This window comes from Trichomycterus rosablanca, chromosome 17 (genome assembly GCF_030014385.1).
Source record: "Trichomycterus rosablanca isolate fTriRos1 chromosome 17, fTriRos1.hap1, whole genome shotgun sequence".
NCBI lineage: Eukaryota > Metazoa > Chordata > Actinopteri > Siluriformes > Trichomycteridae > Trichomycterus > Trichomycterus rosablanca.
In genome coordinates, this window is record NC_086004.1 from 15129806 (window position 1) to 15379560 (window position 249755).

A 249755-nucleotide genomic window follows, 5' to 3' on the forward strand; every position below is an offset into this window, starting at 1 on the left:
TTTGTAACTAGCTGCTAGTATACTTACTAACAAAAATAATACTTTAATTTTTGTTAATTCTTCTCTTAAAAGTTAGTGCTAGGCTAGTTAAAGAAGATTTGTTGCTAGTCACAAATCTTGTGGCTTGTGGGGTAAGAATCACAATCACACAATTAGTTTTATTTAGTAATTAAATAAAGTTTACCAAACAAAACTTTGCAATAAAAATAAGTCAAAGTAAATGTAAAAAACACTGCATTTTCCATACTCTCTCAATTTTTTTAATTTGGGGTTGCAGTAAATACCTGTAAGACATTTTATACATTACTAATTTCCGTTTTTATTTGAAGGTTACATACTGTATAACAACATACACAAACGTTGTTTATCGTTATAATGACAGAATGTCAATAATACACAACACCCTAAATGCATTTTTATAAATGACATTTCTATGTCTATTTTGAAATGTTGTTCTTAATCTAGGTTATATTACCACCAAATAAATTAAATCCCAATAGCATTCTTGTAATTAAAGTACAAACTTAAAATAGCTTTAGTTCCACAAGGGTTAAAATCAAAACATGAAAAACTTGCATTATACAGGCAAACTATAAACTATTCATATATTTAACAAAAAAAACTACTTAGAGATTAACAAATATATTTACATGTACAGCATTAAGCATGTTAGGCAAAATAATACCTGCAAGGTAAGGTCATCCATTACACCTTTGTAAAATGTACTGTTTGTAAAGCTAATACTGTTAGCGACAGCCACACTCCTTGGCTACCATATTGGTCTTGTAAGAGATAACGGTGGAATCATCATGCAGTTCAATAACACAAAGGTCATCATAGGCCACTGGCACACAGCAAAGCGCACGATTTGAGGGCTGCCCATTCTGTATATGGCTGTTTAACAGAATAGCATGGTTGTTGCCATTTGTCAGTGGGAAACCACATGCCCCCTCACAGTTGTTAATGTTTACTGTGGATGGCTCCAAAAAGAACTTATCCAGGGACACAGTAAAACTCTGAAGGTGACACTGAAAAGGTTTACTGGGATTCTCCTGGTCAGCTCGGGCTGCCCGTTGAGCTCTTTCCACTGCCCAGGCACTCAACACTGCCTGTAAGGCCTTCAGCAGTAAGAGAGCTCTGTACTGGACCTCATGTGAGTTTTCCAAATCTGTATAGATAAAATGTTTTATTTACAATCCAGCATATAACCATACTGCCCTTATGAGTGCAGTACGTAGTAATAATAATAAATAAAACATAACCAGTAAAAAAATAGAAGAATCACCTGTTTCACATCCATCTCCATTTTCAGGAAGTGCACTAAGTACACTGAGAATCTTCAAGTTATCCATCACACCTTGTCCGGCTTCCTCCATCTGCACTTGGGCTAAAGCCTCATCTAGCCGTATTTTTAGGACAGAGAGCATTAATGGATTTAGGTCCAGCATCACTTTGTGGGTCCTCAGTCCCAGGCTTTCCCGAGGGAAAGAGAACACTGTCAGCCCTGAGGAGTTTACTAGTTCTAAAAGAAGGGACTCACTTGATGACTCTCCAAGTGTTAGAGGTGGCAGGGAGTGAAGAACACTGGGACTGACTATGGTGGCTGCTCCGTGTAACAATGGATTTTTCTGGGGCAGGACTTCATTTAAAAACTTCTGTAGTTCACACAAGAATAGGAACGTGCTGAAAGAGAGCATAGAGCAAACTAATAGACTTTGACTTGTCTTTGAATAAAAGAGTTGTTGCAATGTACAGGCTGGATTTAACTGCCCCCAACCGCCCCACCTGGGGATCGAACCCAGGACCTTCTTGCTGTGAGGCGACAGTGCTACCCAGTTAGCCACCAAGCCGCCTAGCTTTTAGTGTAGTTAAATATTCCCAAGCACATGTGCTTATATTAATCACAAAAGAATATCTGTTTTTAATGTTGACTGGGGCATCAAAGATCACAGGCATTCAATAATGGTTTTCTGCCTTTTGGGATCATGTGTGTCTCTCACATTTACTTTTATTTCATTGCAGACAGTATGACCCCATGTTTTGTCTGGTCAGCTTAATTTAATTTGTCAATATACATAATTGTTCATTTGTAAATAACACACACAATCTGTATTTTAGGCCTGCAGCACATTCCAAAACAAGTTGGGACGGTAAAGCATTTACCATTGGTATTCCTTCTCACAACACCTAAACATTTTCACACCAAGGATACCAAGCACACAGTGTCCATTTATTTAAAAAAACAAACAAAAAAACAGGTTCATTTAAATCTGAAAAACAGGTTTCTGCTGTGTAATGGTCCATTCCAGATGAGCCCAGGGAACACATTGCCACTTCTGGACATGGTTAACGTAAGGCTTTTTTTTTTTGCACAGTAAAGTTTTACGTGGAATTTGTGAATGTAACACTGTATTGTAGTGCTTGCCCACAAGATTATATCAGCTATTAATTAATGACTGTTTTTGATGCAGAGCCGTCTGAGAGATTGGAGGTCACGAGTGTTCAACTTAGGCTTGTGCTCTCGGCTTTTATGCACCGAAATTTCTCCAGATTCCTTGACTCATTACATGATATTATGCACTGTAAATGAAAGAAATATGCTATTCCTTTCAATTTTTCTGTAAGGAACATTGTCACCAAATGCATGAAAAAATTATTGAAATGTTTAAAAACAAACGGGTGATCCTCTGTTTAGCTTTGCTCCTTAAAGACTCAGCCTTTTAAGGACACTGCTTTTGTTTCATATCATGATTACAATCACCTGTTTGAAATCACATCATTATTTATTTATTGTTTTTACCTTCTTATTAGCCCTAGATTGCCCTATCCCAAAATTTGTGTAATGTGTTCCATGGCCTGAAATACAGGAATAGACATATTAACAAATAAAATAAAGTTGACCAGCCAAAAATTGAATTTTGCATTGTTCATACTGTCCCAACTTTTTCTGAATTTTGAGTGGTAGATCACATGATGTACAGTATACATTATCTGGCCATTTAGTTATTGGTAATTACTTAATTAATCCAGGTATTACTCCTGCAGCAGTGATTGCCTAGCTGCTAAGTTACTGGACTAATAATTGTAAGGTTGCTGGTTCAAGTCCAATCACTGCCAGGTTGCTGCTGTTGGGATCTTGTTTAGATTATATACTGCCACAACTGTTAGTCATTTTGTATAAAAAGCATTCCAAAGTGCCATAAATGTAATATTATGGTTTGAATTTATGAATGTATGATTTTCATACCTATTAGAATGAGGTGTATTTTCATTGTTAGTTTTCTGGCTTGAGTTAAGTACCACTGGATTGTTGCACTGTGTGTTCTTTGCCTGAAGTTTAGCCAACTCTGTTTTCTTTCCTAAAAATAGTGCAGACATTACCATACATGAACATTTTCTTAATTAATTTAAATGCAGAACATATTTACATTTACATTTTCTGCATTTAGCAGACGCTTTTGTCCAGAGCGACTTACAATTATGACATGAACATGATTTCGAGCAGTTGAGGGTTAAGGGCCTTGCTCAGGGGCCCAACAGTGGCAACTTAGCAGTGGTGGGGCTTGAACCAGCAACCTTCTGAATACTAGTCCAGTACCTTAACCACTGAGCTATCACTGCCCAACATATCCGCTCAAATCACTTTCCATCTGAGCCTCAACAACAATCCTTGGAAATCTATGGCTTAATATTTAGGTAAAACACTGGTACCATACTAAGAATACTGAGCATTAATTGAATGTAAACAAATTTCTGAGCTAACGTTTCATTGCTCAGCATTTTTTCTTTTAACATAAGTCATTGTTAAAAGCAGAATATAGTCAGACAGAGCATGGTGATACCACTGCTCAACACATAAAACATCTTGCAAAAGATGCTTGGAGGGAGAAAACATAGAACCGAATGCTTTAAAGAGCACATTCATTGTATTATTTTCCCATTTCGTCTGTTTAGTTCTGTAAATATGGACACATTAAAAAGCCTAACTAAAGTCTAACTAAAAACACTTACAGTAGTGCTAATTACCACTCTAGTCAAGTCAAAATTGCAATTATAGTACTTGTTCAATGTAATGCTTTCATTTACTTAAAAAAACAAGAAAACTTGGAATTAACAGACCTGTTTGTGGATGGACTTGGATGAGGTCCTCACTCAGGTTAAGCTTTCTCTCTCTAACACAAACAGGTCCTGTGACCACTGTCATTATCAAAAGTAAAAACAGATGAAAACATATTCTTACACCCATTTTCTTTCAGTCACATCAGCAACAAGTCCTTGTTTGAGGAGGTTCAACAATGAAAACCAGTTTTATAACACTACATCTCCATTCCCTAAGAAAGAGGCTGCCAAAATAGTTCCACAGCATTGTCCTTGAATTGATTAAGGGATTGGGGAGTGCGTTTTAGTAACAACAAGTGTGAACGTGTAGAAACATTATAGATTTGGAGAAAAGCTGTCAGACAAACAATACTGCTTTTACCCAATTCCTGTTAAATTATTTTGCTGTTAAATTATTTTGCTGTTAAATTATTTTGCTGTTAAATTAAGTTAAAGTATGTTTAGCTGTGTTGTTAAACCACAGGTTAACATTTTAAATCAACAAAAATAATGATGAAACAATTTTATGCACTTCATATTTTGACATTAATAAAGAAATAATGGAAATTATGGTAAAAAAAATTATTTAAAAGTTTGTGATCCAGTGATCCAGAATAAAAAAATGATGACTTTATACATTAAATGCCACCTAATTGTGCAAAATAAATGTAACTTAATTGCACATAAATACTTGTGATAAATATTACAGATTAATTCACAAAGTGTTGCATGCATTTGTAAAACATTACCCAATTTTCAATCACTAAAAGCTAAGACTTGCTTTTGTGTGGCTCAGGCTCATGGAAGACACACAGCTGCAAATAGTTAAGACTTTCAAGGTCTTTGCAGTTCTGGCCTAACACAAGCTTAAAAACACAAGGCAAAAATCCAAAATATAGCTGAAAATAGATGGAAATGATCAGACGAAGATTTTCAGATTTACAACGCCTGTTTTTTTTTGTTTATGATAGTCAGCTTTCAAAACTACTTCAAATATGTAAATACATTTTTAAAAATCATTTTTATGCAGTGTCCACTGCAAGATAGTTAGAGCAGTTACATGCATGACAATTCCCTGAATGCTTTTTACGTGATTCTTGTGAGATTAATAATGTTATTAAATTTGACAGATTGCATTATAAAGCTAAGAAGAAGTTGATATTACAATCATTGGTTAATTGCAATTTTATTGCAATATTGATGTTTGCAATTAATTAGAACTGTACATATTTATTACATTGTCAAACCACTGGGAACCCACTAACAACCCTTAATATGCTTCAGCTGTGACATGTTATATAAATACCACGCAGATACGTATGTGTTCAAAATATGTTGCAACTATGGTGATATTAAGGAGCTGTCACAAAAGCTGAGAGATGAGTTCCCCATTCTATACCCAAGACCTTCAAGTCAAATTTGCAGAGCGCTTATTACAACAGACATTGTCTCAAAGCAACTTTACAAAATCCGACGTACCAATAACCCCTGTTGACCAAGCAAAGGCTGACAGTGGCAAGGAAAAACTGTCTTAAAAACTATAGGAAGAAACCTTGAGAGGAACCAGACTTAGCAAGGACCCACCCACCTTGGGTCGAAGAAGGAAGAAACCTTAAACATTCTTAGAGACACCATTAAATGTTCCACACTCAAGCCACAGCCTGGCTGTTAGAGAAAGCTCAAAATTTCAAGCAAAAGGCTTAGCAACTTAATCAAGATAACAAAGACTAACAGGATAATTAGACAAAGGCTGGGATAAATGTGTCAGGGTCAACAATAAGATTACATAATAAGGACTTCATGGCCAGAATCCATAACACATACCACTCTTGACCAAAATGCACTCTAGAGTCAACTGGAATATGCTAGAAGGAATTTGGATAGACCTGCAGAGATTTAGAACATGTTTTTCATGGAGTGACAAAACAAGACTAGAACTGTTTGGCCTAGGATATGCGGTTTGTCTGGTGCATTTTGAAAGATGATGCTTATGACCAAAAGGTCAAAGATGATGTGGTGATGGGGATTGAATTTTTTCTGTTGCAAGTGTACCTCTGCAAAACTTCACCTTCCCATTGCTGTTTTTATGTTTTCTAGACCATTTAATTATGAGTAAAAAAGTTTTAAAATTGTGTTAAGCTCTCTCACCATTCAGTCTTGAGAAAGGACAAATAAACTATAACAAAAAAGACATTTCAATTTTATTTGACAGTTAGTTCTTGAAATGGTTGAAGAACATTTTACAGCACATGTATTTTCCCAGTACAGAGGCTTCTGAGCAAAGAGGTGAGAGGTAATTTCTCAAAACAGTCAGGCCCATTTTCAGGTTCAAGGTTGTGATAAAATATGAACAGTCTGTACAACTTCACTGGCAACAAAACATACTTCACACAAAATCTAAGCCTTTTATGGAAAAAAAAAATACTGCTGTGTCATAAAAACATTTGTTGTTACCAGTTGGCATTATGCTATTTTCAACATTATCCTAACAGTGTAATAATGTATAAACTATGCCTGAAAGCCATGAGAGAAAAAGATACATTATAGGGTTTTACTTTGTACTCACATTTTCTGCAAGAAAAATACACAAATAGTATTGTCCCGTGCTATTGAGGACTGTGGACAGGTTGTAGTCTTAACATTACATTTACAATAGACTAGACTACAGACTGTAGCTTCTGAGGACATTAGATATTTAAGTACTATTTACATATACTTTTTAATAAATTTAAATAATCTAACAATCAAATTTAGTAGTAAAATCATTTTAACTACAAACTGTATGCATGTAAAAGCACAGACCCACAACAATTAATCAAGGCAAACAAAGCTTTTTATTAGAACCATCTCATCACACACTTAAAAAAAACACATTTTTATCTGTTAAAAGATTCAGCACCAAAGACAGCAATAGGTAAAGACTTAATAAGACTACAATATAGGTGAAGACTTATTGCACCATCATCCTACACTGTTTTATGTGGAAAATGGAAGTAAATGTTTAGGTCACTGACTATGAAAGCAATGCTAAAAAAAAAAGTTACTTATTCCTCATAGATAATGATCTTTATAAGTTAGTGTGAAGAGAAAACAAGTATAATATGTACACCAATATAAAAGGAGAAAGCTAGCTGACACCACAGAGAAACATGGAAATCTCCACTACCTATAAATAATCATTTAATCACGGGTTGGGAGTGGTGGAGTTGATAAACCCCACTACAAATTGATTATTGTTTATAAGCTTATTCTTAAAATATTAGAAATTGTCTGTGAAGTCACAGTTAGCAATCTTCCTGAGACTACAGCTCTAAACACATGTTGTGGGTCACACAAAGATTACAAAAAGCATACCAATAAAAGGTGCCTAAAATGTACAATTCTACACATGTACCTGAGTAAACGTTACTACCCTAATTAACTGTGAAGTCATCAAATTTAAACAGGCACTATCCATCTCCAAAATCTTAAGAGAAGCTAAAATACATTTTCACTCTCAAAGCTGTAAATCAATAAGTCAAACATCACAGAAAGTACAAGCAAGGCTTGTACAGGAGTTTATTAAACATTTGCCTATCTTTAGCATATTGTGAGAAGTGTATCAGATCATAGCACATAGCTGCACTGTTCTTGTATAAAAGCACCACAATTACTGGTCTAAAGTGTATCTTAAATAAAAATAAACAATAAACAGTTGCAAAGATCAAAACACAAACAGGCAATATTAACAGATAAAGATAACCTTTTCAGTGCTGGCAATGAATCATCTTCACTGGTCAATATAATACATGATGTCCTCATTTTACAAGTGTTTGATATTGTACACGGTAGTCAAAAACAGCTTAAGAATTACATAGGTTTGTTGGAGCTGACTTTTCCTATTTTTCTTTATTACAGAGAAAGAACTCCCAAACATTGCCAATTGTAGAACATTACCGCCATTTAACAAGCAATGTTTTTCCCAGCCACCATAATTTGCACTAAAATACTAGGCCTAATTCTAAACCTTCACTGCAAAAACAGAGATACAATCAGGAATGGTAATAAAATTCCCCTCAAATCAGCAAGTTTTTATTATGATCTAAGCAACATTAAAATTGTATTATGTGAAACACTGGCAGATTCACATAATACAATATTTAACAGCACATGCATGGTCCTCAGACACAACTGTATGCTTTTCAATAGCTAAATTGCAACAACTTTATGGAAGAAATACAACAATGCCATAAAGACATAATAGCACCAGCCATCTTTTTAGAACCACATTGTGTAAGAATGATTAGTCCCATTAAATGGAAAGGTTGCCAGTGCTTGCTGCATTGTAGACAAATGGCTTTGGCTACGAGAGCAAAATGCCAGCACCAGTGAAGACAGAGCTCCACTCTTAAAAATTAAAATTTTTTTAGTTTCAATAACCACTTGTTTACAATAAAGTTTTGCATAAAGGTCTAAATTACATAATAATTGTTGTAAAAAATGCTTTGCCAGCACCAGATCTAGTGCTTCAATGAACAACATGTGCTTTCAGTATGTTTATGGTCATTGACAATAATGAAACATGCAGGGACTGCTTCTTATCTGGTGCTACTTAATGCTATTGTTTACCCCCCCCCCCCCCCAAAGCACCACAAAACAGCAAGAATAAGTCCCTGTTAACTGAAGCACCCAGAATCTATGCCTTGATGTTCTTGACATAAATAGGCACAGTCTTATGTTAAAGATTGCAGCACCATGTTTGTATCAAGTACACACACATTGCACATATTGTGCATAAGATAAATATTCTAATCTATATACAGTTTTACAAGTGTAATTTCCATTCACAGTACAAAAACGGTCAAAACAAAGCAAAAGACAACATGTTTAGTTGCACAGTAGTTTGTAATTTTTTTGTTATGTTACATTTCCCCAGTGTGTGAAGATTAAAACGTTTGTGTGAGAGAGTGGGAGAGAGAAACTACACTAACTGATTAAATTACTAAGAGAGCACCAAATCATTAGCAAAGTCAATTATTCAAAGGCAGAAACTAGCACCTTTCAGAGCAAACAAATTCTTTTAAGCACCACAGATGTTTATTTGTCTTGGTTAAATCATCTGAACACTAAGCTCAAAGTTTACCTTCGTGGGTTTCGGTAAGAGACAATTAGACATAACAGATGCCAAAAAACAAGTGTTTAACAACCCAGTGCTTTTGTTTGGTTCACATTTTAAAACACAAGTGCTATGCTTGCCAGATTGTGCGTGCTTTATCTACTGTGTGTATGATGTATTTGTACACCATATGGGAGGAAAGTTTAAAAATTATTACAAACAAGATTTAAAAAAAAAAAAAAAAAAAAAAAAAAAAGTGTCCTAGACTTCATGGCAAACTTGAGAAAAACACAATGCTGAACTATCCTACTGTATAGAGTGAGTGTTACGAAATACAAATTACACTTCACTCATGTCTTGTTTAAATATGGCTAAAAAACTTCGAAAAATATAAAAATTTAAAGAAACTCATTAATAGTAAAAAATTGTCAAATGATGAACACACTTGTAGCATTCCAAAACTCTCATAAAAAGCTCCACTAATCATGACTGGAGTTAACCATCCACTAAACATTTAAAACTGTTAAAGAGCTTATCTTGTGCCACCCTTTTTAATGGTTATCAGAGTGGAGCACAGGGCTGTCTTTATGTTTTGAATGTATATGTGTATTTTTTTTGTGTATGTGTGTCTGGTGCTTGTCCCATGTCTGGTCAGCTGCATCTTTGCTGAGTTTTGATACCCATTACAGTTTTTACTGTGGTGGCTCTAGAAAACATTGAAGCTCAAGTGAGGGAGAAGAGCACCACTGGTCCCACTTGTCCATTGCATAGGTTAGACTGGATTGAGGTAGATTGCTTCAGTTACCTGTAAAGAAAGATTCATTATAAATGAAAGCAATAACTTTATATGCTATCACACACTCCAACATATCCAGAAAACATTTAAGGAGAAACTCAAGCACACAAAAGCAAAGCACATACCTCACCAAGGCTGAGGCAGTAGACTGATCACAAAATACAGTTGTTCCCCACTGTGAATTCTCCAACAGTTCAGCCCCCAAACCACTTTTTATACTCACCTTCTTTTCTCAGCACCTCCTATTTGGGCCTGGTGGTGTAGGGCACCTGAGTCCTCCAGGAGCTCACTGACCCACTGCTACTTGAAGCAACTGGAGGAGGCAGGTATGGCAGAGTAAAGGTCCGTGATGAAGAGGTAAAAGAAGCAGCAGCAGGTGTAGCTGTGACGCAAGTAACAGATGCAGGAGATGGGGATGAAGAGGCTACACGCATTGTCTGAAGGGAGGACTGCCCCTTCTCAGGTGGGGAGGGCTGGGAAATAGTGGAGGAGGAGGCAGCATTGAGAAGGGGAGGCAGAGGCGGCAGGGAAAGCGTGGGAGGTGAGGGAGCGTGCAGGACAGTATGTGTGCGTCCATGCTGCGCCATAAATAAGGCCCCAGCTTTGGAGTCCAGATTCCTTTGTTGAGGGGAAGAGAGGCTGAGCAGGGAGTTTATGGAGCCAGACTGTTGAGATGAAGGCACCATGTGGTGAAAAATCCCTATGGAGAGAAAGCATCAAGAGAAAAACAGGTAGAGAAAGAGGCAGACACATACAGATTCAGCAGACAGAGACAGGAGGAGGGGGGTCGACAAAGACAGTAACTCAGCCAGGTTGTGCATAGCAGCAAGCAAGTCAATAACACAAATAACACAAAGCAATAAGCATAACACTGCTGGCCAAACCCATTATCAATCTGGGCCAAGTTTCTGATACCCTGCAAAGCCATTTTTTGGCTTTTTTGGCTGCAAAGACAGTAACTTTTAAGGTCCACTTGAAGTCTAACAATTAAGAATTGTGAAAATGTATTTGCCCCTTCCCAGTTACTTCTATTTTTGCAAATTTGTCTCACTTTGTCACATTTTAGATCATCAAACAACTTTTAATGTTAGACGAGTTATCCAAACTCTCGAACTTGAACCAAGTAAACATGTTTAAATGATGATTTCATTTGTTGAAGTAAAAATGCTGTTCTGCCCTACCTGGCCCCAACTAACTGCCACCTTAGCTACTAAATCGACAAGTCAATGAAATTTAATTGACTATTGATTTCAATTGGAACCTGTTCTCACAGGACAGAGAACTCCAATTCCTAAGCAGTTTAAATAACTCCTACAATAAATAACATAAAAATAACATAAAAATTGGGAAGTTGAGTATCAAACAGTCTATCAAGGACCACTAAACATGAGTCATGATTTTTAACTCAACCTTTTTAACTCCTGTGTTGATCTGTCACTCATTCCTGAAATGGCCTTCTTAGCCTTTATATGTCAATCCTATAGAAAATATTTGGTGGTATGTAAAGAAAGCACCGGACCTTATACACACGTAACATTTTATAGGTGAGAAAAAAGGATGTTCCACCAAGCACTGAGGCTAGGGTTTAGACAACAGTTCACATGGTAATTTGTGAAGAGATTTAGATATTTTTAACTTTGTTTGTAAACACACTTTGGCTTAGGCCATGTTATGTCGGTGGTGCCATCGACCAATGTTTTTACAACAGAACTCATTCGACTAAGTCATGGTCATGGAAAATTATGCTGTATGACCAGGGGATGCAGTAACATACCTCCACATTGCCACATTGGGTCATGCCGTGAACGTCAGCTGCTAAACCAGTTGCCTTATTAAGCCCCAAACCATTGATTGAGAGCCAATGTTTAAAGCTTTGAAATTGAAAAAGACATTCAAAAGCAGAAAGACTTGGGAAGGGAACAAATACTTTACAAATATACCCTTAATATTGTGATGGTGACTTTTTTTGCATGATCACGCACAATGTTGTCTTAAACTGCTTTAATAAACACAATAAGTTTAGTGTATTAAACTAACCTCCAAGTTCACCAGATCTGATTCTAATTTAGCAGAGTGAGTTCTATTCAGTAGAACAGAATATTCACCCGCATAAATGTGCAGCAGACAAACCTTACAGCGACTTTTAACACTACAGGTAATGCATGCCACAAAGAACCGAGGTCCTAACAAATAGAATTATGGCGTCCAAAATTAAGTGGCCAATAAGTATACTGTATGTCTATACACAAAATGCACAAATAAAGTACTATATATTACTAATACTGGTATTAATATCTGATAGACTACTTGTTTACTAATAATAAATACACTGCCTGGCCAAAAAAAAGGTCACCACCTAGATTTAACTAAGCAAATAGGTAAGAGCCTCCCATTGGATAATTACTGCATGGGTGATTATGTTTTAGCTGGCAACAAGTAATTTAACCCTAACTGATGCAGTGAGTAGTTTCTCATTTGTTAAACAACCATGTCGAAAGACACATCCTGTGGTCGTGGAAAAGATGTTAATCTGTTTCAGAAGGGTCAAATTATTGGCATGCATCAAGCAGAGAAAACATCTCTGCCCAACGCATTATTAAAAAGTGGAAGAACAGTGGGGAAAGATCATCTTCAAGGAAGGAATGTGGTCGGAAAAAAATCTTGAATGATCTTGATCAGCGATCACTTAAACGTTTGGTGAAATCAAATCATAGAAAAACTACAGTAGAACTCAGGGATATGTTTAATAGTGAAAGTAAGAGCATTTCCAAATGCACATTGCGAAGGGAACTCAAGGGATTGGTACTAAACAGCTGTGTAGCCTTAAGAAAACAACTTGTCAGTGAGGCTAACCAGCAAAAACGGCTTCAATTTGCTAGGGAGCATAAAGATTGGACTCTGGAGCAATGGAAGAAGGTCATGTGGTCTGATGAGTCCAGATTTACCCTGTTCCAGAGTGATGGGCGCATCAGGGTAAGAAGAGAGGCGGCTGAAGTGATGCACCCATCATGCCTAGTGCCTATACCGTACAAGCCTGTGGAAGCAGTGCTATGATCTGGGGTTGCTACAGTTGCTCAGGTCTAGGTTCAGCAACGTTATGTGCTCAAAGAATGAGGTCAGCTGACTACCTAAATATACTGAACGACCAGGTTATTCCATCAATGGATTTTTACTCCCCTGATGGCAATTGTGAAAGAGTGGTTCAGGGAGCATGAGACATCATTTTCACACATGGATTGGCCACCACAGAGTCCAGACCTGAACCCCATTGAGAATCTTTGGGATGTGCTGGAGAAGACTTTGCGCAGTGGTCCAAATCTCCCATCATCAATACAAGATCTTGGGGAAAAATTAATGCAACTCTGGACAGAAATAAATGTTGTGACATTGCAGAAGCTTGAGGAAACGATGCCACAGCGAATGCATGCCGTAATCAAAGCTAAAGGCGGTCCAGCAAAATATTAGAATGTGTGACCTTTTTTTAGCCAGGCAGTGTATTTGCAAGGTAAATCATGATACACAGTGAAAACAGAGTAAACATAGTTTACTAGTCTCAATTTAAAGTATTTAGAAACCTCCGGTGACTGTATTTCTGATTTAGCTGGGTTTGTTAGGTTTTTTTTTTTGGTTTTTTTTTAAATACACAGGCTTTATGCTGCACTGCTTTAGTAAGAAAGTAACAAACCATCAAATGATGATTTAGCAGCACACAAAGCAAGAGCAAGTAAGCCAGGCAAGACAGCAAAGCTGAGCTTTCACTTACCTCACAACCTTTCAGGGCTTTCTAACTGGCAAGTCAAATGAAACTAAAAAATAAATAAAATAAATAAATTTAAAAAAGAGAACTCACCTCCTGCAGCTCCCCCTGCCAATCCAGCACTGGAAAAGCTGCCTAGAGCAGAGTGGCCATTAGCCAACCGTGGAGGCCCACTGGTGGTCGAGCTGGGAGACTGCACTCCAAATAGTGACTGCAAGACAGAGTTTCCACCCAGAGGGAAATAATGTGCCACAGAGGAGGTGGAGGAAACTGTTGTAGGCACACCAACTTTTCCACTCAGGAGACCTCCACCTGCTGCTGCAGAGATAAACAGGTTCTGGCTTGCCAGTACACCAGCGGTTTTACGCTCCCACTCTCGTGGTTTCTGCTTAGAAAAGGCCTCCCGTGGTTTGGCGTTTCCATAATGCTCACTGCGTTCCCGATCTAGTCTTCTCTGCTGCTTTGGCTCTGAATCCGAGTCTGTACTTCCGCCACGGGACATGCCAACACAGAAGGGGGAGCCACTCTGGCGGAAATCTGAAGGGGGCTTTGGGTCAGAGATGGGTGAAAAGGTGGACTTCCACTTGCTAGAAGAGGAAGAGGAGACTTCACTGCTTACACTGCTGGGCCCAGATTTACGTCCCTGTAAAACTGGTAAGCAGAGAGAAAAAAGGCTTATAAAAAAAATTCAAACACACTATACACATCACACCTACAAAAACTTTTATGAAGAAAAAGACTGCCTTTATTTGTCATTTATACATAGACAGGTGTACAGTACAACGAAAATCTTTCTTCACATATCCCAGCTTGGAAGCTAGGGTCAGAGTGCAGGGTCAGCCATTGTATGATGCCACTGGAGCAGAGAGGATTTTCAAGGGCTCAACAGTGGCTTTATGGCAGTGCTGGGATTCTAACTCTCAACCTCTTAGTTAATAGCCCAAAGTCCTACCCTACCCACTAGTCTTGTCCCTAAAGAACACAGCACCTGGCATTCCCAGGCGGTCTTCCATCCAAGTACTAACCCTGCTTAGCTTTCCAAATCGGACCCCTGGTAAGTACCTGGATGGGAGACCACTAGGATGGGAGACCACTTAATATGACATCCAATTGTAAATTCATAGGCATTAATATGGAACAAATTCAACATCAATCATCGGTTTTTGCAATTGCAAGTTGCAAACAATGTTTGTGTGAAAGAATTTAAAAAATTTATCAACATCTGACATTGTTATGGGCAAAGGTACAGAGGTACCTTTTTGACTCGAAGTGTGTGTGTGTGTGTATATAGTCATGGGTGTCTGACAGTCTTAGCATGGTCTTTCCCTCTTACTAGATGTTAGTGCACAAGTTTGGAACGGTCTGTTGAACATCTAGTATAGGTGACTGGATCTGTGTGTTTTCCATAGTGTATTTTTGGTTTACTCCTGATGTTGGGGTGTACATCTTTTCAGGAAGTTGGAAAGAGAATACAAACTTGTCCTACCATTCATGTGGAGGCATAAAAGAATCAGATACGCAAATATTCATACACTGCACCCAAAGCACAATATTTACTTATTAGCAAGAAGCACATAACCACAAGTTCATTGCTATTTATCTGTTAGTATTTTCACTTGTGAATTAGTATACATCAATACAACAGTTTCAAAATGCATTTCAGCATCATTTCCATCAAAGTTTTATAACACAATAGCTTTTCCAGCTTTAATAGTCCTTTTATTTCCCCTGGTGGATCACAGTGTGTGCTAACATTGGTTAATTGAAATCTACTGCAGCTTTCTTGACCCACTACCAATCGTTTTTATTTAAGCTCTTTCTCTCAGCTATGTGCTGTTATTGTTGAGAATGTAAATACCCCAATTTCCTCCGGTTGTACATTATCTCACTTAAAGGTAGCAGCAGTCGATCAAACCTTTCTGTGATGCTGTTTTAATTGTCTTATTAAATTCGTTGTTCCAAATGTTTTCGGAGTTGTTCCTCCACTACTTACTTCCGCTATGCATGTATTGCAAACAGCAAGCTTGTTGTCTTCTTCACTCACTGTGAAGAACTTACACACTGAAATGACATGGTGTGTGTGTGTGTGGGGGGGGGTCCTGTGTCTGTGCACACGTGTAGATGGGACACAGGACTGGTTATATGAGACTGATTGACCAGTCACCGGTTATGGACCATCCAATTTTGGTCAATGGCTGAGCAATCGACATATCTCTAAACACTACTGTAGCTAAAATGCTAATACATAATGCACCTGCCCTTTTTAGTTAGATTATGAATTGCTTTTTTGCTGGGCCTTCCAGTAATCTGACAATACATTAACAGTACACTAATACAGCAGCAAAGGTAGAAACTTGTGTTAAATCCTGGAACAACAGTATTCCTAGCCTCTTTTTTCACTGGCTACCAGTTAAATTATGTATATTATTCAAAATATTTCTTCTTATCTAAAAGCCCTTAAATAGGCTAGCACCTACTTATCTGTCCAATCTGCTACACCCATTCAAACCTGATCATGTATTCAACCTAGTGGACTCCTTACCACCCCTTATTTTAAACTGCTGCTCACAGGTTGTGGAATACAATATGTAAGAAAATCAGAGAGGTTTAACATATTTAAATATGAACTCAACACTCTTTTAATGAAGCTTTTGGTTAATTCCAGTTTTAAGTTTTATCTATTATTTTTATTATTCTTATTGTCTATGAATGTTTTGCTATATTTTGTTTGTTTCTTGGTTTTATTTTTTTTATAAATATCCCCAAGTATTAATAAATGTATTTTGAATAAAATGTATAATAATACGACTCTTATAAAGATGTGTGTCAAGAGTTTCAGGTAGTAATTAAAAATTAAACATCAGAATGGGAAAGAAAATACAATTTGAGTGTCTGACCCTGAAACTGCTGACCACCTGGGATTTCCACAAAAAAAAGAAAAAAAGAAAAACTCTGAAGGTTATACGGAATGGTGTGTAAGAAAACAAAACACATCCAGTGAGCAGCCCTCTGAAGGACAGATGGGATTATGCAGACAGAAAGGCTCTTGTATCTCAAACACTTATACAACTGCATTGAGAAGAAAAGCAGGCAAAAAAGCACAAGTCAATTCTTGAGACAGATGAATTATAACAGCTGAAGGTCAGATTGGGTTCCATTTTGATCACCCAAGAACAGAAAGAGTGGACACAGGCTCACAGAAACTAAACAACTGAAGAAATCATCATTGTGCCAACAGTTCATGCTGTTTGTAGTGTTATGGTGTGGGTAATGTTTTGCGGAACACACTGGGCCCCTGCTGTCACGGATGGGCATCTTTTTGTGGTCAAAATGTATCCATTTTGTAATGGCTAGTCTTCACATGTGCCATGTCACAAAGCACAACATGACATCAAGTTTAGTGTACATTTGTGGCATCACTAAATTTGAATTCAATAAAGCACCATTGGTACAATCAGATATTAAAGCAAACATGCAGTTGACAAATACACAACAAGTTTAATGCAATTATATTAACAGCAAAATCTTAAATTAATGTTTCCAATATGCTGTGGAATCTTTAATAACTTTTCTCTTCAATTTCCATCACCTCATGTAATTTTAAATGGTTGCAATATGCCATGAGACTTTTTGACCATATTGCAGAAGGTTACCATGCTGTGAATATCGTATCCCAAACAGTTAATAAGTACGACATCAAAAGAAAGCAATGATGTATTAAGAGTTAATGTTTGCCATGCTAAAACAGTGAAATCCACTGTGTGTTTCAGTCTTAACAGATGAATATTTTACCTCTGTCACTTTCTCGGCCCTCAAGGGAAATTGTTGCAATTTTTCTTTCAATTCTATAAAAAAGATAAAACGGTTTAGGATATAACTTTAGAAGACCATCAAGATATAGATAGCCGCCATTAAATTTACATTCACCGTGAGGAGCTGCTGTCTGCTGGATATCTGGCATCCTCATCCTCTGAGCTAGGGGTAGACAAGTAGCGACCTGAGCCATTGAGCTCCACAGGGCGCTCTCTCTTTAGCACTGGTGGCTGATCTAGGTCAGGTTCACATGGGCTGCGACCTGACGGCTCTGGAGGCGATATGGCTGAGATCTCCAATGGCTGAGTAATGTTGCTTACCTGACAAACATATTCAAACATATATTAATCAAGACGTCCATACTAAAGCTTAACTGTGCAGATTTTGTGAACCTTACAAATTGTTACATTTTCAATATTTTCATTCTTGCTTCCTGACCACTTACCATGATGTTGATATTAAGTGGAGAACCTGAGGAATGGCTGGAGCAACTAAGCCCAGGGAAGGACCGCCTTTTAGGGGAACCGATAACTGGCAGAAGGTTAGAGGAGCTGCGCTTTCGACGGCCTTTCTTTCGTCCCTCAGAGCCGTAAGAACCCTGTGAGTGATTGTGATGACTGCTGTGGTGCTTTCCCTGCTTGGCTGAACCATTATGAGGGCGTGGGCCTCCAGCAGAGGAAGATGAGGAGGAGGAAGAGGAGGCGGAAGAGAAAAAAATGTGGCGACGAGCCTCACTGTCCAGAGGCTCAGAATCAGACTCAAGAACATGATTCTCATTTTCATCTGTGGGAAGGCGAGGTCTGTCCGCATACTGCAGCACTCCTCCTGTGCTCAGATGAGGACTGGAGCCTAAACTACGTGAATGTAAACCCAGCAGTGGGGTGTTGTGAGGTGAAGGAGACCCTGAGTTGCAGTCCTGATCACATGTTTGAGCAACAGAGTGGCAGCCATTCACCAACCCTGAGCTGGAGGTGAACCCTAAGACATGCAGAAACATCAACAGAAAAATATTTAAACACTCCAAGTAAACAGTAAAGACACAAAAGATCAGGGGACTAAGCAGGAGTGTGTACCTGAGTTAGGGGTTAGAGGCTGCTTGCTGTTGCTTTGAACTGCTGACAGTTCCCGATTGTACACAGGACTTGGAGTGTTCCTCTGTGACCAGAACACGTATATTAGTGCTGGCTACAAAGTGCATTCATAAAAACTTGCATGTTGGTAACACTTTGCTTTTTATCCTAACCAGCAGCTAGTCTCAAGAAAAGATAGATTGTCTATTCAACTGAACAAACGTTTTACTATAGGTTCCACAATGTGCTAGTTTCTCATTTTTCCAGAACGTCTTTTACATATATCCCTTAGCTTATTCATTTTTGTTAAATTTGACAAAGTAACAGTTTTAAGATTCTCTCTTGCTTGCTTTAGTGAAAGGTCAAGGAAAGCAATTCTCTAAAAGATCTTGCAAAATACTGCATTGCCACTTTTAAAATAGTAAAATATAGGGATGCATCAATAAAATTTTTTCCCAACCGAGTACGAGTACATGTATTTTTGTACTTGCCGATACCGATACCAATACATATTGGATCAGATATCTGACATGTTAGAACAGGGGTTTTCAACCTGGGGGAGTACTTGTCTGGGGGGCGTGGCATTACGAGATTTTTTTTTACTTCTAAAACTAAAGCATTTCATTTTTCACCCACGGGAGACATATTTCATTAGTCTAACTGACCACACACTCAAGCACGTTTAATGTTATTCAGTTCAGTCTGAAAAAAAAAACTTCAAAATAGAGCTATCAGTGAAGATAAACAGGTGACGAAAGCGATGACAGCTGTTATAGGACGTGTGTGTGTCTTTAAAAGAGGAGATGCTCTGTTCACAGTATCGATATAAGTGATTCAGGAGTCAATTCCTTTTAAGCGCAGCGTAAGTTTCTTTTCTCAGTCATCTCTCCGTTTTTACTGTTATAATGAATGTTGCAGTTGTAAATAAACACCAACTACTACAGAACATTCTGTGTGACTCGCTTATTTTAAAAAGCTCAGGCTTAATTATACTGCTTATCCTTATTTATTTAAAATTATACTGGTCCTTTATTCCCGCAGCTATCAGAGCTTACAACAATAATAATATATAATAATATCACTCATTCCTAATCTTTCATGTTGGGTGTAATAACAAGTGCAATATGTAACCTATTCACAATAAGTGCAATGACAATATATTTTGCATATTTTTAATGTATATATTATTTTTTAGATATTTTATAGAGTAAATAACTACACACTGTGTGTGCAATATTTTTTACTTAGTTGTATTTCTTGTATTCTTGTCTTCATACTGCTGTAACAAGTTAATTTCCCTAAGGGGATCAATAAAGTCTTATCTTATCTCTCTTATTACCACAGAGCGGGAGCCGACTCAGAGTCGTTCTGTCTGTGGAGCTAAACGTTTTCTCTCAGAGCAGATTATCCTGAACTAACCAACTTAGTAATTGATGAACTTTTGTCTATGCTTGACTCTGTGAAGTAATGTTTTCTGCTCTCATCTACATCAAAAAGCAAGAACCGCTTACGATTTACCAAAGTGAACCACGAATATAATGTGCTGATAGATGGGGTTGGACTGTATTATTTTTATTTAAGTAATATTTTCAATCAGTAAAGTTGCATCGTATGTATGATGTGCACAACGTTATTTTGGCTTGTCAGCAGCTTTCTCAATGATTTCTGTGCGGTGGTTGACGAAGGGGAGGGGGGCATGGCGCAAGTTGGGTGTGTGTGGGCGCAAGTTCGCACACGCGCACTCACACTTAGCAATCGAGAGCCGAGTTTTTGATCGCCAAGTGAACGCCGAGTTGCTCCCGAGATGGCAAATCTAGCACCGACCAGCGAAAATCAGGGCAAAAATCATGTAGTGTGAACTAGGCATAACGCAGCAATAGACACGGTATCGGATGTTTAGTATCGGACCCTCGTTTGCAAGTACGAGTTAATGAGCGCGGTATCGGGTATTTGCCCGTATCAGTACTCATGCATCTCTAGTAAAATAGGATAGGATGTCCGCTAGCACACCAGCCGACTCAGCTACTGGTCGACTGGGCGCCATCTAGCGGGCACAACTGACAGTGCCTGCAGCAGACAAAATTGGCCATTGAGTCTGCTGGGTAGGAAAAGACCCAGATTATAATGAATAAATAAATCTTATATTATTAAGAAATTTGCCCTTAAAAATGCTGACCTTGAAATATAAGCTATTTTAAGAAGTTTAACTTATGGAACATGACTAATGAAAATGTGTATTAAATTTGTGTCTTTTTAAAAAAAATTAAGTCGTGGTGTATTAAATTTAACAATGCAGACTATCAGCATTTTTGCCTGACAAGTGGTCTATAATTTGGGAACTAGTACTTTAGCACTTGCACCTTTAAGGTATCCAACAAGCAGCAGTTCTGGAAGATTATACAAGATTTTATTATAATCATCAATCTCTTCATTCAGCATGTGAAAAGCAGAAATTATGTTCTGTCTTAAAATTATATCACACACACACACACACACATACCAGTCTTTCAGCACGGCTGGGCAGCACCACACTGGCCAGTGGAATGCTAACAGGAAGCTTGTTAGGGTGTACAGTGCTGAGAGGGATGCTGATAGGAAGACTTGTAATACCGTCTCCTGGGCCTGCTGGAATCTTTTCCTTACTTATCTGCAAATTAAGTAAAAGAAGATTTGTGGTGTACTAGTATAGCTGTACACACATGCAGATAAGTACACATATGCACAGTGAACTTACTCTTTCTGCACTCCTAACTGTGGTTGTTTGTTGATCAGCTGAGCCTGGTGATGAGGAACCTTGTTTTAGAGTTGGAGATGACACAGCAACATCACCCCTAAAAAAAAAAAAAAAGAAAATTAAATAGGATAATAAACCTAATAATAAACCACAGAAATAGCCTGTAAGCTGCAGCATTTTAACTAACCTGTGGAAGGTGCTGGGCACTCTGGCCTGACCTACAAAAGAGTCCTGGTTAAGATGTCTGCGCAGGGCAATCTTGGCTGGAGAAAAACGTGTGTAGTCAGGCAGTGGCTGCCCGACAACTTTATTTCGAGACTCTGGGGTAGGTGGCACAATCTCATGTTCAGGGGAAATGGGCAGGTAGTGAGACAGCAGATCATTCCTGCCATTACTGTTATTGCTGCCTCCATGCTCATAGGTAGGAGAGGCTGAACCATTGATAGACAACTCAGGACTGAGGCCATTTATCCCAACCAGTCTAGGGGCATCAGCATCTGGCATAGGATGGGACTCCAGATTCGGAAGGCTTTTGCGATAGGCTGAGTCATCACATGGGCTGTAGGAAGACTTTAGCTGCAGTAGCTCCTGCTGTCTTTGGCTTTTTTCCAGCTCTACTATGCTAATCTAAAAGACAAAAAAAAAAACTAGTTAGTTTAGGTAGTGTTCTCAACATATCCTCCTCATAGACAACACCATAGTCTGGACAGTTCGGATTTTTGTCTGAAGAGACAAATATTTACATCTGAAAATATTGTCCCGATTCTTTATTATTGTTCCGCCAAGTGATAATCAGTGATCAATTATTGCCAGCAAAAGACCCAGCAGACATGAAATACAACAAAGTAGGCAAAAGCTGCCAATTACTTTTACAACTTTCATAAATGGTAAAGTTTTTTGTGTCCATCATGGCTTATCTTCTTCATACTGAGCTGGCATCCCATGTATTTACTCTGATCATTAACTATCATTATACCAGCCCTCAGGTCTACCTGGTTTCACCGTACGATATTAGACTGAGTATCATCATCAGCATATTAAAGGTTATTGAGGTTTCTTCCATTAATCGAGAATAAACAATCATCTTTGTCCAGTCCTGTTTCTCTCGTTATACATTTAACATACATGTTAAACAGAAATGGTGACAGAATACAGCCTTGTATAACTTTGCTAATGTGAAACCAGTCTGTTTTTCCAATTTCGCTCATGACTGTGACTTGTTGATCAACATAGAGAATCAGCCATAACATTAAAATCACCTCCTTGTTTCTACACACATCGTCCATTTTATCGGCTTCACTTACCATATAGAAGCACTTTATAGTTCTACAATTACTGACTGTAGTCCATCTGCTTCTTTGCATGCTTTGTTAGCCCCATATCATGCTGTTCTTTAATGGTCAGGAACCCCACAGGGCCACCACAGAGCAGGTATTATTTGGGTGCTGGGTCATTCTCAGCACTGCAGTGACAATGACATGGTGGTGGTGGTGTGTTAGTGTGTGTTGTGCTGTTGTGAGTGTATCAGACAAAGCAACACTTCTGGAGTTTTTAAACACCCGACTGTAACTGCTGGACTGAGAATAGTCCACCAACCAACAATATTCAGCCAACAGCGCCCTGTGGGCAGCGTCCTGTGGCCATGAAGGTCTAGAAGATGACCAACTCAAACAGCAGCAGTAGATGATCAGTCATTTCTGACTTTACACCTACAAGGTGTGGTGGCTAACTAGAACTAAAAAATTTGACCATATTACTCCTGTTCTATCATCTCTACACTGGCTGCCAGTTAAATTTCGCATCGATTACAAAATACTTTTACTAACTTAAAGCGCTACATGGTCTGGCTCCACAGTATCTGAGTGAGTTTATTAATTACTACAATCCAGCACGTCCACAAGATGCAGGGTTACTTACAGTCCTGCTCACCATTATTGGCACCCCTTCATTTTTTGCATAACCTGTACAATATCTTCAGAAATAAATGGAAATGTACCAATTTTATATTATCAGGATTTTTTAATTGGAGGTCCAAAGTAATATAATGAAGAACATTGTTTTTCAGCTTACATGTTGTCATTTTAAAGAAGAAACAGAAATAAACAGCATGTGCAGTAATAAAGGCACCCCTCCTTAATATTTGGTTGCACACCCTTTGGCAGTGATGACAGCCTCCAAACGTTTCTTGTAGCCATCTATAAGCTTCTTGCACTTCTCAGCTGGTATTTTCTCCCACTCTTCCTTTGCAGTTTGTTCGAGCTCTTAAATGTTTCCAGGGTTCTTTTTCCCCAATGACAGATTTCAGCTCACCCCACAGATTTTCAATGGGATTGAGATCAGGACTCATTGCTGGCCATTTTAAAACAGTCCATTTCGTCCTTTTCAACCATTCCTGCGTGCTTTTGGATGTGTGCTTTGGGTCTTTGTCTTGCTGGAGGACCCATGATCTTCGACTCAAACCAAGTTTTCTTACACTGGGTAGGACATTTCGATCCAAAATCTCTTGGTAATTCTCCAATTTCATGATTCCTGTGATACGGTCGAGGCCCCCAGTACCAGACGCAGCAAAACAGCCCCACAGCATTATGGATCATCCACCATGCTTAACTGTAGGTAGGGTGTTATTTTCCTTATACGCTTCATTGCGCCGTCGGTAAACAAACTGTTGGTGTGCATTGCCAAAAAGCTCTATTTTTGTTTCATCGGTCCACAGAACATTTTCCCAGAAGGATTGTGGTTTGTCCAGGTACTCTTTGGCAAAGTTGAGTCATTCCTTTTTATGTCTTTTCTTTAGCAATGGTTTCTTTCTTGGCCTTCGCCGATAAAGCTCTGCTTGGTTTAGTGTGCGCCGTATGGTACTTATTGAAACCATGACCCCAGACTGTTCCAGGTTGGCCTTCAGGTCTTTGGATGTTTGACATGGTGTTTTTTCCACCATTCGCACCAAACTTCGAAGACATCTCTCATCAATTTTCCTCTTCCCTCCACATCCAGGGAGGTTCTTGACTGTTCCATGCTTGGCAAACTTCTTAATAACATTGCGCACTGTTGAAACAGAGATACCAAGGTCTTTGGAGATGGACTTATACCCTTTGGAGGTCTTGTGTTTGCTAATAATAGCACTTCTGATGTCCTCAGACAGCTCCTTAGTCTTCACCATTGTGACAAAGGAACAGGGAATAACATGTGGCTTTTTAAAACACTGAAGTCATCATTCATTGGGTAATTAATGTCACATGGGCACTGACAACTTATCACAGGTGATTCTCATTTGTGATTTAGCACAGGTGAGTCAAAATGTGTTTCCATACTGATTTACTGTAAAGGGTGCCAATACCAGTGCCACAGCAAGCTTTAGGTTTTTCAATTTTTTCTCTCCCATTGTTTTTAGTTTTAAATGTTGTTTATCATTTGCTCTTTTGTATCAAACACAAGTTCCCTATAGAAAAAAGCTGTTACACTTGATTCATTTTTTTCCAGGAGATATTCCACATTATGTACTTAAACTTCATGGGTGCCAATAATGGTGAGCAGGACTGTATAGTTCCTAGAATTAAAAAGATCACGGCTGGTGGAAGAGCGTTTTCTTACAAAGCTCCACAACTTTGGAATAATCTTCCTGCCTCTGTTCGGGATTCGGACACAGTCTCAATGTTTAAGTCTAGACTGAAAACATATTTATTTTCTCAGGCTTTTGATTAGTATAGACAAAGGCACAGAGCTTGGGGGTTCTTGGTCATAGAAACTTGTGGTGATCAGGGATGTTGGGTTGCTGTCGTCCTGCCTCTCTTGTCCGATCACTCAGGTTTGATGACGGTGGGGAGATGGGCGCTGATGTCCTGTGAAAGCCTTCATGACCTTGTTACCTGCTTGCTCTCCCTTTTAGTTATGCTGTAATAATTAGGGCTGCCGGAGTCTAAAACTCTCTGTAAAACTGTTTGTCAACTAGCATTGTACATTATTAACTACAGGGGTTGGACAATGAAACTGAAACACCTGTCATTTTAGTGTGGGAGGTTTCATGGCTAAATTGGACCAGTCTGGTGGCCAATCTTCATTAATTGCACATTGCACCAGTAAGAGCAGAGTGTGAAGGTTCAATTAGCAGGGTAAGAGCACAGTTTTGCTCAAAATATTGCAATGCACACAACATTATGGGTGACATACCAGAGTTCAAAAGAGTACAAATTGTTGGTGCACGTCTTGCTGGCGCATCTGTGACCAAGACAGCAAGTCTTTGTGATGTATCAAGAGCCACGGTATCCAGGGTAATGTCAGCATACCACCAAGAAGGACAAACCACATCCAACAGGATTAACTGTGGACGCAAGAGGAAGCTGTCTGAAAGGGATGTTCGGGTGCTAACCCGGATTGTATCCAAAAAACATAAAACCACGGCTGCCCAAATCACAGCAGAATTAAATGTGCACCTCAACTCTCCTGTTTCCACCAGAACTGTCCGTCGGGAGCTCCACAGGGTCAATATACACGGCCGGGCTGCTATAGCCAAACCTTTGGTCACTCGTGCCAATGCCAAACGTCGGTTTCAATGGTGCAAGGAGCGCAAATCTTGGGCTGTGGACAATGTGAAACATGTATTGTTCTCTGATGAGTCCACCTTTACTGTTTTCCCCACATCCGGGAGAGTTACGGTGTGGAGAAGCCCCAAAGAAGCGTACCACCCAGACTGTTGCATGCCCAGAGTGAAGCATGGGGGTGGATCAGTGATGGTTTGGGCTGCCATATCATGGCATTCCCTTGGCCCAATACTTGTGCTAGATGGGCGCGTCACTGCCAAGGACTACCGAACCATTCTGGAGGACCATGTGCATCCAATGGTTCAAACATTGTATCCTGAAGGCGGTGCCGTGTATCAGGATGACAATGCACCAATACACACAGCAAGACTGGTGAAAGATTGGTTTGATGAACATGAAAGTGAAGTTGAACATCTCCCATGGCCTGCACAGTCACCAGATCTAAATATTATTGAGCCACTTTGGGGTGTTTTGGAGAAGCGAGTCAGGAAACGTTTTCCTCCACCAGCATCACGTAGTGACCTGGCCACTATCCTGCAAGAAGAATGGCTTAAAATCCCTCTGACCACTGTGCAGGACTTGTATATGTCATTTCCAAGACGAATTGACGCTGTATTGGCCGCAAAAGGAGGCCCTACACCATACTAATAAATTATTGTGGTCTAAAACCAGGTGTTTCAGTTTCATTGTCCAACCCCTGTACATTCTCTGTTGTTTTACCCCGAGGGCATTCTGATGGAAACCTGTTTACCCGCCGAGGTTAAGGATTAAAGTCGAGACTGCCGGGACAACGATGCTGCTCCTGTCAGATGTGACGGGTCTGGAGTAATTGCAACGACAAGAAATCACTACAGACTTTATTGAAGACTAGAGCGGATAACAACTCTATTATTATTTAATTGTTTATTTATCTATTTATTACCAGTTATGACTTTTAGATCATTTAATTCTGTGTTTGTATGATGTGTAAATCGTGTATTTATTTAAAGTATCCTCCAGGCCACCCAAGAAGGATGGGCCCTGCTGAGTCTGGTTCCTCTCAAGGTTTCTTCCTGTAATTTTCAGGGAGTTTTTCCTTGCCACAGTCGCCCTCGGCTTGCTCAACAGGGGTTTTTGTATCTGTTGGTCCTGGATTTTGTAAAGTTGCTTTGAGACAATGTCTATTGTAAAAAGCGCTATATAAATAAAGTTGACTTGACAAGGTGGACCAACTAGGTAGGAGTGTCTAATAGAGTGGACAGTGAGTGGACATGGTATTTAAAAACTTCAGCAGCGCTGCTATGTCTGATCCACTCATACCAGCACAACACACACTAACACACCACCACCATGTCAGCGTCACTGCAGTGCTGAGAATCATCCATCACCTAAATAATACCTGCTCTGTGGTGGTCCTGATCATTGAAGACCAGGGTAAAAGCAGGTTAAAAAGTAATAGATGGACTACAGTCAGTAATTGTAGAACTACAAAGTGTTTCTGTATGGTAAGTGGAGCTGATAAAATAGACAGTGAGTGGTTTTAATGTTATGGCTGATCAGTGTCCTTCCTTGCATTTTTTGCAATTAGCCATCCATTTGATTTCTTACTCTTTTACATTCCTCCCATTTTTTTTAATTCTTCTTTGATGACCTCTTTGAGTACCACCCATCTCTGTCCATCACCTAAAATCGGTTCCTAATATTTTTCTTAAGGACATATTTTGAAAGCCTGATGATTGGATTGTTTGCTCTTTAGTTTTAATTGGAGCGTATAGAATAGAAGTTCATGGTCTGTTTAGCTCCAAGTAATGTCTTGAATGTATTTATAATGACAGTCATTGTTTTCACAAAAGTTTTTCTCCAGCTTCATTCCTGTTTCCAAGACAGTGTTATCCAACTTAATTTCCTGGCTTCCAATTTCTTACTTCGGCATATCAGTCTTCTATAATCATCAGGACAACATCTTCCACAGAGCTGAACTGATTTTATTGCCTGTCACCTTTGTGGTCATCCGCAATTATATCTCATTTCTGCTGTAACTGTAATGTTCTGGTCAATACAAAGAGTATGATGAGTACCTGATTTCTTTTATGTTTTTAATAATACATAATAATGAAATTATGTTTTTAATAATTTTTTTTACTAGCGCTGTGGATACAATTTTTACTGTTTTGTGCTAGTTTTCAATTGTATTTCCCCCACACACACTTCTTGATATACTAACCAACACTTACTTTATACACACTGTTGCAGATCTACTCAAGAGAATTTATTATTTTGATGTGCATATTGGTTCATCTAAAAATATAATTTCATTTAATCTTTAAAAATTTTGATAGGTAATGTTTTGTTTAAAACAATCAAGAAGCAAGCAATGCTCAATTAAACAAAACTGTGCACCTGAAGTTCCAGACAGTGGCGCTGTTTCTCAGAGATCTGTCTACGCAGAGCAGCCTTTTCTTTCAGAAAGGTCTCCAGGCACAGAGAGCCCCAGTCCAGCTTCAGTTCCTCACAGCGAGCCTTTAGCTGAATAGGAAATACACTTAAGGAAATACTGTTTAAGCATATGAAACAATACAGCAATAATTATCTCTGGGACTCACCAGCAATAGGCTCTGGTCTTTCAGCTCAGCCATGTCTCTTTCTAGCTGCTTAGTCTGCTCTTTCAGCTGCATGTTATGGGCCATTATCTCTTTTTGAGCCTGTACCAAGTCTTCCACTGTCACGGCCTTAACTCCTAGCTGTAATTCCAAACTAAGCTTTTAAGATACACAGCGACATAAATATACACACACACATTTTTTTTTATTATTCATTCATACATACCTCCTCCAGTTTGGACTGAAACTGGTACTTGATTTCTTCCTTGTGAGTGTGACACGCATTCATCAGTTGTTGGGCTTGTCCTGATAGTTGTGTGTTTCTGAGCTATTAGGTGCATATGTAATATGCATGATTGGAAAAGGACATTAAAAAAAAGATTAAAGCTGCAGTGATGTTAATGTTATACTATGAAACATAAACAAATGCTTTATTGGAAGTAACAGCATTGTGATAATACCTTAAGAGGCATATAGACACAAAATTAGAGTTTTCAGTTAGTCTCATCAACTAGAAGTTTTGGGGTTGCTTTGCTGCCTTTGTCATTGAGAGCAAGGTGCAATGAAGTCAAAAGACTACCAAGGTTTTACGGGGTGGGAAATAAGCCCAGTGTCCAAAGGCTGTGTCACAGTAACAAATCATGGGTCATGATAATGACCCAAACACACCAGAATGCATCTAAAAATTTGATTTGACTATTCTAAAGTGGCGTGCTTTGAGTCCTGATCTGAATTCTATTGAGCATCTGTAAAAAGAGCTGAAGACTGTAGTTAGATAATGGCATGTGCAGATATTCAGAATTACAGACAATTCTTAACTGCAGTCACTGCCTACAAAGGCTATGCCACAAAATATATAAAAGTAAAAGGTGCCAATATTTTTGATCATATTATTTCAAATATGTTCAGTCAGAAAAATAAATTTACTGTTCTGTTCAAAATTTGACTCTTCTTCCAAAACTGTTTTAAATAATTAGTATTTATTACTATTAATTTAAATAAGTGTTTTTCAAACCAATGGCTGTAGAAAGTCAAAATCTACAAGCGCAAGACTTTACAATTCTTTAAAATTGCCTTTTACCTTCTCCTGCTCCAGCACTTGTTGTAAGTTTGTGTGGTACTGTGGTGTTTTCATGTAAGCCAGTAACTGCAAATATTGAACCTTGAAATTATCTGTAACGGAAAATTTCCAACAGCAGTTAGCCATTTCTGCAGCTGTAATTGAAAAAAGTGTAGTTAAGTAACTCACTACAGTAGCACTTACTATGTGAGCCGTTATCAATAAAATATCAGTCCCATGAAATTCCAACCGTTGTGTAAGCTAACCAACTTTAAATCCCAGAAATAAAAATCCTCTATAATTTCTTAATTGTGGTTTGATAATGGTGGTGGAACCTATGGGCCTATAGCACAATACTTATAGTATTGTTATAGTATATACAACAGTATTATATATAATACTAAGTGATTACTGTGTAAAAGAAAGGAAATATTGTAATTCAACTTTAAGGTACAAATGTGAGTCGAATATCAGATCTATGTAGCATGTAGCTTGTTTTTCACTTGCTTTTAGCATGCACAAAATATCAGCCTCTCAAAGCTTGTACAATCAGCAGTACTAAAAAATAAATTTTTTGACCCGCCTAAAAATCTGTTAGCACCTAGTCATGATGTGTTTTTTTCAAGCATAATTGTGGTATCCTGTAAACACATCAGCTGGGCTCACTACAAGAAGTTCAAAGCGAAAAACATTATCTCTGTTGTTCTATACACGTTTGAATAATGGCTAAAACATTTTATCACAAATAAAAAGTGTGCTTATGTGCTTACCAAGCAGAGTTTGCAGTCCTGGGGGCATGGGGGCAAGGAGCAGTTGGCCTGCTGTGTGATGCTGAACTTTGGGAGGTAGCTGGTAGAACGGACTTTGAGGTGACATGTATGCATCTGTGAAAAAAAAAAAAAAAAAGTAAACCCAATACAAAGCACTGCTGCAGTGCTTAAAGGCAATCCAGTCATAAGTCATACCCTGAGGTGGGACTGCTGAGACAGTCTTGGCATGCAGTAGTTCAAGGGCAGTCTGGCTCTTAATGGTCTTGCGTTCTGTGGCTGTTGCAGTGATGGATTTCTTAGGCCGGCCACGTTTTCTGTTGCCCAGCTTGCGCCCTTTGGCCAGTAGCTTGGCACGACGAGGTTTAGGTGACGGCTTAACGGGTAGCAGGGCTGCTGAGGTCTCCTCCTCACCGCCTGACTCCTATGAGGAAAAAGGAAGTGGTGATGGAAAAACAAGAAAGAGTATAAAGTGAAAGAGCATGTGCATGTGCAACTAAATGTAGATGACCTAAAGTCATGTGCATTGTACACTCTCTTTAAATATTATTATGGTCTTAAATGACAATAATAATAATAATAATAATAAATTAAAGACATATGTATAAATTTAAAATACTAATAAATGTTTTGCTATGTCAATTTGTTGTGATTTGTACACTTTTACAAAAAGTAAAAATGGAAAAAGTAAAAAAAAAAATTAAGGGACTGATTGCTTGCAGTTTGTTAGCTGGCCTGTCAATCAAGACTTAAACTTTGTAGTCTTTTGCCTGGCTTACTTTTTCTAGCCAGAGATTAAATGATTCCTTCTGTCCAGCAACACAGGGTTTTTTTTTTCCTGTTATAACCAGACCTTCCAGACGAAACCAGGTTTCATGAAGTAAAACTGCAAGGATAAACAAGCTTCTGGGATAACCAAAACACATATGTACACCAACCAACTGCTACTTACATGAAACAACTTGCTTTTACAGGCAGTGGTAGCTCAGAGGTTAAAGTACTAAACCAGTCGCAGGTTCAAGCTTCATCACTACCAGTGTTATTACAGTAGTACAATGATCGTTTAATTCTTCTTAAGAAATGTAAAACGCAAAGACTGCAAGAAAACCTTGTGCTCTTTCGGCTTGGTCGGAGTGGTGGTGTTGCTCTTGTCCTTGTTTTCCTTCTGCTGACGCCGCCTTGTTGCTTCCTGCTCCTCCTTTGGCCAAAAAACAAAGAACTCTGATATTTGTGAAGAAAATACAATATTTATTTGCTTTTTAATATTTAAAAAATGTATTACTTGCACTTACCCTGAGTTTAGGATTTTTGAGACTAGAAAAATAGTTTTCAAGCTGCAAAAAAAAAAAAAAAAAAAAAAAAAAAAAAAAAATATATATATAATTATATTATAGCAAGTTTTTTTTTTATGACGGCACATAATCTACTTTATAAATCTGCGTAAATATATTTTAATTTCTGATTTAATATCTTATTTAACATTCACATTTTAAGAAGTTATCAAAACCATGTAAAACCTTTAGGGTGGGTGGAGGTTTAAACCTGAATTACTGAACAGTCAGTTTTCAACAAATTTAGGGACTTTACTATTTACATTTAATAACGTTATTAAAAAAAACCTCTTAGAGCCAAACCAGTATCAAATGGCGCAGATGGCGCTACATTTAAACAGACAAGCTTTGGGTAATTAATTTAACCATGTGGGCTTAGGAAAAAAGTAAACAGTTTGTCCCTAGATCTACAAATGCAACTTCACAATTCTCTTGTCACACGTCCCTTGACTGGAGCTAATCAGATCACAAGCCAAGTTTCCAATTAATGCAGTCCATCTCAAATTAAACCCAGCTTTTAAATTGCATTCATAATTAATGGACATGGTCTCTGGAGTTCAAAATTATTTGCCATTTTATGTTTTGTGCATTTGTGCCAATGGCATAGGTAATTTGTGTATCTGTAAAGAATGTATGGCACATCGTGAAATGCAACATACAGCAATTAAGATCTATTGAGCAGCTAAAGTGTTATACAAACAAAAACAGTCTTTGTGGATTTGAAAACACTGCTGTCTGTTTTTATTTACATTTTTCCTACTGTTCCAACTTTGAATTGGGTTTGTATTTTTAAACATTTTATTCTGTCAAGTGGCAGCAGGCTTGCATTACTAAGATTTTCAGAATACAAAGCAGGTTGTATGTACATTAATATATGCACTCACTATGGTACGATCTATTGTATGCAGATAGTAGGAAACAGGCTTTCCAGTCCATGACACTGAGCCTCTTAGTGGAGACAGTTCAACAACACGCATTATAGTGCCAATATCTGTAAAAGAACACCATTCCACAACAATTGCGGGGTAAGTTTATTTAAAATGAAATCAGAGCAAGATATTGTACAAAACTTTAAACTTACCACTCAAGTTCCGACTGTTAATTCTAAAATTAAGAGGTGCAAAAGGTTTTGAGGATACAATTTTTCCACCTGAAAAAAGAATAGAAAAAACTTAAACTCTTAAGAGGTGTATAGTGTTGCTGCATAAGGTAAAAAAGTAGCAGGACCAAAAGAACAGTATTGTTTGAGTGCTGTGATGCTTAGGGCATGTTAAATCAACATTATACAATAAGCATGCGTACGAACCTTCCTTCATATTAGCAAATCGTTCCTTCAGCTGGTGATCTACCTCTGGGCCAAAGGCAAAGTTATTCACAAAAATAACACTGTAAGAGAACACATGCAATTACTCCAACCAAACAACTAACAACAACAACAATAACAACAAGTGTACCTATAATCATGATTACATAAAGTGTTTTAATTGATTCTCTAAAATTATTTAAAAATGAAAGCAGGTTTTTAAATACATCGTATTGAATCTCATCTCTGCCATCCGGCTGGGCTGGGCGGCCACATGAACAACGATTGGCTGTTGTTCAGGGATGGGAAAGCCAGACCAGGGTTCCTCATAACTGGTGCAATTACGACCTCTACTGGCTGATGAGTTGGGAATAATGCTAATCAAGGTGGGTGTGGTTCTCCATGCACAAGGCTGGTCCACATGAACTTGCCTCGTACTGATCACGTATCGGAGGGGGCGTTTGTCAGTTGCATCTCAAGTAGCATGAGTGAAAACAAAATGCACCTCAGTTCACTTTTGGGTGTCATATCAAAGGGTGTGCATACTTGTGTACATATGCTGTTTTACATTTTGATTTTTAATAAATTAGAATGAATGTCTAAAAACCTGCTTTCACTTTGTCATCGTGGGCTATTTTGTGACAAAAAATGAACTCAATCTATTATAGAATGAGTCTGTAATGTAATAAAACATGGAGAAGGTGAAAAGGGTGTGCAGACTTTCCGGCTTGATGCCAGAATAAATTTCTACTGTTGATAAACTTGCAACCAATTTATATATGCACAATGCTGGTAGGGAATACTGGATGCTGTAAAGAAAACAAGTAACAAAAGAATTACCTTGTATTTGCTATCCTTTCTCTCCAGTCTTCTGAAAGGAAATCTCCTCTCTCCAGCTTTAAAAAAATAAATAAATAAATAAATAAAAACATAAATCACAATAATACACTTAGTGTAGTGTGGCAATTTACTATGAGGGATCCTCAAAAAGTTCACACTTTTATATTTTTGTTGGAAAACTGGTCATGTCTAAGAGAGCTTATAGTACGGATTTAGCGGCATTTGATTTTCACCTTTTTGAACCGCTCAAAGAAGCTTTTTTTGCTGATGGCATTAAAAAGTTCATCAGAAGGTGACTATGTAGAAATGTGATGTAATTTGTTTTGAAATTCTTAATAAATGAAGTAAAAAAAAAAGTGCAGAAACTTTTTAAAGAACGTCATACAATTATGCCAGACCAATAATTTCAATTTAAAACTACAACTTGCACTTTCACCAAATTGCACTTCCACTTTTGCTAAATAAGAAAGTAAAAAAGGCCTTGTTTGAACATGGCATGTCTATCTATCTATCTTTTAACACAGTGTTTACCTCTTGTGAGTTACATTCACGGCAGGAAAGGTTTATGTGGGTGCTTTGTATCTCTGATATTATATGTGTATTCCTAATTTAGTGATTGCAAGTTCAAAAGCTTTTCTGCTTTTTTAAGGTTAAATGTAATTAATTGTTCCAGCTATGAAGAATTTTGTCTTTCCCTTTGGTATTTAGGGCACTCAGTTAGTATGTGTTTAATCAAGATGGGTAACTGGTAGGATTCGCATTGCGGGGCATCATCCCCCTTTGAACATGGCACTTAAACGAGTCAAGGTGTTCAGCAGCATGTTTAAATGCTTTAAATTGGTGTTAAAGAAAAATGAAGAGCACTTCAAATAACTTAATATTATACTGCACCTACAATAAACATGGGAACAAACCAGAGTTCTGGATCTAAATGAGTCTATCAACATTAACTTAGTTCTTACTGCAAACTTACTGTATACTCTCCATGCTTTTTTCCATACCACTTCATCCATCTCTTAAATTCCCTATCCATTGCCTGCAAACCATGAATTATAGTTAGAAAACAATAAGGGTTTAATTGCATATTTATATTGTATATTCAGTTTTGCTTGATACATCACTTTTAGACATCTATTTAAAACACACAGCATATGAGTTTTATCAAAATATACTTATCTACACCTCTGCATAAGTGGATGGAATCTCTGCTTTTTCCACACCATAGAAGTGCTTACAGTTGGTGGCTGCAGCAACCTGCAGGACTACCTGTCCAACACCTGTGATTCAGACAGAAAAAAACAACAATCAGCTGCTAAAGGATTTTAAAAAATGTATGCTTACAAACAGTAAATGTAGATGTGATACTGTGTCCATATCTAAAACATTAGTGTTTAGTCAAATGTATAAATACTTTAGTAAGAATGAAAAGTTTAGTGTGCATTGACTGACCGCTGCCCAGATCCACAAAGGTGTCTTCCTCCATCATCTCAATTTCATCTATGATTTGAGCCACCAGATCAAACGAGGTCTCTCCATACACCTCCGGGGAAAAAGGTTCATAGTTGTTAAGCTTTTCTGGATCAGTCACTGAATGATTGTATACCTGCTGTAGGATATGTCTCAGCAGGCCATTTGAAGGCCTCTTATTTAGCTTCATCGGCTGAGTGGTCCCTTTCCACTGTAATCATAAAAGCAAAAAAAAAAATTTTTTTGAAAAGATATTTTTTTATATAATTAAAGCATTACATACTAATAACCAGCACTGTAAAGACTAGTTTAGGGGGCTGGGTTGGTTGGTTGGTAGGGGTGCAGATCAGACAGATAAGATGAATCAAGACTGAACGTTTCACAAAGAGAAAAATTTTAGCCTAATGCTAATTACATTAAATTCATTAAAAGCTGTTAATATTTAAACAAAATGAAATACAAAACATTTCTTGTACAAGTGATTATCATTGCCAAGTCTACTTACCAGCTGGTGAATGCTGTCAATAGCTCTGTTGTACTTGTCACAAAGTCTCTGCATGCTTTCAAAACTGCAATAAAACAATTTTTTATTACATTAATGCATCTCACTATGCTACACTGTACAGAGATGCTGAAACAGACTTCTACAAGTAACACAGTAAGTCATATTGTGATATTCAAAGCTTACCTCAACAATAACCTTTTAAATATACTAATTAAATTGGACCTAAATGCAGAGGTGTTTTTTTTTTTTCATAACAGTGTTCATAACAGTTCATAACCAAAGTGACTGTGGAGCTTTAGGTCTCTAATTTAGTGACTCCAAGTTACATCCATGACTTTTGTTAGTCTGCTCTGTAAATACTGTACATTTGTAAATCTAGATTTTTTTCACATCTGCCCATAGAAAAGAACAAGCAAACTTATATTAAGCAAAATAAATAATAAAATGTGTTAAACATATTAATATTTTAAAAGACCAAATACTATTTATATAAAGCATTACCTCTTAGTGTCATAGTCGATAAGGACATAGTTTTCCATTGCCAGTTTAAGGTCTGGGATCTCTTCACACACCCACCTGTTCAAAAAAAACAATGCAACGTATTAGCAACCTACAATCAGTTTCAGAAATATATTCATCATTTAAATATGAGCAAAAGTTTATGAAAAATGTATGAAAGTAATTATTCTTATTTATACTAAAAATAAGAAAAGAAACTTGTATTTTCATCCTTAGCCAGTAAAAAATAAAATAAACTGAAGCATGCTCTATTGAGGGCAACATTTTCTTAAGCCATTCATAACATAAGAAAAGAATAAGAAAATGTGACAAGCCACCTGCCTGGATGGCCCTTTTTCTGGGTAAAGAGGAAAATTGCTTGAAGAATAAATAGCAAAGGATATTAGTATTTTGGGGTGACAAAACCCTCAGATCCACATTAAGAACTATTTAGCCAACATGCTAGAGGTTCTACTTTTCTTTATGTTGGGACAGTACAAAAGTCTACCAACAGCAAAGATTTGCACATTTTCTCTGGTGCTCAACAGTCTCTGTTGTTATACAGCCCCAAATCAGAAAAAAAACATGACAGAGAGAAACACTGAAACAAAAGGGATGGCCCTTTTTCTCACTGATGTGGAAAACAACTTCCACCATTTCCAAAAACAAAAGATTGACCTGTTGGACAACAATGCAGGTTTTTACTCTTCTAGATGCTCTAAATATATAGCCATCACTGAAGGGGCCTTGTATTTGTAGCTGCTGTGACAAATTTTGTTAACTGACAAGGATTTTCCAAAGTATTCCCAATCCTATTTGATTATACTCATAACTAGGGCTGGGTATCGCCACTAATTTCCTGGATCGATTCGATTCCGATTCACAAGGTCCCGATTCGATTCGATCTTCGATTTTCGATTCTCGATTCGATTTTCGATTCTCGATTCAACACATTTAGGCATATTTGAGTTACATTAACAGGTTTTGTTTAAATATGTACAGATGTTCAAAGAACGAATGTGATAATTGTACAAAGAACACTCATTATTAAAAATATTTGTGTATTTTGTTTACATTCATTTTTTATTATTATTTTATATGTCTGACACGCTACAACATTGTAAATGTAATGTAAACATACACCTGGCTGTTGAACAGCTTATGCCAAGTTTACACTACACGACACTCTGATTAACACCTGGTCGCTGTAATGTTCACACTACACGACTGATCGGTGATGGGGGGTTTTACACTACACCATCTATCACCAGGGAGAATCATGGGTGAGCTTCTCTGGTCTCCAAAACTACGTTTTGTCACGAAAACACACGTGAGAAGTGATGAAAGGTTTAATGATACCACGTCCAAACATGCACATCAACAAGTAGCGAGAGATGAAAGTTTGTGCGCTGATGAAATAAATGAATCTGAGTGGATTTGGCAACACGAGCAGCATGGCTTGTTCTATAGTGAGTTGGAGGTTAATTAATATTTTGTTTTGTAGAGAACAATCAGGTCAGAAATACTGTAAAACTCGCATGTGCTGATGTATTCTGATAGAAACTATATTGCGCTCCACCACCTGTTTACAACCTCTCCCCTGTGTTTCCCCTCGCTGTTTCTCACATTGATTGAGAGCCGAGTTTTGATAACCGAGTGAACGCCGAGTTCCTCCCGAATCCAGCGCTGACCCGTCGCCGAGCGAAAATCAGTGCAAAAAGTTGTGTAGTGGTCATAACTTGAGCTTCTGCCATGCTAAACTGATGTGCAGGTCAGATCTCGTTGCATGAAAAAACACTGGCTGGTCACGCGAAATTAAAGGGGGTAACAGATTTCCGTGTGCACCGTAAAAAGGGGCGTATTTAAAAGATCGATCTCGCGTTTATATGAATCGATATCGGATCGTTCAAATAAAGATCGATTCGAATCAAAAAATCAATTTTATAAACCCACCCCTACTCATAACAAAAGCATGTCGGCTTTTATTGCAGTGCCATTCAAAAAATCGAAGGATACAGAAATACAAAATACATTTTTTGCTTTGCCTTTTACACAAAAAAAAAAATTACTCAGATTCTCTAAATCTTTTTAGAATGTTATGAACTGTAGGTGGTAAAACTCCTAATATTTTGCAATTGTGTACTGAGAACATAGATCTTGACTTGACTTTTAAGCTGATGTGGTAAAACTGTAAATATCTTTTCTTTGTTCTGTTTTCTATTGAATATCTGTAAAATTCAAAACTATTTAGAAATCATAGTTTTTTGTTTTTCTTTTTAATGTTACTTACTGGCCCAAGCTTTTTGGATCTGGGTTGATAATTGTCTATACTACAGTATATTGGCCAGATGTAGGTTTTTAAGTGAAATAATGGAGAAAAAAATTATGTTAAAAGAATATAATCTCCAGTATGGTTGGAGAACCTGTGATGTTTTAAGGCTTATTATCCTAAAAAGGTTAGTGCACATGACATCATGAACCTCAGGAAGTAGCAGGAGCTTTCAAATAAAAATCAGACAAATAAGAACAATACTTACCGAATGGTTTCAATGATTTCATGTGCAGCATCATGGTGTTTGTCCTACAAAGTAAAAGAGCAAAAGGGAAGTGGTTAAACAGTGACAGAAAAAAATAACTGCTGCCCAACAGTTGGCTGTCATTAAACGACTGTCTTCTATCAACTTTCCTAACAACCATTTTGTACTAGAGTAAAGAAATGTTTACTGAGGGGCTTAAGCCCTTCTGTAAGTTTAGAGTGTATGTTAAATGCTGAAAAATGATTGTAGCTGTATTGCACATATATTTAGACAAAATACCTCTCTCTTATCAAGTACCAAATAATTGAATCATTATTGCAGTGTTTTGTTTAATCTTTAGAATTTTTTTGGCAATGGATGCTTCCGAGTATAAATGACCCACTGACCCACTTCCAGCCAGCGGGAGCCTGAGAACACTCTGTTCTGCCTGAGTGTGCCACTGCTTAAGCCAACTGCTGCTCCACCTCATCCAGCCCGGAGTTATTTTTTCTCCCAAAATACACTTAGCCCTGCCAACATTATCATATAGCTATTTCATACTCTAAATAAAAAAAAAAATCAAAGTTCAATAATTAAACTGTTTAAATTGTAAATGTGGTATATTCAGAGCATGAACATTGAATGCACTTGTAATATTAAACAGTAACTGTGAGAATATTGGGTTTATGTCCTACACAAAATAAGATAAGGCTGGATTTACTAGCACAAATGATGAAATGCAGAGACAAAGAGATGTGTACACACTAAAAGAATTGTAATTTGTGCACGAGGGGGAGTCTTCCTTCAAGCTCACACACAGCAACACCAGCAAAGCAGCTAAAAATAATAGCAGCTAGGGCACAGAAGGACAGCTCAACTATGAGCTCATGAGAAAAAAAAGAAAAGAGAAACCAGGCACTTTACGTCACATCCTCCGTCGTGAGTGGTAGAGCATGCATGTGACTCATTTGCACTCCTATTGTCGTATTACCCGCTTCCACTGTATGACTCATAGGAAGGTGGGGAAACTACACCACCCTTACAATACACCTTAATCCGTGTTTATTACATCATCCAGCAGATTACCTCATGAAATTTAGCTTTTTTTGCTTAAGACAATAGTGTGTTGTACGGTACACAATTAGGAAAGGACAACTAAATAATAAAGGTGGTGATCAAAAACCAAATTGTTTGCTTAAATAACTGTAAAGAGAAACTCAATCAATGTTCAATGTGCTCAATCAATCAAAAGTGACATTTAGTGAACACACTTGGTTTAATCACTCTAGTCTATACCTAAGTCATATTTATGGCTTTTATTGGAAAAGGACCACATCACTGTAGTATATTTACACAAACACTCCATCTAATCCCAGCTCGATTACACAATTCGTTACAGTCATGCCTAATGTTTAAACAGTCTTTGCTTAATGTTAGACCTATATTACTATAAGGTAGACCTATATTACTATTATTGTTAATTTATTCAGTGTAGGGAGATCAATGATTTACCAGCTAATCGATAACTGACAAGAAGTCGTTGTTCAGTTAAGGCTGTCAGGTTAAAAACAATTTTAACATAAATTATAAATAGATCATAAATTTTAATATTTTTTCCAAAAAACTTTAATGTAATGACTGCATCTGTTTTGATTATCATGTTAAATTGGCCCTTGTTATGAACTGTTCACTACCAACTTTTGAATTAGTTATGGTTATGGTGGTTGTGTTCCACTTAATGTTGGACTTAAAATGGACTCGTGGGGAGCAAAGGCTAGCCTGTCTAGTCAGATCCCAGAAAAGCCACTGTAGCACAGATTACTGACAAACTTAATGTTGGCAAAGATAGAAAGGTGTCAGAATGCAAAGTGCATTTCAGCTTGCTGTTTATGGGGCTGCATTCCCACAAGCCAATCAAAGTGCCCATGCCAACCCCTATCCACTATGAAAAGCTTTATAAACATTAATGTAATAAACATTTACATTATACAACAAGTCTGCAAGCTTACATTTTGCCATTTCTTTGCTTAGTAAGTTTGAATGTTTTTTGTAATTTCTAATGTGTGCAGTTGCTTAAATAACAATCAGTGCAGAGAGGAGCATTTGGAACACAGCTTAACTACTGTAGACAAATGTGAACATTTCACAAAGAAAAAAAAAGCTTTTACTATGTATAATTATTCTTAATATTGTAATGTTTTAATGTGCACAGTATATTTTTGATTTTTCAAGTTCCTGACATCCATTGTGCTCCATGTTACACAAATTAGTGTTCTTTTTTAATATTTTATTTATGCATTTTCTTTCCTTTTTCTCCCTTTTAGCGTGTCCAATTGCCCGATTGCGTCATGCTTCCTCTCCACCAATGCCGATCCCTGCTCTGATTGAGGAGAACAAAGCTAACCCACGCCCCCTCCGACACGTGGGCAGCATGCCGTATGCATCTCATCACCTACACTTTGACGAGTGCAGTGCAGCTCAGCACTGTGTACGGAGAGACACCCTGAGAGCACTGTTTTCTCATCTCTGTGCAGGCACCATCAATCAGCCAGCAGAGGTCGTAATTGCATTAGTTATGAGAGAGAGACCCTATCCGTCTTAATCCCACCCATATCTGAACAACAGGCCAATCGTTGTTCATGTGGCCGCTCAGCCTAGCCGGCAGAGCTGAGATTCGATACAATGTATTCAAGATCCCAGCTCTGGTTTCAGCATGTGTTTTTACTGCTGCGCCACCTGGCCAAATTAGTCTTCTTTAATATGACTAGTTTGTATTCTTCCTTTTTTTAATAAAATTATATAATTACTTAGCCAAAATCAGTTTGCAGTTAGAAGATTATTACTCTATTCCTTAAAAAACAAGAAATCACTTGGCTAAACAACTTAGTTTGTGTATACTTTAGCTGTCACAAACGCTCTTCATTGTGTAAACACAGCCGTTCTCCTGCCTCTATTTTTATCTGGCAGTCAGGTGATGGATGTCATTCATTAGGCCAATCTCAGTTGACATAGCAAATCCTTATGACTTAAAAAGCTAACAAATATGGACTAGAATTAATAACTCTTTTTATATGCATTTTCCCCCTTTTTCTCCCAATTTTTAGCGTGTCCAATCTTTACCCAATTGCGTTACGCTTCCGCTCTACTGGTGGAGAGCAAACTGACACACTCTGACATGAGCAGTAGCCGACTGCATCTTTTCACCTGCACGAGGCTCTGGTGTGCTAGTGTATTTTACCGCTGCGCCACCTGAGCAGCAAGAATTATTAACTCTAAACCTTTCCGCAGAGTTAAATTTAGCTTTAAATTAAGTCTTTATCAGTTGAATGAAACTGAGGTTCACAAGCCTTAACAATTTCATCAGGAAAATAAAGAAAAACCCATGTGTTACCCGCAAATAACCAACAAGATGACCCAATGATGTCTGGAACAAATGTGTCACTCGCAACAATAAAAAGGTCACTTATAACCAAGGACTTCATGGCCAGACACCACGAATTCAATGGGCAACCATGCCAGTGGGCCAGTGATGATGTGGGGATGATTTTCTGCTCCTGGAACTGGCAACCTTGACCAAGGCATTTTAAGGAGGAATGTTATACCTTCTGTGGTATTACACCTTGATGATAACTGGAAGTACCAGCAAGACAATAAAAAAGGTTAAGTTTAAAAAAAAAAAAAGCAGTCCTAAAATACAACTGAGTTGCCTTCACAGACAGTTGCCTTGCCCTACATGGTTGAGACTTGTGTTAAAAATGTTCTTTTTAAACTGATTGACAATGTATGGTAAAAGCATTAAAACTATTTTTCCCATTGAAGCAGGAACTTACTGTATGATTTTTTGCAGGACCCCTTAAATTTTTTATTTTGAAATGATAAAATGTAACAATATCCCAATATGATAGCAATTATTGGGGACGAATACAGAAATACATTACCAGTACGTAGTGCATTAGATTAGATATTTTATGGTATTAGACATCGTATGGTATAAATGCATGGCGTTTTTTACTAATGAAACACTAATGAGACAAATGGTCTCGTGAATCATTTAAAACAATATGGCGTTTACAAAATAAATCTAAATTTAATTTGTAAGAATGTCAGCAACAACAGTACGCTGTCCTGTCCTAGCAGAGAGTAGTCCATACTTGCTGACCCTGATTTTTTTTATTTCTTTTTTAGTTAAACCAAAACTGTATGTGTTTAGAACACTTGATTAGCAAAAACCTGACACTATATCTAATATGAAATTACAACAGATAAACAAATATGTTTAATGTAACGATGTACAGACCATTATCATAAATAATAACACAGGCAGTTGACAAAGCACAATAGGCACTAGAACACGGTTAGCTTGCCAGTTAGCTTTCTAGTTGTCGAAGTGACTCTTGTACAGACAGAAAAACGCAAACTATAAAAGCGTTCACTAATTCTTATCCGAAATACTTTTTTTCGTCGATAATGGCCAGACGTATCTGGTTACAATGTAATATACTTGTGACAAACATATTAACGAACACTTTTAAAAATGCCACCATGCGTGTTAATGCTAGCAAGCTATGTTGGTTTAGTTACTGCCACTGTTTTGATGGCCAGCTGGATCAGCCCACTACACTTATATATTTAGTTTTGTTGATTCATGTTAAAAATCAGCAGTTAACTTGGCTACATAACAGTATATGGCTAGATAAAAAAAATGTGTAACAGTGTTCGTGAGATTCTTTAGGACACCCAGGAGTAAACATTGGTGTCCTAAAGAATCTCACGAACACCGTTACTAACACATTTTAGAGGATAGTTAAGAAACAGAAAGAAGCTTTATGTTACAAGTACATATAAACGTATATTTCTATATGAAAAACACTTAAACCAAGATTTACCCCGAGACATATCTAAATGCCCTCACTTGACCAAGCTTGGTTACATATTTAACAGCCGTATTACAAGCTACACCGAATAATTACATTATGCAATAAGATATTTGAAACCAGGCGACACTTACATATACAGGCAATGGCCAAGGATATCCCGCAGCCTCGGCTCCAACCGGCGACTTGAGCTTCAGTTCTAGTTTCTCTCCCATTCTATCTTCTATCAGCTGGTGTACTCGAGTATGATACCTACAATCTAAACATTTTGTAAACACTTTTAATAGTCCAATATTTTATAAACAATTTTAGAACCCATATAGCGGCTTATTTATTTAGAATTAAATAAGATATACCAGCTAATAACTGTTTATTCCGAACAGCTGTTCCAACTCCCCGCTGCCGCCGCCATCTTGACCGGCGTGGATAAAAAAAAAAAGCTGCAAGTCAGGATTGGAACAGAACAGCGTGCACTTACTGTAGAAAACGAAACGCAGAGCAGCAGACCGACAGCTAGAGTAGTAGAGAAAACAGCAGTAACTAACATCATGCATAATTGATTTCGAGTATTATTTTACTTGGATTACTATTCTTAACTTTAACATTAGACAGGAAAATAGACCTTGGGCAGGGTACATTTTGTTTTATGGATGATCAGAGCTCTGCCTTTTTCCTAATCGCACAATGTGTCGTGAACCGCAAACCTAAAAATCGATCTTCATGTTTCATACAGGTTTAAAACAGAATAATTTAAAATCTTTTAAATATATTGAATATAATATCGTTTTTGGCAACATAATGAATTTTACAGTTTCGAAACGCATTCATTTATTTATCCATTCATTATTAACCGCTGTATTCTTGCCAGGGTGGTGCCACTCGAAAATACTGGGGGCAACACACAGGGAAACACACCCTTGAACATTTCTAAAGTTGGCCATCTGGGCAGGAATGCCTTGGAGAGGGAGGCAAGAAAGAACCTGAGTCACTTATAAAGTCTGGTGCAGAAATGGAAGAACCTGTTGTACAGACAATCATCAATGCAGCACTCCACAACTCAGGCTTTTATGGCAAGACACAAGCAACTGTTGAGTAAAAGGCATTTCATGGACAGACACTGCAAATCACCTGACTAATACCATCCCTAGAATGATGTGGTAGCAGCATCATGCTATGGAATGCTTTTCAGCTGCATGGGCAGAAATAGCCTGATAAGTATAGAGGGATAGAATAATGCAGCCAAACACAAACACATCCTTGAAAAACCTCCTTTAGAATAAATGCAAACTTACACTGAGAGAGAATTTTCCTTTTTACATGACGGTGACATTGGTGTGGCTTCCGGGCAAATCTCTGAATGTCTTTGAGTATCCTAGAATTAAACTCTATCGAACATCTGTGGAGAGACCTGAAGATGACTCTTTACAGATGCTTGCCATCCAATCTGATGAAACTTAAGTGAATCTGGGATAAACTACCCAAATACACCGATTAGCCATAACATTAAAACCACCACCTTGTTTCTACACTCACTGTCCATTTTATCAGCTCCACTTACCATTTGGAAGCACTTTGTAGTTCTACAATTACTGCTATGGACTGTAGTCCATCTGTTTCTCTGCATACCTTTTTAGCCTGCTTTCACCCTGTTCTTCAATAGTCAGGACCACTACAGAGTAGGTATTATTTGGGTGGTGGATCATTCTCAGCACTGCAGTGACACTGACATGGTGGTGGAGTGTTAGTGTGTGTTGTACTGGTATGGGTGAATCAGACACAGCAATGCTGATGGAGTCACTGTCACTGCAGGACTAAGAATAGTCCACCAACCAAAAATATGCAGCCAACAGCGCCCCGTGGGCAGCGTCCTGTGACCACTGATGAAGGTCTAGAAGATGACCAACTCAAACAGCAGCAATAGATGAGCAATCGTCTCTTACTTTACATCTACAAGCTGGACCAACTAGGTAGGAGGGTCTAATAGAGTGGACAGTGAGTGGACACAGTATTTAAAAAGCAGTGTCTGATCCACTCATACCAGCACAACACAGACTAACACAGCAGGCTAAAAAAGTATGTAGAGAAACAGATGGACTACAGTCAGTAATTGTAGAACTTTGTAGAAGTGCTTCTATATGGTAAGTGGAGCTGATAAAATGGACAGTGAGTGTAGAAACTAGGAGGTGGTTTTAGTGTTATGGCTTGGTGTACTTCTAGAAAGTATTGAATTAAAGGTCTGAATACCTTAATAAATAAGAGATTTTTAATTGTGAGCTCATATAACAGCAGTGTCTGAGTTCCTAGGGTGTGACTCTCCAGACTTGGCTCACAAATACAGAAGGCACATGGCATTATGTATACCTAGGCATTGGGGAGTACATATACAGTATAAGTGCATCTTTAGTGCCTATTCCAAGCCTGGATAAATAGGGTTGTGTCAGGGAGGGGGTCTGGCATAAAATTTGTGCCATTCATTCAAAATCATGTCCATAACACAAAGTCTGCAAAGTTAAGTGGTCTGAATACCTTCTTGATACACTGTAGAAGCAATTTGTAGTGTAGGCAATAATTAAAAGAGAATGCCTAGAAGAAACATGCAGAGAATATGCAAAACTTCACATGCAGTGCCTAAAAGTAAGGATCTAACCCAAGACCTTGATAATTATGTTGCTGTGCAGCACCAAGTGTACCACCATGACCTCCTAACCATAGTCTGGACAGTTATGCTCTTTGTTTGGAGAGAGAAATTGTAATATCGGAAAATCTTCTCTAGTTTCTTCATTTTTTTCTCTGGCAGGTGCCAGTCTGTCATATTTCTACTGGAACCTTTGCTGTTTTAAAATAATCGATAATGATTGACTAACTGATTATAAATGAAGTTGGTAGAAGCTGTTCACCACTTCAACATCATCAATAGTAAAGTGAGCGAATTTTCCTGTTGTTCCTTGTCATGACTTTTGTCTTCTTCACAGTGAGCATTTGCTACATATTCAAGAGTATACAATATTGTTATTGTACTCTTGAATATTTAACTGATAAAAGTAAACACATTTAAAATTTGATGCCTGCAACACACTCAAAAAAAGATGGGACAGAGGTGTGTGTATTTCTGTGTTCCATCACCTTTTCTGTTAATGAGACTTTTTAATTGTTTGCGAACTGAGGACACTAACTGTTGCAGTTCTGCAAGTGAATTTTTTTCCATTCTTGCTTGATATGAGACTTTAGCTGCTCAGCAGTCTGTGGTTGCCATTATTTGACTCTTATGCTGTACCATACATTTTCAATAGGACACAGATCTGGACCACAGGCAGGTCAGTCAAGCACACATTTTCTGTGTCTACAAAGCCACACTGTTGTGGCACATACTTGCTAAAATTATCATGGACTGAATGATTAGGCAGCATGTGTCTCTTGAACATCCCAATATACCCTTCAGTGCCAATGGTACCTTTACATATGCAAGTCACCCATACCATGACAGATAATTTGTAAACAATTATAAAAAATCTACATGGTCCTTTTCATCTTTGACACAGAGAACTCAATGTCTGTTTTTCTAAAAAGAAGCTAAATAATGGCTTTCCTGTCTTTTGGACCATCTGAGATAAACTTGGGCCCAGAGAAATCAGATGCATTTCTGCATAGAATTCATGTACAGCTTTTTCTTGTGTAATAGTGTTTCAGGCTATATTTCTTGATGTAGTGGTAGACTGCTAAGTGACAATGGTTTTCTAAAGTACACCCAAGTAGCTATATTTATCACAGTAACGTTACTGTTTCTCAAGCAATGCCGTCTGGGAGCTCAAAGGTCATGCACATTCAACAGTGGTTTCTGGCTTTGCCCTGAGATCTCTGCCCAGGTTCCCTGAATTTTATTTAAGCAATAGAACACGAGAGGGAGAGTTCTATTGCTTTTATACTACAGTTTTTACAAAATAAAGAAAATAAATCAAAGAAAATAAATCAAAGAAGCCCTGAAGAAGCCCTCGATCAGCTCTGTCCTCCTACCCTCAAACGAGGAAAACCTTCTCACCCTGCTCCTTGGCTTAGATGCACTGCGCAGCAACAGAAGAGAATTAAGGGCAGCTGAGAGAAAGTGGAGGAAATCTAAGCTCCACTCCTACCACGATCTGCTGTCCAGGTTCTCATCTGACGTGACTGCTGCAAAAACATCTTTTTACAAAGCCAAGGTTGAACAATCTTCTGCTGACCCACGTAAGCTTCATGCTATCTTTTCCTCTCTTCTAAACCCTCCTCCTCCTCCCCCTTCTGCCTCTCTCACTGCTACTGACTTTTCAACATTCTTTCAGGACAAGATCGACAAAATCAATCAATCCTTCTCTCCGACTGACCCACTTTCAACTGACCCTCAACCCACCAACACACTCACCAGCTTCACCCCACTCACCATGGATGAGGTTACACAGCTCCTCTCATCCAGCAATCCCACTACATGCACACTTGACCCTATACCATCCACCATCCTCAAAGACATCTCACAGGACTTAATCCCCTTCATCACACCCATCATCAACAACTCCCTGACATCAGGTGTTGTCCCTACTGCTTTTAAGAAAGCTCAGGTCATTCCCCTTCTTAAGAAACCTACACTAGACACTACAGACATTAACAACTACAGACCTGTCTCACTCCTCTCTTCTCTATCCAAAATTCTTGAACGTGCTGTCTATAACCAACTGTCTGCCTTTCTTACTCAGAATGATCTCCACGATCAGTACCAGTCTGGCTTCAAGGCAGCGCATTCTACGGAAACAGCTCTTGTAGCGGTTACTGAGAAGCTTCATGCAGCCAAAGCAGCCAAACTGTCATCTGTCCTTATTCTTCTTGACCTCTCTGCGGCCTTCGACACAGTGAATCACAGCATTCTCCTGACCACTCTCTCCAACCTTGGAGTAACAGGTTCAGCATGGCAATGGATGGCCTCCTACCTAGAAGGGCGCTCCTACCAAGTGTCATGGAGGGGATCCATATCTTCCCCATGCACTCTCTCAACCGGTGTTCCTCAGGGCTCTGTACTCGGCCCACTTCTTTTCTCTATCTACACCCGCTCTCTGGGCAAGGTCATAGCCTCCCATGGCTTCTCCTACCACTCCTATGCAGATGACACTCAGCTCGTTCTGTCATTTCCTCCTTCAGACACGCAAGTCTCAGCTCGCATCTCAGCATGTCTGCGAGATATCTCACAATGGATGTCGGCTCATCATCTAAAACTTAATCCCAGCAAGACAGAGATGTTGCTCATTCCTGGAGATCAGTCTCCAACCCAGGACCTAGTCATTTCTCTGGATGACTCCCAGATCAGACCATCTGATAAGGTAAGAAGTCTTGGTGTTGTTCTTGATAACCAGCTGACATTCTCTCCTTATATAGCCAACATGACAAGAGCGTGTCGGTTCCTCCTGTACAACATCAGGAAGATTCGTCCATTTCTCTCCAGGGAAGCTACTCAGATTCTGGTGCAATCACTTGTAATCTCACGGTTGGACTACTGCAACTCCCTTCTGGCTGGAGCTCCCATGTCCACAATTAAACCCTTACAGCTCATTCAAAATGCAGCTGCCAGTCTGGTTTTTAACCAACCCAAACACTGCCACATCACCCCACTGCTGCGTTCTCTTCACTGGCTTCCTGTAGCTGCACGCATTCAGTTTAAAACACTGACGCTCGCCTACAAAGCCAAAAAAGGACCAGCCCCAAGCTACCTTCGGGGTCTAATCAAACCCCGCTCTGTACCACGCAACCTCCGAGCCTCTAGTCTCGCTCGACTTGAGCCTCCATCCAGGACTAAAGGAAGACAAGCATCAAGGCTCTTCTCTGTTCTAGCGCCCAAATGGTGGAACGAACTTCCTCTGTCTGTCCGAACATCTGAGTCTCTTGCTGTCTTTAAAAAACGATTAAAAACCCACCTTTTTACTCAACACTTAGGCTGACTTGTACTTATTTACTAACACTTTATTCCAGTCTTTTCCATTTCAAAAAAGAAAAAAAAAAAAAAAAGCCACTTTGGTTCTAACAGGTTTTAGCAGATTTGTGTTCTTCGACAGTTGTTTACCTAAACTTGAGAAATTCACTATAGAAGCACTTCTGTAAGTCGCTCTGGATAAGAGCGTCTGCTAAATGCTGAAAATGTAAATGTAAATTTCATAATAAATATGCTTTAATATTGACAATACCTTCCGCCAAAAAGTAGTTCCACAACGAATATAAAGTTTAACACTACAAAGCAGACATCCCAAGTTGCACAAACTCATTTCAGGAAGGTAAGAAGAACAAGAAGAAGGTGGCAAGAACCTCCGAAGGGAAAAAAAAGAAATAAAAAACCTCTTGCACACACACCAAAGGATATGGGTGATAACAGAACTTTTAGGAGCTGTTAACTGGGCTATTAAGCTAACTGTTCGCGCTACAAACACATTAATGTTCCCTACATAGTGCACTAGATTGTGTATCAGATCACGGATTTATGTTCCCTACATAGTGCACTAGACAGTGAAGTAGACAATTGGTTATGTTCCCTACACAGTGCACTAGATTGTATATCAGATAACGCATTCATGTTCACTACATAGTGCACTAGACAGTATATTAGACAATTGATTTATGTTCTCTACACAGTGCGCTAGATTGTATATCAGATAACAGATTTTAAACGCGATCGTGAAAAAAGTCTGTGTCGCCTGCGTTCACGTGTGCATGAAGCTTGCCGTTACTGGCAACGCGTCAGTGGAGTAATACAGTTGTGGTGTGAAGAGGCCGTGCTGTTATCACGAATATCAGCACGGTTAGAACGCTTCTCAACCAATCAGATTGTAAGGTCATAAGTTATAACACAAAATTATGAACAGTAGATGGTAAAAGACTTAATTCTTTACTGCCTTGCACTGACAAATGTTCATTTTGAACTAATTTACAATTCTCTCCTGAAGTTTGGCAGAAAGTGATTGCTTGGAAAGATTTTTTTGGTGAAGCCTCCTTGTATAACCAATCATGATTCCCTAGCCTGTTACCAACTCACATGCTTATTGTCAAACGCTGAACTTGAGTATTTTATAAACTTTTCACAAAACTTTTTATTTTGCCTCTCTCCCAACCTTTATGAAGTGTGTTGCTGGCATCAAATTCTAAATGTGTTTTTATGTTCAAAATACAATAATCAGTGAAAACATTGAAAATCTTTTCTTTCTACTTTTATCAGTTAAATAAAGATTCAAAAACATTAACAAATCACAGATTCTTCTTTTTATTGCATATTAAAAAACCCAACTTTTTTGGAAAAGGGGTTTGTAATATAAATACAAGTTTATATTATATTCTGTACAGACATAGGAAATTAACAGTGCATAGGCATGTTTTATACATTCAAAGTTGTGGATAAGTAATGTAAATTGTGTATGTGTTACATATTTTAAGGGTTAAAAAGGTTAACAAACTATTTTTTTCCTTAAAGCAGTTCCACTAAGACTGCAGGACAATGCTTCAATGTAGTGGATTAAACATTTTTTTTTTAATTCCTTGTTCTATCAGTTAATACTCTTGTACAAAAAACAAAATCTCCCAAAAAAAGGGATTATTTAAAAAAGTATTTATTGACATTGTAAGACAAACTGTAGCCCCAATCACTTATTTCCAAATGTAAGTTTTGGGTTTTAGCATTAACATTAAATCCTTTATTACAATGACTCATCATTGCTAAAATGGCAGCAAATATTATTCTACAAAACTATACACAACAGGCTATTTTAGCATGTGAACAGGCTATTTTGGCACAAGAATTTATGTTTTTTAAGTATTGACTGAAATCATTTAAACAAAAATAATTATTGAATTTGAACACTGAGCACCAATTCAAATGATAAAAGTGAAAGGGTCTGTAAAATAATAATAAACGGTAAATAATTTTGGGTAGAGGCTAAACATGAAGACCTTTTAGTTACCAGCCCAGCATTATGTACCATCAAAGTTTTAGGAGCCCCAAGTCAATACTGTAATCACCAGAAATATACTAAATTGAATTTTTAGAGGGCCACCTCTCCAACCTTTGTGGATATCTCAGAAGTCTTTGTGTGATGTGGAATACCATTCCGAAGCAATACAATACTTTAATGTAAGTGCTGGTCTTTTCTTTCTTAAAAGCAATTAAAGAAACATGCACAAACATGACAAAAATTTATAAATAAATTTGCATAAACTTGCAACAAACCCCAGGTAAAAGTAACAACAAGAGGCTGTGCAAAAAAGCAAAATTTTAATAGAGATGCAATAAATCAGTAACAGAAATTAAATGGATGCTTTGACAAACTTAACAGCATTCTCAAGGTTTTGATTCCAAAATCATTATTTGGAGGCCTCAAAGTGCATGATATTTGAAATTTGACCTCAAAGTGGATGCATTTTAAAGCTAAATACTTGTGATTACTGATACAGTATAATAAACAGTCTTCCCATAATGCTGGCAGGTAGGACATGATGTAGATCAAGAAGAATACTGCATGTTTTTTATGGTGACAAAAAAGGTTTTAGACATTTTCCCGGTTGCAGTTGTATAAACTTTACAGTTTAAAAAAGGAGCACAGTAATAATAAGCCTAAATCACATACTGACTTTAACTCTGAATCTCTCCATGAGTGCACTACTTTAAAGGTGTTGTTGAATGTTGCTGCCCACATTTAATACTGGTTGACTTACTAAAGTGATTAACTACAGCTCTGAAAATATGCCCAGCCTAAAACACTTAAATTAGGTGTTTTTAAAAAGTAACTTAAAGCAACATAATTTCCCTGTTTCTGTGTGATTGAAACAACCCTAGTTCAACAGCATTCAGTCAAGTCTGTCAAAGACTCAGATAGCACAGATAGAAGTGTTCGTGATGTACACATATGATCAACATCCACTGCACACAAGACACCTGTACAACATTGCACATAATCTGGAAAGGGGTAAACAGTCTTGGCTTGAGATATTTGGCTGAGTCTCTGCATAAAATTAATAAAACACAGACTATGGACTGCATGAGACCCAAAGGCAGCATTTGTATACAAAACTGATTTTAGAGCAGGGGAAAAATGTTTACAGCTTTTAGTCAGGACTAAACAACAGATTTGGTATATCCACAGGGAGGACAAAAGATGAATAAATAAATACAAGTACCTTTTTAATACGCATAAAACATGACTCCCCCCTTATGTTCTTACCAAATAAAAAGTAAAACATGCTAAATCTATTTCTGTTGCCCAGTTTACCAAGCAAAGAAATACCTGTGTCCTACTCCTACCTGTGTGCTCTGAGACAGATACTAAATAGCTGATGCCACAAAAGGTAAAAAGTGTTTAGTGCCCTTACAAGCACCAGGACCTCTTCATGAGTTAGAATGCTCCCTTTATGGCATACAACTTTTCGACAATCCAGAAATGTATCCCTTAATAGCTGGTTTTCAGATGGGAAAAGAAAATATGGTTAGTTCCACTATTGAAGTTGCTGCTGATCGTATCTTGCTATAAGTTTCTTTATATGTGCCAGTTTGTTGTGGAGATATTCACAGCGGTTCCTTTCTTGGCTATAGTTGGGATTAGTCTATAAACAAACAGTGTAGTAAGCAATCTTCTTGTACTTGTTTATATTGTTATAATATGCCTGTAAAATGCTTAAAATGTACCTTTTTTATTTTGCGATACTCCTGAAGTATCTGATTGTGGATTGTCTGTAAAATACATTAATCAGTTATACACACAATAACATAAATATATAACATTAATTTAAAATATAAAACATTTATTAAAAACTCATAAAAAATGAAAAAAGTGATCACTTAAATTAAAAAAAAAAAAAAAAAAAAATTAAAAAAAAAATTCTTTATCATATACTGACTTCAGGTCTATACAATTTTGAAAACACATGTATTTAAAAAGAACAAAAAAAACTTTGATTTTTTTTACCATGAAGTAATGTCCACATATATTGGTATGGAGCACTCTTGCTTTGGGCTACAGAACCTTAAGGAGCAGAACTAAGTCAAATGTCAAATACCATGAAGTAATGTCCACATATATTGGTATGGAGCACTCTTGCTTTGGGCTACAGAACCTTAAGGAGCAGAACTAAGTCAAATTAACAGCTATATGTAAAATTACTTTTAGGCAGCACAGCATTTATTAATGTACCATAATAGAATTTAGTTTATCTGGTTTTTTATTTTGTTGATCTAAAAATGACACTAAATGTTGATAGTCTTTTTTTATTTTTCAGTTGGTAAACCATGCCCATCCTTTGTGTAAATGCCTAGGGCATTTAATTCCCTATGGCAGAGTTTAAACAAGCTCAAGTCATTAACAGCCTATCCAGTGGATTTAGAAAGTATTCAAAAGGTAAAAGTGTGCACTTTTACACAATCTACATTTAATCACCCATAATGAAAAAATGAAAACATTTCATAGTGAATTTTTTCAATTAAATATTAAAAACTCCACAAGCTTTGCACAACTAGATTTGGCCAGTTTATCCCATTCTCCACAGCAGATCCTTAAGCTTTATTTGACTGGATGGCAAGCTCTGTGAGCTGCCAAATTCTGGTTCTTCGACAGGGGTTCATTGGGGTTTAAGTCTTGGCTTTGGTATTAATTCCTTTCAGTCTCTCGGTCACTGAAAAGCATAATGTTGTCACCACCAAGTTTAACTATAGGGATAGAGTTAGCCAGGTGAAGTGCATTGCCTGTTTTCCCCCTGACATAGTGCCTGCTGTTCTGCTTAAATAATAAAATTTTTTGTATCATCAGACCTGAGAATATTTTCACCATGTTGCCAAAATTCCTATACATGCCATTTAAGCTATCTTCAAGCAACTGTCAAGTTCCTTTTATAAATGGTGGCGTCTATTTTGCCACTCTGTTACCTCTTTACATTTTGTAGCTATTTTTTTTTTTTTTAATTTTTTTAAATTTCATTTACATTTTGTAGCTATTTTTTAACATGGGTCATGTTACATATGGTGTAAAGCTAAAACAGCATTCCACAATATGTTTATCATACCATATAGGTTAAACAAAATAGTGGTAGCATGAGTGGATGCTTTGCTGCTTTAGGGCCTGGAAGACTTTTCATAATTGTCAAACACTGTTGTGGAGTATGGGCCTACTTATGCAGTTACTTTAATTTAACTCTTTAGGATTTTCTTGTGAATAACTGATTTCCACTTATCAAAAGTTTTAGAAACATTTAATTGTAGCTGTTAGCGTTTAAAATAAAAAAGTTATTAAGTTTGGGAGGATTTTTTTTTAATAAAAAGTGTGATATAGGTGGTATAAAGCATTTTCCTCCAATGAACAAACTGATTATTTAAAAACTGTGTTTAACTCATGCTCTCATTGGCATACTACAATTTGTAATAAAGACCTGAAAGCATCTAGCGCTCAGGTGCCCAACCCAAGATTTGACATTCAAATGTGGCTCTTTGACTACGCAACTGCATCTCTTCTAGTCGTTAATATTTTTTATTAAATTGCAGATCATATTGACTGGCCTGATTGTTTTGAATACAGATTTTATCAATAAAAGCAAAACACAGTTATACACTACCTGTTTTAGCCACAAAAACTGCCAACTAGTGTAATAAATCCATGACAAAGAAAATTATATGCTTTTAACTTTTATTGTGTAAAAACCAAAGTCTATAACAGGGGTCACCAACCTTTTCGAAACTTCAAGAGTACCGAGTAATACAAAGAGCCATTTGTTTGATACAAACTACCTAAATAACAAAGTTGCACAGTTCACCTTTAATGATATTATTATTAATAATAATAAATATTCATATATGTAAGAAGACATATATATATATATATATATATATATATATAGCAATTAATCTCAGAATTTCATATAGTTAATCACGATTAACCGCATTTTTTTTTTTTTAAAAGGAGGTGGTTTTAATGTTATGGCTGATCGCTGTACATACACTAACATACACAAAAACTCATTCACAATCAACACAGTCTTGTTCCCTGGGTTCTGACAACTCATCTAGTGACTATATTACTTGCATCTTTGCACAATATTGCATTGTTTTTGCACCTTATTCTCACCTTATTCTACCTGCTGCTATATAAACCCTACGCTGCTAACTGGATATCAGAATACGTTTTTATTAGGGCTGTCGAAGTTAACGCAATAATAATAACGCGTTCCAGTGTTGCCAGATTGGGCAGTTATCCGCCTAATTGGGTGGATTTTGTTGGAAAACAATTTAATAGCATTTAAATAACACTTCTGTTTAAAAGAAAATATTCAGTTTTAAGAAGCACCAGCATTGTAGAAGGATATTAAAAGTAAAGTAAATTTTCAATGCTGATTTGGCATAATAGTGTTGGTCAGTCTGTATCATATTCTTGAAATGATAAAGTATTGCAAAGGAATATCTTTGAAATTCTTCCTCGTAATGTTAAGGTTGCTATATTTTGGTTTTTCACTTGTCAGGGAAAATTAAGAGAGAAAAAAGCTTATTATTATCATGCGTGTGATATATATCATTTACGTGATCCGTGTATCAGGTTACCACTGTGTGTTGTACGTCACTGAGCTGATATGTGTATCAGGTGACCAGCTTGGTAACGGCGTGTTATGTTTAAGTGTGATGCTCCAAGTTGTGGATTAAGCAATAAAGACAACTCGTTCTCCACATAACTAGTGCCATTTGTATTTCGTGGTTAAGTACAAAACATAACAATGCGGGTCTTAGTGATGTAATTCTACATGGCACTCACTGACTGTATAGGTAAATTTTTCCTGTATATAATTTGCGTTAACGGCACTTTTTTTTTTTATCGCGTTAAATTGAGATCGCGTTAATATCGCGTAAACTTCGACAGCCCTAATATATATACTGTATATATACATATATACACACACACACACACACACACACACACACACACACACACACACACACACACACACACACACACAGGGGTCAAAAAGTATTTAGTCAGCCCCTGGTTGTGCAGGTTCTCCTACTTAGAAAGATGAGAGAGGTCTGTAATTTTCATCATAGGTACACTTCAACTATGAGAGACAAAATGAGAAAAAAAAAATCCAGGAAATCACATTGTAAGATTTTTAAAGAATACGTTACGTTAAAACCAAGCACACCATTGTTTTTCTTGTGAAATTCTCAATAAGTTTGATGTCACATGACCCTCTTCCCATTGAAAAAACTAAAGTTGGATCTAAAATGGCCGACTTCAAAATGGCCACCATGGTCACCACCCATCTTGAAAAGTTTTCACCCTCCCATATACTAATGTGCCACAAACAGGAAGTTAATATCACCAACCATTCCCATTTTATTTAGGTGTATCCATATAAATGGCCCACCCTGTGTATATATACTGTATATACAGTGTATCACAAAAGTGAATACACCCCTCACATTTCTGCAAATATTTCATTATATCTTTTCATGGGACAACACTATAGACATGAAACTTGGATATAACTTAGAGTAGTCAGTGTACAGCTTGTATAGCAGTGTAGATTTACTGTCTTCTGAAAATAACTCAACACACAGCCATTAATGTCTAAATAGCTGGCAACATAAGTGAGTACACCCCACAGTGAACATGTCCAAATTGTGCCCAAATGTGTCGTTGTCCCTCCCTGGTGTCATGTGTCAAGGTCCCAGGTGTAAATGGGGAGCAGGGCTGTTAAATTTGGTGTTTTGGGTACAATTCTCTCATACTGGCCACTGGATATTCAACATGGCACCTCATGGCAAAGAACTCTCTGAGGATGTGAGGAATAGAATTGTTGCTCTCCACAAAGATGGCCTGGGCTATAAGAAGATTGCTAACACCCTGAAACTGAGCTACAGCATGGTGGCCAAGGTCATACAGCGGTTTTCCAGGACAGGTTCCACTCGGAACAGGCTTCGCCAGGGTCGACCAAAGAAGTCGAGTCCACGTGTTCGGCGTCATATCCAGAGGTTGGCTTTAAAAAATAGACACATGAGTGCTGCCAGCATTGCTGCAGAGGTTGAAGACGTGGGAGGTCAGCCTGTCAGTGCTCAGACCATACGCCGCACACTGCATCAACTCGGTCTGCATGGTCGTCATCCCAGAAGGAAGCTGACGCACAAGAAAGCCCGCAAACAGTTTGCTGAAGACAAGCAGTCCAAGAACATGGATTACTGGAATGCCCTGTGGTCTGACGAGACCAAGATAAACTTGTTTGGCTCAGATGGTGTCCAGCATGTGTGGCGGCGCCCTGGTGAGAAGTACCAAGACAACTGTATCTTGCCTACAGTCAAGCATGGTGGTGGTAGCATCATGGTCTTGGGCTGCATGAGTGTTGCTGGCACTGGGGAGCTGCAGTTCATTGAGGGAAACATAAATTCCAACATGTACTGTGACATTCTGATCCCCTCCCTTCGAAAACTGGGCCTCATGGCAGTTTTCCAACAGGATAACGACCCCAAACACAACCTCCAAGATGACAACTGCCTTGCTGAGGAAGCTGAAGGTAAAGGTGATGGACTAAACCCAATTGAGCACCTGTGGCGCATCCTCAAGTGGAAGGTGGAGGAGTTCAAGGTGTCTAACATCCACCAGCTCCGTGATGTCATCATGGAGGAGTGGAAGAGGATTCCAGTAGCAACCTGTGCAGCTCTGGTGAATTCCATGCCCAGGAGGGTTAAGGCAGTGCTGGATAATAATGGTGGTCACACAAAATATTGACACTTTGGGCACAATTTGGACATGTTCACTGTGGGGTGTACTCACTTATGTTGCAGCTATTTAGACATTAATGGCTGTGTGTTGAGTTATTTTCAGAAGACAGTAAATCTACACTGCTATACAAGTTGTACACTGACTACTCTAAGTTATATCCAAGTTTTATTTCTATAGTGTTGTCCCATGAAAAGATATAATGAAATATTTGCAGAAATGTGAGGCGTGTACTCACTTTTGTGATACACTGTATATATATACAGGGGTTGGACAAAATAACTGAAACACCTGGTTTTAGACCACAATAATTTATTAGTATGGTGTAGGGCCTCCTTTTGCGGCCAATACAGCGTCAATTCGTCTTGGAAATGACATATACAAGTCCTGCACAGTGGTCAGAGGGATTTTAAGCCATTCTTCTTGCAGGATAGTGGCCAGGTCACTACGTGATGCTGGTGGAGGAAAACGTTTCCTGACTCGCTTCTCCAAAACACCCCAAAGTGGCTCAATAATATTTAGATCTGGTGACTGTGCAGGCCATGGGAGATGTTCAACTTCACTTTCATGTTCATCAAACCAATCTTTCACCAGTCTTGCTGTGTGTATTGGTGCATTGTCATCCTGATACACGGCACCGCCATTGGATGCACATGGTCCTCCAGAATGGTTCGGTAGTCCTTGGCAGTGACGCGCCCATCTAGCACAAGTATTGGGCCAAGGGAATGCCATGATATGGCAGCCCAAACCATCACTGATCCACCCCCATGCTTCACTCTGGGCATGCAACAGTCTGGGTGGTACGCTTCTTTGGGGCTTCTCCACACCGTAACTCTCCCTGATGTGGGGAAAACAGTAAAGGTGGACTCATCAGAGAACAATACATGTTTCACATTGTCCACAGCCCAAGATTTGCGCTCCTTGCACCATTGAAACCGACGTTTGGCATTGGCACGAGTGACCAAAGGTTTGGCTATAGCAGCCCGGCCGTGTATATTGACCCTGTGGAGCTCCCGACGGACAGTTCTGGTGGAAACAGGAGAGTTGAGGTGCACATTTAATTCTGCCGTGATTTGGGCAGCCGTGGTTTTATGTTTTTTGGATATAATCCGGGTTAGCACCCGAACATCCCTTTCAGACAGCTTCCTCTTGCGTCCACAGTTAATCCTGTTGGATGTGGTTTGTCCTTCTTGGTGGTATGCTGACATTACCCTGGATACCGTGGCTCTTGATACATCACAAAGACTTGCTGTCTTGGTCACAGATGCGCCAGCAAGACGTGCACCAACAATTTGTCCTCTTTTGAACTCTGGTATGTCACCCATAATGTTGTGTGCATTGCAATATTTTGAGCAAAACTGTGCTCTTACCCTGCTAATTGAACCTTCACACTCTGCTCTTACTGGTACAATGTGCAATTAATGAAGATTGGCCACCAGACTGGTCCAATTTAGCCATGAAACCTCCCACACTAAAATGACAGGTGTTTGTTATTTTGTCCAACCCCTGTATATATATATATACAGTATATATACACAGGGTGGGCCATTTATATGGATACACCTAAATAAAATGGGAATGGTTGGTGATATTAACTTCCTGTTTGTGGCACATTAGTATATGGGAGGGTGAAAACTTTTCAAGATGGGTGGTGACCATGGCGGCCATTTTGAAGTCGGCCATTTTAGATCCAACTTTGTTTTTTCAATGGGAAGAGGGTCATGTGACATCAAACTTATTGAGAATTTCACAAGAAAAACAATGGTGTGCTTGGTTTTAACGTAACTTTATTCTTTCATGAGTTATTTACAAGCTTCTCTTTGTTTACAGCCATTGACATGTCGCAGAGGTTAACACGTGAGGAGCGGATAGAAATTGTGTTGATGTCTGGTGAACGCAGTACCCGGGTCATTGCAGCCGATTTCAATGCAAGACACCCTACGAGACCACCCATCTCCCATGCTACAGTTAGCAAACTGCTTGCCAAGTTTCGTGAAACTGGTTCAGTGTTGGATTTGCCAAAATGTGGACGCATGAAAACTGTCACTAATGAAGAAACATCAGTGGCTGTCCTAGCTTCATTCAGCAAGAGCCCACAGCGTAGCACTCGCCGCATGTCACTGGAGAGTGGCATCAGTCGAACATCCCTTCGGCGGATATTAGCTACTCACAAATGGCACCCTTACAAACTCCAGCTGCTGCAGCATCTCAACGAGGATGACCCAGATCGGCGCACTGAATTTGCAGAATTGGCAAAACAAAAATTGGAACAGGACCCTCAGTTTACACAGAACATTTTGTTCAGTGATGAGGCAAACTTTTATGTGAATGGTGAAGTTAACAAACAAAACCACCGCTATTGGTCTGACACTAACCCACATTGGATAGATCCCTCCAAGACTGTTGGAACACAAAAATTGATGGTATGGTGTGGTATATGGGGTACAAAGATAGTGGGGCCATTCTTCATCAATGGAAACCTCAAGGCCACTGGATATTTGAAATTGCTACATGATGATGCGTTTCCCTCTTCATGCACTGAAGCTGGCACGTTCCCTGAGTTTTTCCAGCAAGATGGTGCACCACGACATTATGGGTGTCAGGTCCGAGCATTCCTAGATGAACAGTTTCCTGGAAAGTGGATTGGTCGTCGTGGGCCAGTTGAATGGCCCCCAAGGTCTCCCGATCTGACCCCCTTAGACTTTTATCTTTGGGGTCATCTGAAGGCAATTGTCTATGCTGTGAAGATACGAGATGTGCAGCACCTGAAACTACGGATACTGGAAGCCTGTGCTAGCATTTCTTCTGCGGTGTTGCTATCAGTGTGTGAAGAGTGGGAGAAGAGGGTTGCATTGACAATCCAACACAATGGGCAGCACTTTGAACACATTTTATAAGTGGTCAGAAACTTGTAAATAACTCATGAAAGAATAAAGTTACGTTAAAACCAAGCACACCATTGTTTTTCTTGTGAAATTCTCAATAAGTTTGATGTGTCACATGACCCTCTTCCCATTGAAAAAACTAAAGTTGGATCCAAAATGGCCGACTTCAAAATGGCCGCCATGGTCACCACCCATCTTGAAAAGTTTTCCCCCTCCCATATACTAATGTGCCACAAACAGGAAGTTAATATCACCAACCATTCCCATTTTATTTAGGTGTATCCATATAAATGGCCCACCCTGTATATATACAGGGGTTGGACAAAATAACTGAAACACCTGTCATTTTAGTGTGGGAGGTTTCATGGCTAAATTGGACCAGTCTGGTGGCCAATCTTCATTATTTGCACATTGCACCAGTAAGAGCAGAGTGTGAAGGTTCAATTAGCAGGGTAAGAGCACAGTTTTGCTCAAAATATTGCAATGCACACAACATTATGGGTGACATACCAGAGTTCAAAAGAGGACAAATTGTTGGTGCACGTCTTGCTGGCGCATCTGTGACCAAGACAGCAAGTCTTTGTGATGTATCAAGAGCCACGGTATCCAGGGTAATGTCAGCATACCACCAAGAAGGACAAACCACATCCAACAGGATTAACTGTGGACGCAAGAGGAAGCTGTCTGAAAGGGATGTTCGGGTGCTAACCCGGATTGTATCCAAAAAACATAAAACCACGGCTGCCCAAATCACGGCAGAATTAAATGTGCACCTCAACTCTCCTGTTTCCACCAGAACTGTCCGTCGGGAGCTCCACAGGGTCAATATACACGGCCGGGCTGCTATAGCCAAACCTTTGGTCACTCGTGCCAATGCCAAACGTCGGTTTCAATGGTGCAAGGAGCGCAAATCTTGGGCTGTGGACAATGTGAAACATGTATTGTTCTCTGATGAGTCCACCTTTACTGTTTTCCCCACATCCGGGAGAGTTACGGTGTGGAGAAGCCCCAAAGAAGCGTACCACCCAGACTGTTGCATGCCCAGAGTGAAGCATGGGGGTGGATCAGTGATGGTTTGGGCTGACATATCATGGCATTCCCTTGGCCCAATACTTGTGCTAGATGGGCGCGTCACTGCCAAGGACTACCGAACCATTCTGGAGGACCATGTGCATCCAATGGCGGTGCCGTGTATCAGGATGACAATGCACCAATACACACAGCAAGACTGGTGAAAGATTGGTTTGATGAACATGAAAGTGAAGTTGAACATCTCCCATGGCCTGCACAGTCACCAGATCTAAATATTATTGAGCCACTTTGGGGTGTTTTGGAGAAGCGAGTCAGGAAACGTTTTCCTCCACCAGCATCACGTAGTGACCTGGCCACTATCCTGCAAGAAGAATGGCTTAAAATCCCTCTGACCACTGTGCAGGACTTGTATATGTCATTTCCAAGACGAATTGACGCTGTATTGGCCGCAAAAGGAGGCCCTACACCATACTAATACATTATTGTGGTCTAAAACCAGGTGTTTCAGTTATTTTGTCCAACCCCTGTATATACATATACAGTGTATCACAAAAGTGAGTACACCCCTCACATTTCTGCAAATATTTCATTATATCTTTTCATGGGACAACACTATAGACATGAAACTTGGATATAACTTACAGTAGTCAGTGTACAGCTTGTCTAGCAGTGTAGATTTACTGTCTTCTGAAAATAACTCAACACACAGCCATTAATGTCTAAATAGCTGGCAACATAATTGAGTACACCCCACAGTGAACATGTCCAAATTGTGCCCAAATGTGTCGTTGTCCCTCCCTGGTGTCATGTGTCAAGGTCCCAGGTGGAAATGGGGAGCAGGGCTGTTAAATTTGGTGTTTTGGGTACAATTCTCTCATACTGGCCACTGGATATTCAACATGGCACCTCATGGCAAAGAACTCTCTGAGGATGTGAGAAATAGAATTGTTGCTCTCCACAAAGATGGCCTAGGCTATAAGAAGATTGCTAACACCCTGAAACTGAGCTACAGCATGGTGGCCAAGGTAATACAGCGGTTTTCCAGGACAGGTTCCACTCGGAACAGGCTTCGCCAGGGTCGACCAAAGAAGTTGAGTCCACGTGTTCGGCGTCATATCCAGAGGTTGGCTTTAAAAAATAGACACATGAGTGCTGCCAGCATTGCTGCAGAGGTTGAAGACGTGGGAGGTCAGCCTGTCAGTGCTCAGACCATACGCCGCACACTGCATCAACTCGGTCTGCATGGTCGTCATCCCAGAAGGAAGCTGACGCACAAGAAAGCCCGCAAACAGTTTGCTGAAGACAAGCAGTCCAAGAACATGGATTACTGGAATGCCCTGTGGTCTGACGAGACCAAGATAAACTTGTTTGGCTCAGATGGTGTCCAGCATGTGTGGCGGCGCCCTGGTGAGAAGTACCAAGACAACTGTATCTTGCCTACAGTCAAGCATGGTGGTGGTAGCATCATGGTCTTGGGCTGCATGAGTGTTGCTGGCACTGGGGAGCTGCAGTTCATTGAGGGAAACATGAATTCCAACATGTACTGTGACATTCTGAAACAGAGCATGATCCCCTCCCTTCAATCCTCTTCCACTCCTCCATGATGACATCACGGAGCTGGTGGATGTTAGACACCTTGAACTCCTCCACCTTCCACTTGAGGATGCGCCACAGGTGCTCAATTGGGTTTAGTCCATCACCTTTACCTTCAGCTTCCTCAGCAAGGCAGTTGTCATCTTGGAGGTTGTGTTTGGGGTCGTTATCCTGTTGGAAAACTGCCATGAGGCCCAGTTTTCGAAGGGAGGGGATCATGCTCTGTTTCAGAATGTCACAGTACATGTTGGAATTCATGTTTCCCTCAATGAACTGCAGCTCCCCAGTGCCAGCAACACTCATGCAGCCCAAGACCATGATGCTACCACCACCATGCTTGACTGTAGGCAAGATACAGTTGTCTTGGTACTTCTCACCAGGGCGCCGCCACACATGCTGGACACCATCTGAGCCAAACGAGTTTATCTTGGTCTCGTCAGACCACAGGGCATTCCAGTAATCCATGTTCTTGGACTGCTTGTCTTCAGCAAACTGTTTGCGGGCTTTCTTGTGCGTCAGCTTCCTTCTGGGATGACGACCATGCAGACCGAGTTGATGCAGTGTGCGGCGTATGGTCTGAGCACTGACAGGCTGACCTCCCACGTCTTCAACCTCTGCAGCAATGCTGGCAGCACTCATGTGTCTATTTTTTAAAGCCAACCTCTGGATATGACGCCGAACACGTGGACTCAACTTCTTTGGTCGACCCTGGCGAAGCCTGTTCCGAGTGGAACCTGTCCTGGAAAACCGCTGTATGACCTTGGCCACCATGCTGTAGCTCAGTTTCAGGGTGTTAACAATCTTCTTATAGCCCAGGCCATCTTTGTGGAGAGCAACAATTCTATTTCTCACATCCTCAGAGAGTTCTTTGCCATGAGGTGCCATGTTGAATATCCAGTGGCCAGTATGAGAGAATTGTACCCAAAACACCAAATTTAACAGCCCTGCTCCCCATTTACACCTGGGACCTTGACAGATGACACCAGGGAGGGACAACGACACATTTGGGCACAATTTGGACATGTTCACTGTGGGGTGTACTCACTTATGTTGCCAGCTATTTAGACATTAATGGCTGTGTGTTGAGTTATTTTCAGAAGACAGTAAATCTACACTGCTATACAGGCTGTACACTGACTACTCTAAGTTATATCCAAGTTTCATGTCTATAGTGTTGTCCCATGAAAAGATATAATGAAATATTTGCAGAAATGTGAGGGGTGTACTCACTTTTGTGATACACTGTGTATATATATATATATTTATAAATACATAAAATCAGTTACGTAAGATTAAAAAAGAAAGCTGCAATGTACTGCTGCTGTCCACGGACTCGTCGCACTGAATGCTAAACCACCTGCACGTAACCAGATCCTGGACATAGCCAACACTCTTCTAATCATCGTACTCATCGAAGAGTACAGATGACATTGGGACCATTTTTCTCATGAAAACAGTGTTTGCTATTATTAACATTGCTATTTTCGGAAACTCTGAAATCAAAAGACTTATTCTTTATTTTTTTAAAAACGCATCTGGCTTCCCATCATAGCATGGCTCACTTGCTTGTCTCAGCAAAGAGTGAGATGGACGTTTGTCCTATGCACTACAGAACTTTGCCCCCAGACAAGATCAGAGTTCATAAATACATAAAACATTTTTGTTTTTAAAATTTTATATTTAGTATTGTCATTTTCAAACCTACATCAATGGAAGTATTAATGATTCAAAAGAACAGCAACACAATTACAATTGTTAGATGGAGCTCTATAGTCACTAGTGCTATTTTTAGAACATGCCCTGCGGGCGACTCACGTGGTCCCTGCAGGTGACCAGGTGCCCGCAGGCACGGTGTTGGTGACCCCTGGTCTATAAAGACATAAGCAAAAGCTTGGTTTCAAAAAAGTGCAGTGGCCTTTGCAGAGCCCTGAGCCCAGACCCACTGAACAGCTTTGGAATGAATTGGAATATCAATTTATGCTTTGTTGACCAACATCAGTGCCCAGCCATACAAATGCTCTTTTGACTTAATAGGCAAATTCCCACATACATATTTCAAAGTTTTGTGAGAAGCCTTATTAGAAGAGTATAGCTGAAAAGATCACAGAGTCCACTCTAGTTTAATACGATTTGTTCAGAAATGGGATGTCCAACAAGTTAATGGTCAGGTTTCCAATATTTTTGGCCATATAGTGTAGTTTAATACTGCGAAATGTCAGCATTGATTGTTTAATTAGCACAAACAAGACAGTGTCAGAGGGAATTTAATGTTCTCATGTCATGTTAGCCACACCTAATTTTGTGTGACAAATATGTAAAGGCAAATCCATTTTCCACAGCACTGTACAGTATTTCTGTTTGTTTGCTTGGGGGCAAGGTTTAATGCAGTTGTCTTACAATTCTGTTACAAAACAATTTTTTTAACAATTACAATAGATAACAATGATTAAAAAATTGGAAACATATAGTGCCCTGTATAGATTTATAACTCAACCTGGCAGAAGCTATGTTTTTGTAACCTGTTAAATGTAATAAAAGAGTATACATGCACAAAATGTTTTAATCCACTCTTATTTAGGATATTGGGGTGTTCCACTGCTTGAGAGATAATTGCTAAAAACTAATAATTTAAAATATACGTGTACATAAAAAAAAACTCTATATATTAATAAAAGGTGTCTGGAATTACCTGTTTTTGGACTACTGTTATTTATCAGCAACTTTTGGAATAACTAAAGCAATTACCTTGTATTTTTCTGTGCCTTGTTGGAGCTGTTTGAGCTCAGCGTCCAGCACTGTAAACTGCCGGGTGATGCCCTCTATCCGTGCATGAAGCCCCCGGTACTCACTGTACTCAGCATTAAAGTCATTCTTGTATCTTTGTCGCTGCTCCTGTGAGCTAATTTCAGTGTATTTTCTGCTTAAAATAGAGAAAACCTTCATTAAAATATATTTCATCTATGATGAGAAATGGTAGTAAAATAAGAAAACCTAAGGTCAAACAGTACTTACAGTAAATAATCTACCATTTCAGATGAAGATGTAAGAATAGTAGAGCTGTTGCCCAATCCATTTAGATCTAAACAAATAAAAAAAAGCAGGTGAATTTAAGAATGTAAGGTCTTATTGAGCAAAAGAAGAAAAGAAAAAAGAAAACAACATTTTTTTTATTAAAGAGGAAGAAACCATTTTAACAATATAACTTTAGGTCATTTTTCGAAAATAAATAGCTTTCCTTACACTTTTTTTTTTAATTTTGTATTTAAAATAGAAAAATAAACTTGATACTTGATTACCAGATAACTGCTTGTCTTACAAAATTAATAAACAGTAACTCAGTAAAATGTTATGACCAATAAGTAGCGTATCTGTTGGTCCTGGATTTTGTAAAGTTGCTTTGAGACAATGTCTATTGTAAAAAGCGCTATATAAATAAAGTTGACTTGACTTTGTGTTTACACATTAGTCTGATCTATGACTACACTTTGGTCTCTTTCCCATGCTGATGAACACCTAAGGAAATGTTTGGCTTTGTGTGATTTTATGAAGGCATAGGTAACCGGATAATTAAAGTAGTTCCAAACCCCTCACAATGAACTGAAAGAAGCATAAATATGACATAGTTTTGGGTCAAGAATACACACACAAAGAGAAGTGTGTATGTTGTACTAACTATGTCAGACAGACTAAAAAGGCTAACTTGGTGGCTAACAAAAAAAAAAAAAAAAAAAAAAAAAAAAAAAAAAAAAAAAAAGGACTGAGAAGACTTGTAAGGCATGCACATGTAGCATCAAGCCAACAGTTTATCCCTTAAACATTTTACAAAAAAGTTCATTTATATATAATTTACAAGAACATAGAACGTTCTTGCAGAAAAAAGGTAAGATAAATCATACATTGTCTTTCAGTTGAAAAATACAGCAAATGAACGAAGTAAATGAAAGGAAAATAAATGCTGTAGTACTTAAGAGTAGCAGGATTTTTTTGCCATGTCGAGGGTAACTGATAAGATGCTTCCCTGTGGGACTCCGATTCCTTGATTATGGCTCTTTGAGTAGGTTTAGTTTATTTTGATATTAAAGCATTTATCAGTCTATGAGTCGTGGGAGATACACCCAAAAGCTGACTTGGTATAGATCTCTCACTACGCCATACATCCATGTCGTGTCATATACCTTTTTGATGTCAAAACAGATTACACACCTCTACACAAGGATATTGGAGTGCCTTTGGATTGGCAAACGGTGGTTGTTCCATTTTCTAAAAAAAAAAAAAAAAAAAAAAAAAAAAAAAAAAAAAAGAGAGTGTGTGCCAATTATCAGGGTATCGCACTGCTCAGCCTCCCTGGAAAAGTCTATGCCAGAGTTCTGGAAAGGAGAGTTTGTCTGATCGCACTGGTCAACAGAGATGTTGCTTCTTAAACACTTTTGGGTGTATTTTATGTATTTTGAGAAGCTGATAACACAAATCACCTTGCTTTTCTTCTATTTCAGCTTTTTTCAAATTTTCAGTCTGTCTGTATATATTGTCAACAATATATATCTAGTTTTGTTTGGTATGTATATATGTGTGTATTTCGATCGAAACGACTTGTTTGCACTAATAGACACGAAATTGCTTTATTTGGCTACAAAGTGTGGAGAAACTGTTGCATCCTGTGAAGTGTACGTTGGTACAAACTAGGTGTGAATTTAAAGTTCAATTTACGTAAGCATGGCCAAGAAAATTTATCAGCAATTTTCATAATTGGCCTTGTTAGTATAATCAGTCCACCTAATCAATGGAACTTTGTCATCTGTTTTAATAAATGTTTGTCAACTAGTCAGTGCAGTCCTAAATAACATTTAACTAATTGAGAATTTGATTTTGAAACAAAAAGAATGAACATTTAAAATTGAAAGACTTCACATTTTCTCCTTAATCAAACAACAATACCTGTGCTCCTTTGTGGAATACTATTCACACTCAGGTCTGGACTGGTCATAACTCCACCACATTCCTTCACTCCTTTTCTCTTTTTCTTCAAGGCTCGCCCCCCTTCCTGATCTTTTTTCTTGGATTTGTCTTTATTCTTGTATTTTTTTGACTTTTTCTTGGACTTAACATGGAGAAAGGGTAAATTACTGCAGCCTTGGAGATCATCTGGGCTGCATGGCCCCAGAGGTGCAGAGTCCAAAACAGCCTCTGACTGTGTAGAGCTCCCTGTGTAGGCAGATGTTTGGGTCAACCTCTCAACCACAGATGCCTCTTGGATTTCACAGTACCGGCCATTGTGGCTTGAGTCATTGCTGACATCTGACAGTGGCTCAAAGGACCGAGGAATATCCAGCAGTGGAAGCCCCACACTTGATAAACCACACGATTCCTTCCCGTTTGAAGTGCTTAATTTTCCATTGATGGGTGTTGTTCCCTTGTTTGCCAGGTGTGATATCCTGGGCTTCTTGCTAGCCAAGGGGTCAGTGAAGTCTGCAGCAGATCTTTTCTACAAGACAAAAATGTGTACTATCAGTAAAGATTTAAATGGCTCTTTCAACATGTAGAGCAGTACTACTTCAGGTCAACTGGTTGATTGTCTTCCTTGTCTCTCCAACATGGAACTGCATAATGAGCTGTTTGATCTGCAGACTGAAGTCCTCATGCAAAGAGATTTACAAATTTAGTGAACTTGCAATTAAAAGGTTTTAATTGATCAGCATTATTCCTCGACTCTGTACAGGCGGCATCAATCAGCCAGCAGAGGTTGTAATTGCCTTAGTTATGGAGAAGTCCCTATCCAGCTCCCACCATGTATGAACAGCAGCCAATCATGTTCATGTATGCACCAAGCCCAACTGGATGGCAGAGCTAAGTTTCGAACCGACGAGTTTGAAATGTCAGCTCTGGTGTGCTAGCATATTTTACCACTGCGCCACCTGAGTGCTGGTCCAATACTGCTGTTGTCAATGCAGTTTAGTTCAAAAACTCTGTAACCATGCAAAAACCATCTAGAAGCAGTTTAATTAGATACGAACTTCTTTGAAACTACATATGTGAAAAGTACTTAGTAAGCCTTGTACTAGGGATGCTAATGATTAACTGGTTAACCAACAAAGAAGCCATTGTTTGATTAATGCTGTTGGTTAAAATGTTCATTTAAATTTATTTTAAACAGCTAAGGTTTTACTAAGAGAGAGCTAATTTGAGACTTAACCACCCTTACTGCACATGCTCCAACTTTGTTTAAAAAATGGCTAGTACTTCATGCAGCATTTTAAGGCTGTTAAACAGGGGATTACTAAAAATAGATAGTTAAAAACTGAAAATTGTGACTGGTCTAATAAATCTTGATTTCTGCTGCAACATGCAGATGGCAGGGTAAAAGTTTGGCATAAAACACATTCATCTTTGCCTGAAATAATAAAACGTGCAAATCATATTAAAACAAATTGCATAAAAATGGCAATTAATTTACTATACTTTAGTGGCCTACACATACATAAGATCTAAATCTTTTAGAGAATAGTAAATTTATAGCATATATATACAGTGCCTTGCAAAAGTATTCAGCCCCCTTGAACTTTTCAACCTTTTGCCACATTTCAGGCTTCAAACATAACGATATGAAATTGTAATTTTTTGTGAAGAATCAACAACAAGTGGGACACAATCGTGAAGTGGAACGAAATTTATTGGATATTTTAAACTTTTTTTAGAAATAAAAAACTAAAAAGTGGGGCGTGCAATATTATTCAGCCCCTTTACTTTCAGTGCAGCAAACTCACTCCAGAAGTTCAGTGAGGATCTCTGAATGATCCAATGTTGACCTAAATGACTGATGGTGATAAATAGAATCCACCTGTGTGTAATCAAGTCTCCGTATAAATGCACCTGCTCTGTGACAGTCTCAGAGTTCTGTTTAAAGCGCAGAGAGCATCATGAAGACCAAGGAACACACCAGGCAGGTCCGAGATACTGTTGTGGAGAAGTTTAAAGCCGGATTTGGATACAAAAAGATTTCCCAAGCTTTAAACATCTCAAGGAGCACTGTGCAAGCGATCATATTGAAATGGAAGGAGTATCAGACCACTGCAAATCTACCAAGACCCGGCCGTCCCTCTAAACTTTCAGCTCAAACAAGGAGAAGACTGATCAGAGATGCAGCCAAGAGGCCCATGATCACTCTGAATGAACTGCAGAGATCTACAGCTGAGGTGGGAGACTCTGTCCATAGGACACAATCAGTCGTACACTGCACAAATCTGGCCTTTATGGAAGAGTGGCAAGAAGAAAGCCATTTCTCAAAGATATCTATAAAAAGTCACCTGGGAGACACACCAAACATGTGGAAGAAGGTGCTCTGGTCAGATGAAACCAAAATCAAACTTTTTGGCCACAATGCAAAACGTTATGTTTGGCGTAAAAGCAACACAGCTCATCACCCTGAACACACCATCCCCACTGTCAAACATGGTGGTGGCAGCATCATGGTTTGGGCCTGCTTTTCTTCAGCAGGGACAGGGAAGATGGTTAAAATTGATGGGAAGATGGATGGAGCCAAATACAGGACCATTCTGGAAGAAAACCTGTTGCAGTCTGCAAAAGACCTGAGACTGGGACGAAGATTTATCTTCCAACAAGACAATGATCCAAAACATAAAGCAAAATCTACAATGGAATGGTTCACAAATAAACGTATCCAGGTGTTAGAATGGCCAAGTCAAAGTCCAGACCTGAATCCCATCGAGAATCTGTGGAAAGAGCTGAAAACTGCTGTTCACAAACGCTCTCCATCCAACCTCACTGAGCTTGAGCTGTTTTGCAAGGAAGAATGGGCAAAAATGTCTGTCTCTCGATGTGCAAAACTGATAGAGACATACCCCAAGCGACTTGCAGCTGTAATCGCAGCAAAAGGTGGCGCTACAAAGTATTAACGCAAGGGGGCTGAATAATATTGCACGCCCCACTTTTCAGTTTTTTATTTCTAAAAAAAAGTTTAAAATATCCAATAAATTTCGTTCCACTTCACGATTGTGTCCCACTTGTTGTTGATTCTTCACAAAAAATTACAATTTCATATCGTTATGTTTGAAGCCTGAAATGTGGCAAAAGGTTGAAAAGTTCAAGGGGGCTGAATACTTTTGCAAGGCACTGTACACACATGCATACATACAGTACACTACATGCATACATACACAAGCCTGCAAACATTTATACAATTAGTTTTTAAAACTACATGAGCCTAGAAGTATGTATGTATGTAGAAGTTGCCTGGAAGTCAATCCTTTATTAACGTCACTCTATATAACCAGCCAACTAGCACAATGCTAACTGGGCTGCACAGTGGTACAGTCACCAATTACAGTTTATGTGATACAAGTTTATGATATATAATCTAGTTTAGCTTATATTATTTGCACAACCTGGCATCATAGTGTTGTGCAAACTAGGCAACAGATCTCCAATGAGGGCTCACAAACTACATTGCGAAGTGTGTGCAAAACAGTCTATTAAATTTAGATGATTTAGCAAATACATTGATAGTGTTATAAGTTAAATAAATAAAATGTATGCTTTCTTTGTTGCAACAGTTCGACAATGACTCCAATAAGTTCAAGGTCTGCTGTCAGCAACATTTTGGCTATTTATTTTATGTGGCATAGAGCCACTTTTGGGAGTCTGGAGTCACACATATGGTAATTGGGACAGAGAAACTTTTATGTGCCAGCGACACATGCTGGAATGATGTTTTGAAATTTTTACACAAATCTTTTATGCCAAAGTAAAATGCAGTCCGTTTAACACTACTAACATGATTTGTCTTGTTTTTGTGTATTTCTCCCCCACAATTACACTCATATGTTGCTAATCACTGAGATTACAACTAGTGAATAAGAAGCTCGCACTAAATGCTGTTGCATGTGACCACTCCTCTAAAATCTACAACAGAGGACAAAGCAAAACTAATGAATGGAGCACTGTGACTACAATAAACAAAGTCTTGTATTGTTTTTTTTTTTTTGAATGGGCATTATATATCACCCTCTTTTACCCAGCCACAAACTGCTTTAATCTTGCCTTTTTCATTTTTAAATCATGTTTTATCCAGACATAACAGACAATATTAAGCTAATGTGTTTTATTTATTTATTAGATTTTTTTACGCCACTTTATACACTTGATTGTGTTATTTATGGCATTATCGGTGTTATGTTGAAGTCTTTTTTTTGTTTCTATTTGTCTATTTATATTTTTGTTTTCATTTTTGTTTCTGCCAGGAAGTTTAGGATTGCTCTTGTGTTTTCTTGGTTAAGGGTTTCTTTAACAGTTCCAGGTATGTGTAGTTGTTGTCTCTCTCTGGTGTATTTGGGGCATTCAATTAAATATGTTTTATTGTGAGCTGTGTGACATATTTCACATGTTGGGGGATTGTCTCCTTTTATTAAGTATTGGCGAGTGATTTTTGTATGACCTATTCTGCATCTTGTGTATATAACTTTTCGTCTTCTCGTCCACTCGTCTTTCTTGGTGTGTTCTTGGCTTATTGCTTATATTTGGATGTATCTCGAGTAGTATGTTTGTTGTCTGTGTCTGTTTGTTGTCCCACTCAGTTTGCCGTTTTTAAGCTAATGTGTTTTAACTGATGTGAAATGACTATTTGCAAGTCTGTCTTTAAAGCATCTTGTCATAAAATCAGACATTGAGCACAACTGTGCACAGTATGTTATATAAAATAGGACAAGATATTTTTAAATATATCAAATAGTTTGACAAGTAATTATCTCACAGGACCACTAAAATAACAGTGCAAACCTGGCTTAAAGAACCTAACCAAAACTAAAACAAATCACGTAAAATATGTGCAATGTGCACTAGTTATCTTGCATATGAGCTAAACTCCGGTAAACTGTGAACAGGCTGACCTGAAATGGGGAGCTGCTGGCTTGCTCTTTGTGTGGGCTGACTGGACTCTCCCCACTGACGGGACCACTGCTCTTAGCTTTGCAGAGTCTCCTGTGGTGAAAAAACTTCATTTTACACAATGTGTGTACAAATCCACTGTTCAAAGCAATGAATTTACTAGTGGCCATCTAAGTATTCGCAAGACATTATGCTCTTATGCTAAGCTTACCGTACAAGAATCCTCTTTAGAATTTGCTGGTCTACTTCAGTGTAACCAGGCCAGTCCTTCTGAACATCCTTAAACAAGCAGTCCTTTAATGTAAGTGTCTTGTCTTTGCTATTTAGGTTAGCTACCTATAACAAAACCAGGGATCTCGTAAGATACACTAAGCAACATTTAATCACCTAAGTACACCAAGGTATAATACCAAAAACATAAGTTTTTGACAAAAAATATTTAAAGAAGAGAATCATTTTTTTTTTTTGGCCAAAGATGTTCTGGAACAAAAACAGTATAATACGTTGTAAGTAACTTCATAAAATCTGTTAACTTTACATAAGCCACCACAATTAAAGAAGCTGCCTGAAATAACCAAATGTAAGAACATTAAACACGATATGGATTTAGCATAAATCTAACAAAAATGCATAAAGGGATGATATTCTTATTATATGTACAAAAATGCATAAGTCATGTGAAAAAGTTAGAACACCCCATGAGAACCTTTGTCTTTTTGAACATATTTAAACAAATGAACATTTGAGCTTCATTTGAACAGTATTGAGAGATGGAGCTTATATAACTAAACAAATGAAACTGAAAAAATTACATTTAAACACAAGTTGTAAAATATAATAAACAAAAAAGAAAATTTATTGTGAGGAAAAAGTAAGGACACCCTATGTCCTAATAGCTGGTATTTCCCCCTTTGGCTGAAATAACCTCAATTAGACATTTCCTATAACCATCTACCGTCTCTGACATCGACTGGAAGAAAGTTTTCCACACTCCTCCATGCAGAATTTCTTCAGCTTTGTGAGGTTTGATGGGTTTCTTGCATGCACAGCCCTTTCAAATCACCCCACAGCATCTCAATAGGATTAAGATCCGGGCTTTGACTTGGCCATTCCAGAATTCTCCATTTCTTTCTTTTGAGCCATTCCTTGGTGGATTTACTGGGGTGTTTTGAGTTGTTGGAATGTTGCATGATCCACCTCCGCTTCAGCTTCAGTTTTTGGACAGATGGTCTTACATTTTTCTCAAGCACCCTCTGATACAGTGAAGAATTCATTGTGGATTCTATAATGGAGAGCTTTGTCAGGCCCTGCTGCTGCAAAGCAGCCCCAAACCATGACATTTCCACTTCCATGCTTCACAGTTGGTATGAGGTTCTTGTGCTCAAATGCTGTGTTGGGTTTGCGCCAAACATGTCTTCTGTTATTGTGCCCAAATAATTCAGCTTTGGATTCATCTGTCCAAAGCAGAAGTCCTGGTCTTTGTCTAGGTGTTCTCTGGTAAACTTTAGTCTTGCCCTGATGTTTTTTTCACAGCAAGGATTTCCTCCTTGCTCACCTCCCATGAAAATCAAACTTGTGCAGTCTCTTTCTGATGGTAAATGCATGTACCTTGACATCAACTGTGGCAAGAGCTAGCTGTAGGTCCCGTGATGACATTGTAGGATTATTGGAGATTTCTTTACGCATCTTGCGGTCTGCTCTTGGGCTGAACTTGCTAGGACGGCCTGTCCTGGCCATGTTGGCAGTTGTTTTAAATGTTCACCACATGTAAATGATTTTCCGGACAGTGGAATGGCTGATTTTTAATTGTTTTTAGATCTTTTAAAATCCTTTCCCAGACTCATATGAATTTACAACCTTCTTTCTGAAGGCCTCAGAAAGCTCTTTAGATCTCACCATGGTGATATCACTTACTTCAACAATCAAGAGCAAACCAAACTAATGTCTGAGGTTGAAATAAAACTCCAATGTCCTCTAACGATGGTCTAATCATTGCAGCTGATGTGGTGCACCGGATTCTAATTTGAGACATTTTAAGTAGTAATAAATGTGGGGGTGTCCTAACTTTTTCCTCACAACAAATTTCCATTTTTGTTCATTACATTTTACAGCTTGTGTTAAAAAGTAATTTTTTAACATTTTATTTGTTTAGTTATATAAGCTCCATCTCTCAGTACTGTTCAAATGAAGCTCAAATGTTCAAATGTTTAAATATGTTCAAAAAGACAAAGGATTTCATGGGGTGTCCTAACTTTTTCACATGACTGTATGTATTTTGCAAGGCATAGTTATTTTAAATATGCATCAAAATTAAATCCATCCATATTATTTTTTAAGTCATATAATCTGTGAATAATCTTTGGTTTATTTGACAACACATTTACAAGTTAAACTGATCAGTTTAAGAGTACCCCAGCAGGAAGAAAGCTGCATTACCATCTGTTTTTGGAATTAAAAAAATTTAGCATTCCACAAATCCTAGGTGAGAAATATAAACCTGCATATTCCTGACCTGTTGTAGAAGGATGTCCAGAGTGTCTTTGTCCTGAGCCGAAATGCCATCCTTGGTAAGTCGTGCTATCAGCTCTGCTTTGCAGTAGGGTTTAAGAGCAAGTAAGTGGACTATGCGCTCCCTGAGTGGGCGTGGTGGTGTTGTACTCTTCCTTGTGCTGCTGGAAATGATCACAGGACGTGGCGCACGTCGCGATGGGGCCACATCTGAGACAGCCATTATTGGTTTCCGTATTTGAACCCGTTTACCTAACCACAGGGAAACATACTAAACAGTCAGTGTGAAAATTGATGTTAAGGCATTGATGTTTATGTTTCTTCTCTGCATATGCTTATAGTTGCTCTGATGTCTGTTGCCTGGATTGGACATTTACTAATTCTGGTTCTGAGAGCCCTTTTGCCACCACATTAGCTCACTCCTTTCCTTTAAGTCCCTAATGCCCTGGAATCCAACAGAACACAGTCAAAATTCTGGTCCTGCAGCATACAGGTCTTCTCTGGTGTTTTTATATCAGGAGGTGGTCTCATTTTAGCAAATCAAGATCTGAATCCCTTGGCACTAACTGGCAATTACCATAGCAGCTGCTACCTGTTTGTTGCACTTTAATCCATACACATGTGGATGGGAATTTACTGTGTTTCAATAACTGCTGTTGGTATGTCATAAGAATGAATAAATATCTGTATAGTGTTTATATAAGATTTCAATACCCTAAGAGTAACAATTTAACAAATATTTTTTTCATGATTTCATTACAATAATAATTTTAAAATAAATAGTACACTAACAAGTTACTGAGGCACACCCATTTAAATTTCACCACTCAGTTAAGAGTTCGAAAGGTCAGCTTGTGTGTGCTAGCGTGCTTTACCACTGTATCACCTGAGCACCCTGTGCATGTTTACTTTTTAAATTTGTCCAAATGTACCCATTGAAACACCAGTTGCTGAACAGTGAACTAATACATAGTATTAAATAGCAGTTGCAAAAAAAAGTAAGTGAACCTTTCGAAATTCACTATTTCGAATAATAATAAAAAAAAAATAATAATAATAATAAAAAATAAAAAAATTCAGGGCTGTTGCGACTCTACCTTAAAGTCAGCAAAAAGACCTACTGAAGATGCTACAAATTAAAAAATCTCAGTTCATGTGTCCACTATTAGGAAAAAAACTGAATAAAGTCCAAAAGGACCACCCGGATGTTTCACAATACCTCTGGGGAAAAAAAGACAAAAGTGAACTACAGTGTATCACAAAAGTGAGTACACCCCTCACATTTCTGCAAATATTTTATTATATCTTTTCATGGGACAACACTATAGAAATAAAACTTGGATATAACTTAGAGTAGTCAGTGTACAACTTGTATAGCAGTGTAGATTTACTGTCTTCTGAAAATAACTCAACACACAGCCATTAATGTCTAAATGGCTGGCAACATAAGTGAGTACACCCCACAGTGAACATGTCCAAATTGTGCCCAAAGTGTCAAAATTTTGTGTGACCACCATTATTATCCAGCACTGCCTTAACCCTCCTGGGCATGGAATTCACCAGAGCTGCACAGGTTGCTACTGGAATCCTCTTCCACTCCTCCATGATGACATCACGGAGCTGGTGGATGTTAGACACCTTGAACTCCTCCACCTTCCACTTGATGCGCCACAGGTGCTCAATTGGGTTTAGTCCATCACCTTTACCTTCAGCTTCCTCAGCAAGGCAGTTGTCATCTTGGAGGTTGTGTTTGGGGTTACACTTGTTTTCAGCAAACTGTTTGCTGGCTTTCTTGTGCGTCAGCTTCCTTCTGGGATGACGACCATGCAGACCGAGTTGATGCAGTGTGCGGCGTATGGTCTGAGCACTGACAGGCTGACCTCCCACGTCTTCAACCTTTGCAGCAATGCTGGCAGCACTCATGTGTCTATTTTTTAAAGCCAACCTCTGGATATGACGCCGAACACGTGGACTCAACTTCTTTGGTCGACCCTGGCGAAGCCTATTCCAAGTGGAACCTGTCCTGGAAAACCGCTGTATGACCTTGGCCACCATGCTGTAGCTCAGTTTCAGGGTGTTAGCAATCTTCTTATAGCCCAGGCCATCTTTGTGGAGAGCAACAATTCTATTTCTCACATCCTCAGAGAGTTCTTTGCCATGAGGTGCCATGTTGAATATCCAGTGGCCAGTATGAGAGAATTGTACCCAAAACACCAAATTTAACAGCCCTGCTCCCCATTTACACCTGGGACCTTGACACATGACACCAGGGAGGGACAACGACACATTTGGGCACAATTTGGACATGTTCACTGTGGGGTGTACTCACTTATGTTGCCAGCTATTTAGACATTAATGGCTGTGTGTTGAGTTATTTTCAGAAGACAGTAAATCTACACTGCTATACAAGCTGTACACTGACTACTCTAAGTTATATCCAAGTTTCATGTCTATAGTGTTGTCCCATGAAAAGATATAATGAAATATTTGCAGAAATGTGAGGGGTGTACTCACTTTTGTGATACTGTATTATTTAACTATTTTTATTGGTATTGTAATTGCAAATTACATAGAACGCATAAACCACAATAGGAAAATGAATATTCCAGTCATCACAGAGAATGTCAAATAATTAAAACAGATCTATATTTTAGTTTCTCTAGCAGGTTAACATAGTCCAGAAATGGCTGCTACACCATATAAAACCTTTGGGTGAATTTCTCAATGGAGCACTTAAAACTTGAGAAGCTAAAATCAATCGCCTGTGTGTAGGAGGGGTAGACAATTTCCAATTAAGTAAAATCTACATCCGGATAAGTCCTGGCCAGCCTGCTCCTAGACAGGTGGAGACTATGAAACACTTGTGTTTAAAGAGTAGGAAATCAATCATTTAAATATTATTAAAAAAAGTCTATTTAATTTCCAGCTAACCACTCATCTATCCAACTACAGAAGTAACGGAAAAGACAAGTAATGCTTTCTAACGTACCTACTAATACCTGAAAAAATTTGAGCGATATAGATAAGTGTCAAGTTTTTCTCTCAGTGGAAATGTATCTTTTAGGCCTGGTCAGTGACAAGAAAAACTCTTAGCAAGGTTAGTTTTATATCTTGAGATCCTGCCAAAGTTTGAAATAATTTCTAATGCTTTAGGAATCAAGATGTTTGGGTTAGACAGATAAGACATAAGGTCATCCACATATAGTTTGAAAGTTTGACTCCCTTCTAACAATACCCATAATGTTCCTCCCCCATAGGGTCAACGCAAGTAGTTTTATGGCAAGGTAAAATAAAAGAGGACATATCAAACATCCTTGTCTAGTCCCGCTACATACAGGGAGGAGGGCCTGAAGTGCAGTGTAAAAGACCTTTATCCAAGAACAGTTTGTTTGTTTATTAGGATTTTAACGTCATGTTTTACACTTTGGTTACATTCATGACAGGAATGGTAGTTACTCATTACACAAGATTCATCAGTACACGAGGTTATATCAAACACAGTCTTGGACAATTTAGTGTCTCCAATTCACCTAACTTGCATGTCCTTGGACTGTGGGAGGAAACCGGAGCACCCGGAGAAAACCCACGTGGACACGGGGAGAACATGCAAACTCCACACAGAAAGGACCCAGACTGCCCCACCTGGGGATCGAACCCAGGACCTTCTTGCTGTGAGGCGACAGTGCTACCCACTTTGCCACCGTGCCAGTTTAATCCAGTGCCGTGATCCAGTTTAATGCTTTGTGTGCATCTAAGGACAGCAGGACCTGTAGGTGAAGTTTCAGAAGAATAGAAAATATAAAACTGCTGGCACAAGTTACTAAAAATTGGTTAAATTTTTTAAATTACAACAGAGCAAGCTTACAGGCAGATATTACATTTTATTTAGCAGGAAATAGTCTATTTTTTATACATAGGGATTTTTTTTATACTTCTATAAGTCAACAACTCTGTATGCCTGGAAAAAGATGGTAATAGTCTCTACTGATTTACTTTGTGTTTCCGTTGTGGCTCTGGAGCGGAGGGGTTTAAAACACAGTCTAAGTCTCCCCCATTAATCATTAGGTGACTATTCAACTTTGGGAGCTGAAAGGACAAAAAAAATGCTAAAAAAAAAAAAAAGTTCACTATCCCAAATGGGGTCGTTAACGCATGCGAGTACCACTGAGAAATTAAATAGATATTATTCAAAAATAATTAAACAACAACCTTTTTCCTACTTCCTACTGTGGTACTTTTAGCAAGTGAGTTTGAGTTAGGAATGCAGTGTCTGTTTGCAGCTTTAATAAATGTGAGAACACCTTGTTATATTTTGCTGGATGGTTAAGTAAGTATTAGGGATCATCAAATTATCGTGCTAACAATGGCATAATGTCAGCCTGACTAGAGATAGCATGGTCATAAAGTATTCTAAAGTGTAAATATTTTCTTAATAATTTAACATTATGGAATATGTCAATTTGGAGAAAAAAAAACAGGAAAAAAAAAAAAAAAAAAAACATACCATTTATAAAACCCTATTGCTGCCCAGCTGCATAAACCCTCAATTGCATATTGTTGCATAACAAATTATAGCTTACCTTGTGAGACTGAGCCTTACTGCAACTATATGAACACCAAAATAAAATTATGCAGCTGAAACATAACCGTAATCTAACATTTCCTTTCAGTCCTTCCAACTCCTTTTTAAATTGCCATCCTGCCAAGAAATTATTAAACCAAACAACTATACATCAACTTTACAGCAGCACTTTACAATAGCTTTACAGTGTGCCCAGTCAAATAAAGGAAGCTTGAAGACATCTCCTTCAGGCACTAAGATTCAAAGTCAGCCGGACACTTCATCCCCTTGCCTTTCCTTTATCCCAATAACGCGCATGTTGCAATGGCATGACCGTGCTTCCCGATCCTTATTTTGTTTCTTTAGAGTGATGAGTTCACCCTGCACATAACTAGCTATGACACTTGATGACTGCTTTCATATGAAAAAAAACCCCCAAAACATTTCAAGTGAGGAGAAAAGCACAAATGCTATGTTTTTGGCACAAATGCTATGTTTTTGGCACAAATGCTATGTTTGAAGCAAACAGAACACTGCACACCAACAACAAACTCTCCCAAATATGAAGCATGGTGGAGAATGCATCATGGTTTGGGGCTGCTTTGCTGTCTTTGGGCCTATACAACACACAATTATTAGGAATCAAATAATTCAAAAAGTGTATGAAACATTTTGCAGAAAAATGTAGGAGCAGCTGAACTGCATACTGTTGCATGCTGTCATTTTATAAATGAATAAGATGTACATTTTAGAACAGTCAGGTCAGCCCTGAATATAAATCTTTCGAGATGCTATGGCATGATCTGAAGAGGGCTGTAAATTCAAGGCATCTCAAAAATACTGAAGAATTGAAACACATTTACAAGGAGGAATGGTACAAATTTCCTCCCTACCATTGTGAAAATGTTATTGGCAGCTAAATGAAATGTTTGGTATAGGTGATTGCTTCTAAAAGGGGCTCTACAAAATCCTAAATTCAAGGGTTCACTTACTTCTTGTTCCTGCACTGTGGATTTTTAATGTGTTCAATAAAAGGCATGAACAATACAACGAGTTGTAAGTTTGTATATAATTGTGATTTTAGACAGACACATTTTAAGTAATCAATAAAGAAATCCATGTAAGGGTTCACATACTTTTTCTTACTGCTCTATCATATCATATTTCTCACAATTAAGTCATACACAAGAGTCTGTGATTAAACTTAATTTTTTGGGGTTTAACACAATTTTTAACATGTTTGTGGCATTTTATGGCAAGATCTGTATTATGTTTCGGTCTGTTTATTGTATCTTGCCCTTAAAATTTGGCTGTATGTGTATGACTTGGTCTATACATCATCCTTGGTTTAATATTGATGTTTGGGTATATCTCTGATTTTACTTCTTGATTAGCTTCAATCACAGCCCTAATAAACACACAGATAGACCACAAGAGAAGAGTTTATCAGAAACATACAGTCTTCTCTTTGGATTAACATTAAAGTGCATATAAGGCTAGATATTGGATTACTGTCAAACTTGCATATTTACTATTTACTGCATTCCACCTCTCATGTAGATCACATGGAGAGGGAGCAGATAAATACACTGTGTAACTACACATCCAAGCATATGCCCATGTTCCACTGCACGATACTGTATGATTGGTATATGTTTAAATTCATGATCTCACATTTAGTGGTCGTTTCCATTGCCAGGTGACCCATGCTGTAAACAAGTACCTGTGCTAAATTTGGTTACCTTCTTGACCAGAGACCAAGCATAAAGTGTGCTGTATGGGTGATATGAGAAACAAGGCATAAGGTTGATTGGTCAAACAGAACAACCATTACAGTGACATTTCCTTTATTCTATTTCTATTTATTTTAATAAGATTTTAATGTAATGTTTTACACTTCACATTCACGACAGGACAGATAGCTAGACTGCATTGATTCATCACTTCAAGTTTAATGTCAAACAAGGTCACAGGCAATTTAACTTACTAGCATGTATTTTGACTATGGGAAGTAACCAGAGCTTACCCTGAGAAATGAACCCAAGACCTTGCTATGAGGTAACAGTGCTACCCACCAATTCACCATTATATCCTTCTTATTATTTCCTTTTTTGCTACTCATGTATTAGGGGTCACACAGCAAATACAGGCACCATATTTAAAACAAAAGTAAAATAAATTTTATTAAAGTAGTGCCACCTTTGTATATTTGTTTTTAGCACTTAATGGAGCATGCTGTCACAGCCTCACCTTGAGCAAATGCTTCCTACTTCTGGGTACTATTGGGCAGTTGTAAACTGACAAAAGCACATTAGGTACTGTAGGGTAGTTCTGGATTTGGATGCATACCAAATTGTACTGTTCAATGGAAACGAGGCAATATACACTGAAACTTTAGGAGAAAGCTAAAATAAAGCTCCATTTTGTTCATTACTTCAGCAGACTTGGTGTATTCCAAAGTCTGTAAGCCTTTCTACAAACAAAAATATCTAAATAAAAACATAAATCTTAAAACTAAAATGGAAAAATTGAGGTTATATAAAAATTAAAAGTACATTTGAAAGTCATGCAAAATTCTGTTAACCCCGTTAATGCAAAAAGTGCAGACTGATCGTCTTACCCAGATATCTGCCACCTGGTTTGATGACAATTGCAGCCCGGCTACGTGTCTCCTCCTCAGCCTGAGCCATGCTTTGTCGGGCCTTCTGGTACGAGTCATCTGTGGCACACACTGTTATTTTATTCTGGATCCCTCCCAGGCAGTCCAGGTGTACGCTACCTCCACTAATGGAATGAGAGGTGTACATAATCTTAAAAATTATTAATTCTGAAATCAAACCAAAACTGTCTACTGTGTATACTGCTACGCTCTGTTAATACTGCAGAATTTAACTGGCACTGCAGTAGGAAGAACAGAACGTCACCACAAAACAAGCCTAAGAAACAAAGCTCAGAGCCAAATATAAGGGTTTACAGCTGTTATTTGGTTCTTTTACTTAGGAGTACCACACAACATTCTGTAATCTACATAAATGTACAGTCATGTAAAAAAGTTAGGACACCCCATGAGAACCTTTATCTTTTTGAACATATTTAAACATATGGACATTTGAGCTTCATTTGAACAGTATTGAGAGATGGCGCTTATATCATTAAACAAATAAAACTGAAAAAATAACTTTTAAACATGTTGTAAAATTACAAGTTGTAAAATGTAATAAACAAAAATGGACATTTATTTTGAGGAAAAAGTTAAGACACCCTATGCCCCGCTCAGGTGGCACAGCGGTAAAGAGACACGCTGCAACTAGAGCTGGATTCTGAGTACGTGGTATCGAATCCAGCTTTGCTTCACCGGTTCGAAGCCGAGTGGCTGTATGAGCAACGATTGGCCGGTTGCTCATATGGGGGGGGGTGGGACAAAAAAACGTGCCCTTAGGGTGTGTCTCTCCGAATGCAACGCTAGGTGGCGCCAAACTCAAAAAATGTGTGGGTGGCAAAGATGCATCTGGCTGCTGCTCATGTTTCGGAGGGGATATGAGTTAGCTTCAATCTATGCCCCCCCTTTGGCTGAAATAACCTCAATTAGACGTTTCCTATAACCATCAACCAATCTCTGACATTGACTGGGAGAAAGTTTTTCCCACTCCTCAATGCAAAATTTCTTCAGCTGTGTGAGGTTTGAGGGGTTTCTTGCATACACAGCCCATTTCAAATCACCCCACAGCATCTCAATAGGATTAAGATCCGGGCTTTGACTTGGCCATTCCAGAACTCTCCATTTCATTCTTTTGAGCCATTCTCTGGTGGATTTACTGGAATGTGTTGGGTCGTTGTCATGTTGCATGGTCCACCTCCACTTCAGCTTTTGGACAGATGGTCTTACATGTTCCTCAAGCACCCTCTGATATTGATAGAGCCTGCCAGGCCCTGCTGCTGCAAAGCAGCCCCAAACCCATGACATTTCCACCTCCATGCTTCACAGTTGGTATGAGGTTCTTCTGTTACTGTGCCAAAATAATCCAACTCTGGATTCATCTGTCCAAAGCACATTGTTCCAGAAGTCCTGGTCTTTGTTTAGGTGTTCTCTAGCAAACTTTATTCTTGCCCTGATGTTTTTTTTGACAGCAAAGATTTCCTCCTTGCACACCTCCCATGAAAAACTTGTGCAGTCTCTTTCTAATGGTAGATGCATGTACCTTGACATCAACTGTGGCAAGAGCTACCTGTAGGTCCCGTGATGACATTGTAGGATTATTGGAGACTTCTATATGCATCTTGCTGTCTGCTCTTGGGCTGAACTTGCTAGGACGGCCTGACCTGGCCATGTTGGCAGTTGTTTTAAATGTTCACCACTTTATTCACCACCAATTATTTTCCGGACAGTGGAATGGCTGATTTCTAATTGTTTTGATATCTTTTTAAATCCCTTCCCAGACTCATATGCATCTACAACATTCTTTCTGAAGGCCCCAGAGAGCTCTTTAGATTTCACCAAGGTGATACCACTCACTTACAACAATTAAGAGCAAACCAAACTAATGTCTGAGGTTTAAATAAAACTCAAATGTCCTCTAACGATGGTCTAATCATTGCAGCTGATGTGGTGCACCTGATTCTAATTTTAGACTGTGGGGATGTCCTAACTTTTTCCTCACAATAAATTTTATTTTTTGTTCATTACATTTTACAACTTGTGTTTAAAAGTAATTTTTAACATTTTTTTGTTTAGTTATATAAGCTCCATCTCTCAATTCAAATAAAGCTCAAATGTTCATATGTTTAAATATGTTTAAAAAGACAAAGGTTTTAATGGGGTGTCCTAACTTTTTCACATGACTGTAGCTATTTATTTACTTACTGGGATTTAGGATTTTGTCATGTTTTACACACTTTGGTTCCATTCATGACAGGACAGGAAATTACTGGTTACACAAGATTTATCAGTTCAAGTCATTTAATGTCAAACACAGTCATGCAAACTCCACACAGAAAGGACCCGGACTAGTCCACCTGGGAATCAAACCCAGGACCTTCTTGCTGTGAAGCGACAGCTCTACGCCCTGAGCCACCCACATACACGTCACAAATTCTATACATATTTAAAAGTCAGTAATGACTTAAGTATACCGAGCAAAACCTAAGCATGTGCAATGAGTTCTGTTTTGCCGTTACCTGTAATTATTTTTATACAGGTACATTTATTATTCATTGCAGAAACATATTTGACCATACTTTATACTCCTGCAACTTTGGAGGAGAAATCTAGTGTTCATTTCTGTACTTTACTGTCAGAAAGAGATAACGATAAGAAATCTATAGTTATATTTTGTCAAAATTGTGTATTTCTATGTGCAACAATAAATAAGGAAGTTACCTTGTAATGTACTGCTGGATGCAGTCAAAGCTTCCTTGAGGGTTATCTCTCCCCACATTAGACATATAGAAGGTAAAGGTTCGCAGGTCATTTTGATTCTCAGACTGGGGTATTGAGATTTTCTGTTGACACCACCATATGAACACCATATAAACACCCATTACTATAATACATATTTCTTAAATAACTGTTCAGCAGGTTAAAAAAAGTGTTTATTTAATAATCCACCTTAAAGTAGGCCTTACAGTGATTTATCACACTAACTGCGATTGTCAAACAATGAGAACTGTGTGTTTATCACTAGCTGAGCAAACACTACTTTGTGTTGTGTGCAAATGCATAGCCAAAAGAGCTGATCATATAAAGGTTGCTACATTATTTATTCATCAAATGGGTTTACTTTATATAACTTACAAAGACAGACTTAAAATTGAGTACCTAATAAGTGAATGCAACAAAGTCACCAAATAAACATAAATAAAGTTTAAATGAATTTTGGCTTCGAAGCAAAAGCTCCTGGCATTGGTCACACTAAGAAATTTCAGACACTGGCAGAACTTTGGTTGTCTTTGGTCGCAGCAGCACCAAATTGGCTGCCAGTGAGTTTATTGTGCATTTCAAGACCACCGACCCTTCTTCATCCTCTGATGAAACAAAATATTTTACAATGAGCAATTCTGGCTGCAACAACTAAAACGGGCAGTTTATCTTACAGTGAAACATTAACCATTCTGGAAGTGGGTTGTAAGACCAGCTACTGTTTGAGTTATCTGTACATTAGAAACCAGCCATGTTAGTGAGGAGATTTTAAATGAAAAGTAACAAGTGGCCAAAAACACCTATCACTTACAAAACAGGGGAGCATAAAAATTCAGCATACTTTATTACAGGCTATTCATAATGTCAAGCAGAGGTGAAACTGCATTGGAAAGCATGTACAAACTAGAGCTGTGCCCAAAAGCTTATAACACATTGTTAAAAACATAACACTACCAGTATTCCTAAACCTTTTCACTTTAATATTTTATTTATTTATATTTATAGTATTGAGAGTCATTTCAGATAAAAGTGTCTGCAAGTACCATACATGTAAACCCTAATTATTCCTGTATCACTGACCGTTATCAACTGCTGAGCAACAAGATGCTAAGGGTTTGGTTTAAAATGTACGTGTCACACACAGACCAAGACACAAGATCATGAACTGTAACAGTTTTTTTCTCCTATTTGAAATATATGAGTTAACTCTGTAATTATTTAAAACAAATTATTCATTTCCATTAACACTTAAAATGTTTATTTTGACATTTGATGTGTAGAATATTATAATTTGTATAAAGGTGTACAAGTGTAATTTATTTGCAAATTCGGGCTCGTCAGTGACTATTTAATCGGTTTCGGTACACAAAGAGAGATGTTAGCTGGCATGCTAGCAGGTTGTGCCACCTCAGTCCTTTGGTTTGAATGGCCTAAGGCCAACTGTGTTAGCTTGGTAAGCGAAAACTGCAATGACGTTACAGGCGAAATTGCTGTCCGAGTTGTGCATTCAAATAACCTGCCTCATGAGTTTGATGTCTTATTAGAATTCTCTCTACTTAAGCAGCTGCCCAGGTAGGCAGTACAGCAAGGCAATTCACTCGGTTTTCGAACAGACCCTAAGTGGGGTGCGCACACCCCTTATTAGGGGGAAGTGTGTCAGTCTTGTATGTCCAATTCCGCATTTGGTATATACCACCTGGTCCCACAGATTTTTGAGGTAGATTTTCATTCTACTTCCTTTGCTGGACTTGGCCTTATGAATGTTGTTAGTCTGCCTGCCCCACTGCTTGCCATCTGCTCATGACATAGGAAGTCAATGCTGGCTTAGCATCAGTTGGTGGAGTCTTGCAGTCGGGGGCTGGCATCAAGGTATTCTTCCTTGCTGCCTGGTCACTGTGGCCTGTGATCCAGCTAAAGACTACTGCTGCATCCGAAATCGCATACTTCCATACTGAAGAGTACACAAAAGCATGCGAGAGCGGGTAGTGTGTCCAAACATGTAGTATTCATTAAAAAGTACGTACTACTGCAATAATCTATTCCATAATTCAGTTGGAGCTTCAAAGGCGTTCGAAGAGGAAGATATTGACTTATTTTAATGCAGACAGTATGAACCCAAGATGCTTTGTCTGGTCAACTTTGACACAAATTTAATTTGTTAATACACAATTATTCCTGACACATTTACAAAACTTAGGACAGGGGCAGTTTAGGGTTTCAAACAAATGATCTCAACAGGTGATTATCATGATTTGGTACAAATGAATTATCCACAAAAATGTAAGTCTTTGAAGAGCAAAGATGGGCAGAGGATCTCCAGTTTGTTTACAAATGCAGAAAATTATTGAAATGTTTTACAACAACGTTCCTTAAGCTGTGGTAAAACACGCCAGCACACCAGAGCTGATCTCTCAAACTCACAAGTTTAAATCTTAGTGCATATCATTATTAAACGATTCAAGGTATCTGGAAGGATCAGTGTAAAGGGCAAGGGTGCAAGACAAAGCTGAAAACCAATGATTCCTCAGACAGCAATGCATCAAGAATTTTTCTTTAGTTGATATAACCATAGGGGCAAGAGACTACCTTAGTAAACTGCACTACAATACATTCACAAATGCCACTTTACTGAGTGACATGTTTACAAAAAGGACGGGAAAAAACACCTAAAAACACCTTATCGCTTGGTATCCTTAGTGCCAAAACGTCTTTTAGGTGACGTAAGAAGGAATAACAACACTACAAAGTGGTAAATGCTTTACTGTCCCAACTTTTTTCAGTATTGTGTTGCAGGTCTGAAATGCGAGAATAGATTTATTTTAACAAATGAAATAAAGATGACCAGACATAAAATACCTCAGGCTCATACGGTCCGCAGTGAAATAAAAGTAAATTTAGGAAACACTGCATTTTGTATTTGCATTTTTCATAGTGTTCTAACTTTTTCTCATTTTGGCTTTAAATACCCTTCAATACCCTTTCTCAAGAACAAACTGAATAAAGAAAGAACTGCTAGCAAAGAAAAGTGTTTAAACACACTAAAAGCAAGCTGTCCTGTAAGACAACAATGTTCGAACGTATACATTTAAACATGTCAATAGCATAAAAATAACTGCTGGGTTCAATTTGAGCAGTCATATTTGGCAAGGCCCGACATTCACAACCAGATGGAGTACTACTCATAATAGCCGTGATGTAGTGCAGAGTGATGTATGTAGCTTGACTATTGGTTTATCTGCAGATCACTACAAAATATGACTAAACTGTAAATGCTGAGATGAAGCAAAATGCATAATGAGTCATGATGAAAAATTAAGAAACATGCCTGGTGTAAAAGAAACCATTACAATGAGATTGTGCTTTTACGCCAAATTATTGTCATATGTGCTAACATACAGCAAGAGTTAAAATTCTTTTTACATACAATTTAAGATAATAAATTGAAAAAAAAAAAAAAATTCAAAGCTCTTATGTAATAAATAAATGTAATAAAACATTATGTGCACACTTACCCCCTGACTTCCTGTAAATCTAATTACTGGTTGAGCAGAAAGTCCCTGTGGAAGGAATGAAATAATATAAATCATGTAATATTTGGTGCACAATTACGTTAAAAAAAATAGCGGAAAAAAGTTGCAGAATGTTTAAAAACATGCACAGAAAAAGTCACTCAATAGCAACCAACATGATAACAATGCAAACCTGGTACAAACAGCAGTGGGGCAAAGATTAAATGAATCAATTATTACTTCATGTACACCGTACCTACTAATTCTTGTGTGTATCAGGTGCAGATGGACTTCCTAGCTGCATTGCTGCCAAAGGTGCCTCCACAAATGATTAAATTAAGGGTCTGAATACTTTAGCAAATAAGAGATTTTAGTTTTAAAGTTTTAATCATTTCCAAAAAGTAGACAATGCATCAAGGGCCAGTCTAAATGCTTTCTGAATAAACTGCATGCTCATCACTAGAGGGCAATACAGTAATACATTTTGCTCTAAAATGTAAAAATCATGTTTGGCAGAGCTGGCTGGCTGTGCTTATACATGAAGTGTGAGTGATGTTACAACAGGAAATTGATTTTTTTATTGAACACTGAAAACTGTATATACAAAATGTGTCAGGACACGGTATTAGCACTAAACTCTCTCAAAATAACAATTATAAATATTTTAAAATAGTGCTTTTTGTTTTTAGCATGTTTTAAGGATAAAAGAGGTTAACTAAATTCAATTAAGTATAGGGATAAAGTAGGCAGGCAACCTAAAAAAATTGCTTATAAATGAATAATTTGGTGTATAAATAAAAAAACAATATATCCTAGGTGTCTACTGTAATCACTATTATAATAACACATCTTTACACCTTCAAGGAGTTCATTTGGTTTAAACAAGTAATCTTTCAAGTCAGACCAGAATTTATCTTGCATTGAAAAAAATAAAGAAGTGAACGTTTGTTTAACATTTTCATGAAAAGTACAGAAGCTCTCAACGTTACAAATTTTGAAATGTGAAATCTACTGGGAATATCTTGTGTACCATTTTTAAACTTATATTATTATTATCTATATTAGGCATAGATTTTCTTTAAACATCAAAGTGGTGGGTCGATTTGCTTTCTTTACTTGTGCTTGTGGTGGTTAGAGTGTTTGTGTAGGTGAAAATTTCCTTGTAGCTGTTTGTATTGTAGAATTTTGTTCTGATGGTGTTTATCTGTTTACATGAATTATAAGATGTGTTTAAGTATTTGATCGAGCCATCAGTGTATACTGTTTTGTGTTTGCTGTGTAGTTTGTTTCTGATATCAAAGGACTGTTTTTGGTAGTCTGTTGGGGAGATTCTTTGGTAGTCCATAAGTTTTAATATGGTTATTGGTTTCTTGAGTTTCTAGGGTATCCTAGTACAATTGGTGTGTATTCTCCAGTGTGTCCATTTGGATATTCATGTTATCCAAGTTGGGTCTTGTCTGTAGTCCATGTGGTTTGATTTGGTTTTCTTTTAGTTCATACAGATGTGTGTATTGGTTGTTAAAGACAGAGGACAATGCTGTGGTTTGTTTACTTTGAGCTTGATATATTGAAGAGCTATTGGTTGTCTTGTGAAGTGGGGGTTCATCAGCTTCAGTGTATAAGCTGTCTACTGATGAAGTTCTGTAGGCTTCTAGAGTTAGTCTAAGTCTTTGGTAGCTTCATCTATGGAGCAGCAAGAAAAATCTTAGACAGTCGCTGAATTCCATTAACCACCAAAGACCAGTCAGGTTCGAACTACTATTTTATATACAGTGTATCACAAAAGTGAGTACACCTCTCACATTTCTGCAAATATTTCATTATATCTTTTCATGGGACAACACTATTCGCTTGTTAAGTGTGACGTCACGCGTCATTTCCGGGGCCAAACGAACCTAATCGCAAACGCAAACAACTATGGCTAAACCTGTGAACCTTTTTATATAAATATTGTAAGATCCATATTGCACTAATTGTAATGATCTATGTTTATTGTCATAAATATTTTCTCTTTGGTTAAAGAATACTTATTTGAGGTGACTTGGTATTTCAGCTATTGATGATTTTTCCTGGTAATCAGTGTATGCTGTTATTCATTAGTCCTCTTCGGTGGAGTCTGCGGGGGGCAGAATTATACTGACTACAGTATATACTGACAATATTTATCAAATATACGGAAAGAAAGAGGACGTGGAGCAACAGATTTATGATCGTAGTTTTGTTTGTTATACGCCAATTGCGAACATAGTGAGTTTTTATAAGAAACTTGGATTAACGGATAAGTCAATGTAAGAAGAAAGTTAAAATAAATTCTGTTTGTGGAAAACTTAAGGAACTCGTGTTGCTGTCGTTGGAAATTGGATTTACAAACATTACCCGAGTCATAAATGTCTAGTCCTTCTCAATAGCTGTCTGGACGAGAAAAGGTCTTATTATATACATATATTATATATACAGTGTATCACAAAAGTGAGTACACCCCTCACATTTCTGCAGATATTTAAGTATATCTTTTCATGGGACAACACTGACAAAATGACACTTTGACACAATGAAAAGTAGTCTGTGTGCAGCTTATATAACAGTGTAAATTTATTCCTCCCTCAAAATAACTCAATATACAGCCATTAATGTCTAAACCACCGGCAACAAAAGTGAGTACACCCCTTAGTGAAAGTTCCTGAAGTGTCAATATTTTGTGTGGCCACCATTATTTCCCAGAACTGCCTTAACTCTCCTGGGCATGGAGTGTACCAGAGCTTCACAGGTTGCCACTGGAATGCTTATCCACTCCTCCATGACGACATCACGGAGCTGGCGGATATTCAAGACTTTGTGCTCCTCCACCTTCCGCTTGAGGATGCCCCAAAGATGTTCTATTGGGTTTAGGTCTGGAGACATGCTTGGCCAGTCCATCACCTTTACCCTCAGCCTCTTCAATAAAGCAGTGGTCGTCTTAGAGGTGTGTTTGGGGTCATTATCATGCTGGAACACTGCCCTGCGACCCAGTTTCCGGAGGGAGGGGATCATGCTCTGCTTCAGTATTTCACAGTACATATTGGAGTTCATGTGTCCCTCAATGAAATGTAACTCCCCAACACCTGCTGCACTCATGCAGCCCCAGACCATGGCATTCCCACCACCATGCTTGACTGTAGGCATGACACACTTATCTTTGTACTCCTCACCTGATTGCTGCCACACATGCTTGAGACCATCTGAACCAAACAAATTAATCTTGGTCTCATCAGACCATAGGACATGGTTCCAGTAATCCATGTCCTTTGTTGACATGTCTTCAGCAAACTGTTTGCGGGCTTTCTTGTGTAGAGACTTCAGAAGAGGCTTCCTTCTGGGGTGACAGCCATGCAGACCGATTTGATGTAGTGTGCGGCGTATGGTCTGAGCACTGACAGGCTGACCCCCCACCTTTTCAATCTCTGCAGCAATGCTGACAGCACTCCTGCGCCTATCTTTCAAAGACAGCAGTTGGCTGTGACGCTGAGCACGTGCACTCAGCTTCTTTGGACGACCAACGCGAGGTCTGTTCTGAGTGGACCCTGCTCTTTTAAAACGCTGGATGATCTTGGCCACTGTGCTGCAGCTCAGTTTCAGGGTGTTGGCAATCTTCTTGTAGCCTTGGCCATCTTCATGTAGCGCAACAATTCGTCTTTTAAGATCCTCAGAGAGTTCTTTGCCATGAGGTGCCATGTTGGAACTTTCAGTGACCAGTATGAGAGAGTGTGAGAGCTGTACTACTAATTTGAACACACCTGCTCCCTATGCACACCTGAGACCTAGTAACACTAACAAATCCCATGACATTTTGGAGGGAAAATGACAAGCAGTGCTCAATTTGGACATTTAGGGGTGTAGTCTCTTAGGGGTGTACTCACTTTTGTTGCCGGTGGTTTAGACATTAATGGCTGTATATTGAGTTATTTTGAGGGAAGAATAAATTTACACTGTTATATAAGCTGCACACAGACTACTTTTCATTGTGTCAAAGTGTCATTTTGTCAGTGTTGTCCCATGAAAAGATATACTTAAATATCTGCAGAAATGTGAGGGGTGTACTCACTTTTGTGATACACTGTATATATTAGAAACATACATTAAGATACAAATAAGACAAGATGTGCAGTACACTAGTGCACTTCAGGTAATCAGATTATCATGAAAAGTTCATGTCATTATTTCATTTCATGTCACCTCATCAAGAGGTAAGCGGTCATATTTTTAATTCATTACATGAAAACTGACATTTCTAACTCTTTGGTTTTACTTTTAATCAGTATAGCTTATATAGTAAAAATCCAGAATCTCACATTATTATATGAAATAAATAAAAAAAGCTTGAAACACGTGTAATGAATATACAATGACAGTTTACCTTTTTACATTGAATTATGAACAAAAATATTACTTCATGATATCTAATCGCAAGGAAAGCGGTAACAAGACAGTTGGGTAGTTTTTTTTCGACTCGGACCTGTTGAAGCAGTACGGGACACAGCACTGTGGCATATTGAAAATACGAGAGACTCAGCCAACTTGGACCCGGATGTGACGTTTCATAAGGTCGACACGTCACCACTTAACAAGCGGATAGACATGAAACTTGGATATAACTTAGAGTAGTCAGTGTACAGCTTGTATAGCAGTGTAGATTTACTGTCTTCTGAAAATAACTCAACACACAGCCATTAATGTCTAAATAGCTGGCAACATAAGTAAGTACACCCCACAGTGAACATGTCCAAATTGTGCCCAAATGTGTCGTTGTCCCTCCCTGGTGTCATGTGTTAAGGTCCCAGGTGTGAATGGGGAGCCGGGCTGTTAAATTTGGTGTTTTGGGTACAATTCTCTCATACTGGCCACTGGATATTCAACATGGCACCTCATGGCAAAGAACTCTCTGAGGATGTGAGAAATAGAATTGTTGCTCTCCACAAAGATGGCCTGGGCTATAAGAAGATTGCTAACACCCTGAAACTGAGCTACAGCATGGTGGCCAAGGTCATACAGCGGTTTTCCAGGACAGGTTCCACTCGGAACAGGCTTCGCCAGGGTCGACCAAAGAAGTTGAGTCCACGTGTTCGGCGTCATATCCAGAGGTTGGCTTTAAAAAATAGACACGAGTGCTGCCAGCATTGCTGCAGAGGTTGAAGACGTGGGAGGTCAGCCTGTCAGTGCTCAGACCATACGCCGCACACTGCATCAACTCGGTCTGCATGGTCGTCATCCCAGAAGGAAGCTGACGCACAAGAAAGCCCGCAAACAGTTTGCTGAAGACAAGCAGTCCAAGAACATGGATTACTGGAATGCCCTGTGGTCTGACGAGACCAAGATAAACTTGTTTGGCTCAGATGGTGTCCAGCATGTGTGGCGGCACCCTGGTGGGAAGTACCAAGACAACTGTATCTTGCCTACAGTCAAGCATGGTGGTGGTAGCATCATGGTCTTGGGCTGCATGAGTGTTGCTGGCACTGGGGAGCTGCAGTTCATTGAGGGAAACATCAATTCCAACATGTACTGTGACATTCTGAAACAGAGCATGATCCCCTCCCTTCGAAAACAACAGGATAACGACCCCAAACACAACCGCCAAGATGACAACTGCCTTGCTGAGGAAGCTGAAGGTAAAGGTGATGGACTAAACCCAATTGAGCACCTGTGGCGCATCCTCAAGTGGAAGGTGGAGGAGTTCAAGGTGTCTAACATCCACCAGCTCCGTGATGTCATCATGGAGGAGTGGAAGAGGATTCCAGTAGCAACCTGTGCAGCTCTGGTGAATTCCATGCCCAGGAGGGTTAAGGCAGTGCTGGATAATAATGGTGGTCACACAAAATATTGACACTTTGGGCACAATTTGGACATGTTCACTGTGGGGTGTACTCACTTATGTTGCCAGCTATTTAGACATTAATGGCTGTGTGTTGAGTTATTTTCAGAAGACAGTAAATCTACACTGCTATACAAGTTGTACACTGACTACTCTAAGTTATATCCAAGTTTTATTTCTATAGTGTTGTCCCATGAAAAGATATAATAAAATATTTGCAGAAATGTGAGGGGTGTACTCACTTTTGTGATACACTGTAGGCGTTTTCGCAGAAAGACGTCTGCCTTCAATTTTGTGGTGGCTAGGACTTTTACTATATTTAGGTTTTTTTTAGTTGCTGGATGTAAGTAATGAATGAGAGTTTGCTGTCCATTACATACTGTAGAAATCTTGTTTCCTTCTCTATTATAATATGTTCCCCATGCAAAAGCAATTTAAATTCTGGGTGATCTTAAGTAGCAGAAGTGGTTGTACCACACCCGAATCCAGCAGCTGTTTGGTTATTGGGAAACATTACCTGAAAAATATGCTTGTGTTTTTAAAACCCTGTTTTATTAGCCACCATTCCATCTTTTCTCCTTAGTTAACATAAGCATTCAGTTTTTTCTTTAATAAAGGAGGTGGACAGAGCATCCAGATTTTTATTTAGAAGAAACAGTAAGAAAACACTCTTAACTGTGCATCTCTAGCCGGCTACATAATCCTAAAAGCGATAAATTTAAATGTTACAACTTAAAAAAAATTGTTTAATACATTGACAGAAAATCTCACGACCTCCCCAATTTCATTTGCAACTCACTGAGGGGTTGTACCTTCCAGTTTAAAAAACCCTGCTTTAGAGCTAAGTGAGGCCACAGTAGTGCTGCACAATATTGGGAAAAAAAAATTTCCTGTGATATATACAGTGTATCACAAAAGTGAGTACACCCCTCACATTTCTGCAGATATTTAAGTATATCTTTTCATGGGACAACACTGACAAAATGACACTTTGACACAATGAAAAGTAGTCTGTGTGCAGCTTATATAACAGTGTAAATTTATTCTTCCCTCAAAATAACTCAATATACAGCCATTAATGTCTAAACCACCGGCAACAAAAGTGAGTACACCCCTTAGTGAAAGTTCCTGAAGTGTCAATATTTTGTGTGGCCACCATTATTTCCCAGAACTGCCTTAACTCTCCTGGGCATGGAGTTTACCAGAGCTTCACAGGTTGCCACTGGAATGCTTTTCCACTCCTCCATGACGACATCACGGAGCTGGCGGATATTCGAGACTTTGCGCTCCTCCACCTTCCGCTTGAGGATGCCCCAAAGATGTTCTATTGGGTTTAGGTCTGGAGACATGCTTGGCCAGTCCATCACCTTTACCCTCAGCCTCTTCAATAAAGCAGTGGTCATCTTAGAGGCGTGTTTGGGGTCATTATCATGCTGGAACACTGCCCTGCGACCCAGTTTCCGGAGGGAGGGGATCATGCTCTGCTTCAGTATTTCACAGTACATATTGGAGTTCATGTGTCCCTCAATGAAATGTAACTCCCCAACACCTGCTGCACTCATGCAGCCCCAGACCATGGCATTCCCACCACCATGCTTGACTGTAGGCATGACACACTTATCTTTGTACTCCTCACCTGATTGCCGCCACACATGCTTGAGACCATCTGAACCAAACAAATTAATCTTGGTCTCATCAGACCATAGGACATGGTTCCAGTAATCCATGTCCTTTGTTGACATGTCTTCAGCAAACTGTTTGCGGGCTTTCTTGTGTAGAGACTTCAGAAGAGGCTTCCTTCTGGGGTGACAGCCATGCAGACCAATTTGATGTAGTGTGCGGCGTATGGTCTGAGCACTGACAGGCTGACCCCCCACCTTTTCAATCTCTGCAGCAATGCTGACAGCACTTCTGCGCCTATCTTTCAAAGACAGCAGTTGGATGTGACGCTGAGCACGTGCACTCAGCTTCTTTGGACGACCGACGCGAGGTCTGTTCTGAGTGGACCCTGCTCTTTTAAAACGCTGGATGATCTTGGCCACTGTGCTGCAGCTCAGTTTCAGGGTGTTGGCAATCTTCTTGTAGCCTTGGCCATCTTCATGTAGCGCAACAATTCGTCTTTTAAGATCCTCAGAGAGTTCTTTGCCATGAGGTGCCATGTTGGAACTTTCAGTGACCAGTATGAGAGAGTGTGAGAGCTGTACTACTAAATTGAACACACCTGCTCCCTATGCACACCTGAGACCTAGTAACACTAACGAGTCACATGACATTTTGGAGGGAAAATGACAAGCAGTGCTCAATTTGGACATTTAGGGGTGTAGTCTCTTAGGGGTGTACTCACTTTTGTTGCCGGTGGTTTAGACATTAATAGCTGTATATTGAGTTATTTTGAGGGAAGAATAAATTTACACTGTTATATAAGCTGCACACAGACTACTTTTCATTGTGTCAAAGTGTCATTTTGTCAGTGTTGTCCCATGAAAAGATATACTTAAATATCTGCAGAAATGTGAGGGGTGTACTCACTTTTGTGATACACTGTATGTTGTGATATTCTAAAAATGCTGGGATTCTGACCAGAAGTCACTGATCCAACATGTCATTATAATAATTATGCATGTTTCTTGCACTTATGTGATGCCTGCAAAAACTTCCAATAATGTTAAAACAGGGAAAATGTACAACTGGAAAATTTGTGGAAAAATCAAGAACACTTTTTGGTACTTTCCACAGGAAAACATGTAAATATTGTTGATGGTGACATGGTGAGATAAATCAAATATAGTGCTATCATAACTGGATATTAAAGAAGCATTTACAAAAGTCTTAGTCATTAATGAGCAAGGATGAGCCAGGGTTCACCACTTCGTAGAAAACAAACTGCTTAAGCAAAACAGTCTATAGTCACCAAAATATTATTTAAAAATTTAGAGAATCCAAAGAAATCAATGTGTGTAAAGGGCAGGGCCAAAAACTATTCAATTATTAATATATGTGACTTTCAATTTTACATGGCACAACATTTGCATGTTTGGTATGCCTTTGTAAGGCAAAACTTCTGCCTAAAATCTACATTGAGAAAGCTGAACTAGTTGCTTACCGCATCAATATTCACTGTTCCTCATAAATGCAATGTTAGCTACATTAAACATTACACAAGCCTTGCTAATATGAAATCAGTGATGTGTTTTACATTTTGACACTATATGCACTATATTCAGACACTATATGCTTGTCAGTAATCAGGTAACCATTGACTAATGACTGGCTGTCGATGACAAGAAATTGGCAGAAATTTCACAGAACACAGAATACAAAAAATGTGGAATGTCACAACTGTGCTCTGAATTTTCTTTTATTAAAACAGTAGTAACTAATCACATACTTGGCACAGTGGGCCATGTTTTGCTTTAGTTAACCATTGTTCCTAAAGCCTGCTTTTAAAGTAAGTAAGTAAGTAAAGTGTATTTATATAGCGCTTTGAAGTAAAATATAATAAAATGAAACACGAAATTAAAACTCATAAACGCAATACAATTGCTACACAATAACATAAATACATTACTACAATATCACAAATAGGAAACTAAATGCACTATAAATACACATACATACACACATATACCCATACACAAACATATACATACACTTTTTACAAAGAAATTCAGCCCCATTGCTTGAGATCACTGCTCTGAAATGCTAAAGAATAAAAGTGTGTCTTAAGACATTTCTTGAAGGTCAGTGTAGACTCAGAGAGTCTGTGTCAACAAATTTTAAATAACTTTCTGTTATACACGGTCAAATCACATTATTATGACCACTTGCTACGGTGGCAGCACATAGCTCATGAATGAAGTCACGTTTCATGAGCTGGCTTGGTGGGTATATAAGGTGACACTCTACAAAAGTGCTGACCAACACACTACATGTGTGTCTACAACACCCCTACTGCATATGGGGCTCTGAAGCAGACGGATGGTCAATTCACCTCTGCTAATGATGTTGCATCGGCAGAAAAGGCTTCAATTTTCACGGCAGTATCAGAATTGGACCTTCCATGATTGGCAAAGGTTTGCCTTCTCCGATGAGTCACGTTTTCTGCTTCAAACGGACAGACGTTGGCGTGTCTGGCGAGAAACATCAGAGAACAAACACCCTCCAATCATTGCTGGAAAAACACAAGCTGGTGGTGGCAGCATTATGGTCTGGAGAATGTTTTGTGGAATTCTTTGGGCCTATACTTTCTCATATTCGTACATCTGGACAGATACTCTGGATATAAGCTGGTGGTCATAATAATATGACTACAGTATATGTTATAGTTTCTTTGACTGGTCACTAGAATTAAAGTTGTTTAACAGTAATGCACACCAAATTTAAAGTACACCAAAGTTGTAAATAAAGTTCAGAATCATTGATGTGAAGTACGCTGAACATCTTGTGGGGGAAATTTTTCAGGTTAAACAAAAGTGATTAAGTGGCTTACAAGCCAGACCTTGATGAGATTTACAACAGTTTAAATTATTAACAAAATTAATAATAAAAACATAATTCTGCATCCAGGTCCCTAATATCAGAATAATTGTTTTCATAAAATAAATGTATGGGGTCCATGGTTTATTTTTATTTATGTACACAAAAAGATTATTGGCTTTAAAATGTTTGAGTCCCTGATCTAAACAATGTCTTTGTTAGCAATGTCTCAAGTTGTTTTAGCAAGACAATGCCAAGGTAAATTTTTCACATTAACAACATGGTTTTGTGTAGAAGAATGCATGTGCTAGACATGTCACCTACTTAAAATGTGGGGTGCATTATAAAATGCAATATTTTACAAAAGAAACCGTGGCCCTTTGTGGAGACAAAGTGTTATTTTAAGCAATTAATAAAATCCCCCTTTTACAACTACAACAATTGCTGTCCTCAGTTTGTAAACAATCACAACTGTTATAAAATAGAAATGTAATGTAACAGTGGTAAATGATCCTGCCCCAACTTTTTTTGGGAAATCTTGCAACCATTAATTTTAGAATTAATGTAATTATTAATATACACATACATAAGAAAACCACACTAAAATGTATTTGGGAAATTAAGTGTTAAATATATTGTCTTTGTTTTTAATTAAATAATTGGATTTGCAAATTATTGCTGTTTCTTATTTAATCATTGCAAAGCTTAGTTCAAACCAGTTCCATGCTGTTCTTTTCCTGACTATAAATATACTCTTGCTGCAAAGTCGTCATCCCATAAACCCATGTGATCAGTCTATGATTTAGTGTCAAATACAGCAGCCAACATAGGTGTTAATATGTTGACTTCATATGTTTATTTGTAGGCTAAGTTAATCAACAAAAACTGAAATGTTTGGTGACATGCACAGCTAGCTGAAAACATAGTTCAACCTTACTCAAACAAGCAATACAATTGTGTATTTATGCAGACTAAATTCTCTCATATATACCTGACAAAAAAATCTAAATAGACTTTTTTAGAAACAGATAAGTGATCAGTCCCTGTTGGCACTGGTATGGGGAAATAGTGGGTACTTCAGACAGACGTGATAATGTATTTTAAATTCTAGGCCTTGTTTCAGCTTGGTTTTTGTTCATATTTGTAGTAAGTGAATACAAGGAAACAAGTGCTGTACCATTTATGTAGATATTTAAATATCACAGGGCACCAACCCTTGAGATTTTTAGTTACCTGACAGCAATAGTAAACGTGCCAAGGAATAAATCAACCAGCGAGCAATTCTGTGAACAAGTGAAAACCCCAAGACGTGTAAGTAGTTGTTTTTCAAAATTGTTTATTCTATTTGCCATTGATTGGTAACCAGGGAGTAAACTACGGCACCCTGTTCAAAATGTTTAATCTAGTTAATAGACAGCACGTCTGATTATTAATGTAGTCAAGACAGCAGTTTTCAGACTAGCTTATTATATTTGTAACCGGTAGTTAGCCAATTAGCTAGCAAGCCAACCAACTGGTACAAGTTAACGAGGCTGTTTTTCTCACTTCTGGTATTTAACCATGTTGCGTTAATAAACTTATAATGCACAACCCAAAACTTAACCAAACATAGACATGACAAAAAAATAAACCTAGCCATTAAACAGCCAGTTTAAAAGCAAATGCCCCTTTGCCAGCAGTGTCATGCTGTAAGCCAAGAGCTGGCTCACGGATAATCTTAGCTATCTATCAGGCTTGCTAACGTTAGCTGTGCCTAGAAGCAAGACACTGCAACAGTAAACATAAACTACACTTACTCGTCTAGCTAACAAAACAAACTGTGGTGGGTATATATATATATATATATATATATATATATATATATATATATATATATATATATAGTGTGAAAGGCATGTTGAATTTTACCTTGCTGCTCTGGTAATCTTCTAAGGCTCTTAAAGCACTGTCAGTAAGTTTGACGTGGTAGACAGATATATTGCTGCCATCGCTCACTCTTCCACAGGACAGTCCATAATACTGCTCCTCCTTCAACGCCGCCATCTTACTACCATTTCCAACTGTTCGTGCACACCGGTGTAAACACTGCTCTCAGGCACTTTTATGAATATTCATTAGCACTCGCTAACGAGGGGCGGAGCTTCGAGTATATTTCACCACAAATCAGACTGATTTCTCGAATAAACATCTACGTCTTAGTATCAAGCTATTATAATTATAGTCTTTATATGTTTATACATATTTCAAAGTAACAATAAAAATAACATTACCTGCCAAACTTTGAGCAATAAAATATTGACTAGAAAGGCAAAGTTCATAAAGGAATTTTATGTTGGCTTGGCAAAGCAGCTAAAGACATATATAAGAAGCAGGCTGTTTGGCTGTTTTAATGTTGATAATCTGATAAATACTGTGAAATTCTGAAATAACGTTAAAATACCGAAGAGGTAAAATGATAGACGATTGTGTGTGCAAGGGTTTATTACGTGGTTTCTTAAGGTACAGCTTGATGGTTGTTATAGTAACATGTTGTCATTAAAGACTTGTTTAGAAAGTTATTAAGATGATGCTAAGTGGTTACTAAAATTGTTCCTGGAATCACTTCTTGTGGCTTAGTTTCTTTAAAATATTATTTAAATTGCCCTTAAATTACCAACATAATAAAATGTTATGAATCCACTTTAGAGTTTTACTGGGTTTTCATCTTCTTACACCTCCAAATGAAAACCGTTGGCAGAGTTTTATTGTTTTCAAATTCTATACATTAAATTAATACATAAATTTTATACAAAACTACATGTGACTAATACAGTATGTCAATACTGTCAGACAATATTTATTGTTTTTAAGCTTGGCAAAGTAGAATGCATTTTTGTATCATGTTTTTAGGGAGGCACGGCATCCATCTCATTCCAAGGACATGATGAACAGGAGTCTAGCCAGCAACTTTAATGAGTGCATAAAGCCCCTAAAATAATTAGATCCATTTTTGCAGAAAATGTATTTTCCCCCCATGTCTCATTTATCTCAAAACAAAATGACAAGTAGCATTTTTCAAGAAACCACAGAAAACATCATCAAACAAATGAAGATCTTCAAGATATACAGTATATGGCAGATCAAGCTAGACGCGTAGCTTGCAGTCTGTGACCGTTTTGTTACACAAAAGGGCAGAGTGAGAGAGTGTTTTTTGGGGCTACGGAAGCTTCAGGGCTTTTGATGTACAGTCCATTGCAGAGGCCATATGGATGATATGATGTGTGTTCCACAAGCCTATGATGGTGCAATGCCCACGAGCTAAATCTCATCTTATGCTACATGAGCAGAGCTATTCCTGATGCTACTACAAGTTTTAAACTACTGGACAATGTGTTCACACAAGTTCATAGAAATACAGAAACAACTTGGACTAAGTCCATTTAAACTTGTACAGCTGTCCACAACAAGATGGGCATGCCAGGGGAGCTCGGTACCATTAACACATCTGTGGCTCTAGGGATCCAGTCAAAGTTCTACAAGCCAAAGACAGTGTACATGCTGGCGATTTGTCCCAAACTCCTTGGCATAAATAAAGGGCTGCACCGGTATATACAGGGGAAATTTTGGGCTTCGGGGCATCTGCAGTGGAACATTTTGGACTTGGGTAAAGCAGTTTAGTACAATATGGCAGTCCTTCAAACTTTAACAGAGCTCAAACACAGACTGTGGTGCTGAAGATGTTTTTAAGACAGCCATGGCCTTATGTATGTCAAATAACATAATTTTGGTCCCAGACAAAAACAAAAAAAAGCTTTTATAATTTTGTGGTGGAGTCTGCCTGTGGGTCAGTGTCAAATTTGACCAGATCTGATTGTTTCAGGCAGCAGCGTTATCCATGCCATGGCAGGATGAGGAGTGGTTTTCAGGAGTGGAAGAAGAGCTTATGTCAGGGATCCAAGCCTGAAACCCAGCCACGGAGATCTTTCTGGTGTAAACGCTTTATCAAAAAAGAAATGGAGAAGGAAGCAATTATGGACATAGCCACTCTGTTCCACATGCTGGATAACGGCTGTCTTTTAAGTGGCACTAACAATTTTAGTCAGCATCTGTAGCTGTGAACGCTCCTGCAGTGTTTTGTACTATCGTCACACATGGTGAAAGAGCACCATGACAATACAGGCTCAGTGACAAGGTCATCATTATAATGGAAAGGAAAAATCTGGATAGAGTAAATCCAGACAATGTTTTTGACAGATTTGCTCAAATAAAACCTGCAACTGTACAGCCATATCCTGCCTCCACAATAAAAGAAAAAGAGAAAAAAAACTCACTGTCCATGTCAACTATTGGAAGGCAAACTGAGAATGAATGGGAAAGAAGAAATGGAGGGACACCAGTTGGAAGGGAATGTAAAAGAAAAGAGTGCACATAGGGCAGGAAAAAAGTGAAGAGTAAGCAAAAAAAAAAAAAGACATGGACTGAACAGTTACTTATACTACTAGTACAATATGTCTGGTGGCAGTTAGCTTTTAAATGTATAGTGATTTGTTCAATTTAAGGTATGTCATTTTCTCAGTGATGATGGATGTGCAGAACAAAGAAATTAAAAAGAAGAGAAGACAAAAGGAAGAGGGAGGAGGAGAAAAGAATGAAAGCAAACCTAAAATGAGTAAGACAGTGTAGAAGACAGAAAATCACTGTGCAGCGAGAGGAAGCAGGACAATGGGTGGAAAGACAAAGAGATAGATGCAGAAGAAAACAAAAATGAATGGTAAGGAGTCAGTAGAATAGAACAGAGCAGTTGGTAACAAGAGGACAGAATTATCATAACACTTGCGTTATAGAAGAGGAAGAAAGGAGAACAAAATAAGTAGATTAAAAGAAGTGGTGTGTGGTGTTTGTTGTGTTTATTTGTTTATTAGGATTTTAACGTCATGTTTTACACTCTTTGGTTACATTCATGACAAAAACAGTAGTTACTCCTTACGCTAGATTCATCAGTTCACAAAGTAATATCGAACACAGTCATGGACAATTTAATATCTCTAATTCACCTCACTTACATGTCTTTGGACTGTGGGAGGAAACCAGAGCACCCGGAGGAAACCCACGCAGACATGGGGAGAACATGCAAACTCCACACAGAAAGGATGCGGACCGCCCGACCTGGGGATCGAACCCAGGACCTTTTTGCTGTGAGGCGTGTTCTGTCAATACTTGTTTATACTCTGCTAATCTGTAAAGAAATTGTATATGATTAAAATGTAAAAAGTAAATGTAAACCTTTGATGACCACAATTTGTTGGTATTATTGGGGATCCTTGATTCCATTCTCTGAACTCCAAAAGTATAACAGAAGTAGATTTCAAGATTAGTAATGCAGTGTTTATGCCAAATACACTGCCTGGCCAAAAAAAAGGTCACCACCTGGATTTAACTAAGCAAATAGGTAAGAGCCTCCCATTGGATAATTACTGCATGGGTGATTATGTTTCAGCTGGCAACAAGTTATTTAACCCTAACTGATGCAGTGAGTAGCTTCTCATTTGTTAAACAACCATGTCAAAAGACACATCCTGTGGTCGTGGAAAAGATGTTAATCTGTTTCAGAAGGGTCAAATTATTGGCATGCATCAAGCAGAGAAAACATCTAAAGAGATTGCTGAAACTTCTAAAATCGGGTTAAGAACTGTCCAACCTACGGTGGCCGAGAAGTGCAAAACAAATTAACATTTTAGAAAACAAAATTACAAACACAAAAAAACAAAAAAAAACAAAAAAATTTACAACAAAAACAAATTTACAAGGGCTGAAACACTTTTACCAATGCCGAAACAAATTTACAAGGGCTGAAACACTTTTACCAATGCCGAAACAAATTTACAAGAGCTGAAACACTTTTACCAATGCCGAAACAAATTTACAAACGGCCGATCTGATGGAAAGGGTAGGTACAATACACAGGAAGTGCTTGTTGCTTACCTGCTGTCAATCGAACTGTTTCGCAGGGGTGAAGTGAACGGAGTTTGTGATGGTAAAGCTAAACAATAGTGATGTGCAGATGAAGCCTCATTAAAGCTTTTGATGCTTTTTCCTGATTGTGCTGAAAATACCTGAGTGGGGGAGGATGGGGGGGTTGCACCTATAAAAAATATAACGGGTCTTACACCGTCATGAGAACATTATCAAAATGTTTTATTTAGGGTGTTTAACATTTATTATTTTCATTCTTTATAATAATAAATCAGAACCATATTTTAGGCAAAACAACGCACTCTGCCCACTGCGCTACTCAAACAGCGGTGTATTAAACAGGTTGTTATGCTGATATAACCTAATACTAAGAATAAGAGCGAATACTACTTAATATAATAACTAAACGCTTTCTAATTCCCACGGTAGCAGCAGTTTCCTTCCATTTCATACATATCACCCTGTCTCCCATTGATAAAAATACGGAACAAAGCGCGTCCTGTATCAGTTCAATACGGAATGCGACGTTTAGTCTCCAAATAAAGAACAATTATGTATTTTACGGGACGGTTGGTAACTCTAGTTTGACTGTTTATTATATAGTCAGTGAGATAAAAGACAGCACCAAAGCTTTGAATCAGTCCCGCACATTCCTGCTGGTTTAATACAAGCTCCGATACACTGAGTCGAGTGTTACAGAAGTGAAACAAGCTTCAAAGCCTCGGTATATTGGTGAAAGTGTTTCAGCTCTTGTAAATTTGTTTTTGTTGTAAATTTGTTTTTGTTGTAATTTTGTTTTTGTTTTGTTTTTTGTAATTTTGTTTTCTAAAATGTTAATTTGTTTTGCACTTCTCGGCCACCGTAGTCCAACGCATTATTAAAAAGTGGAAGGACAGTGGGGAAACAGCATTTTCGAGGAAGGAATGTGGTCTGAAAAAAATCTTGAATGATCGTGATCGGCGATCACTTAAACGTTTGGTGAAATCAAATTGTAGAAAAACTACAGTAGAACTCAGGTATATGTTTAATAGTGAAAGTAAGAGCATTTCCACACGCACAATGCGAAGGGAACTCAAGGGATTGGGACTAAACAGCTGTGTAGCCTTAAGAAAACCACTTGTCAGTAAAAACGGCTTTAATTTGCTAGTGAGCATAAAGATTGGACTCTGGAGCAATGGAAGAAGGTCATGTCCAGAGTGATGGGTGCATCAGGGTAAGAAGAGAGGTGGGTGAAGTGATGCACACATCCATCCCTAGTGCCTACCGTACAAGCCTGTGGGTGCAGTGCTATGATCTGGGGTTGCTGCAGTTGGTCAGTTCTAGGTTCAGCAACGTTATGTGCCCAAAGAATGAGGTCAGCTGACTACCTGAATATACCGAACAACCCGGTTATTCCATCAATTGATTTTTTCTTCCCTGATGGCACAGGCATATTCTAATATGACAATGCCAGGATTAATTGGGCTCAAATTGTGAAAGAGTGGTTCAGGGAGCATGAGACATCATTTTCACACATGGATTGGCCACCACAGAGTCCAGACCTGAACCCCTGAATAACATTTTTTTTTTACCTCTGGAGAAAACTTTACTCAGGGAGCAGAAATTAAAATTAGTCATCCTCAACATTTGTTGTGCAAAGGTTTCAGAATGATAAACAGTTTGATACCAAATAGGATGTAAGCTCCACAGGATGATTTTGTTCTAAAATGAGCAGCTATCATGTTTTGCCCAAAGGGTGTACATATTTGTGTAGGCAGTTTACTGTATCAAATGGCTTGAAAAATAGTTCATAAAGCTGCTGTAAATGAGGAAATAAATCTTCAGAGACAAGCATGATCATGGACCTTGAAAAGGAGGCTTCACCAAAAGCTCAGTTTTTGCCAGCAATAATGATACCCGCACTTAACTTTCCCTTTTACTGTCAAATGTTTTAAAATGGTTTGCCTTGAATATCATGTAAACCTTTCACAATTTAAATAAAAAAAATGACAAGTACAGTTACCTATATTTTACGTATTTATTTATGTATTGTTCATTTCAATTAATTTAACCTTTAATGTATGGAATTATTTTACTGTTGCATTTTATGCATCACATTACCCACTTTTAATACAGGAAACTAAATTTAGCAGATTAGGAAAAATAATTTTGTATTCAGTCATTTTCATCATCAGACAATGCAAGATTACAACTTTTCCTTAGTGCAGGTACTGGACTTACCTGCAGTACTGACCTGTCCCCGAATAGAGCATGTGTGAAGAATTTTGAAACAAAAATGTGACAATGACAACCCTGTACTGTTGCACACCTTGTATTTGTAGGAAGAATGGGACAAAATAACTAAAAACACTTTATCACTTGGTATCCTTGGTGTTGTGAGAAGGAATGGCAACATTACAAAGTGGTAAATGCTTTACCATCCCACCTTTTTTGGAGCATGTTGCAGGCCTGAAATGCAGGAATGGTTGTATACTAGCAAATGAAATAAAGTTGACTAGACAAAACATAAAATATATTGGGTTCATACTGTCTGCAATTAAACAAATGTCAAAAAGTATTTCATTTGCATTTTCCATACGGTCCCAACTTTTTCTGATTTGTAGTAGTACAATAAAGCACCCTCAAGCTGGTATAGAACAGGAGATTTGCAGTATGAATGTACAGCTGACAAAATTGCCACAATTGCGTGATGCAATCAAATCAACATTGACTAAAATCTCAAAGCAGCCTTTAACACCCTACATAATTCATGCCACAACATACTAAGGCTTTTTCAGAGTGGAGTCCAGTCTGACATTTGTGCTTCCAATAAAGTGGCTAGTGACTGTGTATACAAAACCTATGAAGAATGATTTTGCACAGGTTTACTTAAACAAAAACAAAAAATAGACTGGGAATATCCTCAAAGTATTTCAAAACAACTTCAAAAAAGCAAACTAATTTACACAGTTATTTAACAGAAAATCATAAATAGAATATAGAAAGAGCTAAAATAATAAGTATTTACAAATTTAGATCATTTAGTAAAACAGAAAACTAATAAATTTGGTCTTATAGAAACTGTACAGTGATTGGTCAAAGAAAAATCTTAACATGAGTAACCCTTCTGTATAACTGTTAAATAATTGGTTTATTTATCAAACTAATTTACCACATTTTAGAATTTGGACATGCAACCATAAAAGCTAGCAGCATACAGTGGGCTACATTGGAAATAATGCAAAAAAAAACAAATAGGAGAGACTAATTAGATCTACAAAAACATACAACCTTATGCACTGAAATACTACCAAGGTTCACATCGAGTTCATTTTAATCAACCTAAACACAAATGTAATTGGGTTACTTACAGAAAATGTGCAGTGGACAGCAACAAACAAGGTTATTGTGTAATTTAACACAAACTGTGCATAGAAATAAAAAGTATGAACCCAAGATATTTTGGGACTGCAGGAAGGCCATTCCAGTATCCATACCCTCATCGTCCACATGCCTTTGTGATGTGTGCAGCATGTGGTTTTGCACTGTCTTGTTGAAAAAATTGCCAAGGGCAGTTACACAACCCCATACTATGACAGACCCTGGCTGTTGGACTTGTTGCTGATAACAGTCGGATTGGTCTTTTTGCTTTGGTCCGAAGCCATTTCTTCCAAAAATCTGGATATGGTTAACAAGTAAAGTTTTAAGTGGCATTTGTGAAAATGCTCGATAAAGGTTTGCCAAAGTAATCCCTTGGTCATGTGGTTATATCAGCTATTGATGACTGACGATTTTTGATGCAGTGGTGTTCAGCTTAGGCTTGTGCTCTTGTCCTTAATGCACTGAAATTCCTCCAGATTCATGATATTATTGCACTGTAGAGGTAGAAATATGCAAATCCCATCCAATCTTTCTAAGAGGAGCTTTTGAACATTTCAATACATTTCTCATCTATTTGTTGACAAACTGGATATCTGCTTATCTTTGCTCCTCATGAGCCTTTAGTCAATACAGTTTTTGTACCACTACAATCACTTGTTAACATTAACTGTGAAATCATAGAATTATTTAGTTTTATTTAGTCTTTTTTGTAATGTGTTGCAGACCTAAAATGCAGGAATGTATGTATTTAAAAAAATACAATTATTTTTACCAGACAAAACATTAAATATCTTGGGTTAATACGGTCTGCAGTGAAATAAAACTCAAAGTAAATGTAAGAAACCACTGCATTTTTTTTATAATGTCTCAACCCATTTCGGATTTAAGGTTATATATAGTACATACACAATTCAGAAATCTTTCATGCAATGAAAAAATGCATATACAGTTTGACAATTGCATCTAAATGCAAAGGAATGCTATATAAATAAATACTCCCTTTAATTTATCATCAAAACAAGCTACTTTAGGAAAGCTTAAAAAAACAGCAGACTTCTGAATGCACAGATTCTGTCTACTTAATTTCTAGCAGCGATGACAACTGACAAAGCTACACCTCCAATAGCAACAGCAGTGGCGCCAAACAACCATTTCCAACTGACAGTCTGTGAAGAAAATAACAGAAAGGGAGAAAGATAAGATTTGCAACAACTGTTAAAGCATAAACTTGTTACTATACCTTATAATGAACACTGTGGATTTGCGTATTTGCTTAAATATGTAGTGCCTTGTATGAATGGTCAATATAAAGTCAAAGTTTACGTCACAATGTTTTCAATGACATCTTTTATTTAATATGCCCAAGAGGTGGGATTGAAATGAGATGACTAAAAAGCTTATGGTCAGGTGTCTACATTCTTTTGGCAGCATAGACCAGTGGTTAATTTTTATTGTTGGCAGGGCTGATTGGGGTTTAACATTTTTGACCCACTGTATCTGTGAGATGGCAAATCCCATATGGTAGTTTATTTTATACTGATATACCTCCCACCCATACTACATTGTGTTAAAGGGAAAAGTCAAGTATGCTGTAGTACAAGGTGTTTTCAAAAGACACAGCTGGATTTTTTTATGTAATTACCATACACACCCATGATGACTTTGTCCTTGGTTTCTGTAAAGTGTTAATGTCAGGTGGGTTTCCAAGCATCTTCTTGTACATTGCCTGCTCTGCTCCCTTCTGCACTGAGTGTTTCTTTACCAGTTTGGACAGCTCTGCATGGATGGTCTGTACACAAAAAAAGAATCAAAGCATGAGTTGGTGTTTAATTAAATGGGTGGCAAATGCTATTATGGCATACACTCTGACACCTTTCAGTTTCTGGAGGAGTGCTTTTATTATAGTTATTACAGAACCATGCAACAGAACAACTGCAAAAACCATTTGCAGCTAAAAAGCAGTTTATTTTTTCTCCACTAGAATCTAAGGTAGGCATACAAACAATCAGGAATAGTTATGACAATTCAAAAGATTAAAACTGACGCAAAAAAAAAAAAAAGGAAAAAAAAATTTGACTGATTGGACCTGTTTAATTTTATATAATCTTTACAGAGTCTTGATAAGGCCAACGCCCACATTAGTATCTAAAAATAATATAAATTATTTGGTTCAAAACTGTGGTCGATGTTGATTGAGGAAGAAGATCACCATGCATAACAAACATTCAGTGATTTTTTTTGTTAAACGATATTAAACTGATTTTAGGCTGAAATAGAAGACTGAAATGGATCTCTAAACATGCCATTTTCTTTATTTCTATATTATAGCCTGGTAAACAGTGCCTGATGAATTCCATTATTTCTGTTCTGGTGGAGAGTTTTGGACAGGCAAACAAGTTTATCAGTATGTGCAGAGATCCATGTTCACAAAATTCCTGCTTTGATATATGATCACCTAGGTTTTTTGACAATGGGGAAGGTGGGTGCTGATGTCTATTGTGAAAAGTGATATACAAATAAATACATTTAAATTAGAATTTAATTTGAACCCTCTGGGTTTCCTGTTCTCTTGGTTATGCTGTAATAAGTAGAGATTAACTCTGTTTTATTATGCTTTTTATGTAAATATGTTATACTTCATTTTTTACCCATCGAGTTATCTTTTAATAATATTTTAATTAATCCAAATTATCATCTAGGCCACCCAAGGGATATTCTTGCTGATTCTGGTTATTCTCAAGGTTTCTTCCTTGCGATATTTAGGAAGTTTTTCTTTGACACTGTTGTCTTTGCCAGCGTGCTTATAAGGGTTTTTGGTCCTGAAATCTGTAAGGTTGTTTTGAGAATGTCCATTAAAAACTATAATAATAAATTTGAATGAGAGATATGGCCAGATCATATTGGTCATATTGATTGATTGATTCTCTGTTATATAAATTAGGAATAGGGGAAACAATTCACAACTACTATAGTTGATGTCTTTATTTCCGAAACAATAAAGATTGTTATATAATAAACTTAAAATATATTTTATATAATGAACTTCAAATATAATTTAGCAAATGTTATGATTAAATATGTAACATTACTAATAGCAAACATCTAACAACCTGTAAGAAAAGTGAACAAGCATTGGTGTGTAAGTGATATTATGCCTTTCACATGCACAGTCCTGCATGGAACTGCCGCTGCAAAGCACTGCACAGATGGTCTATAGCAGAAACATATTTAAGCACATAAGAGCATTGCTAAATATATGCCATGCACAATAAGGGATCTGGTTATTTTTAGAGAGAAATACAATTTAAAAGGGGGACATAACAGCTCTGGCATTGGGTTAATATGATGAATTACAGCATCATCTTTTTCTAAATTAAACTTAAATTTAATATACCCTGTTTAAAACAACATACAATGTTTGCAAAACCCCTAATCGGAAAAAAGTTGGAACATAATGCAAAATGCAAATCAATTTGGTTTGGGTTGCAGGCCTGAAATGCAGGAATGAAGGTATATTAACTAAATATAATAAATTATATTTGGTTTATACTATCTGCATTAAAATAAAAGTCAAAGTAAATGTAAAAAAAACAAACATCTTTTTTAATTTGCATTTTCCATACTGTCCCAACTTTTCTGATTTGAGTTTGAGTACTGTCTTAATTTGCAAGTTTTCCTCAGTAAACCACACTTAAGTAGGCATTTTATACAAAGAAAACAGAATACTGGATGTTGGCCAGAAGAATAAATAGCATAAATTGGGTTTGCTTACTAAGTGACATTTATCTTCATGTTTATTTTGGGAGTTAATTTAAACATGACTTACCTTGTTACTTGGCTCCATCTGTAAAGCTCTTTTTAAAACTCGAATTGCTTCAGCATACTCTCCTTGTAGAGACAGTACCTGCAAATACAAAATCAAGTATCAGATTTAAACAGATCTTAGCACAATTAAGCCAGTTCCCTCTTGTCTCAAATTTACTGTTTATCTGACTAAACAAAAAAACAACAAATCAGTTGATATATTTCATATTTTGTCTAGTCAACTTCATTTAATTTGTTAATATAAATCCATTCCTGCATTTCTGCAACACATTCCAAACTAGTTAGGACAGGGGCAAAGGAGCAAAGATGGGCAGAGGAACTTCAGTTTGTCAACAAATGTGTAAGAAAATTATTAAAATGTTTTAAAACAGTGCTCCTCAATGAAAAATAGGATGAGGAAATTTGCATATTTCTCTCTCTACAGTGCATTATATCATTAAACAATTTAAGGAATCTGGGGGAATTTCAGTGCATAAAGGGCAAGAGCGCAAGTCAAAGCTTAAAAATCAGCACTGCTTCAAATTTATTAACGTCATTTATTAACAGCTGATATAACCACATGGCAAGCAATTACTGTGCTGGGACCAAAAACAAAAAGTCCTATCCAGACTGTTATCAGCAACAAGTCCTAAAACCAGGGTCGATCACGATATGGGGTTGTGTCAGTTCTCTTTGGAAATGGTAATTTACACTTCAGTGATGGCAGCATTAATGCAAAAAAAAAAAAGACTTTAAGATTTAGAGATTTTAAAGCAACATATGCTGTCTTTGAGTCGACATCTTTTCCAGAGACATGGATTTTTCAACAAGATAAAGCAAAAAAAAAAAACGAAATAAAAAATGTGACAACAACCCTGCACTGTTGCACACCTTAAGACATGTTTGCAGTAAGAATAAGACAAAATAACACCAGAAACACCTCATTGCTTGATAACCTTGATGCCAAAATGTCTTTCAAGTGTTGTGAGAAGGAATAGCAACATTACAAAGTGGTAAATGCTTTATTGTTCCAACTTTTTTGGAAAGTGTTGTAGGCCTGAAATGCAGAAACATGAAACATATTGGGTTCATACAAAACACTATTTGTTTTTGTATTTTCCATACTGTCCCAACTTTATTTTTTTTTTATTTTTTTTTTTTAAGTTGGGCTTATAGTTTGTTGTGAGTAAACAGCTTTTTTTGCATATTGTTATAGTTACTAATTTAAACAACAAATTAGTTGCTTTCTTTAATGAAATGTCTAATGGTCAATAATGAGGCATACGAGTTTCTCTACAACAGCAATTTCTTCTATGTTGTTAAGGTGTCAGCACAAGTAGTGGAAATACACATAGGGTATAGAGTGTCTTTTCATACTTGGTATGGCTTTCTACGGGAATCCACTACTGACAAAAAAAAAAGAGAGGAAGCAATTGCTAGTCTGCGGCTCGCCTCGGACAGGATAGGGGTGATACAAGTCAAACAAAATTACTAGATAGGGGAGAAAGAATATTCTGCAGAATTAAGAAATCAAACAATTTTGACAGAAGAATACTCCATGCAAAACAAACTCATTCCCAAGAAACGTGGACAACTGATTTATTTTACAAACAAAAGGGAACAGAAGGTGCACATGTGGATGCCAAACAGAGAAATTGTAATAAATTAGCATTGTGTCTAATAACCAGGATATTAATGGAATGCGAGGTTGTGTTACCTCAATATGCTGATTTAAATAATTAAACTGATCAGTAGTAGTAGTAGGCACTCGGGTGGTGCAGTGGTAAAACACACAAGCTCACCACTGCTGAGATCTTTAGCTCGAATCTCAGCTTTGCTATTGGCTATTCGGGCACATAAACAGACATGATTGGCTATGTCTGAAGGTGGGCAGGCTAGAGGGATTCCTCATTGCTTCTGCAATTGCAGCCTCTGTTGGCTGGTCAATGGCACCTGAACAAAGATAGGAAAAATGGATATCAGTGTGTGACCCTTACGTACACAATACTGATCCCTGTGTGAATGCGCATTGTGTAAGTAAAAAGTAGGGGTTGATTACAGCACACAATTTGGATGTAAAGGAGACCACTACTTTGGGTGAAAAAGGAAAGAATGCAAAAATATGTAACCACACTAAACTGTAGCCACACTAAAAGCAGCATGCAGACCATATAAATGTCTGAAGGTAGGGTACCTTGCCCTGACGAAACAAAGCTTTGATGTTGTCTGGCTGGTAAGCTAAGACAGAGACACAGGAACGCAGTGCAGCATCATAATGGTCCATCTTGAGCTGAGCAGCAGCCATGTTGTTTAGACATTTTACTTTTACATCCATCAACTCTTCCTCTTCCTGTGGGGTTATGTCAACTGAAACAATCATGACATGAAAATAAAGTATCTGGGAATTATTATCTAAAGGGTATTTTACTGTTATGTTGCATGAATATAAACCATCTTTAAAGCCTTCTTTTAAAGACATGAATCAAAAATCAATATTTTTGAGCATGCGGTCATTTTTGCTTGAACGTAGTTTATTATCCAGTTTTGGCAAAGTGTTTTAAAGCATTAAGCATGGCCCCTTAGAAAGATGAACTATTAGACATTTAAATTAATGGAGCATCACATTATTGAAATTAATTATTTCACTGAGAAATTAGCAATTATACCGTTCAGTCTATTTCTGAAGTTCTGTGTGGAATGATCATATTTGACTTTTTTTTTTTTTTTTTTTTTTTGTTGTTCCAATGCAAAAAAAGAATACCAAAGCATTTGTACTTTCAACAATATTTGGGAAAAGTGGTGCATTTTCTCAAAAAAATTGCATGGACGCGATACTGTTGTCCATGACTATCAGCATCAGTGTCCTTGTATCCCATCATGCCAATGATTTGTATTTAAACAAAGCAAGGAAATTAATGAGTAACATCAGAACCTCAGATTGGTTAATAACTAAGGCCAAAACTGAATTAGATAAAATTTCAGATTTTTGGACCAAGTGTCAACACTATGAATTGTGACAAAACCGGATTTGTCTGCTTAGACTGGAGTCACTTTTACTTGCTTTTCCAGATAATTAGGCCACGGTAACTCCTCCTCTAAAACAGAAACTTAAACTTTACACTTAAACTTACATGAATATTTTTTAACCCCCACAAAGTACAGTATATAGATGGGCCACATACTATTTTGTGTCCAAAGGGATTAGGATGTACTGTGAATAATTAATATTAATATTGATTAGCATATCCATAAATCCAATAGAATTTGAAATTCTATACAGTTGTTGTTGAAATCCAACTGGATGTTGAATTTTTTTGCTGTTTATAGACAGCTAAACATATATATTTGGTTAGTCAGTAAATCATATTTGAGCTTTTTAAACAAAACCCCAATAAAAACGTTAACAATTTTAATTTGACCAGAAGTACAACCACAAACATATACTGTACTGCCCCTATTATTATTAACTCTTGTTCCCAGGCCAGGCCCACAGTAAATCACCTTTTGAACTTGTTTCTGTTATCTGCAGGGCAATGCCATAGGAGTTGACAGCAAAAGCATAATTTCCATGCTGGTAGTAGTAGTTGCCCCGTTCTCTTTTCTTGCTTGCCATGTTCATTCTTTTGGAGGGAGACAGAAGCTCCAGGTCGGGGGCATCAACAGCAGACAGCAAATGCACCTCAAGAATTAAATCAGCATTGGGAGGTACAACAGGATTAGAACTGCTCAAGAGCAAAGAGAAAAAAGTGGGTTGAGGTAAGCTGTACAAACAGGTATGTTTTTTTCTTTGAATTTTTTTTTTTTTTTGGCTTATAAAAACAATAAAGAAATTTTATTAGTACACATTTTATACAGATCCTTTACAAAGAGTTAATTAAAAGTACAGTGGTACCTTGTAACTCAACGTCCCCTAAACTCAGTCTTTGAAACTCAATGCCCTTTGTCGAGAAATGTGTACCCTTAAACTCTACGTTTCCCTTAAATTCAACATGTTCACTTTGTTTTTTAAAAATTCATTTATTTAATTTCAAATTAACAATGAACAGCAGCTTTTTTCAGCCCTCGGCTTAAGTGATGCTGTAATACGTCATCAAAGTGTGCATTTGAGACGAAACTGCATTTGTGTGGAATAACCATCAAATCCAGTCTGAAAGCTCCACATGTATCTGTGTTTAGCTGGATTTTCCCGTTTCACTTTTAAACTTGTGTTACAACTCGGGATTCTGAGAAATTGTAAGAATCAGCTTTTTATTTCAGTGTTTTTATATTATATTCATATTATTTTTAGTGTATAAGTGTCAAAAACAACCCATTATTTTAGATATGCCTAAAATATATGCAGTTTCACAAAACCATGGAACGCATTAACAGGTTTCCTATACATCCTTATGGGAAGAAAAAAACCCAAAACGCCTTTTGAACTTAATGCCAGTCCCAGAACCAGTTGATGTTAAGTTTCAAGGTTCCACTGTATAATCCAATTTTGACAGTTGACTGCATGGAGAATCTACGTATAATCTATGCTTCTATAGTGCCTACAAAAAAATCATACTACCCTATCAAATTCCATGTCTTTTGTGAACATTAAGTAAGTCTAACTTTTTCCAGCTGTATTTATACATTTTAACCCTTATTAAACCCTTATTACTTTGGGACAGTTGTAGCCTAGTGGGTAGAGCTTTGGGCTATCAACCGGAAGATTGGCGGTTCAAATCCAGGCTCTGCTATGCAGCCACTGTTGGGTCCTTGAGCAAGGCCCTTAACACTGTCTGCTCCAGGGGCGCCGTACGATGGCTGACCCTGTGCTCTGACCCCAGCTTCCAAACAAGCTAGGATATGCAAAGAAAGAATTTCATTGTACTGTACATCTGTATATGTACAACCATTATAAACTTGTGCTTGACAACCGCTCCCCTTCCAAATCTAAACCAAAGATAACTGGCCCACACCTGACATCAATTGTAGTGGTGTTTAAAACTGCAAAATAAACAGCTTTTCATTGAGGATTCCACTACTAGTACTGCATGGTAACACAAATATTTACCATGCTTGGGAAGGTTCAAAAGATTTCAGCCACTTTAACTATCTCTTTAAGTACCATTCAAAGCATTATTAAAAAGTGGAAAGTGTATGGCACCATCAACACCCTGTCAAGACCGGGCCACCCCTCCAAACTGGATGACTAAGCCAGGAGGATATTGATCAGGGAAGCTACCAAGAGGCCAATCGCAACTTTGAATGACTTACAAGTATGGTTGAGATTAGTTAGTCTGTCCACATGATAAAACTCTCAGAAGCTTTACACAAAGCTGGCCTGTTTGGCAGGGTGGCAAAAAAGAAGGCACTCTAATGCCATGTAACAAAATGATCACATGAGACCCTTTGATTAAACTTTTAGACTGCATTATGCTTGGGGAATACCGAACACAGTACACCACTGAAAATGCACAATTAATGTTGTAATGTAAAATATATAAAAGCTGGAGAAAGATATTTTTCTAAGTTTGATTTCAGGCTGTAAGACTATTCTATATAAAGTGGGCATTAAGATTTTCTATAAGCACTGTACATGTTATTGCTTAAGATACACTGCCAAGTCTCAAAATCATACTCAGAATATATTATCTAGGAATGTCTGAAAGAGATAGTGATCATTTAGCCTAAGACATTTAGTCATTTAAATAAATAAATCAAGTTTCTGTTAAAAGCATAATTTTAGGATTGCAAGCTGTAATGTAAAATAATTTATTAAAAATAACGTAGTTGCAGTAGATCAGCTACCCAGAAAAGCCTTTTTTGAAACCTGAGAAATCCTGCTTCTTTTTTTTTTCTTTTTTGCTTGGGACCAAACTTGTTTTGGTAATATTTGTGATATTTGCCAACACACACAATAACCCATTTTGTGTTCAGTGAGTTGTTGGTAGCTCTTCATGTTTGGATGGCACAGCCAAAGTACAACCCCAAATCAGAAGAAGCATGGAAAATGCTGTTTCTTACATTTACGTGGACTTGTATTTCATTGCAGACAATATGAACCTGAGATATTTCATGTTTTGTCTGTTCAACTTCATTTCATTTATTAATAAACATCCATTCCTTCATTTCATGCCTGCAACACATTCCAAAAAATGGACAGTAAAGCCTCTACCACTTTGTAATGTTGCCATTCCTTTTCACCACACTTACTCTTGGCGATGGTGATGTTTTTCCACACATGTGACTCCGTATTGTAGTGCTTGACAAAGGTTTGCCAAAGTAATCCCGTGCCCTTGTGGTTATTTCAGCTATTCTTGAGTAGTGGTTCTTGATGCAGTGCCGTCTGAGGGATCGAAGATCATGAGCGTTCAGCTTAAGCTTGCGCCCTTTGCCTTTACGCACTGAAATTCCTCGCAATTCCTTGAATCGTTTAATGATATTATGCACTGTAGAGGGAAAAATATGCAAATCCCTTTCAATCTTTCTTTGAGGTACATTCATTTTCTCACTCATTTGTTGACAAACTGGAGATTCTCTGGCCATCTTTGCTCATCAAAGACTCTGCCTTTCCTGGATGCTGCTTTTGTACCAAACCACGATTACAATCACCTGTTTACATTACCTGTTTGAAATCACATTATTATTTAGTTGTTTCACCTTTACTAGCCCAACTTTTTGGAAAGTGTTGCAGGCCTGAAATGCAGGAATGGAGGTATATTAACAAATGAAATGAAGTTGAGCAGACAAAACATGAAATATCTCAGGTTCATGCTGTCTGCAATGAAATAAAAGTCAAAGTAAATGTAAGACACTGTGTTTTTGTATTGGGTTTGTAAATTTAACTAGCTTGTTAAATAAACATTTGTAATGTAGTAGTAGAGCAGTGTTAATTAACATGACACAATTGAATTTTATTAATGGCACATATTTTTACATTTCCAGTGAAGCACCCTGCATATTATGTTAATACACACATGGACAAAATTGTTGGTACCCTTCCGTTAAAGAAAGAAAAACCCACAATGGTCACTGAAATATCTTGAAACTGACAAAAGTAATAATGAATAAACATTAACTGAAAATCAACTAATGAAAATCCGACGTTGCTTTTGAATTGTGGTTCAACAGAATAATTTTAAAAAAACAAACTAATGAATCTGGCCTGGACAAAAATGATGGTACCCTTAACTTAATATTTTGTTGCACAACCTTTTGAGGCAATCACTGCAATCAAGTGATTTCTGTAACTCTCAATGAGACTTCTGCACCTGTCCACAGGTATTTTGGCCCACTCCTCGTGAACAAAATGCTCCAGCTGTCTCAGGTTTGAAGGGTGCCTTCTCCTGACTGCATGTTTCAGCTCCTTCCATAGATGTTCAATAGGATTTAGATCAGGACTCATAGAAGGCCACTTCAGAATAATCCAATGTTTTGTTCTTAGCCATTTTTGGATGTTTTTAGCTGTGTGTTTTGGGTCATTATCCTGTTGGAGGACCCATGACCTGTGACTGAGACCAAGCTTTCTGACACTGGGCAGCCCATTTTGCTACAGAATGCCTTGATAGTCTTGAGATTTCATTGTACCCTGCACAGATTCAAGACACCCTGTGCCAGATGCAGCAAAACAGCCCCAAAACATAACCAAGCCTCCTCCATGTTTCACAGTAGGTACAATGTTATTTTCTTTGTATGCTTCATTTTTGCATCTGTGAACATAGAGCTGATGTGACTTGCCAAAAAGTTCCAGTTTTGTTTCATCTGTCCAAAGGACATTCTCCCAGAAGCTTTGTGGCTTGTCAATATGCATTTTTGGCAAATTCCAGTCTCGCTTTTTTATGATTTGCTTTCAACAGTGGTTTCTTCCTCAGTCGTCTTCCATTAAGTCCACTTTGGCTAAAACAGCGACGGATGGTGCGATCTGACACTGATGTACCTTAGAGTTCACCTCTAATCTCTTTGGAAGTTGTTCTGGGCTCTTTGGTTACCATTCGCATTATCCGTCTTTCAATTTGTCATCAATTTTCCTCTTGCGGCCACGTCCAGGGAGGTTGGCTACAGTCCCGTAGACCTTAAACTTCTGACTAATATGTGCAACTGTAGTAACAGGAACATCAAGCTGCTTGGAGATGGTCTTATTGCCTTTACCTTTAACATGTTTGTCTATAATTTTCTTTCTAATCTCCTGAGACAACTCTCTCCTTAGCTTTCTGTGGTCCATGTTCAGTGTGGTACACACCATGATACCAAACAGCACAGTCACTACTTTTTACCCTTTAAATAGGCAGACTGACTGATTACAAGTTTGAAGACACGTGATGCTAATTACAGGACACACCTTAGCTTAACCTGTCCCTATGGTCAAATTATTTTCAATCATTTTATAGGGGTACCATCATTTTTGTCCAGGCCAGTTTCATTAGTTTGTTTTTTTAAAGTATTCTGTTGAACCACAATTCAAAAGCAACGTTGGATTTTCATTAGCAGATTTTTAGTAAATGTTTATTCATTATTACTTTTGTCAGTTTCAAGTTATTTCAGTGACCATTGTGGGTTATTCTTTCTTTACCTAGGCAAGGTATTTATGAAAATCATAATCATAATTGTAACAGATGATTGGTACTCATAACCACAGGCACTGTAATTGCATGCTTACCTTCCTAATGCCCCAAATGCATATTTGTGTCCTGCTTCAATCAGGGCCTTTTCACCCATCTCCATCAGCTGTACAGAGAGATCCAGTGCCTGAAAAGAGCAATAAAAGATTAGTAAATCAGGCCAGAGTTCCTGATACACTAACTTTCCTAAAAGTTAGTAAAATCCACACTGATACCTATAACACGAAGTCCAACAACATATACCTGAAAAACATCACCATCGCCAAGAGTAAAAGATAAGTTTGACTCCTCTACTTTGCAGCCATCAGTCAGATTGATTTTGAGATTAATGGTAACATTTTGACCTCTTTGAGGTTTGCTGTCAGGACCAAATCCAGTTTCTAAAATCTTCTTTCTCAGTTGGCCATTCCCTATGATCACATTTCATTAAATCAGCAAAAATAATAGTAATAATACACAGTGTAATATTGTAATTTGATAGAGGAGAGAAAATAATTTGTGTACCTAAAACATCCAGCCATTCTTCTTGGGGCTGAGTGGTGTTTGTAACAGCTGCTTTTGCCTGGGTGCTTTCTATCTTTCGCCCTACTGTATCTTCTAAAGGTGGGAGATCATCCATTCCGTCATCAACATCTTGCAGGATCTCAAAATCTTCTCTACTGTCTAACTCTGACGTTCGTCCAGATTTGATTTCTGTTAAGTTCTGGTTATCTCCAGGAATATTTTGCAGCTGATCATCTTTATCTTCCATCTGTCAAAGATTTACAACAGTCAATACAAATTATAAATGACTCATGCATACATAACGCACGCGCGCACACACACAAAAAAAATGCAGCAATGCATGTCAATGCACACCTTTCTTGAACAAAAAGCACACAAAGGGTTGACTGAAATACACCAGAAGGAATTTGGATAGGCCTGCAGTTTTGGGACACAGTTCTAGGAAGTGACAAATCAAAACTGGAGTTGTATGGATCAGCAGTTTGTCTGGTGCAAGAAAGAGAAGGCTTATGACCAGAATTGTATTGGCATTATTGTACTCTGGGTTGTTAATGTGTATATTTAAATCTATAGCAATGACAAATGATTAAAATCAGCAGAGATTACTAAAATCAACAAAATGTTTATAGTAAAAATGGCACTATACCTAATTGACCTGTAAATTGTTGCTAATACTGTATAAAAGGGAATTACCCGTATTTTCCGCACTATAAGGCGCACCTAAAAGCCTTAAATTTTCTCAAAAATCTGCCGTGCGCCTTATAATCCGGTGCGCCTTATGTGTGCACTGAGTTCCAAAATCTGTAAAAATGTTGTTGTGCGACTTTGGTAAGCGCTCCGCTTGATTGACTATCGCAGTGTTTCTCAACCTTTTTTCAGTCACGGCACTTTTACTAGTGTTCAAAATCTTGAGTCACCCCAGTCTGAAATGTGTTAAGAAGCACTTACCCTCTGCATCCCTCCTCGCGCCACACACCCCTCCCCTTGGTGAAACCAACACGTGGTTGCGTATGGCGGGCGCTTCCGACACCCCCCCCCTCCCCTTTGCGAGCCAGCGCGTACGACTCGGTTCCTGTTATTCAGTTCGGATCTTTCGCAAACGACTCATCGCTGTACGCAGCAGACGCAACCCGCGTTTATTTATTTAAATAACATCTGAATGTTTTTGACGGCACCCCTGATGAAGCCAGACGGCACCCCGGTTGGAAATGGCTGGACTATCGGACCATTTCCCGCTGACACAGGGATGTAATACGTACACTACGTACGCTGGCAGCGATAAACCAATCAGAGAACATTACGTAATACGTACAGTACGTACGCTTACCTCCGCCACGCCTCCGGTAGGTATCCTTTTTTTGTAGACCGTATGTTTTAGCGCCTTATAATGCGGTGCGCCTTATGTATGGGTTAAGTACAGAAATAGATCCCGTTATTGAGACTGCGCCTTATAACCCGGTGCGCCATATAGTGCGGAAAATACGGTACCTTTAAAATTGCACAGCGATACTCAAAAAATTTAATTAACCAAATGTTTAATGATTGCATTAAAAACAATCTCTAAACAGTGCAACTATGCCTCTAACTCTCTTGTTGACACATGAGGAATTTATAGAACTGTATTTTGGGGGTCTGGTTTAAATAACACAAAACAATAATTTATGTTTTTGTAATTTAAATAATCAAGTTTTTGTTAAAGCATAATTTTAAGACTGTAAGCTGTTAAACCCTGAGAAACCCTGTTTTTTTATTGTGTGGGACCAAACTTATTTTGGTAATATTTGTGATCTATGCCAACACACAATAACCCATTTAACCATTTTGTGTTCAGTGAGTTGTTGGAAGCTTTTCATGTTTGGCTGGCACAGCCAAAGTATAAATTGTAGATTTTTTTTCCAGAACTGACACAATGGAGTTCATTATTCCAAAGCAGTTGGGGTAGCACATGTATTAAACCAATGGAACTTTCCAACATTTTTCTTCTGTAACTTACATTTGTAACATCTCCATAACAACATAAACATTTAAAAAATTGTAATGGAATACCAGTTTGGTTGTCAGAGGACAGCATGGAGCACCAATGCCCTGTAGTTTGGAGAAATATGATGCACATTTGTGAAAAAAAAAAGAAATGAATAAAAGCGTGAACAACAGGGTAGCAGCTACCAGAAAAGAACCACTAGGACTTGTCTAGGATACTAAGACATGGACGTTTGTCAAGAGAACTTTGAGGTAGCAAGAAAATTGCTTGTATGTATCAATAAATATTATTTCTCTGTTTACTGAGATTTTGTCTTTTGTATTCATTCAATTTTACATACATCACCATAATACAGAAGTATGGATTGATGGATGGAGAAAATATTTAGACCCTTTTGTGTTGTGAATTTGATTTTGAATAGATATAATTGCCCTTATTCACCTATTAATACTTATTAACAAAGCAAAATTAGTTTTTTTTCTGAACAATTATTACAGATCAAAAACTGAAATCTCTTATTGATGAAAGTATTCAGTATTCAGGTCAAAATTAAGTTGCTGTAAATAAAATGTTGTGGTACTGCAATTTGTGGTCAGGTGCATCCTGTATGTTTTAATAATAAGTCCGGAACTCAGAACCCAGCTGTTGCAATTTGATTAGGCATTGTTTAGAAAGACACACACACCAGTGTCTATAAGATGTGGTCAACAGTGTCCTCAAAAAGATGTGCATACCAAAGTTTTGCATTGTTCTAATAAGGAATCTCTAAACTGATCAAAAGGCCACAGTCATGACAAAGTAGACAAGCAGACTGGTTCCACAAGGGCAAAGGAGTTAGACAAGGCTGTCTTCACCACCATTTCTGATTAGACTATATGATGAACATATAATGGGAGAAGCTGAGGATTGTGTGAAAGAAAGATCAATAACCTTCGATATGCTGATGACAACACTCATATCTGAAAATTATTAAGACCTGAAGGCCCTGATAAGGAAAATTAAAGAACAGAGAAAAAAGATTGGACTGCAGCTCAATCCTCAAAACCTAACAAACCTAGCCTCTCATTTAAAACCAAGATAACCAAACTGAAGCGTTCTTATTTTAGATGCATTACAAGAAGAAGCAATTCATTAAATAAGCCAATTATACTGCAATTAAAGATAATCGAGATAGCCAGTAACAAAACAGGTGAATACAATGTGTGAATAACGAACGAAGTCATTAGGAAGCATAAAGTCCCAAACAAAATACAGGATGTTCTGGAAAAAAACTATCTACAGGTCCTTCTCAAAAAATTAGCATATTGTGATAAAGTTCATTATTTTCCATAATGTAATGATAAAAATTAAACTTTCATATATTTTAGATTCATTGCACACCAACTGAAATATTTCAGGTCTTTTATTGTTTTAATACTGATGATTTTGGCATACAGCTCATGAAAACCCAAAATTCCTATCTCAAAAAATTAGCATATCATGAAAAGGTTCTCTAAACGAGCTATTAACCTAATCATCTGAATCAACGAATTAACTCTAAACACCTGCAAAAGATTCCTGAGGCTTTTAAAAACTCCCAGCCTAGTTCATTACTCAAAACTGCAATCATGGGTAAGACTGCCGACCTGACTGCTGTCCAGAAGGCCATCATTGACACCCTCAAGCAAGAGGGTAAGACACAGAAAGAAATTTCTAAACGAATAGGCTGTTCCCAGAGTGCTGTATCAAGGCACCTCAGTGGGAAGTCTGTGGGAAGGAAAAAGTGTGGCAGAAAACGCTGCACAACGAGAAGAGGTGACCGGACCCTGAGGAAGATTGTGGAGAAGGGCCGATTCCAGACCTTGGGGGACCTGCGGAAGCAGTGGACTGAGTCTGGAGTAGAAACATCCAGAGCCACCGTGCACAGGCGTGTGCAGGAAATGGGCTACAGGTGCCGCATTCCCCAGGTCAAGCCACTTTTGAACCAGAAACAGCAGCACTGGACTGTTGCTCAGTGGTCCAAAGTACTGTTTTCGGATGAAAGCAAATTTTGCATGTCATTCGGAAATCAAGGTGCCAGAGTCTGGAGGAAGACTGGGGAGAAGGAAATGCCAAAATGCCTGAAGTCCAGTGTCAAGTACCCACAGTCAGTGATGGTCTGGGGTGCCATGTCAGCTGCTGGTGTTGGTCCACTGTGTTTTATCAAGGGCAGGGTCAATGCAGCTAGCTATCAGGAGATTTTGGAGCACTTCATGCTTCCATCTGCTGAAAAGCTTTATGGAGATGAAGATTTCATTTTTCAGCACGACCTGGCACCTGCTCACAGTGCCAAAACCACTGGTGAATGGTTTACTGACCATGGTATTACTGTGCTCAATTGGCCTGCCAACTCTCCTGACCTGAACCCCATAGAGAATCTGTGGGATATTGTGAAGAGAAAGTTGAGAGACACAAGACCCAACACTCTGGATGAGCTTAAGGCCGCTATCAAAGCATCCTGGGCCTCCATAACACCTCAGCAGTGCCACAGGCTGATTGCCTCCATGCCACGCCGCATTGAAGCAGTCATTTCTGCAAAAGGATTCCCGACCAAGTATTGAGTGCATAACTGAACATAATTATTTGAAGGTTGACTTTTTTTGTATTAAAAACACTTTTCTTTTATTGGTCGGATGAAATATGCTAATTTTTTGAGATAGGAATTTTGGGTTTTCATGAGCTGTATGCCAAAATCATCAGTATTAAAACAATAAAAGACCTGAAATATTTCAGTTGGTGTGCAATGAATCTAAAATATATGAAAGTTTAATTTTTATCATTACATTATGGAAAATAATGAACTTTATCACAATATGCTAATTTTTTGAGAAGGACCTGTATGTGGTTGCTAGGCATCTGAATCAACCTGATGGATTTAATACAGTTTTTCTGAGTTGCTAAAACATATTTCCTGAAATTTCCTCTCCTTTTCTCAAAACAGTAAACACAAAACCCAAAATTTAAGCTACTTTCACAAAACCTCTGACTTGTCTTGCAAAATCAAACAATCAACTCAAAACTATTTTATCTTTGCTCACAACCAAACACTGCCGTCAAAATACACACAAATCCAGCCAATGCATGAACACTACACATCAGTCATTACACACTACATAAAACAATACAAAACACTGTGCTTTTATCATAGCAAAACAAAAAATCTTTATTCAGTAATTCTGGAATGCTTATTTTTATTTTTATTTTTTATTTTTTTTGTGTGTTTTAGCGACTGAGAAAAACTGTAACAACAGATCAGGGCAAGAATTTAAAAGAATCTACGGAGGACATAACCTTAAACACTACTAGATCTATAAAAGTACTGTGCATAGATGGAAGAAACTGTTGGATAGAAAAACATTCCTGCAGCATTTTATGACTAGGACTTTCAAGAAAGTGGCAAGACAGAAGTAACTGCTGAGTAAGGGGCATATGACAGCCTGCTAAAATTTAACATAAAGAAAGTAATTATTTTGTCTAATGAAGCCAAATGTAACTACTGCCAAAAGAGCTTCCACAAATGATTGTTGCACAAAGAGCTTTCACAAATTGTCTAAGTACTTTTGTAAACATGTTATTTTCGTTTTAAAATTTTAAATGCATTTTTAACACATGATTTTACTTTGTTATTGTTAATTAAGTGTAGATTGATGGGTACAATTGCATTCATATATATTTAAAATCAAATTCACAACAAAAGTCATACCTGCTGAAACCACTGTATATAAAATGTTGCTGAAAGTTTTAGAAAGTTTTTACTTTTAAAACACAATATTTGAAGTCCTGTATGAATAAAACCTTACTTTTATCTACCATGCTACCTCATTTCTCTTACATGGAAACTATACAAAACAATCCTGCCCAGTTAATCAGTGGTACTGGTTTGTAGATTGCAGATCTAGGAGCACATGCTTCATTCTTGCACAGCATCATCTTAGTTTTTCTAACTGGGGAAACTGGAGAGACTTGGTGGATCTTTGGTGGTTCTTTGGTGGTTCTTGGATTACATCTGTCTATCTAGACAATTTTTTCTTAGCATAAGGTGACTGTTTTCTATCTGATGTGGGTAAAAAGACCTGCTTCATGTACTTTTCTGCTTATAAAAATTAACCTGGGTGCCAAAGTTGCTTAGAAATAGGTTAAACTCAGACAAAACTTCTAAAATTTAAAATTAATACAGTACAGAAATTCCAAGATTTGTAATGTTTGCAACTCAGTTTTTTGTATGCAGTTTATTTGTTCATTTATTCATTTTCTGTTTTACAACTGCTTTACTTTGGTCGGGGTCATGGTGGGTCTGATTCATTGGACAAAAGACAGAAAACACCCCAGAGAGGTCCATCACAAGGCAGACACACACACTCACACCTAGGGCAATTTTAGTCGCTGCAATTGGCCTGACTATGTGCACTTGACTGCATTGTCCATGTGGACAAAGGTAAAGCATGCAAACTCCAACAGAACCCTGGCCGCCCAGCAGAGCTAAGGTGACAGTGCTACCCACTGTGCCACCATGTCTATATGTAATCAAACTAGCCTTATTTATATGGGCAGAGACGAGATATTAAGTGGCCATTCTGTAGCTTCATGTAAAGCTTTGGTAGATTTTTACATAGATTAAGATTAATACAGCAGATTATATTGCCAATGTTGTGTAAAGGTTAAAACATCTGCTACATTTTAAATAAAAGTAGCTTTATTGGCATGTCAAATAAGGAAATTCGTATTAGCTACACCTATTGACAAACCTAAAAAATGTAAAAAAAAAAATCAAACAAAAATCAGGTGGCTATTTACGGTTATCAGACAGGTAGACATAAAATCATTAAGTACTGTAAACTTTCCTGTTGGATTACGTATTTAGCAAGTTAGCTACCGCTTTGGTAATGTAACCAGGATAACTTACCTGAATCTCCATTAGTATGTACATCTACAGTCAGACTTTAAGCCTACACAAATGGTGCAACATGACTTACCCTTGTCTTAAGTACCTTAATTAACTGAACCACGAATTCTGTACTTGCAGCAACCGCAACACCTTTGACAAGGAGATCGTTTTGTCCAGAACGTAAATTGTCACCACTATTTCAAAATAAAAGTTCATTTTTTAAAAAGCCCCAAAATAATCATTATTTTTACGGCACTTAAGCCCACTTAAATAAGTGACGTAATAGCGATATTATAGGGTGTACAATAGGTTTCGTTTCGTGTTTTAGAATTTTATATGGTCAAAGGAACTGTTTATATATTATCCTAAAACTAAGAAAAAACTTTGTGAATTTTGATTTGATGAAATTCTGCATATTTAAACTATAGCAAATAATTAAAACAAATGAATTAAAAATATATTTTAATTTGCTACTTACATATAAACAATGCAATACAATGCATATTTGATAGGTTCAGTTAAGTTGAATCATTTGGTCCATTTACTGCTAAAAATGTTCAATTCAATCAATTTCTTGAACATGCTGCCTATGGGTGCCAAATTGGGGCAGGGAAAGGGGTGTGAGTGTTTAAGAATAATTTCAAGGGCCGTGTACTAAAAAGGGGCCAACTAATATTGTGGCTCTATCCTTTACTAAGGTGAAGTAATTATTTAGACCAGCGGTTCTTAAACTATGGTACGCGCTTCACTGGTGGTACCCGGTCTCCCTCTGGTGGTACGCAAGGGAAGCTACTAAAAATGAAAGAATATCGAAGAATGAGATAAAATTAATTTAACCTTATTCTGAGGTAGTGTTAGGGTTTACTTAAAGTCCTGTTCCTTGAGGTAATATGAAGAACGTAACCAGGAGAAGAATCATTCGTGAACGAGGAAATCACACAGACACGACCTTGTTTATTGAAAGAAAACAGGGGTTTTATAAACACAGGAAAAGTGTGTGTGTCTGTGTGTGTGTGTGTGTGTGTGTGTGAGAGAGAGAGAGAAAGAGAGAGAGAGAGAGAGAGAGAGAGAGAGAGATGGCTAAACTACTTTTCAAAGTAGACAATTTCAAAGTTATTGTTAACAAACATTGCCAATGCACCTCCACTTCACTTTTTCCACTGTCTGTAATGCTCCTGTCTGCTCTCACCAAACGGAATCCATTGATGTTACCATTAGTGTCAAGAATTAGTTCATGCAGCCAGGTCTCAGTAAAGCACAAGAGACTACACTCCTGGTATTTCCACTTAAAGCCATTAGTTCAACCATTTTGTTGGAGAGAGATCAGTCGATGCCATTATACTTCATACTTTTGTCAATTAAAAGGAAAACAATCAACAAATCACATATTCATTGAGAACACTGTAACCAAACAAATATCTAAACCATGTAATGTAATAAAGAGAGCGTTATAAAACAAGTTTTTAAATTTTTAATTGTAATATTCCCAGTTAACCAGATTCTTTGAACTGGGGTAGGAAAAAGGAGCTCCCGAATGAAACCCACACAGGCATGGGAAGAACCTGGGATGCTCAACCTGGGAATCAAACCCAGGACCTTCTTATTGTGGGGCAACAGTGTTACCCAATAAGCCACCATGCCACCTCAAAGTCTGAGTTGGTTGTTTTATCTAATTGTGGGCTAATAACTGTGTTTAAGTTGATTATAATTTGAGATTCAGGAGGATTAGTAAGATTTGTGAAGAAGGCATGAAAAGAGATGGGTATCTATATTTAGCCCATAGATGTTTGCAATCGTTATAAAATTATTGTTAATTTCGCTAATTATTATTTATAAGCCTTCAGGATCTGTTATAGTAATATTGTGTATAAATTTACTGATTCTTTATTTATAAGTATGGCTACGCCTCTTTGTTTGGAACTGTAATTTGCAGAGAAAATATGCCGAATTATGGTGTCTTAATTCTGTGAAGATCATATTCAGATATATGAGTTTTAAGTATTGAGGGACTACATTCCCCCCTTCATATGAGCCATAATATTTTCCGTGATGTGTGTTCCCCTTTCTGGCATCCTCCTGGCATATACATTCCCATCCTCACTCTCTAGTTAGACTTAGTTTACACTGCATGACTTGATAGCCCTGGTTTTCCTTTCATCAACAGACCTTCTGATTATTAGTCCAGTACCAGTCCATTATTAGTCCAGCACTAGGCTACAACTGCCCTCAGCCTTAATCACTGGGTTCAGGTGTTTCAGTAACGCTCACTGCTAACATGTTTCGTCACCTGGTCAGGTTTGTGGAGGGACTGGCTTTCACGGACAGAACACAATAGGACACCAATCCATCGGTCATCCCCCAATCTCAGGTATAATGGATATGCCAGTTTGTGTCATTACCCTATTCTCCCTGTTCTTTAATACTAGCAAATATCTCCTCTGGCTGCTAGTATATTTTCATATTCCTTATGTTCCCTTTTCTTTTTTATTTAGTGTGTAGCCTAGGTTGTATGCCACATACCTTCACATGGCAATGCTAGTTACTAAAAGGTTCACAGAGTAGCACAATTACCCATTATTGTTTTTCTATAAAAATAGAGTGGCTCTGGAGACACGTAAATGCGACAGTTCTTGATATATTCTACACAATCTTTACCAACCTTGAGAGAGAAGGCCTTCTGAACACAGCAAAGTTCATGTCTGTGCTCTACATTGCATTTAGACTTTTCCAGTGTGGCTGATACTGCCACCGACTGCACACTGAGGAAATTCAGACCCCATTGCAGCTGTGGACTTACCATGAGCAAAAGGCTGAGCAGGACCCCATGCAGGTTTGAATTTTATCCTGTTCTGTCTTACATAGTGGGCCAACATTCCAACCACATTTTCTGACATTACACCACTTAAGTGTTTGTTAATGAAAAGATAATTCCAAAGCCCTGTACTGCATCTTCATGCATACTATAATGTAACTATTTTGTTATGTAAAATTTTTTGCTTTAATTGGCAATCCAATGTTTTTATAATCAAAAAACAAGAACTCCAATGTCTCCTTATTTACAGTTGACCCTTTTCAGACCATTTTGACATGTCAAATCAAGAAAAGTACAGGTATAAATTAAAATGTTAAAAATGGCTGGATTCCATAAAGTGTGCCAGTAAAGCCATGCTGATGAGCCAACAATCACAATACCAGACTGTTGAGTCTTTTGTTATTGGTTCATCCATGGTTTTCCTGTTTTGACAAGTCAAAATCTCTGTTAGTGGGAATGAACCTAATAGACCAATATGCTTAACATAAAGTATCAACAAATTAGAAGTTTTCAGCCTTTACTTGAACAGTGTTACACTTTGACAGAACTAAGGGCTAGTTTTAAAATCACTCAAATGCTTGGTGCACTGGGGAACATTTGTGTTTGTACAGTCTCTTTGGACCATTAATTTGAAATTTTAGACAGGTAGAAGGTGAGAAAACTTTGGGAATTTAACATCAATGTGTTTAGGAAGCACATTCTACCCCACCCAGAACTGCAGGTTTGGAGATACTTCTGTAGGAGAGAGGACAGTATTTTTTATGTTCTTGGTTTATGTTCTTGTATGAGGGAATTTTGTTCTCACAACATATGCCCAGATGCTAAAATGTTAGTTCTAGAACAGGCAATAAAATAAAGCTTGGATTTATAGTTCTAATTCAGGTCAAGTCAAAAATATATTTTACTCTACCTATTTTATTTCTTTAACAATCAGTTTTAAATACACGGATTTTGTATTTATCACAATCAATGTCTTATTAGTCTTTATAGGCAGAGTGGTAAAACACCTTGAATAGAGCAGCAATCTCTTTAAAGCAATCTCTTTTTTGACATATACTGAGACATCACTGCTACCATTTGCCATTGCAAATGACAGTGGAATAATAGCTTGTTTCAGGAGGCTAGTAAAGTCTGTCCTGTATTGATGCTAAAAGTGTCTAAAATTCTGAAGAAGAAAAATACCAAACAACTAATAAGTATGAATTTATGAATTCTATATCAAACCCTGTAAACACACATAAGACAATTGATTACAACATCAAAATCTTAACTTGTATTATAGATTAGGTAATTAAAGTGTTCAAAGTCAAACAGTTTCCAGTTTATTGGTGTAAAGCTACTTTTATCTACATTCATTGGTCATTAATTGTAATACATCACAGCACACTGTAACTATACCATGGCCTATTGTAACCCATATGATCCATTTTGTCATTTATCCTCTACAAGCGAGTTTACTGATACAGCAGTAATTTTGCTTAAACCTAGATTGTGTTTTAGGATTTATTTTTCCTCATAATAATACCCACTAATAATTACACTGCATATTAAACTTCTTTAAATCCTTAAATGCAAAGCTTAAAAGTAACATAAAATTGTTGAAATAGGGGAGGTAAGGAAACACCAGATTGTTCACAATGTGCCAAAAACATTTGACACTTTAGTTTAATTTTGCTTTTATCTTACAAAAAAAGTTGACACTACTTTTTTTCCCTATGTTTACACTATGTTTTTCATCTGCATCTGGCACTTTATTGTATAAGTTGGTCAAACTAACTATTCTTCACAAAAAAATTGTTGTTTTCTAAGCAACCAGCCAAAAGCTTAAACAAATTTCATTTGTTTAATCGGTTATTCTTGGTCTTCAAACTACTGATTAGTTTTTTCAGGTAAAGTTAGAACTAAGTTGGTATGAAATCCCACAGCCACTGCATCTCTTCGTGCACTACAGTAAGTTTAAATGATATAGATAAATTTTTATTAGCTGATAATTAGCTTCCTAATTCTAGGGTAGCATTTAAAAACGCTAATTCTAGCCACTGTAATACAAGCCACTGTTTATTTCACTGATACGACTATTTTATAGATATGACTTGGTCTAATACTGCAGGCTAAAAACTTGACACTATTACTTGCAAGTTACTTGGCTTGTATTGGCATCTTTATTCTGTTGCCCTGTTTATCATTACATTATAGCAGCTGAATTTAAAAAAAGACAAAGGGGGAGGGGGGTGGTAGTGTTGTCCCTCAAATTAAGTAGCATGCAAGAATGCAACGCTACTATAGCTGCATGGATAATATAGCATTGCAGGACTTACATGAACTAAAAGGACTTTGGCAGGGTTCTACAGCTTGTTACAATGTTATGTTTGCATAGCACTAACTACAAGTAGTAAACTCATCCTATATTCTACTGTGGATTATATAAGAACACAAACAATCCCAAGATAATTAAAAATTTTACGTTCTTACTTTTTAACAAAGTACCACTCCACCTCACCAGCCTTGTGAGAAACTTTGTGTATATAGTCACAACAACATTTCTGGTAGCCTCTAAATTAGAAATGATACCTTATACATTGGTTATACAATAGTTATACATTTTACATAACAATAAGACAAATAACTACATGTGTGTTCACAGCATCATGCTCTAATAATTCTATCAAGTATTTAAACATTTAAGTAAGAATGGCAAACTCTGCTATCCAAAAAGAAGGAATTTCTAAGCAGAGATAGAAAACTGGTTAAACTATTTGACCTTTTTATTGTAATAAGTGAAATACTGTCATGGTGTAAGACATTCTATTTTAAAGAACATATTAAATGTGTGCTGTGAAAATCTTTTAATTAAGTGTACAAACTGTGAAGATTCATTTATTGTCTGTTTTTCATTGTTCTTGATTGTAAGAGTTTCTGACAGGATCCCCTTAAAAGCTCTTTATTTGTTACTCTGTTGATAAATGCATAAAATCTTTGTGAGCACCTAGGACATGTTCATCTTTACTGTAAATCTGTAAATTGTGACAGTCTTTTTTTGTATGTAACCTCTTGGGTGCAGTATTCAAAGCTTGGCGGAAAATATACCTGTTTATTCCAACAGATTCAGAAGTAGCGCTATTAGTGATTAGAATATACATATCTTCAGACAAAGAAGAAAAATTATTGGGTTATTGGAAAGCTGTTTAACGTATATATCATTCATTCTATGAAGTCACAAGACTTCATATATATATATAATGTATGTACCATGCAAGTTATATATATATCAAAATGGTCTGCTGGTTTAACAGACTTAAACCCACTTTTCAATATTTTTTTTACAAAACATTTACCCTTGACTACCCTTGAATTACAATGACTCTAAATTGATGTTTTGTTCAGATCAATCTTCACTGGCAGCGGTCCTGTTTCTTTTTCCTCATTACATTGACCAACTGCCACAGCAATCACTGGAGTCAGATGGTAAGGGTTGATCTTGGTCATGTTGTCCAGAAACTCTTTATCTCCATTGATGCTCAGCTGCAAGAGAAAAGCAGCCAATGAGCACAGCTAAAAGTTAACATTCACTTATTGGTTTACCCTGGCCAGGGTTGCGGTTGGTCCAGTACCACCTGAAAACACTAAATGTAAGGGAGTAATACCCTGGACTGGGTGCCAATTCTTCATTCATTCTTCAATCATTTTGTTATAGAACTGACATACAGTACACTATGGAAATGTATGCCTATTCAATCAAAAGAGTTGCTTTTTAAAGGAAATAAGAATTGATGACATTATAAAGTGCAAGCAATTGATGGTTAAGAACCCTGTTCAAGGGCCCATCAGTGGCAACCTGGCAGGGGTGGAGCTTAAACTCTGATCACTAGTCCAGCACCTTAATCACTGAATTGTCACTGTTCCAGTGATTTTCAGGCAAGAACATTTGTGAGGTCAGACAGTGATGTTGAATAAGAGGGCCTAGCTCTCAATAAATGTTCCATTCATCAAAGGTGTTCACTGAGGTTAATTTTAGGGTTCTGAACAGGCCACAAACAAATGAGCAGATGAGGATAACTAAAAAAGAACAAATAAATGAGTATGTTATTCAGAGTCCACACGCTAGGTCAGAAGCAAAAAGAGAAACAATCGACCAACAGAGATAAAAGTGTCACTGTCACTGTAAATGAACACAAGAAAGCTAATGTGGCCATGAACTTCACCAACAGGGGCATCAGCAAAAAGCCCCCCAGCAAAGCGCACAACCACACAGAAAAGTATAAAAAGACAGATAAAGGAGAAAGGGTGAAAACTGAGTTACCAGCTACTCTGTCCACTGGCAGGTGAAAACCAGTTATTAGAGAAAAAAATTAAGAAAGAGGAACTCAGTTCACCTGTCCACGGCTGTTATGAGAGTCAATGTAACACCAGCTGTGTTACAAGTGTTCCAAAAAGAAGCCAGTGGAAAGAGCCAGTGGAAAGTACCGGCGTCGCAGTGTGAAGGTGAACAACATACAACACAATACAACTACCTCATGGCCAATGAAGCCGGTATCTCTTCAAGCTGCAGTGAATTAATGCTAATGAGGTGCCTGATTAAGGGAATTACCACTGTCAGTCATCTGCGACTCCATGCCACCTGTCGACCATAATTGCAATGTGCCACCTGACGATCTCTTATGGCTAGTGGGCCCATTATGAATAGTATCATTTTATTTATTAGCATTAATGGAGCCAAAAACACGGTAATATGGTCTCCCACTAGATTCTGTTCAAAGGGCTTTTGTTTCTACTTAATATACTGTACAGCAGTTTAGATTTGTAATACGGAAACATATTGTTGATTTTCTTTTTTGCTGCTGATACAAAAATATACTTCCCAGATTCTCAGCCATTTATCATAGTTGAGGAGAGACTGCAGATGGATATGACTTAGTAACTGCCGATCTCTATGGCAGGTGGACCTTTTACAGTAGTTTATTTACACAAAATGAAAAACTGTGTTTGACACAAAATCATTAATCAATAAAATGTATTTTTGTCTAAATTATGATTAAATTAAAGTACTAATGTTTGGTACTAACTTTAGCAGTGTGTTGTGTAATCTTTAAATAAACTTTAGGTAGTTTAGAATGATTTAGTTTACTTATTTAGTTTATCTTTCGTTTAGCTTATTTAGTTTACACCTGTTAGTTTATGCAAAGACTAAAAAGACCTGTTTATGACCTGTTTATTTAAATACCTAAAAAGGTTAACTGTCCATTAATTTACAATTAAACAAATTTATTTAACATAGCCTATTCACTACTCTTGTGTAGTATTTTTTGTTGCAATTTTTAATTGATTTAAAATGGAAAGCACCATATATTTATTTATTAAATTATTTACAGTATATTACTGTTATTATTATTAGCAGTAGTTGTAGCAGCAGTAGTAGTAGTAGTAGTAGTAACACATTAATAATAAAGCCCCAAGAAGCAGCCACAGTTCTCTGGTGTCTTGTGTTTTTGTTTGTTTTTGTTGTTAAACTATAGTGCATAGTGATACAGTTTACCAGCATAGTATATTAAATCCATTAACTGCCCCACTAGAGACAACAAAACACTAAATCACTGCTACAGTACTATTAAAGATGCCTATGGAGCAACCAATCATTAAAATGGAATCACTTGAAAACTAAAATCAACTTTTTTAAACTATCTAATTTTTCCTATTGTGGTTGTGCGTTTCATCAGCAATGCCCCAGTGGCTGCAGTGCATAGCCAACCAAGATTTCTTCTTTTGTTTTCTGAGTTAGTGCATGATGTAGTACCCCCTACTCTGATTAAGGTGCTTGTATATCTGTTTCATCACCTTTCTGCTTAAAGGCTGAGGATCATATTACCTCACATGTACACATCTTCACATCTTACATGGCTACACCTGGTGTATCAGTGGTGAGGTTTGCACCGTTCCGTTACAGAATAAGCCACCACTACATAAACCTAGGTCAGCTTATCCAGGGCGGCTGCACATTTCAGGTATGAGTCATCAGCTGACACAGACAGAGGCATCACAGACACCAGCAGAGGGTGTGGGTTACAAATTCACCTCCATGCATCCATGTTTCAAGCTTTCCCACAGGTGGCAAGGCAGTGTCTGGAGTTTTTAGCTGTTGCCAGTATTCTGACTCTCTCTGGTGAGCGTTTGGATTCTAACTTGCCAGTTCATTTTCTGCTTAGTCTTTAACTTTGTTTACTGATAATCGCGTAGAGTTTAGTATTTGTTACAGTATGTTACAGTAATGTGATTGCTTGGCTTTTATTTCTTCTCTCTAGTCCCACTTCTGGCTGTGGCTTTGATTTGGTTTCCTTTTGCTTGATTTATAACTGGAGATAAAACACTACACACTGAGCAATCAGCAGAAAACAGTAAAGACAAAGCAGTCACACAAATGTTTGGAAACCATCATTCAACAAGATCTCAAATAGAACCATCACTATCAGCAAGAAGACCATGCAGCCCTTGCACTTCCTAGGCTAAAGAAATTTAAACTGCCATAGAAAGTGTTGGTCTTATTCTACACAGCAACAACAGAAACAATCATTACATACTTTATTTCTGTCTGGTTAAGCTCTGCAACTTCCAAGCTAAAGCATATTGTAAAACATGCAAAAAAAAACAACAATCAGCTTAAATGCCTTAAATACATTCTTCTAGAGTAAGGAAAAGAACTGGTGAAATCATGATTGATCTCAGCCACGCCCGTCTGTCCCTGTGTGTCCTTTTTGTAAAAAATGTAAAAGGCCTCTATCTGGAACTCTTAAACCTAGAATAGAAAAATACTGGAGCCATGAATCTCACGGCCTGCTAACAGGCGGGGTGATTAACTTCCCTGCAAAGAAAAAGGTATAAAATAAGTATTCACTTAATCTGTACTTTGCACATTCTTCAGATTGATGCCCAGTTATGATCGTATCTGAAATAAAGCATGGAGTCTTTTTTCTTCTTAACTGATTCCAGTCTCTTGAGTGTTTCTTTAATAGTTTGTATTAGTTTAATAGTCGTGGTGTAAGAGATTAGTCTCTTTTGTACACAACATTTTGGTGGCCTGGACAATAGGAGCATTCTGGAAACAGACCCAAACTGTCAAGCTATCGGCACCAGCTGAAGGGAAGCGAGCAGCATTCTCTGTGAACAGAAAGCCAAACCCACAGGCACCCAATAGATTATAGACAAACCTTTCACGCCTGTATACAGTTGTCGCGACTGCTAATTGACTATAAAATTGTGAGACACTTGGCATAATGTTGCGTAGTGGGTCCCAGTTCCTCAAGGTTAAGTGGTTATCATTTACAACTGAAGTATATACAAAGGAAAATGATGCAAAATTATTTTTTTCACCTTTTTATTTTCTTATGATTTACATTTTATATTTGATTTTACTCATTATATTACTCATATAGAAGTTAAGTACTTTTGGAGGTTTTTTTTTTTTTCAGATGGTTTTTATTATGGTGGGAAATGATTCACACCGATTATTATATTTAGTCAATTATTTATTCACATTTATTCTACTTACTCATTTACTTATGTTTTCTCACAATGTTCAAGTGTTTTTTTTCTTTATTTCCTTTATTAAAATGTTTGAAAACATTTAGTAAAAGTAGTTTGGAGTATTTATTTAACTTTTAGCTATCATTTTAACACTTGATCATATACTTCACTTTATATGTAATCAGTTATTTTGTGAGTCATCCTGTGCTGAACTCAGATGTCGAGTACACTATCATATCAGGTTTGTTGGTTGGTAAGATGGGTAGGGTGCAAACATTTCCCTATAAATAGCAATAAATACGAGGTTTCTTCAAAAAATTTCAGCACTCTATTAATTAAGAATTTCAAAAACAAATTACATCACTTTTCCACATAGTCACCTTCTGATGCATTTTTCCCAGTCGTACTAACTTTTTAATGCCATCACAGCAAAAAATCTTTTTGGTTAAGTGCGTAGCCATTGATGCACCGCTGCTTTCACATCATCATCACATGAAAATCTTCTTCCCCTTAAAGCTTCTTTGAGCGGTCCAAAAAAAGGAAATAAGACGGCACTAAATCCGGACTATAATCTCCCTCAGACACGAGCAATTACTATTCCTCTCGCCCTCACCGTGTCCAAACAAAATATAAAAGTGCCGAAACTCTTTGAAGATGTTCTAAAAGTATGGTTTCAAAAATAAAATATAGCTAAACCTATTTCCACTTGAAGTGTCAAATTTAGTCTCAAATTTAGGTTATTGTCTGTGTGAGGTAAGTTACCCTTAAGTACCCTAAATTCTGTGTCATGTGAAATTATGTGCAAGCTATTGTTTTTTAGTATCTTAAGTACTTAAGTATTATGTTTTTCACAAATATTGTTGTAAACCACTGACCACTGATTTTTAGTGAAATAATTGGAATATTGATTTAAAATGGTAAGACAAGTCTTGTCTTAATTTTTTTATTGGGTATTATCTGGGTCTTGAATAAGTGTGTACCTGAGGCTTGATGTGTTGTTCAGGTGCAGTTACCAGACTGGCACAGCTTAGCCACAGCATTACCATTACAGACAAGAAAAGGCAAGCAGCTAAAATCCATCTGGGCAGACCTGAACGCCTGTGAGAGACAAAAACAAATATTTTACTGCCTTATTTGCGATACCCTCTTAGTAATTATTTAAAATGTTAACCAATGTCTAAATGCACTTGACTGTAAACCTGTAAACTGTCTGACCTTGACATGCAGCTGAGAAAGTCATGCTCAGTAATGCCATCTTCAGAATTCTGGCTCATGTGTTTTCCCTTACTTGCAGATTTTGCCACAGTCCTCTCCCCATACAAGTGCCCTCCTAGTTGGATGCAAAAAAAAGGTAATTTTGGTTGATGGCTTAGTTTTACCTGCCATTTTTGAAAAGATAAAGCGTTGTGCTGGATTTGTTACATTAAGTCAAGGTAGAGGACAGAGAGCAAGCTAAACATTTTACAGAAGAACTTATGGTGGTCCCCTGAACTAAAGGTACTTTATCTCACCAGTATGGATCCTCTGTGTATAAGTGTTGACCTGGGGCAAGGGCTTGTATGCAACCCTGGAGTGAGCAGCCTGTAACTCGGACAGGGAGTACTCAGTCTCTGGCTGGCTCTGAAAGAATAGTTATTATTCTATAAGAGAGGAGCGTAGGGAAAATAGCTTTACATTATTTTATTTGTTATCTCAGTTGCCATGACACTTGGTACATTAACAGCAGCAAGATTAAAGGGATTCAATAACAAACATGGTTTTGTTTGAATTTACATACTGTCATTTTTCTTTCAATAAATAAAACACCATTTTATCCCATCCAGCAGTAAAAACTTCCCCCACTTACCAGATGTCAGTTATTTGATGGAAAGACCATTTTTAACACTACTATTTCATTACTGTGTTTGAATTATTGCAGTTGAATGAATGACTGAATTTGAATTATTATAGTATATAATATAATATAATATATAATAAATAATATAATAAAATAATAATTGTGACAAGCAAAAACAGGAGAAATCAGGAACACTCAATTTCAGCGGTCAAAGCTTAATCTATGTTTGTCACTAAGTGGAGTAACAAAAGTGTGCAGAGCATCATATGGCCTACTGCGAGTGTCCACAAGCGCACCTACAGGGGTTGGACAAAATAACTGAAACACCTGTCATTTTAGTGTGGGAGGTTTCATGGCTAAATTGGACCAGTCTGGTGGCCAATCTTCATTAATTGCACATTGCACCAGTAAGAGCAGAGTGTGAAGGTTCAATTAGCAGGGTAAGAGCACAGTTTTGCTCAAAATATTGCAATGCACACAACATTATGGGTGACATACCAGAGTTCAAAAGAGGACAAATTGTTGGTGCACGTCTTGCTGGCGCATCTGTGACCAAGACAGCAAGTCTTTGTGATGTATCAAGAGCCACGGTATCCAGGGTAATGTCAGCATACCACCAAGAAGGACAAACCACATCCAACAGGATTAACTGTGGACGCAAGAGGAAGCTGTCTGAAAGGGATGTTCGGGTGCTAACCCGGATTGTATCCAAAAAACATAAAACCACGGCTGCCCAAATCACGGCAGAATTAAATGTGCACCTCAACTCTCCTGTTTCCACCAGAACTGTCCGTCGGGAGCTCCACAGGGTCGATATACACGGCCGGGCTGCTATAGCCAAACCTTTGGTCACTCGTGCCAATGCCAAACGTCGGTTTCAATGGTGCAAGGAGCGCAAATCTTGGGCTGTGGACAATGTGAAACATGTATTGTTCTCTGATGAGTCCACCTTTACTGTTTTCCCCACATCCGGGAGAGTTACGGTGTGGAGAAGCCCCAAAGAAGCGTACCACCCAGACTGTTGCATGCCCAGAGTGAAGCATGGGGGTGGATCAGTGATGGTTTGGGCTGCCATATCATGGCATTCCCTTGGCCCAATACTTGTGCTAGATGGGCGCGTCACTGCCAAGGACTACCGAACCATTCTGGAGGACCATGTGCATCCAATGGCGGTGCCGTGTATCAGGATGACAATGCACCAATACACACAGCAAGACTGGTGAAAGATTGGTTTGATGAACATGAAAGTGAAGTTGAACATCTCCCATGGCCTGCACAGTCACCAGATCTAAATATTATTGAGCCACTTTGGGGTGTTTTGGGGAAGCGAGTCAGGAAACGTTTTCCTCCACCAGCATCACGTAGTGACCTGGCCACTATCCTGCAAGAAGAATGGCTTAAAATCCCTCTGACCACTGTGCAGGACTTGTACAGTGTATCACAAAAGTGAGTACACCCCTCACATTTCTGCAGATATTTAAGTATATCTTTTCATGGGACAACACTGACAAAATGACACTTTGACACAATGAAAAGTAGTCTGTGTGCAGCTTATATAACAGTGTAAATTTATTCTTCCCTCAAAATAACTCAATATACAGCCATTAATGTCTAAACCACCGGCAACAAAAGTGAGTACACCCCTTAGTGAAAGTTCCTGAAGTGTCAATATTTTGTGTGGCCACCATTATTTCTTAGAACTGCCTTAACTCTCCTGGGCATGGAGTTTACCAGAGCTTCACAGGTTGCCACTGGAATGCTTTTCCACTCCTCCATGACGACATCACGGAGCTGGCGGACATTCAAGACTTTGCGCTCCTCCACCTTCCGCTTGAGGATGCCCCAAAGATGTTCTATTGGGTTTAGGTCTGGAGACATGCTTGGCCAGTCCATCACCTTTACCCTCAGCCTCTTCAATAAAGCAGTGGTTGTCTTAGAGGTGTGTTTGGGGTCATTATCATGCTGGAACACTGCCCTGCGACCCAGTTTCCGGAGGGAGGGGATCATGCTCTGCTTCAGTATTTCACAGTACATATTGGAGTTCGTGTGTCCCTCAATGAAATGTAACTCCCCAACACCTGCTGCACTCATGCAGCCCCAGACCATGGCATTCCCACCACCATGCTTGACTTTAGGCATGACACACTTATCTTTGTACTCCTCACCTGATTGCCGCCACACATGCTTGAGACCATCTGAACCAAACAAATTAATCTTGGTCTCATCAGACCATAGGACATGGTTCCAGTAATCCATGTCCTTTGTTGACATGTCTTCAGCAAACTGTTTGTGGGCTTTCTTGTGTAGAGACTTCAGAAGAGGCTTCCTTCTGGGGTGACAGCCATGCAGACCAATTTGATGTAGTGTGCGGCGTATGGTCTGAGCCCTGACAGGCTGACCCCCCACCTTTTCAATCTCTGCAGCAATGCTGACAGCACTCCTGCGCCTATCTTTCAAAGACAGCAGTTGGATGTGACGCTGAGCACGTGCACTCAGCTTCTTTGGACGACCGACGCGAGGTCTGTTCTGAGTGGACCCTGCTCTTTTAAAACGCTGGATGATCTTGGCCACTGTGCTGCAGCTCAGTTTCAGGGTGTTGGCAATCTTCTTGTAGCCTTGGCCATCTTCATGTAGCGCAACAATTCGTCTTTTAAGATCCTCAGAGAGTTCTTTGCCATGAGGTGCCATGTTGGAGCTTTCAGTGACCAGTATGAGAGAGTGTGAGAGCTGTACTACTAAATTGAACACACCTGCTCCCTATGCACACCTGAGACCTAGTAACACTAACAAATCACATGACATTTTGGAGGGAAAATGACAAGCAGTGCTCAATTTGGACATTTAGGGGTGTAGTCTCTTAGGGGTGTACTCACTTTTGTTGCCGGTGGTTTAGACATTAATGGCTGTATATTGAGTTATTTTGAGGGAAGAATAAATTTACACTGTTATATAAGCTGCACACAGACTACTTTTCATTGTGTCAAAGTGTCATTTTGTCAGTGTTGTCCCATGAAAAGATATACTTAAATATCTGCAGAAATGTGAGGGGTGTACTCACTTTTGTGATACACTGTATATGTCATTTCCAAGACGAATTGACGCTGTATTGGCCGCAAAAGGAGGCCCTACACCATACTAATAAATTATTGTGGTCTAAAACCAGGTGTTTCAGTTATTTTGTCCAACCCCTGTATATGGTAGCTGTAGCTCATAAAATAGCTAATTTACATTTCTCTCTCTCTCTCTCTCTCTCTCTCTCACACAGTGGATTTAGTGTTCAGGCCTCTAGACCTTTTCACAATTTACTGTGTTGTGAATGTCATTATGAAAAGATGCATTTTACATTATGCCAATCAATGTACAATTAATCAGACATAATGATTAACAGGTCTGAATTTTCTTATTCACAACTTTGCTTTGGCACTGAAAATTATGTTCATCCACATACTGTTTGTTTTAACCATCCTTTTCATGTGGCAATCAGTTGCAATTTGAATTTACTGAACATATTTTGGAAAATGCCACATCTGGATCTAAAAGGGCCCATAATTTACTCAGCACTGTCAAGACAAAAGCTAAGCCATAAAGTCCAAGGAACTGTCTGTAGATCTCTGTGATTAAATTGTGGCAAGGCATAGACTGGGACAAAGATATAAAACAACATCTGTTGTGAGTGTTAGTTTCTAGGACCAAAGTGTCCTAAATAATTCTCAGATGGAAAAATGTAACACTCTCTACCTAAATTATTTATTAGATTTAATGTTACTAACACACTTCATGGGCAGGCAATTTACAATGATAGTTTAATGTGTCCAGCCATAACAGACTCAAAAGACAATATGATGAGACAAACAAATCTCATTTGAAATGTTAGCACTGAGCAAAGTTTCCATTCAGATCCCGGCATTCACCTTTCAAACAATGATCCTATTCACATGTAGTCAGCTTTGCTCTCCTCTTATCTATTTGACTTTCCATTATTATTAAGAGCTATCAGTCTGACTTCTGACAACCATATGGATAGTGTTTCTCCAAAACATCTTCTGTTTGGGTCTTGAGGCTTTGAACATTAAATGGCCGATTTAATGTTCTACTACTTATATCCATCCATCTTGCTGCTAGTCATCCTTTTCCTTTTTTTAAATTCTTCTAAGCAAGCATAACTGGCTTTTTAAATAAATTATTTGAACTTTTGTTCTGGACAACATGTAAGAGGTTAGGTTTGATTTGGTCAAGGATCAATTTGTTTATCTTCTTGATCATTCTCCTCTATTCCTGATTATATGTTAAGCATACAGGTCGAACAGGAATAGTGACCTTGCAACCAGAATGCAACCTTCTCTGTATTCCTACCATCATTGTTTGATCAATGTTTGGTCAATTGACCTGTGCATGGACATCCCTTAGTATACCAGCTCAAGGCTGAAATGTATTCCTGTTCTTCTGGAAAACAATTATTGTTTTCCCATGCTTGTTCTCATCTTCATCACATTTACAACTGTTGTTGTAGTACTTGTCCCTGTCCATCATTGCAACTCTTTATCCTTCTTGATTTTGGCCTCTCTATTTTGCAGTCCCAACTGTATCATTGGTCATCCAAGTTATTTTTTTTGATGAACTCTTTGAGTTTTGTTCAGCATCTGAAATTGGTTCCTGATGTTTTCCTTGAAAAGAGATGATTTGTTTTTTCATGTCATCTTTTGGAAAACCTGACAGTTTTGGATTATTTTTCTTAGCTTTAACTGAAACCATTTAAAGACATGATTAACATGTATTTTGAACAATGAGAATGCCATATTTATAGAGCACTGCTTTGTCATTATTGTCTAATTCATACATTATTGTTTTTTTTTATTATTATAAAGGCTCCAATTTGGAGACTTACCTGAAAGACAACTACCTTCCCATCATCGGCCTGCAAATAGAAGGTCCAAGTAGAGGAAATAAAACTCTGAGCAGAGCTCACAATATCATTGCACCAGCCAGAAAAAGCATCTATCACTGAGACTGGCTTGGGACGGTTGGTCAGAGCCTTGAGCTGTAAAGGAGAATGACAGGCTGATTCACAGGTATACATATACATATTTATATACTGTACATATGCAGGTGAATTAGCTACCCTGAGATGCCCATAAGACTTACCTTTCTCCGTTTGATTTCTGGCTCAGCTGGTTGACTGTAACAGCCAGTGCTGCAAGATTTCTGCTCAAGTAACAAGCTGTATGCTTCCTGGCATGCTGCATAAAGTCACACACACCGGGCATGTAATGTCATACTCCATTCTTTTTAGCTCAGTAGCCATTAATCTTAATTGTAAAAAAGCCTGAACCTCTGACTGGCTAGGCAGCTCCAAATAGGTTTTGTTTTGCTTTTGACAGTTTTGATTTCTATGATTGTTAAGCCAACAATAAACAACAGTCTTTAAATAAGTTTATGCAATAAAAAACAGCTTTAAACACTTCATCAGTAAACATTACCTTCAGCAGAGTCAAAGATGTTTCTTTAAATCTTTTATCGGTATAGTATTTTTCTTACAACCCCAAATCAGAAAAAGTTGGGACAGTATGGAAAATGCAAATAAAATAAAAATGCAGGCCTGAAATGCAGGAATGGATGTTTATTAATAAATTAAATGAAGTTGAGCAGACAAAACATGAAATATCTAAGGTTTATCTTGTCTGCAATCAAATAAAAGTCAAAATAAATGTAAGAAACACTGTGTTTTTTTATTATTTGCATTGTTCATGCTGTCCCAACTTTTTTTCTGATTTGGGGTTGTACTACTCATAGACTGCCCAAAAATGCCCAAGTGCTAAAAAGTGCTTACCTCCCTGACATTCATCAGTGCTGTTGTTGAATCCATTTCCATTCACAAACTGGCAAATAGAGTACAGACGGCATCCACGATAGCATGCATTCATGAGAGAGTCCTATAAGCAGAGAATGAGCATAGCAAGAGCTACATTAAGTTTCTACAAAATCAGAGTAAAAATTCTGTTTGTTAATAAAAGGACTACAGGGATTTAATGGTGTCAATGTTGCATTTTAATTTAACCCAGAAGTGTTTTTGTTGTAGTTAAAAGGATGGTTAATATCTTGCTATGCAGACAGCGGCATAGTCATGCTAAAACATAAACAGTCCTTTCCCAAACATGATGACATGTACCCTGTTACCCAGCTTAATTACATCAAATTCAGCTGAAATATTTGATTGCAGTCAGTTAAATCGTGCAAGCTCAAATTTTGGGGGTATTTACGGTAGTGCTTTGAGAACAGTTCTCGTGCTTGCATGCATACAGATTGATTCCAAGGTGATTCAGAACTACAATATCTGATGATTGATGGCACCAAGTTTAAAGCAGAACTATTATGGGAATTTGGGGGGTTTCGGGATAGTTACTGAGTAACTATACCATGTAAATGTATACTGTAATTATTGACGCATGGTTACAGACCTGAGCTTGTATGTTTATTTAAGCTATTAATACCTCACTCATTCCAGCTTGATTCAGTACTACAATGTCTAAAAAGTGTGCACACCATGTTTGGAGCAGATCTATGGTGAAATTTTTAATTTTGGCAGATTTAACACACCTCATTTTATATGGCTTGTTACAAATGAATGCAAGTGTACCAGATCCAATATGTATACACCTCATAATCAATCTCTCATTCCAGCTTCATTCTGTACTAAAATAAGTGTCCACAAAAAGTTTGAAGCAGTTGAGTTTTGAAAATATTTATTAAAGTATACAGTGGGGTGTGAAAATGTTTAAAACTTAACATACAATGGATATATTTCAGACTTGGTATGGTTACGTTAGAATAGGTGATGTATCGTGAGCTTTAAGAAACATCATGTCCAGGTCTAGATGCATGCATTGATAATACCAATATTTATTAGGGTGGTTATTTTTCCAAAACTTAATATTTTCACCATAGATCTGCTTTAAACTTGCCATGAACACTTGTGAGATATTATGGTATAGACTCAAGTTGGAATGATAGACATATTCTGAGATTTTTTTTTTTTTTTTACAGATAAAGCCATGCCTTCATGATTACAGTATGTTGAGGTGTGTTAAATCCCCCATAACTCGAATTCCCCTTCATAAATCTGCTTCAAACTTGGTGTGGACACTTATCAGATGTTGTAGTACTGAATCGAGTTGGAATAAGTGATATATTATAAGCTTTAATAAACAAATAAGTTCAGGTCTATATGCATACATTAATAATTAGAGTATACATTAAGGTGGTTGCCTTTCTAAAACAAGATTTGTCTCAAACTAGGTGTGGACACTTGCCTGATATCCTAGAATATAAATAAACTGAAATGTTGGACATATTGTGAGATTTTTCACAGATACAGCATCACATGCATGTAATCTTTATAATTAAAGTATAAATTGAGGTGCCTTAAATCCCCCAAAACTTTTTTTTCTCCACAGATTCTGCATCAGACTTGGTATGACTAGTCATCAAATATTTTAGTTTTAAATTACGTTGGAATGAGTGATATATATGAGCTTCAATTAACATACTATATAAGCTCAAGTCTGTATGCTTGCATGAACGTAGCCGCATTCGCAAAGCACTACTGTAATATCCCTAAAATTTGAGCACGCGCTATTTTAATGCGGATAACTTGACTGCAGTCAAATATTTCAGGTGATTTTGACGTATCTAAGGGATGCGTCGTCATGTTGTTATTGGGTGATTCTTCATTTGGGGGAACTTTTACGTCCCTAAGTTATAAATTTGTGTTAAAAATACTTTATTACAAAACAAATATTTTAGGTATTAAAAAGATCATTCATTGCATCACTAACAAAAAATTACATACCAAAATAATTATGATTTTCATTTTTTATGATGATTTAAACATCAATATTTTGCTACTTTGGCCTTGTCCCCAACCCAGACTTTAAAACTTCTCTGCTCTAATAAAATGCTAAAATGTGATCAATTCATTATAAAAATCACAATATGAGTTTTATAATAACTTAAAAAGAAATAATTTTTTTTTTTTTCTTTTCATATTTGTACAACCTATGCATATTTTTCACTTTTATTCTTAGTAACGGTGTGTGTGCGCTGGTTATAGCAACATAACCTGTGTAATACACCGCTGTATAAGTGCAGATGAAGCCTCATTTAAGCTTTTGAAGCTCTTTTACTGATTGTGCTGAAAATACCTGGGGGAGGGGGGGCACCTTACACAGTCATGAGAACAAAGGTTTTATTTATGGTGTTTAACATTTATTATTTTTATTCTTTATAATAATAAGTCAGAACCATATTTTAGGCAAAACAACGCACTCCGCCCACTGCGCTGCTCATACAGCGGTGTATTACACAGGTTATGTTGCTATAACCAGCGCACACACACCGTTACTAAGAATAAAAGTGAACACTACTTAATATAATTCCCACAGTCTCCCATTGATAAAAATACGGAACAAAGCGTCCTGTATCAGTTCAATACTGAACGCGGCGTTTAGTCTCCAAATAAAGAAGGATTCTGTATGTTACAGGACGGTGGGTAACCCTGGTTTGATTGTCTCTTATATAGTGAGTGAGATAAAACACAGCACCAAAGCTTCATCAGTCCCGCACATGCTGCTTTAATATAAGCTCCGATACACTGAGTCCAGTGTTACAAAAGTGAAACAAGCTTCAACAAGCCTCGGTATCAAATGTTCCGTCCCTAATAAACAATGTTTTGTCCATTTTGTGCACAAACAATCTAATAACTTTCCACAAGAAAAACAATAGCGGGTTAACTGGATAAAATGATTTCCACAAACTAGACAAAACCTTGTTTATCGTCACCATCACAAACTCCGTTCACATTACCGCTGACAAACAGTTTGATTGACAGCAGGTAAGCAACACGCACTTCCGGTGTTATTGTCCCTACCTTTTCCGTCAGAAATGTGCGGCCGAGAAGTGCAAAACAAATTTACATTTTAGAAAACAAAATTACATATGCCGAAAACAAATTTACAAGTACTGAAACACTTTTACATATGCCAAAACATATTTACAAACACTGGGTACCCAAGCACTTGTAAATTTGTTTTTGCTTTCATTGTAAATGTTGTTTTTGTTTTTTTGTAATTTTGTTTTCTGAAATGTAAATTTGTTTTGCACTTCTCGGCCACCGTACCTATCTAGTTTTTTTCTTAAAAAAAGTAAAAATTGTCATTACCGCAACACGTCATTACCAACACATAATGACATTTTGCTATGCCACTTCGCAAATAAATATGAAATATTAATTCTATAGCCATCATTAAGTCTTTGCTCTAGCATAATCTTGACATAATTAAAACTAAATTATTCCTAATTATATTTTTCAAAAGTTAAGATGGTCAAAAGAGCCCGCAATTGAAGCATCACCCTATTATTTTTGTTCTTCTAAACATTCCTATCCGATTTTGCCTGTCTTTATTATTTTAACCACGACATGTATGCAATAAGCTTGTGATGTGTGCTTCGATCACGATGCGCGTTTATTTTCGGTTGAAGTGACAGGAAATGTGCCTAGGAATCCTTCTCAAAGAGTCGTTTGCTTATTTTAGTGCTCCACTGCGCAAGGGAATCATGCGTAACCAAATCAAAATAATGCACGTCAAAACCAATTAGATTTAGAAAGTATGTGCACGATTAAACGAAAATGCAAGAATGCATTGTTAATCGTTCAAACGAATTAAGAAACCGCGACCAAACGTGCACATTAATCGCAAAACGTTATGTACCATCCGGGACACCGTACCGGCGCTCCGTAACATGCAAATTAAGCTTGTTAACGTTTGAACATGGAATGGAATGTTTACATGTAAGAATTAAATTCTTGATTTATTCCTTACTTGATGAGTAATATATTAATAAAAGCTAAAACGGCCTTTCATAACACTAATCATATAATTATTCATTTAAAATATCTTTAACTGGAATAACGACTAATCAAAACAAAAGGTGACATACGTATCTCTACTTTATGACATGTCATTTAATTGTAGATACTTACGTGACTTATGTTTACGATAGTACTTTCTTAATAGCTGATGTCTTGAACGGGAGCTTTCATAGGCCTACAACTCAGTGGTAAATTCTTACTAGCCAAAATATAGTTAGAAATATCTGAAATTATTTCGCTTAGTTTAAATATAATTAGAGCTACCTTAGTTCATGAACATATCTATTCATAAATGAATTCCATATATATGTATGTCTGGTCACACAAATAAGCGTTGAAACGGCTTGCCCTACAAAAGCGCTTAACTAACTGGATTTGGGCAGGGTCTGTGATATCTGCTTTACATAACTGCGTGCAGTCCTTAATCACGTTGCATTTTTTCTCTCAATAACAAATGCATCCGTTATTAAAAGACATTTAATGTTTCTGGGTTACTTTTTAGTAAAAAAAATTAAAAAAAAGAATAAAGAAATAGAATAGAAATGTTTTACCAGTGATCTTTACATTAGCATTACAGTCTAACCCCAGGTAGAGTTTTTCCATGTTAAAAGTCAGTTCCTCTACATTACCAATATCACAGAGGCGAACATGTATGGATTCTCATTGCTCCAAAAAAGCCATTAAAGACACTGGGCCTAATGCGGTCCTGTAAACGAATCCCCCCACCCCCAAAGCTGAACACACGCACTCGCACACGGGTTAACAGGCCCCCTTCAAACAATGGGGATGCGAAATTACACCCATAACACCAGAGAAGAAATTTTTTCAAATGAATATGCGGCTTACATACCACTGAACAATGACATATCACTCCTCACTGTTCATTTGTAATTGTGGAACAATGGGCCATACAGTCACGGCGCATACTGTCACTGCTAATGGGTAATTAAAATCGTAATTATTAGTGGAATGCAAATGAAAATGAAATAAGGATGAACGATAAAGGCCTTACATTAATTTAGGAGCATTTTGCGCAGTCACAAATGCAACCCAAGTTTTTAATATTTGTGATGCAACTGAATGCGACAGTCTTAAGTTGCTTGACCACGTTTAAAATCAGAAAATAATTAAATTATAAAGAGAAGCGCTTTGATAAATCACTTACTTTTACAGCGTTTTTGTTTTTTATGGTTATCTGGCATTGCTTTTTGCAGTAGCTGATGTCTCCCAGCTCACTGTCAAACAGATCTGAAGATGCTGCAGCCAGCTCTACTAAAAGCAGTGAGAGAAGAGCAGACAAAAAACACGTAACGCTACCGAACCAGTGCATCTCTCCGCTTTTTTGCCCTATTCACTAGCCAACACGGATAATGCGCTGATCTAATCCTGTCCCCTATTCACTTCGATCTGAATCCCCTCCGCTGCTCAGACGTCTCGGACACGCGATGTCGTAAAGTGCAGCATCATCACGCTCGCGTGGCTGCATTTTTCCTCTGCACCAGTTTTTTTGCTTGAGCTGTATTCAGCAGTTTGATAGCGCAACGGAAAGCATTTGCTACTGTAACGTATAATCACATATTATTGAACGAACTGTAGTTGTTCAAGAGTACAATCACATGTATAAATGAACCAACGAAACACACATTAATAACATTAAAACAGAATAGGAAAGAACCAATTCAGGAATATGCTTTCGACAGAGGCAAATTTAGCTTCTTGGTATTCATGTGCATTGATAATGATATGCATTATGAATCTGCATACAAAGAAGGATTAACAAGTAATAGGTAAATAGGCCTTAAAACGTAAAATTATATACAACCCCAAATCAGAAAAAGTTGGAAAGTATGGAAAATGCAAATAAAAAAACCTGCAGTGTTTCTTACATTTACTTTGACTTTTAGTTTATTGCCAAAAGTATGCACCAACACATTCAGGTGGGACAGTGCAAAGGTGGGACAGTGCAATTTAGGGCTAGTAATGAGGTTAAAAAACTAAACAACAATGTGATTTCAATCAGGTGCTGTCTGTACTCACTGGTAAATTTAGATGTTCCTTGATCTTTCTGGAGGTGATCATTGACTGAGTATTTGCTATTTTGGCTAATCTTCGATCCAATTGAACAGTAGTTCCACGCTTCCTTCCGTATCTTTCAGGTTTTGGTTGTCACTTCAAGGCATTTGAGATCATTTTAGCTGAGCAGGCTATAATTTGCTGCACTTCTCTGTATGTTTTTTCTCTCTACAATCAACTTTTTAATCAAAGTACGCTGTTCATCAGAACAATGTCTGGAACAACTCATTTCCCCCAGTATTTCAAAAGGAAATGTGCTATGACCAACCTGTGCAACATTTGCCACCCTCCTACATTAAATAAGGGCCAAAACTGACACCCGTTCTTCTGCAGAATTAATGACTTCACCAATTGAATCCTCACTGCTATTATTTTGAACAACCCCCTTTCAATCAATGCTTCGATTACTCAGAATGAGTGGGATGCATGTCCTAATTGTTGGGTTTGTTTTGTTTTCATTACTCTACTACACTTCAATGACTACTACAAGTCAATTTTTTGCTATGTAGAAATAGCATTTCTACTAAAAACAGTGATTTATCAGGTTAATGGTGTTGGACTGCTATTATTTTGAACACTACTGTATGTGATGGCAGCATCAATGCAGAAAAGTACATTGAGATTTTAGAGAAACTTATGCTGCCAAAATGTGTGGAGAATTTTGAAACACCTGAAACACTTCATAACTTTGTAAAGTGGTAAATCCTTTTTTGTCTGAACTTTTTTTGGAATGTGTTGCAGTCCTGAAACACAAAAATGGATTTATATTAAGGAATGACATGAAGTTGACCAAGCAATTTATCATATGTAGTTATTTTATTGTAGGAATGCAATGGGTTCTGGCCCTTCCCTATAGAGACTGAGATTTCCCGACTCTTTCTAGAGTATTATGTACTGTACATTACATGGCAAAAGACCTGAACCAAAAAGTGATACCAAGTGAAAAAGACTGATCTTTGCTTGCAAAAACTGAGATCTGTGCAGCCCTCTGTTAAACCCAATCACCATACCCGGAACCAACAAGGAAATAATACAGGTCAGTATTATTTTATTCTGTAATGTGTAATGTCACATATGAACATCATACTGCATATAAAACATTACTTATACTTAACACAAACATCCAAAGGTTTAAGTGTGATATTGATGTTATTCTCAACACACATACTTGACTTTGAGTGTAATTTCATTATACCTTTATGACATTTATAGTTGTGTGTAAAATGTTTGCATGAATTGGATCAGACTGTATGCCGGGCTACATTCTGTCTGGACCTGGTTTAGAGTCTGTTTGCTATATGAAGAGCAATCAGTTCAAAATCTAGATTTGTTCTGTATCAGAGTTGGATGTAAAGAGCTGTGTCTAGGCTGTAAGAGGGTCTCTATAAATCAATATGAAAAAATTAGTCTGTGCTACATGTGGGCCAAATGTGAACTCTGTATTCAAATCTGGGTTGGATTTAACAATGGTCAAGGTGGCTCTGGACCAGTTCTGGGTTTACATTCGCATCAGATATAAAAGTTAAATATGTGCAGATATTGGGTCACTGTGCAAACACACGCTAGGTGAAATCTGTTTTAAGGATCTGAACCAGAACCACTACATTTGACCCAGATTCCATTTGCTCAAATTCTTCCATAATTATTAAACCATTTTAGTAGTATGATGTGCTGTAGAGGGAGACATATGCAAATCCCTTCCTATCTTTCTGTGAGGTGCATTATTTTTACATAGATTTCTCACACATTTGTTGACAAACCAGTGATCTTTTGCCCATCTTTGCTCCCTAAAGACTCATTACATTTTTGACAAATAAATATGTTCAAAAACTTTACCAAAAACAGGTAAAGTCATTAGAGCAAAATCCATCCATATAAAGCTGTGTACACTCCTTTATTCTGTGTCTTCTGCATCATACTTGAAGTCCTGCATAATTTCACTTAGAGTCTCCTGGTTCTTTATAATTCTAAAGAAAGTGAAAAAACATTTGTTCACGCCATTGTTTTTTTTTTTTATAGTTTATCAAAATAAGCATTTCATAAGCATAAAAGATCAGGGTGTATAATAATAAAGCCAAAATATGCAGCAATGACACACTTACTCTTGTTTGAGCTCCCGGACCATATGCTGATAGCCTTCATCTTCTGGATTATCTTGCGCACTCTGCTTGGCCAACTGCATTTTAGCTGTCTGTAACCAAAATCAGATTGGGGAACATTACATGCTTTTAAAAGTTTATACAAAGACTATATTTTAGCCATAATCAGAAAGATTTATTGTGCTGCTTAAATGCACTTTTGTTTGCGTCGGCTCGTTCTGGGCTAAATTATTATTTTATTCTTGATGGTAATCCTACTCTATAGTCACTGCATACATAACCACCTATACAACGACATCACATTGTTATTTCATTGAATCAATCACCAGATCTCACAAATCAGTCCTCTATCTCACTGTACTGTTCTTTTCTGCTTAGGTGATCGTTTCTGGCATGTGTGAGACTCCCTTTCTCCTCTGAATGAATGAGTAAGCTCTTCCTTTTTTGCTTAGGACGTTTTAGGAGTTTCATGCTCACTTTTGCTGGGACATCCAGGTAGGTGCACTTTGTTTCTTTTACATTTACAGATTATTTTTTGTTACATTTATTTGCACGCATTTGTCCTTCAGTTCATGAAATTTTTTTCCCTGGATGTGCACATCATCGTCAGGTGAGTTAAATTTGCTTTTATAGCGTGCTTGTTTATTAAGTTTGAGGAAGGTAGATGACTTTTTACCACAGTAAAAAGTCCCTGGTTAGGATGAGAAACATTATTGATGATGTTTCTCACTCTGCCCAGGCAACATTTTTTTTTCTATTTATTTATTTTTTTCCTTTTTCTCCCGATTTAACATAGTCGATTTGTCCTCCGCTGCTGTGGATCCCTGATTGCATAAGAGGAGGGTATATTTGCTGCTCATGTGCCTAGCGGACCCCTTTTTTAAATTTAAATTTTTTCTTCTTTACGCCTGTGCTACTGCACAGACGCCTCCATCCGCTAACCAGGGTCCTTGCACAGTGTTTGAAGACCCCACCCACTTAGTCCGGTCATTTCCCCAACCCAGCAGACAATTTGTGTCTGCTGCGGGCACTGCCAATTGTGCCCGCTAGATGGTGCCCAGCCGACTGGTACCAAAGCTGAGACTCGAACAGGGGAGTTCAGAAGCGCTGGTGTGCTAGTGGAATATCCCGCTGCGCCACCTTGGCGCCTTCTCAGGCAACATTTGAAATGTTTATTTATTTATTAGGATTTTAATGTCATGTTTTACACACTTTGGTTACATTCATGACAGGACAGGTAATTATTGGTTACACAAGATTTATCAGTTCAAGTCTTTAATGTCAAACGGTCATGGACAATCTTCAGTTCACCTCCTTATTGTGGATAAAGTCCACAATAATCTCTTTCGTTTTCCCTATATTTAGCTCCAGGTTCTTGCCCTCACACCATGCAGGCAGATGCTGAGCTTCTTGAGTTCCATCGTTGTCACTGTGGTGTCGCAAAGGTGGCGAGTTGGAACCATAAACAGAAACACAGTCATAGGTGAACAGGGAGTATAAAATGGGACTCAGCACACAGCCTTGTGGCATGCTAGTGTTCAGAGTGATTGAGGATAGGTTGGTGAGGTGAGGTTGATTGAGGAAGTGTAGGTTGCCTAACTTAACAGACTGGGGTCCATTAGTTGGAAGGTTCAGAATCTAGTTATAGTGTGCTAATACCAAGCTGGCTTAGAGATTAGCTTGGGGTATTTTACTGTGTTAAATGCTCAACTGAAGTCTATGAACAGCATTTTAACATAGGAGTTATGACAGTCCAGTCAGCACAGTGGAAATGGCACTCTATTGACCTTTTGGGCCAATATGCAATTTGTTGCTGGTCTATTGTAACAGGTAGACAGGATTTCAAGTGAGAAAGAACTAGTCTTTCAAAGAACTTGGAGATGACAGGGGTATGTGCAACAGGTCGGAAGTTGTCCAGTGCTGAAGAAATTGAATGCTTTGGCACCTGCACAAGGGTGGCTATCTTGAAGCTTGTTGGAATCACAGCCTGGGCCAGAGACAGATTAAAAATGTATTTTTTAAGGCTTTAAGCGTGTCCAGGTACTCCATCAGGGCCAGCTGCCTTCCTAGAATTCACCTTGCTCAGCATATGGAAGACATCCGCGGTGGAGTGATTGATTTGTTTGTTTTTATAATGCCTGTGATATTCACATTTGTGATATTCGCACCAGAAATCATTGTTTTGTACTTGTGCTCTTTTAATTTTTTGTTTTTATGTAGTCTTCTGAAATTTTGGAACTTTGGATTGTACTTTTGGTTTGCCAATATGTTTTTAAATGTGCCTGCAAGCAGCTCAGCAATATCTGTGTCATTACTGAAGATTCTGTCTTGTTTTTTGAAGTGTTGGAGTCGTGGTTGGCTCCCTTTATTATCCCATACAGCTAATGAGATTCCAAATTTTAGTGCTTGGTGTGCTTGCAGTGTTCTTTCCTGCTCTGTGTTTTTCTGTGTTTATTATTTTCCAGGCTTAGGTTGTAATTGGTTGCTCATCAGGAGTAAGATCTGTTTTGAAAGCAACCCTCTATTACACCGATCGAAGAGAGCATAGAAGTTATTGAGCTTGTCGCGGGACTAAGTCATTGTTGGTATGTGGAGCTATATTACGTGATTTGAAGTTAGTGATTGTTTTTTATGCTTTGCCACAAACAGAGGGTCAGAGGAATGGAAGTGATCCTAAATCCGTCGTTTATATGTTTTTAGCCCTGGAAATATTTTTTTTGGACACACAGTTGTTATGCTCCTGGACAGAGTTGGTGTAAGAATTAATGTTGATATTGTGATCTGTGGTGGTTTGGAGGGCACCAGTCAGCACCTTTTATCCACATCTTAACTACCCTTGTTGTGGGTCTCACACGTTTGATGACTGGGGTGTACTAGGAGCAGGAACAAAGACAGATGGTCAGACTGACCAACGTGAGGGGAGGGGTGTGGTCCAGATTTTTAGTTCATCCATCTTATTTGCCAGAGACCTCACATTTGCGAGAAAGATACTAGGTAGAGCTGGCCTGTGCTGATTTAGCCTCAGTTTAGCACGCAAACCTTCGCACTTAGTCCTTAGGTTCAGTCGGGATGATACTGTCCCAACTTTTTCTGATTTGGGGTTGTACATAATTGAACATATGACATATATTTCACCAAAAGTATTAAACCTCCACATACCCTACCACTGCTGACCTGCAATTAGTGCATCCATTCATCTGCCACACCTATTTTTAATCCCCTTTTTTGTTGTACTCACATTAATTTTTTGAAAGGCACACAGATCTACTGTACTTTTGCTTGACTGATAGACACTGTTTTGAATACACTACCTGTCCACCTTAAGTGCAGATCATTAAGCTCTAATATAAATACATACTGTTGCGAAATCCTGCTTCAGTGCCTCAAAGTGGCGCAACAGTGACAATGGCTGTCTGGTAGCTACGGTAGCCGGGTATATATACCCTGGCAGGTACAACCATGCTACAAAGGTACCGGACTGCCGGCCCTGCGGTTGGGCTGCCCAGGAGTGGGCATACAGTCCATCTGGCAGAGGCCGGAAGCTAGCTAAACTGGAGAGGTAAGGGCCTGCCCGCCTAGCCAGCGGGGTGGCTATACTTTAATGGCAAAAACAGCAAAAGGAAAAGGGCCTCAGTACCCTGCGCGTCAATCGGAACGCTCCACGGCGGCGGGGCGAAATCCGAGCGACGAGAGGCTGCTAAGAATCTCAGGTACCAAGAAGCCGCCAAGGAGAAGGACCAACCTTGCCATAGGCACCTACAACTGCAGGACATTGGCAAGGGGGAATGCCATGAACCATCTTATGGAGGAGAAAAAGAAGATCAAGTGCGACGTGTTGGGGCTCTGCGAAACACGCCAAAGGAAGGAGTTGAACGCGAGGTGGAAGGACGGAAGCGTCGTGAGACTGGGATGTGCGGATGGTCCAAGAGCGGTAGGAGGCATCGGGTTCATCATAAACAAGGAATGGGCTGAACGAATCACCTCTTGCAAGTTCGTGTCTTCTCGGATAGGGGTGCTGAACATTCAACTCTCAAAGAAGGCCACCCTGAAAGTTGTCCAGGCCTATGCTCCCACGTGTGCCAGCGACGACGATGAAGTGGAGTTCTACCAGGTGCTAGGGCAAACTCTAGCATCAAAATCCACATACACCGTCGTGATGGGAGACTTCAATGCAAAGGTCGGAAAAGGGCGGCAAGGCGAACGGTATGTGGGACGATTCGGATTGGGAGAAAGGAACGAGAGAGGAGAACGTCTGGTGACCATGGCAGAGGCGAGGAAGCTTTACAACAGCCTATTCCAGAAAAACCTGGAAAAGAGATGGACCTGGATCGCTCCAAATGCAAAAGATCGGAATGAGATAGACTACATCCTGGTCGACAAGCGACGAATCCTGCAGGACGTCTCAGTGGTGACGCCGTTCAACACAGGAAGCGATCACCGCCTTGTGCGGGCGAAAGTTATGCTGGACGAGAGGAGAGAGAAGAAGGCACTGCACATGAGGTCGAAGCACCAGGAAGTGAAGGTGTTCGACGAGACGCAGCTGAAGGACTACATCGGGAAGGAATCCTGGGAGCAGCTTCAAGAAATAGATGAGGATTATGAATCGCTGATCCAGAAGCTGAAGGGATGTTTGAGGAAGGCAAAGGCCATCAACCCAAAGGAAGCCGAAGGAAGGATCTCGGAGCAGACAAAGAAACTGCTGGAAAAGCGGAAAAACATGAAGAGGGACGGCAAAGACCACGTCGAGTACTCGATTCTTTGCAAGGTGATCAGACAACGTCTGAAAGAAGACTTTGAGAGATACAGGAAGGAAAGGCTTCTGAGGGCTGCGCAAGAACAACAAAGCCTCAAGCAATGCGAGAGGGCGATGGCACTTTACAGAACAGAGGTGACGACGTTGAAGAACGAGGAGGGCACAACGGTGACCGACAAGAAAGAAGTGGAGAGGGTTTGCAGAACCTTCTACACAAACCTTTTCAAGTCATCAGTGAGAGTCGAACCCCCGTCGTCGGACCACGTAAGAGAGAAAGTGCCATCTATTCTGGTCTGCGAGGTTGAGAAAGCCCTGAAGCGCATGAATAAGGGAAAGGCTCCAGGGAAAGACGGCATTACATCAGAAATGCTGCAGTCAGGCAGAGAGCAGCTTTGGAAAATCCTTGCGATACGCTTCAATCGATATCTTGAAGAGGGACTCATCCCCTCACAGTGGAAGGAGTCGAATACCATCCTGCTGTACAAAAAAGGCGACAAGGAAGATCTTAAGAACTATCGCCCTATCTGTCTCCTCTCTCACGTTTACAAGCTGTTCACGAAGATAATTGTGAACCGGTTATCGCAACAACTCGACGAGCAGCAGCCCAGAGAGCAGGCGGGCTTCAGGAAGAACTACAGCACGATGGACCACATATTCACTCTGACGCAACTACTAGAGCGAGCGAGAGAGTACAAACTGCCTCTGTGCGTCGCGTTCGTCGACTACGAGAAGGCCTTCGACAGCGTGGAGATAAATGCAGTGCTTCAATCCCTCAAGAAACAAGGAGTTGCGGCACAGTACGTGGACCTCCTCAGGGAAGCAAACTCTGGATGCACCACCGACGTGGCTCTGTTGTCGCCACCCGTACGGATCCCGGTCGAGAAGGGCGTTAAGCAAGGAGACACCATCTCTCCCAAACTCTTCACAGCGTGTCTCGACATGGTCATCAGAGACATCGACTGGGACGGAGGGGTGAGGATAAACGGTGAGCTGCTAACCCACCTCCGGTTCGCGGACGACATCGTGCTCATCGCAGAGACCATCGGTCAGCTACAGAGCATGCTGAGAGAACTCAACACCAGAAGCTCGGAGGTCGGCCTGAAGATCAACCGCACGAAAACCAAGTTCATGCGGTCTGACTGCGTAGCGCCGGGTAACATCGTGGTTAGAGGCGATGAGATAGAGGAGGTGGAGGAGTACGTCTACCTGGGACAGGAGGTAAACATGAGACGCGATATGGAGAAGGAGATCTCGCGCAGAATAAGAGCAGGATGGAGGGCGTTCAACTCGATCCGGGATGTGCTGAAGGGTAGGCTGGATATGGCTACTCGCGCAGCCCTCTTCAACAGCACAGTCTTGCCTGCGATGCTATATGCAAGCGAGACTTGGGCAACAACGAAGAGGGAAGAGCAGCGGCTCACAACAGCGCAGAGGGCCATGGAGCGAAGTATGCTGGGAGTGTCACTGCGAGAGCACATCCGGAACGAGGAAATCCGGGCCAGGAGTGGAGTGGGAAAGACCACTCGGAAGGCCTCCAAGAAAATTGGAAGACGAGATTAGATCGCGAATGGGACCAATGTGGACAAGAATGGCAAGATCGAGAAAGGAATGGAGGAAATGCTGTGACCAGCGGTGCCAACAAGGCACCTGACAGCCTGGTCGGTCAAGGTGATCAAGGTGATAAATACATACCGACTCCCCATCAATTACACGCTTAGACACACACATCAATTACATGTTTACACACACAATCACCTGACCAAAACCCTTTTGCATGTTTACACACACAATCTGTAAAAGAATTTGCACCTCCATCAACTGTGCGTACACACAATATTATATCTGAGCAAAAGTATTCACGCTCCTCCGCCACATACAGTGTATCACAAAAGTGAGTACACCCCTCACATTTCTGCAAATATTTTATTATATCTTTTCATGGGACAACACTATAGAAATAAAACTTGGATATAACTTAGAGTAGTCAGTGTACAACTTGTATAGCAGTGTAGATTTACTGTCTTCTGAAAATAACTCAACACACAGCCATTAATGTCTAAATGGCTGGCAACATAAGTGAGTACACCCCACAGTGAACATGTCCAAATTGTGCCCAAAGTGTCAATATTTTGTGTGACCACCATTATTATCCAGCACTGCCTTAACCCTCCTGGGCATGGAATTCACCAGAGCTGCACAGGTTGCTACTGGAATCCTCTTCCACTCCTCCATGATGACATCACGGAGCTGGTGGATGTTAGACACCTTGAACTCCTCCACCTTCCACTTGAGGATGCGCCACAGGTGCTCAATTGGGTTTAGTCCATCACCTTTACCTTCAGCTTCCTCAGCAAGGCAGTTGTCAGCAAGGCAGTTTTCGAAGGGAGGGGATCATGCTCTGTTTCAGAATGTCACAGTACATGTTGGAATTCATGTTTCCCTCAATGAACTGCAGCTCCCCAGTGCCAGCAACACTCATGCAGCCCAAGACCATGATGCTACCACCACCATGCTTGACTGTAGGCAAGATACAGTTGTCTTGGTACTTCTCACCAGGGCGCCGCCACACATGCTGGACACCATCTGAGCCAAACAAGTTTATCTTGGTCTCGTCAGACCACAGGGCATTCCAGTAATCCATGTTCTTGGACTGCTTGTCTTCAGCAAACTGTTTGCGGGCTTTCTTGTGCGTCAGCTTCCTTCTGGGATGACGACCATGCAGACCGAGTTGATGCAGTGTGCGGCGTATGGTCTGAGCACTGACAGGCTGACCTCCCACGTCTTCAACCTTTGCAGCAATGCTGGCAGCACTCATGTGTCTATTTTTTAAAGCCAACCTCTGGATATGACGCCGAACACGTGGACTCAACTTCTTTGGTCGACCCTGGCGAAGCCTGTTCCGAGTGGAACCTGTCCTGGAAAACCGCTGTATGACCTTGGCCACCATGCTGTAGCTCAGTTTCAGGGTGTTAGCAATCTTCTTATAGCCTAGGCCATCTTTGTGGAGAGCAACAATTCTATTTCTCACATCCTCAGAGAGTTCTTTGCCATGAGGTGCCATGTTGAATATCCAGTGGCCAGTATGAGAGAATTGTACCCAAAACACCAAATTTAACAGCCCTGCTCCCCATTTACACCTGGGACCTTGACACATGACACCAGGGAGGGACAACGACACATTTGGGCACAATTTGGACATGTTCACTGTGGGGTGTACTCACTTATGTTGCCAGCTATTTAGACATTAATGGCTGTGTGTTGAGTTATTTTCAGAAGACAGTAAATATACACTGCTATACAAGCTGTACACTGACTACTCTAAATTATATCCAAGTTTCATGTCTATAGTGTTGTCCCATGAAAAGATATAATGAAATATTTGCAGAAATGTGAGGGGTGTACTCACTTTTGTGATACACTGTATATACTAGCATACACCCTAACAAAAAAAAAAAAAAAAAACACAAAAAGCAACCACCCACCAGCACCCTAACAACCACCTAGCAACTACTTAGTAAGCCTAGTACACCTTTATGTAATTATGTAGCTACATGTTGGCAACCACATAACCACACCTTATCAATCAACTAGTTACTATAGCATTCAGCTAGAAACATCTTAGCAACCATCCCCTATAGATTTTACAGCAGTCATTAAATTACACTCATGAACCGAATGAATTAATGAAAGCTACAATACACAGCATAGCCTACCTTAATGGTTGAATGTAAACCTAGAACATCCAGCAACGATGCAAGGCTTCATGTTGTCTCAGAGATGAAAATTCTTATCCGTGTTTCGCCCTATGCTTGCGCACACAAAATCATCTGTCTGAGCAAATGTATTTGCACCCCCATCAAATATATGCTTTAACACACACACCTACAGTACCTCTCTAAGCAAAATTATTCACATCCCACCAAATACTTACTTGCACAAACAATATCAAATCTCTCACCAAAAGTACTTAACCCCCCACATAGTCTGCCACTGCTGAGCTGCAATCACACACATTTTCTTCAGGAAATGCACCTCTAGTTCTTATTATTATTCCACCCAGTTTTCTGTCCGTTTTTCCTTCCGCAGTTATCAAGATATCAACACTGTTCCAACTCTAAAACGACCGTTTAATTGACCATGCCTCATACACAGCTTTTGGATATGCATACTTATTCACCCACACACCTGTTACTATGCCTTGTCCCATTCACTCTCATTCATTTTTTGAAAGGCACATCAATCTACTGTACTTCTGTTCAAAAATGTTTAGGATACACTATATTAAAACAGGCCCACCACAGTCGTTTTGACCTGCACTCATTCATTTCTCTTTTTCCTCCTCATCTCTTGTTCCACCCATTTCCTCTTATTAATTTTTGCCTCTACCAAAACACTATCACTCCTTTACCTAACATCCATTTCATGGACACCTTTGGGCCATTTTGCTCTAATCTACAAACAGACTGGCCTGCCCTTCTCCATTTCTCCTTTTTTAATACCTTGTTTCTCTCATTTACTCCCATTCAATTTAATCCAATTTCAAACCCTAGAGTTTAATTTACCCGACAGCCACCAAACTGCATGTAGTTCTTCAGTGCAGGTCAACAAGCTTTAATCCACAGACATACTGACATGCACTCCTCTATTTTTCCTTTTTATCTTTCCTTCCTCCTTTTAACTTCCATTATTTACACTGACATTACATACATACAATCACTTTTCTGAGCAAAAGCATTTGCACCACTGCTAAATAAGTGCTTGCACACACACAAACACACACAACATCACCTAACTGAGCAAAAGTATTTAACCCTCACATACTTTACCAGTTGCAATCTTACTCACTTTTTCTTCAGGTTATGCAGATGTTGCTCTAGATGTTCTTTTTTTATTTGTTAAAATGTCTCTTGTCCTGTCAATTATTCTTTGCACATATTGTATATACACTGTTTCATGGCTAGATGCATGTCTAACTTAAAAAAAAAACCATAGTATGTTTTACATGAATATTACTTTACGTAACATTAACATAATGATGCAGTACAATCAAATGTCTGATTCTTTTTATAACTACAACTAGAAATTGGGTGGTGTAGTGATAAAGCATGAGCTCACTCAAGCTCGTGAGTTTAAATCTCAGCTGTGCTAACGGCCAGCCGGGCACCTACTTAGACAATGATTAGCTCTTTAGAGTGAGGGTATTCTTCATAACTGCTGTGATTTACTGATTGAGGCCACCTGCAAAATGAGACAGGGAATAATAGAGATAAGCATGTGATCCCCATATGAACCCAGCTCATGCAGGTGAAAAGGAGTGTTTGGCTACTGCACACATGGTGAAGGACGACATGTGTCAGGTGTGGAGGTCTGCAGCAGAAGAAGCAAAAATACAAAATCAGGAAACTGAATCTGACTACACTGGGAGAAAACTGGGGGTAAAATGCATTTCCCTTTGAGGAATTCCATTTTGTAATATTTTACCAGAGGTGGTAAAAAATATTGTAGTCAAGTAAAAGTACTATTACTTTAATGAATTTTTACTTAAGTACGAGTAAAATTACTAGCCTAAAAATCTACTCAAGTAAAAAGTAACTCATTTAAATTGTACTTTAAATTGGGATGTGTCATTTTAGTACAGACCATCCCATAAAACTTTTTCAAACTGTATAACCACTGAAGTTGGCATTAATTGTGGATTCTATAGACCAGCCTTCTTTTCATCACCAACAAATACCAAACAACAGTCATACTGCAATCTCATAACTCAAAACAAGTCAAGGTTACAAGTGTTGTGACTTTCACTAAATGACCCAAAGAAAACCTTCAAGATGTAAGACAAGACTATGTTGTCAAATAACGAAACATCAAACTCCAAACATGTTAAACTTTTAAAATCGCCCTTCCCTACTCTATACCTAGATTACAGCTCCTTTATTTTAGCACCATTTTATTTTTTTATTTATTATTTATAATTCACTGCAGCAGTTTCCCAGACGCAATTTTTTTTTAGCGTTTTTATTTTAATCAGTAACGGATATTATTTGAAATGTAGTGAATTACAATTCTTAATACAAAATATACTTTAGTAAAAGTAAAATTACTAGTTGTATAATCTACTTTAAAAAGTACAAGTACACAAAAAACTACTCAATTACAGTAACACGAGAAAATGTAATTTGTTACTTTCTACCTCTGTATTTTACCCCTCCACTAAAACCACCAAACTTATATAATTGTGTTGTATTTGCCACCAATGCGTTGTTAAACAATCATATAATCTAACACTCTAGCACTTACAACATTGCAGAATGAAATCTATAATCTGATTTATGTATAAACCCATATAGCGTGGCAAGTATTTATCATATAAGACTCCTGAAATCACACAGTGGTTATACAAAATATTCATTCAGGAAACTGATCACTCCTTGAACCTGTTTTTCTTTTTGTCTAAAATCATTGTATATAAATAAAATTAAACAATTTAATATGACAAATGAATATGGCATATCCAGGCTTGGATTTTTACTATGCACATAACACAAGATTATGAGTACACAAGATTTTGTGTACATAAACTTTTGACAGCTGTAATACCACAGATTTCGGTGGTTAATGGTATTCAGTACTCGTAGAGATGTACATGATTAAGATTAAGTAATTCTTACAAAAAATTTATAAAATGTATCAGAAACATTGTGAGCTGTGAGATGAAAAATAAAATGACTACTTATCAGCAGCTGTAACATGCAATTACCATGAGGTCAGTACTGTACTGCACACTGTGACCTCTCCGTGTGTACTGGCACTCCTTATAAGTTTCAAGTGATAAAGCGAGCACAGTAAGAGCATCAGTAAGCCAATAGCACTGCTGAGATTCAAACACTCAAAAAGTCAAAATTTACGACAAGTCATATTGTTGATGTTGTCAGTTTTAATTAACTTACACTTAGAAATAAACAAACCAGAGATTGAAATCCACATAAGACATTTGCCTGGTAAGACCTTTAGTCCAGCTATTGTGTACTGATTTGTAGTGTCAGTAAAAAATAAAAAAAATGGTTAAACACTGTGACAATGTTACCCACCAGCTCTAGCTTCTGCTTTTCCTGGATTTGCAGTTTGTCGAGGTGTTGGACAAGATCTTGACGGCCAAAGTCTTGATGAAGGCTCTCTTTAATCGTCAACAACTCTTTTGAGATGCCACTGAATGCCTTGGTGATCTCCTGAACCAGCTGTTTGTAATGCTCGAAGTCATAGTGCGGGCCTGTCCTTAAATACGCTTTATGTCCCCTGAGACACAATGCAACAACATAAACCAATATCCACCATGCATAACATGTAATCACTATATTGTGGTGTAAGTTTGGTCTTACTCTTCAAAAAGACTATATGCTTCGACGCGCTCAGCCTGAAGTGCGTAAAACCGTCGGACCAAATCCTTGAAACCTAAAGGTGACTTATAAACCCACGAATGATTATCCAAGTAATATAACAGTTAATAATGGTAAATGGAAAATCTAAACACAGCACCCCCCCCCCCCCCCCATTATAATGGCTTCAATCATTAATGCTACACAGCTTAACTTACCATTTTCAATGCTGATGGCTTATTATTTGATTACCAAATATCCAAGTAATATAACAGTTAATAATGGTAAATGGAAAATCTAAACACAGCACCCCCCCCCCCCCCACCCCCCCCCACCCCCCCCCTTATAATGGCTTCAATCATTAATGCTACACAGCTTAACTTACCATTTTCAATGCTGATGGCTTATTATTTGATTACCATATAAATGTGGTTTTTCACAGCAAATATTCTGTTCTCCACTTCTTGCTTATATTTGGGAAAACTCCCCAAAAACACTTCAGCTGCAGACCCTCTGGAGCTAGCTAAACCCTTCTCAAAAATGCTTCAAACTATTTCTTCTGATTCCTTTTCTAATGCGGATGCGGTTGTTGTTGCTTCTCTTCTTCTTCAAAGTAGCTGGCAACTAACGTTATGGTGTATTACTGCAACCTACTGGACTGAAATATATGTACTGATTACAAGATCTCCTCTATTTTTAACTTACATGCTCCCTATTAACCCAGTAGCTTTTAACTAGGTAAATAATGCTATGTTGTAAGATTCACTGTGTAAAAACACTGTGTTTTATGTTAATAAACAATGTTAATATGTTTATGTTTTATGTTAATGTCACGTTGTCATGGTGATGGTGGACGCTGGCGCATTTGGCTGCCGCTGCCGTTGCTGTATTTTGTCATGTTTTGTTGTATTTTTGTCATGTTTTTCTTTTGTTTTCGTCTTTTTGTGGTCTCTGCCGCTCCTGTTTTTCATCGGATGGTCTCGGCGTCTGTTGGGTACTGGATGGTGATGGTGAACGCTGGCGCATTTGGCTGCCGCTACCGTTACCGTATTTTATTATTTTTTGAATTTTAATTAGTAAATGATCTTATTGGTGGATTATCGCTACTCCTTCAGGAACGGGAGGACAACATTCAGTCTGGACTGAATTGGATTTTATTGTACCCGGAGTTTTCTGGACTTAATCTGTACTATCGCTTGCCTAACACGAGCCGTTGCTGCCCTGCTCCAACTCTGAATTTGCTGTGGCAATTTTAGTCCTGTTTGGATTTATTCATGGACTTTACCCTGCCTCGGGTAATGATTCAAAGTCTGCCATATACTTTCACATATACGGTGATATGCCTTATTACTCGGGACCGGAGCTGCTGCGCTTAAATTCAAACACTCGCCTGCCTACTGAGGTTTACACACGCTGTGTTGCTATGGGAACAGTACGACGCCCATGTTACATCTATCGGGATCCCGCCGCAGCATTTGCATGTCTGGAAGCTTTACACGGCTTGGCTCCGAGCTATATCGCAGACCTTCTCTGTGTTCACTCCACTCCACAAGCTCCACGATCTTCCAACCAGCTCTTCTTACCTATTCCACGCTCTCAAAATGAGGTTCAAGGGTGACAGTCTTCCACTTTTCATAAAGGAGTCCCACACAATAGATGCATTTAAGTTAAATTTGAAAAGTAATTTGTTTGTTTTTTTGGCATTTGAGTCCATTTGTGATTTTATTTGATTTACATGTTTATATGTTGGTGCGTATGTATGTTGTTTTGTATGTATGTTAATTATTTGTTAAATGTTGCATAGTTGAGTGGTATTTATAACTGATTTTAATGTACAGCACTTTGGTTGACACACGTTGTCTTGTAAATGTGCTATAAAAATAAAGGTGACTTGACTTGACTTGACTAATCCTACTCCACATAGAAAATGTATTCTGGGACAGATCTGGACCAAATGTATTGCACAGTTCGGTACACACCCACAAAACAGATCACACCCAATGTGTTTTTTGCCAAATACCAGTGTGGATCTGACTATTATTAAATGTGGCCCAGATCCAAATGTGGCACACACTAATTTTTTATACTGATATATAATGACCCAGTTCCGGCCAAGGATGCCATATTCACCTTATATACAATTCAGATACAGACCAGATCCCTACCTTTACAGCATTTGGACAAGCCAGATACAGGCCATTTGTTAGACAGCATTCAATCCAATCCAATTCATGCAAAGAAAAAAAGACACATTTAAATAGTCTTATATAATATAAAGTATTCTATACAGTTTTATGGCAGGTTCAAATACATTACTGGTTAAATTTGACAAGTAATACATTTTGGTGTTTGGATCCCCAAATGCCATCTGTTTCATTAAGCAATCTCTTTCAGATTTTATCTTTCAGTCATAAAAAAGTCATAATAACCAAGAATCAACATTTTATTTTTCACTGTAGATGGTATGCAGTCCGATATATACAGTAGTTGTACTTATATTATGAATTAAGCACATACATACTTAATTGGTATAACAAAGAAATGAGTTGCATGGACATTTCTGTATGTACATTGTCAAATTCAAGTAGAAAACTCTTAGTCAGGGTTAACATATACTGTATGTCATAATCATTTTTTCCTTTAGATGTCACAGCCTGTTTGTGCTCCTTGAGCTCATGTTTCTTGTGTATGTACCTGTCTCCTGTCTCCAGGATGGTATTCCAGAAAGCGGGTTTAACAAACTTTAAACTTAACCCTGAACTCCGAGTTGACTTATCTCGCCGTGTCATAGCCAGAGTTTTCGGTTCCAGAAAAGCGGATCAGTGTTAGGTTACTTTAGTTCTGAGTAGATTAAACTACGGTGGCCGAGAAGTGCAAAACAAATTTACATTTCAGAAAACAAAATTACAAAAAAACAAAAACAACATTTACAACGAAAGCAAAAACAAATGTACAAGTGCTTGGGTACCCAGTGTTTGTAAATTTGTTTTGGCATATGTAAATTTGTTTTCGGCATATGTAATTTTGTTTTCTAAAATGTAAATTTGTTTTGCACTTCTCGGCCGCACATTTCTGACGGAAAAGGTAGGGACAATAAACCGGAAGTGCGTGTTGCTTACCAGCTGTCAATCAAACTGTCAGCGGTAAAGTGAACGGAGTTTGTGATGGTGACGATAAACAAGGTTTTGTCTAGTTTGTGGAAATCATTTTATCCAGTTGATCCGCTGTTGTTTTTCTTGTGGAAAGTTATTAGATTGTTTGTGCAGACGGTTAGACGTGGCGTGTGCATCTCTATTTACCGTCCGCTCTTCTAAACATCTAAGGAATTCCCACAAGAACAACAAAAGCGAAATAATGAAAATAATTAACACAAAATGGACAAAACATTGTTTATTAGGGACGGAACATTTGATACAGAGGCTTTAAAGCTTGTTTCACTTTTGTAACACTGGACTCAGTGTATTGGAGCTTATATTAAAGCAGCAGAATGTGTGGGACTGATGAAGCTTTGGCGCTGTGTTTTATCTGGAGTTTTAGCTGGAGTTTAAATAATAATAAAAAAAACGTTTTGAAACAAAATTCAACATTTAGCTGAAGGATATGGCAAAATGTTTAATGTGTCAGTTGTCATATTTGTCTCGATTTTACACGTTTTTATTTACTCAATCTAGGTGTAATCCAAATGGAATCAGACGCACGTGGCAGCAGATAAAAATGAAATACAAAAACAGCACAAAGTACATACAGTGGTACCTTGAAACTCAACTTCAGTTGGTTCTGGGAGTGACGTTGAGTTTAAAAGGCGTTGAGTTTAAGGTATTTTTTCCCATAAGGATGTATGGGAAACCTGTTAATGCATTCCATGGTCCCATGAAACTGCATATATTTTATTAAATCAATACTGTATTATATACACTGATCAGCCATAACATTAAAACCACCTCCTTGTTTCTACACTCATTGTCCATTTTATCAGCTCCACTTACCATATAGAAGTACTTTGTACTTCTACAATTACTGACTGTAGTCCATCTGTTTCTCTACATATCTTTTTAACCTGCTTTCACCCTGTTCAGAGCAGGTATTATTTAGGTGGTGAATCATTCTCAGCACTGTAGTGACAATTACATGGTGGTGGTGTGTTAGTGTGTGTTGTGCTGGTATGAGTGGATCAAACACAGCAGCGCTGCTGGAGTTTTTAAATACCGTGTCCACTCACTGTCCACCCTATTAGACACTCCTACCTAGTTGGTCCACCTTGTAGATGTAAAGTCAGAGACGATCATTCATCTATTGATGCTGTTTGAGTTGGTCATCTTCTAGACCTTCATCAGTGGTCAAAGGATGCTGCCCACAGGGCGCTGTTGGCTAGATATTTTTGATTGATGGACTATTCTCAGTCCAGCAGTGACAGTGAGGAGTTTAAAAACTCCATCAGCATTGCTGTGTCTTATTCACTTATACCAGCACAACACACACTAACACACCACCACCATGTCAGTGTCACAGCAGTGCTGAGAATGATCCACCGCCCAAATAATACCTACTCTGTAGTGGTCCTGTGGGGGTTCTGACCATTGAAGAACAGGGTGAAAGCAAGCTAAAAAGTATGCAGAGAAACAGATGGACTACAGTCAGTAATTGTAGAACTACAAAGTGCTTCTATATGGTAAGTGGAGCTAATAAAATGGACAGTGAGTGTAGAAACAAGGAGGTGGTTTTAATGTTATTGCTGATCAGTGTATATTGATAATAATATTATAGTATTATATTCCATTACCAACAATTTATTCCTGTGGCAAATGTTGTTTACAATCACCATACCAATTTTTTGCCTCTAACTAATTCTAATCTGGAGTTATTGAAGTTGGAGTAAAAAGAGTCCATGTTGGTCTCCAAATCTCCCCCATTACCCCTCCCCCATTTCTTCACCTCAGTCTGTGCAAAAGAAAACTGAATCACTCAGTAAAAACAAGTCAGAAACGATTCTTTTCAAACGAATTATTCATTGGAATCGAATCTTGGAGCTGTGCTCCTATCACTGGTAAAAATTCATTCATTTTGCTCATTCTATTTCAATATGGTGTTGTGCGTAAACAACTCCATCAATCAGTGCATTTGATTTAGAGATTCACTTGTGGTTCAGGCTTCGAAAAACAGCTAAATAAATCAATCAGAGCTTCCGAATTCAGATTTTGGCCGGAATGTCAAGTGTTCCTCTAATTGTTAATTAATCTAATCGTTAGTTAGGTGGACAAACGCAGTTGGATATGGATTTATATATTCTGGAAATATTCTGAAAATATTATGGAAACATACAAGATGGCTGCCAAGAAAACAAAGTGGATTATATTCCTAATGGAACAACACACTGATATAGATTTGGTCTTAGTTTGAAGAAAAGAAGCTCAGGTAAGCAGCGGTTATGATTTTATGCTGCTGTGTGGTTTATCTGGGTCGTGGTGCTGCTGTTTACAGTGCGCTTTCATTTTGCAGTGATAGCAAAGCGTTATCAAATATTAAACTTCTTTAAGATTTTTATGCTCATTTATTTGAAGTAAAACGGACAGCATAATGTGAACAAAGCGACAGTCGCACACACTTCGAGTTCCAGCTAAAAGTCGAATTTAAAGGCACAAATTTCTCGACAAAAGTCGAGACAAATTTAAAATATTTTGAGTTTAGGGTACCACTGTACTTTGTACTTGTACATAAGTTACCTACCTAATGTTCTTACTTGTATCCAGTTAGACATGGCTTAGAGTTGATTCTGGCTCTTTAGCTGATAGAAAGAAGGCTGAGGCATGGAAAACAGGAGGGGGTCCACCACCACCGCCTTTCACCCAGGCAGAAGAGCTGGCACTGTCACAGAACAGTGGCCAGCCTATAACCGATGGAATGCCTAGAGAAAGCTCATCGCTCTGTTAACAACCACCCAGGACACAACTGTCTATGTTCAAGGCATGTTCATTACATTTAATTTATTAGTTTCTAGTGCATAAACTGTGGAATATTGAGAACTGCATTGATAGTCTGAACACTTTTTAATGCCATCTCTCCAGTGATTGGTGGTGTGGTTTAACCAATTGAGCCTACTGCAGTTTTAAGTGATTTTAATGTCCCTAGATCTTATTTAATGTGTATAAATACATTTCTTTTAAACAAAAAAATCACTGTTGCAGAATGATGATGAAACAATCTCTGCTGCCTCAGAAGGGGATGATCCTGGGACGCCTTTGGAGGTACAGTATACATTGCATATGTTGAATATATTAATTGATTTCATTTGATCAACCATGATAATGTGTGTGACTGTCCTCTAACAGAATGTGACTGGTGATAACTAATCTGATGAGGGACCATCCACCTTCAGCTTGGAACAGTAAGAATATGTTCATGTCTCACCAAATATCTGAAATATTTAGAACACAAAGCTATTTATTTGACCATAACCTGGTATTTTTGTCTCTTCCTTTCAAGCTGGCTGTAAAGGATTTATACAAGGTCCACCTGCAAAAACAAATTAAAAAGTGCGATCTTCAGATGGAGCACATCAAACTTCAAATAAAACAGACAAGACTTGAGTTGCTGAAATATAAGTGAAAGTTGGGGGTAGTTGCTGTGAGTGTATATGTATATTCTTACTAAAGAATAAGGACAAGGAAATTAACTTGTTGGCATTTTTGTTTATTTTCAGGAAATAAAATTATTTAAAAATTAAGTTGTATTCAATTTATATTGTTAAGGGGCAGAAGGGTAAGGGAAAGGGTGAGAAATAATCAATTAAAGAAACAGTGATTGCAGATTGCATCTCTGACAATTCTACCATTTCTGTGGTCAGGTAGATTAAGATGAGGATCTTCCTCAGCATCTATTTGGAGTATGGCAGGGCAGGATGTTGCTCTCCTCAGATGGTGGCAACGTTGTGCAATACCACACATGCCACTATAATGTCACATGCTCTCTCTGGGCTGAGCCCCCGCAGGCACTAAAACCTGGACTTAAGGATCCCGATTGTCATTTCAACCCTTGCGCTTGGTCTGCAGAGGGCCATGTTTTCAGGGTATGGTGTCATCACATATGGCATGCAAGGATATCCTCTGTCTGCATGGAGGAGGCCATCATATTGTCCTGTAAGCACACAGGGGGTGCAGTGATTTAAAACTGAGTTCGAAAACCTAGGGAGCTGCCTTGCTGTCTACATAGGCAGCTGACTTAGTAGAGAGGATTCTAATAAGTTAGTGACTTAAAAGGCAGGTTATTTGAACGCACTACTTAGATAGCGATTCCATCGGGTTTAGCATTTCGCGTTTAGCATTTAGCATCTCGCCATTAAAACCAATAAACTGAGGTAGCATAGCACGCTAACGTCAATAACATCTCCCTTCATGTACCGATAACGGTTAAATTTCCTGACAAGTCCGAACTTGCAAATAAAAACACTCGGTACAAGTTTATACAAGTTAAAAATCAGTAATATTTTATTTACGTTTGAAAATAACTCCATTCGTTTCTCCGCCCCGTCAGCCATGAATGCTGGGATTGTCTCGATCACTAAGGCAGCGTTCGATGCTCACTCGTTCTTGAGCCAAAATAACATTGAAATATTAAGATACCTCAGAAGTGTGGATTTTAAGGCATCTAGGATTTCGAACAGCCTCCTTCTCGGGAGCGCGTACAGGATGACGTAAAATGCTGCCTATGTAGACAGCTCCCTAGCTTTTCGAACACACCCAATGTAACAATACAAATAAATGTGAACCACACTCATAGTGAAAGTTCCACAGACTTACCCTGATCACATTTATTGTATAGTGCAGACTCACGAAAAATCCTTGCATCATGCACAAAGCCTGGCCATTTGACTTCAACATTTGTAATGATGTTGGTAGCATCACATATGATCTTGATGGAAGAGAACAGTAAGTTTATTTAACATGTATTAAATGTTAGACTTTTATTTTTTTTAAAAATAGTACATTTAAGATGATCACTACCTGTATATTAATGTTGTGGAAGGATTTTCTGTTTACATAATCCCCTTCATTTTCTGCAGGTGCTTTAATTGGAATGTGGGTTCCATCCTTGCAGCCAATGACTCTTGGAAATCATGAAATATTAAATGGTGTAGAGCTATTTATCTTTCACTTCCCAATTGTTTTATCCTTTTGTAATCTTTGTTTATAAAGATAAACATGCAATTCTGTGAAACTCTTCTTTGATGTTTATTATAGGCTTATGCCCAGGGAACACCACAAAATTGTACATCAAGCGTTTTAATGCTAGGCATACTTTTCGGACGGACCAACTATATGCCTTGCCTATATGTTCAGCGCCTCCTACATTGTATAAAAAAGATCCACTGGCAAAAAACAATTGTTGGTAGGTAATGTTTGCGGAGAAATTCATCGGGAAATGAAAGTATGTCTAATTACTCGTTTTCGACGAAGAGCTCTGCGAATAATTTGCGCTTCGATATCCACTGGATCCTCAAGGAAAGGACACACCATGTTTGCATGAGAAAAGTGTGTGTAACCCAGGGTTAGGCTTAAGTTAACCTGCCAGCGAGCAGGTTAGCTTCAGAACGTAAGTTGCTATAGTAACTGACTCTGGATCTCTTTAATCTCGGTTTTTGGAATGGAAAACCTGGAGTTAACTTACCTGGTTTGATCGCTTAACCTGGGGGGTATTCCAGAAAGCGGGTTTAACAAACTTCAAACTTAACCCAGAACTCCGAGTTGACTTATCTCACCGTGTCATAACCGGAGTTTTCTGTTCCAGAAAAGCGGTTCAGGGTTAGATTACTCAACTCTGAGTAGATTGAACCCAGCAGAAGCGCGTTCACGGTTAACTCTAAACAGGCATTCTCAATGGAGTGGCGATAAATGGATTCATCATGGATGTGAATGAAAAAAAAAGTAGTCCGTAATATTTTACACCAATAAAACTGTTTATTTTAATGTTTGCATGTGCAGATCATGAAAATGTTTTAAATGTAAAAGTAATACAGCATCGTCCGTAAAAAAAGATGTCGCAAATGGCAAAAAAAAAAAGTTAGTTAAATGTGAGTTAATGCGTGAGTTTAAATTCAATAAAAAAAACTTGTTGAAACATAATTCAACATTTAGCAGAAGGATAGGGCAAAATGTTTAATATGTCAGTTTGACACGTTTTTTCCCTTTCATTTACTCAATCTAGGTGTAATCCAAGTGGAATCAGATGCACATAGCAGCAGATAAAAATAAAATACAAAAACTGTCTATGTTCAAGGCATGTTTATTACATGTAAATCATTAGTTTGTAGTGCATAAACTGTGGAATATTAAGAACTGCATTGGTACAGTCTGAACACTTTTTATTGCCATCTCTCCAGTGATTGGTGGTGTGGTTTTGAGCCTCCTGCAATTGTTAGTGATCTAAATGTCCCTAGATCCTGATGAGTATAAATAATGTTCTTTAATCCAAAAAAAACAAAACACTGTTGAAGGATGATAGAGAAACCATCTCTTCTGCCTCAAGGTGGGATGATACTGGGAGGCCTATAGAGGTACAGGATATGTTGAACATAGAGCATGGCATTTCATTTGATCTACCATGGTAATGTGTATGACTGTCCTCTAACAGAATGTGATGGGCAGTCCCGAATCAGATGAGGGACCATCCACATCCAAAGCTCAGCTTAGAACAGTAAAAATGTCTTACCAAATATCTGAAATATTGAGAACACAAAAAGCTATGTTTGATCATAACATGCTATTTTTGCCTCTTTCTTTCAAGTTGGGTGTAAATTATCTATACAAGGTCCATCTGGAGAAACAAATTGCAAAGTGTGATCCTCAGGTGGAGCATATAAAACAGACAAGGCTAGAAATTTAGTTGCTTGAATTTAAGATGGGTGTCAGTGCGAAGGGTGTATAAATATAAATGTTCTTACTAAAGAATAAGGACAAGGAAATTAACTCGTTGCACTGTTTTATTTTCAGTGATCATGCACAGAGCCTGACCATTTGGCTTCAATATTTGTAATGTGGGTAGCATCACATAAGATCTTGATGGAGAACAGTAAGTTGCAGAATGTGTATTAAATGTTACACTGTTTTATTTAAAACATTTGTTTATTTTTTAAGATAATGGTCACTACCTGTACGTGGAGGGATATTCTGTCTGCTGTTCACCTAATCCTTTTCATTTTCTGCTGGTGCTTTAATGGGAATGTGGGCTCCATCCATGCAGCCACTAACCCTTGGGAATCCTTAAGATGGTGCAGAGCAATTTTTTTTATTACTTTTCAGTTATTATTAAAGACAAACCTGCTATTCTGTGGCCTTCATCTTTGATGTTTATTACAGACAAACAAGAGTTTCAATGCTAGGCATACTTTTTGGATGGACCAACATACAAAAAAGGGAGAGCAATGCATAAAGTCTTGCAAAGAAGTGAGGGCTGATCCACAAAGTGTAATATTGCAAATGTGTAAAAAATAATACTTGAATAGACCCATAACAGGGCAGTTGCAACATTCATCGATATGTAGTAAAATCATTCTTTGACATAATTTTGCAAAGACTTTCTTGTGTACAGATAGGGTTTTCATTGATTAATGTGACTGTATATATACATACAGTATATAGGCCCTGTTTTAAGTAACAATCATGTTTGGGGTTAACTACTACAATTAATTTGAACCACAAATGATTTTAGCTTACTAAACTGTGTGTGTGTTAAAGGTATTCTATATTAATCCATAACATTCCATTCATAATGTTATAATTAATGCTATAACAAGCCTTTTTTATTAATATTGTGATTAATAATGTTGCAACTGCCCCTTGTTGCAACCGTCCCCACTCTCCCCGAATTGACTGACTGATAAAAACGGAAAGGTTCGCAAAGAAATTATTCGGGAAATGACTAATCTGAGTTTAATGACTCGTTTCCGATTAAGATCTCTTCGAATAATTAGCACGTCGGGATCCACTGGATCCTGGAGTAAAGAACACGCCAGGTTTACATGAGAAAGGTGTGTGTAACCCCGGGTTAGGTTTAAGTTAACCTGCCAGCGAGCAGGTTAGCTTCAGAGCGTAAGTTGCTATAGTAACCGACACAGGCTGTCTTTAATCTCGGTTTCTGGAACGGAAAACCCCGAGTTTTCCTTAATTCTGAGTTAACTTACCCGGTTTAATCACTTAACCCGCTTTCTGGAATACCCCCCTGCTTTCTGGAATACCCCCCAGGAGCACATGGTTGGGGTGGTTTTGTTAATAACAGCAAGTCAACACCCTTTTGTTATGATTGGCTGGTAAAGCTAATGATTCACAGCTGAATCTCACTGCAGGTTTAATGCTCAAGAAATTTAAGGACTGTGCTGTTTCAGTAGAGGCTATTTTGATCATGTATTGTAGTCATGTATGTTAAAAAACTAGGTTAAGCTTGTCTTGTTTCTAGCTCATGGATCTTGGTTGGAGAATCATGTCTTGTTTCATGACATAGCCTAGTTCATTTTGTTACCTTGCAGGGTGTAGCTTAGATTAGGGTTTAGGATCATGTTTTGTGTGTTAAGGTTAGCATTTGCATTTAGCATAGCAGTTAGCGTAAATCCTCCTTTTATACCCCCATCATGATTCCCCTATCTGTTCACTTGCTTATTGTGAAACGTTTGAAAACATTGTGACCTAAACATTTTATCAACTTTTCACTATTATTTTGGAGTGTGTTGCAAGCATCATATTCTAAATGCGTTAATTTTTACAAAATAAATAGATCAGTGAAAAGACTGAGATTTTTTTCCTTTTACTTCTGTCAGTTAAATAAAGAGAGTTAACACATCATAGATGTCATAACTTTTTTGAATATAGGATCTGTACTTAACAAAAGTGTTGAAGAATCCAATTGCCCAAGGCAGACTTCAATAGCACACTGTTGAGCAGAAACTACTGCTTTATAGTGTGAGCAATCTGACAAGTTGGAAAAAAAACAAAAAGGGTTAAAGTCTGAAAGGAGAGGTTTTGCAGTGGGGAAAAAAGTAAACAAAGTACACACAAGTAACTAAGTGGATGACACTGTTTCTCAGTGGGTAGCACTGTTGCCTCACAGCAAGGATCGATTCCCAGGTGGAGCGGTCTGAATCCTTTCTGTGTGGAGGTGAGAGTGGAATACAGAGCAAAACTGTAACTGAGTAGGGCTTCCAGCTATTTGATGCACTATGATGTGCAATCACAGACCAATACTTCTCTCTCCAGCCTTAACTATAAAAAGAGTATTTTTTTTTTTTTTTTTTTTAAAGCTGTAAACCAGTTATTATTTGCTTTTAAGTTTAACTTTCACTAAATGTAAGGTTTAGTTTTTGACTTGACTTTTTATTTTAGAATTTACTTTTAGACTTTCCTATTTAAAGAGACCTCTAAATCAAGAAGGTGAATGCCACACTGGACATCTAATTTACTGGCTGTGTCAAGCACAATGCAAGACTCAGTAATGATTCAAACCTATAATGCTCAAGTGGTACAGCAGTAAAACATGCTAGTCCACTAACGGCTGGTTGGGCATATACACATACATGATTGGCTGTGGGAGGGGGCTGGCAGAATAGAGATGCATCTTTTTCAGTGTGCCCAATCCCAAACAAGAAGAGCATCCAATGTCAAACTGTGCTAAATTAAGTATGCAGAACAGAATGATCTGCTGTGGTGATTACATTGTTCCTGTAGCCCGTTCAAGGCCTTCAGCAAAGCACAATGTTTCACTGTAGTTAGGTGCACTTTCTTCATAGGCTTCAGTTTGTTGTCTAAAACGTTATACACATTGCCAAGGAATTTGGTTAGTTTGGTTTCAGGATTGTGGTTTGTCTGTGTAGGTTCAGTTGCTCTTTTTTAAGCAGTTGGGTCCTCCTTGGCCTTTGCCTATAGAGCCCTGTTTTGTTTAGTCCGCAGCTTTTTGTACAAGTTGCCATCACCATCACTCTAGATGTCTCCAGCTCACCCTGAAGTTGTACGTGATTTCTTTGCCACATTTTGCCACTTGAACTTATAGTAATATAAAGTCATACACTATGTCTTATATGATATCAGAGGCAATTGAAAAAGTATTTGGACGCCAACAATTGCATGACCAAATGTATACGGACACCACCAGTTGCATGACCAAAGGTATTTGAGTGCCACCAACTGCATGACCAACGATAGCTTGGGCACACACACAAACACCTACCTAGGCAAAAGTATTCAAACACCGAAAGTATTTGGACACCACCAACTACATCACCAAAAGTATTAGTACACCACCAATTGTTTGACCAAAAGTATTCAAACACCCACCAACTACATGATCGAAAGTATTCAGATGCCACCAATTGCATGACTAAAAGTATTCGGACTCCACCAACTGCATGACCAAAAATATTTGGACGCCACCAACTGCGTGACCAAAAGTATTTGGACACCACCAATTGCACCAACAAATGTATTTGGACACCATCAAGTGCATGATTAAACGTATTTGGAAACCACTAATTTCACAAACAAATGTATTTGGACACCACCAAGTGCATGATTAAAAGTATTTGGACTCGACAAATTGCATGACCAAAAGTTCTTGAACGCCACCAACTACATGACCAACAATAGCTTGGACACACACACAGACACCTGCCTGAGCAAAAGTTTTCACACACCCACCAAAAGTATTTGGGCACCACCAACGACATGACCAAAAGCATTCACACACCCACCAACTACATTACCAAAAGTATTCGGATGCCACCAAGTGCATAACCAAAAGTATTCAGACACCACCAACTGCATGACCAAAAGTATTTTGACACAGCCAGCTGCATGACCAAAAGTATTTGGACGCCACCAACTACTTGACAAAAAGTATTCAGACGCTACCAACTGCATAGCCAAAAGTATTCGGAAGCCACTGTCTACATGATCAAAAGTATTCATACACAACCAAGTACATAATTAAAAGTATTTGGACACCACCAAGTGCATGACCAAAAGTATTCGGACACCACCAACTGCATGACCAAAAGTATTTTGGCATGGCCAACTGCATGATCAAAAGTATTTGGATGCCACCAACTCCATGACCAAAAGTGTTGTGTCACTTTAAATGTTCTTAACTGGGAGCCGCAATTATTGTAAAAGATAATAATAATATTATTATTATTGATATTATAATGATAAAATACTAACAATACTAAAATGAAGAACATTGTAAACAACATGCTTTACAAAAAGTATAAATTATTATATACTATAATATAAAAGTATAATTATTATATACTACTGTATATAGATTATTGTAATTATTATATAGAATTTAATTTAAAAAGTAAGATTAACAGAAGATTTATACACTGGAAGTTTTGCCATGTATAGCCCATTTTCTTCAAACGTTTGTGACACCCTAGATTTTGGACTAGTTTTAGCTTCTGAAGAGTGGTTTTAGACAGAGCTTTGGCTGGATATTTTGCTGGACATGGCAACCCTGTGTGTCATTATTCATACAGTAAGAGTTAGTGGCACTAACTGACGCATGTAAACTTGCATCAGGCAAAAGGGCTATAGTTTACACAAATTCTCACTTGTGTTTGGGCTGGCCCATGACTTTAAGCACTTGTGGAGACATAGAGGTTTTCTGATGGCTGCAGGTACCCCAGCTAGGAAGGCAGATTTGGTACAGAATCTTTTGGAGGTAGTTCACTTACCCACAGATTTAGCTATTGTAAAAGCACAGGGCAATATATTTGTTGATAAAGCAGCAACAAGAGCAAGTTTTTACCACCAGCATGCATTGCATCATTCACGAACACAGAGTGTAGTTGTAATGACATCTATTCTTGAACTACAGTCTGACTCTTCAAACTCTGGACATGGCTGAATTCAGGTGCAAAAGTTGCCCCAGACAGTCTCTGGATCAAAGGGAAAAAACTTGTTGCACATGCATCATTACTTTCTTAGCTAGCTACACAAATACATTCCTTAGGCCACATTGGGATGGCAAAGATGCTTAATCAATTTTCACATTCGTAGTGGAATGATATTACCTAAATATGAGTGAAAACAAAATGCTATAATAGTCAAATTTTCTTGTTGGATTGAAGGCTATCCAACTTCTAAATGCACTGCTGCACACACTGCTATAACCTCAGATCAGAAAAAGTTGGGACAGCATGGAAAATGCAAATAATAAAAAAAGTTTTTTACATTTACTTTGACTGTTATTTCATTGCAGACAGTATGAACCTGAGATATTTCATGTTTTGTCTGGCGTTTTGTCAAAGTGTCTTCAAGTCCGCGTGGGAATATAGATAACAGCACCATGCCAGTTTGACAGCAGTGTTGTTTGAGAGGATAAAGGTCACTTACATTTGTTTTTAGAATGTTTTCAGTTCTAAATTGCCCCTGTCACAACTTTTTGTAATATATTGTAACAATAAATTTCAGAAATTAACAATAACTTGTTAAGGTAAAACAATAAAGGCTATACCTTAACATTTAATGTGTTTTTAATACAGGTCAACTTGAATTTACACATTACAGCTTTCTGTTGTTTGCATTTGACATACTGTTCCAACATTTCTGGAATTAAGGTTTGCATATTTAAATCATTTTTATTTAGCTTGAAGGATACATTAGACCAATACTGGGAAAGCATCCAAAAATAGATAGTAAAGCTTTTTACTGTAAGAGGGTGTGCACATTTATGCAACCACAATATTTTAGTTTTTTCCTGCTGTAAATAATGTATATATGTATGTAAATACTTTATAACTGTACTATATTTTAATTCTTATTAGTGCATTCCATTGATGATATTGCACTTTAAATATCATTAATTTACTATTGTTTTATCTGTATTGTAGACACGCTTGAGTTCCTTCTTTGTAATGCAGTACATAATGCTATGTTGGATGAAGTGTGTGTGAGTGTTTGTGTGGGAGGTGGATGCTGGGAGGAGGTGCTTAGGCACATGTTTTCGCTAATGGCGTTCGCTAATGGCGTGCAGCTGGGCAGGGCTGATAGATAGACAATAACACCATGACATCACCGAGGGAGGAAAAGCAGGAAAGTAATTGAGCCACTCTATAGGAGAGGCTGGCAGTTAAAGAGCAGAGAGAGGAAGGCATGGCGAAAAACATGTATGTGTAGGCAGGGAAAAACACTGCATTCATTTTAAAAAGAAGATTGTTAAAGGATTTGGCAGCTCTTTCTTTACTTGTCTTCTATCTCTTTCCTCTCTTGTCTTTTGGCTTGTCTTTTTGCAGAAATCTCCTTACCACTGCCTTCTGCACTGAGTTGCTTCTCCGGGCATGCTACTTAAGCCCAAATATGGCCGCTTTCGCAACGACTCTGTGACTTCCTCTGATGATCTGATGCAGAGCTTAGCAATGAGTGGCAAGGTAATGGGTCCTTCTTCTGTTCCGGACTCACCACTGCCATCCGAGGAGCCGACTGCCATTCCTCCGCCCGTAGTACAGCCACTGACTGAATCTACAGGCATGGACGTTGAGCCGGACAGCACCACTACCTTTTGCATGCTTATTCCTAAAATGCCTCAGTGGAAGTTCTCCAACTCATTGCTTAGTCGCAGCCCATCTAGCAGTAGCTCTGGTTCGAGTTGTAGCAAGGATTCTGGCAAAGCCTCCACAACTGAAGCATCTTCAGCCTCCTCTTGTATAGCCGTAGCTGCCAGTGGACCTGTGGCCAGTCTTGCTGCTGTCCTCAACTCCTGTGACCCTGTGTGTGTGGGTCCCTGTTCCCTGCAGGCCATTAGCAGGCAGAGGGCTGTGGTTGGTTCCACCAGTCTTAGAGGATCCAGAGGCATGGGAACTGAGGAGGGGAGTGCAGGTGGTGGAAGCTTTCAAAACAAGACCAAAGTGGAGGGCCTGTGGCTGGGTGGAGAAGACCTTAGTAACAAAGGTAGCTTTATCCATAAGCCCTCCCAGGGCTGGTTGGACCCAGACAAGAAGATCGGCAGCACAGGGGCCTCCTACATTGTCAGAGTAAGTAATTATTCTTATTAGAATTTAATAGCTCATAGTAAAGTCATGCAATATTTTAGTAATCCCGTAAGAAAAAAAAAGATGTTTAAATAACACATCTATTGTGTTTTATTGAAGAAGAAATATGATATTTGAAAATTATTTAGAATTTTAAACTACGGTATTGTTATTGTTCCAAGTTTTCATACAAGTACCTTGCTGTATTATGTTGATTGTGTCTTATTTATTGCTGTAGAAAATTACGTTTGCTATAGTCTTCACATTTGCTATAACCTTCATGCTTCTTTGTAGTCTATGAAATTTTGCTACAGATGGCAGACTGCTTAACGTTGATGCCTGTTACATTAACTCAAAATGACTACTTACTACCTTTTATTCTCATTCTATAATTTGATGGTCAGCAGTGGATAGTGTGTGATGTAGGCCCACAGTAAAAAATAACCATTACTATGGGTGCTCCGGTGGAGCAGCAGTAAAACATGCTAGCTCCTCAGTGCTGAGATCTCAAGTTTGCAAGTTTGAATCCCATCTCTGCTACCAGCTGAGACCATGGAAATAGACAATGGAAAAAAAGAATTTAATACCCACAAATTAGTATAAATGTGTACGTTGATGCAATAACCTTGTTTGCAATAACAGCTTCAAGACACTGCAGCATTATTATACAGAACTTTATTTATTTTTATGTAACCTTTACAAATATACATATTTTTTTTAAATATTGTGACTGAATACTATATAGTAAATATTTGCTTATGCTTAAGTACAATAACTTAAAAAATTAAAGTTTATCAACTTCCTTAGACACTTATAATGAATACTTAGGTTATTTAAAAATTGATAAATAAAATAATAAATATTGGTTACATTAATAATTTGTTTATTTTGTGTAACTCTGCAGTATATGGGCTGCATTGAGGTTCTCAAATCAATGCGTTCCTTGGACTTTACTACAAGAACACAGGTGACTAGGTAAGATACCTGGCTTGAAGCAGGGCTTGGCCTTTAAGTGCTTTAATAACTTTTTTTTTACCGTCTTCTTTCGAGGAACACATAAGTCACTGATTTGTATTAAGGTAGCAACATTTAATCATTTAGGTAACTTCATAATTGCTTGCATTATCCAATCTTATTTAATATTACTGTATATTACTATCTAATAACGCCAATACTGTGCATACTGTTGGGATTCACTTTTTATGTAAAAACATGCATGAATACAAAGTAATTGCTCCTAACCCAGTTATGTGTTTCTATTTGAAAGGTTATGTGCATATAGTACTATGAAAGTATTTGACATTTTCAGATTTTTTTTATTTTTATGTATTAGTCAGTTTTTTAGACCAAAATGAACCAATCAGAATGTAAATTAAAACAGACAACCAAACCATGTAACCAGATCATGTAATTTGATGAATAAACATAACACCAATTGGCTTAGTATTTTTCCTCTTACTCAAACTATCAATTTATCAAATTGTATTAATAATTGGCTTTAATTAGATAACACACACAGGCATGGTTACTGCAACTGTGTAAAATTAAAACATCACTTAAATAAAACCTTGTCACCTTAACAAGCAGCATGCAAGCTGAGTTGCCTCATGTTTTCTCTCAAACCTTTTTGTTTGACAAATATGCAAAAATAGAGGCAATCAGGTGGAGACAAAGATCTTTTTATGGCACTGTATGTACAGTATATCTGTGTATTTTCATTAGTGTTTTCCAGTGAAAATGGTGCAATCCTTTTATGGCTCCTGACTATTGATTGGTAGTAACCCAATCCCTCTTGCCCATGTTGGTCTTAAGTGCTTCCAGAACAGAGCAGATGCAGGCATTTATTATTGATGATGCTGGTTAATGACTTAAGCTCTGGAAAGTGCTCTGACAATGGTAAAAGAAATGAAAAAATAGGATTGTGGACTAAAGAATGAGTGGATGTTAAAAGAAGAGATGAAATGTGGTAGTAGTGGAAGTAAAGGATACAGAGGGAAGCCTTAAGGAAGATTTGCATAGGAGTAGTTTTTATTTTTTCCCCCCAAAACAAAGTAATAATATAAACTGGTTGTTATGCAGAAACAAGCTGGTAGAGTCTTATGCGAACAAAATATTTATTCTGATAGTTTAACAATCCAAACACAACACTCATAGGTCATCAATAAAAAACAAATTGTAAATTGTAACAGGACGGGTTGCTCCTCCAAGTGCTGTCCAAGTGCACCAATTAATCCAAGTGTCACAAATAAATTAATTAATCCATAACCACAAATAAATGTGTTGTCCAAAAAAGGAAACAAAGTAACTAATGAAAGACACAAAACATCCGCATCCTTTAACTGAGAAGGTAGATAAGAAAGGGACAGTGCAGAACTGAGGGAAAAGGCAGGTTGCAGAACAAAGAAGCTGGCAATTTTGTAGGGAAGAAGTTAAGATATATTGAAACACTCCCACCTGGCAGGTGGGCTTGTTACACTAAATATAAATACATACCAACTGACGTTGCATTTCAAGGTGCCACTGTATATGTATCTCTAAAATCTTAATTATACACATTTATGCAGCTTGCCCATGCATACCATGACGGTTACTGTCTTTTTGCGTTTGTAAAAACATTTTTTTTTTCAACTTTGGCACAGAGAACTTGAGCTTGGGCCACGAGAACTAATTTATGTTTCTTTCTCTTTGCATAATATAGTTTCGGGTTGCATTTCCTGAAGCAGAAGATGTTTTTTTTATGTATTGGAGACATGTGGTTATATTTATCACAGTGGCATAAAGGTTTCTCATGCAGCACCATCTGAGGGCTCAAAGTATATCCACATGTAACAGTTCAGTTTTCTCTGAATTCTTTAAATTTTTTACACTATTATGCACAATAATAATGTCAGACTGGATTTTTTGCGACCTTGCATTGAGAAAGGAATTGTTCTTTTCATTTATTGTTCTTTTTAAACTGACAACCTACAATAAGTGGTGAGCTACAATCACTGATGGTAATCTGACCAAATTTTTTAGTAACGAGTAATCTAACGCGTTACTATTTCCAATCCAGTAATCAGATTAAAGTTACTTATCCAAATTACTGTCCGTTACTATTTTTTTCATTTTCCTTAGTAAAAAGATATATTTTTGCTTTCTTCTTGCGTCTCGGGGGGTGACGTCTGTCCTATGCGACAACTAAGTCACGGGCTGCGTCCGGAATCGCATACTTAGTAGTATACACTTAGAAGTATGCACTACTCGGCTGGTAAAGAAGTACATCTTACCAACGTCAAGTGATGACGTGAGGACGTGATGACGTAATATCACCATAGTTACAGACTCATTACAAACCCCACTCGCCAAAATTTAGGATATTTATCGTCTTTTTGTTATTTATTTGTCTTTAAAATTTTTTATTTTATTTATCTTACTTACACTTGTGAACAGAGGACTCCGTTTTCCGCTATCTATCTTGTTTCTTATTCCGCTTCAATCGCCTACGCAGCTCCAGTTGCATTATGGGATACATTAGCGGACCGCATTATATAACTAATAAAGTAACTTGTAATCTAACTTAGTTACTTTATGGATTACTTGATTTTAAAAGTAACTAAGTTACTTTTTAAAGGAGTAATCAGTAATCAGATTACTTTTTCAAGGTAACTATGCCATCACTGGCTACAATCCATGTTTGCGTGCAAGATGGTGGATCCTTTTTTATTCTTAATCAGGATACCATGACCAACTTCATTTTGATGTAGAATGTTTAAAAATGTTTAAAAAAACTTTAACATTCCATAAAGTTTTCACTCATTTTGCAACTGTCACAACTTTTTTTGTATGTGTAGCAGGCAAGTTTGTTCAAAGGTTGAAGAGAAATCACACCTGATACCTGTTTCTTTATTGCATTTATACATTTATATATACTTCCTCTAGCCAAAAGGGACTGTTGAGGTTGTTTTAGACAAGGTGGTACATGTCGTTGGCTTACCAGTGATCTGGTGTCGGATCAGGAACCCTGGTTCACAGGCCAGTTTTGGAAGCCAGGTGTTCTGCCCGCTTATAGAGCCCTCCGTCAGCCAGTCTTCTGGATTCCACCCTCAATTCAATAAGCAGACAGAGGCTTAAGCAAAATCTTAAATGGATGCTCCGGTGTCTGGCCTTGACCAACCCAACTTTTTGGTCAAAACATTTATTTTGAGTCGAATACGTTTGCGACACCTTGTGGCACTTTGCCATCCATATTTTTGCTGTCCCTTTTTGAGTGCCAGTTTGGGTATCCACCAGCCATGTTACCAGAGCAGGAGGCAGACATTGGCGTTCTGTGTATGCAATGCTTCATTAAGCTCTACAAGAGAGTTTGAAAGAAGGCCTGTAGTATCCTCTGAGCCACCACCCTATCTAGAATGGCTGCTGCCAATGAGAGGAGGCACGTGAGTCCTTATTTTGCTCAGGACAAGAAGTCTGGTTGTCTGCTAAGGATCTTTCCCCTGTCATGGAATCTGGTAGCTTACATGCTCCAGCTACACTGATCTTTACTTCTATGAATCCGTCATGCCAGGCACACATTCAAAATGACCATTTCATTTATTCATCCGTTCATTGTTTGTTTTACCACTACTTTATCCTGGTCAGGGTCAGGGTGAGTGTTTCATTTTTATACCAATTGCTCTTTCTCTCTGCTCTTGTGACAGCGCCTCAGATTTCTCCACTGTTGCAACACACCTTGAACTCATTTTTGAGTTTACATAGCACATCACAGCTAAAGCAACTTAAGATCCCAATCGTTTGATTTTATTGTATTCCAACTTTAGGTCATACAGACTTGCAGTAGGTATTAAGATTAGCAATATATGTAGAGACTGAATAACCCTGACATGGCAGTATTACAGAATATCCTATGAATACTATATAATTCATTTTGCTCAAATGTCTGTGGGGCATTGACCAGTTAATTTCTACTAAATTGCAAATTAAGTTCCTCTACCACAGACTTGCTTATAACAAGTGGTGGACTAGTTGGCACAGACAGTGGTGAACTAGGACTAGGTGTAATGGGACATTCAGCATGCTCAGGAAACAGTAAACATGGAGCAGCGCCCTGTAGTTCCAAAATAACTACAAAGACCAATCACAGCCATGCACATTCAACACCTGGACTCAGCAGTATTTTAGCTTGATCAGTCTTTGTCTAAAGACTGAGCTGGTAAGGTCATTTTACGGTGAAATTGCTACTTTAAAGACAAACGATTGAAGAACAGAAATGTAAGATAAAAGAAACAAATTATTAATGGAAAAAAAATTACAGAAAGCTCTAACTTAGCTTAAATGTGAGCAGTTTTGTCAGGCTGTACAGAGGGCTGCTTACATCCAACTTCTACCTCCAATGACAGAAGCACAAATTCACTTCCATCAACTCTCCCACTTTTCATCTTCACTAGCCATTCGGTTAAATACACCTTTTAATAAATTGACTGGGCCCATTTTTATGTACGATCACAACCCCCTTACAGAAAGACTTGGCCATTGAAATGGACCCAGCAGATGGGGTTAAGGAGGCTTTTGAGGAACATGGCTCTACTTTGCTCCAACATGCCCAGGTACTACAACAGATAATGGATTGGTTAGAGACTATAAGCCAATCTCAATCTGTGTCCACACTTGGCCTGCACCAGCACCAGAGTGCTATGATGAGGAACTGAAACATTTTGCTGCAGTGTTCACTAGCTAATTAAGCTACAGCCTTCCCCTTTGAGCATTTAAAAGCCACCCAAATAATTGCACTCCTCTACATGAGAGCACTAACATGGGCTTTAGCCATATGGGAAAACAGACCCGACATGTGCTCGTACATTGATAGTTTCTTCACTGAGCTCAGGCAAACTTTTTTTACTGCTCAGTGGCAGGGAGAGAATCCACTTTGCACCATCTCCACATCTGACATGGTTACTACTACATTGTCTATTATGCCATAAAGTTTTGCACCCTAGTAGCAGAAAGTGGTTGGAACACCTTCCAGGTGGGGTTATTTGATGACCTTAATGATGAGCTGGCCACCAGAGACCCACCCTTCTTCTCTTGACTTGTAATATGATATAGCCATCCACCTAGATAGTTGCCTACGGGAACGTCAGCTGAGTTGATGGGCCAAGACCTTGTGGCGGCTGAGACCTAAGTCCAGGCCACCCCCACCAGCCCTGCCAGCCTTGTCCAGGTCCACCAGTACAGAAGATGAGGCAATGCGATTAGGGAATACTAATACAGAAACTTGGAGCAATCTGTAACACATTTAAATTCCAGAAGGTAATTGATAAAAAAAAAAAGTGTCATGTCAGCCCCAGTGCTTAGACCACAGACCACTTTCATCTTCGGGGTAGCCTTGAATGTATGGGTTGGAACAGTTCTTTCTCCAACAATGTACAACCCCAAATCCGAAAAAGTTGGGGCAGAATGGAAAAAGCAAATAATAAAAAAACACAGTTTCTTACATTTACTTTGACTTGTATTTGATTGCAGACAGGATGAACCTACGATATTTCATGTTTTATCTGCTCAACTTCATTTCATTTATTAATAAATCTTCATTTCTGCATTTCAGGTATGCAACACATTCCAAAAATAGTTGGGACGGTAAAGCATTTACCACTTTGTAATGCTATTTCTTTTCACCACACTCAAAAGACGTTTTGGCACCGAGGATACAAAGCGATTTAGTGTTTCAGGTTTTATTTTGTCCCATTCTTCCTGCAAACATGTCTTAAGATGTGCAACAGTACAGGGTCGTCGTTGTCGCATTTTCCCTTTCAAAATTCTCTATAGGGGGCAGGTCAGGACTGCAGGCAGGCCAGTCCAGTACCCGTACACTCTTCTTCTGCAGCCATGCCTTTGTAATGTGTGCAGCATGTGGTTTTGCATGTTTTGTCTTGTTGAAAAATGCATGAATGTCCCTGGAAAAGATGACGTCTTAAAGGCAGCATATGTTGCTCTAAGATCTCAATGTACTTTTCTTCTTCTGTGCTTCTTTTTTGCACAGTAAAGTTTTAAGTGGCATTTGTGCATGTAACTCCGTATTGTAGTGCTTGACAAAGATTTGCCAAAGTAATCCCTCACCCATGTGGTAATATCAGCTATTGTTGAGTGGCGGGTCTTGATGCAGTGCCATCTGAGGGATTGAAGATCACAGGCGTTCATCTTCAGCTTGCGCCCTTGGCCTTTACGCACTGAAATTCCTCCTGATTCCTTGAATCGTTTAATGATATTATGCACTGCAGAGGAATAAATATGCAAATCCCCTCCAATCTTTTTTAAAGGTACATTGTTTGTAAACAATTTAATAATTTTCTCACACATTTGTTGAGAAACTGGAGATCCTCTGATCATCTTTGCTCATCAAAGCATGCCTTTCCTGGATACTGCTTTTGTACCAAACCATGATTACAATAACCTGTTGACAACACCTGTTTAAAATCGCATAATTATTTTGTTTTTTCACCTCATTACTAGCCCTAAATTGCCCCCGTCCCAACTTTTTTTGGAATGTGTTGCAGGCCTGAAATGCAGGAATGAAGGTTTATAAATAAATGAAATGAAGTTGACCAGATAAAACATGAAATATCTCAGGTTCATCTTGTCTGCAATCAAATAAAAGTCAAAGTAAATGTAGGGGACACCATACTGTCCCAACTTTTTCTGATTTGGGGTTGTACAACACACTTATTACTCTCACCTGCTGACTCCCAGTGAAAGGAATTATGATGTGGGAAATTAAGAACTGCTAGCAGTTAAGCTTGCAGTCAAAAAATGGAGACACTGGATCAAGGGAGCCAAACATCAATTCCTGGTCAGGAATGGCCATAGGAACTGGGCATAATATTGTGATGCCATGCAGTTAAATCCTTACCAGGCCTGATGGGCTCTGTATTTCTGCCATTTTGATTTTGTTTTATTCTGTCAACTCTCTGTCCAGACTGTCGGAGTCTCCAACCTCGTCTTCTTTTAGTAAGTCAATTGTACAGGGATTCTGAGTGCTGACCCTACACATTACCCTACCCTTAGAAACCCATGTCAAGAAGATCTTACTGTTTTCAACCTGCCTCTCATTATGGGGTTCCCCTGGCTGCAGCAACACCGCCCAAATATATATATATATTTTTTTATTAATGCATTTTCTCCCTTTTTCTCCCAGTTTTAGCGTGTCCAATTTTTTACCCAATTGCATTATGCTTCCTCGCTACGGGTGCTGACCCCCGCCCCAATTAAGGAGAGTGAACTGACACACGCCCCCTCCGACACATGAGCAGTAGCCATCTGCATCTTTTCACCTGCACGAGGCGAGTTCGTATGCGATCAGCCCTGTGCACGGAGAGACACACCCTGATCAGCATTATTTCTTTACTCTGTGCAGATGTCATCAATCAGCCAGCAGAGGTCGTAATTGCATCAGTTATGAGGTCCCTATCCGGCTCCCTCCTTGGATGAACAACAGCCAAACATTGTTCATATAGCCGCCCATCCCACTGTTACTTATGTCTCTCTTTTAATGTTCTGAACATATATTTAGTTTCAACCTGTATATGGGTGAAAGACGAATAGGGTGTTCCAAGTACCAAAAAAATAAAATGGTTAAATTGGATAATTTTTTTATTTAATATTGTGCACAAAAGTGTCACCTATGTAAATATGTATTTTTTTTTTCAGCATTTTGCTTATTTGATAATTTTAGTGTTGACACAAAACAAGGGCACAAAAATGTCATTCAGTGCAATGACTAATTTATGACAAAATACACACACAAGGAACAATCTTAGCCATTTCAAATTTATAAGTTTAGTATATCTCTTACAAAAGACTTAAAACCTCAGAAGAAACTGTACTTACTCTGTTTTGAATTTTCTGTGCATTGTTTGTACTCTAATGTGTCTTGGGATTTTGTTTATTTGTATACAAGATGTTTTTGCTACACATTCTATTCTATTTGAAACCTAATCAAACTCTGTTTTCTATGAAGCAGGCCTGGATTCTCTTGCATTCACATGAGAAAAGTAAAATAATAATTACTTATTACAGTTATTTTAAGCAAATGTTTTTGTTGCACTGTATGATTTTTATGTTGCACTGAATGACATATTCCAAATTATCCTGTTACATCAGAATATTCATGACTTAATTTGTTTTTAAGTTCTTTATTGATTAAAGTAGCAGTAGTAGAATGAAAATATGCCACACCAGTGGCAAGTATGTGTTATAATATTACTACATCATGAAAAAAGTAAGGCAATCAAAAACATAGATAATGAAGCCATCATAACAACTTGTAAGGCACCAGAACAGTGTGGAAGTGTGGAATTTGTGTCATAACACGTGAAAAAGTTGCTGCAGTAAATCTAAATTCATTCAGCAGTAAAAACCATTTGAAGTCACATTTTATTTCATGAACTGAACAAATGTTTTCCAGTCTTTTGTTGTTAACCTTGAGGTTCTTGCTGTACATGGCTTTGGTTCTGCGATTATGATTTTGACATCAGACTTAAGGTAGTAAATTTCATCAGGTGGATTTGGCCACACAAAGGAATTTCTGTTTCAATTTTGTAGCATGCAGCTAACTTGCACCTCATCTCCTACAGACAGCAGTACCTGCCCAACGAATGGCAGGTCATCGTACTTGACAATAACAAAATCTCAGGGACCACTTCATCAAAAACATAATTATTAATATTCATTGTAATTACTGCTCTTATTAAGGAAGACTAGAATGGAAAAAAGTGGTTTTAATATTTAAAAATAATTTTAAAACATTAAAAAGTCAGTATAACAATGTCATTGTCAATTTAGTGCAACAGCGAAATTCTGTTGCACTGAATGACTTGTTGTACTGTGACATAAATTTTACTTTAGCACATTTTACAGTTATCCCAGTGGTTAGCAAAAGCTAACATTGACCTTAGCTCAAAGACATTTCTACACATATTCACATTTAAATGTTAATAACCTTGTTTGTTTACAAGATTAACCGTAATATTACGTTTTCTGTGTTGTACTGAATGACACTCAGTTTTGTTCTTTAATGTACTGTCAGTAAAAAGACATTTTTATCAAATAATGTTAAAATGCATTGACCTTGTGTGTGTGCTGAAGGGTCCCCAGGTGTCTTCTTTTGTTGTTATAATTGGTCACATGACTGCAGTAGCTTGATTGCATATTAAAATAAGGCTTTTTATTAACGTTGTACTGAATGACAACTGAAGATTGGGAAAATGGGGACTGAAAGTATCCTGAATATTATTAATATTAAAAAACACATCTGATTGAATATTATTTAATGTCACACATGACATTTGTACAATTATGCCAAAGCAGTAAATTTTAAGTTTTACTTAAGATTAATTAGTTTTTTCTTAATGTTTTATTACTTAAAGAGGTAGGGGGACCGTTGCACTGAATGACATTTTGGGGATTTCAAGGGTTATTTTTTTCAAAAATCATACATTTTCCGTAAAAATTACTTTAGGTTTCAGTAAAGATGTACAAATGGAGTAGATTGAAGGTATATCCACTTATATTAATATAATTGTATATTATTTATCAAGTGGGGACACTAAAAAGTTACGTCTCGTCTTTGACCCATATATGTAAAAAGTAGAGTGTTCAAGGTTTCTGTGGGTGTGTTTGTAGGACAATCGTCAAGTTTTTTAATTGTTTTTTGCAACATTTTTTTTTTCTTCTGCCTGTGAGAGCGCTGACAACTGGTTTTGGTCTTTACACAGACCTTGCGAACAAGCCCATGTTCATCATGCACTGTCTAGATGACCCTCCTTATTATCCTTGAGTTTCTTGGTGCTAATTTGTCCACAACCAACAGTGTTCCCAGAAAGAAAGTTATGGGGTCATTTCAACCACTTCTGATATTTTTTAAACTCCGGTAAACACTCCATAATCAGCGTTCTCAAGAGGTTGGGCATATACTGGACCTGCCTCAATATTGGCTGTGCATAAGACCATGTTTTTAGAAAAGCCCTTGGGACATAGATGGAGTTTTTTACAGCAACAAAAGATAATTGTGAGTACGTGCTTTCACAGTGTCTGATGGAGTAGTCAGTAGTTAAATATGTAGAATTGCTTTTAATTATATTTAATTAGTTGCTGCATTGCATTAACGTTCTTCTTGAGAAAACTGTCTTTACCTGAGGCTCTGCTCTTTTAAGTTATCCAGTTTCTCTGGTCTAGTTGTTAATAAAAATGTTCCTGATAAAAAGATGAACAGTCAAGAACCATACAAATTTTATGTTTCTTGGGACAATATTTTGCATTATGTGGAATGTACCAAACATTTCATGTCTTCATTTAGGACTTTCACTGCATAGTCTTAGCTACACTATAAAGACAAAATTATTGGGACACCACTTAAGTTTTAAATTCATGTATTTCAGCAATATTAAATACATTATAATAATGTTAAGGTGCAAGGGAATCCATATGACTTATGAACTTGCCTTTTTTTGCTTTTACTTGCACTGGAATAATGGCAATTATAGTCTCTTTTTCCAGCCTGAGAGGCAAAATATTTACTTTCTATGGCCACTAAAATGCTGATTACTGCATGCTTCTCACCACCTTTTTTGGGCTTTTTCCACAGCTACAACTTTATTTTTTGGTTTTGGAAGCTTAATGCTAGGTCAGCATTATTTTCACTATCTTTATTACAGTAGAGGTAAATATCTATTTACTTCCTGTTGTTTCAGACATGAGTCTGTCAGGGATTTTGACTGTCCTTGGGACCATCACCTTAAAAATCCCCAAAAACAGTGTGCAGCGCTACAATGCTACCTTAGCTTGTTTGTTAACAAAGGCCCCAATGTCCTTATATCTTGTATTGTGCTTCTGTTTTTTTTCTGAATAGCACAGGCTTTGTTCCGAATAATTGCACACATATTGACGGCATGGCTAATTTCTTGTCTATGTATGCTACAGAAATCTTGTATTTATCCACACAATGTTTTTTCAGCAGTCGCTTTGCCTTATTATCCTGGGGGGTACTCCAGAAAGTGGGTTTAACAAACTTCAAACTTAACCCTGAACTCCGAGTTGACTTATCTCACCGTGTCATAACCGGAGTTTTCTGTTCCAGAAAAGCGGTTCAGGGTTAGATTACTCAACTCTGAGTAGATTGAACCCAGCAGAAGTGCGTTCACGGTTAACTCTAAACAGGCATTCTCAATGGAGTGGCGATAAATGGATTCATCATGGATGTGAATGAAAGAAAAAGTAGTCTGTAATATTTTACACCAATAGAACTGTTTATTTTAATGTTTGCATTTGCAGATCATGAAAATGTTTTAAATGTAAAAGTAATACAGCATCGTCCGTAAAAAAGATGTCACATATGGCAAAAAAAAAGTTAGTTAAATGTGAGTTAATGCGTGAGTTTAAATTCAATAAAAAAAACTTGTTGAAACATAATTCAACATTTAGCAGAAGGATAGGGCAAAATGTTTAATATGTCAGTTTGTCACGATTTTACACGTTTTTTCCCTTTCATTTACTCAATCTAGGTGTAATCCAAGTGGAATCAGATGCACATAGCAGCAGATAAAAAATAAAATACAAAAACTGTATTCAAGGCATGTTTATTACATGTAAATCATTAGTTTGTAGTGCATAAACTGTGGAATATTAAGAACTGCATTGGTACAGTCTGAACACTTTTCATTGCCATCTCTCCAGTGATTGGTGGTGTGGTTTTCAGCCTCCTGCAATTGTTAGTGATCTAAATGTCCCTAGATCCTGATGAGTATAAATAATGTTCTTTAATCCAAAAAAAAAAAAAAAACACTGTTGAAGGATGATAGAGAAACCATCTCCTCTGCCTCAAGGTGGGATGATACTGGGAGGCCTATAGAGGTACAGGATATGTTGAACATAGAGCATGGCATTTCATTTGATCTACCATGATAATGTGTATGACTGTCCTCTAACAGAATGTGATGGGCAGTCCTGAATCAGATGAGGGACCATCCACATCCAAAGCTCAGCTTAGAACAGTAAAAATGTCTTACCAAATATCTGAAATAAACACAAAAAGCTATGTTTGATCATAACATGCTATTTTTGCCTCTTTCTTTCAAGTTGGGTGTAAATGATCTATACAAGGTCCATCTGGAGAAACAAATTGCAAAGTGTGATCCTCAGGTGGAGCATATAAAACAGACAAGGCTAGAAATTTAGTTGCTTGAATTTAAGAAGGGTGTGTAAATATAAATGTTCTTACTAAAGAATAAGGACAAGAAAATTAACTCGTTGCACTGTTTTATTTTCAGTGATCATGCACAGAGCCTGACCATTTGGCTTCAATATTTGTAATGTGGGTAGCATCACATAAGATCTTGATGGAGAACAGTAAGTTGCAGAATGTGTATTAAATGTTACACTGTTTTATTTAAAACATTTGTTTATTTTTTTAAGATAATGGTCACTACCTGTACGTGGAGGGATATTCTGTCTGCTGTTCACCTAATCCTTTTCATTTTCTGCTGGTGCTTTAATGGGAATGTGGGCTCCATCCATGCAGCCACTAACCTTTGGGAATCCTTAAGATGGTGCAGAGCAATTTTTTTTTTATTACTTTTCAGTTTTTATCTTTATTATTAAAGACAAACCTGCTATTCTGTGGCATTCATCTTTGATGTTTATTACAGACAAACAAGAGTTTCAATGCTAGGCATACTTTTTGGATGGACCAACATACAAAAAAGGGAGAGCAATGCATAAAGTCTGCAAAGAAGTGAGGGCTGATCCACAAAGTGTAATATTGCAAATGTGTAAAAAATAATACTTGAATAGACCCATAACAGGGCAGTTGCAACATTCATCGATATGTATTAAAATCATTCTTTGACATAATTTTGCAAAGACGTTCTTGTGTACAGATGGGGTTTTCATTCAATGCTCGGACCTGACACCCATAATGTGGTGGTGCACCATCTTGCTGGAAAAACTCAGGGAACGTGCCAGCTTCAGTGCATAAAGAGGGAAACACATCATCATGTAGCAATTTCAAATATCCAGTGGCCTTGAGGTTTCCATTGATGAAGAATGGCCCCACTGTCTTTGTACCCCATATACCACACCATACCATCAATTTTTGTGTTCCAACAGTCTTGGAGGGATCTATCCAATGTGGGTTAGTGTCAGACCAATAGCGGTGGTTTTGTTTGTTAACTTCACCATTCACATAAAAGTTTGCCTCATCACTGAACAAAATGTTCTGTGTAAACTGAGGGTCCTGTTCCAATTTTTGTTTTGCCCATTCTGCAAATTCAGTGCGCCGATCTGGGTCATCCTCGTTGAGATGCTGCAGCAGCTGGAGTTTGTAAGGGTGCCATTTGTGAGTAGCTAATATCCGCCGAAGGGATGTTCGACTGATGCCACTCTCCAGTGACATGCGGCGAGTGCTACGCTGTGGGCTCTTGCTGAATGAAGCTAGGACAGCCACTGATGTTTCTTCATTAGTGACAGTTTTCATGCGTCCACATTTTGGCAAATCCAACACTGAACCAGTTTCACGAAACTTGGCAAGCAGTTTGCTAACTGTAGCATGGGAGATGGGTGGTCTCGTAGGGTGTCTTGCATTGAAATCTGCTGCAATGACCCGGGTACTGCGTTCACCAGACATCAACACAATTTCTATCCGCTCCTCACGTGTTAACCTCTGCGACATGTCAATGGCTGTAAACAAAGAGAAGCTTGTAAATAGCTCATGAAAGAATAACCCTCTTCCCATTGAAAAAAACTAAAGTTGGATCCAAAATGGCCGACTTCAAAATGGCCGCCATGGTCACCACCCATCTTGAAAAGTTTTCCCCCTCCCATATACTAATGTGCCACAAACAGGAAGTTAATATCACCAACCATTCCCATTTTATTTAGGTGTATCCATATAAATGGCCCACCCTGTATATTAATCCATAACATTCCATTCATAATGTTATAATTAATGCTATAACAAGCCTTTTTATTAATATTGTGATTAATAATGTTGCAACTGCCCCTTGTTGCAACCGTCCCCACTCTCCCCGAATTGACTGACTGATAAAAACGGAAAGGTTCGCAGAGAAATCAATCGGAAAATGACTAATCTGAGTTTAATGACTCGTTTCCGATTAAGATCTCTTCGAATAATTAGCGCGTCGGGGATCCACTGGATCTTGGAGTAAAGAACACGCCGGGTTTGCATGAGAAAGGTGTGTGTAACCCCGGGTTAGGTTGAAGTTAACCTGCCAGCGAGCAGGTTAGCTTCAGAGCGTAAGTTGCTATAGTAACTGACACAGGCTCTCTTTAATCTCGGTTTCTGGAACGGAAAACCTCGAGTTTTCCTTAATTCTGAGTTAACTTACCCGGTTTAATCACTTAACCCGCTTTCTGGAATACCCCCCTGGTCAGAATCCATGTGCAAACAGCTTCACACTAAGTCCCTGGGCTGTCCAAAAAATGTACTGCTCCATAAAGTATAATCTATTGTTGCTGGTCTCAATTTTACTCTTCACACAATGTTCACATACTCTAGTAAAAAGTTAGTAATCCGAATGATATCCTTTGAATATGGGGAGAGTTTTAGATTGTACAAAAAGATTTAGTATTTGTATTGATTTGGATTTAGTATTGTAGAGTATGTGTTGCCTCATCAAGTGACACCAAAATAGCAGTGCATTAATACAAAGTGGCTGCTCTGTTCCAACAAACACACACACACACACACACACTGGACATATGCAGATAATACATACAACTACTACTACTACATTGTACTCTTTATTGCCTATAACGCTTAAATAGCTGTACTCTCTTTTCACAATTAACAGGACAATACTTAAACTTCCAGATCATCTGTTCTTTTGGCTGGCAGCACTCTAAAACAAAACAAAGAAACATGGAAAAGTTAGTTTAACAACACAGTATCTATATTTTAATCTGCATTTTAGGAATATTAAAATGAGCGTAAAATGACTATAAAATTTTAACCTTCAATCTGGGAGAAAATGTGTCAAAAAAGCTCAAAATGCATTAGTTAAGTTTGTGATGGGAAGAGGTATTCCATACATTCAAGCTAAACTTGAAATGACACTAATACATAACCGAATGTGATTTTCTTGATATATATGCACTGCCAAATCTTCGCATTAAATGAAAATATAATTATCAACATTAATATAATTAATTTGAGGATTAAAATAAAGCAATACAATACACTTTGGTTTGTGTGAAGATATGTTAGCGCATTTTTTTAGCTCAAATATTCTGTTTCCGATGTTCCTCTCATGCTAGCATGTAGCCTAAATAAAGCAAATAAAGCCACGCTATTTGATTTGTTTTTTAGTGTCAGCTGTTCCACATTCCTTCTGAAAACCAAGATACCTTAAGATAATTTATTTTAAACAAATTCGTTAGGTAAAGTACAACACAGACTGAAATTAGACTGGAGTAGGGTTAATAGAAAGTGATAACGCCCCATCAGACACACAATCAGGAAAAAAATGTTCGTCGACTTAGTTTAACAAAGGTTCCACTTCGCAAAAGACACTCAAGAAAGACAGGTTTTACAGCCTTAAATGCAGAAGTAAAAGTAATTTGCCAAACTGGTGAAATGTCTGACAAGTTAAAATGTTGTTTACTAAAGTTAAAACTGTCCAATGCGGCATAAGTGTGCCGCTCAGAGAAGCACAGCATCAAGTTAAGCGGCACAGCCACGCTCCATAGGAAACAATGCCATAGCTGGCACAAAAGCAGTTTTGCCACTTCTCATGTAAATGTGCCCACAGATGATGTCATGGTTTGTGCTGAAAAAACTAGCATTCTTTGTTTCCATCTTTTTTCATTCCCTGAAGCCTTTTCTGGTTGAAATAAGCTAAGCTGGTTTATAATCAAGTTTGTAAACAGGAATGAAGCCCGTTCCACTTCTGTGAAAAAAAGCAGTTTCAGATTCACCACCAGGATGCTGCGCTTATTGTGGTTGTGGACTTTAACAGCGCCAACACATCACCTGCCCCACTAGGACACTGAATCACTGCTACACACAGTTCAAGAACAGTTATAAGGCACAATCTCACACACCGTTCAGAAAGTCCTCATGCTGAAATGGTTCAGAGGGAGGTCGTACAGTGGACGGACCACAGGATGCCCTACAGGATGCCCTACAGGATGCTCTGGATCAGAGCCGTAGATAGAGAGAGTTGCGACACTCCTTGATCTCGCCGCTACGCGGTCACGTGGTTCATGTAACCCTCAATAGTTCCAAACAAACCCGGCGCTGTCATGTTCTCATATGGGACAGGCAGCAGTAAATGAAATATTAAACGGCAAATAATAAACATTTGTACAATTTCTGGGTATTTTCAACTGCGTTTACATTTACTGCATCTGCTTTAATGTCAATTTGGTATATAAAGTGGAAGATTGATGTTTATAATGATTTGTTAATAGGTCGTTCTTGTTAACACACAGTACATTATATTAGCATACATTACATAATGCGATATTATTAAGTAGTAGAGACAATATACAGTATAGACATTAAAGTTTTTTATGTTTTGTTTTTTGCATAAACTAATCTCCCTTCACTTTCCTGAGGATTCATAATAATAATCATTTTGGCTAAACACTAAGTCATGTGCTGGATTCATAAGGTTTACCTGCACTGAATGAACAGATTGATAAACACATTACCGTACCAAAAACATTATAGTGCAGGTACATGAAAAAGCATTCATTCATCTCTTATTTCATGAGTGATTAATAATTGATTCCTACATGTAATACATTAATGAATTCATTATGAATATGCACTAGTTCATTTTGTCTAATGTAAGTGGTGGACAAGGTACACAAACCATGTAGTTGAGTTAAAGTAGAGATATCCAAGGTAACATATTACTCCAGTAAAAGTAGTAGTAAAAGTAAAAATACTCTTTACCTCCACTAAAGTACTAAACTAAATTTACCTTCAAATGTACTTAAGTATGAAAGTAAAAGTATAATGATTTATTGTGATTCTAATGTTTTATGATCATTTCTGTAACAAGACTCTTGATTAATCAACTCATTTTAGGTGAAAAGACTCGTGTGTCATTAATTAAGCTTAACTGACTAAGCTAAATTGGGTTATACCTATTAATTAAAATAAACATGTAACATTTAGTGCTGAGCAAATGCTAAACAATAACAGTATTAAGTATATTAATGACATTAAATTCATAATTTTTTTAAAACAAAGCAACATACAGCTAAAAATGTTTGATAAGTAGTGGAAATGAATGGGGCTCTATGGGTTGTTTGGAACTATACAGAGCTCCACAACCCGGAAGCTGTGCAGAAAAAATGTCCCGCCCCCTTTCCAACGGTTCCCTATGGGAGTGTCGCCACTCTGTTCTCTCTACCGCTCTGCTCTGGATGATGCAGACTGGGACATGTTCAGCTCTGCTGATGACATACTAATTAAAACATTTTCCAACCATAAACCGTGGGTGGATAAAACAATCCACGATGCTCTGAAGTCTTGCACAATGCAAACAATCACGGATTATAAAAGCCCACCCTCCAGACAGGTGAGTGCGGATGTGTCTCTGGCGAACAAATTAAACATATTAAAAATTAAACATATTTTGAGGCTGCAGCCAGTAGTGCTAATGCACAGTAGCCCTAACTTCAGTCGTGATGAAGTACATTGAAAGGCTTATCAGAGACTTCATGACCGCCTCACTTCTAGACCCTTTACTATTTGCATACTGCTATAATCGCTCTACCTGAAGGAGTTTAGACACCTGGAGGACAGGTGACAGCATAACAATCTTCTACTCAACGTCAGTAATACAAAGGAGCTAATAGTGGACTGAAGCAGGAGAGGGACCATCACCCTGTTTGGATCAATGGGACTGCAGTGGAGAGACTAGATAGTTTCAAGTATTTTGGATTCCACATCTCATTGTATAGGTGCTGACACGGCTTCTTTTCCACACCACCACCCTGGCAAATAAGGCATGTCAGCACCTATACAATCTTAAATGCCTAAGGGACTTCAAACTGCCCTCCATTTAAAAACATTCTCACAGAAAACATTATAACCTGGTTTGGACCAGGCAGAACAGGGAGGCTCTCCAGAGGGTGGTGCATTCAGCTGACCGCATCATCTGGACAGAGCTCCATGACCTGCAGTCCATCTAAACCAAAAGTCCAAGGTCAGGAAGATGGTGAAGGACCCCAGCTATCCCAATAATTGACTCTTATCTCTGTTGCGGTCAAAACAATTTTTTCGCTCCTTAAAGGCCAAGACATGCTGGCTTTTAAACGTTGTATAAATCCAGCCACATGACAAAATGTGGCTGACTAGAAAAAAGGGCAAAGAAATCCATTCGCACAGAAACTCATTTATTTACTGATTCATTCATTCATTGCCTGTTTTACCGCCGCTTTATCCTATTTAGGGTTGCAGTGGATCAGATTCATTGGGCAAAAACAGAAACTCAAACTCAAATAGATTTAAGAAAGTGCAACACCTGTAACAAGCATAAAATATACAAGACTGACACACCACTTACTAGACACCACTCGCAACCAGGTGGGGTCTCTTGTGACAGTCGAACACAGGAAATGCTGCCTCCATCTCTGGAGGTGGTTCAAGTATGGTTCTTTTCTAATGGCTACTCTCTATGTGAGTAAGGCTGTGGGCAGTGGTATTGTGGGCAGTAGTAGCTAAATAGTTAACATACTGGCCTAGTAGTTTGAAGGTTGCTGGTTGAAGCCCCACCACTGACAAGAGGCTATTCTTGGGCCCCTGAGAGGCCCTTAACCCTAAGATGCTTGGATTGTATTCATTTACAACTGTAAGTTGCTTTGAAAAAAGAAACTCAATGTAAATGTAACTTGTATTTGTAGACGCAACAACAAACTGTTTACTGCTGCAAATACCAAACCATTTTTTGGTTATGTAACATATATGGTTATACTTAATACAGAAGCATGTTGGCTTTTAATGCAGTGCCATCAGAGAAATTGCATTCAGTATTGGCTTTCGGGCTAACCTTTATTATAAATTACTGATTTTTGAGTTATTGAGAAATGTAGCTCTTAAGTTGTTAGAGTATTTACCTACGGAGTTTTTTACAAAGTGGTCAACCTCAACCCACCTTTGTTAATGCTGCTTTTATATTCCATCATGATCATGATCATGACACAAAATTTCTTAGTCCTATACTGCCACCTGTGCCAACCTTGTTGGAATGTGTTGCAGGCATCAAATTAGGGATTAGCATAAATGTACAAAAAAATAAAGTTGGTTGATTAGGTTAAATATTATTATTTAAAAAATTGCCAAGATGGACATACTATACTAAACCAAAATATATTGTTTTAGTAAGCAAGTTTTTTTGTGTTCAGGGAGGCCATCAATAGGCTGTGTGAAGCTGTTCCAGGTGGAAAGGTTGCCTGGAAGAAGAAGGTGAGCACCAAAGAGTTTACCTGTTTTTAATTTAACATTTCTTTGAAGTTACAATGATGGAAAGCTGATTTTGTTATATTTTAGGCTGCCAACAAGGCCCTTCAGGCTATCATGGGAAGGTGTAACTTACGTTTTGCTGGCATGAGCATTGCTGTTAACATCTCAATAGAAGGCCTAAGTTTGCTTGTCCCTACCACAAGACAGGTTAGAGTTTCTGCCATCTTTTCTTAAGCCTGAACCTCACATACCAGCTATGTATGTGAACCTCACAAAAAGGTTTTAGGGTAGTATAGTAAGGTATAGTATAAATTGGTAGTACTGTTTATATAAAATTAGCTGAAGAAAATATGACAAAACAATTTACCTTCAGAAAGCTTAAGTAAAATATTAGTCTAACTTGGAAATGTTAACAGTGTATAGATTGAGAATTGTTGAATATTTAGATTAGAAGGCATTTCCTGTTTTTATCTTTGTCATTCTTACAGATGATAGCACATCATCCTATGCAGTCTATCTCATTTGCTTCTGGAGGAGACATGGTGAGGTCATACTGGTCTGAGAGCTTTAGTCACTGACTGTTTTCATCTGTTAAGAAAACATTTTTTTCTGATTGTTTCTTTAAATAATTCATTGTATATAACTTTGTATGACTTTCATTTTGTTTTATAGGATACACCTGATTATGTTGCATATGTGGCCAAAGATCCAGTAAATCAAAGAGGTTGTTGTTGTTGTTATGTATTGTTTCATCTACTATATTGGTTTGACTTTGTCACTTTCTTAACAATATTTCCATTTCATTGTATATACCTGCTACTTGTTCCCTTTCCCATTCATATGTTTAAGGAAGTCCCAGGCCAATTTTCCGTTACATTTATAGCCTGTCTGATTCTTGTGTCTGTAGCCTGTCATATTTTGGAGTGCTGTGAGAACCTTGCACAAACTGTAATCAATACCATTGGTCAAGCCTTTGAGCTGCAATTTAAACAGTACTTGCATAGCCCACCCAATGCCAGTCTGGACAGGTGAGTGATAATTATTAAGTTAGTCATTAGCTAATAATAAAAATTGCAGAAAGCAAAATCCAATCATTCAGTGTTAAAATTGTGTTAGGAATATGAAGACAGAAGAAACAACATGGGATGACGAGGTTTTGGAGCATGATTATTACAACAGCATCCCAGGGAAAGAGCCTCCACTCGGGGGAGTAGTGGACTCAAGACTAAAACCACCTGCAGGATTGCTTGGACAAATTCATAGCCTGCCAATAAGTAAAACCTTTCAGGTAAATTGCTTTAAGTTTCAATTGTGCAAATAAAGCAGTTTTAAGTGACTTTGGGCTATTTACACATTTGAAAATTATTTTTATTATTCTTTTACAATTAAAATAGAATGAGACGAAAAAAAAAGTGAAAAAGACAATTAAATAATTTATAGGAGGTGCCAATGATGCCACAACACTGCCACTACCATCTTGCCATGGAGATATGGAAAGAACTAGAGTATGTGGTGTCTGTTAATCTCATTGATGTTTGCTTAGTGACTATGGAGTCTATGGAGAGCTTAGTAACAAATTGAAATGCAATTACTACAGTGGAAACATGTGAAATGCAATACAGGAATGTCATTACTTTTCCATAGTGGCATGTGATAAAGATGACAATAGCAACTAGAGAGTTGCATTTCCTGAAGAAAATGCGAGTGTGATTGCGGCGCAGCGGGCGGGGTTAGAGTTGAAACGGTGTTGATATCTCAAAATATTTAAAAAACGGGCATGGCAGGTGGGCGGGGCTGCGTATCCCCATGCTGTATCCAAGTCGGGCTGTCATCAGTGGGCCCTGCAATTTAGAGTTGGAACGGCGCTGATATCTCGAAATATTAAAAAAACGGGCGTGGCAGGTGGGCGGGGGTGTGTATGCCCATGCTGTATCCAAATTGGGGTGTCATTAACTGGCTGGACAATTTACAGTTGGAACGGCATTTATATCTCGAAATTTTAAAAAATGAATGGAGGTGAATGGAGCAAATAAATACTGGCATGGTGGGTGGGCGGTTGTGCGGATCCAAAAATTGTATCCATGTCGGGATGTCAGCAATGGGCCGGACGATTTAGAGTTGGAACGGTGTAGATATCTTTGAAAATTGTGGATGAAAAAAGCCTGACAATTTGGCCAAAAAATGCAAAGAAACGGGCGTGGCGCATGAACGGGTGGGCGGATCCTAAAGCTGTCTTCAAGAAGTGGTGTCATTAACGGGCCGGACGATTTAGAGTTGGAACGGCGTCGATATCTCAAACTTTTTCAAAAATGAATGGAAGTCAATGGGACCAAAAAACGGTATAAAAGCGGGCGTGGTGGGTGAACAGGCGGGCGGATCCAAAAGCCTTATACAAGCAATCCATTCCCGAATGGGCCGGATGATTTGGCGCTGGAACGGGGTCGATATTTCGAAAACTGCGGACGAAGAAAGCCGGACAAAAAATGGGTGGAATAATAACTAGAGAGTTGATTGCGGAGCGGCGGGCGGGCGCGCATATCCAAATGCTGTATCTAAGTCGGGAGCGTCATCAACGGGCCGGACGAATTAGAGTCGGAACGGCGTCGATATCCCGAAATGTCAAAAACAGGCGTGGCGGGCGGGTGTGCCTATCCAAACATTTCATCCATGTCCCGGTGTCATCAATGGCCTGGACGATTTAGAGTTGGAACGGCGTCGATATCTCGAAATTGAAAAAAAAAATGGGCGTGGCAGCCGGGCGGGTGTGCCTATCCAAAAATTGCATCCATGTCCCGGTGTCATCAATGGCACGGACGATTTAGAGTTGGAATGGCGTCGATATCTCAAAATTGAAAAAAACAGGCATGGCTTGGCTGCGTATCCCCATACTTTATCCAAGTCAGGTTGTCATCAGTGGGCTAAACAATTTAGAGTTGGAAGGGCGTTGATATCTCGAAATATTAAAAAAACGGGCATGGCAGGCGGGCAGGGCTGTGTATGACCATGCTGTATCCAAGTTGGGATGTCATTAACTGCCTGGATGATTTACAGTTGGAACGGCGTTGATACCTCGAAATATTTAAAAAATGAATGGAAGTGAATGGGACAAAAAAACGGGCGTGACTGGCGAACGGGCGGGTGGATCCAAAAGCTGTAAACAAGCATTGTTGTCATTAACGGACCGGACGATTTAGAGTTGGAATGGTGTCGATATCTAGTGTGATTGCGCAAGGAGAAAGAATAATAATATGACTATCGGATATCAATAGTGTGGTTGCTTGCGCAATCACACTAATGAAAAGCAATACCTCTATTAAATTGTTTTCATGTTGCTTGACCTCTTTACTAAAAAACAATACACACAGATTTGAATGTAAAAAAACAAAATGCTGAATTTGTGTCAGAAGTGAATACGAATCAGCTTCAAATGCAATCAACTCACAGCTGTATTGCGTTTCACTGTGTGCTGCTTCAAATTTCCACTTAGTGACAAAATGAAAAGTAATCACTGTCCAATCACAATCCTCTCAAATTTGGGGCATGGTTAAGAAACCATACAGTAATAACTCGTAACTTAATCCAGAGGAAAACTTTCTTTTCATGACAGAGTAAAAAAGGAAATAAACACTTTACACTTCACAGTTAAGAACAGTTTAGTTACAGACAGTTACGTTTTGGTTACATGTTTTTCAAAGCTAAGTTGCTTTCATACAACATGGGACAGAAGACAGTAACATAGCTAAAGAATGAAGAGCTCCTTACAGTTTGAACTGATAGACACACACCCACTCACTCATTCACACATGCACGCACACAAACATATACTCACACTAACTCACACACATACGTTCACACACACATTTCTCTCAGACGCACACACACTCTGACACACTGTTGCTTATATATCAAAGTAAGTTGCATATTCTTTTCCTTACCTTACATTTACTCAGTAATGTGTACTGGCCAACACCACACTTGTTTTCGATCCCATCACTTCCCCTTTTTATGTCTGAAAATGTGCCCTGTATTTATTGTAGTTCTGATTTGGGGTTGTATGATTGATTGTGTCTGTACAACCCCATTAACCACGCCCCATATTTGGTAGAGGATTGTGACTTGAGAGTGATTAAGTTTCATATTTTCATATTTTTACCAGTTTTTCAATGGCCCAGACAATTTAGAGTTGGAATGGCGTCGATATCTCAAAATTGTAAAAAACGGGCGTGGCAGGCGGACGCGTATCCCCATACTTTATCCAAGTCAGGTTGTCATCAGTTTTTTTGTTTCACATTTTCACCAGTTTTTCACTGGCAGCAAAATGCAATATAGCTGCAAACTGATTTTCAAGTGAAATGCGAGTTGCATTTTAGGTTGATTTGTATTCAATTGAGACACACATTCAGCATTTTTGTTAATTTTTTTTCAGTAAGGAGGTCAAGCACCGTAAAAACACTAAGAGAGATATTACTTTTTATTTTTGTCATCTTTACCATGTCACTATGAAAAAGCAATGACATTCGTGTATTGCATTTTACATTTATCCACTGTAGTAATTGAATTTCGAATTTGTCACTGATTTACCTCCATAACTGACTCAGTAAAACACAGTCTTAAATAATATAAATAGTCTCAAATGTCATTCAACTAATGACATGCGTGAACCTAAATACTTTCTTTTGTGAAACACATGGGATTTTTGTACAGTACTAAGTACAATTGCTAAGAGTGAACATTTCATTTGGTAAACACAGATGGGGATTTGTAAGTACTAATTAAATGTATTGAAAATAATGTTTACCCTGTTGTTAAAAATGATCTGCTTGACATCTGTTAGCCTTCAGTAAATACCAAAAATAGTTTCTGTGCTGAGCGTAGACAAAACGTGTGTTTTACTATATACTGTGTACTCCACTCTTATTGGAGAAAGTAAAAAAATTGATCATTTCAGCATTTTCGGTTTTTGGAATTCTGACAAAGTGACAACACAAGTTAAATAATATATACTACACATAATATAATATACTACCTCACCATTGGGGAGCCCATAATTCAACACTCTAAGCCTATGGTGAATGTCTGTGCAATACAGTGCATTTTAGTGCATTCATATCATGCATGTGCAGTCTGTGAGACTGGCAAAGAGGCTGGCAACACTGTGGCTTATCATGTTAAATTACTTTATTCATTTATATAGGGGAAAGTATACATTTGTAGAAACAGGTATACACAGACACATTTTAGCCTCATTTTACTATGGCTAAAAATATTTATAGTTGAAAGCTTTCTCAGGTTTAAGTGTCCACTGAAACAGACTTGAGCTTTTTCTAAAGAGGTTAGTCAGGGGCTCTGTGATGCTGCTAAAGTTCTTTATGACCTGTCAAAACTCAAAAAGCAGTGGGCCAGTTGGACCAAGGTAGTCCTTGAATACTGTATACTGTCCTTGGACACAACAAATCCTAGAAAAGAGTATCAAAATCACATCCAGGCAGACACACACACACACATCCTAGAACCTACCAATTTGTGTGTTATGCTGCTGCAAACATCAAAAGCCTAATATCAATTGTAGCTCTGAAGTCTGCATAAAGAGCAGCAAAATCCTCTTCACCGGTTGAATGACCACTCCAGAAACTAAGACTGGGCAAACACAGGACCCAATAAACAACCTGCTTTGGAATTACCGAAGCCTTTAGGGTCTACTCTTGCTGGACACACAAGAGATGCCTTCATCTTAAGCTTTACCTTACCTGGGGGAATGTTTTTGGTCTGTTACATGGACTTTGCCTTTTGGCCAGGATGGATGGAAGTGCCTTGCCTTACTGCAGTGCAAACATTGACTCTGTGTGTCACAATGTGGTCTCATTCATGTGGTAAAAAAGTAGATGTTAATGACCTGCATGGGTTCCTTCCCAGCATTGAGCGGGCAGAATGAAGGAACCAAAACAAGGTTAAAAGGTCAGGAAGAGTGAGGGCTGATTGAGCTCTAGCCTGCCAAGTGCCACACTTGCTCTTATAGGTGCTTGTTACAATGGATGGCCAAGTGCTCCAAGAATGATAGCAACCCGACTGGACCTTATCTAAAAAATGGCCATTAAAGTCATTGAGCTTTAACCACTCTCAGCTGCCAGTGTAGGTAACTCAGCAGCAAAACTTGCCATACAGCACAACTCTGCATGAAAATGGGACTCTTCCCAACTTCCCCCAGCTGGGTGGTGAAAAGTTTGGTGGAAATTGGCAGTAAATTGGTTCAGGGAGGAACATAGTTTCAGTAGGTTCTCCCATATTGCTACTGCCCACATAATCACTCTTCCCATTATCAGAAAGATAATGTGTGTCACTGATGAGCACGCTGACCTGGTTTTACACCACCACACAGCCTTAAAGGTGGCTGATTTTCTGTATTGTGATGGTAGTTGTAATGTATATGTATCTGCATATGTACAGTATATACAGTGTATCACAAAAGTGAGTACACCCCTCACATTTCTGCAAATATTTCATTATATCTTTTCATGGGACAACACTATAGACATGAAACTTGGATATAACTTAGAGTAGTCAGTGTACAGCTTGTATAGCAGTGTAGATTTACTGTCTTCTGAAAATAACTCAACACACAGCCATTAATGTCTAAATAGCTGGCAACATAAGTGAGTACACCCCACAGTGAACATGTCCAAATTGTGCCCAAATGTGTCGTTGTCCCTCCCTGGTGTCATGTGTCAAGGTCCCAGGTGTAAATGGGGAGCAGGGCTGTTAAATTTGGTGTTTTGGGTACAATTCTCTCATACTGGCCACTGGATATTCAACATGGCACCTCATGGCAAAGAACTCTCTGAGGATGTGAGAAATAGAATTGTTGCTCTCCACAAAGATGGCCTGGGCTATAAGAAGATTGCTAACACCCTGAAACTGAGCTACAGCATGGTGGCCAAGGTCATACAGCGGTTTTCCAGGACAGGTTCCACTCGGAACAGGCTTCTCCAGGGTCGACCAAAGAAGTTGAGTCCACGTGTTCGGCGTCATATCCAGAGGTTGGCTTTAAAAAATAGACACATGAGTGCTGCCAGCATTGCTGCAGAGGTTGAAGACGTGGGAGGTCAGCCTGTCAGTGCTCAGACCATACGCCGCACACTGCATCAACTCGGTCTGCATGGTCGTCATCCCAGAAGGAAGCTGACGCACAAGAAAGCCCGCAAACAGTTTGCTGAAGACAAGCAGTCCAAGAACATGGATTACTGGAATGCCCTGTGGTCTGACGAGACCAAGATAAACTTGTTTGGCTAAGATGGTGTCCAGCATGTGTGGCGACGCCCTGGTGAGAAGTACCAAGACAACTGTATCTTGCCTATAGTCAAGCATGGTGGTGGTAGCATCATGGTCTTGGGCTGCATGAGTGTTGCTGGCACTGGGGAGCTGCAGTTCATTGAGGGATGTACTGTGACATTCTGAAACAGAGCATGATCCCCTCCCTTCGAAAACTGGGCCTCATGGCAGTTTTCCAACAGGATAACGACCCCAAACACAACCTCCAAGATGACAACTGCCTTGCTGAGGAAGCTGAAGGTAAAGGTGATGGACTAAACCCAATTGAGCACCTGTGGCGCATCCTCAAGTGGAAGGTGGAGGAGTTCAAGGTGTCTAACATCCACCAGCTCCGTGATGTCATCATGGAGGAGTGGAAGAGGATTCCAGTAGCAACCTGTGCAGCTCTGGTGAATTCCATGCCCAGGAGGGTTAAGGCAGTGCTGGATAATAATGGTGGTCACACAAAATATTGACACTTTGGGCACAATTTGGCCATGTTCACTGTGGGGTGTACTCACTTATGTTGCCAGCCATTTAGACATTAATGGCTGTGTGTTGAGTTATTTTCAGAAGACAGTAAATCTACACTGCTATACAAGCTGTACACTGACTACTCTAAGTTATATCCAAGTTTCATGTCTATAGTGTTGTCCCATGAAAAGATATAATGAAATATTTGCAGAAATGTGAGGGGTGTATTCACTTTTGTGATACACTGTATGTATGCTTTACAGTGTATGTAATAGAATGAGAGTTTCTTAGATGCAAGTCTAAGTTGCAAGTTTTATTTTGAAAGCCACACTATCCCTCCTGGACAGTACTACTTTTGCTTAGACAGGTAATTGGGTGTGTGCACGCATGTATATGATGGGGTATAAATAATTTTGCCCAAGCAGGTGTATGTATGTGTAATGTCACTGTGTTTGTGATGAATGGGGATGAATAGGAGGAAGAAGGGATAAAAATGAGAGAAACAGAGGGATGTGGGTCAATACTGGTGTGGATTAGAGCTTGTTGACCTGCTCTTCTTTTTGAACCCAGGCTCTTCTTTTTGAACCTAGGCTGTTCTTGCTCCACCATGCCATCCAATAAACCAATCATGTGCTTTTGAAAATAATGAGTTAAATTACCTTGAGGTTGCCACACATTTAGCATATTAATACATTTTTAAGAACTAATTTCCTAACAAACATGATGCAGATTGTGTCACTTCAATATGCTTTCTTAGCTGCACAAGCCACTTTGCGGTAACTTCACATCAAGTCTTTAATCATTTTTCATCTTTTAACATCTCTGATCATATGTGAAAGGCTAAGTGATGGAAGAAATTGAAACAGTTGTTACAGCATTTCATGTGTTGAAAGGTTAACGGTACTTGGTTTGTGAATGTGCCTGTAGATGACATGTGGTGTTCAGTGCATATGCTAAACTAACAGCAGCTAGCATATATAACTTTAGCTTTAAAACTAATCAGAATTCACAACAGCTATGCTATTTTAGACCCAATTCATTTTTAATTAGAACTAAAAATTTGATGGAGTTGTAGTTTCTTATTTGGGCATACAATTTACCTCACATTTTACAGGTGCTTACAATGACTGATTAGCAAATATTTTGTGCTTAGAAATCATAGGTGAAGGGACACATGAGGTTGCCTAAGAGAAGGAAATGGTGACACATCAGCTAATTTATAGTTTTATGATGACGTGATGTTAATTAGTTCTAAGTATCATCTACTGTGATTCCCTCTGGTGCCAGGAGAAAAAGAATCAAAACACAAGTCCTTTCTTTAATGGATCTGAAGTTTATTAGTTATACATGCAGATACAGTATATAGTGAGGAGAAAAGGGGTATGAGTCACATGAAAAGTCTGCATGGTACAAGAAAAGATAACTAAAAGTTCACGGAGCCCTAGAAACATCCAACTAACAAATTTAAAGTTAAGGTCAGTCAAACATTCAAAAATTACTGGCTTGGTCATATTTTTGTGTGACAATTAAAAACTGGTGCAACATTTCGATGGCAATATGGCTTAATTCAGGTTTTGTGGCCCAAAACTATACAGATGGAATGTGCAGGAGGACAAAATTAGGGCATAAACACAAAACTAAAATGTGCAAATAGACAAATAGTAACAGTGAATTTAAGTAAAATGAATTGTGTAATTATCAAAAAGAAATAACTCATGACTGAGAAATGAAAAATGTAATGTATACATACAGTATACCTAATGAATGTCTATAATTGTGTTAGGCCTTATTTTTATGCCTCTAATAATATTCATAGCATTTTTATATTTACAAAGGGGTATTTCATTCATCACTGTCAGTGTGATAAGATAGGAACCACATAGGAGGGATTATGTATCTTTTTTACTAGCCTAGAGATCAGTTATTGTAACACTTGAGGGGTGTAAATAGATGTTAGAAAGCAAACAAACATTTGGGCATCTAAGTGTTTTTTAGTGTCTACTGTGGCTGTAGAGCTGTTAGGACCGCAGTTCTGGTCACTACAATCACTCTGGTATGCAGACATGTGATGCATCCTTCACCTTCCTTAAAGATTTAAAGATTAAAAGGTTTAAAGATTACACCAAGCCTTCATCCCCTGGAACAAAAGGGTAGGTTGGCTTGTCTGTGGGCACAGGGAAACATTTGTGTTACTGTTGTGTTACTCTGCTTAATTTTTCAATAAACAGACGTTAACTGAGTAAAATTTAGTTTGCTAACAGATTTCAAATTTCAAGTATTTACAATGCTTTTACATTACTTTTGACACAAAAGGAGTGCCCTTAACACTGTCAATGACAATAGGTATACCATATCTGGGTATGATTTCTTTTGCCAGCATGATAACAATCATGTCTGCATTTTCTTTAGGGCACGGGAAAGCTTGCACCTTTTTGGACAGTTTATCCACTATAACCGGCAAATATTTACTCTTACCTATTTGTGACATGTGGATACAGTCTATTTGAAAGGGTTGCTCTGGTGGTAGTAATGAGTCATGTTTGTTTAAAACAGTCGAGTGGTTGTTTCTTGCTCAAGTTATACATGCATCTATTAAAAGTTGGACTGTTTTACTTGTTTCCGTAATGCAAAATTATTAGTATGTTTTTTCACACATCCCCTTTTGTGTCATATGGGAAATTCCATGAAGATGATGCACAGGTAACTGTAGGGCACATTTGGGCAGAACACTACGCCCATCTGGGTCTGTAATTAGGCTGGAGTCATTAATCTGGCATGATTTGGATGCCCAGAAGGAACAGTCGCTGTTTGTGGCCTGTGACTGCAAAAATAAAAAATAAATAAAAGAGAGCAACAGACAGTGTGATAGGAAACTGAAAGTGTTAATGGCTGTGACATTGAGAGAAGCAGGTCCTTCCCTAGCAGCCCACTTAGCCAACTTATCAGCAAATTCATTATGCTTAGCCTGCTCTGAGTTGCTTGGATCATCACCTTTGTTCTTGACAATAGCCAGTTGTCTGGGCAGTGTGCATGCTTGGAGCAGATCTGAAACGAGGGAGGCATTAGAAATTATATGGTAGGGAACAAATAGAGTAACCTCAGTCAAATCTACAAAGTTTTTACTGTGTTCAAACATTGTTGGAGAAAGATCAGATCTGATACTAGAAGATTCATGCATAATTTCTGTTGAAAATCGTGATGTCCCTTAGGTAGAGTGCTGGAGGAATCAAAATTGTTCAAAAGACGGCGCGAAAGCATAGCAGGAAAACTGGCACAAGTAGTATTTTAATAGTTAGGTTACAAAATAGCCTTAATAGCCTGCTGCAGGTACTGCCAATTGTGGCTGCTAGGGGGTTACCCAGCCGACCAGTATCAGACCTGATATTCAAACTCTGAGAGTTCATAATCCCAAATCTGGTGTGCTAGCAGAATATCCTGCTGTGCCACCTGAGCACAAAACTTTTTCCCAGGAAGCTCAGCATGGACCTTTACAACAAATTTGTGCATTAAGAAAATGCCTGGATCTTCTGGACATTTAATAGGCAAAAACTGTATTTAGGAACCTCATAGAAACCACTGTTGATGTCCTCATATTTTATCACAGTAGAAAAAATTGGTCTACTATATAACTTACCAGTGTTATATAATATACAGTATATATGTTATATAATAACACTCAGTTATAATAAAATTAGAAAGGTAATTTATCAAATGAGTGGGCTAGAACTTTCTTTTTGTTTTCAGGGGTTCTACTCTATAGGCAGCCCTACTGGTGTTGGTGGTGGAGAGCTTTTGCATCTCATCAATTGAATGCCAGTTTAGCTATCAGTAAGCCATCCCTAGGGGAACTACTGTCAAGTTTCAACCTGACTAGTATGAGTGAGGTCCATCATAGTCCATTGAGGACTACACTTTCCATGTGCTCATTAAAGTTAGTTATTACAGTACACAATCAGATTTATCTGGGCTAATAAATAATACTAATAATAATTATAATAAATAAAACTGTCTTTGTTTTGTTATTCTCCTTGTTTGAATCTACCACCCCAGTTAAATTCTGCATTTGGGTCCAGACTATTATTAACAACAACAGGCTTACACCTGATGTCCCATCAACCATACAGGAGTATCGCCCACATACTCATACACATAAGTTGTTCACAATAAGCATTCTATTTCCATCATTTTAATGATCTGTTTATGAATTAAGCACTTGTTAATCTACAAATTAATAAAGGTAATAAAATGCAAAGAGAAAAAAAGACCACACTTGTGCTCTAATTTGATATTTATGTACATTTGTAGAATGGATCTACAGTTAAAAGAGATGTGGTCTCACTCCCAGCTACTCAACCATGTTATGAAATGCATTGGGACATGGAGAACACCAATAACACAAGTGAGACACATTTGACTTTTTGATAACAGTAATATACAGATTTTATTATACTGTATATTATAACATAAGAAATCATAGTACAATAATAGCACAAACAAAACAATAGTTACTTTAATGATACTGTAACATCCCTCCTGGTCTGGTCAATGCTCCATGTGTGTTTTCTTTGTTTGTTTGTTTTTAATGTCCTATCACTGTCCTTTGTTTTCCTTTGTCACCTGCTGATTGTTTAAACCTTTTTCCTATTGTGCTTCTGACTAGTGTGTGTACATCTTGTATTTTGCTTGTTCCTGGATGAGTATTGCTCTTTTAAAGCATCCAACATGTTTATCTACAGTATGTTCAAATGTTCTGTGTTTCATGCGTCCTTCCATGTGTGGTTTCTTTTTTTCCTAATAGTTTTTTTTTGGTTTTGCCCCCTGCTTGTTCTCTAGATTTTGATTATATATTTGCCTGTGACTACTTTGTCTGCCTGTCCTCTGACCACTGCTACAGACTCTGACTTTGATTGCCCAAATAATATGATCACTGATATTATGCACAAGTTCTCACAAAATATTCAGCCGCAGCAAGAACAAGTCACACATTTTGTGTTCTGGGACAACCATAGTTAACCCCTTCCCCCCTCCCCCCTCCCCTCAAGTGGTCTTCATCATGCCTCTGGGTGGCTAGGCCTGTCTCCAGTCATTTTACCAATCTCAGCCAGTCTTCTAGTCCTGACTGTCATAATAATTTTGTTGTTGTTTTTGGGCCAAAAAAGCCTCTGAATACCCCAGGTCAGCACCTTAGGCACCCCATTAGTCTCGTCATGCACATAGGAACGTGTGTTAGGAAGGGGGTTTTGTAACATCCCCCTCAGTCTCCTGTATAGTGTTGATATTACCTTGACAATGTTCCACATTTATTTACACCCTGTCATTGCCCCTTGTTTTTGATTTGTAGCATGTTCATTGTCTACACCCTTACCTAGTGTTTTGGGGTTCAATGCCTGTTCCTGTGTCTGGTTTATGTTCCTCTATCCCATGCTTGATTTCTATGTTTTTATTTACTTAAATTTATTTGAATATATTTTATTAATTAACAGGTTGCTCACCATGAACTAAAAACCTTTGTTGGTTTAAACATTCCACTTCCAGGTTTGACATGTGATGGGTATTTGAGAGCAGATGGGCATCCTCCTGGTAGTCGTGATTATGAAGAGCACCTGTATGTGAATACACAATGTCTAAATAACATAGGGTCTTCAGCAGATGCACAGGGAAGATTTGAACCTGACAGCCCCAAAAAGGATATCTTTGATATGAGTATGTCTGCCTTAATGACTAAATCATACAACAATAAATCTATCTGTTGATGCATGCTCAATAATCCAGGTACACAAATCCACAAAGTTGAATCAGTTCATCTGGACACAAGTTTGTTGTAGAGATACGTTTCGTCACTCAATTGAGTGACAAAACGTATCTCTACAACAAACTTGTGTCCAGATGAACTGATTCAACTTTGTGAACAATAAATCTAATTTCTAGAAAGGTCATTTTGTAAAATGCTGTAAAAGTGATTTGTTAATTCTACTGAACCTTTGTTCATTTTAGTAAACCTTTATTTAACTGACAAAATTAACAAAGACATTACTTTTAATTGACAGTGAAAAGTTTATAGTTTTTTTTTATTATACCATTTTAAGACATTCCACAATAAGCAGGTGAACTGGTAAGAGTAACATGATTGAATATAAATGGATGATCTTTCATCATCTCTAGTACATTCAGGGAGAAAAGTCTACAGAAATCTTTTAAGATCTATTAAAAAAGGAATGGCACATCATAAAAATAAGAATCAGACAACGTGACTATATAGTTTTTAGCAGCTTAAATGGATAGATAGATACTTTATTTATCCCAAAGGAAATTATTGAATTGTAGTCCTTCTTAAATCTAGCAGGAATGGGCAAATATTCCACTTGCAAAACGGCAATTAGTTTCTTCAGTTCACAAACAAATAAAAAGTGTAATAATTAGGAGCGGTGATGTAACGTTGTGGTATACGTTTGCTAAAGGAAAGTTGTTTAGTAAAAACATTGGAAATATTTTCTATGTACAAAGATTTTAGAGAAGTAACAAATCACAGAACCATGTTTTTATTGCATTTTCTCAAATGTCCCAACATTTCTATAAATGGGATTTGTAAGATAAGCATGTACAGTAACATTGTTTCACAACATAATTGTTATTATTGTACAAGTATGTTAAAAGCATTTGGTAATCATTTAAGTAAAAAAACTAACTACTCTTTAATGCTCCAAGAACCATTTGAGGATGCTCTGCGCTTGCATAAGTCTGGTGGCATGAGCCTGCTGGAGAATCAGTGGCCAAGCCCACCAAGCCGCCGTGCCCCTGTAGCCCCCACTGAGGAGCAGCTCTCACAAGAGGCCTGGTATCATGGGCGCATGAGCCGACGTGATGCTGAGAAACTCCTCGTCCGAGATGGTGACTTTTTGGTCAGGAACAGTGCCAACAACCCAGGCCAGTATGTACTAACGGGAATGCACTGTGGTCTGCCGAAACACTTGCTGCTTGTGGACCCTGAAGGAGTGGTGAGTTAATTGATCACAGCTCACATTTTATGGGTCAGGGTACATGTAGGCCCCATTTCTAATATTGCCCCTTTGCACATAACAAAAGCAGGGCTTACTCATGCAGAGTGTTAAGACAATACTGAAGCATCAACAGTGAAAATATACTAAAATGTCAATAAAATTCAATGAAAATATTGTAAACCTAATTTCTGCAAAAGTTAAGACAAGATAATAGCGAGATAACAGTGAGAATAGCAAAGGTGTAAAAATATAAATGTATACATACAGTATATACAAAATGTAAGTATAAAGATATATGAAAGATACAAAGTTAGAAAAATTTATAAACGTTAACAAATTTTAGCAAACTTTGCACATTGTCAGGTATTACATGGTAATGAGGTATAATTTTCATAGCATTACACATTGTTTTATATGATAATACAATATTAGTATTGACTATTATGAGAACAGATTATTTGTCATGCAGAGTGGGATGACAGCTTGGCCATGATCCTTCATTCTCCAAGTGCCCCCCACTGAGTCCAGTGCACAACCCAGGACAAAACTTGCCTTCCTGATTAGTTTGTTCAGTTTCTTCGTGATGCCACTACCCCAGCAGACATTTACATTTTCGGCATTTAGCAGACACTTTTATCCAAAGTGACTTACAGTACTGTGACAGTATACTGTCCAAGCAATTGAGGGTTAAGGGCCTTGCTCAAAGGCCCAACAGTGACAACCTGGCAGTTGTGTGGCTTGAACCGGTGACCTTTCAATTACTAGTCCAGTTCCTTAACCACTAAGCTACTACTGCCCACCAACAGCAGACAACTCTGATGCCACTATAAAAATAGTCATAAAAATCATTGAGAGGGGCTTACTGTATTCCAAAAGACTGGAGCCTCCTCAACAAATTATACAGTGCCTGTGTTAAGTCAGTCCAGTCCAGTTAATTTTTTAGGTGAACACCTAGGCACTTACAGGTGTTGACAATCTCAATATGCCTTCTGTTTATGTTCACTGGTTTTGGTGGAGTGAATTTACTTCACCACCAGCTCTTTTAATTTACCAGTATAAATCTGTAAGCAGCTCACTTGACATCAGTCCACAAAGTTCTTGGTGAACTCCCTGTACTCGGTGTCATCACCATTCAAGATGTATCCGACAATAGCAGAGCCATCAGAGGACTTCTCTAGGTGGGATGTTGCAGCCAGGACTGTTCCCTGTGAGTCCAGGTGCTGCACAGTCCTTAAGCTGCACATGCTGAGGTCCGTTTATGAGATAGTCCATAATCCATGTGGTTAGAAGGTGATCCACCCCTACGCTCTCCATCTTGCTCCTCATGCAGAGTGGGCCTGATGGTGATGAAAGCACAAGTAGGATCAAATGACATGATTCCCAAAGTGCTTCCTGTCTTCGCAAGATGAGAGAGGGATCTTTGAAGAAGATAGATGATTGCATCATCCACACCAATGCTTGGCTGGTAGGCAAACTGTAGTGGATCCATTGCTGGTTTTACCAGTGGGTGAAGATTATCAAGCCTTCATCAGGTGAGAGGTCAGTGCCACTGGTCTGTATCCATTTAAATCAATGAGGTGTGCAGTCTTTGGAATGGGAACTACACGATGTCTTCCAGAGGACTGGTACTCTTTCCTTTTTAAAGCTTAGGTTAAAGATGTGCTGGACTATCCCACACAGCTGGTCTGCACAGTGCCTCAGAAGCCCAGGGATGATGCTGTCATGCGGCCTTTCTCACTTTCATCTTCATCAGTTCCCTCCTCACTTGTTCTTTACTGTAGGACAGAGGAGAAGGACTAGGTGCCAGGTGAAAAGGTGTGACGCACTAAACTGTGTTGTGTGGGGAGTGAAGTGAGGATGGACACTGGGTTTGGAAGCTAGGTATTATGCAGAAAAGCACTCGCAGCAGCTAGATGAGCCGACCCTCTACAGTAGCAAGTGGCTAATGCTAGCGGTAAAGTGCGGCGATAACGAAAGTAAAAACACATATTAAAATATTAAAATAACTAAAGACAATGAAATATCAGAATACTTGTAATCAAAATATACAGTGAGTGCACAGCAAGGGATTTTGGGAATCTGTGTAACCTGCTTAACGTTACTAGACCAATATACAGTATATATATATCGTGTAGTTCCAAAATTGTTGAAATTTGTTGAGGGAGGGGGCCCAAACATTTTTTTTTGCACTGGGGCTCATGAGCTCCTAGTTACGCCACTGCTGGGCATCTCCCTTTTTAAAACACTTTCCTCTGGCAAAAGATACAGGGCAATCAAAACAAGCACAACCAGACATGCAAACAGCTTTTTTCCCCAGAGCTGTAGCACTTCTTAACCACAGTTGTTCCCTTGGTTAAATACTTGCAAACAGTCTGTGTGCTGTCTGGTCTGTTAAATATGTAACATGTCATACATGTGTACTATGTGAACTACCCCCAAAACTAATTCCTCGTATGTGTAACATACCTGGTGAAATAAAGTGATTCTGATTCTGATATTGTTTAAAAGTTCCAAACTTACGGTGCAGCAGCAAACCTGCCTGGTGAGAGAAAGCCCAAAGTTTCATCTAGAGACTTTAACAATCTCATCAGGACAACAAACAAAATTCACATTAATGCAACAGACATACAGCATGATGTAATAAAGGCTGGGACAAATTTGTCAAGAGCCATGTTTACATGCAGCCTGATAATTTATTAATAATTTGACAGCCCAATCAGAATAGAAAACCTCTATGTAAATGTCACGGTGGGGCTAAGGACTAGACAAAGACAAGACAAAGGGGGCAGACACACACGCAGAGATGTATGGCAAGGTATTTATTAAAGAACTAAACAAGGGAATGACAAGAGTATGGAACATGAACTAGGTACACGGACTGGGAACACAGACTGGGAACACGGACTGGGAATATAAACTAGGGATACAGACTAAACACAGGTTAGGAACATAGGCTAAACATAAGCTAGGAACATTGGCTAAACACAGGCTAGGAACACTGGCTAAACACAGGCTAGGAACACAAACTAGGAACTGACTACAAACAAATGCAAGAAACATAGAGCAAACCAGAGTCCAAAGAAACCAAAGTAATCACCTGAGGGAGTCCAACACAAACAAGTCAAAAATAACCAAAAATAACCAAAATAAACCAAAATAACCCCTGCCAGCCTGTTCCTCAGCTCTCCTTTTAAATCCTCCCTGATTAGGATCAGCTGGGGCTGATTGCTCAGGGGGACCAATCAGGAGTGAGTGTGCTCACGGAGAAGAGGGGCGTGGCACATATGAGCACACAGAGGCTAGCAGTGTGACAGTAAACACCTCAGTTGGAATAGACTAGGTCGATTGAGGCAATTTCGAATACAATTTCTATCCAATTGAACGATGTGGGTAATCCTTCTAATAATCCATAAAATAGAAGAATTAAAACCATTTAAACACCTGTATCTGATTACATTACCAATCGGAAAGGTTAAGTACGTTCTGCACATCTGCATTTGCGGCATAGCAGGAGTTTACAAAACCCAACATTTATGGAGCAATAGTCTGCAGAAGTTTATGCTGAGAACTTTAAAAGACTTACTGTATGGGCCTTGGAATGTTGCAGGACATGACATCTTCTCCACAAGGCATGACATGATGATAAGGGATGTTTTTCTCCTTCTGAAACTGTCCAGCAAGACAATAATCACAAGCACACTTCATAAACAACCAAAGTCTAATAGGAATAAATTCTGGAATATTCTAGAGTGGCCTTCTCACAGGGAATCAGTCCTGGAATGTTCTGGAGTGGCCTTCTCAGTCTACAAATTTAAATCTTATAGAAAAATGTTGGTAAGATTAAAAAAAAAAAAAAAAGCAGTTGCAGCACAAAAGCTACTGATTTGGAAGCTTTTGTATAAGCAGAATGGTTGAAGACTTCACAACAGAGGTATCAGAAGCTTGTTAGAACTTACCAAAATTGCTTATTAATGGTAATCAAGGCAAAAGTACTAAGGCTGGGGGTTGAATAACAGTGCACATGGACATTTGCTAAAATAACTAGATGTTTTCATTTAAACTCTAAATTCAGTCAACGTAACATAATTAATATCACCTGTATGTGTTAATAAATTCTTTGATTACCTGGACAGCTTTTTGCATAATTTAAGTAAACAACGATTTTACAATTGAATTCTCTGTATATCACCGTAATACCTTCATAGGGACAGGGGTTGAATATTTCTGGTTGCAATAAGCACTTAATTTCAATCATTGCTTGCAAAATGTGCCAGATGTATGGAATCCAGAACAAACAAATCCAAAAGTAATAAACCAAAACAAATGCTCAAGAGAAAACTGAAACCTTGGTTGTGTGATACCATGAGACCAGTTTACTGAATGCTGCATCTAGAATGCCTTTATTTGTCATATGTACATACAGTGGGGTCAAAAAGTATTTAGTCAGCCACTGATTGTGCAGGTTCTCCTACTTAGAAAGATGAGAGAGGTCTGTAATTTTCATCATAGGGTACACTTCAACTATGAGAGACAAAAAACTATGTGAGAAAGATATGTTTCACTATGTGAAAAAAAAATCCAGGAAATCACATTGTAGGATTTTTAAAGAATTTATTCGTAAATTATGGTGGAAAATACTAAGTATTTGGTCAATAACAAACAAGCAAGATTTCTGGCTCTCACAGACCTGTAACTTCTTCTTTAAGAAGCTCTTCTGTCCTCCACTCGTTACCTGTATTAATGGCACCTGTTTGACCTCGTTATCTGTATAAAAGACACCTGTCCACAGCCTCAAACAGTCAGACTCCAAACTCAACCATGGCCAAGACCAAAGAGCTGTCGAAGGACACCAGGAAGAAAATTGTAGACCTGCACCAGGCTGGGAAGAGTAAATCTACAATAGACAAGCAGATTGGTGTGAATAAATCAACTGTGGGAATAATTGTAAGAAAATGGAAGACATACAAGACCATTGATAATCTCCCTTGGGGTCAAGATCTTATTCCGTGGTGTCAAAATGATCATGAGAACGGTGAGCAAAAATCCCAGAACTACACGGAGGGACCTGATGAATGACCTGCAGAGAGCTGGGACCAAAGTAACAAAGGCTACCATCAGTAACACACTACGCCGAGAGGGACTCAAATCCTGCAGTGCCAGGCGTGTCCCAGTACATGTCCAGGCCCGTCTGAAGTTTGCCAGAGAGCATATAGATGATCCAGAAGAGGATTGGGAGAATATCATGTGGTCAGATGAAACTTTTTGGTAAAAACTCAACTCGTCGTGTTTGGAGGAAGAAGAAAAACCCAAGAACACCATACCTACTGTGAAGCATGGGGGTGGAAACATCATGCTTTGGGGCTGTTTTTCTGCAAAGGGGACAGGACGACTGATCCGTGTTAAGGGAAGAATGAACGGGGCCATGTATCGTGAGATTTTAAGCCAAAACCTCCTTCCATCAGTGAGAGCATTGAAGATGGAACGTGGCTGGGTCTTCCAGCATGACAATGATCCCAAACACACCGCTCGGGCAACAAAGGAGTGGCTCCGTAAAAAGCATTTCAATGTCCTGGAGTGGCCTAGCCAGTCTCCAGACCTCAACCCCATACAAAATTTGTGGAGTCCGTGTTGCCCAGCGACAGCCCCAAAACATCACTGCTCTAGAGGAGATCTGCATGGAGGAATGGGCCAAAATACCAGCTACAGTGTGTGCAAACCTGGTGAAGACTTACAGGAAACGTTTGACCTCTGTCATTGCCAACAAAGGTTATGTTACAAAGTATTGAGTTGAACTTTTGTTATTGACCAAATACTTATTTTCCACCATAATTTACAAATAAATTCTTTAAAAATCCTACAATGTGATTTCCTGGATTTTTTTTTTCTCATTTTGTCTCTCATAGTTGAAGTGTACATATGATGAAAATTACAGACCTCTCTCATCTTTCTAAGTAGGAGAACCTGCACAATCAGTGGCTGACTAAATACTTTTTGGCCCCACTGTATACAGATGTACAGTACAACAAAATTCTTTTTTCACATATCCCAGCTTGTTTGGAAGCTGGGGTCAGAGCACAGGGTCAGCCATCATACAGCGCCCCTCGAGCAGAGAAGATTAAGGGCCTTGCTCAGGGGCCCAACAGTGGCTGCATGGCAGAGCTGGGATTCAAACTCTCAACCTTTAAGTTGCATGTCTTTGGAGTGTGGGAGGAAACCAGAGCACCCGGAGGAAACCCATGCGGACACGGGGAGAACATACAAGCTCCACACAGAAAGGACCCGGACCGCCCCACCTGGGGATAGAACCCAGGACCATCTTGCTGTGAGGTGACAGTGCTACCCACTTAGCCACCATCCCGCCCCACCCACTGATGACTGGGATATTGGAATAGGGCTTCTGATATATACCCAGAAAGGCATACATATAGAGATATACCTTAATCAAAGACCTAGGTTAACAGTCATAGTCAAGTTTTCATCATCAGTCCTGAAGAAACACTGTCCTTCAGTGTTTAATTTTTTGGATCTCAAAAATAGCTTATTTTTTGGATTTAGTGGTGTGTTGGGAACAGAAATACTTAAATGGGCTTGGTAGTGGGCTTCCAGGCCTAACATATTCCCAGGTTTAACTCATTCAAGTGAACTTTTGAACCATAGCTCACATTTGAATTTAATCAACATTCTTGCACAATTTACATTTTAAGCAGTTTTCTTTGTAAATTTCAGGTACGTACAAAAGACATGCTGTTTGAAAGCATCAGTCACCTCGTCAACTATCACCTGAGCAACAAGTTGCCGATTGTAGCAGCTGAAAGTGAGCTTCATCTCCAACAGGTGGTGTGCAAAAAGCAATGACCACAAAAACCAGTATAATAAACATTTTTATTTTTAATTTTATGTTATATTTTATTTTTAAGTTTTCTCTCAGGTTATAATACAGCCAGAGAAAGTGCAACCAAGTCTCTGGGTCCCACACATTTGCCTTAAATGCATATTTTCTGCTTGCACAGGATAAACTGCACATTATACATTTGAGAATAAAACTGTTTCCAGTATGTAAGTCTGTTTAGTGAATGTTTGCACACACACCTCTGAATAGGCTGCTGTCAGTGAAGTTTACTGTACCAAAACAACAATATATACATTATAATTTTCAGAGCTGTTGTATGTAATGTAATTAACAACATTTTTGTCAATAGTAACTTTTTTTAGTAATTATTCTTGCATTATATAAATAAAAGAAAAAAAAATGAGATGTGCTTAAATGTGTTCAACTAACCAGTTTTTCATGTTATGTTGATAAATTATGTTTGATAATTGATTAGTAATACTGCTCAATGTTTCACAAACATTCTGACATTTTTCATATATTTTTTACAAAACCCAAGACTGAATGTGGGGTCACGCTTCAGAATACTAGTTATTATACATAGTGTGCATTTGTTTTCTTGTTTATACTGCATATTACAAACAGGCCCGGTAACAATTAACACAAAAACTACAAATTACAAATGATAATTGAATGAATGTGTGTAGTTGAATAAAAATATTGAATTCATCACAAATATGGATAAAATGTATATGGTTTATTAGTTAAGTTTCATACTTACTGTAAAAGTATGAGCAACAAATTAATTTTGTGGTAACTGAACCAGAAGTAAACCAATTTCCATTTCAATGTTCTGTTACTTCAGTGGTACTGGTAATTCAACAAAAACAGGGCCTTTAAAGAAATAAACATCCTTAAAATATCCCCAATCCAACTTTAATTTTCGAAAGCCAAACCCACCTTATGAAATTCACCTAGTGAACTTCCACATTAGTTAATCAAAGGGCTTTCTTTTGGCACAATTTAACCATTTGTTGGTATTAATATTTAATATTACAATTGGAGGTTTTTTTGTTAATAAAATGTTACATTTATTTCATATTTCCTGTGTTAAATTAAGCTAACCAACCATAAAGACATTTCTATGATCTTATTTACCAAAAATTCTGTAAATGACTGTAACTGGAATGAATATAACTTTTACAATACATTGACATTTGTAGAAACACAGTGTAAATATGTTTTGGCCAGTATGCCATAGATAAAAGATAGCTAGAGACTGGCATTTAAAATAAAATAAAACGGCAGTTTGCAGTATCAAGATAAGAAAGTGTGTTTTATGTTAACTATACCTTGTATTAATATCACGTTTAATGTTAAGCATATTTTATGTTTCTCTTTCTACATTGACTATTTACTTATTGAATGTGTGTAATTTGCCACATCATAAATTAATAACTTAATTATTAACTAAATCAAAGCTGGGAATGGATAGCCTTTTGTATTATCAATATTATGTGTAATAATATTCTAATTTTTAGGGGTCTTAAGATAGTAATTTCATATGACTCCTGTGTTTTAAGAAAACATATTTTTATAATAAGAATCCTTCTTTATTTAGCTTATTCTGAGTTAACAAGGGTTAAGGTTGTGTTTTACTCAGACACCCAGAAACGATACCATCTGCCTTGAACAGGTTAATAGAATCTACTATTCAGTACTTTGGTACATCATCTCTGTGCTCAACTCACAACTTTTTTGCTTGCATGTTATATCATTTCCCTTCCACAATAAACCATATATTCAGCGTATCTTAAAAGCCTTTGTGTGCTGATTCTATTTGGGTGTTGAATTTTGCTATCTCTTCTTTGCAGTGAAAATGACACTTTTAACACTTACACATTTTAGTTTTGTGCAAACACAAATGGAATTAAAATAGTGCTGTTGTCAGTGGTGGTACTATTGTGAAGCCTTTTGAGGCACTTTTGCTGGCATGCTATACCACTGCCTTTCCACAATAAACCAGGTATTCAGATAATCTAATGTGGTGCTTTATGAGGGATTGCCGTGAAACTGCATGTATTTTAGGCTAATGTAAAATAATAGGGTTGTTTTTGACACTTATACACTGAAAATAACACAATTTTAATATAAAAACACTAAAATACAATTGAAAAACAGTTAGAAATCAATATAAAAATACAATAAAACCTGCACTTTACCTTTACTTTTTATTGAACGGATTACGGTATTCCAAGATCAAGCATCTCCACAGTTAAAAAGCGTAAGGAAACAATAAAGAAGTAAGGTAAAGTGCAGGTTTTATTGTATTTTTTTATTGATTTTTAACTTTTTTAATTGTATTGTGTTTTTGTATAGACGTATTGTACTAAAACAAGCAAGTAATTTCATTAGTGGAGAGAACTTATGAGCAGTAATAATTAAGGGAAGCTTAGTGTTCCTGTGTCGTTCTCTTAGTACTTTAATCCACGTTAAGCTTTATTTTTATTTTACGATAAGCGTTTTAAACTCGGAAAAGATGATTCTCACAATTTCTTAGAACCCCTAGCCATAATGCAGATTCGTCTCATATGCGCACTTTGATGACGTATTACGGCACCGCTCAAGCTGAGCGCTGAACAAAGCGGCTATTCATTGTTAATTTGAAATTAAATAAAGAATTTTTATTTTAAAAAGGCTGAACACGTCAAATTTAAGAGAAACGTCGTTTAATGGTACAAATTTCTCCACGAAGAGTGTTGAGTTTCAAAGATTTCAAGTTTACTTTAGAGAAGAGTTCAAGTCTACGTAATCTTAAAGAACAGAAACAGAGCAGAACGGGGAAAAAAACATGATAATACAAATCTGTTTTGATGCAGAATATCTCTCTGACAGAGACGACTGTCTAGCATGTGTGTCTCGCTAAGAAAAACAAGAAGCAGTTAGTTAGTTAGATCCTCCCACGCTAAGTAGCATATCGAGCAACACGTGTCTTCCAGTGGTTTCAATCTTGGACCAGGGTCTCCGCATCATCCCAAGTTGCGTTCAGAGCCTTCAGATCTCGGATCTCCTCCAAGTATTTCTAGGACGTCCATGTGGTCTTCTTGTGCCACAGGGTGCCCATCGTATTTCCGTCCTGGGGACCTGGGTGTTGTCCATGCAGAGGATGTGGCCGGCCAGTCGTAGTCTTCAATGTGCGACGATGTTGTGAAGCTTGACCACGCCACACTTTCTCATTAGTAATGTGGTCAAAGTAGCAGATCCTGGGGATTCGGCGTAGGCACCGTTGCTGGGAGATGTTGAGCTTGTTGTTAATGCTTGCTGATGACTTCAAAGTCCCACTTGCGTATATGGCTGTTGGTATTACGATGGAGGTGAAGAGGTGGAATTTGGTCTTCAGGGAGATGGACGGTGAGGCCCAGATCTTGTTCATCCTTTGGAAAACAGCCACTGCCTTCCCAATGCGGCATCTGACACCCACCTCCGCATCGCCATTTTGGGAGATCACACTGCCCAGGTACATGAACTGTTCTACTTCCTCCAATCGCTGATCATAATCCCCCATGTTTGGCCCTGGACATGCATGAGCTTCTACTTCTCGGTACTAATCCTGAGGCCAATTTTGCCTGCTTCTCTTCTAAGGTCAGTGGTCGACTGCTGTAGATTCGGCTCATTCTCCTCGAGTAGGGTGATATTATCGACGAAGTCCAGATCGTCGAGGCGGTTGTGATCAGACCAAGGAATACCAATGCGTGTTCCAGCCCGTTGCATGACAAAGTCAAGGGCTACAAACGAGAAAGAGGAGTGGCGACAGGATGCAGCCTTGCCTGACCCCAGTGGTGATTTCAAAGCAGTTGGTGTGGCCGTTTTCAGTTTTGACGCAGCAGCTCAATCACAGGTACAGTTCCTTGAAGATGTTAACGAATATGGTGGGCATGCCATAAAAGCACAGGATCTGCCAGAAGGACTTGAGGTGAATGCTGTTGAAGGCCTTCTTGAAATCAACAAAGTTGATGGCTAGCGGCTGCCGGCAGGGCCGGAGTGGGCCCCTTTTTCAGCCCGGGAGTTTTATGCCTAAACCCGGCCCACTTTTTCCATGGAGGAGAAATTTGAATAAATGAAACAGCAGCTAGCTCTTTCAGTGCCTTTTTATTGGGTATATAACAGAAAACACTTCACTTAAACATGTTCAATTCAAATTTAAATCAGATAAAGATTTAAAAGGTAAACAAATTTGATAAAGATGAAAACGTATTTACATTTGTACCGGAGCAAAATTTGAAATAAAAATAATTTGAAATTAATATTGCATGTCTTCCCAGCAGAGAGGTGCTCTATTGTTAGGTTTACACTAAACTCTTAAGTAGCTTCACTACACGCATGTTTAGTAGGCTACCTACAGCATCAAAAGCCTCCTAAGCAGTGCACTGGTTTCTGCAACTTTATTAATAAGTGTCATTGTCTAGAGACATGGCTTATCTGCTGCTCTGAGGCTAAAAAAATGTCATTATAGGTTAGCCTATTTTGCTGAATAACATAACATGAACATAACATGGTGTGAAATTGATAGTGATTTAGGCTAATTGTCTCCATTTGTTAAAATAAATTAGTCTATCGTGCTGACATCTGTCTGAACAATTTAACATATATCATGTATATTCTCCACATTATATTTTACATTACAAATAACTATCTTAGTTTAAATAACTCGGTTAGACTATCCTCTATCCTGTCCCTTCAATAGTCAGTAGCTTCCTCGGGATCATCAGTACAGTAGCGTCGGAACAAAACATTCCATTAATGAGTTAGGCTATTTAATATATTACACTTCAAATTATGTTTATTATTTTCAGCTTGAAACTGGATATTTGTGATTAATGGTGTGTATTGGGTTCTACAAAATAAACTACGCTAAGTTGACATTGCAAATGTCCATATCTCTCTTTACCGGCTGCAACTGGGGTCTGTCCTCTGGAAAACAAGTCTGTTAATTTGGCACATTTGGCAGCATCTTCTTCCAACCCCCTTTTTTTAACTGGCTTTTTCGGCTTCACCTGGCCTCTACCTGCCCTCCATCACCACCGAGTCCGACTGATGGTTTGCGCTATTTACTTTTACCGGCGCTCCAGAAAAGACACCTCGTGGGCCAAACCAACTTAAACTTTGGGATGGTAGAACCCATCTGATCTACTGTGATGTAGGGGCTGCGCTGTCAGATGAATGAATGCAAGAAGAAAAATAGAAAAGTGACAGATGTGTCAAAATTATTTTTACCAACCGGCCCAAACTCGAGATTGACATGAGCCGGCCCATCGGGAATCCTCCCGAATCTCCCGATTAGCCACTCCGGGCTTGGCTGCCGGTATTCCACACAATGTTCGATGATGTTGCGGAGGACGAAGATTTGTTCACTACAGGACCTGCTGCCTCGGAACCTGTCTATGAACAGCTCCAGGACGTCTTCAACAAAAAACAGGCTATCTCTAATTTAAGGTTGAATGAATAAGTTGTTGGTCAAAATGCAAGAGAATTCAGGGCTAACTGATCACCATGTAAAATATGATTGTTCATAAAGGATATAAAGCAAAGAATCATAATCATAAACGTGAAATGTAACATTTATTCTAACAGTTACAAAATGCATAATACAGTCACAAAAGTGAGTACACCCCTCACATTTTTGCAAATATTTTATTATATCTTTTCATGGGACAACACTATAGAAATGAAACTTGGATATAACTTAGAGTAGTCAGTGTACAGCTTGAATACAGAATTCCAAAATCGCTGCTATTTACATCGGAAGCTTTAGTGAGCTGACCGCTCGCCACACAACCCCCTTTTAAGGGCCAACTGCATAAGTGACTTTTAAGACTTTTCAACAATGTGGATCATACAGAAATATAACAGCAACCACAAAATAACTTTTTACCAAGCACAAAACACATCTTAAACAGTAACACAACCATACACCACTTAATCATCACAGCAATAATTAAAATAGTACTTACTAAAGTGTCAAGGCAGATGTCACTTTTCCTGGGCGAGTCGGGTTTAAGTATTCGGACCCCAACCAAGTGTGTGTTTGCACACAAAGACACCTTTCTGAGCAAAAGTATTCAGACCCCCTCCAACTGCCAGAAACTGTCAGAAAGAAACCCTAATTTCTCAGGCCTGGGAGAAGAACTTCACACAGACACAATCAGGTGGAAGTGCCTTCATCCTCTCCATTTATTATCAGAAAACAGGGCGTATTTATACTGTACAACAAACATGTTTACTTGCAAAGGTTATACAGTTAAGCTATCTTTGCAGAAAACAAGAACATGAGGTCATACAAGTTGCTTGTGTTTAACTGTTGTAAAATAAGCATACATGTAATCTGCAGAGCACTCAACTTGTTGTTCCATAAGTCCAACCTGGAACATCAGTTCATCTGAGGCTAAGCTAACATTTATGAGAGGCCTACTGAGATATAATTCATTCTTGCTCACACTAACACCTCTATACTCTTACACAAACACTACTATAGGTCACCTTCTTACAAGCACAATCATACTCCCTTTAATTTACTATCATACTCTCTTACACACAACACTGTTCTCTCTTACACATAACTATAGCTACTTAAACACATATTATGTGCTTCCATGATAATCTGTGTAACAGAGAATAATAGTAACTGTAATTATAGTAGTCTATGTAAGGGAAGTTAATACTGTATGTAAAACAAAGATCTGCTATATGTATAAGAAAGAAATATTATAATCAAAACAGAATAAAAGCATAGGTACACGAAATAAATAGTGTATGTGAATGCAAATAATGTTTAAGGAACTAAATGACAAAGAATGCAAGACAGAATGATAGGGCATGTGAATAAGAATAGCTGTTTGTGAGCGGCAGGGAGTGGCAGTGGCACCTTGAATGTGATCCAGTTGATGCAACCTTGATATCAGACTCAACAGTATTTCCGTGGATGGGCTTCAAAGTCAAGAAAGAGGTGAGTTCACTGAATATGGCTAAACAATTCATTAAGCCCATGGTAGAACTAGTTTCAGATTGGGATATTTAATGAATATTCATCTTTGTAAGGGATCAGCATACACTGAGTCCAGGTCTGGGTGCTTCCTGTGATCCTCTGTGCTGTTCTTACCACCCGAGCTAGGTCCATCCTGTCTTGTGCTGTACAGCTGGCATAACATACAGTCATACAGAGACAAAGTAATGTGGAATCCCAGGTATTCTATGTTGTCCACACGCTCCACTTCTTCCCCATGTATGAATATGGAGGGGCGTATGTTGTCCTTCTGGTTGTCCTGTAGTCCACAATGACCTCTTTAGTCTTGGTGGTGTTCAGAACCAGGTTGTTGTCAAAACACCACCGTGCCAGGTGACAGATCTCCTCTCTGTAGTGAGTCTCATCGTTGTTCGATATGAGACCTTTTACTGTGGTGTCATTACAAAACCCTTGGCACAATCCAATGTGTCATCATCCAGTGTCTTATCTGCAATGATGTTATAAAAAGTCTGCAGGAGGCCATCATAGTTGTTTGCCATAGTGCTCACTATCCGTGATGTGAAATTCCATCGAGTAGGAGCATTTCTGGGCAACCTTGAACAGCCTGCAGACTCAAGAAAAGATGTCCTCTTTGTGGATTTGGAGAAAAATGTGGCAAACCCAGAGAGTGATGCAAAAAATATTCTGCACTCAGACAAGCATTTAGCCCCCTGTGACAGCACCAGATTAAGTCTATGTGCATAGCAATGCACAAATATTGCACTGGGGGCAATTGCCTTCACTTTGGCCTACAGACCATTGAGGCCTGAAGCCATGACAGCAGCCCCATCGTATGTCTGTGCCACAAGTTTATCCCTAAAATTGTGGCTCTGCATGTTTTCATTTAATACTTCAAAAACAGACTGAGCATCTTGCCCCCCTGAAACATAAAAAAAACCAATAAAGCACTCCTGAATTTTACCTGCACTATCAACATAGCGAACAATGACAGAAAGTTGGGCACGGCAAGCAATATCAGTTGTTTCATCCACCTGCCATCCAAAAAAGGGAGCAGCCTGAATTTTATCTCTGATCTCATCAGAAACAGTGGCTGCAAGAGCAGAGATCAAGTCATTTTGGATAGAATGAGACATACCAGAAAACACAGCTGATGACTGGAATTGTGTGGCCAGGACAGAGTCCTATTTAGATAATGTTTTTGTGAACTCCCTGTAATTCCCCTTGTTGGATGATTCACTACTCTCATCATGATAGCTCCTGCCGGCCAAGCAAGGAAGTCACATCAATAAGGCGGTTTAGGAAGGCCCTGTTTTTTTTTACTGTTTCATTATGTTTTGCCACTTGAATGCAAGCACCTTCATTAATTGCATGTTCAACCCTGACCCTGCCCAGGCAACTTAACCTTGCACATGCACTCACATGTTCATTGCTCTTTTCATGCCTTTTATATGCCCGGTCAAAGTTAGACAGGTCCCCAAAACCCAATTTTGACCAGACAAGACATGATCCCTGAGATGATTTCATCAAGAGGCATGGCTAACAGTACATTTTCTTTGTCACAGCACTTCCAGTCAGCCAGCTAACTTTGTCATACCAGGAGAGCTGAAAAGACCTGTTACCTTTCCCTACTTTTTGCACAAAATCAATCTTAGGTGTTGATCTGCCCTGCTGTTTAATTCTAACTTTCTCCTCGTAAGAAAGACTATCAAATGGCTTTGCCAAAATCAGGTCGACAATATTAGCATTGTCTGCCATCATGTGCACCTTGCTAGCTGGCTAGTTCACTCCGACCTAGCCAACAGTATGAATGATTGATTGAACGAACTAACGAAACGATATTAAACTCGAACAAGGAAATGTTGAAATTATGTTAAACTGAAACAAATACTATGAGTGTGTTTTATTTACACAGTGAACAATGGAAATGGTTAAGTAATTTCACCAAGCAAATACCAAGAAATGGGTTGCAGCTTGTCTTTCGACTTAAGTGACGGTGTAGATCTCAAAATAGCTGTCAATCAAAACGGGATTCAGCCTTTCTGATCCTCCAATCATCTTGCAGAAGCTCCGCGTCCAGACCCGCCCACAGCTCCATTCACCCCCAGAGACGCTCAGCGTCCGGGGGCGGGACAAAATCATGGCATTTATCCAATGACCGGCGAGTTTCGAAGCAATGAAAAAAAACTTTCCATGCAGTCCCGTTGAAGTGAATAGACGCTCAGCTTCTACGGGCAAATGCATTGACGCTACGGGAATGAACGTGTTCTAACGCATTTGTAGTCAATGAAATGTTAACACAACTGTACATATTTGACCATTTAATTTTAGGCATTGACATTTTAGGGGAAGCTGAGCTTCCCTTGCAGTCTTAGAAAAATCGCCACTGGTCTAATGACATAGGAATGCAGAGTTGTCAATGTTTTAGCGTGTCACGCTTGGAGCCTCAGGGTGATCCTGTGCTCCAGTGTGCCACGCCCTTCTCTCCCCAGTCTCCAACCAGCCTCCCTCTCCTGATTGGTTAGCTGGGGCTAATTAGCCCCAGCTGCTACTATTTAGGAGAGGCTCAGGGAAAGGCTGGTTGGAGATTATTGAGTGTAACTCTGTCTGTTTGCTCCTGGTAACTCTGTCTGTTTGCTCCTGGTAACTCTGTCTGTTTGCTCCTGGTAACTCTGTCTGTTTGCTCCTGGTAACTCTGTCTGTTTGCTCCTGGTAACTCTGTCTGTTTGCTCCTGGTAACTCTGTCTGTTTGCTCCTGGTAACTCTGTCTGTTTGCTCCTGGTAACTCTGTCTGTTTGCTCCTGGTAACTCTGTCTGTTTGCTCCTGGTAACTCTGTCTGTTTGCTCCTGGTAACTCTGTCTGTTTGCCCCTGGTAACTCTGTCTGTTTGCCCCTGGTAACTCTGTCTGTTTGCCCCTGGTAATTCTGTCTGTTTGCCCCTGGTAACTCTGTTTTACCTTCCTCCTAGCTCCTGTCGGTCAGTTTAGCCTGTTCCTGTTATGTTAGCCTGTTTAGTCTGTTCATGCCTTGTTTAGTCTGTTTAGTTCTTGTTTAGTTCTGTTCATTCCATGTTTCATCTGTTTAGTCCTTGTCTAGCCTGTTTAGTCATGTTTGCCTGTGTAGCTTTGTTAGCCTGTTTAGTTTAGTCCCTGTTTAGCCCCTGTCTGTTAGCCTAGTCCTTGTTTGTTAGCCTGTGTGTACTATCCTCCGTTTAGCCTTTGTTTAGTCCTGTTCAGTCTGTTCTGTCCTGTCTTTATTATTAATAAATATAGTTTTCTTTCACACATCTCCGCGTTTGTGTCCGCCCCTCCTGTCCGTCTAGCCCACAAACCGTTACAGAATAATCTCCCTGATAGGACACAGCGAGATGTTGCTGGTTTATTCTTTCCCAGACTTTGGCTCTATGAGGTTTCCTCTAGTCTTCCCGCTTAGTAGGCCGGCTCCTTATGATGGAAGCAACCATAGGGTTGAAGGCTTCCTTCTCCAGAGCCAGCTCTACCTGCAGAACCTTCTGGACCCCCAGCCAACTGAAATCGACAAGGTACGATTTATGATGTCTAGACTGAGGGGTGCTGCTCGTGAGTGGGCTAAGCAGCGTTGGTCTGACAGGGGAGTTGTGCTGAACTCGGTGAAGGATTTTGAGGGCCTCATGAGAACCAAATTTTCATGTAGCAAAGTGCCCACTGCAGCTTATACCTGGCATCCAGTGCCCACTGGGGAGGTTAAATTTTCCCCAGTGCCCACTGCGGATGTGGTCCAGGAGCCAGTGCCCGCTTATAAAGCTCGTGACTGTCCCAAGTCCACGTTAGGAGCCAGCCAATATTATTTAGGTCCTGTTTCCTGTTACGACCCCAAGGGCTCCGGGGGTCCTTCTGTGTGTTCACCGGCTCCAGTGTTTTCGCAGCTGAGTCCAGTTTCTCCAGGGTCCAAACAGCTGGCTTCTGACGCATATCCAGGGTCCAAGCAGCTGATTTCGGACGCCTCTCCAGTGTTTTCGCAGCTGAGTCCAGTTTCTCCAGGGTCCAAACAGCTGGCTTCTGACGCATATCCAGGGTCCAAGCAGCTGATTTCGGACGCCTCTCCAGTGTTTTCGCAGCTGAGTCCAGTTTCTCCAGGGTCCAAACAGCTGGCTTCTGACGCATATCCAGGGTCCAAGCAGCTGACTTTGGACGCCTCTCTAGTGTTTTCGCAGCTGACTTTGGACGCCTCTCCAGGGTCCTCGCAGCTGAATGACGTTGCTCCAGTGTTTTCCCAAGTGACTTCGGACGCTTCTCCAGGGTCCTCGCAGCTGAGTGACGTTTCTCTAGTGTTTTCGCAGTTAACTTTGGACACCTCTCCAGGGTTCTCACAGCTGAGTGATGTTTCAATAGTGTTTTCGCAGCTGACTTCGGACGCCTCTCCAGGGTCCTCGCAGCTGAATGACGTTTCTCCAGTGTTTTCGCAGCTGACTTCGGACGCCTCTCCAGGGTCCACGCAGCTGAATGACGTTGCTCCAGTGTTTTCCCAAGTGACTTCGGACGCTTCTCCAGGGTCCTCGCAGCTGAGTGACGTTTCTCTAGTGTTTTCGCAGTTAACTTTGGACACCTCTCCAGGGTTCTCACAGCTGTTTCAAGAACTTTCTCAAGGGTTTTTGCAGCTGATTCCGGACGCCTCTCAAGGGTCCTCACAGCTGAATCAAGGAGATTCTCAAGGATTTGTGCAGCTGATTAATGACGTTTCTCCAGTGTTTTTGCAGCTGACTCTTGACGCCTCTCCTCAAGGGTCCACGCAGCTGACTCCGGACGCCTCCTCTCAAGGGTCCACGCAGCTGACTCCGGACGCCTCTTCTCAAGGGTCCTCTCAGCTGACTCCCGAAGCCTCTTCGCCAGGCTCACCGCAGCTGACTCCCGAAGCCTCTTCGCCAGGCTCCACGCAGCTGACTCCCGAAGCCTCTTCGCCAGGCTCACCGCAGCTGACTCCCGAAGCCTCTTCGCCAGGCTCACCGCAGCTGACTCCCGAAACCTCTTCGCCAGGCTCCACGCAGCTGGCTCCTGTTCCCGAGTTGGCGCATCCCGATGGCGCTCCTGTTCCCGAGTTGGCGCATCCCGATGGCGCTCCTGTTCCCGAGTTGGCACATCCCGATGGCGCTCCTGTTCCCGAGTTGGCGCAGCCCGATGCCGCTCCTGTTCCCGAGTTGGTGCCCCCTGATGGCACTCCTGTTCCCGAATGGGCATCCCTCGGCGACGCTCCTGTTCCTGAGTTGGTGTCCTCCGACGGCACTTCTGTTCCTGAGTTGGTGTCCTCCGACGGCACTTCTGTTCCTGAGTTGGTGTCCTCCGACGGCACTTCTGTTCCTGAGTTGGTGTCCTCCGACGGCACTTCTGTTCCTGAGTTGGTGTCCTCCGACGGCACTTCTGTTCCTGAGTTGGTGTCCTCCGACGGCACTTCTGTTCCTGAGTTGGTGTCCTCCGACGGCACTTCTGTTCCTGAGTTGGTGTCCTCCGACGGCGCTTCTGTTCCTGAGTTGGTGTCCTCCGACGGCGCTCCTGTTCCAGAGTTGGCGCCCCCTGATGGCGCTCCTGTTCCAGAGTTGGTGCCCCCTGATGGCGCTCCTGTTCCAGAGTTGGTGTCCTCCGACGGCACTCCTGTTCCTGAGTTGGCGCCCCCTGATGGCGCTCCTGTTCCAGAGTTGGTGTCCTTCGAAGGTGCTTCTGTTTCCTCGTTGGCACTCCCAGATGGCGCTCCTGTTTCCGAGATGACGCCCCCAGATGGCGCTCCTGTTTCCGTGTTGGCGCCCTCCAATGGTACTTCTGTTCTAACGATGGCGCCCCCCGACGGCGCTTTTGAACTCTCGTCGGCGCTCCCCGACAGCGCTTCTGGTCTCCTATCATGCCTACCGCAAGGCATATTAAATAACTTCAAATTTGCCCCTCAGGGTCCAGGACCTCCTTTTTGTTGTTGGTTTTTGTATTGGGCACGCCAGGAGTCGTGCCTTCGGGGAGGGGCCTACTGTCACGCTTGGAGCCTCAGGGTGATCCTGTGCTCCAGTGTGCCACGCCCTTCTCTCCCCAGTCTCCAACCAGCCTCCCTCTCCTGATTGGTTAGCTGGGGCTAATTAGCCCCAGCTGCTACTATTTAGGAGAGGCTCAGGGAAAGGCTGGTTGGAGATTATTGAGTGTAACTCTGTCTGTTTGCTCCTGGTAACTCTGTCTGTTTGCTCCTGGTAACTCTGTCTGTTTGCTCCTGGTAACTCTGTCTGTTTGCTCCTGGTAACTCTGTCTGTTTGCTCCTGGTAACTCTGTCTGTTTGCCCCTGGTAATTCTGTCTGTTTGCCCCTGGTAATTCTGTCTGTTTGCCCCTGGTAATTCTGTCTGTTTGCCCCTGGTAATTCTGTCTGTTTGCCCCTGGTAACTCTGTTTTACCTTCCTCCTAGCTCCTGTCGGTCAGTTTAGCCTGTTCCTGTTATGTTAGCCTGTTTAGTCTGTTCATGCCTTGTTTAGTCTGTTTAGTTCTTGTTTAGTTCTGTTCATTCCATGTTTCATCTGTTTAGTCCTTGTCTAGCCTGTTTAGTCATGTTTGCCTGTGTAGCTTTGTTAGCCTGTTTAGTTTAGTCCCTGTTTAGCCCCTGTCTGTTAGCCTAGTCCTTGTTTGTTAGCCTGTGTGTACTATCCTCCGTTTAGCCTTTGTTTAGTCCTGTTCAGTCTGTTCTGTCCTGTCTTTATTATTAATAAATATAGTTTTCTTTCACACATCTCCGCGTTTGTGTCCGCCCCTCCTGTCCGTCTAGCCCACAAACCGTTACATAGCGATACCTTTTGATCTGGATTTTTTTTATTTTATTAATTTCATTTCATTCATTATTTCACAGTTCATATGAGTACACTAATACATTTTGCCATTTTCATCTGATATGCTCCCTTTTTTAATTGCCATAATATTGACTTCTTGTATATTGTTGATGCCATGTTTAGTTTGGAAGCTATTTCTTAAAAAAGGTTGGCAGGTTTGGTATTTGAAATATTTTTTGTATTTTGAGATCTTGTTGTTGATGTTGTTTTGAAGTTGTTTTTCAAAGTTTGAGTACACCTTCAAAATAATGGAGGTTTGTTATGTAATATGTTAAATGTAGTATGCATTTCTTGTTCTAATGCTCTTGGAATTAATGTTGTCTATGTAGAAAGACATGAACATTTGTGTGGATATTTCTACACTTCAGTCACTACATGGTCTAAAATAGCTTGTTGCTGGGGTGGTACCTCGGAAAGCACACGTTGGTACCTTCTGGAAAGGTATGTTTTATCATAGTTAAATGTACTTTTTAGTCTGTTTTTTACTTGACCCACACCAAGGGTAGAAAATCACCATTTAATCTTCTGACTCATTATGAGTTATACAATACTTATTATTGGGGCATCAAAATAGCTGTTAATTGAATGTCCATTAATCAGTATTGCCAGCATAAAGGGAAGAGGTGACAGGTTAAAAGAAAACATTTACATTTATATGAGTCTAGTCGGTGCATGGACAGGTAGACATTGCAGTAAGCCAAATGAGTTCTGTGTTTTCCTTGGAGCTGTAATGAAGAACAGCACAAACGAACAGACTTAATAACAGTGAAATTTTGACATTTTAGTGTAGGGGTGGAAAAAATATATTCTTCGGCTGACTAATTACAATATGCATTGAAGTGTGGTCCGGATACTTACTTCACTACTTATATGAGTCTGTTCAACTCATATGAAATATACGTAGTTCCCTTGCTAATAAAAAGGAACTCAAATAGTCTATGCAGATTTTAATGCTGATTTTGGTACAAGTTACAGTAATATTTATATTTATTTATTATGATTTTAACATCATGTTTTACACTTTGGTTACATTAATGACAGAAACGGTAGTTATTCGTTACACAAGATTTATCAGTTCACAAATTTGTCAAACACAGTCATGGACAATTTCTTCAATCTTCAATTCACCTCACTCACATGTCTTTGAACTGTGGGAGGAAACTGGAGCTCCCAGAGGAAACTCACACAGACACAGGGAGAACATGCAAACTCCACACAGAAAGGACCCAGACCGCCCCACCTGGGGATGAAACCCAGGACCTTCTTGCTGTGAGGTGACAGTGCTACCCACTGAGCCACCATGCTGCCCAGTTACTGTTATAGAACCTATTAGGTTTGGACTGCTACACACTGATTAGGTCAAGGAGAACATGTTGTATTAGTTGAGTAACTATACTTTGGTCTGCGATTGACAGTGACTTATTTCATAGAGAAGGATCCTTTATAGCATCAGTAGTTCCACCACTGGATGTACCTGTCCATCAGCTTGCACTGGTGAACAGGGGCTTAGTTGTTTCTGTGCCCCCTCCTCTCCACACACTCTGCCAGTCCTAGTGTGTGGTGGGGAGTTGAAATCTTTAGGGGATGGAACGCACGGTTCACAGTAGAGAGGAGAAAGACACAATATCCAGCTAGCATGGACAAGTTTAAGTGGAGAAAGTCTCAGGCTGTTGCCAGGTTTCAGTCATCAATAGCATGTCCAGATTCTTTTGGATTATTAATCCATTTAACATAAATGCTTTGTTGGTGGCTGAGTGTTCAGAAATCCTATTCAGAAGACCTATCCTAAGGTAGTGTGCATAGTAGAAATGGTAGGAAAAATGGAGAATAGGGGATCTATTGCACAGAGTGGTTTATTCTTTGAGCAAATGATCTGTTTCTAGGAGCACAACTGTGAGTCCAGATGACGAGGATGTCATTCTCCGAGGCGTAGTGAGCAAAAGGAGAGCAGGAAGACAAGCGGATACATTTCTGCTGACTAGCAATTTCGGCTGAGCAGCATGACTTGTACGTCCAAAATTCCAATCAGATGTTTGGTTAAACTTTTTAGTTCTCCAGCCGAGTATGTGATTAACATTGCAGGTAATCCTAACAACCACTATTCAGGTAACACATTAGCCTTAGTCCAAAATATGTAAAAAAAAAAAAAAAAAAATTTAAATCTTTTTTAGAGTGATTCTCTTCACCTCTGTGACGATGTTTTTCCTCGTCCATATCCTCACTTTTGCAAATAACTCCTTTACTAGAATTTAACGGAGAATGAGGGAAGGCCTTCATGTTGATACCTGCTATTACAGTGGCTTTTAGCAGGTTTTCTGCTTGTATCTTTCTGAGACATTCATTCCACCAATATCTATTTTAATAGATGTTCCTGAACCTGTTACTGCTATTTATAGGTCCACTTGTGGATGGCAAAAGGGGACAGCTTTTTTAGACGGAACTTAGCTGTCAGTTGTCCTGTTCGAGTCTAGGATATATACAGTCATGTGGAAAAGTTAGGACAACCCATGAAAACCTTTGTCTCTTTGAACATATTTAAACATATAAACATTTGAGCTTCATTTAAACAGCACTGAGAGATGGAGCTTATATAACTTAACAACAAAAATGTCAAAAATTACTTTTAAACACAAGCTGTAAAATGTAATGAACAAAAATGGAACTTTATTGTGAGGAAAAAGTTTATTACTACTTAAAATGTCTAAAATTAGAATCAGGTGCACCACATCAGTTGCAATGATTAGACCATCATTAGAGGACATTGGAGTTTTATTTAAACCTCAGACATTAGTTTGGTTTGCTCTTGATTGTTGAAGTGAGTGTTATCACCATGGTGAGATCTAAAGAGCTCTCTGAGGTCTTCAGAAAGAAGGTTGTAGATGCATATGAGTCTGGGAGGGGATTTAAAAGATCTTAAACCAATTAGAAAGCCATTTCACTGTCCGGAAAATAATTTACAAGTGGTGAACATTTAAAACAACTGCCAACATGGCCAGGTCAGGCCGTCCCAGCAAGTTAAGCCCAAGAGCAGACCGCAAGATGCGTAAAGAAGTCTCCAATAGTCCTACAATGTCATCACGGGACCTACAGGTAGCTCTTGCCACAGTTGATGTCAAGGTACATGCGTCTACCATCAGAAAGAGACTGCACAAGTTTGATTTTCATGAGAGGTGTGCAAGGAGGAAAACCTTGCTGTCAAAAAATTATCAGGGCAAGACTAAAGTTTCCCAGAGAATACCTGAAGTTCCCAGATGAATCCAAAGTTGAATTATTTGGGTACAGTAACAGAAGACATGTTTGGTGCAAACCAAACACAGCATTTGGGCACAGGAACCTCATACCAACTGTGAAGCATGGAGGTGGAAATGTCATGGTTTGGGGCTGCTTTGCAGCAGCATGGTCTGGCAAGCTCTCCATTATAGAATCCACGATGAACTCTTCACTGTATCAGAGGGTTCTTGAAGAAAATGTAAGACCATCTGTCCAAAAACTGAAGCTGAAGCAGAGGTGGGCCATGCAGCATGACAACAACCCAAAACATTCCAGTAAATCCACCAAGAAATGGCTCAAAAGATAGAAATGGAGAGTTCTGGAATGGCCAAGTCAAAGTCCGGATCTTAATCCTATTGAGATGCTGTGGGATGATTTGAAACAGGCTGTGCATGCAAGAAACTCCTCAAAGCTCACACAGCTGAAGAAATTTTGCATGGAGGAGTGGGAAAAACTTCCTCCCAGTCGATGTCAGAGACAGGTAAATGATTATAGGAAATGTCTAATTGAGGTTATTTTAGCCAAAGTGTCCTAACTTTTTCTTTACAATAAATTTCCATTTTTGTTCATGTATATATTACCCTGGGTCCCCACAGGGTGATGAAAAAACAGAGGTGAAGAATTACACATACTAAATTGTAAGTAGGTCATTGTGAACTGAACCCATACTGAATTTAATGGAGCATGTGTTGCAATACAATAATTTTTATTTATTTTTTATCAACTGTTTTGTCCTGGTCAAAGTCGCAGTGGGCCCAGGTTCATCCAGAATAATTGGGTACAAGGCATGACCACAACCTGGACAGGGTGCCAAACCGATAGAATAACATTCTCACATAATCACATACCCACCTCTTTGCCTGACTGTGGAAATAATATTCTTCTAGCCATAAGCCTTACCTTTCTACTGCCAGACAAACAGCTGATCCATATACCCAAACAGTTCCAGTTTTGATTTGTCATTCCATAGAACCATGTCCCAGAAATCTGCTGGCCTTTTCAAATTTCGTCTGGCATATGCGAGTCAACGCTTCCAGTGCTCCTTTGTCAGGAGAGGCGTAAATATTGGAGTCTGACCATGAAGTCCTTGTTTCTTAAGTGTTCTTCCTTGGTTGCTACTGACACATTTGTTAATACACAAACACACACCTTATGTTTATTGAGTAGAAGGACCTCAACCCACCAACCCAATTAAAAAAAAATTACCCCACAAACAGGTGTATAAGAATTACAAAAAGCATTAAATATAAAAGAGTTCACAATTTTGTTATGAAAAACAGTAATAAAACTTCTGGTGCCAGATCTGTTCTACCACAGAACATGCCCTGGCCCCACCCAACCATTACCCTAGGTACCTGCCAGAGAAGCTGTTAATAGGTCAAGAGACAAATACTTCAAGCCACTATGTATGAAAATCACTTAATCACAGAAATTATGTCACTTTGCTTTAACACATTATGTGTTCCCCCAAAACTGAGAGCAGGCAAAGGGCTATGTTGGGGCAACAAACCTTACTGTCTCAGTATACAGGTAGGAGAACAGACCCACTAATGTAATAATAATGAAATAATCTTGCTAGAAATAAACTTAACACATTACAAAACATGTAAACACACTTTTAGTAAAGCTAAACTAAAGTTAGGACTTCTAAACATCAGGTCACTTGCATGCAAAACAGTAATTGTAAATGAAATAATTACAGATAATAGTCTTAGTGCCCTGTGTTTAACTGAGACCTGGGCTAGACCTGATGAGTATCTAGGTTTAAATGAAGCATCTCCTCCGGGTTACAGTTATGAACATAAGCCACGTCTTAGTGGTCGTGGTGGAGGAATAGCCGCAATTTATGACAAGGACATAGGTCTCACTGTAAGATCAACTCCCATAACAAACTCGTTTGAAGTTCTTATCTCTGACATAGCCAATAAATGTTCATCTGATAAAACTAGTATGTTTAAGCTGGTTACTGTTTATCGACCCCCTGGTCCTTACTCAGAATTTCTTAACGAATTTGCCGATTTTCTTTCTAAATTAGTTTTATCAACTAAGAAAGCTTTAATTGTTGGTGACTTTAATATCCATTATGAGGATAAATGTAATCCACTCAAAACTGCGTTTGACTCTATTTTAGAATCTTTAGGCATCACCCAAAATGTAACAGGACCCACTCACCGCTGTAAACATACCTTAGATTTAATACTTACTTATGGTATAAACATAGACAACCTGGAAATTGTACCACAGAATGACTTAATCTCTGATCACTCTCTACTAATTTATGAAGTGTCCCTGTCCAATAAGGTACAGCAACCAAATCGTTTTAAATATAAGCGCACTATTACATCTGCAACTGCAGCAGCGTTCATAAACTGCCTACCAGAATTACCAAATATACCAGCATCAGAACCTAAAGAACTAGATCAGGCAACTCAAAACCTAGAGACTGTATTGCGTGCAACCTTAGATAACGTAGCCCCACTTAAAACTAAACTGATTAGGGAGAAAAAACTTGCTCCTTGGTACAATGACCACACATGCGCACTTAAACAAGCAGCACGGAAATTAGAACGCAAGTGGCGTCACACTACACTGGAAGTGTATAAGATTGCTTGGAAAGATGCTCTAACTGAGTATAAACATGCACTTATAAAAGCTAAATCTTTATATTATTCGTCCCTAATAGAGAAAAATAAAAACAATCCCAGATTCCTTTTTGAGACAGTGTCCAAATTAACTAAAAACTTCAATGAAACTGAATCTAATATACCGCCTGACTGTACCAGCGATGATTTTTTAAAATTCTTTAATGACAAGATCGAAAAAATACGACTTCAGAGTCAGAGTGTGTCACCTGCCAATGTTAAGTATGGACTCACTCTGAGCAGCATTGGTGAGAACAGTGATGATAACAGTAACGAGTTAATCCAACTAAATTCCTTTAATCCAATCTCCCAAAATGAACTAACTGTGTTGATTAAATCATCGAAGTCATCATCGTGTATACTCGATCCTGTTCCAACTCGTCTACTTAAAGATTTACTCCCAGCTATTGTAGAGCCCCTGCTTACATTAATCAATGCATCCCTTAGCCTTGGATATGTACCTAAATTGTTTAAAAGTGCTGTTATTAAACCCCTGATTAAAAAACCTAATCTTGATCCACATGTACTAGATAATTATAGGCCAATTTCAAACCTTCCTTTTGTCTCAAAGATATTAGAAAAAGTCGTTTCCAAACAGCTATGTTCTTATTTGAATGAAAATTGTATTCATGAAAAATTTCAATCAGGATTTAGACCCAACCATAGTACCGAAACCGCATTAATTAGAGTAGTTAACGAGTTGTTAATGTCTTCTGATAATGGATGTGTCTCTTTTCTTGTTCTATTAGATCTTAGCGCAGCGTTTGATACGGTCGATCATAACATTTTACTGGAGAGGCTAGAAAATACAGTAGGTGTTAAAGGACTCGCACTCTCTTGGTTTAAATCATATCTGACTGACCGCTCTCAATTCGTTTATGTAAATAATAAATGCTCGGAAACTACAAAAGTAAAGTATGGTGTTCCACAGGGGTCGGTACTGGGACCGCTATTATTTACACTCTATATGCTTCCACTAGGTGAAATTATTCATAAACATGGCATAAACTTTCACTGCTATGCAGATGACACACAGCTGTATATATCAGCCAAACCAAATGATACTGACACAATCAGTAAGATAGAAGATTGTGTAAACGACATAAAAAACTGGATGTCGTGTAATTTTCTTTTACTTAATTCAGATAAAACTGAGGTTTTACTTGTTGGCTCTAAAGCTGCAAGAGACAAGTTGTCTAACCTGGTGCTAAACTTAAACACGTTCTCTGTTACTCCCAGCCCAGATGTAAAAAACTTAGGTGTCACAATAGATTCAGATCTCTCATTTGATACACACGTTAATAATATTACTAGAGTTGCTTTCTATCATTTGTGTAACATTTCTAAATTAAGAAATATACTATCTGTTAATGATGCCGAAAAACTGATCCATGCGTTTATAACTTCTCGGTTAGATTATTGTAATGCTCTTCTAACTGGATGCTCTGGTAGATCCTTAAACAAACTCCAATTAGTTCAAAATGCAGCAGCTCGAGTGCTAACTAGAACTAAAAAATTTGACCATATTACTCCTGTTCTATCATCTCTACACTGGCTGCCAGTTAAATTTCGCATTGATTACAAAATACTTTTACTAACTTATAAAGCGCTACATGGTCTGGCTCCACAGTATCTGAGTGAACTTATTAATCACTACAGCCCAGCGCGTCCACTTCGTTCACAAGATGCAGGGTTACTTATAGTTCCTAGAATTAAAAAGATCACGGCTGGTGGAAGAGCGTTTTCTTACAAAGCTCCACAACTCTGGAATAATCTTCCTGCCTCTATTCGGGATTCGGACACAGTCTCAATGTTTAAGTCTAGACTGAAAACATATTTATTTTCACAGGCTTTTGATTAGTATAGACAAAGGCGCAGAGCTTGGGGGTTCTTGGTCATAGAAACTTGTGGTGATCAGGGATGTTGGGTTGCTGTCGTTCTGCCTCTCTTGTCCGATCACTCAGGTTTGATGACGGTGGGGAGATAGGCGCTGATGTCCTGTGAAAGCCTTCATGACCTTGTTACCTGCTTGCTCTCCCTTTTAGTTATGCTGTAATAATTAGGGCTGCCGGAGTCTAAAACTCTCTGTAAAACTGTTTGTCAACTAGCATTGTACATTATTAACTACATTCTCTGTTGTTTTACCCCGAGGGCATTCTGATGGAAACCTGTTTACCCGCCGAGGTTAAGGATTAAAGTCGGGACTGCCGGGACAACGATGCTGCTCCTGTCAGATGTGACTGGTCTGGAGTAATTGCAATGACAAGAAATTACTACAGACTTTATTGAAGACTAGAGTGGATAACAACTCTATTATTTATTACCAGTTATGACTTTTAGATCATTTAATTCTGTGTTTGTATGATTTGTGTAAATCGTGTATTTATTTAAAGTATCCTCCAGGCCACCCAAGAAGGATGGGCCCTGCTGAGTCTGGTTCCTCTCAAGGTTTCTTCCTGTAATTTTCAGGGAGTTTTTCCTTGCCACAGTCGCCCTCGGCTTGCTCAACAGGGGTTTTTGTATCTGTTGGTCCTGGATTTTGTAAAGTTGCTTTGAGACAATGTCTATTGTAAAAAGCGCTATATAAATAAAGTTGACTTGACTTTTCTCTTTTTGCTGTGGCCAACCCATGCAAATCCACTGAATGTACACATGAAACTTATTCCATGGAAATGTCTTTTTTTGTGAAATGACTCATAAACAGATTACCACACAACACACTTTAGCTAAAGCAAATAAAGATGGTCATTGAATTTTCAGTTTTTTTTTATTATATTGTAAACAGGGGTGAAAGAAGTTTTAAATTCTAGCCAATACTACTACCGCATGTAAATTAAATGCACCCTTTCACAGGTGCAGTGTTTAGAAAGCAAATGAAGACATGCATGTGCATTTGCGTTTAGTAGAAATTAGTTACACTCTCACCTAACAGCGTTTCTCAACCTTTTTTTCTTAGAACCCCATGTTTAAAAATAATTTTTGGGACCCTTCAACTCGCTTTCAGCAAGGATGACAAAAGGTATTGTATTCTTGCTCATGGGAAATTCGATGAATTCATGATGAAGGTATAAACCATGATTTTGGTATTTTCTGATTTTGCTTGATTTAGTGGGTTTACTTCTGGTAAACTGGTGGTGGGAGCTTCTTCATCTTGGTCTGCTTAAGCAGGATTTGTATCAGCAATTATTTGTCCATTCTCGAACTCTTATCAGTTAAATACAAGGGGGGCTCGGCTCACTGGTTAATAACACACAGTTGGTTTGAACTGCTGTGTATGTTGTTGGAATAAAACAGAAATGAAACATTACAACTTAATCTGCTATTAGCCCTTTTCACAGAG

At 38.5% G+C, this 249755-nt stretch overlaps 7 protein-coding genes and 2 long non-coding RNA genes across 16 annotated transcripts; 3 read left to right on the plus strand and 6 right to left on the minus strand.

Moving 5' to 3' along the window:
* Positions 1 to 272: 272 nt before the first annotated feature.
* On the minus strand, positions 273 to 4246 carry amh (anti-Mullerian hormone). Its single transcript, XM_063012646.1, has 4 exons — positions 4120 to 4246; positions 3248 to 3359; positions 1286 to 1683; positions 273 to 1168 (listed from the first exon to the last, which is right to left on the minus strand). Exons 1-4 carry the CDS (start codon positions 4244 to 4246, stop codon positions 747 to 749), a joined length of 1059 nt encoding a protein of 352 aa, XP_062868716.1. The 3' UTR covers positions 273 to 746.
* Positions 4247 to 9152: 4906 nt separating this feature from the next.
* Positions 9153 to 44047, minus strand: dot1l (DOT1-like histone H3K79 methyltransferase). 4 transcript variants are annotated; one of them, XM_063012771.1, is made up of 30 exons: positions 43998 to 44047; positions 43776 to 43900; positions 38789 to 38832; positions 36255 to 36329; positions 35754 to 35817; positions 35231 to 35459; positions 34964 to 35058; positions 34755 to 34817; positions 33782 to 33837; positions 32945 to 33024; positions 32720 to 32788; positions 32523 to 32629; positions 31600 to 31641; positions 31416 to 31505; positions 30506 to 30731; positions 30311 to 30424; positions 29562 to 29653; positions 28707 to 28808; positions 28484 to 28621; positions 28281 to 28406; positions 21551 to 21990; positions 21364 to 21460; positions 21130 to 21276; positions 18633 to 18714; positions 18005 to 18537; positions 17674 to 17879; positions 17539 to 17591; positions 13840 to 14397; positions 10213 to 10689; positions 9153 to 9998 (listed from the first exon to the last, which is right to left on the minus strand). In XM_063012771.1, the coding sequence occupies exons 2-29, from the start codon at positions 43854 to 43856 to the stop codon at positions 10232 to 10234; spliced, it is 4467 nt and encodes a 1488-aa protein (XP_062868841.1). In that variant the 5' UTR covers positions 43857 to 43900; positions 43998 to 44047; the 3' UTR covers positions 9153 to 9998; positions 10213 to 10231. The 4 variants fall into 4 exon arrangements, with proteins under 4 accessions (XP_062868841.1, XP_062868840.1, XP_062868843.1 ...); XM_063012770.1 differs by having other exon boundaries at positions 9153 to 10689; XM_063012773.1 differs by lacking the exon at positions 31600 to 31641 and having other exon boundaries at positions 9153 to 10689.
* A 6860-nt stretch (positions 44048 to 50907) lies between these two features.
* On the minus strand, positions 50908 to 102233 carry ell (elongation factor RNA polymerase II). The gene is made up of 12 exons (XM_063012649.1): positions 102010 to 102233; positions 89784 to 89828; positions 86233 to 86354; positions 83476 to 83639; positions 76299 to 76546; positions 73998 to 74122; positions 73789 to 73879; positions 68825 to 69371; positions 66902 to 66968; positions 66635 to 66806; positions 53318 to 53362; positions 50908 to 53235 (listed from the first exon to the last, which is right to left on the minus strand). The coding sequence occupies exons 1-12, from the start codon at positions 102142 to 102144 to the stop codon at positions 53128 to 53130; spliced, it is 1869 nt and encodes a 622-aa protein (XP_062868719.1). The 5' UTR covers positions 102145 to 102233; the 3' UTR covers positions 50908 to 53127.
* Positions 102234 to 109348: 7115 nt separating this feature from the next.
* Positions 109349 to 129362, minus strand: fkbp8 (FKBP prolyl isomerase 8). 3 transcript variants are annotated; one of them, XM_063012992.1, is made up of 9 exons: positions 129300 to 129362; positions 122313 to 122559; positions 122052 to 122218; positions 121847 to 121935; positions 116719 to 116939; positions 115412 to 115584; positions 113240 to 113317; positions 111065 to 111202; positions 109349 to 110579 (listed from the first exon to the last, which is right to left on the minus strand). In XM_063012992.1, exons 2-9 carry the CDS (start codon positions 122557 to 122559, stop codon positions 110493 to 110495), a joined length of 1200 nt encoding a protein of 399 aa, XP_062869062.1. In that variant the 5' UTR covers positions 129300 to 129362; the 3' UTR covers positions 109349 to 110492. The 3 variants fall into 3 exon arrangements, with proteins under 3 accessions (XP_062869062.1, XP_062869060.1, XP_062869059.1); XM_063012990.1 differs by having other exon boundaries at positions 129285 to 129362; XM_063012989.1 differs by lacking the exon at positions 129300 to 129362 and adding an exon at positions 123261 to 123353.
* Positions 129363 to 133195: 3833 nt separating this feature from the next.
* tmem59l (transmembrane protein 59-like) lies at positions 133196 to 152816 on the minus strand. Of its 2 annotated transcripts, none has more exons than XM_063012724.1 (8): positions 152451 to 152816; positions 147188 to 147290; positions 146503 to 146597; positions 146246 to 146398; positions 141035 to 141143; positions 140739 to 140853; positions 140504 to 140621; positions 133196 to 135530 (listed from the first exon to the last, which is right to left on the minus strand). In XM_063012724.1, exons 1-8 carry the CDS (start codon positions 152613 to 152615, stop codon positions 135372 to 135374), a joined length of 1017 nt encoding a protein of 338 aa, XP_062868794.1. In that variant the 5' UTR covers positions 152616 to 152816; the 3' UTR covers positions 133196 to 135371. The 2 variants fall into 2 exon arrangements, with proteins under 2 accessions (XP_062868794.1, XP_062868795.1); XM_063012725.1 differs by lacking the exon at positions 133196 to 135530 and adding an exon at positions 138583 to 138861.
* Positions 152817 to 154389: 1573 nt separating this feature from the next.
* On the minus strand, positions 154390 to 168326 carry rex1bd (required for excision 1-B domain containing). Of its 2 annotated transcripts, none has more exons than XM_063012850.1 (5): positions 167969 to 168326; positions 167587 to 167669; positions 167299 to 167503; positions 155461 to 155549; positions 154390 to 155325 (listed from the first exon to the last, which is right to left on the minus strand). In XM_063012850.1, exons 1-5 carry the CDS (start codon positions 167969 to 167971, stop codon positions 155253 to 155255), a joined length of 453 nt encoding a protein of 150 aa, XP_062868920.1. In that variant the 5' UTR covers positions 167972 to 168326; the 3' UTR covers positions 154390 to 155252. The 2 variants fall into 2 exon arrangements, with proteins under 2 accessions (XP_062868920.1, XP_062868919.1); XM_063012849.1 differs by lacking the exon at positions 167969 to 168326 and adding an exon at positions 167802 to 167841.
* Positions 168327 to 173786: 5460 nt separating this feature from the next.
* LOC134331702 (uncharacterized) lies at positions 173787 to 174275 on the plus strand. Its single transcript, XR_010015151.1, has 3 exons — positions 173787 to 173825; positions 173910 to 173965; positions 174064 to 174275. It is a non-coding gene; the product is annotated as an uncharacterized LOC134331702 (long non-coding RNA).
* A 334-nt stretch (positions 174276 to 174609) lies between these two features.
* Positions 174610 to 175784, plus strand: LOC134331701 (uncharacterized). The gene is made up of 3 exons (XR_010015150.1): positions 174610 to 174716; positions 175399 to 175505; positions 175640 to 175784. It is a non-coding gene; the product is annotated as an uncharacterized LOC134331701 (long non-coding RNA).
* An 8114-nt stretch (positions 175785 to 183898) lies between these two features.
* shc2 (SHC (Src homology 2 domain containing) transforming protein 2) lies at positions 183899 to 226798 on the plus strand. Its single transcript, XM_063012760.1, has 12 exons — positions 183899 to 184591; positions 185493 to 185563; positions 204995 to 205055; positions 205140 to 205259; positions 205541 to 205594; positions 205725 to 205776; positions 205960 to 206080; positions 206169 to 206340; positions 217137 to 217230; positions 218367 to 218534; positions 219537 to 219826; positions 226556 to 226798. The coding sequence occupies exons 1-12, from the start codon at positions 183899 to 183901 to the stop codon at positions 226682 to 226684; spliced, it is 2025 nt and encodes a 674-aa protein (XP_062868830.1). The 3' UTR covers positions 226685 to 226798.
* The last annotated feature ends 22957 nt before the right edge of the window (positions 226799 to 249755 follow it).

Coding starts and splice junctions, on each gene's coding strand:
- amh (XM_063012646.1), bottom strand. CDS start 4,246: ATGGGTGTAAGAATATGTTTTCATCTGTTTTTACTTTTGATAATGACA. Junction 3,360..4,119: donor CCAAGTCCATCCACAAACAG/GTCTGTTAATTC, acceptor CACTATTTTTAG/GAAAGAAAACAGAGTTGGCT. Junction 1,169..1,285: donor TGGAGATGGATGTGAAACAG/GTGATTCTTCTA, acceptor TTATCTATACAG/ATTTGGAAAACTCACATGAG.
- dot1l (XM_063012771.1), bottom strand. CDS start 43,856: ATGGGAGAGAAACTAGAACTGAAGCTCAAGTCGCCGGTTGGAGCCGAG. Junction 21,277..21,363: donor CAGTTAGGAGTGCAGAAAGA/GTAAGTTCACTG, acceptor CTTAATTTGCAG/ATAAGTAAGGAAAAGATTCC. Junction 17,592..17,673: donor GCAGACAGCAGCTCCTCACG/GTGAATGTAAAT, acceptor TCTTTTTTATAG/AATTGAAAGAAAAATTGCAA.
- ell (XM_063012649.1), bottom strand. CDS start 102,144: ATGGCGGCGTTGAAGGAGGAGCAGTATTATGGACTGTCCTGTGGAAGA. Junction 69,372..73,788: donor CCAGCAGCTCCCCATTTCAG/GTCAGCCTGTTC, acceptor TTTGTCTTGTAG/AAAAGATCTGCTGCAGACTT. Junction 53,363..66,634: donor AAGGCACAGAAAAATACAAG/GTAATTGCTTTA, acceptor TGTATTTTACAG/ACAATCCACAATCAGATACT.
- fkbp8 (XM_063012989.1), bottom strand. Junction 122,219..122,312: donor AGAATGGCTGGATGTTTTAG/GTACACAAATTA, acceptor ATGTGATCATAG/GGAATGGCCAACTGAGAAAG. Junction 113,318..115,411: donor CTTTGTTTCGTCAGGGCAAG/GTACCCTACCTT, acceptor TTGTATTTGCAG/GTACTGTCTCTACAAGGAGA.
- tmem59l (XM_063012724.1), bottom strand. CDS start 152,615: ATGCACTGGTTCGGTAGCGTTACGTGTTTTTTGTCTGCTCTTCTCTCA. Junction 141,144..146,245: donor GGAAGGTAGTTGTCTTTCAG/GTAAGTCTCCAA, acceptor CTATTCTTTCAG/AGCCAGCCAGAGACTGAGTA. Junction 140,622..140,738: donor TTTCTCAGCTGCATGTCAAG/GTCAGACAGTTT, acceptor TGTCTCTCACAG/GCGTTCAGGTCTGCCCAGAT.
- rex1bd (XM_063012850.1), bottom strand. Junction 167,504..167,586: donor GCATATAGTCTTTTTGAAGA/GTAAGACCAAAC, acceptor ATTGTGTCTCAG/GGGACATAAAGCGTATTTAA. Junction 155,550..167,298: donor AAAAGCAGAAGCTAGAGCTG/GTGGGTAACATT, acceptor TTTTGGTTACAG/ACAGCTAAAATGCAGTTGGC.
- shc2 (XM_063012760.1), top strand. CDS start 183,899: ATGCTACTTAAGCCCAAATATGGCCGCTTTCGCAACGACTCTGTGACT. Junction 205,777..205,959: donor AGATCCAGTAAATCAAAGAG/GTTGTTGTTGTT, acceptor TTGTGTCTGTAG/CCTGTCATATTTTGGAGTGC. Junction 219,827..226,555: donor TTGTGGACCCTGAAGGAGTG/GTGAGTTAATTG, acceptor TGTAAATTTCAG/GTACGTACAAAAGACATGCT.